The sequence below is a fragment of the Melozone crissalis genome, unplaced genomic scaffold (genome assembly GCF_028551555.1).
Source record: "Melozone crissalis strain CALT ecotype California unplaced genomic scaffold, PUWL_Pcris_2 ptg000019l_1, whole genome shotgun sequence".
NCBI lineage: Eukaryota > Metazoa > Chordata > Aves > Passeriformes > Passerellidae > Melozone > Melozone crissalis.
In genome coordinates this window covers 26,513,162-26,760,796 of record NW_026535797.1, presented here as the reverse complement: position 1 = coordinate 26,760,796, position 247,635 = coordinate 26,513,162, and the positions used below count along the sequence as shown (strand labels likewise).

The 247,635-nt window shown below is 41.2% G+C and overlaps 8 protein-coding genes and 1 non-coding gene across 15 annotated transcripts; 4 read left to right on the top strand and 5 right to left on the bottom strand.

Moving 5' to 3' along the window:
* Positions 1-21,156: 21,156 nt before the first annotated feature.
* On the top strand, positions 21,157-23,779 carry GPRIN2 (G protein regulated inducer of neurite outgrowth 2). Its single transcript, XM_054277179.1, has one exon. It carries the CDS (start codon positions 21,159-21,161, stop codon positions 22,947-22,949), a length of 1,791 nt encoding a protein of 596 aa, XP_054133154.1. The 5' UTR covers positions 21,157-21,158; the 3' UTR covers positions 22,950-23,779.
* A 9,059-nt stretch (positions 23,780-32,838) lies between these two features.
* On the top strand, positions 32,839-44,905 carry NCOA4 (nuclear receptor coactivator 4). 5 transcript variants are annotated; one of them, XM_054277174.1, is made up of 10 exons: positions 32,839-32,885; positions 38,265-38,418; positions 38,877-39,017; positions 39,130-39,218; positions 39,644-39,752; positions 40,336-40,407; positions 40,789-40,932; positions 41,156-42,166; positions 42,482-42,571; positions 43,126-44,905. In XM_054277174.1, exons 2-10 carry the CDS (start codon positions 38,278-38,280, stop codon positions 43,129-43,131), a joined length of 1,803 nt encoding a protein of 600 aa, XP_054133149.1. In that variant the 5' UTR covers positions 32,839-32,885; positions 38,265-38,277; the 3' UTR covers positions 43,132-44,905. The 5 variants fall into 5 exon arrangements, with proteins under 5 accessions (XP_054133149.1, XP_054133152.1, XP_054133148.1 ...); XM_054277177.1 differs by lacking the exon at positions 32,839-32,885 and adding an exon at positions 32,909-32,996 and having other exon boundaries at positions 40,792-40,932; XM_054277173.1 differs by lacking the exon at positions 32,839-32,885 and adding an exon at positions 32,909-32,996.
* A 3,906-nt stretch (positions 44,906-48,811) lies between these two features.
* TIMM23B (translocase of inner mitochondrial membrane 23 homolog B) lies at positions 48,812-65,849 on the bottom strand. The gene is made up of 7 exons (XM_054277202.1): positions 65,710-65,849; positions 65,178-65,236; positions 62,275-62,368; positions 61,973-62,057; positions 59,726-59,784; positions 57,063-57,173; positions 48,812-48,981 (listed from the first exon to the last, which is right to left on the bottom strand). The coding sequence occupies exons 1-7, from the start codon at positions 65,804-65,806 to the stop codon at positions 48,866-48,868; spliced, it is 621 nt and encodes a 206-aa protein (XP_054133177.1). The 5' UTR covers positions 65,807-65,849; the 3' UTR covers positions 48,812-48,865.
* On the bottom strand, positions 60,284-60,486 carry LOC128937647 (small nucleolar RNA SNORA74). Its single transcript, XR_008483057.1, has one exon. It is a non-coding gene; the product is annotated as a small nucleolar RNA SNORA74 (small nucleolar RNA).
* A 274-nt stretch (positions 65,850-66,123) lies between the features above and the next one.
* Positions 66,124-124,949, top strand: PARG (poly(ADP-ribose) glycohydrolase). 2 transcript variants are annotated; one of them, XM_054277199.1, is made up of 18 exons: positions 66,124-66,268; positions 69,141-69,207; positions 71,608-72,582; positions 73,580-73,763; positions 75,412-75,534; positions 76,258-76,341; positions 77,432-77,506; positions 92,591-92,683; positions 94,791-94,948; positions 105,749-105,828; positions 108,234-108,294; positions 108,919-108,994; positions 111,485-111,632; positions 116,669-116,747; positions 117,520-117,628; positions 120,189-120,294; positions 123,475-123,603; positions 124,328-124,949. In XM_054277199.1, exons 1-18 carry the CDS (start codon positions 66,133-66,135, stop codon positions 124,498-124,500), a joined length of 2,856 nt encoding a protein of 951 aa, XP_054133174.1. In that variant the 5' UTR covers positions 66,124-66,132; the 3' UTR covers positions 124,501-124,949. The 2 variants fall into 2 exon arrangements, with proteins under 2 accessions (XP_054133174.1, XP_054133173.1); XM_054277198.1 differs by having other exon boundaries at positions 73,577-73,763.
* Positions 124,950-141,071: 16,122 nt separating this feature from the next.
* Positions 141,072-190,501, top strand: OGDHL (oxoglutarate dehydrogenase L). 2 transcript variants are annotated; one of them, XM_054277196.1, is made up of 23 exons: positions 141,072-141,153; positions 145,598-145,832; positions 152,841-153,014; positions 156,900-157,002; positions 160,271-160,386; positions 162,066-162,220; positions 164,771-164,917; positions 165,501-165,591; positions 166,078-166,257; positions 166,635-166,763; positions 167,135-167,314; positions 167,583-167,735; positions 169,130-169,232; positions 169,838-169,966; positions 171,962-172,112; positions 174,181-174,308; positions 180,474-180,652; positions 184,248-184,319; positions 185,137-185,262; positions 185,877-185,949; positions 188,001-188,164; positions 188,702-188,856; positions 189,568-190,501. In XM_054277196.1, exons 2-23 carry the CDS (start codon positions 145,626-145,628, stop codon positions 189,689-189,691), a joined length of 3,039 nt encoding a protein of 1,012 aa, XP_054133171.1. In that variant the 5' UTR covers positions 141,072-141,153; positions 145,598-145,625; the 3' UTR covers positions 189,692-190,501. The 2 variants fall into 2 exon arrangements, with proteins under 2 accessions (XP_054133171.1, XP_054133172.1); XM_054277197.1 differs by lacking the exon at positions 141,072-141,153 and adding an exon at positions 145,080-145,100.
* Positions 190,502-201,119: 10,618 nt separating this feature from the next.
* On the bottom strand, positions 201,120-204,545 carry CUNH10orf53 (chromosome unknown C10orf53 homolog). The gene is made up of 3 exons (XM_054276566.1): positions 204,522-204,545; positions 201,670-201,778; positions 201,120-201,181 (listed from the first exon to the last, which is right to left on the bottom strand). Exons 1-3 carry the CDS (start codon positions 204,543-204,545, stop codon positions 201,120-201,122), a joined length of 195 nt encoding a protein of 64 aa, XP_054132541.1.
* Positions 204,546-208,316: 3,771 nt separating this feature from the next.
* Positions 208,317-239,651, bottom strand: CHAT (choline O-acetyltransferase). The gene is made up of 14 exons (XM_054276565.1): positions 239,589-239,651; positions 233,059-233,250; positions 231,072-231,190; positions 229,589-229,642; positions 227,899-228,079; positions 226,698-226,875; positions 222,144-222,313; positions 219,755-219,855; positions 219,430-219,558; positions 218,098-218,220; positions 216,510-216,651; positions 213,323-213,385; positions 210,243-210,380; positions 208,317-208,586 (listed from the first exon to the last, which is right to left on the bottom strand). Exons 1-14 carry the CDS (start codon positions 239,649-239,651, stop codon positions 208,317-208,319), a joined length of 1,923 nt encoding a protein of 640 aa, XP_054132540.1.
* A 4,541-nt stretch (positions 239,652-244,192) lies between these two features.
* Positions 244,193-246,391, bottom strand: SLC18A3 (solute carrier family 18 member A3). Its single transcript, XM_054277200.1, has one exon. It carries the CDS (start codon positions 246,389-246,391, stop codon positions 244,805-244,807), a length of 1,587 nt encoding a protein of 528 aa, XP_054133175.1. The 3' UTR covers positions 244,193-244,804.
* Between the last annotated feature and the right edge of the window lie 1,244 nt (positions 246,392-247,635).

Here is a 247,635-nt window from a genome sequence, read left to right as displayed (position 1 = left end):
TGAACTATTCCAGTGGCAACAAAAAATCCCAAAAACCCTAGGCAAAAAAAAAGAACTAAAAATACCCCTAGGAAAACAACAACAACAAAAAACAAACCAAAAACCAAAACAATCCCCCCCCCCCCAAAAAAGCAACCAACCAAACATAAAAACCTCACAACTCAAAAAACTCAAAAAGGGTTGATCTGACTCCAATCCTATCAAAAATCTATATTAGAGCCTAGGCAGAAAGGGATAAAATAAGCTGATGTGGGCATGTTTTGTGTGGTAATCACTAGAGTTGTGACTGCTGCAGAAGGAATTCTGCACACTGTTCCTGCGGTCAGCTCTTCACTTAAAATAGATGTGAGAATGTGCTAGGAAATACAAGAAATATGAGAAGGATGAAAATAAATCTTTCAAGCTAGGAAGAATAAGTGTCACTGACACAGATATTGTTGCCTTGTTTGCCTTGTTTTACTTAGGGAAAAAAAAGTCTAAATGATAGAAAGTAGTAATTTTTCTCTGTAGGAGCTAAGCAACCAATTGCTGTGCCTTTCCCAGCTCAAATGGTACATGCTGTGGCTGGAAATGCTTACCTGAGGACACCTGCACATCACAGGTGAGCTTATTACATGACTTCATTGGTATGCATGGAGAAGTACACTGGTTTTGAGAAATTTAACTGATACCTTTTTTCCTATTGCCTACATAATTTTTCCTCAAAGAGAATGAACAAGATCTCTGACAACCTGTTTATTGGGCAACAGGGGTTGAAGGATGGGAAAGAGTTAAAGGAGATTTTCTTTAGATTCCTGAGACCTATGAGTCAGTATGTCCATGAGCAAAGGTTACATAAACTAATAGATTAGAACAAGAATTAGTTGCATAAACACTATTACTGCATTTCAATCTGTCACAGAGTCAAGCCTGCAGATTATTGCAGGCAGAGCTAGCCTGGGGCTTACACTCCAAATTGCTGGAGTGCCTCTGACACTGGATACATTTGAAATATCATTGTTCTCTTGCTGCAGGGCTGCTCTGAAATCTAGGGCTTAGTGCAGCAAGCCTTATTTAATATACAGTGGGGTTGCTCTCAGCTCCTGTCTAATTTGGGATGTCACTCTGGTGTATTGGTTGTACAATAATTCTGTTTCATTTAACCAAGGATCGTTGTGCCTCTTAGGTGACTGGTTCTCTATAGGAAGCCCCAGGGACTTCATCCAGACCCTCTTCAAATTTCCCCCCAACTTTCCTAAGTCCCTCTTCCTTCCATGATATTCTGTCCTGAGAATATCCTGGATGAAGTCAGGGAGACCAGGATTAGCAACTCCTGCTGCTTGGGGAAGAAATGAGGATGGATATGTTACCCAGGCCTGTTGTCCAGGGAAAGGGAGTCTGGATCAGGAATTTTGAGTGAGCTGGAGCTGATTCACAAGCCATGAGACATTAGGATGCTCTGTTCAGAGTTGTTTGGGAATATCACAGGTCACATGGGAAAACAAAGCCTTTCTTGGAGCTGCAGTGCTGTGTTTTTTCAAAGTGCATGAGGGCAAATTATGCTCCCAGGCTGCAGAACTTTCCTCTTGTGTAGAGTTTTCCTTTGCACTTTCTCCAGCTTCTTGCTGATCCCATTTCACCATTTTACATGTGGGAATTGAGGCATCAGAGTTGAAGTCTTTGTTTGATGCTTAACTCCCATTGAGTAAAGCAAACTCTCTGTACAGCAGGCTTTGTTCATAGCCCTCAGCCCTGGGCACCAGCTAACATCTAGAACAGACTCTCATACTTTGTTGTTCAAAGACCAAGTAATTTTTTTTTAATGACACTATTTGCAGAAGTAAACCAAGGACACTTTAGTATTTACATGAATGTAGTTTTGGAAAAAAAAGTCAGATTCAAAATTGCAAGAGTGTTCTGGTGGGCAAGTCACATAAGGAGAGAATTAGTGGTGACTTCTCAAAGTGTGGTGCTCTGTAGTGGGATTTTTTTCTGGAAGCAAGCCCTGGAAGCCCTGCCTGCTTATGTGGTCCTGGCTTCCCTCCTTTCAGTACAGAACAGATGGAAGAGTAGCAATCAAATGCAGGGTGAAGAGATGTGATTAAATTATCAAAAGGCCAAAGCCCTTATTGCATGAAAGGCAGCTTAAAGCTACCCCAAAACTGGCTTGAAGGGTTGGTTTTTTGGTGCAATTATTTATTGCTTTCTGCTAATGGATATTAAAGAAGTGTAGGGAAGATATTCCAGTGGCTGTGCATGGGAGGAAATGACAGCTGGGAGAAGCAGAGCAGCAGAGTGTCCATGTGATAGTCCCTTGATTTAAGAGGAGATGTAAGGTTTTGTGCAATATCATCTTTGGCTTATTGCAAAACATGCTTTGAAAAGGGAGCTTGTTTTCATCCTCCATAAGCTACTGTTCTATTTGTTTGATAACCAAACTAAAAATAGTGCTTTGTAGAGATTTGCTAAGTCTTTGAAGTACATTGTTTATTATCAATGGGCTGCCTCACTAACTGCCAAGGTAAAATAAAGGCAAAAGAACTGGCCTGCTCTGTTGAGAAAGCTGCTCTTATATCCAAGATGAAAAAGAAAGGAGATGACAGAGCTCAAAACCACCAGCTAACACAGGTCTAAAAATTCTGACAGCTTTCAAAAAGATTAATTCTGCAAAGAAGAGAAGTGCATCTATGTTGCTTCTTGAAAAAAGTCATGTCAGTAGTGTTACAGCATTATTCCCAATGAAGATAAATGTAGGTGACCTGGCAGTTTTCATGGAGGCTTTATGAGATAAACCCACACAAATCATCTTCCTTTTCAGAGAAAAATAAAATTGCAGAATAGAGGCTTATTCAGAGACCGTGCCTGCTATAATTGGGATGTCTAATCAGCAGTTGTCTTCTCCCAGGGGCAAGAAGCAAAACTTGTCATGATGCTTACTGGACAGAAACACTCTATATAGTGTTTATATTTACACCCAAAACTCTATATAGAGTGTTTATAGACAAATTAGGTTGGCAGATGTGTTAGAAATGTGGCACATAGCCTCGTGGAATGATGTTTGTGGTGATTAACTGGGGTGTGCTGGAAAGTTTGAAGTTAATGTGATATCACTTACCTGACAGAATTGCTTTCTTTATAGAACTCTGTTAAATAACCCTGCTGCTTATGTCAAATGGAAGGTGATGCTCAGTTTCATGTTTTTAAACAATCTCAGTGCATTTCAGTTGCTTTGAGAGTGTGTGTGAACACTTGCTGTGCTAGCTCCTACACCTGACTGACTGGAATTATTTGGGTGTCTCAGTATAAGCAAAAACTGAAAACTGGCACTGCATACAGAATGCCAGTTTCAATAAGGGAAAAGTAGTATGTGGAATGGAGAGCTTCTGACTGATTATAAACATAGAAAAAGTTAAATTTGCCCATGGTGCATTAGTTATTATCTTGAAGGCTCTCCCAGACTGTGCTAAGGGGCTATTATTCTTCAGAAACACTCAAAAATACTTTACAATGGAGAAATCCAAAACCTGATCCAAATTGGCTGTGGCAGATGACATTCAGGCAAATGAGCAGTGTTACCCACAAGACAGCATATTGTTCCTGGAGGGCTGCCTTATTGTGGAAGACCAGAATATATCCCAGAAATGCATTAAGATAAAATCTGCCTGGTGGAAGGAGCAGTTTCACTGGCTTAAGTGGCTTTGAATCAACAGACAACAAATATCAGCCTTGCAGGGTTTCCATGCAGAGCCTCCAGACAGAGATGTAAACAAATTTCAGTGTTTGTGGGCACTCCAGCCTGCCCCACAAAGAGCAGCAGAGCTGGGCAGGGTCAGGGCTGATGGAGGAGTTCAGAAGGCACAGTGTGGGTGGGTTCAGGTCACACACCAGGCAGGACAAAGTTGCTCTAAATGACAGCAGACCAGGCAGTGCAGGAAAATACTGTGGGTTATAAATGGGAAGGGGTGAGAGAAGGGCTTCAGTACCTGGTTTTAGGAGACACCAAGCAATCAGCATGGTTTTCCTACCCCATTTCCTCTTCTGAAGAGGAGTAGATGGCCAAAGTGCCAGTGGATTTTAGATTAGATTTTGGGTTAGGACTGGACTTCTCTCTTGAATGTAGAAGCCCTGGTTGCCTGGATGGAGAGTGACAAAAGCTGGCCTGCAGGTCCAAAGCTCTGCCTGGGTGGTGCCCTTCAGCAGGCAAGCAGAGCTCACTGCCTCTCCTCACACCAGCTGACTCAAAGTCAGGGGTGGCTTGCTTTCATATGACCCTCAAGCACCTAAATCAGTAAACAGTAATTTTGAAAGCTTTCTTCCATGGCTGGGCATAGGACTTTAATTTCATTAAATTATACACATTCTCACATGTCTAAGCCCTGGGTGGAGTTCTCAGGAAAACATGAGTGCTAGTCAGGCTGAGCCACAGTGGCAGAACTGTTCTGAAATCATTCTCTTGAAAAATAATGCTGTCCTTCTCCTCAAAAGAAATTCATCAGCATTATCTGGATTTTGCCTAATGGATCTGTAGGCTACTGATTTCTCAGCTTCCTTTAGCTATCAACTTTCTTAAAGAAAGATATAAGAATGAATTCTCCAGATCTGAATTTGAGGCAGTTTTACACCTTTTCTCATCAAATGTAGAATGAGAAAGCTGTATGCCAATTGCATTGTGGATGCTCAGATCTGTGACCTGTTAAAGTAAAAGTTGGTCACCAATATCTTCCAGTAAGCACATTTTGATGCTTTCAATGAAAGTAGTCAACCTTGCTGGGCAGAGAAAATCTGGGACAAGAAAGCCCTGCAACTTCATTCTGTAAAGGGTTTAGGGGAAAAGCTAAGTGCTGTACTGTCCTCTCATTTTATCTTTTCTATGTTCTTGGGATGTCATTTGGGCAACCTGGCACTCATTTGGAAGATGCCTTGGAGTGGAAGGGTCGTACTGAGTTGTTCCATGGCTGGCCACTGGCACTGGAACAATGCTGGAATAGCTACAGGTGCCAGAGGTGTGTCTCACCATGTCAGCCAAAGGTCTTTTGCTGGAATAAAAAGGGAGGATGCAGAGTTGCCCTCTCCCTGCAGTACCACTGCAGTCCCACACTATGGGATGGGAAGAGTCACTGGCCATGATCCTGGGCCAGCAGGAATGCTGTGAGGAGGTGCTAGAGGGAGCAGGTTCAAGGAACTTCTGTTTCCAGCCTGGCAGGAAGGATGTCAAGGTCAGCACAAGAGCTGACTGCAAGTGCTCTGCTCCACTGCTGTGACACATGGCAGGCACAATAATGCAGCCAGAAAGCTGCTGCTGACCCGTGCATGGCTCTCAACCCCCCCAAATGCTTCCTGACCTGCAGCCCGAGGGTGGGATTGCTCAGTGACTCTGTGGGGTGTGCATCTTGGGAACAAAGCCTGGGAGCACACAGGAAATTACTGGGTTTGAGCCCATTCTGAAGTCTCAGGGAGCAACTGTACATTCCTATAAGCACTGGGGAGGGGCGTGGATCCCCCTCTCCCAGCTGAGCTAGGCCTGATAGGAGGGTATTGATAAAGGCTTAGGAGAAAACTAAGAACTGCTGGAAGTGGTTTACAAAAATTTTAACTGCTTCCTGAACAGAAAGAAAGAGGACTTGAAAGGGTTCTCTTCTGATGTTTTGGCATCCTTCTCCTTCTCCCATTAGAGATCCAACCACCCTCCCTTGTGTCAAGTTCTAAATGGAGGGAATATGCCAGAAAGGAATAAAAGCAGCTCACAATGTGGAAACTTGCAGTGATCTTTGGGAAAGGACTGAGTGTAGCCCCTCATAAAGGTGAGCAAAAGAGGAAATTCTATACAAGAATGGGCCACTGTGGATGGGGACGAGACTCCTCTGGTCACATCTGTCCTTGATGTTCCCACAGGTCACAGCTGGCGTCTTGGGGGCTGTGTGCCTGTCTCCTCAAGGCAGGACATTCCTGTTGGGTGAGGATGGGGTGGGGGATACTCAATGGCAGCACCCCCAGGACCCTGCCTGTGCCCGGCTGAGCCCCTGTGTCAGCTGCGGGTGAGGACACAGCGCTGCAGGGAGGGCAGGCTGGGATCCCCTGAGGGCTGCAGCACTGCAGGGGTGGGGATGGCCACGCTCTGTGGGCACCTGAGAGCCCAGAAATGGCTGTGCCAGCTGTGGGAGAGGGGATGGCACTAGTGAGAGCCTTGTGGGAGGGCAGCCTCAGCTGCGAGCTCCTCGATGTGTGTGTTGGCACAAGCTCCTTGTGGAAGTCACTTTGGTTCAACTAAGATGTGTATAAGTAAATGGAAACAGGTTCTGGAAAATGGCTTGCAGTAGAAAATGATTTCTAAATTGTGTCCTGTTTGGCACAATCTAGATAAATATCTGTAGGATACTGCTCTTTCCATTTCTCCCTGCTCAGCACAATCAATCTCACTCTTTGCAGTCCATGGGTACATCCTTGTTCCCAGTCTGTGCCCACAGGATGCATGCATTCTGGGCTTGGGGTTTGATTTGTTTTCTTCCTAATTGTTTTGCATTATCAGAAGCAATGAGTGCTTCCTACTGGTGATTTCACCTTTATATGAGGGTTGATATTGAACACATACCAGGATGCCTTGGCCCAGGAGTTAGCTCCTTTGTATACCTTTTATAATTTTCCTTTAACCCTTACAATTTTATTCCTCCCCCTCTGCTCCTCCTCTTCCTGCCCCTGTGTGCCTCCCCTCCCTGTGCTTCCCCGGCGGCATTGCCAGCTCTGCACAGGCCCAGTTTCTCTAATCAGATGAAGCTGCAGGATTATCTCTCTCCCTCCCTCCTAGGCTCCATTTTATTTCCTCTCCAGCCAAGGGGGGAGCCACGTCGAGGCAGAGGGAACCCCATCTCCCAGTCTCCTGCCTTGGATGCTCTCTGACAATCCCACCTCCTTCCCTTCTCATATGCTCACCTTAGTGTCAACAGCATCAGGCGGATCAAGGAGAGGAAATCTGAACTCCTTGGGCTTTTGTTCTCCTCAGATTTCTGAGCATCTGTTTTTAAATGCCCTCCAAGTAACTTGTGCAGGGGAGCTGGATGTGCAGTCTCTGAGTGGGGGGAAGGTAAGGACCACAGCAGTTTTCTGTCTCCTGTGAGGACACCGAACCCTCTCTGCTTTGCCAGGAGAGCAGCAAAGCAGATGAGGGGAAGGGAAGGGAGAGGAGCTGCACAGAGCCAGAGCCAGGCTTCTGTAAGTGCTGTCTTGGCAGCAGGGGGTTGATAGCTGCACTGAAAATCCCAGGAAATGGTAGCTTTCTCTTTTTCTGAAATGATGGGGACTATGACTCTCAGCTTTAATTGAATTTAATGTGGTTCTGTGAAAGGTGGGTTTTTTGTGCTGATGTCTTTCACTTTCATGTGTATGTGTTTGTCTTGTAGTAATTATTTCCAGAGTATACGTCACTGTTTCTTTGGGGGAGAAAAACCCCATAAGCTTGTTCATCTTATTCCTCTGCACATCTGTGACTTTATGAAGATGCTTTTTGATTATCTCTTGTGTGCATGTTAGTGTTTGAATACTAAAAATAAGAGAAAAGTGTAAATTTTATTGCTTTAAATTTCTGCCTTTTAGTACTAATGTGCCAGAGAATCATCTACCTTACTGCTTTCCACCATGTGTACCATGTGTTTTTTAAATTCCTAGGAGTATCCAACACTAGAAATATCTGAGAAATATTTCAGTGCTTTCTGCAGATCAGCTTTGTTTTGCACTTTACCTTCCTAGATAAATGGTCAATTGCTATTTAAAATGGCAAATAAAATTGTTCTCTTAAACCACAACATGTTTTTCCCAAAGTCACAAATTTGATTTGGTTTGGCTTTTTATTGTCACTAGATTAATATTTTATATCAGAATCCTTAGAAGTAGAACACTATTTTCTGTATATGTTGTGGTTAAAAGCAAGAGTCTGTGCTGATGCACTCCTGGATTTTAGGGGAAGAGGGAAAAGGGAGGGGGAGCAAGCAGTTATTTCCATTTAAAGAACTCTAAGCATGAAAGGTGATGGGAATGAAAAGATAAAATAAATGCATTTTGCAAGATGTTGATTTCAGACATGAGTGAGATGGACCTTATATAGATCAAAATCTACCTCTCTTCCATTGACATGTTTCTAAGTAATAATCTCATACAAAATACAAAAGTATCAGTGGTTTTCCTGCCCCAAGAGATTGATGAAAGCTTGCAGATGGTTGTTTGCATGTTTTAGTGCATATTTGAATGTTTGCAGGACATCAGCTGTAGTAAGATCTGAGTTTAGAGATCTCTGCATGGAGTCTCTGTGTAAAACAATTAGGTTTGGAGAAGTTGCCATTCAGGAGGGTGGATTAGATGAGGGTTTTGTGTTTTCATGTCATGTCTTGGTTATTCCATAAACACTTCTCCAATTATTAGGTTTTGTTGATTTTTATTGTCCAGACATTTTATCTTAGCTGTACTCCAGGGAAAGCTGGAATTGCAATTTAGTTTATCTGACAGTTATTTTGGGCTGCTTAAACAAGAGCAGTAAATTGTATATGGCCTTGTAATGTCAGAGTTAGTTTATAATACAAAATGTGATACATTTCCATCAGATAACCATGTCAAGTCCACATTTTTCCTTCCACAGTAAAGTATGCATATTCAAACTGCACTTGAAAAATAAAAATATACGAGGGAGGGTAAAACAGAGGAAAATTGTTATTGAGCATCACTGGACTTCAGAAGTTTGATTTTCTTTCTTTCTTTCTCTTAGGGCGATGACAAAGGGTAAATTGGAGGTAGCTTTTGACCACTGCAGATGAGCAGAGGTATTTGCTTGTACCAGTGAGGTACTGTTACACCTGACTGCAGGCAGGTTATTCCTGAGCAGAACAGCAACCAAATCCTGTTTCTTCTCCAGTGGACTCTTTTGGAGGTTAGAGAGACTAAATTGCTCATTCCTTAGCCCTGGAGTTCATGTTTTTAGATGAGGATGGAGTGTGCTTCACTCTGGTCCCTTGTACTTGAATATTGCAAGCTGTTACACATTTTGCAGGAGAATGCAGCCCAGGAATGAAGCTTTCCAAGGCTAGGGGCTTGAAAGATACCTGTTAATGGTATTTGTTCTGCAAGTATTTTTTTCCAATTAATCAGGGAAAAAAACATCTTATTTTTGTTATCATACCAATATTTTTTGTTAAGCAGGTATCTTTGACAGGTGTGTGTGATATTTCATTGCTTCCAGTCTCAAACCATTTTGGCCCAAGGGCAACAGTCCAGCAGGAATCATAGGCCGCAGGTGATGTTGCACTTTACTTTCCTAGACAGCCTTGTACTCTTTTTTTTTTTCTTAAATCATTTTCCATGGCCATGAACCACACCATAGGGACTGCAGGATTAATTTAGTTAATTCTTGCAGCTTCCTTGTACAGAAATAAGAGGTTTTTAACTGGTGTAAACAGTAAAGCTGTATGCATACACAGTATCTCTCTGGGATATTAAGATTCTGGAAGATGTAAATTAAACAAACTTTGAATAGCCTTTTTTATTTTTTTTTTCTGGTGGGGCTGGGGGCAGTATTTCAGTTTGTGAGAGATCTTTTCTGTAAAAGCAAAATGAAAATAAATGTTGGAGTACAGTGGTCAGGATTATCTGCATGAGGGATACAATGAGAAGGCAGTGAACTGAAAGATACTGCTGAGCTTTTCTCTGGTTAAGGTAATTTGATGCAATATTTCCTATGGATGCCTTGTAACAATTGAATTAATCTATAGCTGTGCAGCTTGTAGTCCATCTGTATGTTAAGAACTCTCCTTTAGGAGTATTCTCTGATTGCTTAGGAGATTGTTGGGAAGAAGATGGCCTCTTCCATTTAGAAAAGCTGTCAAAATTCTGAGAAATTATCTTTAGTAACAGGAACCACAAAAAGATCACTTTGGGGCTGCTTAGGTAGATGCACTCAGAGCATGGGAATTGGGTCAGGCCAACTAAAGGAAGTTGACATCAGCCAGGTCTTTCCTAGTTTGGTGTGTGGGCATTAAGCATGTGAGTTATAGCCAAGCATCATTTTGCACCAAAAAAAGCTTCATAAGAAAGTTCACCTTTAAACTGACTTGTCCCTGTGTGGGGAAGTTCTTGCAAAATGATGGCTTGACCTGTGCACAGTATGGATTTCATACAAAGCACAGAAAGGAGCAGGAGTCTTTCTCCATCTGCAGAATATTTGCTAATTAAGCTTTAGCAAGGGCACGCCTGAGTGTGCAAATGAAGGTTAATGGGATTGAGCAGTTTTAAGACCTTCATTTGACTTGCAGAGCTTTACTCCAGTCACCAGTGCAGGAGACTGACAGACACCAGTTCATCTGAGCTGAAGTGAAAGATCCAGCTCCTTTCTAGCCCAAGTTAAGCAAACCTGCCGTGGAAATTGGAGAGATGATGAATGCACAAAGCCACCCTAACTCTCATAAAGTGATTTTGTTTTTTTTAAGAATCTGCTGGGAAAGTTCAGTGTTTATGACTGAGCAGGGTAGATCAGTGCTTCTTGAAACATCTAGGACAAACGTACATCTTGTTATAGCAGTTTTAATTGGTTCTCAATGGCCTCTAAACGGTGAAAGGGAGGAGTGATTTTGTTGATTTAGTAACAACAGAGGTGCTAATGGATTGGAAAGAAACTTTTGGATTCACTGCCTCTTTCCTATAGATCACCTTTGTGCTTCCTCTCCAAAGTCATTCCTGTCTCAGTAAAAGGTACTCAGGTTTCAGTAAAATGTTCAGATTCCTCTAATCAATTAAAAGTGGTTCAGTATTGCAAAATGACTGCACATTTCAGCTTCTCAGGTTGAGAAGGTACATGACATTCATTGGCACTAAGGGATGAAAGAACCTATTTATGAAATGAATTTTAAAAAGTCACTTTTGAAGGGACCTTGTGAATTCATCTATTCCAGTCTCCTGTTCAAAGCAGAGACAGCTATAAGGTCAGACCAGATTTATTAGGGTTCTGTCTGTGTGAGTCTTGAATATGGTGAAACCAATGTTTGAAAAGCAAAGTATTCCTGTAGCAGAGCCTTTATTCTTTATAATCAGTATCTTGCAGAGCCTTTATTCTTTATAATCAGTATCTAGTAGTTATTCTCTAGTTGTCTGTGTCACACAGGTGGGATTTTCATCAACCTGAATGATGACAGGAACTGAATTGTCTTGTGGTTCTTGAGTAGTTTCAAATTTATACCTCAAAACTTTGTGATTCTGACATTATTACATGTTAATAAGGAAGTGGAGACTTCTGCAGCTTGGTTTGTGATTGAGATTAACCAAGAGGAGGGGGAATTTGTTTGTTTACATAGGGTGTAAATGTTAGTTCTAGAGGAACTCCTTCATATACTTGGATTTGACAAAGTATTTGCAAACTTTATTCTGCTCCTTTGGGCTGTTACTTTGCTCTGTCTTGGGTTTTTTCTCCTTGCAGTCTCTGGTATCAAGCCTTGGGAGGCAGGGGCTCTCTTCTAACCAAGCTCTAATGTTTTTCTTCTCTCAGTCCTGAGAGAGTAGGGAAATGTTCCCTTTCATCCCTTTCAGATGTTCTCTGAAAACTATAGATAATAGTTCCCCACATGGGTCTGATTTGACCACAGATGAATTGGGACAGTTTCTTTTCAGAGAGACAGAAATTGCACTTTGACATAATGTGTTTTTATGACAAAACACCAAGTTTGAATGAAAACTTCCTCTTGCCATATTCCTTGTTTAAATAGTTTCAAAGCTACCTCATACTATAATGGCACCTTTAATTGCTATGAAACATGATTAGCTAGTCCCCTTTTTACTTCTTTTCAATACTCAGCCCCTTGCATAGAGGTTGCCAGCTCTTTTCCAGCCTAAGGATATATAAAAGATAGCTTGCAGTGTGAACTGAAGGCATAAATTAGTTACAGAATCTCTTGTTCATGAGAAATTGACCCTAGTAAATAAAAGCCTGCAAGTGCCTGTAGCACTGCAAGACAGCATGGTCTGCAGTTGTGACAACTCTGCTTAGAAAGTTTAATGAAGCTGCTTATAATAATTAATCATTGCTACTTAACATAACATGCAAATACAATATACATGTTGTCAGCATGCACATTGTATAGAGAGTTTATACATAAAACACCTAATCTGAGAAACTCTGCTGGGTTTGAGTATTTGAAATCCTTGAGATTGCTTGTGCTCATGATGCTGGAAAGTTTCAGGAGATGCTTTAAACTTATGCTTCTGAAGCACAGATAGTGTCTGACCTTTACTAGTAAGTTGAGTTTTCTCTAAGTGCAACAAGAATTTCCTGTAGAGATGCACTATTTATTTCTTCCAATCCAAATATTACAAAAGAAGGGCCAGAATACATTATCTTCAGCATCTTATATTTAATATCTTTTATTCTAGGATTTGAGAGTGCTCTGCAATCATGAATTAAGCCTTTAAATACCTACATCAGGGGCTTCTGCATCTAATCTGTGAGTCACAGATGAGTAAACTGAGTCACAAAGGGAATGACTTGCTGAAGGTCATACACTATGTCAGTGAGCACAGACAGAATTAGAAAGCAATCGTTTCCTCTTTCTAATTACTAAGCAATTTGTTTTTAAGTTCTGGAAGTCAGTTTTCCATCAGTCCACAATGTCAAAGTCAGTCTTTTCTCTGCCACCACTGAGAGCAGCTTCTAGAGGTAGATGGATTGTGGTTTTGCATTCTTTTTTTCTCCAAGGTTTTCCATACAGTTCATAAATGCTCTTATTTAAATAAAGAATTGAAGGGGATTTTGTGGCCCTTGAATGGTGTTCGGTCACAGGGGAAAACAGGGGAACAAGCAATAAAGGTAAATTTCTAGGTTTTGCTAGGTAAGTTGCCAGGTTTTTCTAGGTAGGAAAGAGATTCAGCTATCACATGTTGAAGAATAATGAGCCTTCTTTAATTATTGTGGTGAAGCATCCTTCAATCTAATTGTGTAAATCTATTGTCTTTATCCTAATGGAGATGTTTGGAGACCTTTGTTTATATCACCATTATTGCTGTTTGATGCTGCTGTAGGAATTGCCATCCTTCAATTAAGGATGATAGTGAACATGAAAAGCTGCTGTGCTTGTGGCTGTGTTTGTATATTCAGAATTCTTAAGGTAGATTCGAGCTTCCTTTGTCTGCCACTGCAGCTGCTTGTAAAGCTTTTATCTCTGTTGGCACAACACTGAGGCAAGGCAGTGAGCTTTATGGGGAGGGTGGGCATGTTAGGCAGGCTCAGCTCTGTGCTTTTCTGCCTCCTTGCAGGCAGCACAGAGCACACACACAGACTGTGCACCCTCTGACACAGGCTGGGACACAGCTTTAGCTGTCACAGGTGTGTTCACCTGGCAGGACGGGTGTCCCACTGCCCTCACACAGAAGTGCAGTGCCATCAAAGCTGGCATGTCCATAGGGCAGGGGGGATAAGCTGAGTTTGTGCCTTCCCTCTAACTGTCACTGTTAAGCTTTCAAAAAACAGCAAAAATTGTTACTTGAATATTTGCCACTAAAACACATGAATTTGCAAGTAGATAAATCACTTAGCCAGTTTGGGTGGAGTTTGATGGATGTGCATCTTGTGCAGGTTGTACTGGTATCCAGCTGTACTCTGAGATTGGTAGGAGCTGTAAGCATGCTTCTGGCTTTCTGTATGTTTTTTAAGTTCCTGCTGCTGCCCAGGCAGCTGTGATTCACACATTGGCAGGCTTGGGCCTCTGACAGGCAGAGGCTTACTGAGCAAAGCTGTGGCCATGTGTTTGTGCAGTTCCAGGTCAATGGGGTTGCTTTGAAGCTGGTCTGGTCAGGGCTGAAGAGAGGGTACAAAAGTGGAGCTCTGAGGAGCATGAGTTGTTCAACCCCAGACCAATTCTGTCTCCTCCAAGCTGGAACACATGAAGGAATAGGATTTGATCCCCTGCTGTGAAGGGGAAAAGGCTCACTAGTGTCTGTCTCTGAAATACATCTGAATGTGGACAGGCCACTGCCTATTTTCTACATTAAAGATGAATTCCTAAAGAAACTATCAAATATTTTTGTCACAGGACTTCTGCAATACCAGTGGATATCAGTAGCCATGAATTCTTATCAGCATAATCCTGGCATCTGAATTAACAGTTTCATTTTGCTTAGTTCTGTTCTGCTTAAGCCAGAAAGACAATTATATTAATATACCACTTCTTTAGACATGAACTATTCACTGGAAGCATGATTCTAGGTCAGTGTTGCCTGCTGTCATTATATTTGATTTTTTTTAAGCCCCAGCTGGTGAAAACAGCTGATTAAATGACCACGTCATCATATTTAATTTGTAATTAAAGTTTTAAGTCTTCTAACTGAAGAGATGAGCTTTAAAGCAGTGAGCTGTCAGACAGTAAAAGTGAGCATCAAAACATGACTAATCAATATCTCTCTTGGGTATATTGTAGGGTAGTTTGTATGCTGAGGCAGATCTCCACGTGGAGATATAGTGGGAGTAATGTTTTGCTCATAAACTTATGCTAAAAAAAGATGAAGTCCAAGAGATTTTTGAAGTTGTTTCTGGGATAGATGATTAAATTAAAAAGCTGGCAAAGAAGATGCCACATGTTGCAGTAGTAAATCATGTGGTGGTGTCAGGACAGTGTCCCAACACATGCCTCCCTTGTGACAGAGTGCTTCTCTCTTTGATTTTCCAGTAATACATTTACAGCCCTGTGAATTGTACCTCCTGGGAATTCAGCTGAAGGTGTCGCTGAAATTGTCTCCTTTGGTTCATCCCTATCAGGCTCCTCTCTCGTGGCACTTTCATTTTAGCCTTTTTCATCTTTAGAATTCAGAGTTGTCAGCTCTGCTCGGGCTGTGCTGGGGCTGTCCCTGCTCCTTAGAAGAGAATGCAGACCTTCCAGCATGGCTCTTCCAAGCTGCTGGGGTAACTGTGGGCACTGTGGCCTTGTTGTTCCACACTGAGGTGAATGCACGGGCAAATGTTAGAATCTGTTCATTTTCTGATGTGGTAACTCACTTGTTATCTCCTGCTGAGGCCACTGGCAAGAACCAGGGCACCCGTGGCACCCTCATTGTTTGGGGAGGAGATCTCTGCTGTGCCTCAGGAAGGAGAGAGCTGAGGTTCATTAACACTCTGGGTAAAGGGGGCTCTTCTCTCCGAGTCTTGTCACAGTCACTGCAGAGATACCTGCCCAGTGTGCTCAGCACAGGGTGGCCAAAAGACACAAGTGTTTCAGGAAAGCCTGGCAGCCAAAGCAGTAATTAGCAGAACCTAACGAGGCTGTGACCAGTGGCCTTGTGAGGGCATCGGGCACGAGGGCTCTGCTTTGGCAGTGCTGGGCACTGAGGGGCACAGCTCTCCTGCTCTCCTGTTCTCCTGCCTGCCAAGTGCACTCCCCCTCCTCCCTGTGAGTTATGGTCCCAGTGCCATGGCCCCAGTGTCCCCAGTGCCTCTTGCAGTGCAGAACTGGAAACATCCCCATTCCTTTGCATGCAGTGTGCACTTGTCTGTTGTGTTTGTCTCTGGGTATCTCTGGATGCCCAAGCCAGCCTGTCCTGTAGATCTGGATGATACTTGGAAATACTTAGGATGATAGAAAATATTTACAAAAGGGCATTAGCAGATTAAACTGAACAAGGCATGGTTTGTTTATAATGCTATTCCAAAATGGAAAGCCTACAGAAAGATGATGGATTAAAGGTTAAGTGATTGGGGTCTCAACCTGAGTCTTTATTAATCTAGCTGACAGAATTTAGAGATTTTTTTTTTGTATTGACAGAATTTAGAGAAATTTTTTTTATGTTCCCTGACAAGTGATATTTTTTCCCCTACTGTAACTCCTCTGTTTATTCCTTTCACTTACACTTCACCAAAATAAAATAACAATTAAAAACAGCAACAACAAAACTCCTAATCCCAGACACTCGAATCTCTAAGCTTTTTACCGTGGTTAATCCTGTTTTGCCAATGCCTCTCGAGTGGTTTGAGTCCCCCCCAATGTAAATGTTAGTGATTACTGTTAATGAACTATTTCCTTCAGTAGTAGTAGTTAGGGAGAGGCCATCAGATCTCATAATGCCATCATGCCAATCTTTGTCTAAAGCAAACCAGATCTTTCTCATCTTGTGCAAGTAGTTTTCCATGTGAGCAAGCAGGGACAATTTCTAGACATAAGCACACTCTAATTTTTTTTATTTTGATGGTATAAGTTTCTTTAAAATTAGTACAGCTCTAAAAGAAGTGAATATCATATTAGATGATGTTCCTTTTTATGTTATTTTACCACATGAAGCATGTATCTTAGAAGTTTAGTCATGGATTGCAGTAAGAAGGCCACATTGCTTGTAAAATAGCAGGCCTGAAGGGAACCCAGAGTGAATATACTGAATTGCTTCTGGCACCTGAGGGAGCTTGGCTGTTTGTTTGGGCAGAAATGCAGCTTTTCCTCAATGTGCTCTCTTGTGCCCCAGGCAGGGGTCAGCAATGTTTATGGCTGAGTGACTGCTGCCCCTTAGGGTGTAATTAAAGTTACATCCTTTTAGCCATAAACTGCTCTTCATTTCAAATTTATAAATTTTTCATTTCTAATGTACTTATGGTGTTTGTAATAAGATTAAATAAAGGTAAGAACCTGTATCTAGCAGCTTTCTATTGAAGTATATTCCTTAAGTTAATTTAAATGACACTATTCTTCTTGTATAAAATATAATTGTGTTTGTCTTGGAGTTTGGTGTTACAGAAATTCTGTGCTTGCTTTGTGCAGCTGACTATTGCACAGCAGGGCCAGAATGATACAAATGAAGGGGCAAGTTCAGGACAAAGACCTTGCAACCCCCCAACACTTCTCAGAGGTTGTCTTTTCTGAAAGGGCTAGTGCTGCCATGGAGGGTCCTGCTCAGCATCCAAAAATAAATCATCATCCAAAAATGTGGTATGGGTCAGATTGTTTAGCTTTTCCAAATTCCACATTTGCATATTAGTGCTCTCATCCCTGAAACTGGCTTGGATTTTATGACTTATTTTGCAGTCAGATGTTGATTTTAAAAGCATAAAATTAAGGAATTTTTTTTTTTCTTGTATGATCAGCCAAGTGAAGCTGGGTGAAACAGCTGCAGTCATTATTACAAATCTTCTTGACTTGTGGGTTGACCATCAGAGTTATATAAAGAAAAAATAACTGTGGAAGATTTGGAGAAGTGCCTGGCATTGCATGCTTATTTCTAGTAAATGGCATTACATTTCTCTGACTCTTCCCAAATTCTGCAGCTAACTTGTGTTGTTCAGCATGTCAGGTGATTCTCACTGCCTCACTGTTAACTTCCTATAGTAACAAAGTACTAAATGAGGGTTCCTAAAAAAGAGGGAAAAGGACTTTTTCATGGGCAGATAGGACAAGGAGAAACAGTTTCAAACTAAAAGATGAGAGTGCTGTCAAAATTTCAATTAAAGTACGTGTGTGGAGTACAAAAATACCGAAGGATTTTAGAACCATAATAATTTACAGTGAATTTCTTTCAATTGATAACATACATTGTATTTAATATTTTGAGACTAAATTTACTGGTGCATTAAATAGGTCAAAACTTTAATCATAAGTCATAGCAAAATACACATTTGTTGCTTTAAAGTAGTTCAGTGGAATTAGTGAAAGCAGCCTAGATCCCCTCATAAGCTATCTGAAGCTAAGCCAAAAATAGTGGATGTTAATTCCATTTCTATCCTAATCCTTTCTCTGCTTGTCTAACAATTTTCTATATATTCATAGCAGAGTATCTATCTCAAAAATTCATACTTTGTTATTTGTGTATTCAGGTGTGAATTTCCTTTGCAATTTTAAAACAAAATCTTTCAGACAGACTCAGAACTTAAAATAGATACTTTTGAGTAAAATTCCTTTTCTATAAGTTATATTTTTACATTTTAAAAATGAAAGTTAAACCAAGCACTCTGCTCTGCCTAGGACACACAGAATAAGTTGTTTTGGGTGCCTGTGTACCCACAAAATCATTGTTCTTCTATCCATGTTTCATGTGAGTAATCCATTCCTGATTAGCTGCTTCACAAAATACAAAGGAATTGCATGGCTGTGTCATTGAAGATGTTCCATGTTTTGGGTTGGATTTTTAAAAGGTTTGGCACCTCTTTCTCTGTACATGACCCACCCCTCTGGCAGAGGTGTGGGAAGGCCCATCCAGAAGGATCCTTCTGCTTCCCAGCCTTTCCCAGAGGCCAGGGGCTGGACCCTGGGCTCAGTGGGAGCTCTGGCACCCTGGGAGGTGTGTGTGCAGTGTTGGGCCTCTTCTCAGGGGGTTTTGTGCACCCTGTGCAATTGGTGCCAGCAGTGCATGTGTGAAATGCAGAGTTTGGGAAGGCCCAAGGCCATAGGAGAATTATTACAATTATGCTAGCATGGAACACTGGTCTATCTGAGCAGCAATGTTGGGAGTAGCTGGTTAGAATATTCTACACGTACACATGTAATATGTGTCACATTGGCCCATGTTCAGTCATGATTTCACCTTCAGTGGGGCAAAAATAAATTTATTCCGAGTTTTCTTTGGAGGTTTCCTTGCCAGCATCACCCTGGCTGTTGCTTTCAGTGATGTTTGGTCTGCTTCATCCATCTGAATGTGTTGGGTGTGAGGTGACAAATGAGTTTCAAATGCATCTCTTCTTTCACTTACAGAGGCTTCTGCAGCAATGCCCATTGCCACATAAAGAAAGCAAAGGGAGTCTTGGTTTCTGTGTACCTGTAGGTATTTGAATGCTGTAAAATTTGTAAGAGAGCCCTTCAAGCTTCCCACAGCCTCATTTGTAACAGGATATGTTTGAGGCTTCCTTTCATCTGAGTCTCAATATTTGTGTCTGAGGATTGCCATTAGTAAGTGCTGTTTCATCCAGGTGTGTGTGAGAGCCTTTGCAGGTGTTATCTTTTAAAGAGATTAAATGAAAGGTTTTCACCTTGTAGGCAGCTATTGCTCTGGTGTTTAATCCTCTTGACTCCTTTGAACCCTGTGCAGACTATACTCATGTGCAGAAGTGACTGCAGGAGAGGTAACATGGATGAAGGATGGGAATTCACCTTTTTTCTGCCTACAGTCCAAATTGGAGCAAGCCCATGCTAGGGGATATTGCTGCTGGTCACAAGTGCCTGATACACCACCCACAATGAGAATTTTTGTAAGAATGTGATTGCAAATATTAATATTTTTTAATGTCGTCATGCTCAATTTAATTCATGATGGAAAACAGCCAACACCAGTGGATTTCAGGTGATGGGAAAATTGCAGCCTGTTAGCTTGCCAACATTTACAGTGGAAATGGAATTAATTACAAGCAGTGATATCTGCCTGGATCAGCTGTAGAGCTCTTGGCTGGCAGAGGGAGCAAAAGGCATGTTCTTATCTGTTACACTGGTACGTGACTCTTGGAGCCTGTCAATATCACTTTAAAAGGATCACATATGAGGGTGCTGAATGTGAGCCCTTGCAGCCACTGTGTCCTTGATGGTAGGAGTGAAGTTCCCTGTGACATTTGCACAGTGCTTTTGTTCACCATGGGTATGTACCTTTCCTGTTCCACAGATTCATTTTTATTGTAGTGATATAATGCACAGGAAATTGTGCAGGTTTCTGTCAGAGACCTGCTAAGGAGGTAGAGTGCATAGAGTATATCTGAGGAAAAGTTGTCTAAAATGAGAAATTCTGGCTTTCACTCTACATCTGCACAACAAAATATCTGGTAGTACTTGGCCTGGAAGCAATGCACAAGTACTCTGGATATTTCTGTTCAACACAGTGAGTTCTTGTGGAAAAGACATATATGTATTTGTGAGGGTAGATATAGATATATATGAGCATATTAAAATACCTTTAGTTGTACAAATGTTGAAACATCTCTGTGACCCCAAGGCAGTGTGTGTAGTCAATCAGTGGAAGATCTGATTCAATCAGAAAAAATGGATCTCTAAATCTGGTGAGATTCCAAATCTTCAATCACAACTCCCCTCAGATGTAAAACTGCTAACATAAATGTTAATAATGTCTAGGGTACTGCTCCTGTGGTAGAAACAAGGGTTTGCTAAAAATAGAAATGACTGAGTGCACTATAAAAAAGGACAGAATATCTGCAAGGCTTTGGCTAAAGATTTTCTTGTTTTGTTTTTACCCTGCCTCTGGTGTCATGAGTGCACACCTTCCACAGCCAGCATGGACTTGTGGATTTGCAAAGGTGAGCAGCCTGAGAGCCCAGAGCATGCACCCTTAACAGAGGCAGTGCTGGGGTGCAGATCCTCCTTACAGAGAGAGGGGAATTTCTCCTCCAGCCTTTCTCTGGGTCCCTCTTTGCAGCCAGCTCCTGTGGTGCCAGAGGTGAGCACAAGCTGGAGTGCTGCCCAGCACTATTTGTTCTGGGAACACTGGCAGTGACCCCACACTGGCTTGGTAGAGGTCATTTCCTTGGGTTTTATGTCATCTCTGTCACAGGGGGTCAGAACAACTTTGTCCATACCTGCTGTACACTTGTGTGGCCTCAGGGAAAACAGTGGACTAAAAGAGTGATCTTCTTGTAACATGAAATATCAAGAAGTTTATTAGGAAAGGTGTGGGCAAAAGGAGAACTTGTTCAGTTGTTGCAGCTTCAAGGTTTAAAAGCTCCATCAGTGACTGGATCACTTCTGAAATGATGATGTCAAATGAACTTTTTGTTGTTGTTGTTTTGATGATACAGTTAATATCATTGGCTTAATGGCCACTGTGGTGAAAAGCTATCTGGTTGGAAAATACTTCTGTCTTTGCTTAAGTTACATGACATCTCTGGATGTCCCAAAAATGGCTCCAGAGAATTAGGGGAGATGATACTTGGTAATGTTGAGATAGTTATTGTTGAAAGATAGAAACCAAGGAGGATTTTTTCCTTTTGTGTTTTATGAATTGGAAAAAAACTCACCAGAATTTAAAAAAAAAATTTAAGGAAAAACTCTTCGGAGAAAGCAAAAATAGAAACTGACTGGTCTGAGTACACTTAGACTAGAGTGCTGTGTATTTTAGAAAGTACTTGTGAATTGTGGAAGGCAAGAAGCCCAAGCAGAAGGTCAGTAGAGATTATAGTTTCCAGTACACTTATTTCCTACTTAAATTGTGTCCTTTTCTTTTCCACCACTTCTTGCAGGTCTCTGGTTTTTGCCATGTCATCTGACAGCCACCAGCTCCACACCCATTGCTACCAGGACTCACTAAGTTCTACTTGTCACAGTCTCTTGAATGTCAACAGTCACCCCCTGTCTAAGAGCTCCTCAAATCTGGCCTGTATTGGGCACTCAAGGAGTTTTGAGGAAAGGCAAAGCAAACAGGAGCTGAAGAAAAGCCATAGTAGCACCATCTGCCATGTCCTGGAAAACAGGAGTGATGCAAGGAGTGTGCAGAGTCCTGAGTGGTCCTCCTCACAGTCTGGGATGGTGGGACTTGGATCAGAGGTCCAAACCATAAATGACCAGTCAGGCAATGACCATTCAGAGGGAAGAAATAAGAACACAAACCATGTTCTTGTCACTGAACAATCCTCAGCATCCTGGGGAGTGGGGGACACTAGGATGTGTGTGAAGAGCAGCACTGCTGAGAATGTTTCTTCAGCCTGCTTTGTTCACCAGCAAGGCATGTGTAAAATGGAAGAATCAGGAACTGCCCTCCAGAGAAGCCACTCAGACCTAACCTGCAGCTGCAAACAGCAGACTCATGTGACTCACATAGAAACCAGTGCTACTCGCTCCAGCCTCAGCTCTTCTGGCTGCAGGCATGGTCCACCAGAGGCTAGGATGTCTTTCCAAACTCAGAGATATGGATCAGAAACAAATCAAAATGCATCTCACTATCAAAACCTTGTGACTCATCTTCCAGTCCTACCTAGGGACCAACAGGTACCCACAAATACCTTTGACAGTGGCAGTATTCCACGTAACACCACTGTTTACACAGATCCTGGCACGTTTCACGCTGCTGTCCTAGGACCCCACATGCCTGGAAACGGTTTCCCAAACAGGACAACGTTCAGTCAAGCCCCTGGGATTATTCATGGCGGTCTGACTTACGGTAGTATTCCAAACTCTGCCTACTCCCCCATGGTGATGACAGTTCACAACAACTCAGCAGGGCCCTGCAGTCTCAGGCAGGACGCCTTGAAGGCAGACGCCACCATCCCGGCCTATTGCCACTCCTTGCCCATCCCATCCATCCAGCTCATCCCACGTCTGGTGTGCTCTGTCAGTGAGACAGGAAAAGAGCAGGCAGCACCTGGCTACTTCCATTCCTTTTCTGCTTCTGACATTCTGACATACCCTAAGCTGGTGTCTTCAGTGAGTGAATCGGGCCTGGATGCCAAGAAAATCCTGAAGTGCTGTAATGTTCCTGAAGAACAACTGCAACCTGCTCCGCAGGAGAGAGCTCCTCCAGAAGCCAAGGCTGCCCAGGTTGCTCTGAGCAGCCAGCAGGGTGCAGACATGGCAGTGACAACTAAGGATATGTGGACTATGACCTCTATGAATGACATAACCAAGGGCCTGAAACCGGCTCTGGAGCGCAGAGATGCCGAGGTACAAACTCTTCCAACCATGGAATGCAAATCGGTGGCAACGAGCCCAGCAGCTGCAGCAGAAGGTCACTCACACGTGTTCCCAGAGGTGAACCTGGAGCAGGGCTTGGAGGCCCCCAAATCTCCAGTTCGTGAAGTGAGATGGGATGATGAAGGAATGACGTGGGAAGTGTATGGGGCATCTGTGGATCCAGAAGTCCTCGGGGTGGCCATTCAAAAACATCTCGAGTTCCAAATAGAACAGTTCCAGACAGTGCCTGCTGAGGCAGCTGAGAAATGTAATGAGGAGCCACCCCCTGAAAAAGCTGGGAAAAAAAGGCCTTTCAGGACAATGATGCATTCCCTGAGATATCCGAGCTGTTGTGCTCGCTCCAGTACTGCAGTGGAGTGAGCACAGCTGCAGGCTGTAGGAAAGCTGTGCTGCTTTCATTTGTACATAAATGCTGACTGTTAAGTGTGAACACAGGATATGTGAACAGCCCCCACCAGGATAAGTGGGGAAAGTTCAGTGATCATCAAATACATGTTAAAGCAAGGAGAAGTCCATGGCTGGACCATCTCACAGAAAACATAAGATTATACTTAAATAATGCCATCCAAATACTCTTGACTGTATTTAATGTAGCACTGTTTCCTTCTACATTAGTTTTAAACTGTATTGTAAGGAATGGAACTTCTTTTTTAATGATACATATTTTTTGAAATAATGATGACTTTTTTCTGTATTTTAATAATTTAGGGTTAGAAAAAATGCTTTAATCAAAGTTCTTAGCTTTAAATCACATTCCCTTAAATTGTTTTGGCAGCTGTTTTGCTGTTAATTTAATAATCCTGACTATAAACTTGCTTTAACTGTAGACAAAATAACAAACTTGTGTAATGATCTATGACAAAGAATTGTAACTTTTTTCTACATAACTGTGAAGTAATTTCAGTGTTGCTAGTCTGAACTCTTCCCTTAGCAAGCTCATGTACAGTTGGAGGACACTCCATCAACTTTCCAATTAGTTTGTAGTTATGATGAATTACACTCTAAATACCCAGAACTCACGTTTACCAAGTGGTTGACACAAATGTACAGTGTTACCAAAGATGGCTGGTGTAATGTGAATTACTGAGTGCTTGTTTTAGAGACCTGAAACAGAAGCTGTTCAGATTAGTCTGTGGCACCACCATACCCCACAACTCACGAGCAGTTTTGGTTTGCTTCCATTAAAAGTAATTTCCAGTGAGTTGTCTTTATGTGCATGTATCCTGAGCAGTGCTTGTTTGGCTCTTGCATAAGCCCAGGGGACACTTTCCATGTAACCTTTGCCTGGCTTGTGTTCCCTCTCTGGTCTGACGTCAGGCATCTGCTGAAAGTGAGACCTTGTGTCTTTCCCAAAGGACAGTCCTAAGGTTATTCTGAGTGCCTTGGTCACTTGGGCAGCTTAAAGATTTATTTTCTTCTAGAAACAACTTCACAAACAAGTTTTCAGTGAGAAAGCTGTTATGATAGTGTAATGCAGCTGTAGTGCAGGGCCTGTTTGAAGTAAAAGGTTTGTCAAGGAAGTTGAGAATGCTATTTCTAGTGTCACATGTGCCTTTGGTGAATGCCTAAGATTCTTGGGGAAATGAGATGTGCAATATTTGTTTTATGAGACAGAAGAGAAACACTCATTTCTGTCTCAAAGGAAAATTTGCAGTGTCTGAGAACTTACTGCTGTGGAATTACAGGATCTTACTTTAAATGTGTGGGGTTGTGGTTTGTTGGTTTGGTTTGGTTTGGTTTTTGTTCCAGTAAGTTAGCAGACTGACATCATAATGTTCACCTGACATTTGCATATCAAGAGGAACTCCTGGTGATTAGGACAGCTTTAAACTTTCATCTATAAAATCCTTAATGTAGGACCTCCTAGTTGGAATGTCCTGTGATGCATTAATTTAATGGTGTGGAGTTGTTCAAGATCAAATTTTCCCTCCTGGGCAAAGAGCTGGCTCCTGTGAAATGCACTTGGTGTTCAGGAGGTTTTGTTTACACCCCGGGACTTTGGCCTCAAATAAGTCTGAGCTCAAAATGAGTTTTAGAAAAACCAAGTGTGAAGCCACTGGAATATAATGCCTTACTCAGGATGCCTCTATAGCTGTGAGCCTCTAAGTTCTGCTAATGATTCTGGATGTAAAAATTCTTTTTATTGAAGCTTTAATAGGAGGAAGGAAGTAATGAGTTACTAAATAGAACTACTTTGCTGTTATTTATAGTTTAGCTAAGCAGTTTCTATACAGGTTTATTTTATGGTCCAGAATATTGAATGTTGATCTTTTTCCTTTCCTCAAACACTACAGTTTGAGAATTTTAAGCTTTATAGTGGTATAAAACCTTGTGCTGTCTGTTAGCTTCTCCTTAGGTGTGCAGGAGAATTCAAGATTTGAAGAGTCAAACTAAAGCTTTAAAGCAAGAGTCAAACTAAAGCTTTTAAAGCAAGAGTACCTTCCTCCCATGGCCTTTGTAATCCATACTTTATTTGACATGTGGAAAAACTGTATTCTCCTTCCCACCCCTGCTGTTCCAAGCACCTCTCCAAAATCAAGCCCCCAGCTGTAGGAATATGATATAATAAGACCAGTATCAAACTGGTAAGAAAGAGAGAGTGTGCAGAAGGCATGGAATAATATGGCAAAGTCCCTTGAATTCTTTGTCTGTTGAGCTATAAAACCTGAAAGAATTATTTTATTTCTTTCAGTTCTGGTGTCAATTACTTATGGTTTATGCATTAGTGTGACTTGTTACTGCAGTCCTAAATACAATTATGATTCCTGAAAGAGAAAAATAAATTACAAGTAAAGGCAAAGGATACCAATGATTTGCAAGATCAGAAAAACAGATGTTCACTCATTACAGACACTCTGAATCTTCATGTTTTTAATCAGCGTTGCCATTATTTACAAAATATAGTGTTTATGCTTGAGGACTTCCTACACTTTTGGAAAGGTTTAAAGTACAAGAATATAATGGACATCTGAGAAAAAAAAACAACAACAAACATTCATCTGATTATTAGCTACAGGGATAAAATAAGTTGTTTTATTTGTACAATCGAAGTCTTAATTTGAATTAATTTTGCATTTTGGTGCAGTTTTTTAAAAAAATCAAATGCAGCCATTTTGTATATTAAGTATTCTCCATTGAAATGTTACTCTTGTAAATGTGAGAACTGTGTTTTTAATGTTTTTTAACTTAAGAAAATCCACATCCACTACCTTCTACTCTTAAATGTAAATATAGTAGCAGGAAAACTCACACGATTTATAATTGAGTGGGTCAATGCTGAGCACAGATGCTTGTCAAGCTGGGGTGAAATGGGGTGTATTATTTCTCAAGCCATTTGAAGAGCAGTGTGCTTTGCACCATGCTGCCTCTGCTCCCCAGCCTGAGTGCTCAGGTACAGCTCCAGCTGAGCAGACTGGGGCTGCCTTTCCCAGGAATCCTCAGGGAGGGATGATCTGGCACAGTGGCTGCTTGATGCTTTTGTCTCTGTGTGCCTTCTTTACCTTAACATGCAGGAACAGCCCCAGCTGATGCAGTATTTGGGATATGTTATGTTTTATATGTTATGTTGTCCCTAGACACTAACTGATGCCTCTAGAATGATTTAATTGTATATTGTACATTGATACTTGAGGGCTGAGATGCTTAGCTCAGTGGCTCAGCAGAGATTGAAGGCAATTGATAGTAATATCAGTATGTGCTAAATAGTTCTAAAAATGTGTTAGAATAATTCATTTCATTCTGAAGTAGTATTTACTGTTACCATTCCTAGAGGAGAGACCAAAACCTGTCAGACATTTGGCACTGACTATTATAATTGCAGTTTCAATTTGAGATAATCTTTGACTGGGGTTGAATACTGAAATAGAGGGTATTTTCTCAATGCTTTAAATAAAAATCATCCATAGTTAAATCAAGTCTTTAAAAAGCCAAAGCAGCACACTAAACAGTTGCTTAGTCATTGTCACATCAGTTACTATTAAAATAATTTTATTTGTTTGTTTGGTCCTCACCTGAACATGTTTTGCTTTAGGAAGGAAGCCCTGTTCCACAGAAAGCCTATCTTCCTTCCAGATGTAGCTTAAGAAAGCTTTTGTTGTACAGCTGAGCCAAAAGGCCCCACAGAACAGCACTTTTGCACAGTCCTCTGGGACAGGGGCGAGTGGGAAGAGGAAAAGGCAGTCAGCTGTTCTGTGCTGAAATGTAACCAAGATGTTTCAGGAAAAAAAGAGCATCTCCACTGTATGGACAGAGCAATGTGTTTCTTCCTGATCACTTCTCTGCTTGTAGGCAGTAAGAATAATGACAGGCTGCACTAATTGCATTATTGGATAGACATTTAGTCTTTTAAATCCAAAGCAGGAGCGACCTGTCTGGAGATGTGCTGAGGTGAGAGGCCTTCTAGAAGGATGTAAGTCACTATTAAAGAATGAGTAAGAAAAACAGTGTAGCTTTGCTCTAGGAGAAGTAATGTGTGCTGAGGGTGGGTTAATCAGAAGCTGAGAGTGGAGGTGAGATCGAGGGACCCCAGCTCCACAGAGGGAACAGGGCTGGGTATCCTCCAGACACTGCTACTGCCCCCTCTCTCAGGAGCTTTTCCAGCTGGGAAATTGCAATGTTAATACTTCATTGCCATCTGTTCCTTTCAGACATGTTGAGGTGATTAATTTGTCTTCTTAAGCCCCTTGAAAATGAAAGCAGTTTATTAGTGCTAAGTAATACTGTTAATTGGCAAGAGAGAAAGAGGCAGCATGTGGGTTTATGAGCTGGAAATAAATCATTCTAATCAACTCTCACGCTACCAGTTAAATAACTTAGTGGAACTTGCTGTGTCAGTCTCTTGTGTCTTTCCCCTTCAGGGGACTTTAGGGTCCAGGATTGATTTCTAAATTTTATTTCTTTTCCCTCCATACAGAACTATGGGTCTGAAATTGAGAGTATAATGTTCTATTCAGCTTCCTTCCAAAGCACTGTTTTTTACACAGGCCACAAGATCCAGCTGACCCTCATCAAAGCAGGGGAATCTAAAGCCTGTGAGCCTATGTGCAGAGCCCTGGGCTGCTGGTGTCTGCAGGTTCTGCCTGTCCACAGGTACTGTGTGTCCTGCAAGCCCCTCGTGCCTGCTCAGGAAGGGAGCTGTGGTGCTTTCTGTTGATGCTGTAGTCCAGGTCATCCCACTCCCCTGCCCCTCCACAGGAGCAATTCTACAGAGCTATGTGGTTTTAAAGGGACAGAGATGGGTAAGCTTTGTGGATGATGTGGATTAGTGCGAACTCTGTTCCTTTTCTTGTTCAGAAAGCAACATGCACACAGCAGTTCTGCCCCTAAAAATGTTTGTGCTCCCTTTCCACCTCTGCCAGCTGGAATGAGCATGTCCATGTCCATTTCTGTGGGGCAGCACCCTGCCACAGGCAAAATCAGTTCCAGAAAATTGTTTCTTTCCCCTGGAACTCTTTCACCAGCCTTGGCACACAATTGCTTGTGGCTTTTACTGTATCCATGAAGGGAATGGTGCATGTCCTTTGCCATGGTTGCTTGGATGTCCAGCTTCCATCTTTCTCGAGGTGTAGAAGTGCTGAGCCTGGAGCTGACAGCCATCACACGTACCAGGGCCAATGTGTTCAGATAGCAGAGTACTAAGCTGTAGCTTGTAAGTCTTTGGGAGCATTAATCCTTTCAGATATGTGACCTCAACAGATGTCATCTGTCTTATTATCAGGCTTTCAGTATACTACAGGCCATGCCACTCAGATGGCATGTGAAGGAAGCTTAGAAAGCAAAGGGGAGGGACACAGGCAAGGAAACGATGCTGCTGACTTCCATCCCCTTCCAGGCACCTTCTGCTCGCCTACAGGCACTAAAGACAGGTATCATTTGTGGTATCACAGGTGTGATGAAGGGGAGATGTTGTCCCCCGAGGTGTTAAAGGTAGTGGGACTTAAGGAATGTGGGTCAGGCGCTCCCTGCGCTCCTGCTGGCCAGGATTACAATCCGAGCTCCACCTGGTGCTCAGCGCCGGCGCACAACTCTGCAGGACAGACCCGCTCTTCCTCTCTGGCATCTTCTGGTCCCTGCTCACCTCCGGCAATTTTTCCTGTACAGCAGAGATGGGCTCACAGCTTGGGGTGCAGTGACTCCTGCCCAAACCCCCTTTTGTTGGTGCTCTCCAGCAGGCCTGCTGACAGGCAGCTTTCTGTGGTGCAGGCAGCACACAGAGCTGTCCGGGCCTGAGTGCCAGCACCTGACCTGTGCTGTACTGTTGGAGCTTGAGGTCCTGACACGGACACAGCACCCTCAGTGATGACACATGCATAGTCAGGTCTTTTCCCTCCTCTGATGGCTTTTTGCAGGCTTGTAGGTAATTTGCTTACACTCCTTCTGGTGTTGGTTTTAGTGCAAACTGATGCATTTCAGATTGGGACTGGGCAGAAATTCCTGTGTGCAGGTTATTTGAATGCTGTCTTGTGTTCACATTGTCTGGAAAATCCTACAAATGCCACTGCCTCAGAGAATCCAATTTTAGAAAAGCTTTTACATTGATTTAAATGCAGGCTGTGATGTTATAATTTGTTATGTTGTAATTTCTTCCTTATTCACATAGTGATCTGTTTTCTAAATTCCATGCTTTTTTTCAGCATCAGCCTCACTATAACAGTAGAATAAGGAGTTAATTTACTGTTGTGCTGCCATAACTGTTCTCTTAAAGAAGGATCTTGGGAAAAGATGAGACAACTGCTTCTGAGAAAGCAGAAGAGACCTGTTTTGATTGTGTGATGGATGTTGTTCAACAACCTGCTCCCCCACTCAAGTAAGAGCAAGCCTTGGAGCTGTAACACAGCCCTTGTGTTCCAAGTCTGCACTGGGAGTCCTCTCTTGCCCCAGTTTTGACTGGAATGTGTGTTTATATATATATACTGGGGGGGTTGCAAAATGTTTAGTGACCAAAATCACACTAATGTTTTGCTACAGGCTCAATCTATGTTTGTGATAGAGCAGGTTGAAGGTTTGTAAAAATGGTTTTAGTTTAGTTAAAATTGTTTATACGCTGTTTACATGCCTCCCTCCCTCTAGTGTGAGTCCTTTGGTGCTGTGCCTGTTATTTTTTGCATTGATAGTTTTGGGCTGCAACAAGTAAGAAATTTGTTCACGTCTGTGGTAGGACCCTAATTCACAAAAGCAGCCCATTGCTTCCAGAAGCTCTGCCTTTGGTTAGGCTGTCTGGAGAAGCTACAGATGACCTTCCTGGGAACCTCTTTAAAGGAAAAGTGAGTGTGGAGTTAGGTATAGGTGGTACTTTTGTTCAGTGTGAAGTGGGATAGAAGAATAGACAGTAAGTAAAAAGTTTGCAGAAATGAGAAATCCCTAAACTAGGGAAAGGAAAAAGGCTGTGTGTGGTGTGCAGGAAAAGGCCATTAAAACATCTGTTTACAGTCTATATATGAAACCCTTTGTGTGGGAGTTCTAAAACATTTCATTCCTCCCTGGCACTGAGGTAGCTCGACACAATCACAAAGATTCAAGGTGAGTAAATACAGCGCAGAGAGCTTTGACAGTGCGCCGGGGGCAGTGAAGCCTTTGGAGCTCAACACAGGCGGCGCCGCTCGCTCTGCTCCCGGGGCGGGCTGGGCCGAGCTCGCCCTGGGGCCGCGGGCCCTGCGGGAGGCGGGGGCTGGATCTGGAGCACAGCTGTGGGACCCAGTGCCAGGCCACGGCCTGCCTGGAAGGGGACCAAGGACACACGTCAGACAGATCCGTGCAGGGACGGTCATGCATCCGGGCTGGCAGGGACGAGGGAAAACCGTCCCTTTCCAGCGGCAGAGCTTGAGGAAACTGGCGATTCCCGCGGGAGCCTGCGTGAGGTTCCCTGACGGCCACAATGACGACTTTTCTGGAATTTCATACTCTGCCCTGGGACTTTTGCTGCTTCTGATGGGAGCAGCCGGCAGCTTGGTCTGCCTCCGTGTCCCGCTGCACCCGCAGTCTTGCCGGGCTGGGTGAGCTTCCTTATTCCCCGTTTCTGAGGCAGGGATGCACTGCTCAGCTGTGTGGCAGCACTGCAGAACAGGGAACTCACATTCCAGAGCATTTAACAGAGAAGTTAACACAGCTAATGCCCTTCAACTGCATCACTGCAGTTGTTGAAAGAGGAACAATCTGAACAGAAAGCAAACATTCCACAAAATTTGCTCTAAAGCCATTGCACCAGAGAATATTCTTCAAGTTCTTTGTGGTTTGAGTGCTGCCCAGTAGTAGTTTTGCAGGCCCATACCAAAGAAATGGAGAATAAGCTTCAAGTTTTCTATCAAACCTCATGTTTCCAGGGGATAGGAAGGGATGAATCTCTCCCTGGTATTCATTCCCACACTGCAGACAAGCAAGGAAAAATGTCTTTGAGTGACACTTTTGCCAAATCAAGGAAGGATGGGCTTTATGCCACAGAACCTATGCTTTATGCTGCTGTAAGTGGGATTCCCATTCAGCTAGAAATAGCACTGAATCTTTGGTATAGGCATGCATTATGTGGTGTCACAAACTTCTGAAGGGAAAAGCTGCAGGCTTTTATCCTCATTAACTATTACTGATGTGTATTTAGATCCCTTTTATGCATCCAAAATGCTTCTCTTCATACTGTGGTTGGAGGCTTATTGTGAACACTGATACAGTTTTATCCAATGCTGAGGAACTGCCCACTACATCTCCATCTTTGCTTCTGTTTTAACATGGGCGGATTATCCTGTTTATTTTCCCAGAAAGTTGCATCTCTACACAACCTTTTGCCTTTTGCCTCTATTTTAGTAGATCACCAGTTTGCCTTTTGCTTAAGCTGATGCAATTTTAAGTTTCTTTTTTTGATCCACTATGCAGGTTTGTATAAAAAGGCACATCTGATATGGCAAAGGGTATGGCTGAGGGAGGAGCAGTGTGTACTGCCATGAGGGGTGGGAGGAAAGAGACCATTAAACGATACATGTGGTTCCTTACCCTTGATATTCCTTTAGAGGTTAAATGGAAGATGTGTCCAAAGAGCAAATCCTCTTAGGAAGGCATGACCTTGACCACAATGAATCCACACAGAAGGTGTACTGTCTGAAGCAACTTTACCAACAAAAACCTCTCAGACCATCTGGATTGTGATATTGCCTTCGTCAAGCCAGTGGAGGACATGACAGAAACTTGTCATTGTCCACTGTGCCTGCTTGCCCAGGAGCAGCTTTCTTTCCTTGGGAGAGTCCTGCTGGGTGGCTGCATGGGGGGACACGTGGTGCATGAGCACTCCTGGTTTTCCAAGGTCAGGCAGGGTTGGTATTATTTTTCCTCTTGAATCCAAGTACACAGAGGAGGATTATATAACACACCCTGTGTCTCTTACATGTTTAGACAAGGAAGCCAAATACCTGAAATGCTTGTTCCTAGGGTAACAGCACATCTGGGATTAGGCGGCTGATTTATACTTTCTCTTATGTCAGCACTGAATAATTTGTAACCGCGAGTAAGGTCCTGATCAGAAGAATGGCTCCTTGGACTGTGCCCAGAGGAGGAAATGTGTGGGAAATTGTGACTCAGCTACCACATCATATACTTAGATTTCCATTTGAAGTCCTTTCTGATTGAAGCTCCCCTACATTCTTTGTTAAGCTTTAAATGCTGTGCATAAACTTACAAAAGGCAGCACTTCACAAATGTGCTGACCGTAAAGGCTGAAACGTCACGGAATCACAGAATAGTCTGTGTTGGAAAGGACCCAGCAGGACCATCGAGTCCAGCTCCTGGATGGTCCCCACAGGGATCGAGCCCTCGGCGTTATCGGCGCTGCGCTCTGGCCAGCTGAGCTGAGCTGATCTCGCTCCTGACCGGCTAAAGCGTGCGGGCAGGGAGCAGTGACTGGGTCCTGTTCCCAGCTGGAAAGCGGGGGGCAGTACTGGGAGGTGTTCTGGGAGCAGAACTGGGTCCTGTTCCCATCCGGAAAGCGGGGCGGCAGTACTGGGAGGCGTTCTGCCGTGCTTCACACTTGCGGAAAGCCACACCACGGCACGTACTCTGCGAAATTTCCGGTGGACACGATAAAGACCCGCACCGGTGGGTCGCCCCATGATACACGTTCCGTGCTCCGAGGATTTGCCGCGATTCCCGGATTTTGGCTGCCGTGAGGAGCAGCAGCAGCAGCAGCGCCGCCCCCAGCGCTCCCTCAGCCGCTCCGCCGCTCCGGCAGGGGGCGCGCGGCCGGCAGTCTCGCGAGAGCGCGCGGGGCCGGCGGGCGGGCGGACGGCGCGGGGCTGAGGGAGCGGCGCGCGGGCAGCGGTGAGGGGGCGGCGGGGCCGGCAGGGCGGGGCAGACATCCGGGGGGGAGCCGGGAGCCATCCCGTGAGGAATCCCGTAGGAAATCCCGTAAGGAATCCCGTGAGACACCCGGTAAGGCATCCCGTGCGGCGCCCCGTGCCGCGCTGCGGGAAGTGCCCAGGCAGCCGGCCTGGCTCGGGCAGGTCGCTGGGGAAATGGACGCTCCGCGGCGCAGGGCTCGCACGGAACACGGAGACGGGGTTTTGTACTGATCTCGCTCTCCGTGTGCCGGAGAGGTTGTGCCGCGAGCGCTCCTAAAGCCACGTTTCTAATTGCAAAGGCCAAGTCTTTTGTTAGCAGCTGCGCTTCTCGGAGGTTATATAAGCAGTAAATGGCTGGGTTAGCAATGGTCGGGGTTGTGCCGCATCGCGTTTGTTAAAGTTTGTCAGACGTGTGTTGTTCGTTGCTGGTAAGGGATGTGAACCGGAGCTTCCGGGGGTTTGCCGAGCATTCTGACAGCTTTAAGCTCGGTGCTTATGGCTGGGATTAAAGAGAAAAGATGATAGAGGAACAAGGTGCCTTCCCCCGAGCCTTTCGATAAGGTGTGCAGTCGGGGGAGCGGAAAAAAGCCGGCAGCCATGTAAAAACCACAGCGTGGGTTGCTGGATGTGCAGAGAGCATGGCAGTGCTGCCTTTGGGGCCAGGTGCTGCAGGCACAACCAGGGGCTTGTCACTTGTTTTCCGAAGGGTTTATAAGTGCAGTAGTCTGGAAGATGTGTTGTAATGTGCAATCTGAGTTAAGGTAAATGTGTGTCTTCCCCACTCTGGGGTATCTTCTTTGGTATTTTCAGTAATTATAGCATAGAGATATCAGGCCTTCATATTCAGATACTTTGTGATTTCAGTTATATGCTTGTTGTGCATAAAATATTTATGGCAGATGGAATAAAGTGGTGATCAGACTTCTTCACAGCTGCATTAGTGACTTGTGACTGTTCAGAGCCCAGCTCTTGTGAGATTGTCTCAGTACAAGTGCTCTGTGCACTGGCCGGGCTGTTTCAGAGCTAAAACAGGCAGAAAAAGTAATCACAGGTGTTCAGGTCTATGGCACAGACCATATACTGTGCAGACAGGTGAAAACTACCTGAATTTTAGAAAATGTAATTCCTGAAACTTCTGTTACTATTTCTTAAAGTGTTTATTTCACTTTTTCTCTTGCTTGAAACTGTCAAAGGTTATTTCTTTGCTTCATATGGCTTGTGACTTAAAAAATAGGGTATGATGTACTTGTTTTGGAGTAAAATGATCCCCCTAGCAGGAGCTCCATGCAGATACTGGTACATAATGCTGATGCTGCACTGTACAAAGTGCTTGTTATGCTTGGATGTAAATGGGAAGTTCCCAGATTCAGCTGTTGTACTTAGAGTACTTCACTCCCTGACCACAACTCCTGCCTATCTAATTTGGGAGAGCTTCTTAAGAGGAACTTCTGTTTTTTGGTGGGGTTAGATGGAAGTCAGTGGGGATTTCAGTTCAAACAAGGCAGCTGGTTTAAAGCCACATAAAGACAGGTCAGAGAGACCTCTGGAACAGTCTTGTCCTGCCAAATGGAAGAAATCATTCCACATTTATAAATAGAGCCTGTTCAATGGGAGGCTTCATTCCCTTCAGCAGCTTTTCCCCAACAAAGGCTCTGCACAGCCCTGGTTTTGAGGTGATTTTTCCACACCCATTTGAAATGAAAAACAATGCTGTTCCCAAGGGCAGCGGGGATGGTTGTGCTGAGAGTGAAAAGCTGGTAGAACCAGTTTCCTGCCAGCCTGTTTGCAGAAGAGGAAGGGTTGTCTCCTCCTCCTCTGCTCACCAGCAGCCACATACTTAATTAAAAGCTTCAAATTATTTTTGTCCAGCGGTTTCTGACCTGTGGGAAGTTACATCCCAGGGGTGGAGTGCAGGTAGCCAGGAGGTTGCACAGAGCACCTGTGACCAGGAGTTGTAGTTGCAGAGTCTTGTGGTGGCACTTCTCCAGCGAGCCAAAAGTCTTCTGTAAAAACTGGCAGTTATTTTACTATTTAGGAACAATAATATAATAATGCTTATCATTCAGGCAGTTCTTTTGGTTTCGTGCTATGACATTTTTACTGCTTGTATGCAGATGAGGACACGTGCAGGGCCCATCCCTGGGAGTATTCAAGGCCAGGCTGGATGGGGTGCTGGGCACCCTGGTCTAGTGAGAGGTGTCCCTGCCTATGGCAGAGGCATTGGAACAACGTGATCTTCAAGGTCCTTTCCAACCGAGGCCATTCTGTGTGCTTTCCTCAGCTGAGTGTGTGAAATTGTGGAAGCAAGACTAGATGTGACAAGAGTTGTGTATGTGTGGGTGTCATTTTGGTCCTTCCAGGAGCTAACTCGCATCCGAGCTGCTCAGTGTCAGGATTCTGGCACGCTGCAGGCTCGGTGCTGGATGGGGAGCCTCAGTGCCGGGCTGTGCATGGCCAGGGCCGGAGGGCTGAGCTCGGCGGCTGGATCGGCTCGCAGCTCTTTAGCCCTTGCTGCTCCATCCTCAGCGCTCGGTTCTGCTTTGTTGCTGCATGAAGAAGATACATTGCCACACTTAGCAAGTTGCAAGAAATAGCGGTTTTGTTGCAAAACGTTGAGGTTCCGCGGTTTCAACTGCTGGTAGGGTGTTCGGAGGCGCTCGGTGCCGTGGCTGACGGAGCCAGGCCGGGGCAGAGCGGCTCGGCCCGGTCCGGTCCCCGCCCGGCCCGGTGCCGGTGGTCGCGGCCCGGCCCGGGCCCGCCCCGCGCTGCGGACGTGCGGCTGGGCCGGGCGCGGTGGCCGGGGCGGGGCGAGGGCTGGGCCGCCCCGATAAGGCGGGAGGCCGCTCCAGGCAGCCGGGGCTCGGAGCGGATATTTGCAGCGCTGGGAGCATTCCGGAGGCTGCGCCGGGGAATGGAGGCCGCGTTATAAACAGGACATTGCGGGGTCGCTTCCTGAGCGCGGAAAGTAAGTGCGAGCTCGTCGGTGGGGTGTGCGCGCCGTGGCGCACGGAGCGGGGGCTGCCGGGGACCCCCGTGTGCCTGGAAACCGCCTGGTGGCACGGAAGTGGCCGGGGCAGGTCACCGAGTGTGGCAGCCCGGTGCCTTCCTGTGTTTTGTTACTGTTGAGCCGAATTGTGTGATCGCGGGTGTATCAGAGCGTGTGACCTGAAAACCTCTTAAATTCTCAGTGCTATTTAGGAGTAACTGGGAAGCAATGAAATGGGTGCTTGCCCCCACTTGGTTTTATTAGAGGCTTGTGGAAATGAAAAAGAGGAGTGGATTGGCTCTCGTGCTCAACGTGTTAGTTTTACTGGCTTATTTGCAACAAAGCCTCAGAACAGCCATTTTAGCAGGAGCTGGCTGGAGGAAGGCAACATTCATTCTCTCCATACATTCTGGAGTGAGTCCCTTGCAATCATTGAAAAGAAGGAAAAGCAGCAAACAGTCGTTTCAGAGATCATTAGAGAAGAGTGTGTAAGCTTCTTAAATTTAATTGTGCTACTACAAAGTTGCTAATACAGAGTGTGATAAAGTAGGTTAGCATAATTTTCACAAGAGTTAAATACATTATCTATTGTGTGAGCAAGTATGGTAGTTTTATTTAGCCTTTCAGACTTTGACGTTGTTATGTAAGAATATAAAAATGAAATAATAACCAATATGATGTTTTAAATTTACTTTTGGGTACATGATAGTTTTAAGGGTACCTAATATCCTTGTTTTCTTGGCTGGGTGTATTGCTGTCATCAACTTGTTAGATTACATCTGAGAACTTAGGGCTCCCACTTACACTCTTGGCTCCTACTTGCTGTAGGTTGTACATGAGAGTTGCAAAGCAAGATAAAGTCTAGGGAGTGTTGTGAGAAAAAGCTTAGCTTACCTTTTATTGCATTTTGCTAGCATGGTGAAGGTCATGAAACCTTATAGAAGTGAACCTGTGAACAAGCTAGGGATGCAAATACTGGTGCTTACAGCACAGCATGGAGAATGATGTATTTGGACTTCTGCACCGTCTGATTTGGTGCAAAATAACATCAATATTACATTTGAGTTCTCTTGTGTTTGTGCTCTGCAGTTCCTAGAGGATGAGGTGTTATGGTGAGGATGGGATTGAGCTGTGTGCAGGGCCTTGGGGTGGCTTCTGTGCCGAGTCTGTGTCTTGTGTCCGGAGGGACGGGGAGCCCATGGTGCTGAGGGAGCTGCAGCCTCTGCTCCTGCCCCACCATGAACATTGCTTTTCCTGTCACCTTCCACTTGCAAGCCACTCTTAGCCCTCTCCTGTGTGACACACACACTTTTATATCTTCCTGTAGAAGGACTTTTGAGTTGCAGTTTATATGGTCATGGGGCTTGGAAATTGCAGACTAAATAGCTGCTCAGGAAGCAAGTTCTTGGTTGTCTTGTTAAATTCAAAACTACTTTCAGTTCCCTCCAGAGCTGTGGTAAAATTTGTGACATTTTAAATTGGCACATGTGTATGCTTTAAATCTGCTGGGAATTTCCATAGTTGTCATTGCTGAACACTTGTTTAAATAGAATAAATACTATGAATGTTTAGTGCTTCAGGAATCTCATGAAACTGACAGGAGAATTCAAACTCTTTGGTAACAAAATAACCCACTGGTTAGGAAAAGTGCTTGCAGTGATCCTTCCTGTTTTTACTGAAAATCCATACTGTCTTTTCCCTTACTTGCAGAATCCTTGCCAGTATTACTTCTGCAGAAATTTTGTATTTGAGCCCCTTCTACTTGAGGCTGTGCTGAAGCTAAGTGACCAGAGCTGTGCCCAGGACATAATGGGTAGCTGTGGAAATTCTGGCCTTTGCAGCTTAGTAAAGAATGATCTTTGTAGCAACATGTGGGTTTTCAGTTCTTTACAGAAACTGTATTGGAATTTTCTCACTTATGGGAGCAAGCTCATTGCCTGCAGCGGAAAGAAGGGTGACTGAAATGTTTCCTGCCCCTGGTCAGGCCGTTCTCCCCCAGCTCCAACATTGCTGCTGAACCTTCCCTGAATCCACCCTCAGCTCTGGAGTTTGCTGGCTAGGCATAAAAGCTGGAGGAAGGTGCCTGGCAGGGGAGGATTGCCTCAACTCCTGTGGCTGAAGCTGTTGTCAAATATCTGTTGGTTTTCCTGTGATTGTGCAAATTCCGTGGGCCAAGGTGTTTCAGAGACCGTTGTTGCTCCTGGAGGAGAGCTTTATGTGTATTTAGAAAACTTGCATCTGTGTAGGGTCTTAGGGGCTTTTTTGTTCACCTTTAAAGTGAAGTAGAGCAGATGGTTCTTCATATGATGCCCTTCCCCTTCTCTTAAAGAGGAATAGAAACTGTTAAGACATCGTTTTTCCATTGTGTTTTAGGAACACTTCAAGAATGAGTCCACCACAAGATAGAAATAGAAATTCCTGCAGCAGTGAGACTCTGGCAAAGTGCCTTCAAGCAAAGAAGGACTTGGAAACAGCTATATCTGGAATTGTCAAAGCTGAACAGCAGATTAAAGAAAACTGGCAGGAGGTAATTTTAAATTACTTCTTAAGAATTTTTTAATAACTAACATGATTCCAATTAAAATTTTTATTATTCCAGAATATTTACTATTATCATAGTGGTCTGAAGTTTTCCTGGCAATTTGCAAACACATTGCTGTGTCATTTTGCCAACGCTCAGGATAAAGGTATTCCTGTATACCTTTATCTGCTTTATCAATTCTGCAAACTTAGGCATGCAGCATTGCCAAAAGCTGATGACTGAAACATCAGAATAGAGAGAGATTACAAATAACATTATTCTTTGCTACCTCTTTAAAGGTAGCCTTGGAACTGTTACTGACCTGAGTCATGTGGGTGACTGTGCTGAGTTTCTGAGAAATAAATCACTCCAGAAATGCCTTTTGCCACCGACAGACAGGAGTTTGCAGTCAGTGCAGCACACTGTTTTTGACAGATGTAGGAATGGTGTGTGTCTCCTGGCAGGTGAAGGCCAAGATCCACAGCCACATCAGCCGGCAGCTGGAGTGCCTGCGCAGCCGTGAGGTGTGGCTCTTCGAGCAGGTGGATCTCATCCAGCAGCTCAAAGAGGAGGCCTTGCAGCAGCAGGCACAGCAGCTCTACTGGGTAAGCTTGGTTGCTGCACTGGCATTTTCAAGCAAACTTTTTTCTTGCAAGTATTGGCTCAATTTTAATCCTGGGAGCTGAAACAATAACGTGTGTTTTGTCTTCCATGCAGTACTTGGGACAGTTCAATTGCCTTATTCATCAGCTGGAACACTCCTACAGTAACGAGCTGGCAAACCAGATTTCAATTTGCCTGGAGAGGTAAATCTATTTTATGATGAAAGTTAACACAGTTGGGTTTATTTTAACTTAGGAATTTAATCTGATTTTTTATTCTAATAGAACTAACAGATCTCACTGTTCCTACATTTTCAATAGTTCCTAGAAATAAGAACAGCAGTCCGAGGTGATAAACCAGGGCTATAATGAGCAGGAGAGGTACTCATTTATGCAGATTATATCAAATATTGATGGCAGTTGAAGTAAGAAGGTGAAACTTGTGTTTTGCTGACATTTTATTCTGTTCTTGGTTTGTATGCTGTATCAAAAGTCTTCTTTGTTACCCAGTTAGTGCCAAGTAACTTGAAAGCCTTTTTATGAAATAATGGACTGACTTCTGAAACAGGACAGATGAAGAAGATTGTAATTTTTTTTTCTTTTCTGTAACAATCACCTTTCTCTTTCAGACTGGAAAGTCTTACACTGAAACCTGAAGAGTCTTCCATCCTGAATTTTGAGGCTGACACATCTTACCTTCGCCAAGCTATTACCTCATTTGGTTCCATTAAAACAATGGTAAGCACCAGGACTTCCCTGCGTTGGAATACTTGCCTCAAAGATTTTTTTTTTCAGTGGAGCAATATATTCCAAGTGATATTTTTGCTTTTAGTGACAGCTTGAATGGCTTCTGTGTGTGAGTCATATAATTTTAGCTGTATAATAAATACACAGTAGTTTATTAATTATTGCATGTAGTTTTCACTGAGTTTAGTTATGTACATGTTATTTTAATGTATTTTGGCAGAGGCTGAGGGAATGACTACTGCATTTTTACTCTATTCCAGCAGATGAAAGTTCATTACTGTTTTCTTTAGATAGCAATAGTTAAAACATAGTAGATGTTTTCTGTGATAAAAGTATTTTGGGATTCTGATGTAAGCAGCGTGTTTCCTGTATTGTTGGAGACAATTCTGTTAAAGGAAGCAGACTCAAGGTAGTATTTTTATAGTAAATTTTTCTCTGTTTGTATATGTTGAGAACATTGTTAGCCATAAAGCACTGAGAATTTGTAACTGTGCTTTACTTCTGGTTTATTGTAGAATTTGTCCTAGAAACTGGACAAAATGGAGATTTAAATTCATTTTTACTTTTCTTTCAGCAAACCTCAGAGAGAGAGAATACTTCTCCCTGGTTCCCAGGGCAGAGCATTGCCCTAATGAACTGTGAGCAGGTAAGTCTGACCTGTGTGTGTGTGTTTAATTGCATTAGAGGAAAGAGGAGAACTCAAGCACGTTATGTGAGCTTGAGTAATGGCTTGTGTGTGTTTGTTAAGATGCTTGGGTAGGCAGTGACAGTGGCTGTGGTGAGCAGAGTGATCTGATACTGTAGCTGCTCCAGGAGCAGAGTATGAAAGTGCGTGTGGGGTGTGGCCAACAGGATTTTTCAATGGAATGTTCCTCATGTTGGAACTATCCAATTCCTATGGGATTTTTTGTAATTAGAGGGGACTGTTTTTCCTTCTGGTGCAGAAGTCCTGCTGCCTGCCTGTGTTGGTGTTCAGCACAGCTGCTCAGCTGCCAGTCCTTCCCTAAGCAGGCCTTGTCTCTCGCAGCAGGCGCAGTGTGGGGCAGCGAGCGCCTCGCTGGCTGGCTGGTTACTCGGAAGCAGGCCCGTGCCCGTGCGCCAGGCTCCCTACGTTCCCAGCACCAACCTTGAGGAATGGGTCACCCAAAAGTGTGTGCCAGAGCCCAGCCAGGTAAACCTCTTGTGTGCTAACCTAGTTTTGAACAGAGGGGAAAACACAGTACCTGATTGCAAGCAGAATGTGGTGGGAATGGAACCTTCTGTAGTACTCTTCCTTCTGCCTCGTGTTCCCCTGATGCTTTGGCACTCACTAGCTGAATGCTCTGAGCTCTAACTATACAAACAGAACACTGCCTTTTAGTTTTAATAGATGTATTTCAATGTGTCTTTTCTAGAATTTGAATTCTTCCAAAGTCTGCTATTTTGAGCAAGCCTGGGGAAATCTGAAGGCTTTGGAGAACTGGCTTCTGCACAATCAGCAGCGTGATCTTGCTGGGAAGACAGATTCCCCTGGTTGCAGGGACTCCACTGCTACTCTTAACTCATCCTTTTCCACTGTTGAAAAGGTGGAGGATTTAGAGTCCCTTGGACAAGAAGACATGGACCTTTCTGACTGGCTGCTTACTCCTGACACAGAAAATGGAAGTATTGCTTCAGATGAGAAATGGAAGAATGAATTTAAACCTTTTAGGGAAGAATGCAATTTGAATGATTGGCTCCTCAAAGCTGAAACATGTACCAGTTGTCCTGGCAGCCAGAGCAAAAGTGTGGAAATTGAGAACCTGGGAAATCTGAAGTGCCTGAATGAGCATCTTGATGGAAAGAAATCACCCACTACATCTGCTGTAAATGCTTGGCTTCTTCAGCATCCTCAGGCCCCCTTTAAAGTGGAAGATGTGTGCAAAGCTAATGATCTCTGTGCCAGCTTTTCAGAATGTGTGTGTGATGAAAACTGTGGAAAAGAGGCTCTTTGCAAATGGCTTCTGAAGAAAGATGGGAAGGACAAAAATGGAGTTCCAGTCAGCCAGAGCGATGTACCAGACCCTCAGCACGAGAAGACCAAGTTTGCTGCCAGTTCCTGGCTTAGCCCCGCCCAGCAGCTCCCAGGGGAACCCGTGAGTGCAGAGAAAGCAGATTATTCAGCAGAGATTGCAGAGCCCTGGAAAGCTTTGCTCGAGAGGCCTCTGACAAGCTGGCTGGCCAAGGCTGAGCACAAAGCAGAAAGCACAGAAGAAAAGGAGAGTCGGGAGAAAGCAGACAAGAGTTTCAAGAGTCCTTTCCTAGACCTCTTGGCTCCATTCCACCTCCCCTTAAATGTAAACAGTTGGGTGTTGGCTTCAAATGACCTAGAAAATGCAAACCTGCCTCCAGTGGAAGATAAATGGCTTCTGCGCAAGAAAGCACAAGTGAGCATAAGTTTTTGATACTTTTGTGTCTTATGGCCAGGTTTATTGCTTTACTGAATTTAATGGCTTCATTCTCTTCCAAAGTCATAGCTCCTCTAGATAATACTGACTGAAAGTTTTTAGGTTTCTTGACTCTTTTAATGTTCTCACAATTATTAGTTACTTAGCACTAAACAAGTTAATATGTTATACTAAATGAAGAAAGTATTAATCTCAAAGACTCAAAAGTCAGTTTTGGTTTTGAACACTTTACAGAATTTGAAGATAGATTGTATTTATGTTTGGGCTTGGTAATGAAGGTGACTTCTCTTTCAGGACTTTGGCCTTCCTACAGTTTGTGACCTTTTTGCCTGCATGAAGCTCAGTGGAGATAACGAAAAATGGCTATATCGGTCTCCTTTACAGGTAGGATACAGAATGTATTAGAGCAGCTGAGCCCAATCAGAACTTGGGGGTACAGAACACACACACTGGCAGCTAATGGTCACCCTAAATTCTTTAAATGTTAAGTTTAACAGCGTAGTAATTTCCTCCCCATACACCTTTTTAACAGTTTGGACCGTTCCTCTTTGTTATTAATCCTCCTCTTCTGATCACAGGCCAGGGAGGGAATCACTTCTGTTCTTGTGTAAATCTCTCAACTGAGGGACACTTGGTAACTCTGACTGTAGCTAAGATCTGGAATTAGTGTATCAGTCTCCAGGCAGCTTCTTTCTTACCTTTGTAATGTATTTACAGCTGACATCATGTCTTTCCTTTCTGATGATAACTCTTTGTCATTGTTTTTGCAATTAATGAAAATAGTCCTTAGCAGGAGTACTTCAAACCCTTAAAGGCAGGATCCTCAATTCTAGGAGGAATGTTAATATCACTTTTTTTATTATCTTATAGTTGTTTTTTTTTTTCTCAAGTGTTGCTTTTTATCAAGAGAATAATAACCCTGTTTTAAATTTGTTTAGATGTGAAGAACTGGATGTGTTGAAACCATCCCCTTCCTGCTATCAGTCGCACATCACACTGAGTGACTGCAGCCAGCTGAGTGCTTGTGTTTTGTGTTTGGCCATCTGCTTTCTCTTCTAAAATTATAACAAAAAGAAAGATTCCTTATCTAACAGAGTTCTGGTGCAGAAGATCCCTTTTTGTTGTCATTAATTCTGAAATGTAAACCCACTGACCATTAGCAATCTGATGCTTTAGAGGTGTTAGGCAATTTCTATCTGTTATGGGAATCCAAGGATCTTTAATGGGTTGACACTCCAAGTATGTTGAGGCCAGTGCAGGTATAAAGCAGAATCTTCCTGGTGCTGTGGAACATCCACCTTTGACAGTGACTTTACAAGTGCTGCTGTTCTTTCAGCTGCTACAACTGTCATGCGTTGGGTTCCAGCTTACTTAGGCTGTACTTGCAAGCAATTTGTTTATGGAGCAGTTGCTCACTTTGGAGGTTTCATTTGCATCTTGTGTTGGTGCATTTCCCAGCTAAATGTGTGAAATACAGACTTGGAAAAATACATGGATTTATGGGACCTAACATGTGACAGGAGAATTGGTAACTTAGTTTTAAATCAAAACTCTTCTTGTGAATTTTGAGCCTTTCAGAGAACAGAGTAGGGTGTTAATTTTCATGCACCAGTAGATCAGACCCTACCGTGTCCCCAGCATTTACAAACAATTTGAATGTCACTGAAAAAGCTGGAAAATGAAATGTGGGTTTCTGTTAGTTCTAGATAATTCATAATTAATTCTTATTGACTAAACCACTGGGAAGCAGGCATCTTAGCCACATAATATTTAAAGGTAATATTTGGGGAATTAGATGCCTTCAGCAGATTGATGACCTGCTGTTTAATTGGGAAACACTGACTTGGCAAACTGTGGCTCCCACTGATGCAGTTTAAAGGTATTTAATCTGTGGTTTCCGTGTGATTATGTATGTGGAAGTGGATCTTCCTGAAGCTGTGGACATAATATGAGCAATACCTCTTCAGATATTTAGCCTTTTGAGCCTGTAGGAACGAGTGCAAAGACGTTCTGTGGAAATGTGGATCATGCCTGTCAGGCTCCATGGAAAACTGTGAAGCTCCATAGCTTCTGGTGCAGCTTCTACTCACTTAACAAATTGCTCTTGATGACTATGAAAATAGGTCCCCCTTCTCCCCATCCCTGTAGCCTGCCTGGGAATAAAAGTGATTTGAGTTCCTCACAACCCTGAGAAAAGAAATTATTATTAAGATCCAACCTTGGTGTCACTTTGCAGTGTGAACATTCCTGTCTGATCAATCCTGTGCATTCATTTCAAAGTAAGTTTTTAGTCTGAGAAGGGGAGACTGCACATCTGAAACCAGACCCTGAAAGGGCTTAACATCAGCAAAACACACTTGAGGCTTTTGTACTTTCATAGCCAGGGCTTTCTGCTGGAGGCAGAGAGGTGTTTGAGGAGTTCACTTTCCCCTTCACGTGTCCTTGTTGCTCCATGGGAAGACTGCACTGTGACTGACTCCAGCAACAGATGTGATCAGCAGCTGAACCTAATGAATGGGATTGACGTGCAGCCCACCTCTCCCAATGAATTCCATGTAGTCGTCATTGTGTGCTTTGTCTCAGTTCATTATGAGCCTTTAAAACTTGGGGGTATGTATTCCTTTACTCAACTGACTTGTCACTAATTGATATTTATGTGAAACATTGATTAGTCTTTTCCATTAAAAAATAACTGCAACCAAAGTGTGTATTATGTCTCATTTACAAGATGGTCAACAAGAACTGCTGTGGCAATGTCCAGCTTGCCTCTGTCTGGAAGCTGCTACAGGTGTGCTTCCATGCAGATGGGATTCACATGCTTTAGTTCATTCTCCACTGCCTGGAGCTGCACTGAGCTCCAGAGCAGGGAAACTCTGGGAGCTGGCACACTGAGAACACAGAGTGGGAAGCTCCTTCAGCTCCTTGCAATGTGACCCCCTGCACACGCAGCTGGTGTGTCTTGAGTCACCTGGGCTTTGCTCAGCTGTTGGAAGAAACAGACTTGGACAAAATGACCCATTTGCTTCTTAGCACTCTTGAATACTTAGTGAGGATTCTTGGATTTTAGCAGCATTTGATCCTCTTCTTCCATGGCTGAAGAACATCTGTGCAATTGGAAGTGAGTTCTTCTGTCTCCATGGTGTTTGAGCATCAGCCTCCCTGCACGACTGGTTCCTCCACTGAGTATTGTCCAGTATTTAACTGCAGCCTGCACTGCTCATTGTTCATTAGGAGAGTGTTTACAGCTGGGCCTGGCAGTCTTTGAGCCACCATACCTTAAATTTCATGTGGGGATGTGCACACACACCTTTTTTTTAAAGTGGACTGGAAGTTCTTTGTTAGAATGAGTCACCTGCAGAACTCCTGAATGTGTATCCTGAATGTTGAGCTTTCAAAGGAAGGGAAAAGTACTTCAAAATGATCCCAAGACAAGAAGGACAGAGTAGCAGGCAGTGAATGCTATTCGTGGATTCTCAACTGGCTGGAGACCTTCCTTTGAACAAGGTGAGCTATGAGATTGATGCCCTGTACTGAGGAATGTTTCCTTCCCTCCCACACCTCCCTGGAGCAGGCTCCTGTCCTTGTCCTCAGAGCACCCATGGAGTCAGTGGGGCAGCTGTTCCCACAGGGCAGGGAGAGAGGGGGGCAGACAGAGGGGGAAATACCTGTGAGGAACACAGAGCAGGTATTAACCATGCTGGGGAAGTCCCAAAAAGGGCTGGGGTACCCTCTGGTGTCCCTGCACTGGCTGGCATTGAACAGCACAGACCAATACCCACGGAGTGCACAAAGCTCCACTTAAAACATTCCAGTTTCCTATCTAGAATTTATTAAGTGCAGGGGTAACCTTCTGTTAAAGCACACAAAAGGATTTCCCCCCTCCTTTTGAAGTCCCAATTAGATCACAGGAAACAGACCATGAACACAAGATAGTTTTTCTGCCCTAACACATATTTGCCTCCTGTTTTCAGAAGCTGCTTCTGCATTAGGGTGCCCAGAGATTCCCATCCTAAGTAGTGATTGTTCAACAAATTCCTCCAACCCTAAGAGAAGTCACCTGCTGACAGGGAATGGTGTAAGTGGATTTGCCTTTCTGTTCCAAAGACTAACCGGAACCAGCTTCACAAGCCTCAAACCCCTTCCATTACACCTGCTGTCTCCACTCCCTCACTTGGTGCCACAGCAAAGCTGCCTCGGATCTATCAGCAAAGATACCACAACTGGCACCAAAACCCCCTCTTCCAAGACAGTCAAGGTCTCCAATGCTCACATTTATGTAACACTGCATGGGAGGGCTCTAACTTGAGCCAAATTCTGCTTTCAACTTGATTTTACATCCTTTTATTCCTACTGAACCTGGATATATTTTTGGTCACAATTTAAAGTAGCAACTTTATACTGATTTGCAGTAAATTGTGAATGCAGTATGTCATGACACAGAATATTGTAAACACATTCTCTGTATTGTATTGTACAATTCACCTCCCTCACTGCTGCCTCTGTGCTGGTTGTGTTTCATAGCTCAAGCTACAGATTACTCCATATACAAACAGATGATGAACCAAAACTTTTAACAGCTGTAACACAGCTATTTCAGAAAAATGCTCTCAGCTCTGCCCTTGAAGTGAGCAGTTCCAGGAAATGTGAGCACACTGCAGGCCAGATAACATGCTAAGTTGTTCAAGAGTCAGCCTAGCCTTAAGGCTGTGCTAACTACGAACTTGAAAAGGCTTGTTTCTGTATTATCTCCAGTGCATTTGAAGAGGGAAATACATTTGTTAAGCTTCATAGTTTACCCACATCAATCAAGGCAGACAGTTCCTGGGTCACATTTTAGTCCTGAAAAATCATAAGAAAACCTAAGATAGATTGCAGAGTTCCTGACATTTAAAAAGCCACCCCTGCCCCCCATCAACCCCCAAAGCAGTTCTCAATCCTTCATCCAGCGTGGTGAAGAGTGCAGGAACACAAGTCCAACCAATGGTGACCAGGAAACCTGCAGGGGAGGAACTCACTGATGCCAGTGGGGAGAGAAAAAGCTCAGAAGAAAGTGCACCTGTTTTCCTGATGTCCCATGTGACAGTGCTGTGCAGATGAAGCCCACATCACCCCTCTGCAGCCTGGAAGTGGGGGAACAGTTTCTTTGGTGGTACAGCCCTCAAGAAATGCATGCTAAAAAGGAAGTCCAGCTCTCACACCACAATAACAACATGCAGAGCACTATGGAATTGTGGAACATAAGGCTTAACAAAAGCAGCATTGACACAGGGGGTGAGAAAAGGCTGCTTCCTTTATGCCATGTTAAGTGCTGGCATAAAGCAACGAATGTGACTTGGTAGCCAAGCAAAGCAAATTGAGTTCACCTGGGATGGCTCGTTAGCTGGAACACTTCCTCTATAAAAAGCTGGTCTCAGTGGTTATTTGTTACTAATGAGGTTTCTCAGCAAAGTGGCATTTCTTCTTGAGAGAAGGTAAGAGCTACCACCTTCCCTTTACTGCTTTTGTTGGTTTTATTTTGGTGCATGCAATGTATTAAGAGCTGTTTCAGTAGCAAAAACTCAAATGTAAACTTGGTTTGCATTATACTGTGTGCTGACCAGTAAGTTTCCTGTTTTTTCCTTGCTCTGCCTTCTCTGTCTTCAGACCTTTTCAATAAGTTGCCTGTTTAATTATTTAAATGTGTAAGGAATGAGTTGTTACACAGTAACTCTAATTACTGAACTAATTCCCAACTTACTGTTTAATTTATCTGCAAATGATACTTGGTACATGGTTTAAATTTAACACTGTAGGAGAACATGTAGGTTCATCACAGTCTTTGTTCTGCCAATAACCTTTATATGGTACTTCAGACAAAAAGTTTCTTGCTAATTAAAAGTCCTATAATAGGTAACGAGTGCAGTCTTTATACTGTTTGGTTTCTAATTGTTGGCTAAATGAGTTTTGGGATATTGGAGCACCCAAATGTTTTGATAATCCACTGGCAGCTGCTCTGCAACAGCAACTGTATTTCATCCATAAACAACCAATTTGTTAGAACAAAAAATGAAGTCAAGCCCTGCTATGCCTTACTGTAACATCATCAGGAGATCATCAGCCTGCTTGTGCACTTCCCCTCACCCACCAATTCCCCCAGGATTTCATCACACAGATCCTTTAGAATGACTCCATAGGTAGGTCACTGGATGCAGAATGCCTTTGTGGCAGGAAGAGCAAAGGATAGAAATGGGTTTGAGTAAGTACCACCCTTTTTATTCTGATGATGTCCCTTTTGCTAGCTTGTCTTGTGCTGTCAGAATAGCAAGCCCTGCCTGTGCCATGGCTACTGGGGCTGTGCTGCTGGGACTGCAGGGAGTGCTCCATGGACACAGACCCTGCAGGACCCAGCCAACCTGGCAGTGAGCAGGATCAGCTATGGGGGCCCAGCACGCCTGGCAGCTCTGGCCAGGAGACACCGTCTCGGTGGCCACTCTGGTCACTTGCAGGTCCAACAAATATTGCTGCCTCTCCAGCAACTGGCTGGCAGGAAGGGCCAGTCCAGCTACACGGTGTCAAGAGGTTCCTCCCAGCACAGCTTCCATCAGTTTCACACTAATTGTAAATAAAATAGCAAGGGGCACCAGATAGATCTCACAACTGATTTGATTGGTGACTAAGCAAGCGTGTCCTCTGCCCTGCTCACAGGGACTGCCGGGCTAGGGAGCCCTTCATGTGCTCCCAGTTGTTGTACAGGGCGTAGAGGCCGGTCAGCGTCAGGCCTGCGATCCCGCCTCGCGCAATCCCGCGCACTCCGCCTGCGGGAACAAACACAGGGCAGCTCGTTAGTGTTACTGTCAGGCAATGGGCAGTGAACAGCAGCTGCCAAGAAGCTGTTTAAATCCAGAGACCTCTCAATGAACAGTCCTTTCTAGAGTAACTCTCCAGTAAGGGTCCCTGTGCTTTTTGTACCTTCCTCTCAAACCTGCTACCAGGCTCATGGTCACTCGCTCCTGATCCTGACACTAATTCTGCTGGAACAGCTTCCTCTCAAACTGTGTTAGCACCACTGCTTCAGGGAACCACTACAGAGCACTGGAAGCCAAGATGGCTTTTCCCAAGTCCTACTTAATCTATTCTACCTGTCCTTATTACCTTTGTTTTTACAGATAGACATACTCTCCTCCAGTTACAAAATCTCTTCCAGGTTTTCAATTATGATAATTAGCTCTGGGCAGAATGAGAATGAGCAGGAGGGAAATAAGTGAACAAAAAACCAGCTGATATGGGTGTTACACTGGGCTCCAGAGATTCATTAGGGCCATCATGCAAAACCTATCACTGCTTCTGTGTCTTTGGAATTTTAAAAGTTTTCAATTAAAAAGTAGGAAGTATATGAAAGGGATTAGCTGGCAAGTATTTACTATGTTGTACATTGAACAGCTTTCTTTATTCTTTTATTAATAATCAGAATTATCACCTTGCAATGGTAAAAATTGAGTCACACAGGCGATTAAAGTCTTAAGGTGCTGGTGAGCACGTTAGTGTAAGGCAGAAATACAGGGCAAGTTTGGCTACTGCCTGCAGGTAGTGCACCTGGCTGGAGCTGGGAGTCAGGTGCCATCCTGTGTCCATGAGGACTGGGGTGTTCAGGGGCACAAGAAGAGACTTCTGCTGCTTTTACTAAGCAGCAAAACCCTTCTGTGCCTCAGCAGAGCTCCCAGAATGCTCTATAAATGCACAGAGCACCTGGGAGTATGACCCTCAGTGCTAGGAAAACTTCAGAGAGTTTGATTCTGCAATGTTTATCATTGCAGCTGAACCAAGCTAGATAATGTGTACAGTGTATAGAACAAGGCCAGTTTTGCTGACATCAAGATAAAAAACACTGCCTGCTTTATTGGAGGAACTGGCAGGGCAGTTTGGGTTCCTCAAACCTGAAAACAAACATACCTCAGTAATCAGAGAGATTGTGTTTGGGTTTTTTTCGCCTTTCATTATGGGTCATAAAGCTGTCTCACAGAATTGCCTTTAGGCTTTTAGTGAGGCAACAAGCTGTTGGCATCAGCTAGGCTGACACTGTGCTGCAAGGTTAAATGGGTTTCACTGGAGTTGTTAAACCTCCCTGCACTGCCCAGGCACGCAATGAAACCAAGAAGCTGCAGAAGTAGGACTTGGTATTAGAAGCCATGTCTAGCCATAGTTTCTAGAAACTTCATTGCTGTGACAATTTGAGAGGTTTTTCAGGGTATAAGGCTGAGAACTAATTGCTGTAACTGTTGGGAATTCAATAGCTGTAAGAAAAGCCCTACAGAGTATGATTTATGTGCCTAAATCAGCATTTAGGAAAGCAAATGTAGATGTTCTGTGTTTGCTAATTGATCCTGAATTTGTTGCACAAAAAGCTTTTCATAAGAAGGGCTTGCAGCTGGGTACACAAAACTAACCATGTGCAAGCAGTGTCTGGCAAAAAGCCACAGGTGAAATTTAAAGGACACTGTGCAAAACAAGTATTTGAGATAATCTCTAAAGATACTGACTCCTCATTCCTGCTGGGGTAAATGAATACAACATTAGAGCCCAATTTTCTGCTGTTCAAACTGGGGTTCAAGAGATTACAGCAGGAACCCCCAAAGGGGGCTCATGAGCATCAGGTGTACAAGGAAATGTGGAACATCCCCACAGAATGTGATGCACTACAGAACTGTGACTATTCCTGTAGGCTCTTTCCTTACCCCCCAGGTTCAATTCTTCTCCTTTCCCCTTAAAATCCTGTTATTCCTATGCAAGAAAGGTAATGGAAGGATGATGAAACCTGGCTGCAGATTCTGTGAAGTCAGGGCTGTACAAGAAAGGTGACACACTACATTTGGGTCACTGAGCTGCCTTCTAGCATCCATGTATGAGGACTTCAGATGTGCTGCTCCTACTGCAGCAAATATTGGTGTTGTCATGTGCTGAGCCAGCCAGGTAAGGATGGTGGCTCTGAACCCACTGGCAAAAGTCAACCACAGGGCCTAAAGCCATCTGCAGTCCTGCAGACAGCTTAGGGACATTCCTGGAGATGTTTCATGAACAGGGTACTAAACTTGTGCAGTTGGTATAGGTGCATGACTGAGAGAGAAAATATCCAGGAAAACATGCAAGAAGTGTTCCTTTACCAGTGTTCCTATACTATGCTTCTGCTACAAAATGCTGGGGGGGGGGGGGGGGGTTTGGATTTTTTTTGGTAGCAGTTGCTCCTGATTTCTGAACTACCTTTGAGTAAATGTGTGGCAGACTTCAAACAGTAATGCACTTTAGAACACAGCCCTGCTGCTGGGCAGAAAATCTTAGGGCCTCTGAGAATATGAACTTGTTAACAAAAATGAAAAAGAAACTCTCCACTCCCATCCCAGCTGTGTTTGCATGATAGAACACGTTCCCACCCCTCCTCTGCAATCACTCTGTGCAAGCCTTTGATACCGAGTCTGCCCTGACAAGCCCTGCTGAAACATGGCCCTGAGCCCCTAATCTTGCATGTCCCAGTAAGATAAGGGTTCCAGCTGACAGACACTTCTGGAAGCAGGTATTTAGAGATCAGGCACCTTGCACAAGAGTTGAGAACTGCTATGGGTTTCCAAAGGTACATCTGATGCTCCCTAAATGGGAAATTAGTTCTCTGCCTTCAGCTGCTGCACTCTTTCACCTCCAAGTATTGTCCCTCCTCTATGGATTTCAATAGGTTCCAGCTTACACTGTGCTATGGCACACAGCATTCCAACAGCACAGCTCTGCATTTCAGCACTGCAGGAGCCACTCCTAACACTGAGCTGCACCTGTCCAGTCAGTAAAACCATGAGGGAACCATGGTTAGAACCATTAGAACCTTACTGTCTCTATTTTCAGAATGTTACTCCAATGTCCTGTCCTGGGATAGTTCCTGGAATGTTTAAAGCAAGAACCATCCAATGGCAAGCATTACAAATACCTTCACCAAAACCTCAGACCCACTTATGCCAGACTAATCACAATCTTTAAATTGTGATTAGTTTTCCATCTTTTAATCTCTCTTGCATACTCTGAATGGAAACAGCTTCTCTTCCTGCCAGGCCTTCAGGAACAAAAATAATTTTAAGTGGTTTAAAGGGCTCAACTCAAGTGTCCAAGGCAATCTCAGTTTTGCTCCAAATTCAAGCTCAGTAATGAGACCATCTGAACTATCAAGCAGTCATTTGCTTGAACATCTGTGGGTGGCCTGATGTCATTAGAAAGTATCAAGAGTTTCCTCCTGATGCTCCATGGGGTTCATTTAATGAAATCTTGTAAGTAGTGGGGAGGTCTGTGGATACAGAAATTACTGAGGAAACTGATAAAGTTCTATTTGGAAGCAAGATATATTCCAGAAAAGCATCTTCCATTTTCATATTGCTGCAGCTAAGGCAGTATTGTGCTTAGAATACAGAAACAACAAAGCTTGAAAGAGGGAACATTTCCTGTAGTTACAGTGGTATGAAGGCTAAATTAGAAAAAACAGTAGGAATCTACAATTTAACTTACTGGTTTGGAAGTGCTAGAGCTGTTGCAATTCCTTTGCAAACATGATTAAAATTTGCTGTGTTCTCACTGACTGAAAGCAGCAGCAGCTGACTGACAGGAGGCTACTTCAGCTACTGTAAATGAAAGGCACCTCAAACTCTGCAGATCCCTGCAGCTCTGAGTCCACTGCTCCTGGCTACCAGGGCTGGGCAGCACTGCTCTCAGTGGCCACACACACTCTTAGACATCAGTCCTCAAGAACTAAGAATGCCTCTACAAGCTGTTGCTTGTAGTGCTGCTTGTACATTGTCCTAACCTCTTCCTTATTTCAGATTTTAAAAAAATCCTTTCTCTAAACATTGTTTGATTGATAATCCTATAGACATGTTATGTTAAAAGGGGTTCTTAAATTTCCAAAATGTCTCACAGCCCTTAAGGGATGACAAGCAAGTTCTTAACTTTTTCCCAAATACTGCAGAAAAGAAAGATATCCCAGACTGTACCTACAGCAGTCCCCAAAAAGCTCTTCCCCCTCTCCAGGCAAGAGAAATGAGAAAATAGCCCTGTCTAGCCCAAAGAAAAACATGGACTGGGCTCAGAGAACAGGCTTTTTATAGCTCAAGAAGCTGTCAGCTAACACAGCTGCCCTTATCTGCCCACAGGATGTCACAAAACTGATCTTTAGCTCCCACCAGATCCTACTGCTGGCAATAAACCATTCAGCCCTTCCTAATTCATAACATATTGGCTTTTCAGGGTTGTGTTCTGAGGCCTTAAAATGACAACTGCTACCTTCAGCTATTGCTGGCATGCAGTTCCTGTCTTTCCAGACACACCAAATTATGTAACATCTATTGTTCCAATGGCATGAGATGCTGTAGCTAGGATTGGGCCCTACTGCACAAAAGTAAATTTAGTTTCTCCAAAGAATTAGTTCACTTTTGTTGCTGTTACCCTTAAACTCAAGAGAGGAAAAAAAATTATCCAAGAAAAAGAACATCTACAACCTGTGTAACCCTCAGATAAGAGGCAAAGGTTGGTTAACTTTTTTGCTTACTGAAGTCTGTCAGGAATTCCAGTGAGAAATTAATTGCTGTCACAGTGGGTCAGGCCAAAGTCCCAGCTAGTTCATCTTTTCCTGAGTGATCAATCTGCATGCCTGGGGAGGAGTGCAGGAACCACAGCCAGCTGCACCTTTGTGACAACTGGAGCCATGCATTTTCATGGTGAGAGGGTGTAACAGTGACATAGTGCACAGTGACAATCATTTTTGTTTGGTGGTTTGCTGCTTTTATGACTAATACAATGATAAGAAAACCAAATAAAGATGGTCAGTTTAGAAAAGAGGTTGAAAGCACATGAAAGGAGGCTGAACATTTGCTTTAAGATATGTTTGTAACATATATCAGAAAAAACATGGCATAACAGATACTAATTTCTACACTTGCTTAAAATTAAAGAATAAATAGTATCTTATTAAATGGAAAAGCCATCCTTGTGGACTTAGAATATCAGACCCCCTTTTAACAAAACTTGAATTGACTGAGTTGCTGTAACATTTCTATTGCATATGCCACTGGCAGAGGAAACCAAAGGGTTTTCTTCTGTTACCCAAACTGAATGTTCTGGGTAGAAGTTTAGTGGTGAGCTCAAAAAATTGCTCCCATGAAGTTCTAAGACTGGTGTAACAAATTAATGTGTACTCTTATTGCTGCATTTGGGCTAAAATCTAGTCAGGAATTGTGGCATTAAATTTAAACAAATGTGAAAGCTGGAGATCACTTTGGTCAGATGAATGAAGCAGAAGTTGTTTCCAAACTCCTCACATCAGTTGTCCATTCCCACCCCAGAGGTGTCTTGTGACCTAAGCCATGCAGAGATGGAGCCCAGCCCTCACCTGCTGTCACTGGGGACTGAACTGCCTCAGTCACTGCAGGGGGAGTCTCAGTGAGGGATGGCACTGCCTCTGAATGCAGGGAGGGCTGGATTGCCACTGTCCTCACTTGCAGAGCTTTCAAACCTCTCATCTTCTCCCACACAAGCTGTGTCAAATAGCTTTGCTTGCACAAAAGTGCTCACAATCAATGGCTTCAGAACGTGCAGGTTCTGTTTGACTGCTGCCATTTTGGTAATGATTAACACTTCTACAAGGACAAATTGTGAAAACTGGGACCAGTTTGGGGCAAATCTCAGCCTTCACAAAGTCTTCCCAACTGTTTTTTTTTTTTCCTGTCCACTCATCAGACGCTTAATCATTGGTTTCAGAGATTCAGTCTAGGTTTTGCAGTGTTCACAGGAGTGTATTTCAGTGCAGAACAGATTCTGATGTGATTCCTCCATCAGTGCTGTGGTAGAGCATTAAGTTATAGTAAAAGGCCTGACATACATTTTCCCATTTCTTCCTAAGTCTGTTCCTGATCTCTTTACAAAGCAGGAATGATGGAAGTGGGATATCTGAGTCTTTGAAGAGCACTACCTGCAACTCTGTATCCAACCCTTGGGGACTACAGAGCAGCCTTAATTTGCAGTGGCATGTTTGTGTGAGCTTCTATCTGACAATGAAATATGGAGATTTATAACTCAGAGTCCTTGACAGCTTTTACATTTTCCTTTTCTTAATGCCAACACATCATGGCATTCCATGTAGTACAGGTAATTATTACAGTCTTGATGTGTCAGATGTGTGCTGATCTTTTGCATGGTTTAAATATGGTTTAAATATTCCAGGTTTTAAGGTAAGTATGTACACTGATGCAGTGTAAAGGCAGAACTTGTAAGTTTTACCATACAGAATAAGAAAAGGTGCTCTGGCATAGGAGAGGCAGCAGTTTCTCTGCACTATGGTTCATAGGCACAACACACACTTGAAATACAATATTGTAATGAATAGAGATTTACTGACTTCATTTGCCTTTATAAGGACTGCCATTAGCTCTGTAGATCTTGTGTTACAAAACAAATGTCCCACTGTGCTCTGGTAATAAAAACCTTAGTAGTGTCAGATGACTGTGCATGTGACTGGAGTAGATATCTCTGGTTGCACTGTGCCAAAACAATATTACCCATAATGCCAGCTCTATACTTCTGCAAGGTAAGGGGGATGCTTCTGCTCAAGTATTAGATGACAATTCTCCTCATTAATAAACTCCTACAGAAAATATTAGGCTTCTATATGCTACCCTTTCCAGCTGCTCTTGGTAATGTGTCATATCACTCATGAAATCCCAAGGAAGAAATGGATTACAGGAGAGCAATGTGCTCGTGCAAAGTTAAGAGTCTCATATTCATAAAGGCTGTTCCAGCCGATTATTTGTGGCTTCAGGTAGTCTAAGCCATCAGGAAAATAGAGTTACTCAAAGTGTTTTACCCTAAAAAAAGAAAAAAGCCTTCAGGAACACTGTTCAGACACTGAGGCCCAGTTAGATATGCAAAAGTACATAGGTCAGTTCTTGCATTATCTCCTCCATAAAATGCACGTGAGTCATGCAGCCAAACATTTGCTGAGTAACTTAAAACATAAAACTTTTTTCCATGTGCTAATGTCAACCTGTGGTACCCAGGAGTCCTCTAAAACAGATACTTCCAACTGTTAAGCTTGGAACATGTGTTGGCAGCCATTTTGCTCATGAAGGTCAGAGCCTTTCTCCTGCAAAAATCCAGTTTGCATCAGCAGTCCCACCTTAAATCCATGCTGCTGTCAAATAACCTTTTTTGTTGGTTTTGACCACTATGCAAAGACTAGAATCCTACCCCAAGACAACAGTTTATGAAAACCTGAGTAATAAGTTCATAAATACATCAATTTCTCTGTGTGTAGGGTTTCTGCAGCTCCAGGTACCACTATCATGTGAATTACTGTCACATGGATCACTTATAGTAAGTTTGATCTTCATGCAATCAATCTCTGTGTTCTGTGTTTTCCTTCCCTGTCCCCATTCATTTTGGAAGGTAGTTCCACTTGCCTGCATCCACTCATGGACTTGAGAAACAACTACATTTATTCCTGCTAGTGCTGAAAGCATGGCTAGGAATGATGTGGGTATGTATTTCATACAACCTCACCATATATCTGAGGAAGTAAGTGACTGTTTGTTCAGTATATATGTACAACAGTCACAATTTGACTCTCATGGTTACTGTCCGTCCTGTGCAGTTGCAAAGAATCAAATTTAATTCAGCTGGATTTTTTTTTTTTAGTGCAAGTTTTCTTTAGGTAGCCTTAGGTGGGGAAAAAGCATTGTGGGTTAGGGGACACTGAGCTAACAGCTGTTTTTACACTGTCAATTTTGAGAGCAGGACAGTATTTAGTAAAAGTAATGAGTATCCTAATAACTAGGATAAGCACAAGAGAAGGAAAAGGAGAAATATTTTGCTACTCTACCAGTGCTTTTGTACAGCATTCCTGTCAAGGTCCCAGCAGCTATGGTGTTCAGGTCATCCTCTGCACCTCGTGTCTTTTCAATGATGACTCCAAATGCACTGTAAAGTAGAGCTGAGGGAAAAAAAAAGATTAAAAAACCTTCCATGGTCTGAGGCCCAAAGCTTAGAATCCAGGCTTGGTGTAGCTATTTAGACTATGCTTCTGAAGAACAAATTTTCTGCTTACTTGAAGGGAATCCTCTGTAAAATCCCATCTTTGGTGTTTCTTTTCCAAATCTCTTCCTGATAGCTATTCCTTCTTTCTTGAGCTACAGTTTGGTTATAAAGTAGCATTCTTCATGACAATATGTGCTATAAAGCACTGACTGAAGTTTAAGCTTATTTTGCTAGTTCAAATTTGTTTGAAAATTCAGTGTTTAAATTTGTACTGGCTGTTTCATTCTGTCTTCTGTGGATGACATGAAACCCAGCACTTTCTAGGTAGAGAAAATTGCTGTCCATGTGTGACAGTGATGAAATGTGAGTTAAGTACAGCATTCAGATCATGCTACCAAGAGCTGCAGTATAATGAGCTTTGTTTCTTTTAAAAATGACTATTAGAATGGTTGGGATTTGACATTTACAGCTGTTTCACCTCTGCTTGTGCATGAAATCTTTATCCCTAGAGGGCCTTTTCTTTGGGATAACTTTAGGGACTGTCCTGGAAAGGACTGAAAAGAGAAATGCATGGGCTTTTTAGCATGGATGCATTTATCATTCATACATTTTGATGAAAGGAAAAGCCCACTCCTCATCCTCACCCCTCATGATACACTCATATTTCATTCTGGCAAAGAATAGTAGAGTATGTCACCATTTTGAAGTGACAAAGACAATACCATTTAATTTGTTCCTTGCCCTCCAAGAATTTGAAATCTTTCCTTCTGCTAAAAGGCAGTAAATCCTTCATAAGCAACCACAATAATGTCAATGAGTTAACAGCAGCATCATTCTCCACTCAGCACAGGCAAGGGGATTTCAGTTTGTCTTAGCAGCAAGCAGATTAGCAATGAGGGAAGGAAAAGCTGAAGTCAACATAATTTTTTTAAACAGTTCCACACAGATGTTGCCTCTATGATGACTGACAATTTTTGTCATTCTGTTCCTGAAGAAAAAGAATCTCTGAGGTACAGAAAGGCTGCACAAGGTGAACTAAGATGCAAAAATAATTCAGTTCCTTGAAAGGAATTTCTCTGGTAGCTAGGACAAGAAAGAGGTCTACCAGAATCCCAAATATAAAGTTCTGCTTAAGTCTGTAATTTTGGAGGCCATATTTTGTAAGAAAAATAACAATTTGTTACTGGAATGCACAAACATTTTCTTGAGTAATCTTTCTTCAAACACAGCTGGAAAAACCTGTTAATGTGTCACTCAAATGAAACCTTGAACTGCAGTGTGCCTGCACCTTAGTTCTCAGACATGTTTTTATTAGACTTGGAACAAAAAAAAGAAAAAAAATCCAAACAGAAAATGGCCCATAAAATTCAGCAGGCAGCATATGCATTGCTTATAGAAAAAATGACTTTCTTGCTGTAGCTCAGAATCTTCCCTCTAACTGTGCCCTCTATACAATGTCTCAAAAGTGAATGCCTCAATTAAATGGCAGCTAATTTGCTCTTCAGAAATAAGACTGAAATAAAATGTCATCCATGCAACTTAGCCTATACTTTGCTGCATTTCTCAAAAGTCAAACAGATGTAGACTGGGTTGTAACATAATGTAGCCTCTGATTTAAATATTGCTAACTCCAACTACAACTTTGTAGGACAAGTTCCATCATTATTTTTCTTCAAAATAGTTGAATCAATTTTAGATGTCTCCTTTTAAATATTCTGCATCAGTTTTCATTTTGAGAGGGGATTGTAATTTCTAGGCCATTAGTTATTTCACTGACATTTATGAAATAATCTTGTTTTTCTGAGGCAGCTGATGTGATTTTATTTCACAGCCCCCTCCCACCCAAATCTCAGTTCATACAAGTTTTTTCCTTATACATCAGGCTACTGGTCATTTTCTTTTCTCTTTCTTTCTAACCCAGATTAGTTATAAGCAGTATTTAGGTTTAGAGTCAGTGTCCCACATGTGATTTTCCTTGCTAATGTACCATCATTTAAACCTTTGTACTGACTATCACATTTCTTCCCCACATAAACATTTTTCTGACTTCAACAAGAAACAAACATTAGGCAATTGATCACATGACTAAAGAGTCTCAATGTAGGTTATTAAGTTATTTCAGAAATATTAAATTCTGTTTTTTGATTTAAGTTGTAATTTAATTGGAATTTATTAACACAAACATTATCGGCAATTCCTACTTATTTCTGATGTAGCTAGAATTTTAATACAGTAAAAAAAAAATAATGTGTATAATACAGTAAAAAATTTGGGTTTAAATTAAAGGCTTTTGGCTCCTTACGCTGCAAATCCTATTTCAGCCTTTAATTTCCATTTTCATGTCTACTGAAATACCCTCAAGCCCCCAAAGAAAAAAACCTGCACTTTTTCCTGATGGATTTAATAATGAAAATTTAGAAAACACTCTTATTCAGATAATACACAAATACACTTTCCCACAATTACAGCTTCAAGTTGCTTTCCCAATGAAGGAATGACTTTACTTACCCAGTGATCCCAGAGTGTTAGCCCATAATGCTCCTTGCCTTGTCACCATATTTAGAATTCTGTAAAGGAGTTAAAGAGGTATGAGAACCTTTAGCACTCTGTTCACATCAAGGCAGTGTTTATGACAGTAGGGCTTGTGTGTTTACACTATATATGTGGTTGACAATACTGCAATGAAGAACTAAAAGCTTTTGAAAGCAAATATTCAGTCTTGTCAAGTCTTAAGAAAATCTTTCTCTCTTGACCCTCCCCAAGACTCAAGTCTCTTCCCTTCAGATGTCCTTCTAACCCAAGTTGTCCTTCCTTCCACGGTGACCCCACACAGCTCCAGGAATAACTGACACACTTATGCAGACTTAGCTGGGTAAAAGGTCTCCAAGAAAGCCTCAGTGTTCCCTACATGGAGCACATGGCAGGGAGTGTGGGGATGCCTGAGCAAATGGTGTGGGCAAAAAAGCAAGTCTGGAGTGCAGTAAGTCAGGAAGGGAAGATTCAGTGCCTCCCAATCCCATCTGTGCACCCAGCAGAAGGCCAAGAGGTGTCTGTGTGTCTGCTCTGTGTGTAGGCTTCCAGACTAGCACCAAAGAGGAAAAGAGAACCCTTAGTGCGCTCTCAGAGAAGCACAGTACCACTCCTTGCTGGCACCAGCTGTCTCCAGAACGGTGACAACAGCAGCCAGAAGAAATGACTGATCTTTATCTCCCAGCAGTGTAACACTGTCACAGGCATGGTATTGCTCTGGACAGCTGACTACCACTGGAACTGAAGTTTAAATTCATGTCTGACACTTTAATTGCTTTATGTTCCTTCTGATTTAATTTTCTATTGTTTTTCCTTTTTTTATCATTTTAATTAGGACAGAGGTCATTACTGAATATACTTAGGCAATGAACTAAGCAATAATGGAACATTTCATTTTGAAACAAGAGGGAAAAAAAATCTAAGAAGCCAGGCAATTGATAATCTCGCCTTAATTACAACCCCCACCTTTCAATTTTATATTCATTCTGAATTGATAAGAGAATCAGTAATTCTAACAACCATGGTCTACTGTGAGGTATTTGATGACAAGTGAATAACAGCAAAATTAAATTTCATTAAGAAATAAATCTGTGTACATGAAGGATAAATTTGGAAGAAATCTAGCTAAGTAAGTCTGTTGTCTGCACCTGATGAGGGAAAACCAGACCCTAATGCACTGTTGGGAGGTGATGACCTTCAGCAGACCTTTGCCTTGCAGAGCCAGCTAAGAGCAGTGTGTGCACTGACTGCCACCTCCTGGGCTTGACCTGCCAAAGTTTGTGCTTAACATCATGGCTTTCTCCAACTCTGCTCATTCCAAACCCTAAAATACAATTCTGTTAATCCAGAGCATTATGAATGAGTCATAATTATAGTGGTGAATATTTTGATAAAGAAAGGGATGAATATAGAAACAATTTAAAAAGAAGCAGAGCCAATAGAAACTGTACCAGGAAATATGAAATTATTCTTCTAAAACTTCCTTGTTCCAAAGTATTCTGGGAGTGAGAATTTCCCATGCTTTCCCTCGGTTATTCTGTTCTGGTTTCCAATGTCTCTCACTGAGCTTTTCCTATAGCTATGTCTAAGCTGCCATTATTTTCAGAAGAGGCATCCTGTAGAAACAAATGTTCCTGTCTTTGCTATGTTCTTTTGAACAATCAGGTAATGTGAAAACACAGCAATGCCATGGGTGCTCCTGGATCCATAACCCAGAGCAGCTCCCCCTGCAATGCCTGCTCAGCAGCACACACCAATGTCAGCCCTAATGCAAATCCAGGCAGGCTCAGCTCTGCATTTGAATCTTTTCCTGCTTGTGAAATCTTGGAAAGAAGGGAGACTTGTGCTCAGATAAATTACACCAAAAAATAGCTGCAAGTAAACACTACTGCTTCTGGGAATGCTTCTACATATAAAAACTGCTTTGACTTTGAAGTAGATTTTTAGTAAACATCAAAGTAGTAATTATTTCTCAAATATTTAAGGTAAGTCACAGGACATGCTGATTGGGACTAAACGAAAAGCAAAAAGGTTGAACTGAACATCATTGTAACTAAAAACATGTAATAACTTGATCAAGACAAATACTGACTCCCATTTGTCCCCACTAAAGAAAAAAACCCAAAACATTTATTTTTGCAGGATATTCAGATCTAACCTTGTATAAATTGGAAGAAGCAATTCTGTCACTAAGAAGTACATTTTTTTTTTAGATGGAACACTTACTGTACATTTCTAGGTTTTGACCATGCCATATTCTGTGTCTCCTTCAAGCCAAGTCTCAAACCATTCAGTGCACCAAATGCTGCCCCTAGTTGGAATAATATCAGTTATTACTTTTTAAGAAGAATAACAATACTAGAAGCAAATACTGAGACTAGAATTCAGTGTATAAACTAAAATGGAGTATCTCTTTGCTTTAGAACAGACAATGTCTTGCAGAACAAGACATTTCCAATCTCATACATCACTGTAGTGCACAGGTGTTAATTGGAGAGCTGGGAAAAGTGGAAACCACAACCACCTACCTGTCATACAACATCCTCCAATGGTAAAAAAGGCCAGCTCAAATCTGCCTCGAGTTTTGTTGGCTCCTGTGGGCAAGATAAACTCATCTGTATCCTGGGGGAAAACAAAAACAAATACTTTTGTATTTTCCAAGTCCAGTTCAAAATGTAAGCCATATTAATTTTTTTCTTCAATCCATGCCATAAACTAAGGATGGATGAGTATTTCTGGAAAATTCTTGCCCACAGTAGCAGAGATGTAATACACCATGTGGATAGAGTACTAAGCATGAAAAAGGCCTGTAAAAAGTTCAATTGACTAAGTGCTTTTTTTCTCCCTAGCTGTGCTAACTTTTTATAAATTACATCAGTCATCCAAGGAACTCATACTGTGTGGGTTGTTGGTTGTTTTTGTTTTTAATGACTATTTGCTTAATTACATCTTGCAGCAGGCAACACGAGCCTTCTAAAAACATTCCTGTTGTCTGATTACATAGCACTGTTTCCTCACTGAGCAGCCCAGTCTTACAATAATGCATTAATTAAGTTTCCCACTACTTTGATACTAAACAAAAACTGCCTTTTTATGAAAAGAAGTATTCCTTGCACTAAGTGACATATTTAAGGATGTGAAAAATGCAAGGAATACACTCAAAACTAATGATGATCAGGCTTGAAATATGTGAGGTTGGGTAATTTTTCACTTGTCCATCTTTCTCCCACAGGGACATGCTTGTATTCTTGCAAACCAGTGGCCTAAAAAGCTACAGAAATGGCCTGGAGAGATTGGCACATGTGTAGAAATAAGGTGTGCCAAGGCACTTCCTCAGTAGCAGACACTGAAGATGCCTGTTGTAGGGAGGGTGCTAAAGCAGCAGATCTCTTTGAAGCTTCTGTGCTTTCTAGCCACAGTTTTATCCACCCCTGCTTAACTGATGCATGGTTCCAACAGCTGCAGGCTCAAGGAAATGCATTCTAAGGGGTTTTACTGGCCCACTCTTGACTGAATGTGAATGGCAATACAGAAAAAATAGCTCCTAAAATTGTCAATAGTGTTATCAATAAAATGAACCTACAATATGGTTTCTCTCTTCCTTGTAACTAGACAGCTGGAGAAATTCAGTGGTTACACAAGTTAGCAGTTTCTAGCAGTTTTCACTACTGTCCCAAAAGTCAAGATGAAGCAATCCTTGTCCATGTAACATCTAAGTTTCCAGAGGCAACCTCCAGAGCCCATCCTCTAGGCTTCTGCCAAAGGCTGAGACACACATTTATAACACCTGTTACCTGCTGCAGGCAAGACAGCATTGCAGAAACCTCTTGTTCTGTGCCTGCACTCATGGACCAACCAAAAATGTGGGGTTTAAGGTAACGAGTACCAGTGTACCATTGGTTATTATGGGAAGACCTCTTATACTCTGAAATATTGGCTATGTCTTTTTCCTTCAGTATTTAGAGCCTAAGGAACCTGTGGAGACTGTTTAGTGCAACCCCCATTGCTAAAAGAAAGGTCAGTCAGTGCTGGGCACTCAGAGTCATTCCCACACCTTGTGATTCTCTAAGGAAGAGACCTCACAGCTTGCATGGGCAACTTGTTCAGGTACAGAAAAATGGAATTCCCTTTTATTTCAATGCAGTTTGCTCTTACTTCAACACACTAGAGCTAAACATGAAGGGCAGGGAAGTGCTACAACACAGACTGCAGCCTCTAGTGTTACATCAATAAGTATTTTTAGAAGTGTTTCGTGGCACTAATGCCAACACCTTTGCATTTAAAGCAAACATCTCTGTTTCTAAAAATCTCTTAGTATGCACTTTGTTCCAAAATCCCTGCTATACCATTTTTAACACCAACATATTCTCAGAAAACCTACTAACTGAACAAAACCACTTTAGAGAGTGTTTTTGGAGAAAGAAGCTGAGATTATTTACACTTTCTGACCACTCAACAGCAGCAGCCACAGTACAGAATCCACTCCCACCAGAGACACAGCCGTGGTGTTCTATCCTTCTGAGAATGCTACATTGTAACCCACACTACAACAGCTTCTAGGCCCCAGAACCGCCTGCACAGCTTCCACTTCCAAAGAAACAGTGACCCAGGGTGCCGTGGCACCAGGCACAGAGCTTAGCAGGCACCTGCTGACCTTTAACTGCTCATTCTAGAAAGCATCATGTTCTCAGATAATATCAGCCATGTATGTAGAAAAACACTAACTAAATAAAATTATTGACATGCATCCTAGTTAGATTAACGTTTTTAACTACAGTTAATATTTATGAAAATGGAAATCATTACTTGATTTAAAATACTTTTTCCCTTATGATAGTCTCATTTTACATCAACTGATGTTAAGATGTACAAGCATGACAGCTACATTATTCTATAGAATAAACCAGGAAATTTTACTTCATGATGGTCTCCCTTCAGCTGGGTAAAGACACAAAGACAGTGATGCGAAATGTGCAACTGCTGTGATGGCAAAGCCTGCTATCAGATCTGGAGCTTGGCTGAACACCTCAGTAAACTGATGGAACTCGTCACAGTTCAGAAAACTCATCCATGAAAATAGGGGAGAGATTCTGGCTGCAATTACTGACTGAAGGGGCTCAGTGGAGGTGTGAGCAGTGCCAGAACTTGTGTGAGGTGCTGTTGGGCTCTCTGCCTCAAGGCAGGGAGGGAGATCTCTTTGCAAGAGCAGCAGGCTTGCATTGACACAAAAGCCCTACCTATCCTCTGCATCATCAGTGCTCATTTTGTTCTAGACGTCACATCACTTCAAGATTTATTAAGGACAATACTGAAAAAAATTGTTGCTTTCCGCTGCTCTTCAGTTCAAGGCTTCAGTGCACAGTGCCCAGCACCTGGGGAGTGCAGACACTGAGATCGAGTTCAACACGATAAATGCACGCCACTTTCTCACCTGCACTAGGTACTTGGGGTCCAAGTTTAAATACGGTGACAAAGGGCTCATCCCAGTTACTAAAAGGAGAAAACACAGAACATTTTAACACCAACAATTCACATCCTGTAAGGCAAAACCGGACAGCTCTCGTGCGTGGCAGGAGGGGACACTGTGCCGTTAAGCTGCCCGACTCCCTCAGAGGCGGCACCGGCCGCAGCTGCCCCGTTCCCCTTTCCCTTTCCGTGCAGCGAGCGGCCGGGGCGAGGCGATCGCGCTGTCCCTGTGACCGGCGCCCATCGCGGTGTCCCTGTGACCGGCGCCCGTCGCGACACGCGGCCCCCTCCCGAGGCCTGGCAGCTCCGCGCCCACCCCGGGAGGTGCGGGCGGTCGGGAGCGGCCCCCGCGGCCGGGCGGCGGCGGAGCCCTCAGGGCCGCGTGATCCCGGCACCGCCACCGCCGCCGCTCCCGGGGCCGGCCGCCCGGCCCTGCGGCGGCCGCTGCGCGAACACCGCCTCCCCGGGCCGGCCCCGCCGACCGCCCCGGTACTCACGCGGCACCCCGGCCAGGTCGGCGTGCGAGTAGCCGAGCCCGCCGGCGCCGAAGAGGCCGCCGAGCCCGGTGCCCTTGGAGTTCCCGCCGCCCTCCATGGCGGCCCCGCGCCCGCCGCCCTCGCCACAACCAACGGCTGCCGCAAAGCGCCGCCGTAAAGCGCCGCAAAGCGCCGCCCGGCCCCGCTGCTTTGCGGGTCGCCATGGCGACGGGGTGAGGCGCGCCGGGCGCCATCTTGCTCGAGCGCCGGGCCGCGCTCGCCGGACTCCGCTCGCTCCCGGCCCCGCCGCGCCCCCCGCGCCTTGGGAAGAGCCCGGCGTGCGGCACGGAGGATGCGGACGGGCGGAGCCGCTGCCGCAGCGTCGCGCCGTCCCCGGGGGGCGGGTGCTGGCCGGCCCCGGCGGGCAGGGCGGCCCCGCCGAGGATGAGCGCGGGCTGCGGGCGGGAACCCCCGCGGAAGAAAGCCCGGTCTGGCCCCGGCAGCCCCGGCGGCGGCTCCCAGGGAGAGCGGCAGGAGGGGCCCGGGGGCAGCAGCTCCGCCACCGCCGTGGGGAACAAAGGTTTGTAGCGGCCCCGGGGCGGCGGGAGCGGCCGGGCGCGGAGCGGGGCTCGCTGGCGGCCGTGCCGCCCCCGCCTCCTGCTGCCCGTGGGGTGCGGGACAGCGGCGGTGCCCGCGGAGCCCGGGCTGCGCTGAACCGGCCCCAGCTGGGAGCGCTGCCCGGCCCCCCCCCCCCCCCCCAGCCCGACCCGCCCGCTGGGGCTGGGCGAGAGCAGCAGGAGGTGACCGGGCCGGAGGCTCCGAGGCTCCGAGTCCCTCTCCGCCGCTCAGGGCGTCTCTGCCGGGCTGCTGCCGGCCCGGGCAGCGCTGGGGCCGCGTGTGCCTCTGCACGGAGCCTCCCCGCAGCTGCCCTTCCTCGTCCGGCTGGAATTGTCTCTGACTCCTCTTCCCGCTGCCAGCGTGTCCCCTGTGTCCCAGCCCCGTGGTGTGATCACTGCCCGTGCTTCCCCTTGCAGGATCTTTGCACCGCTTTTGTGCCTGATTCTTTGCAAGTTTCCACTCATAGTGCAAATCATCGACGAGAGGTGTGAGCCGCTAAAGGTAGCGTGTTCCGCAAGAGAGGGACAGATATTCCTGCGGGATAAAAGGCAGTCAGCGGGGTTGTGCCAGGCTGCCACACAGGCAGAGCCCAGAGCAGTGACAGGAGCTCACACCAGCCCGTGGCTGCCAGCTTGGAGCGCTGCTGGCCCCATGGGTGCGGTGGCTGCTCCTCCTGCCGCCCAACAGGGCTGTGTCGGCGAAGTTCCCACGTGACTCTCTTAGTTTTGTTTTCTCTTTGGAGCTAACGCTGTCAAAGTAAAATTTTAATGCACCTCTTTCAGAAATAGAAAGAAATGCATGGAAAGGGAAAAAGGGTCCAAACAGATTTGCTGTCATCTGCAGCTGATGAGTTAAACCTCACTAAGCCCTAACTAGCTTTAAGTAGAGGATAGTTTGGAGTTAGAGGTGTACACTGCTACAGAGTAAATGAGAATCTTCTGAAAATGAGGGTGTTTTCCTCAAAGGTAGATTTTAGGTGTGATTATTTGTTTTATTGGAATAGTTTCAGTTACCTTGAGTAGAAATAAATATGCCATAACCAAAAAAAGCAGCAAAGTCTGGTTCTGTTTACTGTGAGAATAAGCACGGGTTGTCTTTTTGTTGCCTCTTGTTCCCACCACCTTATCTGTAGCAAAAAGCCATGCTGGAAGGATGAAAGTGATGTGTGTTATGTTGGTTGGAGGGCCTATGTGGCTGCTCAGATGTTGAAGTTCAAACTAAAGCCATTTTGTTCTTTTCTGGCGCTGCTGCCATCGTTTCTATTTCTTGTGCTAATGAATAAGTATTTCTTCCTGAGCACAAGTTTACACCTCAAGAGGTAGTCAGCTGCCTTTGAAGAGGTATATTTGTCCCATGTTTTAACATGTCTCTTCAGGTTTTTGTGTTTGCTGGGTTTTTTTTGGCTGCTTACCTGTAGGCAATTTGGATTAACACTTCAAATGTTAGGAGAGGGTGAAATTTGCTAATCAGAATAACTACTAGATTTAAGTTTAGTGAGTCTTTGGAAATAAGAATATTTGCGCTGTTGTTTGTGCCATTACAGAATAACTGAAAATGATTTTAGTGTTTTTTGGAGATTACTTGTAAAACTTGTGGCATCCTCTGCTGAGGGTGTTTGAGAAGCAGCTGTGTAAGAGTGTTCAAGGCCTTGAATGTTAGGGAAAGTGTTTATGAAACAATGTCTCATAAGTAACCTCTGGCCTCAGCCATCTTTGTTACAAGTTACACAACCTCCGTTTGCTGGAGGCTGCAGAGACTTCCCATCCTCGGAATCAGAAGAGCCAGGCGTGATTTTGTGGCTTTGAAGTTCTGCAGAACTGTTGTTACAGTGAGGCACTCGAGCTGTTCCTTGCCCAGCTGAAAGCAGGCAGCAAACACCTGGCACGGTCAGCAGTGCCAGGGAGGTGCTGTCTCTTGGCAAGTGGAAAGAGAGGGAATTGTAGCTAGTTGCCAAATTTGCAGAATATCTTTAAATAACAACAAAACTAAATGCCCCTTATACTAATAAAGACTGTTTTCCAGTTTTGAAAGAATTGCTTTGAATTTTTTCTCCCCATTCCATCCCCAAGTCTCTGCATAATTAATTCACATGTTGCTGTTCTATTGACACCTTGTGTCACCTGCAGCAACACACAGATAAAAACTGAGGTGTTGGTAGAAAATCTGAAGAAATTGTGTCCTTCATTTTGTTGCTGTTTAGGAAAGTAAGTATTGAAAAGCTTTTCAAACTGTTTATGGATGGAGGAGAAAGGAAAAGTCCTTTCCTTTGTCACTTATAGGGTGTGCCATGCATTGAGCCTCATGTTTCACAGTATGCTACACACAAATAAAGTTCTTGGATGGGTCCTCAAAGGTGCCTTGTTGTTTCTTCTTTTTTGATTTTAAGTTATGTTATATTGCCTCTTTATTCCAAAATTCAGCAGAAGCTTTTGGGGCTCACTGTGGTGGTGACTAAAGGTAATGATGGGAGCTAGGAAGTTCAAGTTCCTTTGGTTTTTTCTTTGAATTCTACACATCCACTGTATGTTTTTAACCTTTTAACTGTATTAAAAAAAAAAAAAAAAGATTGGAAGAGAGAAATCCCACCACATACCATACCTGAAATTCATGAAGATTATTACAAAAGCTACAGCTGCTGACTGATGCAAATTAAATACTGCATCACATGTAGTTTTAATACTGCTAATGTATGGATGCTCCCTATAGTAGAGATGCTAATGAGGGTTTAATTGGAGGTGTTTTTATCTTCACCCAATACAAGTTATCTTTTTCATATGCAATGATGTTGCAGTTTTATCATGTTTCATGTAGTAACTGTGAACTGTGGTTTTCAGTTTGTAAACAGCAGACAATTACCAGTTGGTTGGAGAATAAAGGACCCAAGGCAACGGAGTCCAAAAGGTAAAAAGCACCACATAAACTTGTTCAGAAGGTGTGTTCTCTGAGGGGCCTGGTGGGAGCTGGGAGTGCAGGTTGCCAGTGCAGCTGGCTAAATGGAGGCAGCCCCAATTTCTGCTGCTTTCCTTGCCTTGGTGCATCCTCTTGAGTAATAAGCAGACACTTTCACTACAAACAGCTAACTAGTCCCCCTCCCATCCTCTCTAAACACCCAAGCCCAAACTTATTGCTGACATAGATTCCTGAAGCATGTCACTGTTTAGGTGAATAAATACATCTGCTCCTGCAAAGCAAAAGATGGGAACCTGGAGCAGGGAAAGGCAAATTGGGAGCGTTGCTTCCAGTGGCAGCCTAACAGTTGATCAATTCAGTTGTAATACCAGACTATGTCTTTGGTCAAATGCTGCTTTCATTTTTGTTTGACATAGGGCACTAGGACACAATTGCAGATTTGCACTGATGGTCCTGCAACCAACTCACTGTTGTTATTTTACAGACAAAAATCTGTTTTGGTTTGTCTCATTGGACTGCAAGTGTAGTTTAAAACATGTGCAGTTGGTTTGATTACAGCTAGAATTTACAGGTGTTCAAATGTACATTGAAGCTTTTTTTATGGAAGATGTTACAAGTTTTTGCTGCTGAATGATACCAGGTAAAGTTTGATATTTTCAACTATGTGGTCTGTCAGGAGCAGGGATTGCACGGCTGCCCTAAAGTTGTACTCCAAAGAGCTTCGCTGTCTGGTGCAGAGGAATATCAGATATTATTTTTCTGTAGTTGCAGTTGTAAATGTCCTGGTTCATTTTTCTTTGGTGTTTGTTAATAAATAGAGATCCAGGTCCATAGAAGTGCTAAAAATAGTTGGGAGGACTTGTGATAGTGATTAATAGAGAAGTATGCAGGACTAATTGCAGGCATACAGGTTCCACTAAATCAAGGATGTTAAGAGGATTCTTAAGGAAGAAATTAATTATTTCAGGTTTTTAAAATTCCCTTCAGAGTATTGCTCTTCTATGCCCTTCTCCATCCCTGCTGACAGATTAGAGCCTTGGCAACTTTAAATAGCAGATTTGATGTGTAAACATTTCATGTGCCTTTCTATTGCAGTAAACACTGCAATTTTAATTTAAGTTTGTGTTAGATGTAATTTCTCAAGTTGTCAGTAGATTTTGTGAGTACCTTTAAAGAGAAATTGAGATGGCAGCAGTATGAACTCTCATTTTTTCATCAAAATTTGCAGCAATAAATGCATACATGGGAAGCTAAATTATCATGAAATAAAGCCCTCTAAAATCCTTTTGTTTTTAAATAATCATCCTGTGGATGCAGTTCCAAGCTATCATCTCTCCTTATCCTGAGTGATCATTTAGAAGAGGATATGTTACCATTCATGGAGAAAGTTAATGCCTTCAGGAATCTATAGTCTATTAAAATGTCCAGTGGCTGAATTTGGGATGGTGTGGTAATTGTATCTTTTCTTAGTTAGTGTAAATGGGAAGCTGGGCAGTGACCAGAGTTCAGTGTGCTCAGTTTGCATTGGGAGTATACAGTAACAATACATTCAGGAGGAAATACTGTTCAGAGTGGTGTGTTCACCAAGAGTAGTCAGGGTTTTTTTAATATCCATGTGTCCTCTAAGTAATTTTCTTTATCAATACACTGACACATAAATTATGTGACACATAAAGTATGTAAATGCGAAATTAATTTCTGACATCTGGTCATGCAAAACTCAATTCATTTCCTTGTATTATCATTAGGAAATGTTTCTATCCTGCCCTGCCTTACATGAAGACAAATCAGGTTATTTTTTTCTTAAAAAACCTCCTGATTTAATGTAGCTTTTAATTTTTATTGGCAGTTTGAAATATATTTTACGCTTGAGCTTTTGTATGGAGTTTTTTTAAAGTCATGGGCTGTTTATAAAAGTGAGGAAGTAATAGGAGACTTTGGACTGCTGCAGCCTATTCTTTGATGAATTTGTAGCTCTGAGAGAATGGCCATAAAATCATTGATTTCCTTGCTCATTGTATTTAATGGATAAAAATAAAAGTTATGGAGGACTTTTTCACAACTTCTAGAGGTTTTTTTTCATCTGGAGAAAATAGCTAAATAATAGCTTCACAATGTTTAGATTGGAAGATAAGGAAATGAATGACTGGAATAGATGCCTGAAATAAGCAGCTGATTGATCATCCTTTGGAGACTTTAAATGGAAATGGATTGCTAGTGAGCTACAGTCCTCAGTGCAGTAAAACCTGTTGCTCCTGGTAGTGTTCACTTACAGAGTAGAATGAATAAAAATCTGTGCTTTCTGTTTGTTTATTATTGTCCCTTTAAAAAATATGCTCAGAAATTTCATTTGGAAATAAGGCATTGAATTCTCTTACTTCTTTTCCACAGCTTGCACAGCAAAATTAATAACAATACTGAAGCAAATCCTAAGATGACTTCCGTTAAAAAAGAGAACTTTTGTGAGAATGATGTGAAAAAGTTAGAGAATACTTGTCAGCAAAATAATGCAAAAATATCTGTGGAAGTTGGTGCAAAGCAAGTAAATTTGCCTCAGACAGGCAGCATGTGTAGCTGGGAGGCCGAGGAAAAAGATGCAGTCTTAGATACAGATCCTGTGAAGGGGCTGCAGTCTGCAGAGCTCTTTAAAAATGCCAACATTGATCAGATGCACAAAACTGGCAAGCAGAGGGGCTGTGAAGAAAGCAGTGCCACTTGGACTCAGAGGAAGGTGTCAGCAGGCCGGGCTTCAAAAGCAGGAAATTCCAAACCTTCAAAAGACATGGAGACAGATGGACAGGTGGCTTCATGCAATCCACAGAAGCTGAAGAGTTGCAATTCTGTCTGTTTAACGGGTGAGCAAGAGGAGGGGGATGTAGTTCCAGAAAGTCCACTTTCAGATGCTGGTTGTGATGCCTGTATATCTGATCTTGGAGGTCCTGAGAAACTGAGCAAATGTCAGAGCAGTTCAGGGGACTCACCTGCTTTTGAGAAAGAAAGTGAACCAGAGTCACCAATGGATGTGGACAATTCTAAAAATAGCTGCCATGGGTCAGAGGCTGATGAAGAAACAAGTCCCTTTCTGGATGAACGAGAGGAGATTAATATGTCAAAACCCATAAACAAATCTTTTAGAATTCAATATGGGGATGCTGAATTGGAGTCAAGGAAATCACGTTTTTCTGTCAAGGGCTGTGAAAGCTTTGAGGAAGTAGATAATTCTGTTAAAGAGGACACTCTGCATACAAAGGCACCTGGGATCTCCTCTGCTCCATCATCAGAATGCAAAGGTGCAAAACAGGGTGTGAAGAGAGACTCCAAAATCACTTCTCACTTCATGAGGATACCTAAAGTTGAGGAGAAAAGGTAGTGTTCTCTCTGCCTCTTTATCTGGTTTTTTCATGCTTGGAAATTTCCTCCTTGGTGATTGAGTTTCAGAGGCTGTATTGTATAAAGAGTTTTGCAAAATATATTTTAAGATACAAAGACAACAGATGTAAGATTGAAATAACTTATTTTTAATGGGGCTGTTTGTGGGAATTTTGAAGGATATATTTGTCCAGTGCAATTCTTAGAATTCTTATTAGTTTGATATGACAAAAATAGTGAATCTGTTTTGTTGAACTGTCAATGCTGTGATGCTTTAATTGAAATAGACATGGGAAAATTCACGTGTAGAGATGTTTGGGGTTTTGTGTTGATGTTTTTGGATTTGGGTGGGTTTTCTTGGTTTGTTTTGTTTGGCTCTATTCATAATTTGGGAGAGAGGACTGGTGATTACACTGCAGCAATAGGAACAGGAGCCCTGAGCATGACACAGGACTCTGCAGGCCAGGTGTTGTGGAAAGGAAAAAGGATAATCTCTGCTCCAAAGGTCTTAGATTTGAGTGGGAGCTGAGAAAGTGAATAAGTGTCTAAGGAGTGAGCAGAAACAAAAGGACTCTGTATTTTGGCATAACATGCAATTCTTTGACTTGACTCAAGTCCATCAAGTAGGGCTAGAAAGTCATTTTGCACATCTTTACTGGGGCATGGTCCATGGATAAACAGATCCTGTTGGGAAGGGGCATGGCTCTGCAGAGGAATACCCTGCTTTGCTAACCCACTGCAGTTCTGGGAAGGGTTTTGTCAGCCTGTAGAGAAGAGTGTTTTGGTGGAAATGAACTTGTGTGTCTTGGGGAGGGGAGGGTTGGTCGTGGTGGAAGTTCTCCCCAAATATAGCTTTGGCCCGAGGCTGCAGCAGAGGCTGGCAAATAAACTGACTGCCATAATTGTAACCCTGGGCTGGAAGTTTGTGTATTTTTCTATCATTTTTTTTTTCAGTGGAGATAAAATGTTTCAATGCATTGTATTTTAACAGCAGGAAAGAAAAGTGTGAATTCAAATCCCAGAGGCCAGGAAGGAAGGTTGCTAAATACACACCACCTCCTCTGCCGAGCAACAAGAAATGGTTTGGAACCCCGATTGAGGAGATGAGGAGGATGCCGGCGTGTGGGGCCCGGCTGCCCCACCTGCGACCCTCGGCCGCCCACACCGTCACCGTGAGGGTACTGTCAGGCATGCCTTGCATTGATACAGCCAAGTCCTGCCCCTAGTGTTCAGTCATGCATTGCTCCAGACACACTCCTGCCCCTAGAGTTCAGTAATGCATGCCTTGCATTGCTCCAGCCAAGTCCTGCCCCTAGAGTTCAGTCATGCATTGCTCCAGCCACACTCCTGCCTCTAGTGTTCAGTCATGTGAAATGCCACCTGTCTTGCCACTCCTTGCAAGTGATTTCCTGAAAATTGGCTTTTCTGGTGCACAAAATTAGGATAATGAGATTCAAATGAAAAGCAGGGTTTTGCTGCCTCTGTCTTGTTAGGGGCAAGTAGTTTTGTTTTGTGGGGGGTTGTGAGTTCTTCCTTGACTGAGTTGTAAAGTTTGAGAATTATAGATATGTCTACAAGTAAATTTGGTACTTCCAAAATTTTCGTGCTGTGTTTTCATTTTAATGTTATTTGGTTTGGGTTTAAGACATACGAAAAGCTCAAGATAGTCAAGATATGGAAAAGAAAAGGAATGAAACAGAATTTCTTGCTATTTTACCACTGCATTTTAAATAAAATCTGATAAGTTTTCCTTTAATCCTTTGGAGTAATATGCAATCCAAGTATTGTTGAAACAAAACGTGACTAGAAGGCTATGAGGTGATGGATAAATCCTGACCAAAAGAAAGGCACATTGAGTTTAAATACTTATTCTGAGAGACTTAATTCTGTTAGAGGGCTAAATAGCAAATTAAGTCTTTAAGAATGTGGTGTTCTTTTTTTTTTTTACTTTTCTGATGTTCTCTGGAGTAAACTTGAGACATTGCTCTAGCTATAGTGATTCCTCATCCCTTTCAGTTTTAGGTTAAAAGTACTGTTTCTGCATATAACTGTCATATTCACATTTTCTGAAAAATCCCTTCACCCAGGATTTTTTTCCTGGGAAGCAGAGAAGCCTCAGAGAAAAATGTAAACAAATATTATCTCATTTGCTTCTCCTGTGTTTTGCTCCTGTGGAATGTGTTTGGAGATTGTTTACCCACAGGTGATTGTTTCATTGGGTTCTGCTGTGAGTTGTTTTCACTCTTTGGCCAATCAGGGCCAAGCTGTGTCAGGACTCTGGAGAGAGTCATGAGTTTTCATTATTATTTTTTTAGCCTTCTGTGAGTATCCTTTCTGTATTCTTTAGTATAGTTTAGTATAGTATTCTTTAATATAGTATCATAAAATAATAAATTGGCCTTCTGAGAACATGGAGTCAGATTCATCATTCCTCTCTGCCATGGGGCACCCTGCTAACACGATATATAACTATGGCTACATTTGTGACTACATTTTGAAAATACTTGGATGAAAATGTGTAGATACTTAAATTGATGAATGAGGAAATCTTTAGCTGGTGATTGGAGATACAGTAAGTAATTGATTATATTGCTTTATTTGAGTGTGTTAGGGTGGTGTCCTTTTCAACAAGTGTAATGTAAGATTAACAGGTGGATTTTTTTCTGAGTAGCTGTCATGTGATCAGTTTGTAGCTTTCCCCTTTCCAAAAAGGATGGCTGTAGATGAGAGCTTTTTAAACTGTGTTTTTGCTTAGTTTTTATTTCTTCCACTTAAAAACTTGAAAGTAGAGTCTGATTTTTTTCCCCCTGTCCTTTTGTGTTACAGGTAGATCTTCTGAGGGAAGGAGAGGTACCTAAACCTTTTCCAACTCACTACAAAGATCTGTGGGACAACAAGCATGTTAAAATGCCCTGCTCAGAACAAAATTTATACCCTGTAGAGGATGAGGTAAGATTAAGTATTTACAGTTGTGTGATCAAATAAGTTTGTTTCCACATAGATGAGTTTTCAGTTTACTGAATTTGCTCAATTGTCAGACTGACTATGGAATTAGAAAATCAAGTCTGAAAAACTGGATTTTGGGTCATGATGCTTCAGACAGAGCAGAAGACTTTTTTTTTTTTTGCTGGTAATTATTTTACATAGCCAATGATTTGATGATATATATATATATATTTCTATACTTATATGGAGTTTAAACTTGAACTCCTTATAAATACTATATTTATTTACTTACATATTTGTATGTTATCTATTATGTGTGTGTGAAGCAATTTGCAATTTCAACACATGTGAATGAATTTGTAAGCACAGTTTGATTATAATACTCTGTCAGGTATTGCTGATAGTGAGGTGTATCTGTTGTTGTTGTGCTAAAACAATTGCAGAGATTAGCCCTGCATACTTGTTGGTCTGGTAATTCTTTTCACTGCTTGAGACTTAAACATACCCACTGAAGTACTTCAGACTAGGGTGAATGTAATCAGCAAATGTGTCCTGTAGTAAAAACTCTATAATGATTATTGATACTTGACTCAGAAACAAAGAATTCTTATAGCCTCTATTAAATACACTTAGTCTTTTCTCTTATCAATTTTACAAATGACAGTAAATCTGTCTTTATGTTTTGAATAATTTAATTTGACTTTATTTTGGGCTTTTACTTTAAAGAATGGAGATAGAACGGCTGGAAGTCGATGGGAACTAATCCAAACTGCCTTACTTAACAAATTTACCTGCTCACATGATTTGAAGGTAAGCCTGTCAGTTTGAAATCAAGTCTATCTGCATATAAATACATTCAGGTTGTCTGTGTACTACCAGTGATTCTGGCTTGGTTCTATTTGTTTAATGACTTAGAAAAATATGAAAAATTCTCTGCTGTTCAAGGGATTTCTTAAGAATGAAGATTCTTAATGAGGACTAAGTGTTACCAGTGAATTTATTCAGATTATTTGAATGAATTGCCATTTTTAGGTCTACACAAAACTGTGTTTGTCCAGCAGTATATCCTAGTCTGTGGTGAACATAGCATGAGGGTTTTGAGTAGCCAGATGGTTGGGGATGCACAAGTGAGAGCTGGAAATAGTAACTCCTCGCATCAGTTCACTCCACTGAAATCACAGTTCAAGCTGCTGACAAAAATCTGTAGATTTTGGAGACTAATGGCTCTTGATAACTTTTACATTTATGTTGGCACGAAGTCTTACAGTAACATGAATACTGATTTGGAGCAGCTTAGAGTTGCTATTATGGTTTTTTGGTGAAGAATAATGTAATTTAGGTTATGCCTGAAAGGCAGGGAAGGAGGAGGATGCTATAGATAAACTTTAAATGAACAAATAGACCTTCCCCAGCAACTGAAGAAACTTCCTTTGATGATATTTTATTAGTTTTTTTTTTCTTGTGACTTTTTTAAGGGTGTTGTTGTTTTAAAGAGTCTATTTAATTTGCTGTGGTTCTGATTTTTTAAGTTCCTAAACTGGTACAACTTCTGCTATATTGCTTTTATACCTTAAATAACTTTTATTGGTACTGTTAAAAGAGCAAGCATGGGATGGGAAACATTTATGTTGTTTGTTGGGAGATATGCCTTATCTTATTTTGTGTTAGGAGAAAAAAACCCCATAGACTGAAGCTTATTAATTGCTAAAGCCAAACCAGAGAGTTCAGTATCAAGGATTTTCTCTATATTAATAGAGCAAATTAAGTGTTCTGGATTTTGGTAGGCTCTGAGGAAGGTTTTAGCCACCAGATGGTGCTGCTCCTTCAAAAAGGAAATTTCCTAAAATGTTTTTTTTCTTCCATTAATAATTAGCTCTGTTTTGTGGTGCTTCTTCCTTAGGAGGCCATATTGAGGTACAATGTTGCTTATTCCAAGAAATGGGACTTCACAGCTCTTACTGACTTCTGTGAGAAGGTAAAACAAGTTGATTTAAAATAGGAAGAAAAGTAATATGAAAGTGACTATTTTGCCTATATGTCTCAATGCTTTTAGCATTATTTCCATTTTCAAGAGTAAAAGTTTCCAGTTGTCAGATATCTAAGTGAGCAGCTATTTAGCTGGTAATTTCAGCTGAAACAATAATTATATGTTATAAACTGACTTAATTTTAAATTTTTACATGTAATTTGGTTTCTTCAGTAATGTCTAACCTTCCTGAGGGTAAGGTGAGAAATGCCCTTTTCCTGGTTTATGACAACCAGATTTATTAAGAAATCATATTAATATTTCCAGTGTAATTTTTTTTGTTTTAAAAAGTGTTGGTTTTTTTGGTTTTTTTTTTGTAAAACTTTAATGTTTTATTGCAGTGGTGTTTGTATAGACTGTGCTTTGCTGGTATAGCAGGAAAATTTTGCTGTTTGGTGAGGTGGTGAATTTAAACTGTAGAGCCTTTGAAAGACTGGGATGGATTTTATACTTTCAAGTATTAGGTATTTGTACTTTCATGGGGAGGATGGAAAAGGGAGATGAATAGTAGGTCTCAAATGCAAGTTGGGCTAATATTAATGTACATCCTGAATGACACTTAGAAACTATGGTAAATAGGGTAAATTAAAGCATAATGAAAGGTTAAATGAGATGCAGTATTGTTCTCTTGTTGTTTTTTTCTTCAGTACTTCAGAAGTACTTCTAAAACACACATACTTGTTTTTGTGGGAGGGGCTGCTAAGATCTATTAAGACTCAGTGGAAACTAGATTTGATTTGAAGTGAATTTTGTTTGTTATGTATGTGAATAGATGTTTGCTGAGGCTGTGTGATCAGAGGAGCTGTTCTGTTCTCTCTGTTGCCTGTCTCCATTGCTCTTTCAAAGAATGAATTTTCATTTGCATGCAGCACAGTATTACTACTGCTGACAAAAGGCACCTATAAAAATCCCAGTGGTATCATACTTGCAAGCCATGAGAGCTGCTCTGCTCACCCATCTTGCAGATTTAGTGCTCCCCCCTCTCATCTCTGGGGTCCCTGACATGGCTCCATGGTAGAGGCTGTGGGCAGTCAGTGTCTGCTCCTATTGACTCTCCTGCTGAGCAAAATTAACTTGGCCTGTTGGGTAACTCCTGTGTTACTGAAGTATGCATACTTAAATTAGAATATTTTAAAGTATGAGTGCTGCTCAGTTAAAAATCTGACTCAGGAACAGAACAGATTTACATCATATTGCTACAAGCACAACTGAGCTTGTCCTGATGTGTTCACAGTGTGCATTTGGGATTTTGGGAACTCTGGGTGATTAGATTCAGAGCTCATCAGCCAGAGAGCGTAAGTAATGCCAGCTGTCTCCAGAGGAGGGGGAACAATAGGGAAATAAACTGAGGATCAGGCATCCATCTTTCATGAGGATGAAAAGGAAATGTCTGTATCCTGGGAATGATGATTTGTGTGGTTCTCAGATGAAGGGTGGAGATCTGTTTCATACACAGATTTTCAGCCAAGTTAAAAGAGTGTGCAGCAGTATTTTAAATAAGAAACAGTGAAGAGCTTGTGACAGAGTTGCCTCTTGTAGACCACAGGAGCAAAAGCAAGCCCTGGGTTGCTTTGTTGAATATATTGAGTTTACAGGACATGTGGAGGGGATAGATTTTGCAGAGAAATGCTTGAATTTTTCCATTATTAAGGGATGTGTGAACTTTCCAAATTTTGTAAACAAACAAGGCATCTGCTTTCAAAGAATGCTTGCAGTCTAAGTGAGCAGCTCTTGTGTGAAAGTTGACATCCTCTGTGGAAATGACCTAAATATACTGGCTATAGTGAGCTGTAGTGCTTTTGAATTTATTGTATTTATGAGTTAATGATTAAGGGCTTACCACTAGCCTGTGTATTTTCTGGTTTATCCTTTGATTTTGAGGGTACAGAGGAGCTGTTTCAGGTTTACCCAGCCAAGGTTGAGGGGGTTGGTTAAAAGGAAAGCTGGTCTGAGTAATCAGCCCAAAGGGAGTGGCAGCAGCTCAACAGATGTGGTCACAAATATATCTTAAAAGAAAAAGATCAAAAGAGAGTCTGTGATTGTCAGATATGTATTTATATTGTTGGGCACTATTGACTTTCAGTGCCTGCTTAACCAAGGATTTTGTAGTGTGATTTAGAAGGGAGCTGTGTCTGTAAATCTAGTGGTGTCTGTTTGGAGGATTATTCAGATATTACTTCAGTAGGTCTGTGTTTGGTAATAAAGTGCCTTTTGTTATTTTATCTTCTGCTTATGGGCACAGCTCATCTTATCTATTAATCTCTTAAATACTCTCATATCAGTCTTGCACTGGGCTTCCTATTTTAGGTAGCTCCTTGCAAGTTACACTGTCAAAATATGCTTTATTTTTAAACACTACTTTGTAAGATTCAAGTCAATTTCCTTATAATAACAATAATTACCAGTTTATTTGGCTTAGGTTTATTTTCCCTTAAGATGAAAGCACTCTCAGCTTTCTTAACTAATAGGAAATAAATATCATGTACGTGAGCCAAGATTTTTTTCGGAACAGCACAGCCTGCAAGTTCTGCAGTTTGGTCAAGGTGTTGCCAGAAGAGGGAGCCCTCACACTTTCCAAAGGATTCTCTTGAATCTCAGTTAATGTGTGGAAGTATAATTCCTGTTTGTACAGTGAGGTAAATTGGGATACTTGGATTCCTTTCTGTTTCTTTTGACAATTTCATAGAACTTGTATATAGAACATAGAACTTGCTCATAGAACAGTGTATGTAAAGATCTTGGTGGCTGTTTACTTCAGACATCTGACTCTTTTGCTGTTCTCTTCAGAATTTCCACAGTGTTGTATTCATTTGTTTTGCCATCTGTCTGTTGATATTGGCATACATGCTTAGAATTTCTTCAAATTATTACTTTGTGGATGAAAATTATTACCTCCAATATTTTTCTTTGTACGTGCAAAATTCTTGTCACTTGGAAATCATCCTTACATCTGATTTCCCAGAACTTACCTAGAAGCCAGGAAAGAGTAAGCAACAAGCAGAAAAGGAAATGTGAGGAAACCACTATGGATGGAGCTGTACTGGAGCCCACAATGTGTTACAGATGAGCTTTATTTCTGGGAGTGATGATGGCTGGGTATTAATTACATGCTTTTGCTCAATGGTGCTATGCACTGTGGTAATTTTTATTTCTCTTTCTTCTGGATTTGCCATTCCACTTCCAGGCAAAAACAAGTTATTTTTCTTTTTCCCAAGTGCATGAAATAACAAGTCTAGTTAGGTCACTCAGGACTTACACCTTAAACTAATCTGTGACTACAGCAACTTGATCTAAAGGGAATAGTAGGGCTCTGTCATTTAAGAGAATTGCACGGTTTGCTGCTTTAGATTGGGTCTCCTTGTGCTGGACATGCTTTGGTTCTATTATATACTTTAAAGTCTCTTAGAGCTTAAGCATAATTCTTGTCAATGAACTCTTCCTCTTATTGCTTGCCTCCGTCCTGCCCTTTCAGGAACAGAGGAGTGTTAAAATCTGAAAATGGCACAGGGCAAAGATTGAGTTTAGGTAAATTTGTGTGGCATAGGCAGTGATTGTCTCTGAGCTGCTGCAGCTGGGCTGACAAATGGATCACAATACCTCTTGCAGGTTCAATACAGTGGATCCATAACTATATTTTGTTTGTCTGGAGTCTTTGGTCATTTTGGTGGAAAGTTTAGGAAGTGGAGAAGATACAGGGAGAGGAGTCAGGGGTGATACAAAGGTATGTAATAGTTTCCATATGAGAAATGTCTAAATAAGTGAGGATCTAAGACCTTTTTGTCTTAGTTGAGGGGCATGAGTAATGGGTGTAACAGTGCTGTGCAAAAGAAATGTAAGAGAGGATGAAGAGGAAATGGCTGTCCATTCTTCTAGCACAGCAGTTAAGGGACACCAGATGAGTGTTCTTAGTAGGTAAAGGTTCCAACACCAGACAAAAGTACTTACTGAGATACTGAATGCTGTGGAACCCCTTGTCAGGGGAGCTAGAGGATGCTGTGGCCTTACTTCAGGTTTTGAAGGCATTTGGAGAAATTGCTTTTAGAAAGATCTCATTGACACCCACAGAGGGCTCTGGGAATTGCTGGTACTGATTACTGCAAATGAGGAAGTGCTGCTGATTACCTGTGCTTCTTGCTGTTAGACTTTCCCAGGAATCCTTTGCTGCTGTGCTTTCATTCTGCTGTTGTTCTGTTGTACATGGAACTATTGTCCATTTTATATTCTTATGGCTTGGCTGGATTGAAGCTGAGAGTTGAGACAAGTGGCCTTGTCATGCAGGGTCTGTTGTTGCATAGTGTGCAATATGAGATGTTGCTGACAGAAAGGTATGGCATCTATACAATAGACTAAGAGGCAAGAACACTAAAGGTCATTGACATTTTAAATGCTTGAATCACTTAAGCCACTTATGCCTTTCAAAATTTGCTTTTCCAGGCTCTCTTTAAACCCTTGGTGCCTACTTGACTCAAGTAGGAATTCTTAGAGGGGATATGCTATCAGTATTTTTACAAAGACACTCTTCACTGTGTAATACTCAATTTCCAACTGTTAGATTTGATTCTAGTATAAAGAAAACTGTGTCTGTGTCTGCAGTGCCTGTGCAAGGATGCCTTGTGGTCTTTTTGTCTTTTGGGAAAGCTGTTGAAGCCAATCAGTCAATTTAATGGCCAGTAATTGCATATTTGCTGTTGATTCCCATGCAAATTCAGCATCCAGGAAATTCTTTTATATTACAAAAGAAGCTGTATAATTTTTACTTTTAGATTTTTAATGAGATTAAAAGAAAAATGATAGTGATGTCTAAAAAGACCAGTCTCTTCCCTTCTTTATGTTTAATTACAGAGAAGAACCTTCAGCATGAGGGAAGAATTTACCAGACTGCTTTCTCTGTCCTCTTCTTTCTCCTTTTCCAGTCAAGCGTGAGGTCACTGGCTTTAGCCTCCAAACTGACTGTTAGCAGTTGGGGATTTTTGTGGCACAAACCTCAGATTATTCTAAAATCTGATAAAAAGCCATGTAGCAAGAAAAGAAACTCTCACGTCAAACTGAAGGAATGTATTGCTATTTTTCTACCCCCTTTAAAAATAGTTGTCTTAGAATTAGAGCTGTAGTTAGTTTTGATACAAGATTAGAAAAGGAGTTCTATTTCTCACTTTCCACTAAAACTTACATGATGGATGCCACTGCATGCTGAATCCTTTTAGAAGTCCAGAACAGCTGGCATGGGAGACTTTGTTACCATCTGCTTTTACATGCAAGTCTGTATTTGTGAGTTTTGAGAACTTCACTTAATGCCTTTTTAAAATTTTCCATAAATGTAATTTAAAAACACATAAACTAAGTAATAAGATAAATATGTAAAGAAATTGATCTATAAATACATCTCTTTCTATTTTCCACAAATACCACACATCCATATTATATATGTTTTGATCTTCCAAAAGTCTGGTTTCCTTTCCTTGCAAAATTGAAGTTAACTCTTGTACTAGAAATTGGTTTTTGTTTTCACAAATTCTTGCCATTTTAATTTCAGCCTAGCAGTATTTATATGGGTGTGCTCACACACACTTTCTAAAATGCCACTTTTTCTACTGCAGGTATTGTATGCAGATTCCAGAATATAAGAGAATATTCTGAAAGTGAGGAGTGATGGAGCTTGTTACAATGAGTCTTGTTAGTCAAGCCTTTGCACTTAAGAATAATTAAAGTAAATAGAAGAACATTAATGTATTTCATTGGAACACCTAGCACATGTGTGTTGCTGATTGTGGTACAAACCTGTAAAACCTGGGACATCTACAGAAAGTGCTTAGTGCAGTTTTTGGCCAAAGTGTAGTTTCTCATTTAAATGTATGCTACTACCTAGCATACTAACATGTTTGGGCTGGATTTGCTGCTTTCAGAAAATGTCAGATACAAGTAACTGAGTTACAATAGAGCATACTAAATGATAGAGAACTGAGCAAAAAAATCAGACATGTAAATATTGGCAGTGTGTCTGCTTCCTCTCGAAGAATTGGTTGCATTTTGAGTTATTAAGAACTCTCTTTGAATGAAATACTCTACTTCAATTGCAGAATTGCAGACAGCCACAGAAACACACAGTCTTTTGTGGATGTATAGTCTTATCTTTAATAACCTTAAAATTACCTTGAGAAAGTTTTCAGATTACCTGGGTAATTTTGGAAATTATGGTTCCATTTTTTCATGTTTTTTCAAACTTTGATCTAAAAAAATGACTATAAATCCAACATGTGAAGATGATGCAAATGCAATATAGTATAATTGGATTGAGCTCTAGATTTTCATTCATTTGAAAAAGACCAAACACAGAACACTGCTACAGTTAAGTATGTGCATATCTTGGGAAATCTTTATGTTCTAATAGGGTTTCACCCCACTCCTGTCTCCTTGTGGGTCCTATGAACCATGACAGTCTTTGCTGTTTGTTTTGTTGTTTGAATGACCTGCTTGAAAAAGTGATTGCTGTAATCAGTGAAACTGGAATAGAAGGAATTCTGAAGTACCAAATTGTTCTGGTGACTGGGTTTTTGATAAATCATTTTTATAATTGTCTGGACAGTACTAACAGAAGTGAGCATTGTATAGAGATGTCAGCACTACAAATGTAGGCTTTTAAGCAAGAAACAGAATGTCCCAAGGCTGAAAATAGCCTATCCATTGCTCCTTGTTGGATTTTACTTTAGTCTAGATGTTTTCAAGCAATTTTCATTACATCAGATTACCTTCTAAAAATCTAAACTGGAAAGGTCTTTTGAGTGTGCCATGAAGGGTTTTCTTTTCACAGCAGCAGAAAGGAATTTATTCCCATATTGAACAAAAGGTGAGCTTTTCTGTGGTGGAGGGGAATATGCATCTTGTACACATTCAAGACATTAGAAACTAAGCATTGTAGAGGAGAAAGAGCAGGGAATTACAGGCTTATTCTTAGTTTTCTGTACTGTGTTGGCAGAACAGTTGAGTATTTTTAAGTGGTGTTTTGTAAGCACTGTTGCAATGACTGTTGAGTTGGAGTTATCAGGGAAGGAATAGCTGCACATAGCAGGTGCAGAGATATAATTGTGCTGTGTCCCAAGTGCTTGTGGATACTCAGTGCTTTAATAAAGATCTATGTAAAGGCACATTCTGAGTGTCTCTTTCATAGTTTTTCACTATATTCAGAACATTCCTCTTTGAAAAAAAAAAAAAGAAAAAGCCCCTAAAAAATCCTAAAATTCTGGGTTTAAAGGCTGCCTTCTGATATTTGCATTGTTTTTTCTTTTGGGGTCAGAGGACTGTTGGATAGATTTCTTCCACTGGATTATGTGTAAGTCATCATTTATCTGTGCTCACCTATGTATCCCAAATGACTAAGAGAAGTTTCTTTTTATTGTGGGAGGGCTTTCCTTAGCTGCTTAGTGCTTTTGGATTTTTTAGAAAAATATTTATAATGTGTTGAGCAGTTAGAATACAAAAGCCCCACAAAACAAACCCTGATGGTCAAAGCTTTCAAGAGAAATGCTCACTGAAAAGGTGTACATCTAGGTAAGAAAGTGGTGAAGAGGCATTGCCATTTTTTAGGATGACTATGAAGTATAAAGGAAGTGGATTGTAGCTATATTCTTGGATTTTTTTCCTCCTTCCTTTTCATCAGAAAAACTGAATTTGTTTATATGGATTCCTTGGAGATTTTGTTACTGCTACCATGCATTCTTTAAAGAGCAGGTTTACAAAGTGTGTACCCTCAAGATGGTCTGAGGGTTTTATTTGGCCAATAAAATTGTAATTACTAGATATTTTTCTTTAAATACTGGTTATTTTGAGACTGTGTAATACTGACAGTCAAGCAAAAAATGGTCTATAGATTGGTTAAAATCTGCAGTGGTATAGTTTTGTTTTTACTTGATCCTTTTTTTTCCCTTCTTCCTGTGCTTGACTTTTTGTTTTGGTTTGTTTTTTTGGCATGTTAAAGAAAATGCAGTTTCCATAAGGGTAACAGCTGTGTTGTCTCATGAAGCTTTTTGTGCCAAAGTTTCAAAAGTGGTTGCAGAATGTATTTTGTATCTGAAGGCTTTCAAATGCTTCTACAGTGTTTTTAAAAAATGTTTTATAAATCATAGCAGTAGTAAATAGTTTTCCCCTATTACTGTATTCAGAGAGATAAAAGTTTTGAATAATCCTGGAAACAGATCACTTTCACTGGGAACTTGTATCAGGCAGGTGAAAGGAACTTTTTCTTCCCCTCATGTTACAGCTCTTCTGTAGAGACAAGGTCATTGTCCTCTCCACTGCTCTACTTCCCTAGAGTAACTTGAAAGTACTTAGAAAGTGGGATTTGACTTTTCATCCCAGGACTCTGGCACTGCCCTGGAAATGGCTGTGATGCTTCTGGCCAGGACAGAATCACTGTGCAGCAGAGAGGTAGAAGCTATTGGTGGCCTGAAGGGTAGGGAAAATGACTGAGGGTAGATTTCCAGTTCCTTGGAAGTATAAACTGGGCTTCTAAAACCATTAAAAGAGATTGGAAAATAAATACACGTTCTTCTCTCAGATTTTATTTAGAATGTTTAAAAGCTTTGAGAACAAAGCAGCAGTTGTTAAGGATGATACACCTGAGAGATTATTCCAGAGTTGGATTGGCAGAAGACATGAATGAGCCTTTGGGGGGAAGAAAATTAAACATAACCAAATTAACCTCTGCCTTGTAAGCTGTCTTCTTTTTTCCTTTTGAAGTGTCAGTTTGTGGTTTTGATAAATGTCAGGAGCATTCTTGTTCTCAAATAAGATTCTTCTCTGCATAATCCAGTGTTACGGTTTCTTTCTTCTTTCCTCCAAAGATTACTTTGTCCTTCCTTTTGTTTCTAACCAGACAAGCACTCAATAAATGGGATGGATTTGACAGCTGAGTGTGTTTCCTACTGAATTAGTTCTGTAAGGGAACTGAAAGAGGCAGATGAGAGTATTCTTTCCTGCACTTTTGGAAATTCATTGATGTGATAAAATGGGAACTAGAATGCACGCACACCACACCCTCCACCCCACATTTCTTCCATGTTTCAGTCTTGTTAATATGTACAGTGTTTGACATTATGATGAGTCTGTTTTGCAGAGGCATGTGAGTTACTGGGCTGCAGCCTAGTGTCTCTGTCTGGGTGTGAGTACACTGATAGTTGTTGCACAATGTCTTTAAGTAGAATTGATCTCCTCCTTGTGCAGAAAGAAAGGCTTTGTAGAGAGTACTACATAGTGATGCTTGTTTTGGGGGTTTAATTTAATTAGATTAGTTTTTAAAGTCACTCAATAAGAACTTGCATGGGCCTTTTTGTTGTTTGTGTGTTTGTTTGTTCAGTTGTTTTCCCCCAGCTGTTCCAAATATCAGATTGAGAAAGTCTGCCCTTAGGATTCTGTAATGTTTAAAGGCATCTATGACAAGGATTAGAGGAAGAAAGGGAGAGGGAGTGCAGATTGCCAGTCTGAGGTTGGTTACTTTCAGGTAAAGGACTTCATAGTAATAACCAGCTTCTTCATTGTTTTATTGGCACTGCAGAGTTCTAGTCATGGATTTAGACTTCCCCATGTTTAAGTGTTAAACAGTATGCAAAAAGCAGGGGATTCCTGGATGAGACAGGAGAACAGGGAAATAATTACAGGCTGCTCTGGAAGGAAGAAAAAATTAAAACAGTGCAATAAAGGAGTAGCCACATGTTGTGATTGTTTGAGCACACTCAGGTGTTTAAATGTCTCAAAATCATGGAACCATTTATGTTGACAAGGACTCTGAAAGTCATAGAATCAAACATTAACATAGCACTGCCAAATCCACCACAGAACCATGTCCCTAAGCACCACATCTACACATTTTTAAAATGCCTCCAAGGACAGTGTTTTCAGCTTTGAAGTATTTCATGTGCCTCAAAATACCCTATAAAAATATAAATAGACAAACTGAAGATAGTGAAGAAGGGAAAAGAAAAAAGCTATACCTGAAGTTAAGAGAATGAACCTACTGTAAACAGAGTACATACAAGTTATTTGGCTTGTCCAATTATTTAGTTCAGCACTATCACCTCCATATGATATCATATTATATCTTACATTAAAGTAATTTGGAAACTTGTTACTGGAAAGTTCAGTGTAGTAGCTGTAGATGATTCAAATCACTGACAGCATGAGACATTATGGCAGCTGTGAAGGAAAAAGTCAGAAGGTCAAAATCCTTTAGAATTAGGAAATAAGAGATACACAGTCTGAAGGAAGCACTCTGGTTTTCTTCCTCATCCTTAAGAACATGATTCAGTTGGTCCTTGTCCTGCCACAGAAGTTAATATGGGCATATAAAACCCACCAAATTGAAAGCATTAAGGCATTGCTGCCTTAGCATGCTGCCTGCCTGTTGGCATGATGGCTGTGCCTTCCTTTGTGATAGATGGAGCTGTCCAGATTTGTGTACCCTACGTGCAGTTTGTTTTCTTTGATGAGCTGTCAGATTTAGATTTAAACTCTCTACCATCACTATCACCCCATGGTACCTCAGATCCTTCTTATTAGCCTGTCAGGCATATTCCTCCCTGCATTTTGGAGGACTGGTTTATAGTGACAAGAGGCCATTACTTACAGCCATGTTTAGTCAGGCCTCTTTGCTGCAGGATAAATGTTCATTTTGCTAAATTGCAATGCAGGTTTGGCCAAGAGCTCATACCTCTGCTACGGCTCACTGAGCCATTTGCATCTTAGGAATTGGAGCCCTAAGTCCTGTTCATTTAATCAGTCACTCCAGTGAAAATAGTGATGGAGTTGCCGAATTATTTCTTTGGTAAAAAGCAAGTTATGCTTTGCAACTCTGACTCCATGTACTTTTCCCTCAGGGTATAACCCCTGCATGTGTTTAATTCCTTTGTATTTTGCATAGCTGGAGCACTGATAAAGTCAACAATGTATTTATGTTTTTGTTTCAAATACTGAAGGAAGCTGTGAAGGACAGTAGTGCATAATAAGGAAAGGAGAAACTGATCAATTGTTTAAAACCAAAATTGCTACCATACTTAAATGTATTTTTCTTTATGAAAATTTGTTGACAACCATTTCACATTTTAGAATTCCTTAACTTAGAAAACAAATGGTAGTTCCTTTAAAGATGGAAACTCAGTCTTTTCTCTTAATATTTGCAGAGTTGTAGCCTTGAAACCTTATACACAATTAAAAGCACATTAGTGAATTCATAGAGACATTCCTGTACGAGCAGATTTACTTCCAAGTGAGGTGCTTGTTTTAACAACTTCATTCTGACCAGAACATTCCTGTTCTTTCAGTGAGAAGAGTTGCAACCAAGCTCTGCCTTTCTAGCCCTTTGACAAGGGTCATGATGGATTCTTTTTCAATTAACACCCACCCTGCACACATCAAATAATGCATGACTTTTTGGTAGGCTGCTTCAACTTATTACTGCATGGACAGACTATCTCCACCTCCAGATTATTTTTCTGTAGAATCAGCAAGATGAAGGATGTCAGGAAATTGTCAGATGAACATGGGAACTGATGAAATGTGGTGTGTGAGGGTGTGTGCATGTGTTTGAATGGATAGAACGAACACATTCCTCTTTCAGCAGCATCAAATATGTAGAATGTGCAATGTCACTCTAAATGTGCTGGATTTTACATCAGTACAAGTCACTGCTTTCTGAAGCGAGTTGCCTTGTGAATAAATCTCCCCTCAGTTCTGTGGCCAGGTGTTCTCTCTGCTGATGCTAGGTTCTTCAGGTTGGCATTTGCATCGTGGGATGTCTGCCAGATGTAGCTGTGTTGTCAGCACTCCATGTCCTGGAATTCTTTTACTTTCCATGATTGAGTGTTCCTTTTTTGCTGCTTTCAAAGCCTGAAAAGACTGTCACAGGTAACACCAGGCTCTGTTGCACTCAGCATAGCTGAGAATATGCAGTGACGGTGGTGGGTCTACAAAGCTGCACGAGTGATGGTGTGCTGGGTGAGTGGTCAAAAGAGGCTGTGAGGGCCAAGCAGCCAGGGGTTTGCAGGTGTTCTTTTTTCATAGAAACCTCAAAGGAATGTTACCTGTACAGGAAGAGTGTCTGGGCAGACAGGGTAAACTTTAGTTACATGGATGTAGCCATTTGGTAGAGAACAATGCTGAATTTTGACAAGGTCTGTGGTCTCACAATGATCATGTATTTGAAGTTGTGGAGTCCTCATGGCACCCAAAACTCTTTTAAAAATTTACTTCATTCACATGTAAGAATAACCAGAAGTCAAGGAGAACACTTTTGGGCAGTAACACCTCTAAATGTTGACATTTTCATTAGTGGAGATCTAGTAAAACTCATGCATAGAAATACTATAGAAAAGAAATCATACTCTGGTACATCATTAGGAAGGCAAGAAGAAAGAAAAGTAGGATTTCAGAATAGAAGTGACCTTTATAGTTAAGTATTCTGCATCAGAGCTGAGCTGTGCAATTGCTGGCCTGCCTCTGTTTTGGGAAAAAATTGTCTCACACTATTATGATGTTATTTTCAAAGAAGCATAAAGAAAAGGTTGAAGTCTTGACAGCTCTGACAAAGTCTGGTGCCATAATGTGTCGCCAGATAAGTGATACTGTATAGTCTGTGGCAGTCAGCAAAGCACAGCAGCCACTATTTATATGTCAGCTTTAAAAGAGAGGAAGTGTTACCCGAAGGGAAGAGAAGATCAGAATTTGACAGCCTGGTAGACATCTGAGGTTAAATGTCAGTTTTTGAATAGCTGTGACTTACGTATTCATTTTATGGGTTGAGATCTGAAATTCTGGATTTTAAATGCTCATTTGATTACTTTATGGCACTTAAAAACACTGTGCCTAAGAACAGAGCAGAGTTTCCTGTAGAGCAGATAATGTTAAAGGTTAGGTCATAGGTTTCAGAGTTTGACTTATACTGTGTAAATATGTAGGTGCATATGCAGCCAGCAACAGGAGAGAGAGATGCATCTTGCTCATTTCCCATCTTACTTTCAGAAGTACTTTGTTTCTTGGATTCTTCCTCATATCAAGTTATTTTCATGTTTCCTGGACTTGTTGGTCTTTGTAAGTTGCTCTTTCATTTTAAAACTTTATATTAAACCCTCATTTTTATACCTCCACAAGCAACATACATAATGCATAGAAAGTGACTGTGTAGGTCTTGGTGTTGTTATATTTTCCTCCTTTTCCCGAGCAGAAGTTGTTTGTGCTTTGAGCATTTGTTTGTGTTTTGGTTTTTAACTTCCTAAGTACTCTTATCCCTTTATATTATTACTTGGAGCAGGAGACAACAGAGCCAAGATATTTCTATGGTTATTTTAGTGATCTTGGAAGAGCAAAAGTTGCTACAGTTACCTTCAAACAATATTTTCAGTGTTTATGAGGATCAGTGTGTCTAGAGTCAGAGGCACCATATTTTCCTTCTCAAGAGAATTACCAATTTCTTTTTTATATTCTGAAGCCTATGTGAAACTTTCCATAGAAATGTGAATTGCAAAGCCCTGATAATATGACTAAAATGATCTGTTCCTGTGATTTCACAATTAGTCTTAATTGTTGTAGAAATTAAAGTTGATAATACCTTCATGCTGTTTCATCCATTCTATCTGCAGCTGGTTTTGTGCAAAACTGGTAGCAAATCAATTTTCTAAGTGTTACTTGAAAAATAATATTGTGTCATTTTAAAGCCAGCATTTCAGAATTTTGAGGATTTTAGTCTAGAAACTGGTAGAAAGTATTGGCCTCAAATACAGATTCTCTGCAGGGGAAGGATGGAGACAGACAACTGAGCTGTGACCTTTCTGTTCCCCAGCTGTAGTGCAAGGTGTGTGTTCTTTTCTCACTGCTTTTGGCCTTGAATGCAGCATGCAAATCTTAACAGCCACTGACATCTGATGCCTGTATCCACAGACAAGGGGAAAAACTTCCACATAATAGGAATGTGCTTTTCATTCAGCAGACTGAGAGTTTTGAGGCTTTTGTGCTGCTTCACATATTGCAACTGTGCCACTTCATGTTGCATTTCTTTTTACAACTTCTTATCCTAGCTTTTCTTAGAAGACCATTGCCTACCTTAAGGAAATGTTTGCCTCTTTGAAAAATAGGTGTGTGATACATCAGTAGGCATGTGGGTGGGTCCCTGGACTTGCTCTGAATATATTGGCCTCATAGGCTTTGGCAGCCAAACACAGTGGGCCAGACAGTGTCAGGGGAGAACTGAGAGCAGGGCTAGAAAGCTTTGGTGTGACTTGTTCTTGGGTGTAAGAGCTTTGAGAGGCCTTGTGAAACATGGGTGTACCCATTTGCTTTCAGTGTTGTCAATTCTGGCCTCCCCTTCTCAGAAAGTATGTTAGAAGAGTGGGTGAGGCAGCTGAAATAGTTGTAGTGTCAGGTGTCCTGCAGGAAGAGACTGAAAAGATTGTAACTTCAGCCTGTGGGGCCTGGCAGGCTGCACCTTTGTGTAGCAGTGGCTGGAATTCTAGAGGGAACATGGTGGGGATGGATGGCAGAAAATGCCCAGGATTGCATCCTCTTGCACAGGATTTCCTGTTGCTGCTGCAGAGGCCCAGCAACTCTCCTGATCTGAGCAGGAGTGCATTTTGTCTGTCCTTTATAGGAGGATGTCACAGGTACTTGTCTTGGAATATGACCTGAATATGGAATTTGAGTAAATCATTCCAGTACTTCTGTGGTTAAGTAGTGATTTTTTCAGATGAAAATTTGGTTCATTGCCTTGGAAAGAATAAAATGATAACTTACTCAAGCTTTCTTGAAAGGGCATTTGGTGACATGTTTTCTCAAGTGCAACTTTTGAGACTTGTTTCTGTATCTCAGTGCATTATTGCAAGGCGAATTCAGTGAGGTACTGCTGCGAAAGTGTTACAGATTTGGCATGAAGCAAGAGGACCTGTTTTTTTCTTTTTTTTTTCTTGTTTCTTTTGTATAGGTCCTGTTTTCATAAACTTCTAATTCAATCCTTATTTCTGAGGTAAAAAGCTTTTTTTCCTTTTTATTTTTTAACAGGTGCTTGAAGATGCAGAGGCTCAACATCTGTTCCAGTCCATTCTTCCTGATATGGTCAAGCTGGCACTGTGTCTCCCCAGTATCTGCACCCAGGTAAGCAAACCCAGCTAGCAAGTGCTCAGTGGCAAGGCCCTTCTCTGCAAACTGCTGCTGGTGGCTAAGGTCAAAACATCAGGGTCATGTTATGTTCTTAATAAAAGCTGTAATTTTTGTGTTGAAGGCAGATGAGACCTAAGGAGCAGAATGGACAATACACATCTGCAATTATGTCATAGAATGCAAAAAAAAGTACATCTCACTGTCATAGTTTTAGACTGGACTTCAGTAACCCTTTCCTTTCTATGTGCTGAAGTTGCTTCTTGCATTTATTAAATGAAATGACCACACTACAAATCAGGTTGTAAAATCAACCTTAGAAACTGGAACAATTGAATAATCTGATTCAATTTTTTATTTCAATCTGATCTAATTTTTTATTTTAGAATTTTTTTAATCTAACAAGTGGTATTTTTATAAAGCTTTTATTTACTTTATTCTGTTTAGAGCTTGCACACGTGCAAACCTTAACCAATTCTGTATTAATGCTATGAGAATTAGTTCTGTAAAGAGTGAATCTGATAAAAGTGAGTAGGGCTGGTCGAGTGAGGATGTATGGTAGGTAACATATTGGTAGGATGACAACAATTTGTAAACTTCTTTGTTACCATTTTCTGAATTTATCCTATTGGGAATAAGCAGGAAAAATATTTCCCTGCTTTTTTATGCTGCAAGGGTCCCAAAGTATATACATAACTTCAAGCTATGAATATTACTTTGCTGGTAACTCGATGAGGGAAGTTGTTTGAAAGTGCTATGAAGTTTCTGAGCACAAGTTAAGCACAAGACTTGCAAGCCTTTTAGAGATCATGTACTGCTAGGCAATGTAAATTGTAAAGATCTCTGTCAGACTCATTTTTTTGGTTAGACATAAAGATAAATTTGTTCCAATATAACACTATCCAAAATATTCTCTTTTTATAGGTTTGTAGAACTTATTAGAGTGAGCTTCTCAGGCTTTTTTCCCCCTCTAGCTGTGTGACTTCAGACATCATAATAAAGGTTGTAATTAAATAGCCAGAAGACAGAATGAGATTCAGTGAATGTGAATGTAGTAGTTATAAGAATGAAGGGATACTTGTTTGTTTTCTAGAGTAAACAGGGCTGGGTATTCAACAGTCTAAATCAACATCAGTTTCTGTATTCACAACTAGAAGGATGAAAATGTAGCTGTACTGGTGCTAGGCTAATGATGATGGCTGAGAATTTTGGAAGCAGCTGAAGACTGTGTTCTTTCTCCTGTCAAGTGGATTTACTGTAATGGTTACTGGACTCAGCAGTCAGAATGATGTGCCTCTGCCATGCTCCATGTTAACACATAATTAAAACAATGAAATACCATGAATGTTGTGAGCCAAAGCTCAAAATTAGAAGGCTAATGCCTGATAAAATGAAAGATGTCTAATGCTTCAAGTTCGGGAGTTCTTTCTTCCCTCTGGCCGTTTATTTCTTTTTGTATTAAGGAAACACTGACCAGAGTAAAATAGAACTTCAAACTGCTGAAGACCAAAGTGAAGCTGAGCTTTTTGTTCATTCTGATTATAAAAGAATGAATAATTGCACACTTTCTACAAATACCAACAGTGTTATTTCTTCAAGTAGGATGGAAAAAAATTCAAAGCAAGTCATAGAGTTATGATCCGTGGCATGACTTCCTTGTTTCTTGGTAAAGTTCAAAGCAAGCTTATTGCAGCTGAAAGCATTCCCTGAAGGGGTCTTAACTATACAGCTATTGAAAGTGGATTTTTGTTTCAGTTTTTAACATTGCCCAGGATTTGCTACATCCCATCTATTTTTCTCCCCTCTACATTCCTGATGGTTTTGTTTGATAAGTTGTGCTTTCCTGATCCATTTATTATTGATTAGAAATATGCAGTTTGCCAGGCAAGCCCTTTCTGAATTGTCTTGAATAAACTGTTCTTGACTTTAAGGGTGCTGCTGATTAAAGGCTTTACCAATGGCCTAAATTATTCTTGCTCTAATATAACAAATGTAATTTTGTACTTCTGTTTTTTCTTTCAAAAAGGGTAAGCTAATTATTCTTCTCTCTCCTTCCCTCCTTTCTCCCCTACCCCTTCCTCCCCCTCATTTCTTTTGCTGGTAGCCAATACCTCTGCTGAAACAAAAGATGAATCACTCCATCACCATGTCCCAGGAGCAGATCTCCAGCTTTCTGGCCAATGCTTTCTTCTGTACTTTTCCACGTCGCAATGCAAAGATGAAGTCTGAGTATTCCAGTTATCCAGACATTAACTTCAACAGGTATGGCATCAGCAGTAAATGAGCCTGATAACCCTGCCATGGAAACATTGCTGTCCTTTAGGGGAGAAACTCATTTGTTTTGTGTTTCTGTCACTAAATTCACTAGTTTGCTTTTTGTCTTTTTTTTTTTCCTATTGCCTCTAAGGGAAAGAAAACTGTGCATCTATATAAGAAAGGATCTTGTGCACAGGAAGATATGATCAATATTCCATATTTTCTTTTGTGCATGAGCATGCACAGACACACTCTTGCTCTGGCATAATTAGATTGATACAATTCCCTGCCTCCTCATAAACCAGTCATCTGCAAATGGTATATCTTAGTTGTGCTTCAAGTGTTCTGTGTGTATTTAAATTAAAAGTTGGTGTTTCCCCAGCCACATTTCTGTTGTCTCCTGTGTCATCAGTGGTGAGCTGCACAGTAAGTCATAACAATAGGACTTCATTCTTCAGCATCCATACCATTATTTTAAAGCAGTTGTAGAGCTGCATATTAAAATTAACTTTTTCTTTTTGCTGTGAGTTAGTCTAAGAAGGCCACAATAAGAATTTACTTAAAGATACTCTGATGTCTAAGCAAGCATTTATTTTTTTTTCCCTAGTGCTAACTTACAAGCACATTTGATTATCATTTTTTTCTTTACATTTTTTTTGTAATTTAAATATGTTTATTTCAATTTTAAATGAGAGAAGTAGAGGGAGGCATTTTCTACTGCAGAATATTATGATTCACATGGACTTGTAGATTAGAAATACAAGTTCATAATTTTTTGGCACTTGCATACAAGTGTAGATCAACCTTAAGTTTGCTAGGCTGAAGCTTGGATAGATTACTGATCTAGAGTTTTTCTTATTCCTCACTGTTACCAGATGTAGTGTATGTGCTGTGACAGCTGAGATGAAATACAAAAATAGTGCTGCCTGTGATCCAGCACACTTGGGTGTGTGTATTATCAGAGCTGTATTGGACTGGGACTGCTCAGAATGAATTATCAGGCACGCCAATGCACTAATGATGGTTTTGGCAGCTGCTGCCTTTAGGGGCTGTCCCAGGTTTGTCCATACTGTGTATTTCAGAGAGACCAGGGTCACTGTCTGGGTGGTTGTCCCAAGAGTGCAGTGGGTTACAGAAGTGTGGGTGGACATTATCATGCCATACAATTCAATGTTTTTTCTACCAGTAGTTCCTAAGAACAAATCAATGAAAAGTACCATTGGTGCGTTAAAAATGCTGATGTTCAGAGCATTGAAAGAGGAGAGTGAAAGGTCTGGAAGGAGTTCTCTTTGACTGCACACTTCTAGCTGTATTTTGTGGTATTTTTAAAGGACTTTAAGCTACTGGTTTTTGTTGCAATTTAAACATTTTATAAATCAAGCAGTTAAATTTTGCAAGTTGGATAATTTCTTACCAACTATAGAATAAAATGCTGTTAAATAACCAAAGTAAATTCATATGCTCCTCTATGAAAATTGCAGAGCCATGTAAGGTGATAGTATTAGAGTGCACTACTTGTGGTTTACTCAGGGCATAATATTGCAAACTACTTCTAAATAAAAAACCCTGATAAATTATTAGGTAAATATTTTCTTGCTGTGGACTCAAAGAATGACCAGTACAAAGTATCAAGCATTCAGAATTTTCTGCTCTGTTCCAGTCAGTCCAGCATTGTTTTCTGACTTGGCTGCCTGGTGCTATCATGGTAAGGTCCCACAATGTTATTTAGGAGGGGAATAGAGCAGACAACCTTCCTTTTGCATTATGCATGAGGCAATGCCCAGCTTCAAGTCACACAGGGGAGAAAGCCATTTTTATTTGTGCAAGAACAACAATATTGTTGCCAGACTGGAGAAAGAAGGGAAGCCAATGTCCTCTAGTTATTGAGGATTAAAAGTGGCTCTTCCTCAGTGTCTGCCAATATATGCATTTGTTAGATAAGTACAGTTTTCTTTTCCATTCCTTTTTTTACTTAACCATTTGTTGCACCAAATCCACACTCCTACACCCCCAGTATTTTGAATTTGATAATAAGCAGATTAGTGAAGTAGAATACAAAGTGTGGCAAGCAGTGGATAAAATTTGAGAAAATGTGTTGGTGAGAGTGGGAGACTGGTAGGATAAAAGCAAAAGGAAGAGTTCTGGAGAGAGTACTACAAGATGTACAGTTTTCTGCTACTGTGTATAACCTGACTTAGTTAAAATCTAAAATGAGAGAGGAGAAGGAGGATAGATAGTATCTTATGGGTTTTTTCCTTCCTGTCAACCCTGTATTTTCCTGCCCTGCAAAGTTATTCTTTAGTAGCAAGGACAGAGTGAGCAGTCATGTTTTCAGTTATTGTTTCAGACTTGTAAAGATGACAGGATTTGGTTCACTGCAGTGTGTGTTTTCAGCTTCTTAAAAAAGCATTTTGGGAAGCTGGATATACTCAAAAGGCAGTAGGCAATGACTGAAGTTAAATATTTGTAACTTCTTTTCCTGCTTATAAAAATGTTTTGATGTAAAGGCTTTGGAGGCTGCTGCTCTGCTCTGTCTGCTTAGGGATGGGCATAACAGATTGTTCACACATCAACCTTTTGTCCCCACAGTATTATGGTCTGTTGCTTTTTTCAGACTTAGTTCTTTCCTCAGCATAATTCATTTGCTACGTGACTGTGAGTGAATGACTTTGTTCTTAAGGTATCAAAAATAATCTGCTGTTGTTCCCTGACAAAGCCAACTACTGAGTGCATGGATGCTAGCATTTGAGGGGCTTTTCTTTAGAAAAGGTGGTGTTCCTCCTTTCCTTTATCCATGACCTGTCTACATTCATAGAAAAGGCTCCCACTCCTCCCCTCAAATCTCTGAGACTGAAAAACTGAAATTTGCCACTTCTAAGCTAGAAACACAATTGTGTACATTTTCTTGTGGTTTTTGTTTTACACCACAGTCTTTTGTCAGGTCGCTTTATGCAGACTTAAATATTAGTATCTTTTTATACACTATAAAATAGTTATGATTTTTACATTTAAATGCTGATATGTTCCTTTTTGCCTCCCAGTCTTCTCCCTGCTTTAGGTTTTTATGTGCTGTTAACTATGATAATGTAAGTTCTACCCCTACTCCTCCCAAGGTACAAATCTGTTTGACAAAACAAGACAGTCACTGCAAGATAGTTTAAAATGTAAGGCTCATAGAGACATGAGTGCAGCTGATTGGGAGGAAGGCTGTTGTATGTGTTAGCATTAACACACATCATCCATGCTTTACTGCTCTCCTGCTGTTAGTCTTGCCAAATGAGAGGAGAATCAATGTGGCCATTCCTCTTTGGACACAGAAGCACTTGGTTTAATGGTGTGTGTTGACACTGACTGTCCATTGTGATTCCTTATCTTGCTACAGACTGAAAGTCACCTGTGTATAATTAAATACTCAATAATTTAATTGAATTCTTCCCTTTTTTGGTTGGCAGGGATGAGCCTGTTATGAATCTTAAGTCATTAATAAGATAATTAATTTCAAATGTAGTTGATAAAAAGGAAATAATAGTTTAAGAGCTTTAATATTTATGAATTTGAGTAGGTGGAATGACATCCATTCAGTGGCCAAACATTAGATGTTACTAAATAGCATAAAATATTGCTTCTGTTCAAAATATCAAGCTAAATTCAGACTGTTCAATTTTTCTTTTTAAAAACACTACTATAATACATGTGATGACATTAGATTGGGCAGCTTTATTCCAAAATAACCCATCACAAAAGAAAGAAAGAATTGAATTGGCCATTTTATTTACCTTATTGATGTATTTTTCTTGGAAGTTGCATTCTGGTTGAATGTAGAGCCTGAATTGCATTGACTCTCTGCATTATGATGTTGGTTGCAGAGTTTAAAATAGTTGATTGTGGTGTTGGTTATTGCACTATAGACACTATAGAATTTGGTAATTTAGGAAACTGTCTAGTTTGGTTATATGGGAAAGCAAAATGTGAGGAAAAATGTCTGCAATATTGAATCAGTTTTCTGGAAATGGCACAGGTTTGCCAAGGACCTGCTTTGCTCCTGCTGTGTCTTTGACCTGCTACAGATCTGTTTTAGCTGTTGAGTCAAGTAAGAAGAACTCTTCATTTTCTTTGTTCAAAACCTCTATGGTTAAAGTGAAGATGCAATATTGGGCTTGAATTCATAACTGAGGGCAGTAAAGTCTAACAGCATGAGCCTGGTAGATCTTCTGGCACATCTATTAGTGCATGCTCTGGTCTGAAACCACCAGTATTCCACTGGGACTGAATTTCTTCATCTTTATCAAACAAACCTTTAAAGTAATTTCAAGTGATTGGAAATGAGGAGAAAAACACACTAGTTAAGATATATTTCTTTTATGGAATATATAATATATGAAAGGAAATGGGAAACTGTATGGTACATTTATGCAAGAGAATTGAAATCTAATTTACCAGTAATGCAATTAGCTCTCCATAAACAACATCAATTTCATAACACTAATGAATATTCTCTTGGGCATAGATTATCTAATGACTTTGAGAGAGCTTGTTTTGGACTGAGATGTATTGCTCCTCTGATAAGTGGTTCTAGGTTTTCTGAGTTAAAGGACACTGATCCTACAAAACTCATTCTGTTATCCCTACTTTGGGCATGTGAAGTGATTAGCCTTGGATGAATTACTTTAGGTCAAGTATAATTTTCTGTCAAAAAATTTAAATTAACATTTGTGTTTGGTAAATGTGGAAACACTTGTTAAATAGACAGCTTCAAAAGGACACTATTTTTATGAATCTGGCCTAATTGCTTTTCTATAGTGATTAAAACAGTACTGAATCTGAAGGTTTTTTAGCTTAGTAAATATAGTCATGTAGTCCAGAATTTAGTTGTACCATGCTGTTGGTTGTCCCTTGTTTTAGATTCCCCAGGGTAAAACATTTTACCCCACTATTCTCTGGTGTTGAGTACTTGCAGTTAGCATCTTATCATTTAATCAGGGTCAGATATCAACTTGATGCATTTTAAGACTCATAAATCACCAAAACCTTTTGTTAAAACAGATTTACAATGCACCAAGTTCCTTGCCACAATAAACAGAACAACAAAATGAAAAGCACAGAGAAGAGACGTGTGAGTAAATGGGAGTGTCTGAGATGAAAGATAGTTTTTTGTATTTAGATTTCCCAACAAAATTACATTGCTCCATTTTTTTTTTTTTTGTTTACACACATCTTAAAAGTCATTATTTATCTACAGATCAAATTTAATTCAACATAAGGTTATTGAATAGTGCAGTGTTCTTAAATAACTTCTTAGAAGACGACAGTTTGTACCTATAACACATCACAGTAAATAAGAAATTGCCCATGAGGTTGAAATATTGAATGTTTTGTTTTTCTCCTGCTTGCTATGAAGAAAATTAGAGAACTCTAGAATGATGTCCTTTATAAGCCCAGAGCAGGAAGGCAGTTTTAATGCAGACAGATAGAATTCATGTTGAGTGGAAGAGGCACACACTGGGCACCAGAAAAGAAGAACTGAGGTTGCTGTACCTGACTTGTGGGAGGTTGTGCTCTGTTTTTCTATCCGGAAATGCAAGATGTGGACAGTGGCATTTCCTTTTGTTTTGTCAGAGGGATGGGCAGTTTGCCTGCCTTTCATCTCTCTGGAAGGAATTTCTTATTTGGATTATTCTGCTTTTGATTCCCATTAAGCCCAAATTGCATAAAGTAAAGCTGTAATATACTGAATTGTTTTCCTTTTAATTATCACTTCAAATATTTTTAGTGACTGCAGGACTTTCTAGTAAGGGTTTATATTTTATATTGGATATAAGAATGTCCCATTTTAAATTTGCTAAGGTTTCTTCATCTTGCATTATCTAACTGATGTTTAGGTTTTAATATTTAAAACTATTTAGGGTTATGGTCTGCAAACATTTTTGATCTCACATACTTATCAGTAAAACATTTTTGAGCAATGTATTGTGTTTATACTATATATGTAAAAAAAAAAAATATATATTTATACACCCCAATGTATTTGTATTTATTTACTTAGGAGTTACATACATGTGCTATTTTACTAATATATTGCATTATAAAACATGAAAAAAATTAGAAAGGATGAGATAAAGATGAAATAATCACTACTTCAAATTTTTTTTTTATTTAATGAATGGGACAAAAATATTTTTTTTCTGCAGCCTAGTGGATTGTCTTGCACATCCCCGGGGTACTTTGGAGACCAGAGTGGGTCTCTGGGGTATTGCTGTTCCCAAAATATAGTGTAGCTTGTTTCCCTTGGGAAGAGAAGCATGAATTATAGCAATGAAACACTTGTTGCAGCTCCACTCCTCATGAAAAGTCCTTGACTGGCCCTATCTCTTATCTTATTCACTGAAGTGAGGCTTTAGAGATTTAAAACTCCATTTTAAAAGGCAGATATATATTTCTGTATGGGGAAAACTCCACCCAATAAATAATCAACAAAACAGCATTCTCAGGAAACACTTGAGGCAAAGGACATGGGTAATTAATGTAATTTCAGTCATTCCTATATGGTAATCAGGTTTGCTTTCATATGTTTAGAGGTTGAAATTGTTGTCTGTCCCATGCAATAGTGTGATAAGCACACATAATTTTATACACATTCCAAATCTTACATGGTGCACATTAATGCACACAGCTTTGCTTGACCTTTGATACACTAATATCTCTAGGCAGTCCTTAATGTGGATGTGACTAAGGTTGCCTTGAGCACAATTGGATAAAAAATGTCAAATCATACTGAGAGAGAATCCTTTTGAAACTGTTTTGATAAGCTGCGTTAGTATTAGAAGTCAAAGCTCAAAAAATACTTCACTCGAAATATGATACTGGTTTTGCAAAAGAGAATTTTGTATTTCTTGTGTGTTCCTCGAACTCCACTTTTTTTTATTCCAAGAGGTTGGGAATTGAAGGAGAAAGATGGAAGAGATGCTTCTTATGTGCTCCCCAGTGCAACTAATGCAGTCCTAAATGATGAGGCTATTGGACCATTCAACACTATATTAGTTTTTCCTTTAGGATGCTGTGTATGAACCTGAAATTTCAGTGGTTCCTATTGAGGATGCTCAGCCACTTAATCAGAATAGCCCTCAATCATATGGAGGGCACTAAAGTTTGACAGGAACATACTTCAAGTATGTTATTTCCACCCCTACATGTATATATACATCAGGTAAGCATAGGCTTGAAATGGAACAACATAGAAAAAATAAGATATTTGGTTTATTCACTTTTCCAAACATTTTGTCATCCAGTGCCTTAGACTAAAACCATTTAGTGATTAGCTGTGTTCTTGAGGTGGAAGGAAACATCTTTCCAGTATTTTAATTTCTGCCTTAACTGTCCATCCTTCCCCCTGCTCAGTCCCTTTACTGGGTGAAATTCATCTATCCATATGACTTCTGTGTAAGTCCTTCTTTGACTTCTATTTGTAGGAGAAGATCAGGTTTTAGTTAAATGTTTTGTACTTGTTCAGATGGTAAGTTATCTTTAGTGAGATCACACTAAAATATAAGGAAAAACAAAATTAACAAACAACTTAAAGTTCCTTTGAGTCCAGTAGTAAAGATGCTTTTTAGTGGCTGTGGGTAGTGGAGGAAACAGTACACATGGTTAATTGCAGGGATCACAAGTACAAAATTGTGTATCCACCCTTCTGCAAAGAGTACCCATGGAATGCCATGGATTTATGAATGGGAATTATTATTTGAGGTATGATCGATACTGCAAATTTTTGCATACTGTGTACACCTTTCTGGGTCTTACAGAAGGTTCCAACTTCAATGTAAGGACATGATTATTCTCTTTGAAAAGAAACATTCAAAGGAAGCCCAGCCTGGGTATGGAAATATCATTAGGAAATTATGGAAGTGGGAGATTAAATCACGTGATTGTAATGGCTCCTGCTGGAGCCAGTTCTTAGAGTAACATCAGGGCAGCAATTTAATTCCCAGAAATTAAATTTTACAGGTAAATACTGCATTTTAATTTTACCTTATTCAGAAACAGTGTATTTGGGAACTGTTTACTTAAGCAGGTTTAAATTCTCCCCAGTAAACTCTATGCAAACCAAGGTCACTTTTGTGAAGCTCTTAATGTTCTTAAATAATTTTTCTCTTGTGTTATTTTCAATGCACCCTTTGAAGTTCTTTGCAAATTTACAGTCTACCTTGAACTTGCAAGGAAGGAGTTGGGAGTAGGTTCTTTGGAGCTTTTGACTCCAGCTTTAGAAGGTGGAAATGTTGGTTGCAAATATGACAATTTTGAATTGACAGTCAAGACTGCAAAAACCAGAATATTGATTGCACTTTTACAATGCTTCTTTTTCCACCCTAGAATTTTTTGGATAATGCTCATACATGTTTTTGTAATAATTGTTGAAATGTTATGAACTGTTGCCTTGTAGCTTTACTGTATGGTTGCTGGCGGTTCCTAAGTGAAGTAAGCATATTTTTTACTGTATGCTTGCTTCACTTAGCATTCATTCAATATCAGTTCTTACTATTTTTAGTATTTTATTTTTCAGGTATTGTATTTCTCTTCAGAACAATTAAATGTCTGAATATTTGCTAGGAAAGATTTTTCATTTAGCCACAATGACTTTAGCAATCTACAAATTCATAAACACAACGTTCACACATCTACTTTCTTATGTTTTAAAATCTCTGGCCTGAATGTATCTCTGGGGAGGTTTTGTGTTTGATTAGCATTGCTACTCCCCTGGAGTGGCTGGAGAGCCAGAGATGAATTTGGTGATCAGTCCTGGAGGCTCTCTCAGCTCCTGTAGCTGATAAATTGAAGTTACTGCATGGCAGTGGGAACATCCTGTACAAAGCTTACATATACAGTTGCCACTACGATTTTAATTACTTCACCTGAAAGTGGACTTGCAGTGTTTTGTGTTTGATTTACAGTGCACTTCATCTGGATGAGTGCTCTAATTGAAATTAATGGCTTTTGGCCCTAGGTGGTTCTGTCAGGAAATGATGTGGTTTCCACTTAGATTTTTGGGTGGATTTTTAGTAGGAACTGTGTTGCAGCACTTGAAGAATAATGTTATTTAATATCTTAGTGATGCCTTCATATAGCTCTATTCTTTAAAGCATTTGCTTCAAAAAGAAAATTTTCATTATGTTGCCCAATTGATTATTTCAGAAATAAGGTTCGAAGTCAAAATGTTTGTAAATTTGCAATGTGATGTCCTCATTTAAGTTAATGTGGTAGGACAAGGCCATTTTTGGATCATGTAAATATCACCTGCTTTTCCTGTTGCATGCACAAATATGACTGGTTTTAGTGGTCTGACTTACTTCAGCCATAGTTCTGCACCTTTCCTGCCCAGCCTGCTGTTTGTGCTGGATCGCATATTGCCTTTGTGACATGAAGAACTCTCTCCTGAGGGTTTGCAATGTAAGCAAGATGTCACTTTGATGTGAAGAGGCATAAAAATTAGTAAAAGCATGATCAGGCTGACAGACAAATTAACCAATTTAAAGACTTGATATGAATGAGACTTCCAGACAGAGGTTGGGGATAATTTAGGCAACACCTGCACACACATGCACACATTGACTCCTTTTATAAACCCCTTTTTATCTGTGCAAACTCAAGGCCTTGATAGAACTTGCATATAGGCCCATGTTAGAATAGACTGTAAAAGTCTGGAGTTTTCCTTCCTAAAGTCCTGATTCAGAGAATAAAGTGCTAATAAAATTAACCTCTGTGACTTAATAGATATTTCAGAATTGATCTCTTCAGCCTGTATACATCATAAGGATTTTTAAATGCTGAAAAAAATCCAGTTTACTTCCTTGCTGAATCTAGTTTAATTCACCTCTCAGCATTCTGGTTTTAAAGGCAGATTGTCATTCCACTACACAGAAACAAATGAATCATGTTGTGTCATTGCTTTACTTAGACTGTTTATTGTGGGGGAATCTTATATCCTCAGGCTTTCAGTGGATCAGACATCTTTTAGTAAACTTCCTATTCAAAGGGTTTTATTTCTGAAGTCACTGCTGTTCTTCCTTCCAGATAAATTCCATTATGTGTTGCCAATAACAATGCCTTGTCACTCTGCTGGAAGTGAAATTAAGTAATGCATGTTCAAGTTGCTGGAAGACAGATGATGCAGTAAAAGTATTTCAGCTAACCTTAAAAGAATAGATTCACTTAATGGCAAAAAAAAAAGATCCTTCATTTTAATGCTTAGGTTTTTTACAAATGTCTGTTAGAATGGCTATAACAGCCCAGTGGATGGAGCCATTTCTGTTGAGGGAAGGTTCTTTTCTTTAGAAATGCTGCTGGTGCAGTGCAGCTCTTGAAAGCAGCAAGATTGCATTAATTCTTCTGAGCAGCTTACTGAGCTGAAAGGAGGGGGACATTTGGAGTACCCAACATATGTGTTTTTACCCCTTGGTCACTTAATGACCTGTTAAACATTTCAATTTGCTGCAAATAAAACTATTAGCTTTTCAAAATGTTCATATTGAAATTGCATTTCTTGGTATTAGAAGATTGGTGCAAGTGAGAGAAGCATTCACTTGGCATCTTCATCAGAAATGCAGCAAGTCAATAAACTCATTATTTCTAAGATCGTGAATTACAGAGAGGCTGTCTAGAGGGTTCTTTCTACAGTACAGTATTTAAATGCAAAGCTAATGAAATGTGTGCATAATAATTACAAAAAATCAAATTGCAATTAGTAAGTAGCACTAATTGCTCTGCACTGTGTCCCTGAAATCTAATTGTTTGTTTTTATTTCCTGTTTTTCAGGTTGTTTGAAGGGAGGTCACCAAGAAAGCCTGAGAAACTTAAGACCCTTTTCTGCTATTTTAGAAGAGTCACAGAAAAAAGTATATCCTTTATTCTTTTTTTGAGCTGCAAAGCAGATAGATAAAAAATTTAAGCCCATTCAATTTAGAAATGGCTACACAGCCATGATGGAAGTATTTAACAAAAGTCAGCTTGCAAGTACACTGATTTTCATACTGATGGCACTTCTTACCATGTGTATGATGCATGCAAGTAAATTGTTTGCCTAGAGCTCATTCTGTTTTATTTTTTCTGATAAGTAGATATAAATATATATAGGATGTGTGTGAAATACAGAAATATATTTATGTGTGTGTGTGTAAAAATGTGTGTGTATATCATTGTGTAGATATAAACATATATATATAATGCTAATAATATATGCAACCACTTCCACCACCACATCAAAGTGAGGATGTAGAGGGAACTTGGCACCATTACAGCCATTAAAATCACAGGCTTAAAGATTTTGAGTCAAGCTTCACTTTTCCTGCAGAATGCATATTTAGTATTCTGACTATAATGTTTGGAGTTCTGAGGGATTTTCCCCTACTTGTGTTGATGTTTCAGGTTTTTCCCTTCTATGGTTCCAAAGCAAAGCTGTTTTTAGGTTTGCCCAGTTCAAATAAAACTAATGATAGCAAGACATGAGATATCTTCTACTCTTGGGAAATTTAATGCATAGTCAGATCTTCTGTTATTACCACAGATTTGAAAATTTGCATAAGCTTTCACAAACAGATCTATTTTTGTGATAACTACCATAGCTTATATATTGCATTTTTGGGGAGAAAGAGATTTTACTGTAGTAGCATACACCAGATCTGCAGCAATACCCTTACAATGGCCTTTTTTAAAAGAATTTTTTCTTTACATGTCAGCATTTTACTATTAAATTCATACTTTCTCAGAAGGTATGTTTTAAAGGAAAGACAGATTTAAACTATTAAATATAAAGCCTCTTACTTGGTTCAGACCATCTTCATCATTTTAATTCACCACAAAATGAATGCAGCTATATCCTATTTCAGCTGTCAGACTTTAAGCAATATCAATAGAACTAAATCTCTGAGGTAAAAGTAACTTGTGATCTATGTGTGGGACTGAGAAGAGATACAGTGTACCAGCTTTTTTTAATACCTGAGTTATAATGGTTTTGTGCAAACCAAATCCTAAATTGATGCAGCTGTCCCTGAGCCCCTGAGAATATGAAATCTGATGGGAACATGCTTTATGAAACTACCATATTAGATTTCCTAACATTATAACTTTAAGTAATATTTAATGAGATTCTTGAACGCTCTTTTCTTGAATTAAAAATTCCTATCATACCTTTAAAATACCCCATTTCTTTTTTTTTTTTTGTCCCAGGAATTAGTAAGGCTGGAGTAATTTAGCTCTATAAGTTACTGTAATCATTTTGTAGCTCTTTTTATTGTAAATAATAATAGAGTTCTCTGTAAAAGAATGCTGGAAACTAAAGACTTTGTGCTCAAAAGGTGAATGCTTGATTTGCCGAATACCACAAATGATATCAGAATTCCCTTGTGAAAGAGCACTTGGTTATCGTGCTTGAAAGTTATGCACTTTTTTCAGAGAAAATAACCTTTTTTTAACCTAAATTTTAAAGTAAAGCATAGGACTACTTAAGGCTTTTTTAGAAGGATGCATTTGTGCTTTATGTAGTTTTCTCAATGTTTACATAAATCACAGTAGATTTACTGTAGCAGAGAAACAAGTCTTAATTGAAGATTTTATTAAGATGATATCACCTAATAAAAGGTTGATATTTTCTTTCTGTTGCAAAACTGAACTTGTTTTGAGTGAAATAAGGAGAAAAGATGATGCTGCATCCTTCCTGCAATGAGCAACAGCTCCTCTTTTTCCCCTCAAGGGCAGGAGTCTTTTCTCAGTTGGAATACAGTGAATTTCACTTGCATCCTGCAGGGTTAAAAACTGCCTGATTTGGGCTCTGCTAACACTGCATGCTTTTTGACATAGTTGGGTTTTCTTGGAAATATGAGCTGCTGCTTCCACCCTCCATAGGTTGAATACTCTCTAGCACTGAACAGTGTTGATTTTAAAGGTTCACAATCTCCTTTTCTCTAAAGCAACGCATTTTACTTCAACTACTAGATCTTTTTAGTAGTGTTGAGTGTTGTTAAAGTGAAAATCACTTATTAAATAGTTTTTCCTAGATCTGGAAAAACTAAAATACTCAAACTGCAAAGTGGGAAGAGAAGTAATATTTTGGTCTTCATGTTACTTGTCTTCAGTTCGAGCATGGGCTGTCAGGGGAAAAATCAGAGTCACTCCTGAGGAAAGTTAAGCTCTTGGTATTGACCAAGGATGATGTTTGTAGTTTTCTAAGATTACCAGTTAAGATAATCTAAGGGCTAAGCTCCCACACTTAATACATTTTCCTTTGGGGTTGGTTTGCCTGTAGAACCTACGGGATTGGTGACGTTCACAAGGCAGTGTCTCCAGGAGTTTCCAGACTGGGAGAGGTAAGTCAAACATCCTGTAAGAAGTTTCTTAAGTCCACAATAACCGAGTGTCATTCATTTGGAGTTGATTCAGGTCTAGAAGTACTACAGAAAACAATCTTTGCTATAGACTCTTGCAGAAAGAAATAGAGGGCAGTGGCTGAATTGCTGCAAGTAGTTTGTGTCCTGAGTTGTCCCATATGTTTTTCTGTAATGAAAACAAGTATAGTTGAAGTTTTAAGACACCAATATGTCTTTGATGCTGTTGTTTGAGTGGGGGGAAGAAAGAGAGGGATTATATTACCAATCATTTCTTGATTTAAGAAATGACAGGTAACGTAATGAACTAAGGGTGATGATCAGCATGAGCACAAGTATTATAGCTTCATTGCTGGGGAGCAAGAAAAACTTAAAGCTTCAGATGTGGGGTTTTATGGTAGAAGGTGGAGAAACTGACAAATGACATTATTTCTGTGATGCAAACTTTTTTTTAATCCGTTGGGATTTTTGATTTTTTTTAAAAACCACCTTATGTTCAAGGTGTGTAAGCAGCTGGGGTTTGGGTGATTTTTGTTTTAAAATGAATGGGTTTTTGTGGGGGTTCTGAAATGATCCTTTTTGTACAATATTTTTCCTCAATGGTAGATCTCAGAAAAAATTATCTAGATTGCATGTCACCTATGAAGGCACCATTGAAAGCAATGGACAGGGTATGCTGCAGGTAAGTGCATATAACAGTTCTTGTGGATTTCGTGTTTTTGTCATACTTTTATGGTCTATCAGCTTAATAAAGTTACTTGTTTATCCTCAATTGACTTAAATGACAAGATGTTATGCAGCATAAAAAAAACTATCAAAATTAATTCTATGAGCAGTACTGTCAATGTTCCCCAGCTCATCTAGGTAGCACATGTACCTGTTACAGAAAGGGCTGACAGAAAATCACAAGTCCTGGACAGCTTCAGGTCTTCTGGTTCAAGCCAGGATCAAAGATTGACAAGACAAAAGATTCAGGCTGTGATCTTGATGACTTGTCAAGGGTTTCAGTTTATTTTAAAAAAGTTATTCTTGTGCCCCAGACAGTGACCAGGTCAGTAACCCAGGAGACTTTCTTGCTGCTGCCAGCACCACTGTTTCAGTCTGGGAGACAGTCAGCAAAAGAAATTCCTAAGGAGGATGTCCTGTCCATATTTATAGGAAGGAACACATTTGAGTTTTCAAATTAGTTGTTTGCTTTCTGCTTTTCTTTAAGAAAAAAAAAGAAAAAGGTCTACCTTCTAGAATTCTTTTACCAAAAAAAAGTAAAAATTAGAACTTTTTTAGCCAGGGACAAGTACTGCATTGGAAGAGGAGGAAGGAGACAAGAAGAATTCTTTTCTGCAATGCTTGTTGCACAGACTTTAAAATGTCTCATAACTTTATGAAACTGGGGCACTTAAATGTGTGCTGAAATTATGAAGAACTCAGCAATTGCTCAATAATAACCATTTTTCTGGTGTTGTACCCTGTATAAGGGGGTATTACCTAGGAGGTGATATTTTCCTCTTGGCTATTTCAAGTTTTATCAAACAAAATGCCTCTGCTTAGATGAGAAGCAGTGTGGAGGGATAGAATGTAAGAGAATAGTGCAGAAGGCAGTCTCACCCCTGAGGAGCTGCAGCTGTACCAATCACCAAAGATTAGGAGCAGGCCTGCCCTTAATAGGCCACAGCTGTGTGAAATAAGACGAGTGCTACAAAAGAGTGGGTGAGCTGGTTGTGCTGTCAAGAGAGTTGGAGTTTGTTGGTTATGCTCTGAAGGGAGCTGGAGTTTGTTGTCTGTACTGTGAAAAAGGAGGAGTGCTGTGAGGACATGCTCCTGAGAAATCATTGAGAAGGTATGGGAGTTCTACAATAATTTGACAGCAGAGCAGTCACTCCAGCAGGGAGCAGGATGAGCAGGGCAGGACAGTGCAGGAGTCCACAGTGACCCACCTCAGTGGGCAGGGATGGTACCAACCACAGCCCCTGCTGACTGGCTGTGCCGTCAGACAAAGGCAGGGTGATGAGCCTGAGTCAGGGCACCAGGGACAGTGAGAGATGTCTGGTGAGCACATGGACATCAGCAGGGCTGGGCCCAGAGGCGAGGTGTCACAGGTGAGGTGCAGGACAGGGTGAGTGTTTGTGTGGGACAAGGCTGGGCCCAGCACAGTTACAGTGCTTTGGGACCCTGGCACTCTGTACATCTGAGTGATTTTCATATAACTTTTTTATCATAGTCAAGTTTAGCAAATCTCAAACAACTGAAATATGTTGGTATTTCCAGGATAGACTAGAGGAACACATGCTGCTGTAGTGGCTGGCTCTTGGTGTGCTTTGGACTCTGCCTCCTGGGTTAGTCTGTCATTGATACAGGTGTTCATGCACCCCAGCAACTTCTATCCCCCTCCTGTACCTGTGCTCTCATCAGCTACCTAAGTAAAAACCAGTAAGAAGCTAATAGGATTTGGAGGATGAAGTAACTTTTTAAAATTATAAATTTATGTGGGCAGTTAATTGAGTGAATAGTAATTACTTTATTGAATAAACAAACTCTTTTTAAAACTGTTGTCTCTATGAAAATGTAAATTGCAAAATATGTAGTATTGCAGCAACAAATAGTCCAGAGCTTCTCTATTTCAAACAGAAACCTTTAGAGTCAAAAGTATTTGCCTTGTTCAAGTGCATTTCAAGGACAATTCATAACAGATTGTTAGTACATTGCAGGAAGAATTTGTTCGAGGGTTTTTTAGATATAGAACTGTTATGGGGCAGTGCTAATCTAAAGATACTTCCATGTGCACAGCTGGGGCAGAGTGCTTTCCAAAGGACAAACTAATGATGTTTCAATGGCCCTAAAAAGAATGCTATTTTCATCTGTCACATCTACTGAAATGTGTTTTATTCTGAAATATGTGCTTCTTCAAGGGAAACCCACACAACTTGGATTTGGAACGTTTGAGATGCAAAATTTCTTTTGCTGTGTAATGTCTCATTTGTTGTAAGTTTTCTGAGAAGTTGAATGGAAAAAAGAGGCATGATCATGTTAATCAGTTTCTCTGCTTGTGGTTTTGAGTGATAGCAGCAGATTTCAACACAATAATTGAAATATTTACAGGATTTAATTAAATTTGGTAATTAAAGGATTTTTTTTCCTTATCCTATCATAATCCTCCTGAATGTGTTTTTGGTAGGTTGACTTTGCAAACCGTTTTGTGGGAGGTGGTGTGACCGGGGCAGGACTGGTACAAGAAGAAATTCGGTTTTTAATCAATCCAGAACTGATTGTATCAAGGCTCATCACTGAAGTCTTGGATCACAATGAATGTCTTATCATCACAGGTTAGTCTTTGCAGAAAATGTTTCACATCAAGTTCTGGTTTTATATATGTACAAAATACATTTCAAGATGAAGTTTAGTATGTTTAAATGCTGTAAGAATTTAAAAAAAGGGAGAAAAGTTAATACTCATTTGACAAAGAGCCTCCTACTTCATCCCAGCTAACACCACAATGGATGCTGTTCCATACATGTTTTGTGAAAGGAGAAAAACAAAGTGACAGCAAGCAGAAGAATTTATTTTATCCTTTGTAAATGTGTTTGAGGACTTGGTGTCTTGAGCTAAAGAATGCTGATGGGCAATATAGGTAACAGCCACAATTTCTGATATTGCTTCTCTTATGTTAAAGGATGTGGGGTTTTTGTTCCTCTCCTAAATTTGTAGCATTTGATGTGATCTGTGGGATTGCACACTCTTGAAAAGAGGAGCTACCTTCTGATTACCTAAAAGGGGAGGAAGAGGAAGAGTAGAAAATCTGCATCCATTAGGAAAGGGTGGAAGGCTGGGAACTGTCTCTGTAGGATTTGATCTTTTAAGTTTCAAATATGTGTTTATGTTACTTGTAGGTTAGTTATGGGTTCCTAATCATATCAGAAATAACCTGCTTCTCCAGTGTGTTGCTGAGAGGTTGTTTGTGAAGATGTCCTGTCTGCCCAGAGCTGAGCTGAAAGGGTTTTTTCTTTTGCTTCCCACTCTCTTAGACATCTTGGATTGTTTAATTATCCATTGCATTAAAACAGCATCAAAAACCAAATGTCACTGTTAAGAACTGGAGCAGCCCAGGTCATGCTGCATGTCTCAGTTCTAAACATAAATGAGCATTTTTCATGACTGAAGAAATAAAATGATGCTATAATACTACTTTATTTACACTAAAGAGCAACTATAAAGAAAAGTATATTTACTGAGAGAGATCCCCTGGTTAGAAATTATAATAAACTATGTTTATTTTTCAGTCTGCTGTAGCAAAAATGTTAGGTTTAGTTACCTGAGCTGTCTCAAAAGTCAAGAGTTTCTGTAGGTATTGGAACACATTGCTTGGAAAAATCCATCAATAGCACTTTTCTCTCACATGCATACACAGTAGAAATTTGAGCTTAAATCTTGCAGGTCTTACTCTGTTCTGAGTTATTGATTGTACTGGGCAGAGTATCTTTTGTTTTCAGACTTATGCTTGGCAATCTTTTTAAGACAGTGTTTTATTTTGTTTTTCCACTCTGCCAGAATTAATGCCATTTCTGTGAAAAGTTTTTGATAAATTGGCTTTTGTGATTACATTTAAAAAAATGAGTCAGAAGACAAGAGTCAGAGACTTTTGTTCTGTATTTTGGATGTGATACTATAGTAACATATTTTAAGCACTGTCCTCTGGGAGAGACTTTTTTGGGAAGGGGAAAAACAGAGCACAGTTATCAGTCTGGGTAATAACTGATTAGGAGGAAACACTAAATTAGTGTTTTGAAAGACCTTCCATTCCCCTGCAAACAAAAATGGTGATTTGGCATGGACAAATAAAGGTGAGAATGTTTTTTTTTTACTGCAGCAACGTTTTATCTTTCTTGATATTTTATCTTCCAGTGTTTTTCAATTAGTATTTAGGATATGGAGTTCTTCTCTAATGGAAATATCCATTCCATCATTTTTATTTAATCCCTGGAGCTTTTCCATCTTGGTTCCTAGCCAAGTCTCTTCTGTGTCACGATCCTCTTGATAAATTACATTCTTTGTGATGCATCTTGACTTGGCGGCCTAATGGGTATAACTGTGTAGCTTAAATTTGCAGTGGAGCCCAAGAAATTGGGAGATAAATTAAATTTGTTGTGATTTTCCAGTATCTGGTTAAGATCACTGCTGTAATGACTATGAAAATGGTCATGCAAACAGTGGAGTTCTTCAACACAGACATCTACCTACAGAAATGTCAGCAGCAACACCAGAGATTCCTACAGCTGCATTTCTGGTAGAGCTGTGAATAAGTGTGAGTGGTTTTCATTCAGATTTCTTTCTTTCTTTCTTTCTTTTTTCCCCTCCTGTTTGAGCTCACACATCCTCAGGCAGTGTTAAGAGCAGATGAAGCTGTGTTCCTTGTTTGCTTTAAATTTACAGATCTATCAATGGCCAGTCAGGACTTCATCTTAGCAGGGCAGTTTTGGAGCCTTCTGACCACATTAGCCAGGCAGCAAATGAGATGAGATAATTGGTTTGGCTGAAAATTTACTCAGAGAGGAAAATTGGTTTTTATCTGGATTTAGCAAGCTGATTGTGCCAGTGTTGGGAGAGCCAAAGAGAAATGGTGGTACAAGATAAGGATTGGCAGAACTGATTGAAAGGGAAAGAAGGACCTTCCTCTCACTTATGGCACTAAATGTGCCTTTATATTGGTGACTATAAAACTAAACTCTTGCAATTTTCACATATACTTTTTGTTTAGTGCTCATGGTCCTACCTCTTTGGGGGTATAATTCTAGCTCATTGGAAATACTAGAGGAGCACTATGGTGGGATTTTTCCCAATCCCTGGAAACATTATAATGCTGTACACATCATATGCAAATGTAAAGCTGGACTATGGAATCTGAGAAAGGTAAATTTATTTTTAGTAGTAATTGCAAATCTGTCTAAATTGGTGAGGTCCCATAAACAGCGACACTTGGCTGGCAATTTCACTTTTTGTCTGATGCTGTAACTTTTACAAGTCTCACAAAGGATAGATTTTTGAATGGCACTTATATATACATTCTTTTGACTTTAGGTAGGCTATTCTAGGTTTTGTAGCTTGTTTTTAAAGTTCTGGTGGAACCTTATTCATGGTTTCCCTTCTTTTACCTCTCTTTTTTTTTTTTTTTTGATGGGAAGACAAGAGAGTCACCAGAAACATTAACAATATCTAGCTTATCCTGTTATCCTAACAGAAGCATACTGCTTCTGTTCTCCCAGCAACAGAAGTTTGTATCCCAGTAATTCACAGGCAGAAGTATTGCCAGTGAAAATTGTCTGACAAATTTCCAGAGCTTCACTTATGAAAACTCATTGATTTTCATTAACTTTGGGTTTCTGGGACATGACTATGGAGTCTGTGTGATTTCCTTGAGTTTCTCCAGTATTGATTTTTTTTCTTTTAGTGGATATGTGTGTGTATATGGGTGTATTTGCTTGTTTGTTTGTTTCCTGGTGCTTTTGTCATCAGACACTACACTTCCATAAAAATTAATGAAAACAATGAACCTTGAAAAAAACAGCCTAATACTTTATAATTTAATCTATCCTAGTGCAATATCTCAATGACCTAGAGTTTTCTTTCCTCATCTTAAAACACCAAAGAAAATGCTTCCTTTTTCAAGCTGGAAGTTTTGCTAGGTTGTCCTCTAAAGAGAGCTCTCAAGAGAGTCACATATTTCCCTTATCTGTCTTGTCTTGCTCTGTGCTTAGACACTTTCATCAAGTCTGTCAAGATAACTGAATTTTACTCACGTCAGGAAAAGTCTTAGTGAGGGCTGATAGCCTGCAATTCAATTAGAAGGCTGAATTCAGAGTATGGAAGCTGCTTGTGGTTGTCCTTTGTCTGAGGGCATGAATGTGTGTGAATACATAGGTATATCTTGTTATCCACATTTTTCAGATGTTTTTTTAATCATCTGGAAGTGAACTCAGTGAGAAATCTCTTACCATCCCACTCATTTTGCATAGCAACTTTTCAAAATAGCCTTAAGTGAGATTTGTGTGCCTTCAGAATGATTAATGTTCTAGACTAAATAAATAATGAGTGAGTAGCAGGGCAGATGAATTAAATGAGCATTGATAAGTCTTGTCAGTTAAAATTAATAAGGGTAAACGGGGAAAATATTTTGACGTATATGCATAATTGTAAACAGTTTTTAACAGCTTGTTTCCCATGTTTGAGACTACTGGAGGTAAACATTGAAGTTTTCTTGTCAGTGAGGTTTACAGTTAATAGTTTTATGTTTTTGATTGTTCAACTTCAATTGCATTTCTATTTAGAGATTGGAAAACTCAGATTAAGTTTAAACCTTTGTATTCTCAGGGTATTGCTGATCTGTGCAATAGTTAGGCAGTACTCTTGTCTTAGTAATCAGATGTTTTGTGCTGTCAGCTTGCAATTCTTTAAAACCTATTTCTTCCTGTTCTATTTATAGATATAGCTGGTATCACAGCTTGGTTTGTGATACAGTTCTCTTCTTACTCTAAACAGTTCTCTTCTTACTGTTTGTAATTGTGCCAAACTGTACCTGCATGAAGCTCCAAACCAGTCAGCTCAGCTGCTCAGAGCATGGTGCCGACAACGCCAAGGCCGTGAGTTCACTGAAGAGTTGAACTCATGATCCTTGGGGGTCCCTTCCAACCCATCTTAGGATTCTGTGATTGCTTCTGAAACTCAGCTGTTGTGACCTCAGAATGGGGAGAAGGTGTGATTTTGCTGGGGCATTACTTGAGGAGTATTTCTCTGAAGCATTTGTGCAATGCCCAGGTTTTGAAGCAAGGTCCTGAAGCTCTATAAAATGAGGTGAAAGGCAACCTTTTAGAAAGGTTATGATCGTTGTTCTCAGTTAAGATACACTCTGTCTTGGGATAAACCTTTGAAAAGGATTTGGTATAGCAGAGCACAGTAGCTAAAATTACTGGTGACCTTAAGGAGTTGCTTTCTGACAGCCTTTAATACTTGCCAAGATCCCCTTCTGGACCTTTTCAAGAGCAGCCAAGTACATTCCAGACTGTGGTTTTTTGGTTCTTTGTGCTTGTACAGAAGTAGTTTGTAGGTGCTGACCAGTTCTCATTATATACTGGGCAGCATATGTAGGTCTGCACTTGTAATGTTCTGTGGTGGTGCTGCTCATCACCTGTGGGAAGGGAGCTTTACAAGGAAGTCTTGTATTTGTGGTGCAAATACAAATTCTCTGTTTCCCATTGCTTCTGAGAGCTGTGTGTTCATTTGGAGAAGCAGTGATTCCTACCAAAGATTTGCCAAGTGAAAAAAAAAATGTACATATTTTGTATGTAATCTGGAAAATAATTTGTTTCAGGTACTGAGCAGTACAGTGAGTACACAGGCTATGCAGAGACTTACCGCTGGGCAAGGAGCCATGAAGATAAGACCCCTAGGTAAAGTTTCACTTAAGTATTTCAAGTGAAGGAAGAAAGAAATGTTAGAAATTTGAAAAGTTTTTCCTAGCATTTGCCTTAATAGGATGTTTGGTTGATGTGGTTCTCTTCAGCAGAGCCAACAAGCTAAGAAAGTTGTGTCACATTAGTAATGCCATACTAATAAATGGTATCTGCCCTTATGTTGGTTCTTAGATCAACATCTTTTACAGTTTAGAGATATGTGTATTTAATGCACATTTTTGCTAAGATATTGACTGAACTATGGTTTGCAATGTCACAAGAAGTGTGGTAATGATACCTCAGATGCCACAGTGCAGCTGATGTGTGGTAAAATAAGAATCAATACCATGAATCTGAGTAGAAGGCTGTGAGCTCTTGAATTTATTTCTCCAGCAATGTCATTAGAGTATATACAGAAAATTACTCATTTGGTATAGAAACATACACAGTGTACTCTCATTTAAATGTTGGAGGAAGACAGAGAAATACTGACCTTGCAATGTTCTTACATACTTGATAAATAGTGCTGTGTAATTAGATTTGTTTCACGTTCATGCTCAAAGTCTAGCCGGGGTATTTCTAAATTTATGGGGAAGCCTGTCTCATTTCTGATGCTGCTTTCATTCCTAACCCACAAAGAAAAAGTTCCATTGTCTGTTGAGTTTCAGCTGCTTCTAACAGAGAAGGGAATTGCTCATTTTGAATTGGGGTTATATGGCTGATATTAAACAACTAATGTCATCTACTTTTCTCCCCTCTCCAATTTTAGGGATGAATGGCAACGACGCTACACTGAAATTGTTGCTATAGATGCATTTCACTTCAGACGTTTCCTTGATCAATTTGGTCCAGATAAAATTAGAAGAGAGCTCAACAAGGCCAGTAACTTCTTACAACAGCCTGCAGTCTAATGTTTATAGACCTTTTTCAAATATTTTTATGTTACTGTCTCCATCTAAGGAAGTTCTTGCTTAGTTGTGTCTCATATGACAGGGATTTGCTGTCCAATGTTAAAGCAAAAGATTGTCAAATGTATTTCTTGTCCTTTGATGTTCAAAGGTATATTTTATACAGTTTTCAAAACTATAAATGAAACTTGGATATATATTTTGTTAATTCTTCCCTGTCCTGCTTCCAAAGGGTGAGAGTTGGGGTTGTTCATCATGGACAAGAGAAGGCTTCAAGGAGGGACTTCTAATATGGGCAGATAGTGACAGTACAAGGGCCAGTGGTTTTAAACTGACAGAGGACAGGTTTAAATTAGGTATTAGGAAGAAATTCCTTACTGTGAGAGTGGTGAGGCACGGGAACAGGTTGCCAAGGGAGCCTGTGGATGCCCCATCCCTGGCAGTGTTCAGTCCCAGGCTGGATGGGGCCCTGAACAACCTGAGCTAGTGAATGGCATTCCAGCCCATGGCAGGCAGGTTGGAAAGAGGCAATCTTTGAGGTCCCTTCCAGCTCAAGCTATTCTATGATTCTAAATTATGAGTCCAAGTTCTTTCCCTATGATTTGTGCTGTTGAATCCTACTCAGCTGTGCAGTCAAGGTGGGGCAGTTCCTAAATATGGTCCCACTTGCTTTTCTTCCACCTTTCTCCTTTGCTCTTTTGATACTGACATACTGCCTGGGAGTTTACCTTTTCCTATATTGATGTTTTCTTGAGATTGGATCCAGCAGTTCATAAATCCCCTTTATTTTTACAATAGCTGTAAGGGCTGTTGTAACCACATATGTGTGCATTCATGCCAGTCAGAGCTTACAGTCTCCAAGAAGACTGACAAAGCAGGCCAGTTTTAATCCTTTAAACAAAGCTTCTGGGCTGACATTCAAAACTTGCGTGCTTCCTACTAATAACTCATGCACATTATTAATCATTATCATTATTTATTCAAAGTTTTCAGTCCTTGACCCTGCCCTGAGTCAGCTATGTGTGTAAAAACTGCATTTTGCAGTGACTGTGATCCTTGATAATCTCACACATCAAAGTTCCCAGGCTGAAGAGCTCTTTGACAGGGGAAGCTGGAACTGTGGTGGACATAATTTTTTTCTGTCCTCTGCCATCCCTAATTTGGAATCTCCTTAAGTAAGATATTTGAGATGTTTCCCAGTCCTTGGTGTCTGCCACGGATTCCCAAATGTGATGTTTGGGAACACTGGGTTACTTCCCCAAGCTGTGGCAGGTGCTTTATCATCTGCTTAGCCAAGATTTTCCTGTCACTTGCTTTCCTTCTTGTTTTGCTGCTACTCTTTTGTTGAAGCCAAAGCAGTCTTTTCCCAGCTTTTAAGGTTGTACTTTGACAGGGACTAGTGATTGCCACCAGTGAGCTGTCTGTGATTGTGGGACCTTAACTTTTCAAGGCCTTTGCTGTTATCCCATGCACAAGTTTTATCTGCTGACGTGCTGTGTCTGGAATCAGTCTCCAGTTCACAAAGCAGATTCTCCTAAGTTAATAACAAGGTCAATGGGCCAGAATTAGGGCCTTGCATGGCCAGTGTAAGGCTTGGGTAGTGAGAGGTGTGTGGGCTGTTCTAGCAGAGGCAGTGCTGTTTTTACTGGGCAGTGGAGTACAGGAATGCTAATTCAGTTATACTCTGCTAGTGGGCCAATTTTTGGGATCAAAACATGCTGATGAGCTTCCTTAGTGTGATTCTACATTTACAAATGCAGTGAGCTTGGGTGTAGAATATAAGAGCTCAATGTTGTTATTGTTAAACCCTCCTTCTTTCTGCAATATGGAGGGTATAGAATATTATAGGATGTATTTTAAATAAATTCAAACATAGGAACAAACCACCCTAATTCTCAGCTGGAAAGGGTATATACCCTCTTAAAATTATGTACAGTGCTGAAGGACTAAATTAGTTGTGAAACCTTAGCATCTTGACTAAAGTAACATTCATCAGCTTGTTTCTTCATGGTTGGTAATGAAATTAGCCCTAAAAAAGACATTTAAGTAGAGTTTGTAAACCTCACTGATATCTTAGTACAAAATTCTAATTACCTATATCAGTGAATTTATGATCTGCCTACAATTTTCAGTGTATTGATTTGGTTTGGATTTTTAAATTAAATAATGGTCAATCACTGCAACATTTATAAGGTGTATTGGTTCGGCTGATGTTTTTTTTTTTTTGAGGACTGATTGGTATTTAAGAAAAATTTTAAGTCTTTATCCTGAAAAGGTTCCTGTAGCTGTGATGAAATGCCTGGGACTCAGGACCTGTATCTTAATTTTTAACTTGGGTCCAAATAAGGCAAAAGTCTTCCTGTCTTAATTTTTTTTGTTATTGATGTTGAATTTAAAGGAAGACTGTATTGAAGTAGTTTGAATTTGGTGTTGCTAGAAGACAATGCTGGGTTTTGTTATCATTTTATTGTTTGGAAGCATTGCAGTAGGCTGCCTCTCAGATCCATCTGTGACCCCTGTGTGCATGCAGGCCTACTGTGGCTTCTCTCGACCCAACGTTCCACCTCAGCATCTCTCTGCAATAGCCACAGGAAACTGGGGATGTGGTGCCTTTGGAGGGGACTCCCGATTAAAAGGTAAACCATAGCATTTCTTAATGTTCAGATTAATTAAATCACTGACATTTTGGTCCTGGGCCATGTGTTTTTGTTCAAGTACATTTTTTGCTTTTGTTCTAATTAGTACATGTTTGCCAAGAAATGGCATTCTATAGAATTGGTACATTAGTGCTGATCTTTAGGCTGTGAGTAATGTGGCCTTCAACAATAAAAGAGCATTCCACTTTATTCTTTGTGCTGTAGACTGTTATACTATTTTCAGTTTAAAGTTTGGTTCAAGCACATGATGGTGAAATGCTGAGTTTGCAAGGACTTGTAGCACTGAAACCTTTCAAAACCCAAAATGCAGCTTTAGGTCACAGAACATGTTCATTGCAGTTGTCAGTCATATAAATCAGTTGACCTTTCTGGAGCAGTCTTTGCAGATTCTGCCTGAAATTCATATCTCTGCAAAGCTGTTTAAAGTACCTGGTAATTTGCAAGGCTTCACAAATTTGCTGGCAATGGTTAATGTTTAGTTTTACCCCTTAATATATTGCTGTATGCCAAAGAGGTTTCCAGTCACTCAGTCATGCTGCTTTCTTTCCTGACTTGCCTGCTATATCACTCACTTTCTCATGTTCTTTTATATTTAATTAGCGTATTTATAATGCAGCAGATATCACATGCCTACATTCATTTTAGACCTTTTCCATCAATTCAAGAACTGATGGATCCTGACATATTAATTCATATCCTGGTTCATATAATTCTAAATAGAAATTTACATTTCTTTGTTGTTTCCAAGCATTTGAAGAGTATTTCAAATTTGCTTTTCAGAACAGCTTTAGGTAGCTACAGTGAGACAATCATCAGGCTACCAGTTTCATTTCTTTTTTAATGTGCTTAATTCATAAGGTATCTATTTTTTTCTCAATGCTCATTGAGTTCCTGGCAGTTGTTTTTTGATTTCCATTAGATAAAATAGGCTGCCAAATGCATATCTTATCAATATCAGGACTAGTATTTACTGTAGGATCTGAGCACACTTGATTTATGTTAGGAAGGTTTAACAAGTACTTCAATTTGCATAAGATCTTGGATCTGAACTGTAATATCCCATGTATGTTTTCTTAAAGTAGAAGAAGGATGTCAGTACAGCCATTGCTCCAGGTGCAAGTCCAGAATTAAGTGGGATCACATCAGCTGGGTGCAAGGGCCAAGACAGCTCAGATCCCTCCAGACCCCAGTACCACAGGCTCTGTTGCTCTTCCTGTGATGCTTCTTTCTGTACCAGTAGCATGGAAATTTCCCATGGTATTGTGTATCATTAATGTCCAGAAGATTTGTGTAGTCTGATTCTTGACAGAAATTTTGATCCTTGTTTCATAAGATCTATAGCAATTCAAAATAAGCAGCAGGATATTTTTAACATCTTGTAAAGTGAAACTGCAGTTTGGAATGAATAATAAGATTCATTAGGTTCTGTTCCCCTATGCAAGCTAGTTAATTAGACTCTTTAAAAGCTAAACTACTGAAGCTTTACTAAATCCACAGCTGGTTCAGTGGTTTAATTAAAATATCATTCCCAGATTGAGATTAATTTCACATGTGAATCATGTAATTTATAATTTTGGCTATGGGTTTACAAGAGGAAGTTTTTTTTATTGAGGAATGCAGTGTTTTAATAGGTCTCTGTTTAAAAATGTGAAAGATTGTTAAGCTGAGCTCTGAACAGCTTTCTATTTAGCTTCCACTAGCAGGTGGTAATGCACTATGTACACAGTTTTATTTAAAATTAATCTTTACAAAGACAATATTAATCACATTTTAATTAACTCTACTTACTGGGTAGAAAAAGGAGGCATTAATATCAGAGCTGCACCAACAGGCTCTGAAGGAGACAAGTTGCAGCAGATGAAATAGTTGCTGGGTTCCATTGGTTAGGACTATTGTAGTTCCCTGAAATGAGCCTGTGATTGATTGCATGCCTCTGTGGCACTCAGGCCTGGCAGTGCTGGCTGATGGAAAAGCTGCACTCTTCTAAGTTTGGTGCTGCCTAAAAGGGTCCTGGTTTTCTTCTCCCTCTTTGTTGTTCCTGGCTCTGTGGTCTGGTGCCCTCCCTTGCCTCAGCTCTGGCTCTTGGCAAACCTTTCACTCTGCCAATTCAACTGCTGTTCTAGCAGAAAACAATTAGCTTTTATTCTTCATCTACAATTTTCTGCCACTTTGGTGAATGGAATTGGCACAGTGATGTCTGATGAGCACCAGAGAGCTGCAGAAAACTCAGGAGCTGGGTGAGAAATGGACCAGAGCTACTTGCTCCAATTGCAGTGAGTCATTAGCTTGGCTCAGCAGCACTACTGATACAGGTGATTTCTCAAGGTGAATCTTCAAAAAACTGTTCCCAAGAGAGGAAACATTTTTTTTCTTTTGCATGTAGAGGAACAAAGTCTGTCTACATTGTAATGTTAGCTGTTGGCAGAACTTGGGATGCAGCTTGGGCCAATGGGTTTGACAGAAAGCTGGAAGTTAAGTAACATGTCAGCATTGCTGACATCACCCCACACAGGTCAGAGGAAGCCATTCTATTCCTTGCTGCTTACTTCTATTGTAGGTGTGCTGGACACCTGAAGTTATGCAGGAACAGGCTGCAGAACCATAGTTATTTTCTTGGAGCTAAAAGTTGGGTCAGCTTTCACTTTGCATAGCTTACCTAGTGGAAGGATTGGCTCCATTCCTTCTTACAGGTGGCACAGAATGGAAATTGCCAAGTGCTCATGGATGCTTTTTACCCCACTGTCTGTGGCTGTATGGGCAGCTCATACCAGCATGGGAGGGGCTGCTCTGTTGCCTTATGCTGCCACAGGCATTTATTGGATAATTAACGGCTGCATGCTGCTTGGGGGCAGACATGGACCAAAATAAACCCCTCTCTGTTTTAAGCACATTGTTTAGCTGGAAGTGAGGGTGGATGTCGCTAACAGCTCTAGCAGAAAACTCCAACACTCTTGACTTGCAGTGCCCAGCATTCCTTACCACTTCATTTCTTCATTTAAAAAATGGAAATAATATTTACCTACCCATTGTTTGTAGTGCTTTGCAACATCCACATGGATGTGGGTGCTATGGTTGCTTGCTGTAAACTTAAGCTGTGTTTTTTCCTTCAGCAAATTGTTTTATCCTGTGTTCATGTGTAATCTTTTTTCCTTGTTTCAGCCTTAATTCAGATACTGGCAGCTGCAGAGGCTGGACGTGATGTTGTGTATTTTACCTTTGGAGATGTGGAGCTGATGCGGGACATTTACAGCATGCATACTTTTCTCTGTGAGAAGGGCCAAACTATTGGTGAGCAAAAAGAAATCTCTGTGTGCACAAAAGAGACGTGACCATCTCTCTAAGTAGAAATTTTCCAATATGAATTCTTGTCACTAAGTGCTGAGCACAAGCAAATGAGTCTCAGTTTATTTGTACCAGTTCCCAGAATGGGGAACTCTTCTGTTTTGGGATCTACTGCACAGTGCTAATCAGTTTAGAAGACTTCTAGATGCTATTCTGATTCACTTAGGTGTAATGCTGAAAAACAGAGTTACATGTAGAAGAAGATTTGCAAAAGCTTTTGAAAAGGGAAAAGCTGCTTAGGCATTCTTGATACAGATTTGTCTTCTAGTGGTTCTGTCTTGATCCTGCAGGATGTGATCTGATGTGTTATTCAGTTGCAATACAAGAAAAGCAGTATATCCATTGCCCTGTTGTAATTGTTATGTGTTTTTTAATTTCTGGGCCAGAAGCACAAAGCTGGGTGATTGGCAATACATTTGTAAGTAATGTGTATGCAAGCCTAATGTTAGGGTAGCTTGTGCAGGAAGTTGAGGGAGGCCATCCTATGTTCTGAACAACCTGCAGACGTTCCCATTTACACAGTCTTCTGCCTCTGTCACTGCTCATTTAGAGATGCTCCTAGCCACTGTCTCAGTGTGCATGTGCATTTCTAGCCTTCCTTTGCAATCATGCATTGCTCATTTGGCATGTTCTCACATGGTGTTTAATGACTTCTTTTTGGTTTTTGAAGGGGACATTTATAGGCTGTTGCTGAGATACTACAATGAACAATGCAGAAACTGTTCTACTTCAGGACCAGATGTCAAGCTGTACTCTTTCATATACAACACCCTTGAGTCCTATGCACATTCTACTGATGATGAGGAGGAGGATGAAGAAAAAGGGTTGTGTTTTGAAGATTAAAGTAAATGTATTTGATCAGAATAATGTTTATCTCCTCCCACTGGTATATTGTGTGAATTGCTGGACATAATGAATGAGCTGGCTTAATTTATATTGACTGCATTGGTAGTTATGTATAACACCCAAACAAAAAACCCCACAAACACCTTTGAGAGATGAGATTTATTTGTTTGATGGTTTGATACATGAAAACCTTGTTCATGTGTGTACAGAGAAAAATTCTTTGGTAAGTCTGGTTTGTGTTATATCTTGTTAAGTAGAATATTTTGGTACATTTCACTTGAGATTGCTAAAAGCCTTCAGATTTCCCTGTACTCCTTTGCCTTTATTTTTCAGAGCTCTTATGTAGATTTCTCATGGAGGCTTACAGCTGGAGTACAGACAGCCATGGAACTCCCTGGATGATGTTAGAGAGAAGCATTTTAATGATTGTTCTTACTGAAAATTGTCATAATGTTCTTACTGAAAATTGTCAAAATTGCCGAGGTACCATTGGTGTTGTTACCAAAGTTTTCATTCTTTTGACTTAAAATGTCCTGGGTCTAATTAATTTTTTAAAAAAATTGTTAAAAATTGAAAAGTTCTGGGGCAGTCAAGAATGCATTTCACAACTGCATGGTCTTTACCAAATTAGACATAAAAGTTAGCATAAAGAAGTAGAGAAAGAACAATAAGCGTGGAAAAATGAGAAATGTGACCAAAGCTGGAAGCAGAAGGAAAGATTTTCACATGAAACTCTTCAATACCATTTTGTTGGTGCTATCTGTTATCACATTGAACAAGGTTTTAGTCTATTGGAAGTTTCTCAAGGTTCACTGCTTCTGACAATATTTGAGTTAAGGTCTGCTAGTTATGTTCATATTGTCATATCAGTTCTCCTCTCAGATGCATATGTGTGAATGTAAGATCCCCATGGGATATGTGAGTGAGGAAACAAATCACATATCAGTGGGAGGAAAGTCTGTTGGTTACAGATAAGGACATGAGGTCTTGTTAGGGATTTCTGCCTGTGTCATTTTAGACATGGGAATAACAGTGAAGTGTTGGCAAAACATTTTAAAACCTCTGCTTTTACTATCTGTGAATACCAAACTAGTGTTGCTGTAGTACATTAATAGTTTACACAAAACTGCAGACACATCTGTGATAAAACTTTTTCAGGTCTATGTACAGGGCAAATCCAGTGAGACTTTTTTCTGTATTTAAGCCCAGATTCCTAAGTTTAACCTCTTCTGTGTTAGATTTTTATTGTCTGTCATAGTTGCTATTATGAGTTAGCAATACAAGTAAAACCTGCAGCAGGAAATGTAGTGACCTACGTTTCTTAATCAATGAATCCTTTTGAGTTATGTCAGATAAAACTCTCCAAGCCTCCAACACACCATGGTAATTAAATGCTGGAAGCTGTTGGCAGTCTGGCTTAGAATAAATCACTCACTGCTTGATCTGCTCTGGGGGAAGCAATGGGAAGGAGTCTGGGTCATTTATAAATACCTTCAGGGAGCTGTACCTTGGCATGAATTCTAAGTGGGCAGCTTGCAGGTCTGTTACTTACTTGGGAAGTAATGGACACAGAGGTTTCTTCCTGTTCTTCCCACCAGGTGTAGTTTTCTCCACCCCCATCCATTTTGAGAAAAAGATTTTGGCTAGAATTTCAGGCTTTTTTCTTGTGTTTGCAACCTGTGTCCTCAGATTTAGCAGAAATCTTTTCTCCTGCTCCTGGTGTTTCAGTGTTGGCTCAGATTCTGGCAATAGGAATAACTGTTTTATTGACTCTTATTTGAGCATTTAGGTTCAAGTATGGTAGTGCTTCTAGATGCATTGCTGATGATAGATGTACCCTGGGAATTATGACAAGTGATGGAAAACTGGTGCTATCAGCCAAACCTTTTTCACCTTACTACTCAGGATCTCATATAGAAGAGATGAACAGAATTTGTTCCTAAACAACTGGAAAAAAATACAACAAAAAGCTTTAGATGGCTAGAAATGACCTCCCCTTTATTATATATAAATACTTCTTTCGTGCAATGTAGTCATTGTGAGAAGTGATTGGTCAGGTATGAAAAATGTACCAAAATATGATGGAATGAAATTTTACTTCAACTCTAGAAACAGAAAAAATTGACTTTGGAGAGATTCTCTGATGATCATATTATAGGTATGCAGTTAAAAGAGTTCTTGCAGTGTCCAGCGCTTCCAGGAAGATCCTAGTCTTTTTATGCACTCTGTAGTTCCAGTGATACTGAGCATTTTCTAATATGGGAAGAATGCCTTTTGTTTGAGATCATTCATTAGGATATGTTTACCATACCTTTTTCTCTAGTGAATTATGCTTGTATGGACGGGAACAAAGGAAAATAACTTCTTTTTCATTTCATGTGTTGTCTGAAAAAGAGTGATATATCCTGGATTCTATCGTGTGTTCCTGATCTCGTAAAGGGCAACATTGTAAGAATGCTTTGAATATGATTTTGATCACAGGCAGGCTGAAAATTATTTTGTTGTTGTTTGTTTTGAGGTTTTTTTTAAAGCAAAATAGCCCAGAATTAGTTAGCAGTGGTGTTACATTCCCATGATGTTCTAATTCAGTAAAGAGCTGAACTGCCCAGATTGCTGCATGTCAGCCCAATAAGTGCTCTACATCTTTCTTTTTCTCCCCACCCAGCACTCCCCATTTCCAAACTCCCTGAAATGTTTCCTTTAGCTGGCAATACCTTCGGTGCTCTGGGGGAAGTGGTGTGGAATGGAGATGCCAGTGATCTCCTTGTGCAGCCTAGGAAGCTTCAGCTTCACCCTTCCAGAAACCTGGTGATGGAGTATTCTAGGTTTGGGATTTTTTATTATTTTAGGGATGTTTGCTATATGATTTCCAATAAAAATTAACTTCCTATCAAAACTTTTGTTTTATACTTTTTAGCAGCCGAATTGAATGCTTAATATGAAACAACAACAGGCAGTCATGTCGATTGCAATGTTGCCTCATGGTCAAGTTTGGTGTCTGAGCACTTCTGTTGTTCTACAGCTCTTGCAGCTAAATTGCTCAGTTTTGATGTTTCCTTATCCAATGAGGAGTATCCAATACTGTATATATTAATTTATAAACTGTTAAAGTGTTCCTGACATTCTTCTGAACTTACAGTTTATGCACCATTATATTGTATTGATTTTTCTGGATCTGTATGCTAATGTTTACAGAATTTTGTAGGAATACAATTAAAAAAATTCTGACTGAAGCCATGTTGTGTAATTTGTCACTTAATATACTTTCCAGGACAGAAGAATTCCAGCACATTTGAATGCACAGGGCATAATATTGCAGATAGTTCTAGCAGTAAACTGACACATAACACAGAGCTGAGAAATTATTCTTCCTGTACAGTATTGTGGTGCTTGTTTCTGTTTGTACAGCACTGTAAAACACAATTAGCTACTGTAATTGGAAGAGTGTCAGTATGAGTGTGATGTGAGGTTTCATCCATGTCTATGGCCATATGCAGATATTCTGATGTTTCCAAACTTTTGGTAAGCAAGTAAATATTGGATTAGTCATTGAACTTCATGAAGGAAATGTCACTAAATAAAAGTAAACAACCCCCTAAAAATACATAAATAATTAACATGTTTTATAGGGGTTTTTATGGTTTGTAAGAGTGGGGCTGAAATACTTCTAAATAAAACCATTTCAAACTTTTCCCAAAATCTTGTTTTAAGGATTAATTTTTTAGCATCACAGGAAATTAGGATACAAATATAATTTGATTGCTCCTAAGGTTTTATATGCAGCTCTGCTTCTGAAGTTTGCAGTGTTGATACTGAAGGATTCTGTCCATCAGACAGCAGCAATGGAAGCAGAGATGGTGACTGACAGACATATCTGGGGGAGCAGGAATGAGCAGGTGGGTGAGCAGGGAGCTTCCTGCACTGTGTCCAGGTAACTCTGCTCATGGAAGTGGCCGAAGGGACCCCATTTTCACTCAGAGTTTGGCTGGGTGAGCTGGGGATGCTGGGCTTTGGTTGCGTGACAAGTGGGAAGGGAGGGAAGGGCTGATGCCTTCATGTTGTACCTTGGAAATCCCAGGTGCAGGGGAGGCAGAAGGTGCTCCCATTGTGCTGCTGCAGTGCAGGAGCAGCTGCCAGTCTGTCCCAAGCTGTCACTGATCTCACTGTAATCAGCAAATACCCTCATGAATACACTTGAAAAGCAACCATAGCCTGTGGAGATAACCTTGGGGATAAAGCACAATGAAGGGCTGCTTCACCATGAACTTATCCTGGTTTTCTCCAGTGCCTTCCTACCTATGTCAGTGTTTGGACAAAGGAATCCCAGATACCTGAATTTCACAACTTTTCATGTTTACCTTCACAGTCTGCATCCTCTCATCCTGAGCAGCTTTCTGTAACAGAAGGATGGACAGATGGATGTCAGACTTTGGGATTCCAAAAGCTGTTACAAACTCTGTCAGGTTCACTGAGGTAATTGTATATTAGCCAATGTAGGGTGATGCAATGTTTGCTCTGGATGGATGACTTGGGTTTTTTCTTTCTTTTTAATTTTTTTTCTTTTTAATATGTGCTTAAAGTCATCTTTTGCTGTTTTGTAGCACCTCTGTGACAAGAGTGAGAACATCCATAAAATCATGGAGACTGCAAGATGCAACAGCTGTCTGAAATGGTTAGGTTTTTTAAGCTTAGAATTGAGTATTTATGATCTTGTTTTGTGCTAACAGTGTTTCATGCTCATTTATCATTGCTTAAGTGAGTGTGACCTGGAAGTTGCATAGGAGGTATTTGTCACTGATAACTCCATTACAGCAATGCCATCAATTTGTGCTGAGCTGAGCTGTCAGACAGGCTTTCATTGCCTGCTCCTGCTAAGTGGCCCTTGGTCTGCAGCTAAAGGAGGCACTGGTGTGTTCCAAGTCCTCTTGGTGACACTGTGGGATGTGTCTGGGTGTGTGCACACTGTGCTGTGCATGCACACACATTGAAGAAGCTTTAAAGGAGCTGCCATGAACTGCTGGGGTGAGGATCATTGCTAATGTAGCTCATCAGCTGTAAATCTGGGAAGCAGGGGGCAGGAACCTAGAGAGAGATTGCACTGTCTTTATGAGCTGGCTGTGCTTGCTGGCTCTCTGTGTCCACACTTCACACACCTCAGCCTTTTGCAGTCAGCTGTCCTCTCTCTCTGATGGACTGCATAGCTGAGTATTGAAAACTGCATAGCTGATGTGCCTAAAAATGACATGTTCTTGTGCTGATTTTTTCCCTGGGGTTTTTATTCATTAATTAATAGCAAATTGAACAGGTGATATTAAGGATGAGGGGATTTTCCCTTTAATTGTTGAATAGCTAAGAGAACACTTTGATGATGAAATTTTTAAAGAAATGGAATACAATGAAGGCATTGCTCCATTGGGTGTAAAACAGTAAGAGTATGCCTGGTTGGCTAAAGGCTGCTGAAAAGCCTCATCTCCTTCTGCCCAAGTGATAAACATTGTTTTGTAAATCTCCTCTTGAAAAATCCATGTGACATGCAGAAAAGGACTTTGTCTGTACAGAGCTTACCACAGAGGCTTTGTCTATTCTGCTCTCTGTGGTTTTCACTTGGAAGGCCCAGTTCAGTAACATCTTTTTTATTTGCTTTTTAGACATGCCTTCTTTAAATGGTAGGAATCTTTATACCTACTACAGCTGCTTCCTTTTGTAATTAATATTATCATAGTGAGATTCTGCACAGATAAAAGCTGTATTTGCTAAATAGGAAGGGCAAAAGGACCTCAGGACCACTGAGGCAGGATTGTTTTTAAAGTCCATATTTATAGTTAACAAGAAACAATAATGCAGTGCCACACATGATGTTACCAGTTTGGATCCAAGACATCTGTGTGTGTGTTAGCATCTAATCACTGTCCCTATGCAAATCCTGAACTTTGATTCCAAGGCTACTTTTGTAGGAAGGCAGTAATGACAAATTAAAAACTGTTTTAATATATCTGTATGCCATCACTTCTTTATTATTTCTGACCTTATCTAAATGTTACAGGCATTGTGGGTGTTTTTGTCTGGAAGGACAATGTTTGCTAGCTTTTATAAACTATAATTTACACTCAGAACAACATCTGGAGTGCATAAGGAATTAAACTCCTGTAAATCCTGTCTGGATGGGCTCTGTAATGGCTTTTGAGCATCTGAAATCTTTTCAGGGTGGTTGAATATGCTAGGAGGCTGCAGGGGAAAACTGCAATCTTCTTGCTCAAAGACAGTGCTTTCACCTTTCTTTTACACTTGCTTGATGGAGATAGAGAATTACTTTGATTGTGAGGAACTGTTACATTTATTCTCAGAAATTGCTAATAGTATTTGTTAAAAAAATAAACCAGGAAAGCAAGGACAGAATCAGGGGCAAACTCCAATGTTTTCACATTTCTTACAGAAATATTCTATAGTCATGTTCTCTGAATGTGATGCTTAGATTCTCTCAGAAATCATCATCAAGACCAGCTATAAGGGGGGTGAGGATGTATGTTCCCAATTAGCCTTTCGTGTCAAGTTTTCAGGTCTTTGCAAAAAAGGCAGAAAACACTTTCAGGAGGCAAATGATTTTTGTTTCTGTGTTCCCATTTGCTGGGTTGCCATCTCCCATGTGTTGGTGTCCGAGCAGAAACACCTGTATGGGTTTCCTTTGGTGCCTGTTTGACTGATGTTTTTCATTTGTGAAAGGCTGTTCTGACTAAATCCTGACAGTAGTCTTGCTTTGCTTGCAGGGGAGAAAAACCACAAGGGTGATATTTCTCTGAAAACACCAGTGTGAGCTCTGACCATAAGTGGCCCCAGTAAGTCATGACTGTTTTGGAGCTGTGTGGGAAAATTACAACGTTAAGCACCATACCATGTCTAGAATCTTGCAACTTTAGAATTGGAATAAGAAAAATATGGAAAAATTTCTCCAGGCTGCCTGGTTGGTTGATGTTGTTTTGCTTTGTGTACCTGGAACACCAGAGAGTAGGTTTTCCTGTTTCTGTGGGCTTGTGCATCTTCACCAGTAACAATGCTCCATATTAATGGGGTCCTCTCTTGTGACAGTGAATAACCAGGCCAGTGAGGGGCTGGATCCATGTGTAGGGAAAGCAGGGTGTCCCCTCTGGCTTGGCATTGCAGAAGGGACCTGGGGGAAAAGCATTCTATTGAAGATCTCTTCCCAGGTGTTTAACCCGCTCTGCTCTTGTGGGTTCATCTCTTGTGCTATTTCTACATCAGGTGTTGCTATAAAGGGACATTTAGGAAAGTTCATGATCCTGAACTGTGTGAATTATAACTAATCAGAGAGAAGTTTTGTTTACTGCCATTTGAAAGGGGAGGGAGCTAAATCAAATCAATTATTTGTGTCCACTTAAGATTTAGATGTAGTTTATGACATCTGCTTTAGGGATACTTCAGAAGAATCCTCTCCATGGCCTGGCATCAGTGAGGACTTGGCTCCTCTGCACATGTACAACTGCCTTTCAGCTGGAAGTTGATGGGAAGTGCTGAATTTGCTCTTTTTTTTTCATTCATCAAAGCATCTTGGCATACCAGATGCAATAAAGGCACTGTATAGATCAAAGTGCTTCATCATGGCACAAAGTTAATTTTGCCAAGATTTGAAGACTTATCTTTTCAAAATTAAAGGTTGAGAAAATTGCTGTGAATAGTTAAAATCCTGGTATTGAATAATGACAAAATTTTCTTTAATGTAGTAGGAATTGATTGGATCTAGACCAAATTGTCATGGAAATAAATTAAAGTAATTGTGAGTGTTTCACACCCTTTTATGTAAAGGATAAGGTCCTAAAAATTGTATTTTCAAATCCAGAATTACGTCTATCTTCAAAATGCCTCCATTGTTAGGTAATTATATCATTGCAGTTTAAAGTCATTATTTTGCCTGTTGCCTGAGGAATTTTACAGCAGAGCAGTATTAATAAGATGCCAGGAGAACAAATTCAGTAACTTAATCTCTGTCATAAATTGAACTCTTATAAACAAAGTGGCATTTTCATTCATAATTAAATGACCTGCAGCAAATGTAGGTCAGGAGTGAAGGGATGTTTGATTTTCCATTCTGTGGAAAATCAAAGCTTTTGCATTTTAAGGAGAAAGGTGAGAAAAAATTCAATCAGTGTCTTCTGGACATGGATTGAACATACCACAGCTTTGAGAAAAGGAGGTTCCTAAATTCATGCACATTGTAAATCTCAGCTAAGTGGCATTCAGACTTTACAGTTGGTGATGACAATTCCCTAAGCATTCAGATGAAAAAAGAAGACCTACTGATTGATTGAGTCCACTCTTTCCTCATTCTGCCAATTCCATGTACACAAAAAACAGCAGCCAAACCTGGCAGATTGAATTTAAAATGCAACAGATTTGGAGCTTTTTTTTTCCTTATCTGAAATTGGACTACTTGATTGTGAGCAATCATGTGGATGAGATGTTTCTAATGACAACTAAATACCTCCTAAAGTCATATGGCTTCAGCCTCTCTGGTTCTAAATCTTTTCACTGAATTTTTTTGAGGTGGTTTTGTTCTAAAGTTTTTGAAGTCTTAAAATTGTTTCCAGTCATTGGCATGAGACCTGGAAACACTCAGATGAACCTGCACCTTCTGCATGTGATTTTTGGAAGGGGTTTGTTACCCTCACTTACATCAGAAACGTCCTTTGCCTACTAGGAAAAGCTTTGGCCTCAGTAATTTGAAGGGTTTCAAGGCTAATCAAATTTCTGTTTGCTTTAGATAAGCATCCCCTTCTTTTTCCCTCAAATTTTGATTACATATGACCTTCAGAGAGCCTCAAAATGTTAGTAAATTCCTCTGAAATTGGTTTTTGTTACAGTCCAAGGTAAAATTGTACTCATGGGAAATGCTTAATCTATGACCAAAATAAGGCATTTGTATACTTAAATGAGCAGGGGAAGGCTTTGCTGTTCTGAAAATTCATGGCAATGACCTAATAGAACTATGTCTTAAGGGAATTAAATCCAACTTCGAATTCTGATCTCTAGGACAAATAACTCCAGGTATAATCTGCTGTCTTAATATTTCTCCAGGGCTGAGAGATTTAACACAGGCAGCAACTAGTGGCCCAAGTATCATAATGTTCTATTTGGTAGTTTTTGTCTTAAAGCCTTTCCAAAACCAAGTATTGGTAATACACCCAGGTGAGGGGAATTCTCTGAAGTGGGCTGAAGGACAGAATGAGCCAGAATGACTCCATGTTTCAGAAGGCTTCATTTATTATTTTATGATATATATTATTTTAAAACTATACTAAAAGAATAGAAGAAAGGATTTAATCAGAAGGCTAGCTAAGAATAGAAAAGGAAAGGAATGATAACAAAAGCTTGTGTCTTGGACAGAGAGTCTGAGCCAGCTGACTGTGATTGGCCATTAATTAGAAACAACCACATGAGACCAATGCAACCTGTTGCATTCCACAGCAGCAGATAATCATTGTTTACATTTTGTTCCTGAGGCCTCTCAGCTTCTCAGGAGAAAAAATCCCAAGGAAAGGATTTTTCATAAAATGTGTCTGTGACGCTTTTCCTCGCAGAGGTCAGACACTGCTATCAGTGCAGTCCTGTGGCTGAGACCCGTGTGTGTTTTGTCCCGCTCTTGAGAAGTTGTAATTTCTTGCAAAAGCCTCTTTGTTTACTGAAGTGCTTGCCTTGTATTTGTGTTCTGGGCAGATGCTCCTCAGCAGTGTCTGGTGATGAGCTCAGCCTCGCCCAAAGTTTCACCCTGGCTGTGGGAGGAGCCGTAATTCAGCCTGGGGGGTCGCTCCCAATGAGCCGCTGGGGACAGTGTGTGCCGGCCATGCACAGTGCCCTTACAGTACTGACTGAAGTGACAGAGCCACACTCATTTACCTAAGGCTTGGGCTAATCACAGTCCCCAGAGTGACATGCAATCCTCGCTCTTTGGAGCTAGATCCTTCCAGTCCTACAAGCTCCGAGGTGGTGGTGACTGAGGATTATGATTTGCTAGCAGGATTGAGGAAGAAGTGACAGGTGAGATTTATTTCTCACTTGCCAGACACTTTTACAGACTTTTCAATATTTTTCTGTAATTGGCTTCAATGACAGCCTCCTACAAGCACTATACTCGTCCAGGGAATGGGTCTATGTCGGAGAGATCTGTTTGTTAAGGCAACATCTGTAATTGCCTTAGGCTGCCACGGCAATAGCACTAAAACTCCAAACCTGGCATCATTACAGCCAAAAGTCATCTCACTGTGGGTCCTGCCTTTCACTTAATGATGTCATTCTTCATGTAGTGTTCTGTGCATTGAAGGTGATATTATGCTTCATCACACCAGGATTTCATGCAGCTCAAAATGCCTTCAAATGGAGCTGTAGAGGTACTCTTTCTACATACATGACACAAGAACAGACATCCACAGGGACTGGCCTGCAGACACTGGAGAGCTGGACAGTGCCACGGTGCTGTGGCTGAGCCCCACACCTGCCTCGTGTTAATCAGCATTGGAATGATTCCATGAGCTCAGTGTTATAGGTGAGGACTTTGTAAAATGGGGATCTGCAATGTGACAGCACAGACTGCACAGCAAACTGTTCTGAAAGGGATTTAGAGCAAAGCTAGAACAGTTTATTCCATGATAATAAAACAAGCCCCAAACTACATACTGGGGGCAAGTTTGGGGTGAGTTGTTGCATTTTTCTATGGCACCAACATTTTTCTGAAAATGTACTTGGTGATATGGTGGCTGCTAGTGGATCAAGAGTTCCCCATGAAGTATGGACAGTAAGCTCACCTTGGTAACTGAGATGCTCACAGGTCTGCTCAGTTCAGGTGTTTCCTCTTTACAGGAAAACAATTGAACAGTTTGCTGGCAGCTAAACATAAAGGAAGCACAGAGCTTGTACAGCTGTGGAGCAGAAGCATTCTTGAATACTGTCCAGCTGAGTTCAGCACTGTGAATGTAATGTTTCTAAATGACCACCATCAGGAAAATAAGAAATTATTGTGGCTCTCCATCTAACAGGTTTGATATTCCCAGGCCACCTCTAATCCTTGGGTATTTTACATTAATACTTTTGCAGATGGTCCCTATGGCTCTGGCACCAGAATAGAAAGAGTTGGGAATGCCAGAGGAAAGTGTTAGAAATTATGAAGCTTCAGCAATACAACAGGTCTGGAGTGCAACTCCAAAGGATCCCATTGAAAAACATAGATAAATTTTTTGTTCTGAAAAACAGAAGTAAACAGAAAAGCCTGTTTAGTTATTGCAGAATAACTCAGTAGGGACAGTGCTTCTAAGGGGCCTCTAGCTTTGAGGCACAACGTGGTGTTGATTAGTGCAAATAAAGCTCTTGAAGAGTCACCTTTCAGCAATTACAATCAGACACTGCCACTGTGGCTTCAAAAGCTTCATTAGCAAACCCTGCTCCTAGTGAGAGCTGTAAATCTCAGATACCCCAGAAGTTTTAGCTGTTGGAGAACTGTCTTTCCTTATTTATTTTCTTCCAAATGAAAGATAATTACATATTCCTTCATCTGGATAAATAGCATTAAAAACCAAAATAGATCCTCCTGAAGAAAACACAGCCAGTGGTATGGTTCTAAAGAGATGAGGATAATTTTCCAGTTGAATATGATGAAGTCAGGGCATGTTAAAATTTTATTGTTACCTAAAGCAACAATCTTAACAAAATGCAGTGTGGTTTAGATGTAGCCAAAAGAAAAGTATCAAAAAGAATTCTTTGTTCTATTTTTGTTAGGATTCTCTAATGAAACACCTGCAAATACTGAAAACAATTTTCTAGCAGTTTTCTCCTAATCCACAAATAGAAGAAGATGATATTTTCAATTCTTTCTTAGTTAAGGCAAGGGCAGTTGGCAGTGCTTTGTTCATTGTCATTGTGCCAATTACTGGCAGGCTCTTTTGCAGTGTCAATGGTGATCTGTTTCCACAGTTTATGGGAAGACTTCTTGCTGATTTGCCTGCCAATGTACTAACCTCCCATTAAAATAGTGGGACAAATTAAGTTTAGTGCTCTTGCTAATTTCCACATGAATTCATTATTTGGCAGCTGTAATAAATGTATGCCAGAGTTCCTCCTTAATCTACATATCTTTCTGACTCACTCACTGCTTTGAATATACTGTAGTTAATTGTTTACTCTAAGAATTTAATGAAAATACAATGAGGTATCAAAGAAATAATTACAGCAACTGTTGCTTTTTTTTTCTTGTAGCTGTAATGGGCTAGTTTATTAGCAAAGACTTGGGAAGCCAAGAAGAAGTTGTGTTTTCCTCATTTTCAGTCAGCTCTGTTGTCTAGCTTCTCTCTCTCTAACAGATCTGTAGCCAGCCAAATGGATTCCCGCAGTTTGATTCTATCCAGAAATATGTTTGGAGAATAAAATCACTTTAAAATAATCTATTGGCCAAAATCAATCAAGGAGCAGTCTTGGGTGTTACTGGTCTTCCAATAAAACACCCTGTACTTGTACCTGTTTTCTCCAGAGCATCACAGCCTGACATTTTAGAGAGTAAGTAAACCCAAGAGAGCTGTTATTCAGATAAAACAATCAATATGAGTTTGTCTGTTGACCAAATAATGATGGCTTGCTTAGCCTTAGGTTTAACATGACTTCTGTTGTGAAACTGGTACAAATCATAGGTGCTAGCTTGGAAGGAAGCTTGGAGGTCATCCAGGGCTCAAATCAGGATCAACACTGGGGTCACACTAGGCTGTCCAGGGCTTTTTTTCAGCTGGGTCCAGATGCCTCCAAAGATGGCATCATGTTTCTGGGTCCCCTTTGTGATGTTTTTTATCCTCTGAGTGAACACAGTTTTCCTTGTGCCTGGATGGAACCATTTCTATTTCCCCTCTCATCCTCCTGCCATGCAGCACTGTGAAGAGCCTGGCTTTGCTGGCTCTGTGTCCTGCTGAACTCCCTCCCCCCAGGTGATCCCTGTGTCTGAGGAAAGGGCAGTCATTGCTTCCCTCCAGCTCCTGGCTGTGCTTCAGCTGGCACAGCCCAGCATGCTGTTGACTTTCCCTGCTGCCTCACCTTTAGCCTGCCCAAAGCAAGGAGCTGTGTGGAACTGGGACTGACTTTTCTGTCCCTCAGACATCCAGCAGCTCATCTCCTTTACCAGGGGAAGTTTATTCATGGAAGTCAGGGATATTACTGAAGCTTATGGCACACAGAGCCAAGGTTACAGAAAGCAGAGGGAACAGAAATAACCCATGAAAAATTCCTCATGTGACATTTTCTGCAGGAGGTGTCAGATGTAATTAAAATACTTCTCTTATGTAGGACTGGGGTGAGGGAGAAAAGCTTGATAAATTATTTGTTGACAAAGAAAGGGATTAAAAAGGGTTTTTGCACATATTTGAAATGTCTACCTCTCAAACCCCCCCCCCCCCCCCCCAAAAAAAAAAAACCTTCTCATTTGAAAACTGACTGAATCATTTGTTGCAGCTGTTTGGTGTGGGCTCAAAGGCTTTTAGGTCTCAGATTTAAATGTTAGACAAACATAATGACCAGAGTCCTGTGTGACATCCATGTTAGGCTCAAAGTGAAGGCAAGTTTTACAGTTTCCAAATTACCTTGCTTTGAGAAGGAGTGGTGCTTTAGATTTTAACCTCTGTTAGTTTGTAGTCTGTGTGTAATAAACACATGGGGGAATAAAGGCAAATGGAGTTTCTGGCTTGGCTTAAAGAGAACTTCTGGTCAACATTGTCTCTAGTGGAATTACATTACCAACAACAATGTTGTTGCCAAAAAAAAAAAAGTTGCCAAAAATACATAAATGTATCAATCTCGGGAGGGGAAGCTATTAATGAGATTGTCCTTCTGTGAGTAATCCTGTACCCCGACCACCTCCTATGAGATTACCCTTTGAAAAAACAAGCCCACTGAGAAGTCGTGCTGTGTTGGAGAGAGTTGTGTGGAGCAATTAACCTCAGGAAGAGCTCAATGCTGATTGCAAGTGGCTGCTGATCCACCAAGGAAAACGCTCATACCAAACCCAGGAGAAGACAGGAGCAAGGCATTAGAGGGGTGTGCAGCACCATACCCTGGAACAAGGACATTGGGCCCTCAGTGGGCAGCACGGTGAGTTTCCAAAACCAGCTGGGCTCTAGTTTTGTTAAAACATGCTTTGGGTTATTTAAACAGGCTGGATCTAGTTTTGTTAACTCATGCCTGAGTTACGACAGAAATGAGGCAGAAATAAGTAAGCAAACTTGTTAGATTCACGCTGGTGCTACAGGACATAAGGATAAATATAAAAATAAATCATGGTGAGGCAGTGTCTTTCAGCACAGCAGGCAGTTTCACCTCTGACAGCACAGGGGTGCTGTTGTGACTGTCCTGTGCTGTACATTTTATCCGGTACAAAACTTTTCTAACACATAAGGTTTCCTCACTGCAGAGCTGGCATGAGAACCACGCAAAGCAAGCTGCCACACCTGACTCTGTGTGCTAGGAATTGCAGTTTTGTTCAAAGTTTTCATTCTGCTGATGGATTTCCATTCCAGCCAATTTTGAAGTGTGATGGTTTAGCAGGAAGCAAAGCCAGTGTATGGATCTCCCTTTGGCTGGCTGGAGGGAGAGGTAAGTATACAAGTGGACACATAAATGGGCAGGTAAATGTGAGTTGCAAATGGAAATTTTAAGGATTGAAATAGGAATTGTGGGCAAATAGCTTATTGTCCATCATGGTCTCACTGCAGAGCAAATGGGTGAGTGGCAGGCAGGTCCTGCTCAGGGGTGCAGACTGGTGACAAAGTGACACCAGAAGCCAGCAGCAGCAAAGCAATAGCTCAGTACACCAAAAGCTGCTGGGCCAGGCTGGTGGGACAACCAAGTCACAATAAATATTGAAGAATTTGGGAGCTGCTCCAAATCCCAATAAACCAGAATCTTGCTGTTTCAAGCATACAAATTCCCATTGTGTGGAGCATTAAATAAAAAGCAAAGAACATAAATGTGAAACTGGGCAAAGGCTTTTGGGAACAACATAAGCACTTGAAACATACTGTAATATCTTAGTGTCTATCCAAGCATATTTAATTTCTCCTGTTCACTGCAATGGTATTCACAGTCAGATTTGGCATGTGGGTTTCCCTCTAAAGTGGAGGTCTGCTTGTCCTCACTATAATTTTTAATTGAATTTATGTTCAGTCAGCCTTACATGATTGCTCTAAAGATGGTTTCTGTCTGCCCATAATAAGGTTAAGACTCAATTAGTAGCTGCAGCATCTAACAATGTTTCACCACCTGCCAGAAGGCTCAAGCAGCATCTGGCCAGCTGCAGGCACCAGTTCAGCCCCCGTTTCCCTTTGCAGGGGTGCTGGGCCACCCTCCCCGGGAGCGCTGAGCGAGGGATGGGCTGTCCTGGGGCTCCCTGTGCCCCATCCCTGCTCCATCTGTTCCCTGCACAAAACCACAAACACATCATTCACACCCTCGCTCTGCAGTCCCCTGAAGGTGCACAGCTGCTGGGAAAACTGCTGAGACGATAATAAGGTTTTTGATGTCTTTATGTGAGGATTAAGGGTTTTTTCATCTTGAAGAAATTAATTTTACTCTAATCAACAACTGTATCAACTGGTAAGCCTCAAGAAAATCTGAGTGACTGTTAGGTGACAAAATCCCAGATGAAGCCTATTGTGTTTCTTCCTAAGGTTTTTCCTTTCCATTTCTGCCCACCTGACCCCGATAAACTCATTTTTGCACTATATTCTTAGCACAAAACAAATTATAACTCTTTCTCTCTTCGTTCCTTTTAATGTGTGTCCAGTTTTCCCATCAGTCTTATTACTTATCCAGAAAGTTAACAAAATTGGAATGTATGTGATAGTGTCAATAGTTATCTGAAATACTAATTTTGCATATATATATATATAAGCATTTGATCTTGGTTGTAACTTGATTAGGAGCAGATAAATAAAAAAATATGTCATTTTTGATTTATGAGAAAAAACGGACAGGCATGTAATTTGAAGGCAACCAGGAGAAAACATGAAAGTTGGAAATGAGAATTCTACCAGCAAAGGAACACTTGAAATTGTATTGTCTGGCATTTTGTATTTGGTCATATAAGTCAGATACTATCATTCGGTCAAGGTCTACTTTATGTACAAATTTTGGAGAGCAAACAGGTGTGTCCTTGGGACACTTTGTATGTCCCTTGGCAAACTTCCCATCTTCTTCCCGCCAATCTTCTCCTGCACAGGAGCTGTGCGCGCAGCTTGTCCATGGGACGGGATTCCTCAGGGGCTCACCGGGAACGCGCTGCTCTCGCCGGTATTTACCCGTTCGGTGAAGGCTGAGGGGCGGGAGCATCAAACGCGTTCTGTGCCCACCGACCCCGCCATGGCGCCGGGGCCGGAGGGACTGTGAGGGGCGGGGGCGTGTCTGGGGTGTGTCCCGAGGTGTATCCTGGGTGTGTCCCGGGCTGTGTCCCGTGTCCCGGGGCGGTGGTGCCGGTGCAGCGCCCGCGGCCCCGCCCCGCCGTGACCTCAGCGCGCCTCACGTGGTGCAGGTGCGGCCCCCGCCCCGCCGCTCCCGGCGCTCCCTCCCTCCGTTCCCTCCGCGCCCCGCGGATGCGCTGGAGCCTCCGCGCCCCCGCAGGTCTGTCCGCGCCGGTGAGGGGCGGGGGGCGGCGGAGCCAGGCCGGGCCCGGCCGCGGTGCAGGGCCCGTCCCCCGCGCAGGCCCCCGGCGCGGCGGGGCCTCTCGCAGTGCGGCTGAGGGGGTCGCGCCGCAGGCCGGGCCGGGCCCCGGAGCGTGGGGCGAGCGGGGCCGCCCGTTCTCGCCCGGGCTCCGGTGATGCCTCGGCCCCGCCGCCGCCGGGAGCGCCTTGACAGCCCGGCAGGCTCCGGCCCCGGTGGCCAGGGTGACCGGGACACCGCGTCCTGGCATCACGGGGAGGGGCCGCAGAACAAACCCGACCCTCCCAGATCCTCCCCTCTGCCTGTTGGCAGGCTGGAGTCTGTGGTGGTGTCATCCCTCCGGTGCTGTGGGGTGTCATCCCTGCGGTACCCGCTGCAGGCGTTTTCAGGCAGGGTAATAAATCCGTTAATTTTATCGCACCGAGGCGCCTCCATTGCCCGGGACTCGCGCCTTGGGCGCCTCGGGGCGAGTGCGCCGCTGGAAAACCTCCTGCAGGTCAACTTTGTGTGTGCAGAGTTAGCTTTCTCCATACAGCACAGCATATCTGTGCTGGGGGAAAAGAAACATTTAGTGCATGGAGGTATCCCTGAAGTAGCCTTATTTAAGGATATTCCCTGTAACTGTAATTTAAATTATCTGTGATAATCTTTTGGAGAAACTTTATCATGTTCATCCATTTATTTTTAAATGTCAGCCTTATTTTATTTGAATTACTCAATCTTAAGGAGAACATTAAGAGTGAGCTGTGTGGGGAATATTATGGGAAATTACCATGATAGTGGATGAAGAAGTATTTTTATGAAATATGGAGCAGATTTTTTAACCACCACTTCTGCAGACCATAAAGAACATTAGCAGAAGGGCTTCACGTGGATTACGAAACTCAGTAATGGCACTGACAATACCAGGGGGATATTAATTCATATGTGTATTGTATTTATACTGAAAGTGATTTTGAAAAGAGCTGGATAAAAACTATTATCAGAAGTGTCTGCTGTCTGTTTTCCACATGCTTCTATGTGAAACCTGCGTAGAATAATTCCCAAGGCTGTCTGTGACATTAGGGCACTGCTAGAGGTGGAAGTGCCAAGGTGAAAGCCAGGTCGTTGAGACAGAACAGCTGCAGGAATTTTCAGCTACTCAGGGCTTTTGTTCCACCATTTTGAGGGTGCTGTGGTGCATTAAATATCAGGTTGTTCTTGTGGTTCACTGCTTCTTTCTTATTTTTGACCTCTGGTAGAGATTTAATGAATGCCATTCTTTAGGTTGCTCTTAGCTCAGCCTGATCCCTTTGCAATGACTGTTTTCATTTCAGGGTTGGCTTGGGAAGCATAGCGGAGTGGAACGCGTGTGACTGCAGCCGGCTCGGTGCGCTGTCCTGGGTGCTGATTTCTGAGTGACAGCCGCAAGGCCGAGCGGGCTGGGACGCTCTGTGATCGCGCTGGGGGTCTCTGCTTTGTTCAGCTGCTGACAGCTGACATCTGTGCTGAGGAGTGATGTGTGCAGAAGGAAAAACTAGGAAGAAGGCAGGGCTTTGGAGTCATATTAATCTGGAACTGAAATCTGGCTGGAATGACTTAGCTCCTGCATACTTTTATAGATTGCATATTCAGTAGTTACTGCTTGAGGTATGGCTCTGACCTCGTTTTGAAATTTAAATGGAGCCAGAGGGAAGTGACTGGTACCACCTACAAGCTCTTTTTTCCTGTTATATATTATGTCACTTACACCCATTTTCCAATCTCCTTGATAGATTTTTCTTATTTTGTTATGTGTTCTTTACTAACTTCTAGAAGAAAGAACTACACATTCTTCAGGCAGAAATATGATGAAGAAAAAATGTAAAATTACCTGTGCTTAAGAAGCTTGCTGCTGCAGTGTGATAAACTGGGAAAAACGTTTCTCTCTTTCCCTTCTCTCTCAAATCTTTACAAAGTACTTTAAGTGAGAGTAGGTAATCCCTTAGGAGTGAATGTGTGCAAAGGTTTTGTGGCAGAGAGTGAGATTTGCATGCAGTAAGGTAGGTGTAATAATAATAATTTCTATGAGAATGGGCTCAGACACAAAGTTGTAAGTGCCATGGTGACCTCTCTGTTCTTACTGTTATAACATGTTGAAGTCTCACCCACTTTTGCAAAATGACATCATGAATGCTTGCTGGTAAACCTTACAGAGAATTAGCATGCAGACAGTATATGAGTTCTGTCAGAGCTCTTGCAGGACTTAATCTGCTTCCACAATGGTGCTCATGGTGTTCCTGTTCCTCCAGTTGGCCAGGAGCTCTGGTCAGAGATGGGTGTTGACATAGGTGTTGTAATAAACTAAATAAAAAGTGGGAAATAACACTGATGAGAGGGAATCAGCATGCCAATAACCCAGCTGTTGCCAATTTGCTGCAAATGCCAGGTGGAAAGAGAAGAGTGTGTGGTTTTGAGGAGCTCATAGGTTGAAATGAGGACTGGGTGCTGGTTTCAGTGCTGCTGCCTTGGAGGAACGCTTGCCACATGTCTGGGCACATGGAAATGTGGACAAGTGCCTGTTCAGAGCATCCAGTGAGAGGATGATGGCTGCTGCTGTTAGGAGCTACAGCTCAGCTCTGCTGGTGGGTGAGAGTGAAAAGGCTGCAGAAGCCTTGACAGAACAGACATGGGAATCTGATGTGATCAAGGACAGTTCACTGCTGGGATGATAGGTAAAGGTAGTGGCCAAGAAAAGGATCTAGTCATCAGCTTTTAAAATAGATGTTGAGCTAAAAATGTGATGCCAAAGAAGAACAAGCAGTAATACTGTTTTATTTAGTAGAAGCCCTTTTTTATTTTTTTTTTCAAGATCAATATTAACTTTTAAATTGGATGATGAAAAATATAGTTGTTCCTATCCCTTAGAAAATTAGGTGTTCTATAACCATGTGTTTTGGTTTTTGAAAGGAGGCTGTAAGAGGAGAAGCAGTGAGAAAATAATGTGATTTATATACAGAAGTGTTTATGAAGATTTTTTATAGTATCTATTTTTGAATTAGAGATAAAGAAATCTTAACATGTAATAGGTAACATTAAAATTTTTTCTGTTACTCAAAATAGTGAGTAACAACAACAGTGTTTTTTTAAAAAATCTTTGAAGTTCATTTGGCAGCTCCTTACTTTTGTTTTTAGCAATTGTTCAGTCACACCAAACAACAAAAGGCCTTGGTTTTTACCTTGGACCAAATACATAATTTCTCCAGATGGACAGCTAAACCAATGGGAGACACTTTGGAGTTAGTTCTGAATTCTACTTCTTCTAAATTAATACCTTATCCTTCATGATAATGTAGCCTTTTAAATACTTAAAAAATGAAAACAAAATTAATAATTTCTTTTCACGCTATTGCTGTTTCTTTGCAGTTTTAGCAATTTCAGCATTAGGATTATATTTTTTTGGGACTAATTTTAAGATCCATTTATTCTTTTTTTATTTTGAAGGTGAGCCCTGATTCCCTTTGCTAGCACTGGAGCTGATGGTGTTCAGCATTCAGAAGATTCAACCCTTATTGTGGGAAATTGACTTGGAAAATTGAATTTCTCAATTCAAAATTGCATGGAATCTGCTATCCTTGTTACAAAGCTCGTAAGAGATCTTTGGAAGCACAAGATAAATGTTTCCAGTTAGGCAAACAAATTAAAGTGAGCCTTTTCTCAGTGTTTCACTGTTTGGTTGAAGGCTAATGTCAATATGAACACTTAACTAACACTTCTAATGATTTGGTCAGCTCCATTACTCGTGGCAGGAATTTAGGTAGCAGCTTTTTGTTTTCCACAGCACCTGTGGCTGAGGCTGTGTGCTGACCCCAGCCCAGCCTGACTGGGTGAAAAGCCACAGCTTTCCAAACAGGGGGAAGGCAGTTGGGGTTGCCAGGAGCTCTGGAGAGGTCAGTGATTTGTTAGCAGTGCCATTTGTTCCAGGGAGCTGGGCCTGGGGCAGGCAGAACAGGTGGTGACTGCTTCAGGGAGCAGGGGGTGTTCAATGGTGGTTGCTTCAGGGAGCAGGGAGTGTTCAATGCTGACTGCTTCAGGGAGCAGGGGGGTGTTCAATGGTGGTTGCTTCAGGGAGCAGGGGGTGTTCAATGGTGGTTGCTTCAGGGAGCAGGGGGTGTTCAATGCTGACTGCTTCAGGGAGCAGGGGGTGTTCAATGGTGGTTGCTTCAGGGAGCAGGGTGGCCTTACCAGCTGCAGGAGCTGTGTGGGGATGGCCAGCAGCAGCCACTCCTCTGCTGTGGCTCCAGCTCTGAAGGGAGCTTCATGCCTAGGCCTGAGCTTTGTACTAGGGCACTGTAGCCAGAAGCCTCAGTTTTTGCTGTGAGGCTGAAATGTGTCCACAATTCATTGGCTCTTTTTCTGATTAAGTTTGGTTTGATTTTATTAATAGACTTGGATCGTCTGGCTAATAAACAAACATGAGTCATCTGAAGTTGTTTGCAGCTACGCTGAAGAGGCATGGCTTTAAACTTCTGGAAAATCAGGATGTAGCCAGAAGGGCATTTTTACATGGCCAACGGTATGCTTCATCAGGAACCTCAGAGCCAGTCCTGAGTGGGAGTAATTCCAATTACGTGGAGGAAATGTACTGTGCATGGCTTGAAAACCCTGAAAGTGTACATAAGGTAAGTCTAAAGCTTGACCGTAATGCTGAGTTGAGTGGAATAGGTTTCTTTTACTTTTTCACTTGCTTTTTAATAAAAAGCTCAGGAGAAGGTGTTGTGTGAAATGAAAAACATGAAATTAATTTCCCACCTATTGATTGGTGTAAGATGTGATATTGCAACTATGAAAGTACAGGGGAGGAACAAGCATGGTGAGCAGAGCAGAAAGAAGGATAAGTACAGACCAGAAATAGACAGCTGCTCTGAAACTTTATTCCTCCATGGAAATGCTGGTCAAGCACTCAGTTAAGTAATTCATTACATCCAGAAGAAGACCCAAGAATAAAATATATTTAGTATTTAGGTTTATAGTAGGGCTGTATCAGAAAATATATTTAAATAATGCGTTGATGTTGGTACTTCTAATCTGTCTGAAGAAGATGAATGTTCGGTTGTCTTGGGATTAAACTATGGAAGTTGTAACCTTGAAACTGAATCTGAAATGGTCAGAACATTATTCTGAAGTATCTTGAAAAGTATTTTGTTTTGAATCTTTCCCTCTCTCTCCAGGCAGCAGACATTTGTTTGCTTTTCTAAAAGCTCTATTACCCAAATCCTTTCTTGTGGACAAAATACATAGGCTTATTTTTTAACAAGCTTTCTGCTGACAAAGAGGGCTCTGTTATGGTGATACATGTATAGTAACTTAAGAAGTTGATGAGAAGTCTGATCAATTCTAAGACAGACAAGTCATTTTCCAGGAAGTAATGTGAATTGTTCCCAAAATGTTTACCAAATTGGTTGTCTGTTCCTTTATTCTCAAGGCACGTATATCAAAATGTCACTTAGAAGTTGTTGTTCTAAGTCTGATAATCTGTCTAGAGTGTGAGGAAGTGACGCATGCCGAGGGCAGAAACTAAAAAGGAAACCAAAAAGGGTGGTTTTGTAGCTGCTTTTTTCTTCGGATGTTGTGTGTGAACTTAGTCTTGTTGAAAGGTGACATATACAGTGCCAACCTTGAAGACTGACTGTTATTCACACAGCAGATTGACCCTTGGTCTTCTGTGTTACACCTGAACTTGGGATGGAGAAACCTTCTCCAGGAATGGCTCCTTCTCATCTGACTTGGAGCCTTTGTGCTGTAGCTGCCAGCTGAGCTGCCCCAGCGTGGGTGGGATAGCATGTTGTGTGGCGTTGAGAGTTTTTTGCAGATTGAGGAGTTTTTGTTAGACAGTGGCCGTATTCAGCCGATGCACAATCCAGCCTGCTTGTACTAATGGACAGTGGTCACGTACACAGGCAATGAATAATGGACATGTTCAGAAATGGGGTCGGTATATCCTTGAAAGAGATACAAGAAGAAGAATCATCAGGACTCAGCAAGTTTGTCAGCAAGTTTGGGAAAGTCAGAAAAAAGTAAATCCTGGGTGGGCCTGACGAGCACAGCAAGACGCGTGAAAAATTAGGTGATCCAATCAGCATTCTAATTTAGACGCGTGAACAGCCAGAATTAACCAATCATGTATTAGCTAGAGACGTGTGGACAGTAGAGATTTATTATAAATATAGTCTTTTGAGGGAGAATAAATTTGGCTTCACTGGATCATGTTGGTAATGGTGTGTTGTCCCTGAACCTCCTCGTCCTGCAGTGTGGGTGCACTGAATTTCTGCAAAAAGCCCTCATGGTGTGTCAAGGCTGTAGATCGATCCCAACCCTTTTATCCTGGGGATACTGAAGAGATGAACTCATGCATAAGGAGTGCGTGGTGACATCAAGGTGACATCTTGGTTTTTATTGTATTTACATTATATTGGCTTCTGGCTAACTTCTTTCCTTCTAGATGAGTGCAATTCCTGGTTCAGCCCCTTTGCAGTGGGGTGCCCTTTGCTGCAGGGAAGCGCTGCAGGTGTCTCTGCGGGCGGGAAGTTCCCTCCGCGCGGGCAGGGGGGGCAGCGCCCGCCGCGGCCGGAGCGCTCCGCCCGGAGCTGCCCAGGGTGCTGAACCGGGGCTGCCGGAATGCTCACCTGCTCGGGTAGGCAGGGATGCTACAAACCCTGCCGAAGGGCCATCCAACTCATCTGGCAGTGCAGGCGCACTCTGATATGGATCCCGTTGAGGTGATGCAGGTTGTGGAACAGCAAACAATAAATGAGTTGACTGAGGAATGCAGGGTGTGGCCCAGGGAGTGGAACTCAGGTGATTCAAGATGTATTTTTGTTGTGGTTTAACCCCATCTGGCAACCACGCAGCCACTTGTGCTTTCTCTGCCACACACATGCATGAATGGGGGAAAGAATTAGCGGGGTGGAAGTGGGAAAACATGTGGATGGAGATAAAGACAGTTTAATAGGGAAAGCAAAAGCTGCATGCACAAGCAAAGCAGAACAAACCAAGGAATTAATTCACCAGTTCTATGGACAGGCAGGTGTTCAGCCATCCCCAGGACAGCAGGGCTCCAGCACATGTAATGGTGACTTGGGAAGACAAGCACCATCACTCCGAATGTCCCTCTTTCCTTCTTCTTTCCCCATGCTGAGCATGATGTGGTTTGGAATATCCCTTTGAGGGAATATTCCTTTGAGGGATATCAATTGAGGCCAGCTGTCCTGGCTGTGTTCCTCCCAACTTGTTGTGCACCCCCAGCCCCTGCACTGGTGGGATGAGGAGCAGAAAGGCCCCAACACCGTGTAAGCTCTGCTCAGCAATAACAAAAATGTCTCTATATTGTCAACCCCCTTTTAAAACCCAAACCGGTTACTGTGAATTAACTACCCCAGCCCAAACCAGCACAATTATAAAACTGTGTGAATTCTTTCCTAGGTTAACTGTGTTTAATAAACTTGTGACAGCAACAAACTGAAGTAAATTCACTGTGTCCCTGATTTATGAGGCTTGAAAGAGTATGATGGATGGAAATAATGGATTACAGCTATTCTTGCCTAAATTATTAGTTTTCTCACAGCCTATAAGAAAAGGGGAGGGGGAGAAGAATGCCAATTAAATTTTACTTTGTTTCATCAACAAAATTAATTTTTAATATCTTGAAAACCATCTCATTTAATTGCTTGAAAGCTGCAAATACCTTCCCAAGATTTTTGTTGACAGAATTTGTACAATTTGAGCTTTCATAAAACAAGTTAAAAATGTTAAGGGTTGAAATCACCCTGTTTTCTTAAAAATACAGAAAAAAATCATGCTGTGATTTTGATTGTAAAGTTATACATTTGTCATTCAGGTATAGAAAGGAGAGGAAGTGTTGGAAAATAATGTCAGGAGACACCACGTGATGTTGATTATGATTTTGTTAATGGTTTGGCTCTCTGCAGGCCACTCAACTTTGTTGTTTTATGTGGTATGTCCAGCATGATTTAGAGATCCAGTTTGTACATTTAGACATTGCATTCTCTTTTCTTATTTTCCTTTTTATACTTTATTTCTCCTCATGTTTCTTCTTTGATAACCCTTTTTCAGAGGGGATGTGCCTCCTCATTGGTTAGCTGGAAAAGCTTGATTTTTCCTGGGCTTTAAAAGTCCTACTCTATTCACTTGTACTTAGGAACTTCAATTAATCAGGGCTCCCTGAATTCCTCTCAGAAGATTTGACTGGGTGTGTCTTCCCATGTAGGCTTATTTAGAGCTGTTTGAAGTATGGCAGCCACATTCCAAAGTGTTTCTAAGATTTACTCCTTTCTATGTTTATCATGGTTGTGTACCAAGGAATATCCATAAATATTTTATATATAAATATAAATAAATAAATATATATATATATATATAATTCTTATTCTTTGTACAAATCTACTTCAGATGATTTCCTGCTTTTTCTTGCCTTTTGAATTTCCTGCCATCAGAGTAGCCGAAACAACAATCAGAATAAAATGACGTGTGCTCTGAAAAAGGCATCATTATTTCTCCTTGAAGCTTGATGTCAGGGCCATAGATCATAAGAGAGAAGCTTGACAAGGCTCAGTTATTACTATCACAAGATTAATTACAAAACTGCATGGTTTGCTATGAGTACATAATGCCTGCCATGTTATCCTGTGTGCAGCTGCTCTGCTGTGAGTGTGCAATCACCTCCTTGGTTTATGGACCAGGAAAAGGTGTGGGGGATTGTTTTGCTTTCACTGCATTTTATTAATTTTCTTTTTTAAATGATATAGTGGTGCTCAGTGTGTGTCTTCTAAGGCTTTACTGTTCTCACTGTAGTTGATGAATATTGTGATGGCACCAGGAAAAAAACCCCAAACCATCAAGAGAAAGCATATGTTACTTGTTATTCTAATTGCATCACTGTTTATTATATGACAGTAAAATATTGCCACTGAATCATTTGAATTGTGTTATATTACTTGAGAAAATAATGGTTAACTACAATATAGATTTGCTGGCAGAAGGAAAGAAAATGTATCATCTATCACTATAGTATTTTTCTTTTCTGAATATATTTCTGTATTATAAATCTTCTCTACCATTTTCTTGATGAACTTTACTAATTTAGTTGAGCATTTGCAGGTTTGCAGTGAGAGCAAGCTGCTCTTCTATCTGTTCAGTCACATGGCAAATGCTGTTGCCAAAGACTGACATTGATACACAGAACTTGAAGACTATAATCTGGTATCAATCTTGAAAGACACTATAGAAATTTGTAGAGGCTTTGATGGATGTGTATCTAGTAAAAACTAATTTTCTGTAGCCAAATGATGTATTTTCCCTCCCCTCTGATTAAATGTCAAGCCTGTCCAACAAATCAATAAGTTCAAAAATGTGATAGGAAAAAGTAGTCTGGGTCCATTCTGTCTCAGTTGGCTGCATCTTCAGATGGAAACATTTTCTTTATATTTGTGAGTTTGCATGAAGAAAGAGCCCCATACTGATTCTCCTTAAACAGATCACTTGTTGGGCAAGTCTTTTTGGAGTTTGTTAACAACTCTCTCAGCAGAGCACTTGTCTAAAAACACATTCAGTTGTTTGTGGGACTGTGCTGTGATAACTTTTACATTTAAATGAAAGGTTTTACTCAAAAAAGGAACAGTTATGTTATTATCATCATTGTGTACGTCTCATGGTGTTAGAAAAAGTAAGCGAGAAACCTTGAAATAAGCAAAGCAAATTCTTTATTAAAACTTTGAATGTGAGAGATGTCATGGATCCTAGTATATTTTAGGAATTTCCTAATTTAATGTTTAATAATAATTTTTTACTCTGTATTGCCCAAATAATTTCTCCAGTCTAAATAGCTTTAGTAGTTAAAGAAGGGATTGTGATTGTTTTTCACTGTCAGGAGTCTCCAGACTCTCAGACTGGGTGCTGTGTAGGCATGGAATAACAAAACTGTTCTTAACACAGACCAGGAAGGTGAATAGAGAGAATCCCAGCTGAAATGCAGTCACTCTAATAGGCTCTTGTAGACCACTTATAGGGTGTAAATTCAGACTTCTAATCTCAGTGTGGCTGCCAACATGTCAAGGCAAGGAGAATATAGGAAACAGGCATAAATAAGAGAAGGGAGGAGGAATGAATGCTTCATCCGTGTCTGGAACTGGCTACCACACATGATGTGTCTGCCCTAATTTGTCAGGGCATATAAAAGTCAGGCTATGTTTAGATAAGCCTGTATAAGAGCAGGGTGATAAATTAGGTTTACTGTATTTGTATTGATGCAGCTTTGTATGAATAAAGAAGTAAGAGGGACGCATTAAAACAACGTTTCTTGGGCAGGGGCCTTATGCTAATGATGAGGTTCCCACCCACAGGTTCAGTGAATCCCAACTTGAGCTTGGAAGGTTGGGTGATATTTAGCTCCTTTATGCTGCCTCTCTCATGGTGTTTCTGAACACCTTAGAACTTTTAGAAATTTCAGTATGAAGACTTTTTGTTAATGAAAGCAAAAAGGATTTTCTGAATATTTTTCTGTCATGCTATGCTTGTGAGTTCTGTAATGCAAGTATTAGGTAATCTTTTAAAAAGAATTGGTTTGGACTACTTTTTCTTTTTTCTGGCACTTGGTTCTTTGAAATGTAATGGAAATCTGCAAGGCTCACAGCCTTGCAGAAATTTATCTCTTGCAGTTCTTCTGTTCCAGTCACAAAGATACGTAAGGTTTTAAATAGCTTCCTTTTTGTTTTCTGAAGTTAGCCAGCTGAGGGAAGTGTTTTACACAGGCTTCCTTCTTTGCTGAGTACAAGTGTCTCACATGTTTAGTCCCATTCTATATCAGACATATGAATGCTGCTCTCTAGCATTCATATGTCTGATACCATTCTAACCTGGCACAGTGACCACCTCATCAGAATGAAAACAGTTCAGGAAAACAAGATTGGAGCTTATGTGAACGAAGCAGCTTGTGTAAAAGCACAGAAGGTAATAAAAGGATCTCTTGTTTGTTGTGATTCAGTTTCTGAGAGAAGGACTTTTCTAAACTTATGACTTGTACCTGAAACCAGGCCCATAATTTCTTTCATAGTAGGGTAACCTAAGCTGGTGAGGAAAGGATCTTAGAACAAGTCTTGCTCAAAAAAGCTTTAATTGCTTTTAAAGTTTCTTCAAGGAAAGCTCTTAAGGACTGATTCTGATTTAGCATAATCAGCGAGTGCCTTGAAGCACCCTAAGTTCTATAAGAATCATTAATGAAATGGGTTTACTTTATTAAGGTTCTTTGTTCTATAGGCTTGATAGCTCTTTACCAGCAGCACTATATTGTACCCATTCTTGGCTGCCTGAATAAACAGCACAATTAAAGAGAGCTGTGTGATTGGATAATATATGGAGATGCTTTACAGTCCCGTGTGCTGCAGAGTTTTCTGCTGAGCAAGCTTGGTGTAAGAAATGAGAGGAAAAGTGTTCTGTGTAAATAAAGCACACGGTTCTACTGAGACTGGGACGTATCAGTGCTCTTTTTTTTGCTGTCTGTGAGTAGAGTTTAACACTGTAATGCAGTGAGGTTCCCTTTGCAGTTTGAATGTTGCATTGCGGTTTTGATGAGACTTTTGTTTGATGTTATAAATATTTCTCTTCTCTGTGTGCAGTCCTGGGATGTGTTTTTCCGGAGCGCTGCCGCTGGCCAGGCAGCCCATCTGCCGGCTCGGCAGGAAGGGAAGGGCTCGTTCCTGCAGAGCCACGGGCTGGCCCCCACACCCACCACGGCTGAGAAGGTTGTGGAGGACCACCTCGCTGTGCAGTCCTTGATAAGGGCATACCAAGTAAGTGCATCTGGGGTAGGGGGGAAGACCTCTTCTATGCAAACACCTTTCTTCCTTTTTGTGTTCTCATCGTCCAGCAGAGGGCAACGAGGCTGGGAACACAAGCCCTGTGAGGAACATTTGAAGGAACTGGGGTTGTTTAGCTGTGGGGGCCTGAATATATGTATTGTTAGGGAGAGAGTCCCTGTTAAGATCTATGTATTGTAAGATCTGTGTGGGTCCGAGTTGCTCCAAATGAGCTACAGCTGCAAAGTCCTTAGTTGGGCAGCAGCTGTAGCTCGTGAAGGTAACTGGAATAGATAGGGGTGGGTCGAGAGCCCAGGAGGAGCTCCTGAGAAGACATGAAGAACTGTGCTGCAGAGAAGAACAGCTTGGTACAGTATGGGACTTGAGAAATATGAATACAACAAGAATACAACATTTAGCCTGGAGAAGAGGAGGCTTAGAGGTGACCTTATTGCTCTCTACACCTTCCTGAAGGGAGGCTGCAGACAGGTGGGGTCAGTCTCTTCTACTGGGCAGCACTGGCAGAACCAGAGGACACAATCTCAAGCTATGTCAGGGAAGGTACAGGTTGGTACTGGGAAAAAATTTTTCACCAAAAAAATAATAAAATACTGGGATGCTCTTCCCAGGGAGGTGGTAGAATCACCATCTCTGGATGTGTTTAAAAAAACTCTGGACGTGGCACTTGGTGCTATAGTCTAGCTGAGGTGTGAGGGCATAGGTTGGACTCAATGATCTTAGAGGTCTCTTCCAACCTCATTAATCATTCTGTGATTCTGTGATTTGTATTGTGGTCTTAACTACTGTCTTGCTTCTGATCCAAAAGCCCTTGAACTAGACAGCTTTCTTTCCAGGACAGTGTCTGAACATGGAAGTGTTGGATTCACACTGGGGTAATCCTTTGGGTTGCAAACTCATAATCCAGATTACCCACAGACCTGATGTTGGTCATCTGACCTAGCCCTGAAGGACTTTATGGAGACAGTGGTTTGTGAAAGTCTGTCTTCACCTCTGGGAACGTTTTTGCTACAGTTCTAAATGTTACTGCCAAAGGATGGAATGTACTTGCCTTATCATACATCTAAGGTGAATCTTGAGATTCCTGATTTGAGCAGGATTATAGGTAAAAAGACAGAGGAGAAATGATGAATTAACCAGAAAGTGAATTTTGGGAGGCTGACAGTACTGAGTTTGGGTTAACTTTGATGGATTCTTTTAGAGAGCTGTTCATCAAAATTGATTTTGTTTCACACTCTGATTTTTAACCCTTTTATTAAATTAACAAATTAAGTCTAATTTCATTATTTTTCCTCTAAAAGAGGAAGGAATTTGGAAATAGGACAGTGGATTTTGTTAGATAGTTTCCAAATGAAAAAAAAAGTTTAAATATTTTTGTTTAGACTTGTATTTAGAATCTTAGTTTCGATGAAAGGCTTACAAATGGTGTCAAAAACCCCCCAAGAATAACCAACCCATAACACTAGATCTGTGTTTAACAAAATATTCCACAAGTATTTTTAAACTAGTAACTTACTAAGAAGTTTGCTACAGCTTGATTTGAGCAGATCTGTTCCTCCCTGCCCTAAGTATTTTAAATCTTGTTTGGTGTCATGAGAGGAGTAGAAGAGGAACTTCTTAAAAAACCTTTTTTTGTGCACGTCACATTGTCACCATTGAGTTGTAGGGTTGTTGTGAAAGAGTAGAAATGTTTGTGAATATAAAGACTCTGTGAAATTTGCTTAGAAATAGATACGCAGAAAATAACCAATTTTGCAGTAAAAATTCAGTGAAGTATTAGACAAAATTGGAGAACGTTAGGCTGCTTTGACACAGTCTACTTGAAAATAGCTCAGGGATTGCCATTTTGCTCCCTGTATTTGTCAAGTGATGGAACAGAAATGTCTGTAGAAATGGCAGGCACCCATGTGTCTGCAACAAACAGTCACAGAGGATTGCCTAAGGCAACTGTCTGCTTTTTAAAAGGTATTTAGTACCCTCTAAATTCAGTGCTGAAGGGGTATGATAATTTGTGACCTTCCTTTGCCTGATAATGAAATGAAATGGAGAAGGATACAGAATTTTCATTTCTCAAACCTGTCAGTGTTTTATGGCTTTGTGGTAAACTGCTTTGTGATATGTTGAGCTGGACTTTGAGAAGGCAGTTAATATATTGCCTGTTCTACCAGAGAGCACTGGGCACACTGAGAAAAGGATTTTCAGTGGGATGTGTGTGCTTAACAAAAGTGAGGCCAGAGAAATCAAAGTCTAGTTTCTGGTACTTTGTACTTGCATTTAACCATATGGCAATCAATGGAAATTTTCTATGTATGTATTTTCACAAGGTTGATCTCTGATTTTTGCTACTACTGATGCTACTGTTTTCTGTGTTCAGTGAAAGTAGTAGGACTTACTAAAAATGCCTTGATATTGAGGGAAATACTGTCTTTTAGTGAAAGACCAGACTGCTCCTGGAATAATATGGCACAGCATTTACTGCTCTGCCTTTCTGGGTTTTGGCATTCCTGCTGATCTTCTTCCTTTTCCTATTAATACTGAAGAGCAGATGTAACTTAGGCAGGTGAATTCTTTCCTGTTGATGATGTTTGAGATAGAACTGTTTGCTTTGTTCCAGTCAGATAAACTTAGTGCTGCTGTAAACAGTCAGATGACACAGATGTTGCTGTGGGCATCATTTGGCCTGTCAGAGTTTCGTTACTGGTGATTCATGAGATGCAAAGAATCACAGAAGTCAGGCTGAGATTACAGGGGCTGGTGGTTCTAAAAAAGATGCCATATTTCTGGTTTTTATTACTGGAAACCATTTTGTTATAAACTCTCCTGCAAATATCCAATAATTGAACAGTGTTTTTACACCCTTCTTGATGAACCACACTCTAATCATATTCTATTACAGTGTGATGCACTTCACTGTTAATGTTGCAATTTATAATTTTTCGGTTTTTTCAGGGACAATTAGGATACTAGTGGTGTTAATGAAATTCTACCTAAGGGATGCAATTTTGTTGTTAAAAAGAGAAATTATAAGGAGAAATTATTAATATATTCCTCTATACAAAGCTTTTAATGAGTTCATTTGGTATATGAGAGTCACACATAAGAGGCATATTAAAAATGGTTTTATATTTGTGACTCTCTGGGATCAATTAGTTATTTCTTCTGTAGCAATATTATATGATAATTCACTGGCTTAGAGCAACTTGTAGCATTTAGCCCCAGTCACACTGATCATTGAAAGCTGGCTAAATTCCTCACTCATTTGTGTTCTTCAGTGTCTTGAATATCAATTCTATCAGATCAAATTTCTGAAATTTCATGAATGGAAATAGATGCTGCCAGATGCTCTCTGATTTGGAGCAGAGCTAAGGAAGAGTGATCCCTTCACTGCCAATAGAAATTACTTCAGCACCAATCTGTTTTAAGTCAGCAATTCTGTATTTTAATATAATGCAGGTGCAGAAAGGAGGATTCAGGCAAAAATACAAAATAACTGAATTGGCAAATGGTAAGATCTATTAGGCTCATCATAGTTACTTAATTTTGCCCAGAGACTGAGAGTGTACTCTAGCAGCCTTCTTCACTAAAACTCCAGTGTAATCCCAGTTAAATTGTGTGTCAGACAACATAATGAACATTATGTTGTAATGTGTAATTTTTGGTAGAGGTATATGTGTAATCAGTGATATAATGCTTATTTTTTGTTCTTATGGGAAAATTTGAGAGTATCTAACCCTGTCATCATATTAGTGGTGTTTGCTTGTTCAGCTTAATGGCTGATATTATGGAGAGATATCACTAACTTTTTCACTTTGTCTGACTTTTAGTGTGATTTCATCTTGCTCTGCTTTGCTCCTTTTTCAGATCCGTGGCCATCATGTGGCTCAGCTAGATCCCCTTGGAATTCTGGATGCAGATTTGGATTCCTTTATTCCATCTGACCTTATCACCACAATTGATAAACTCGGTGTGTAAGCTGTGTGCCTTCTGTGTGCCTTCTCATTGAAATGCTCATTTGTGTATCCCTGCACTGAGGGGATTTCATAGACATTGCACAGATTCATAGAAAGGCTTGGGTTGGAAGAGACCTTAAAGAGCACCTACTTCCAACTCCCCTCTATGGGCAGGGATGCCACATTTCCGGGATGCTTCTGCCTTTTCTGCTTGCTAGTATTATGACATAGAGCCTTTGAGCATCTGTAAGGAGGCTAAAATTTCAGGATAAAGGAGTTTCTACTCTGAGATCACAGGTGAGGTTCCTGTAAATTCATCTTCTGATGAATGATTGTTATAAATGCTCTATTAACCCCCTAAATATTTATTTTTGAACCACACCAGAAATGAATACTAATCAATACATTCCGATAATCTTAATTATTCTTATAGCATTACAGTTCATACTTGTTTGAACTGGTGACATCTGAAGGGTAGTCAATAGGGAAACCAAGCAATAAAGAAAGCACTGGACAGAGGAACTTAGGGTAAATTTCATACCAAATTTGGAATCTAATGTCTAATACTTATTCCTTGTGTAAATCTTGAAGAAGTCTCTTTGAAGTTAACAGAAGAAAATGTGGAAAGCATAGAATTCTTTACCTGTGGATATAATCCAAGGTCGATTATATCTTCTATTATAAACTTCAGTTTACTGCTAAAAGAGGGTGCACTAAGGTCTGCTTTTGCAAAGATTGTTCTCATTGTTAGGAGGGCTTGTGTCTGAGAAATTGGCACTGATCAATTTCTTTGCCTCTCTCTACTTGAATAAAAAAAACACCTGATTGATTTTTCTCTGCTCTTTAATCTACCTGGTTAGTTTAAAATGTGGTTTTCTACTTGATGAAGACACTGAATCAATTTTTCTTTGGTGTGTAGGGAAGCTTTTTCAATCAGACATAGTGCAGGAAGTAAATAAAACACTCCCTGCCTAATTTTGCTATAAGCATATCTACTCTTTGCTACTCTGTTTTCTATTTCTGGTGTAGGGAAAGAAGGAGTTCTGATTGTATAAAGGAAGTGGATACCTAAGACTAGAGGGGTGCTTACACAAATTGGGTCTTCTCTCTGAAGTTTGTCAGCTTTAATTAAAGAAAAGTACCTACTAGAAAATACATGAGACATTTATTGAGCAAATATAATTAATTTGGAGCATGGGTGACTACTAGCATGTCAGTACACATTTCTTTACACTCTACAGATAATTTAGTACAGGGTGTTGTGACTGATCAGAAGGCATCCACTGAAGCCCTCATGCCCATAGGAAAAATATTCCAGACCTCTGAATGAGATGGGGGGATGTGTTTGAGAGTGTAACTGAGGAGATTTCAGTTTGGGAGGGGAAACAAAATTTCTAAGCCAGTCTTGGCAAGCCAAAATAGGGGAAGGTCTCAAATCCTATCCTTAGTGTTCCAGGCAGGAAACTTATGAAAGGTCTTTGTCAGGACAGGAAATATTTTAATATTTTAGTTTTCTGTGCATTTTCTTTGTCCCATCTTCTGATTTCTTATTGAGAAACCTTGTGGTAGGAAATTTCTTCTGAGAGTTCCTTCTGAAAATGCAGGTAGTTACAGATGTACTTTGTGCATGAGTCACAGTATGGAACTGATTTTAGGATTTCAGTGAGAGTATCTCTTTAAACACGAGGTGATGCTTCAGTAAATATGTGGTGCTGTGGTACAAAGCACAGATGTTCTGTGTGTGCCCAAATCACTCCTGTACATGTTCTGCTTTATGCATGAGAGGGCATCAAGAGCCTTTGAAGTCTGAGGGAAAGTCAGCAAAAGTGAAGAAATAAATGCACTGCTTTGTTTCAAATGACACTAAAGGCCCTGTCATCCCCTGTGTCACTCTAACCTCCTGCTGGGAACAAACTTGTTACAATACCAAAAAGGAGAAGTAATGGTACCTATGCCTTTTTTGGCCATTCCAGGTCTGAAATTTTAATATATTATTGAAATTTTTATTAAAACCAAAATTAACATTTTGAAGTGTATTATTTTTAAAGCAAAAATGTGTTATTTACTAACAGTGCTTTATAGTAAAAGTGGTAGCAATGCAATCCTATGGCCTGTCTTCAACTCTAACATGCTGCTATTATTTCATCCTTAATTTGCTGCTTTGCTTTTATCTTCAGAAAAGTCACTTAACTCTTAAATCAATAAAGTGCTTAAATGTTATGTGCATGCTGTTTTATCACTGCTAAAGTGGATGTCTACAGCTTATCTGGAACCAAGATAAAGTGTTCAAAATTAAAAATGGAGAAGGTGTTTTAATCCTTCAAATATTTTCACATGTGTAGGAACATATGTAGTTGTAATGTATATATAAGGTTCTATAACTGTGGGTGATGTGTATTGTAAGTGTTGTACTTTTTGCTGCTTACAATTATAAGGAACTATTTTTCCTTCCCTCATTTAACAGGACTAAGTTAAACTTGTATTATACAAGGCCTTTAACTTGCATTGATACCAGTCTTTCAGTCTTGTCTGTTGAGTGTTTTGGCTTTTGAAACTGCATAATAGTTAGGTTAAATATTTTCTTAATATTCTCAGCCAGAACAAGTTTAGATGTGTCCAAAACAAGATGGATCAATGTGGTTAAACAAGGTTTAGATGGTGGGGGTCTAGAAATCTGTGTATTTTATATGGGGTCACTGCCTGGGAACTAGAGCTGTACAGGTTATTACATGGCTATTTCAAACTAATTTCCCTAAAAAGAGAGAGTGAATAGAAATACCTTGAAAGTTCTCCAGAGTGCTTGTACAGCATTTTATTGAACCTGTTGTGCATTCTCTTGGTCTGTCTATTAATGTAAAATGCTTCCAACCAGATGGTTCTCTTGGTGAGAAGGGATTCTTTTTGTGTTTATTGCTCATGATAGAGACAGTTATTTTATTAAACAGTGAGCTGTAAGTAGTAGTGTGGAAAACTGATGATGTGTGTCTTAATATGGTAAAATATAAAAAAGGCTAGAATGATTCTAATTCCAGCTGTTTCATTTGAGCATTTAAGAAAGAATCAAGTAATGACTATTTAATTCAAACACTCTTTTTAAATTCCAGACTTAAGTCCTTTTTAATAATGGATACCTTCAGAATATTCACACTTTCAATTTTTAATCTGGTACCTTCTTTCTTAATACCGCTTTCTTAAATATAATTGCCACAGCTTGAAAAACAATGCTGGTTTCCTTTTTTGTCTCCTGTTCTACTTTGCAAATCAATAACATACCTGTTGTAGGGTTTTATGGTTTGCACGAATCGGATTTGGACAAAGTCTTTCAGCTGCCAACAACCACCTTCATAGGAGGAAATGAGAACAGTCTGTCCTTGCGGGAGATCATCAAGCGCCTGGAGGTCAGTGGGACGTGATTTCATGTTTTCATTTGGAATGCTTCCGTTCAGGCCAAAGAGAACTTTTTCCAGGTGTCAGTCACAAAACCCCTTATCTATTGCCAGTTACTAACAGAGCATGTAAAGGATTCCAACAACATTAAAAATAACCTTTGTACTGTTTGTAGAGGTTGCAGCACCACTGGTACAATTAGCTGGATATTGGAAATACTTAGATTAAGGATGAGTATAAAGAGGTGAATATGGTAGAATATTAATGCCAGCCCTCGTTCTGGAAAGTACTGATATTGTTTAAAAGGAAAAGAGCCTTTAGAAATTGTCTTTGAAGTGTTTTAACACAGATAAAACACCTGTGCACACAGTGTTCAGGACATGCAGGGGTTGTTTTCAGATCCTTTACTTGAGGAAAAATATGGAGGCTGGGTACCAAATCCATGAAAGCCCAGCTGTAGCTTGTAGACTGTGATGGTCCTTGTTTTCCATCCCCAGTCTTTTTTCTAGAGTTTCATTATCTGACAGGTGACATGGTTTATGCCATAGGAAGTCATCAAAGCTAGAATAATTCAAAGAAAAACGAATTTGAAGGAATAAATATAATTAGAGGCAGACTCCAAATAGCAAAGCAGCAAATAGGAATGGTAATGAATTTGTAGGCTGCTGAGTGAGTCATTGTTGGATATTCCCAGTTGCTTGACTTTTATGTTGGCTTAGCTGAGGCATGGTAAATTGTTAAACCACATTATCTTTGTTGTGCATTTGAGCTCTATATTTGGTTGGGGGTTTTTTTGTTTGTTTTTGCACTTCTAGCTTATCTGTGTAGCAATAATTCTTAAAATTGTAATGTGCAAATAAAAGGACAAAATCAATTGCAAAATATAGAAGCCTTAAGGAACTGATTTGTGTTAAGGACACATTACCCTCTTCTTTCCTCTTGTCTCTAGAGCTTTGGATTTTTTTGTTTTTAATAGAGGTTAACATTCAACTCCTTAAAGGCAGTAGAGAGCACATACTATGTTGAGAGTAGCTTTGTCTCAAACTCACAGTAGGTCTTACTTCTGTTGAGTTATATTTTGGAAATATTTTTTCTAATGGAATACTCTTTTTAAAGTAAGAAAATTAAAATATAATAAATGAACAAGGAGATAAGATTACTGCTGAGTCTTTGCATTTCTCCCTGTCCTTTCTCTGCTCTCAGCTGCTTGGATCTTTTTTCACATTTGCAGGTTTCTGAAACTTGACAGTTATCAGATAATTTGCATTAGATTTCATAGCTGTCTTCTCACTGTCTTTATTTCTTGGTTTAAGGTTACATTAACAAAAGATGTGATCAAGTACACAAATTTTGATAAATTACTTGAAATCTGTGCTAGTGCATCTAAAGAAGAATCTACTATGCCTGTAAGAAAAGCACTGAGTTAGGTGAAATGTGCCAGTCAGTGTAATGCAGGCTTGTTGGCCTACAAAATTTTGAAATGTTACTTTGTAGAGAAAACTTTGTGATACAAAACTAGATTCAGTAAAACAATTTATTCATTTATAGAATTACTTTGGGGGAGATGTTGTGAAATGGGTAGACAAGGTAGCTTTCAGGAGAGTAACAGAGGATATAATTTAAAAATATATTAGTTTCTTTGTGGCCCACTGGTTCCTAAAGCTTCTCCGTTGGTGTTTTCCCTTGCTAGCATACCTACTGCCAGCACATTGGCCTGGAGTTTATGTTCATCAACGATGTGGAGCAGTGCCAGTGGATCCGTCAGAAGTTTGAGACGCCGGGAGTTATGAAGTTCAGCAACGATGATAAGAGGACTTTGCTGGCAAGGCTGGTGCGCTCCATGAGGTACCCTGGGCTGGGCTGGGCTCTGTGCCTGCTGCCTGGGAGCTGCTCATGTGGGGGGAACAGAGTCTGTGTTGTGACTTAGTATCCTGTTATCTTAAAATGCATTTAGTGCTGTGCCTGGCAATGTTTTCATTGGCTTCAGGAGGTGAACTAGGAAAAAGTTGTTTCAACACACTAGTAATATACATTTGTGTTAAAGAAAATAAGTATCAGGACAATGTTGGTATGTGATTTCAAGTCATTTCTGCCCTTTTAATTTTGAGATGTGCCAAGATGTGTTGTGCTGTTGTGGCGTGACCTGGCAGCAGCAGTTTTAGTATCTACAATAAAAGAAAGCACATTTGGAAATAGCTTATTGACTGCTCCTGTTGTGGCTATCTGTGTGGAAATACTGTGATCCCAGAGAATGAATTATCCTCTTACCCCTGGAACAAGGTTTCTCAGACACAAGATTTATTTCAGTCCCTACAATCTGAAACGGTGTGTATGTCCTTTGTTAAACACAAGAGTCAGAGATCTGTAAAGGCACACTTTTTGGTTAAGATTCTATGTTCAAAGATCTAAAAATGAAGTGCTCATTGGAGGTGTTAAAAAATACTTTTGCCAGGTGTTTTGTTTGCCAGTATTATAATGTCTCATTAAAAGTTGCATTTAAACAGAAATAAAAATGACACTTCCTGTTCAAGTGAGTATTATACTTGAGTAAGTTTGTTTAACAGGTGCTCAGTATGAACCATCTCCATTTATCCTAAGACAAGAATTTGTGCTTTTATTCCTATTTTATTCCTAAGCTGTGGAAAGATCTGGGGTTTCTAGTGGCATGAAGGAGCCTAATGTTCATCTTGGCATCTTTGGCAGTTCTGCCAAATTAACTGTCTGCTAAACAGGAAAGAAAAAGGTTTTACAAAAATTCCTATCGAGCTATCTTTAGAGTGCTTTTCATTTTCTGGTTTGAAAATTACCTAGGAAAAAAAGTCTGTTTTTGTGGAAAACTGGTTGTCCTCTTGAGATTTGTGGCTTTGTAAAGCAGGTTTTCATTGTTTTGCTCAAGACTGTTTTTAAAAATGATCCTTCCAAGAACTACAGAGTTCAGGTACTTGAAACTGAATTTTAAAGTCGGATTTTAACCTTGTGGTTTTCACTGATAGGTTGTTGAAGAAATGGTCATTTTAAACCCCTCCTTATGTAAAATACTCATTGTATATTTCTGAGCTACTTTGTAATGCCTTAGGAAACATGTTAGACCCTGGTGTGGAGCCTGATCTGGGCAGGGCCAAGCATTTCCAGATTAATCCCTTATAAGAGCAGCCAGTTTTCACCAGATGTTTTCCTCACTGGGTACTGAATGCATGCAGTGGCAGAGGCTGGGGCTCTGTGACCCCCAGTGGCATGTGGGGGACAGGCAAAGTGTAACTGTGAAATTCTGTAGCTCTGCACACTTAGTGGCACTTTGCCTCAAGTAATGAACTTGCTGCTTGTCCAGTACTGGCTGAGCTTGCTGCTGCAAAGAGGAAGAAGTCTGTGTACACTGCTTTCCTTTGCCCTGTGGGACCTGCTGTTCACATGGCACCCTGCTTTCCCTTTGTATGCAAACTGGCATAGCCCCCCAGACTTGCCTCAGGCATCCTGGCAGAATGGTCAGCTGAGGGTCTGGCTTGTTGCTTAGATGGCTGGATCGATTGCAAGGTATTGATGGGTGAGCTAGGAGAGATTTTGGCAACAATTCATATCGCTGCCTTTAGGACTTCAGTCTAAAGAGGGAAATGTCAGGTTTCTAAGTGAGGAATAAGCTGAGTATTAATGGATTGTGGCAATGATGTGAGGCGAGGCATTGCACAGATGATGTAACCAATACAGTTGCTTTCATGAAGATGTATTTTCTTTGCCTTTCCTATCTCCAAGCTTTACAATGTATAATCCTTTCAGTGTTTGTTAAAAGGTACTTTTTAACCACTCACATTGCCTCTGGCCCAAATGCATTAAGGAATGAAAGAGCTTAGAGCTGTCAGGGATTGACATCATTCTGCTGCTGAAGCTGAGGCAGGGATACCAGTGTCTTGCTTCTTGACCCATTCCTAAGTGTTGCATCAGACAGTCTGAGGAGCCTTGCTGTTGAGTGAGACCTATGAAATAGGTGTGTTTTCTACTCTGGTTTTGTTACAAGTATTAGAAAATATAGGTTCTTTGTTATATTTTCTTAAATTCATAGAAGAGACTTCTTTGCTGTTACTCTGCCTTCCCAGCAGTCAGATTTGTGTACATGAGAACAGAGTTTAACTTGGGAAGTGAATTTTTTCTGAGGTAGGGACCCTTAATTGTTTCAAAGTCCTAGTAAATAGTTTTCAGATGGGGGAGAAAGAAGTCTGAATTCTCTCCTGTGTTTCCCTCCCCATATGTGACTGAATTCCAGAGGTGTATAACTTGTATTCACAGATATTTTAAAACAATTTTATGTAGCTTTATTTGCTATAAGATGGTGAACAATTTCTATTTGCTACATTACCTTAGTGAAAATAATTTGTCTTGTTTTTTTGTTTCTTTTTGGCAAAGATTTGAAGATTTCCTTGCTCGCAAGTGGTCGTCTGAAAAGAGATTTGGTTTGGAAGGATGTGAAGTAATGATTCCTGCACTTAAGACCATCATTGATAAATCCAGTGAAATGGGAATTGAATATGTTATAATGGGAATGCCTCATAGGTAATGCCAATGGAAACGCCCCTAAAAATGGGCTTACTGTGTTGGGACAAGTTTTGGGTTCTAGAAATTTGTTTAAAAAGTTGATATTAGAGAAGCTGAGGTAGGAAGAGTCAGTCATAACAAGTAATGGGAACACAGAGCTGTAGCAAATGCCTGTGAGTAAGAGGCTTCAAAAGTAAATGACAGAGAAACTCTCCTCAGTGTACTTTGAAGCTGCAAACAAATGTGGCAGCAGCCATGGTATCTCTGCCATTGCATAGAGCCTCTAGAACTGGGAAAGCTTGTGAGGTAGTTTGGAACTTACTTTTGCAGTCTGCCTTAACTAATTTATAATGAGATTATTTGAAGACTGCTAGATAGCCACAAAATTCACTTGGATAACAAGGTGTTCTGAAATGTCTGAAGGAATGCATTGGAGGAACTTTGTAATGGGAAGAAGGGTTGAATCAAGGGTTTCAGGCTCAAAAGTTTGAAGAGAACATTTGCATATTTCTGACAGGGTGGTTTGCAACTTGTGTAATTTTATGCTGTTGACTCTGTTAGCACCATGTTTGAGACATAACTGTGTTTGGAATTTTCTTAGAGGTAGGCTGAATGTGTTGGCTAATGTAATCAGAAAAGAGCTGGAGCAGATCTTCTGTCAGTTTGATCCCAAACTTGAAGCAGCTGATGAGGTAAGATGCTTTTTCATTAAATCTGTATGGAGAGGTCAACATTCATGATGGTTTTCAGTTGTTTTGGTCATGGTTACTATGAAAACAGCATTATCAGCTGCAGTGCCCTCTTTGCTACTTTGAGGAACATGATGAAATTCCTTAACAAATTTAAAAATTATATTATACTTCTAACATGCAGAAGGTCTCTCAGGAGTGACTGTAGATAAATAAGTTCCATTTGACAGAGTTAATAACCTTTAAGCATCTCTTTGTTTTATATGAATGAACAGAGTATTAATATGCTGTATTTATCTAATGTTTGATGACAATAGTAAGAGAATAGAATAGGAACAGTGTTTCAGTTTAAAATTATGGTGTCAAACCCATGGTGCACACTGATAACCAGATGCAGTTTTCAGGCTGAAGCACAAATTTTAGGCCTAGTGAATCAGATGGAGAAATGTGAATGATCTTCCTGAATTGTGATTATGTCTTTTTTTTTAGGGATCTGGGGATGTAAAATACCACCTGGGAATGTACCATGAGAGGATCAACCGAAAAACAAACAAGAAAATCACTCTGTCCCTCATGGCTAACCCTTCTCACTTGGAAGCAGTTGATCCTGTTGTGCAAGGCAAAACAAAAGCTGAACAGTTTTATCGAGGAGATACAGCAGGGAAAAAGGTAAAGATTGTTAATATAGTAACTTGTAATGGTAGTTTCTCATGGTATTTCCAATAAAAATAGTTTGCCAGTAGTTTCATATCACAGAATCTTCAATTTTTCCTCCTTCAAAAGGGATATATCACCTGTTGAACTAGGTAAGGTTCCTGACATGAGACCTCAAGGGTAACTTTGGGAAGTAGGCTTAAAGCTTTATTTCCTTTGCAAACTGAGAAAAGGCAGCAGAGTGCTGAGAAATTTGTGGTTTATTATAAAATTGCTGTTTTACTTTATAAACACTACAAAAATATGGAGCCAAGAAATCCTGCTGAAAAGCTCAAATTGCAGTTTTCCTTTCTAATATATGTGTGGTATGTGTGTACAATTCTCCCTCTTAGGTTATGTCCATATTATTACACGGGGATGCTGCCTTTGCAGGACAAGGAGTGGTTTATGAGACATTTCATCTCAGTGACCTCCCATCCTACACCACAAATGGCACTATCCACGTTGTGGTCAACAACCAGGTAACAAGTGCAGCCTTTTGCAATCAACTTCTCTGCTGAATATTTGCCCATCTATCTCTTTTTATTGTTTGTTATTAACTGGGTTCCTTTCCCCCTCTGGATATTAGAATGGTTGAGATGTTTCTGAAAATGATCCTAGTATCTAGCAGCTCTTGAGTGGATAATATTTTATCACCTGTGTGCATTCCATTCAATTTGTAGTACTTAATTGGATTAGGTTTGCTTTGGTTTTTAAGGGAGCAAAAAGGAGCTAGCTAGCCAAAATGAAAAGCTGATGCTGTTGCTGTGTGAATGGCTATTAAATGCAAATTTCAAAACAGAGTAGAGGGAGGTGGCCAAATGATTTTAATGGAAGTGTCTGGAATTTTTAGATTGGCTTCACCACAGACCCCCGCATGGCCCGTTCCTCTCCGTACCCCACGGACGTTGCTCGCGTGGTCAATGCTCCCATTTTCCATGTGAATGCTGATGACCCTGAGGCAGTGGTGTACGTGTGCAGCGTAGCTGCAGAGTGGAGAAACACCTTCAACAAGGATGTGGTTGTTGACTTGGTAAGTCTTGATTTTCTTTACTTTTCTTTCTGTGAATTATGTACTACTCTTTATTTTTTTGTGGCTTAGAAGGTCCAGTCAAGAAACATACTTGATTTTAAAGGCCTTTAGTTTCCTCATTTAAAAAAACCAAGGAACAAACTGGCCAACAAAAAGCCATGAATGTTTTTTGTACAATAAACCTCTCAAAATCTCTGTAAAATGATGAAATGGAAATATTCCATTTTACATTTTTCCTTATCAACAGACGCAATCTTTCCCTTTGTAGGTTTGTTACCGTAGAAGAGGGCACAATGAAATGGATGAGCCCATGTTCACCCAGCCTCTGATGTACAAGCAGATCCATAAGCAGGTGCCAGTGCTGAAGAAATATGCTGACAAACTGATTGCAGATGGGACTGTGACACTGCAGGAGTTTGAGGTACATGCCAGCAGAGTTAGAGGGAATCTAAGGAGTTGTAAGGAGAAAGTTCCAACAGTCACTGTATGCTGCCTGCTTGAAAACTTTCTTGCTGTGATATGTCTTTACCCTTTGCCAATTTGTGATTCAATTTGGCTTGGATCTTTGTGTAAAATACTATTGTTGGAACTAAAGGACTGGAAGTATTCTGAAGTAATTAAAATGTATTGCTCACAAAAAATTGCTTCAGTTCTGAGGGGAGAAGGTGATTAAATGAGAACATTGGAAAATAGAAGCATTTGTCAGCTGTTCTTTATCTCTAGAACCTTGATTCAGCAACAAGACAGTATTTGAACACTCCTGTTGATAGCTTCATATTGAGACCCTTGGCAGACTTGTGTCCAGCAATGATGAAATAGAATCAATTTAACCTTTTAGTTTTCTTGCAAGAATTCAACCAAGTTCAGAGATCATTTGAAATATTCCAGAATGGTGAAGTGTAGAGTCTGGTATCTATTAAACTGGTTAGGTCTTTACCTTAATTTTTTTGAGAATGTATGTTTAGAGTGCAGATGAAACCTTTTGAAGAGCCTTGAAACATTCAAGGACCTTCTGAGAAGGTGTAGTGATGTGATATTGCAGATCAAGAAAATAAGCAGTTTGTGTAGTTGCATTCTGTAAGAAGCATCCCAGCTCATGCAGAAGTAGCTTTCCTGAATCATTTATTGAAAGAGCATGCCAGTAGAGGCACCATGGAGTTTGGTGACTGGATCTAGGATCTTGGATGGATGTTTGCCTGCACAGACTGAGCTCAACATTGCTGCTAATTCCTTTAAGATTAGCTAATAACTTCAGTGTGATTCTGGGTTGAAACACAGGTATAGCAGAGGTGTTCTGCCTCTGTGGAATATGGCATTCTCTGTTGCCTTTGAGAGATGTGGCCAGCAGGTTCTTTGCTAGACTCTCCCAGACGGACTAATTTTTTGGAAACTTCTTTTCCAAACTTTAGTGACTTTCATAGCCAGAAGGATGACAGCTGGATGATTTTGATCTTAGAAGTATGACTGTAAATTATATTTAGTATTTCATTTGTTGTCTCATTCAAGAGCAATGCTTGCAGCTTCAGCTCTTGGTACACTCCTCTGTAACACCTGTCCCATGAAATGATGTATTTAGAGTGATGTGTGTAAGCATGTTTCTAGAAGGCTAGATGTTCGATTAAAAAAAATAATCTTCCCTTTCTTCTAGAATCCCAAACTTCTAGAAGTTTGATGCTAGATAAAATTAATTTTATTTCTTTGTATTATTGTAACTAAATTTTCTCATGGAGTTAAATAGCTGATATTGTCATGCTGAATGAGAGGTGTCATCTGTAAGATATGAGGGTGTTATATTTATCCATTTTAAAACTACAGGAAGAAATTGCAAAGTATGACAAAATATGTGAAGAAGCATATACTAGATCTAAGGATAATAAGATCCTTCATATCAAGCACTGGCTGGATTCACCTTGGCCTGGTAAGCAGTTGTCCTTTCACTTATTGTAGTGTTACCCGAATGTGCTTTTATTTTGAGTCCAAAATCTAGAATTTAAATAGATTCTATCAGACAAAATTCCTTTAAAATGGAATATGCGACCTTTGATTTGCCCCTGTTAATAGTAAATATAGCATTCTGTCAGATCAACTTAAAATAAATGCTTTTGTTAAAAAAGTGCAAAGTAAGCTGTGACTTTGAAAAAGCCATTTTCCAGTTTAGCAGAGAAGTGGTTTGCCTGTACTGTTAACTGTCTGGGCTGTCAGGAAGAAGGAGTATGTCTCATGTTAGTTATTCATTTATTTATTTTTATTTGAGGGATTGAGGTACCATATGCCTTTTATTGGCAGCCTCTGCCCACATAGCTGGACTTCACAGGGAGTGAAAGCAGAAACAAAATAGATCATTGTGGGCCTGTAAGATCAGCTGCTGTTGTCATGCAATCAAAATTACCGTTTCCCAGCAAAAGGGGAAGAACTAGGCTTAGTCTGCTGCTTAGCATGTCACTTGAGTTGTTGAGTAAGTTATAGGTAATGTCCACATCTCCCAAGCAGTCCCTCATCATGTGACCAACGTTGTCCTTGCAGGTTTCTTTAACCCGGATGGGGAGCCCAAGAGCATGTCCTGTCCCCCGACGGGCATCTCGGAGGAGCTGCTCACTCACATCGGCAACGTCGCCAGCTCAGTGCCAGTGGAGGACTTCAAAATACACTCAGGTCAGCTGAAGGCTCTGTGTCTCCTCCTAGCTTGGTGTCCTGCTCCAGTTTTGTATTTCTGCACAGAAGTTGTTCTTGGGCCGTTTCTCAAAGAGGAAAATGCCTGTGACGTTTTTTACTTTGACTCTTCCACTCCATGGGTGAGGAGAATGTGACATTTACGTTCCTGCTGCTTGTTCTCAGCATAATATTCTTTCAATATCACACCACTTCTGTTTCATACCTCATTAAAATAGATCTTCCTCTGAGGGAGGTAGAAGTCTCTTTGCAACCTTAAGTTAATAACTTCTTTCATTCTTCAAGTCCTTGCTTTTTTCCCCAAAATGTCTTAGCTTTTGTTCTGAAAAGATTCAGTCCTCTCTTTGGCATCTATTACAGTAAGTGCCTGTGTCACTGGGGAGCCCCAACACTGTGTCAGAGTTCTGAGATCGTTTTATTTTATGGGCATGTTGAAATCTAGCAACTATGGGGAACAATAACCTGCTCATTGCATGGAGAAGCATGGAGACCCTTTGTTTAGGAATCTTTTTGCTTTTGTTGACTTGTAGTATACATAATAAGGATAAGGAATAAAGAGATTTTTTTCTCTTTAAAATCTTTAAACAGAGAAAGCTAATCCTCTCTGGAGTCATCCATCAAAGCATAAAGTTTGTCTTCTGTAAATATTCTATGTGTTTCTGTTCCTTTGGGAGATGAAACACAAGTAATGATGGTTGGGCATTCCTAGTTATTAATTACAGGCTTATTGAGCAGATACAATTAATGGATAAATTTAACTCTTCTACACATTTGTGCACTTCGTTGTGACACTGATAAATTAAAAACTGTAGTTGCCCAATAGAATTTAGTATTAGACATTCTATTTAAAAGGTAAATTGGTCTCTTGTTACTAAGTTGATTAACCATTGACACTAGGGAACAGTTGCCAGTATATAAGGTAGATTTATGGTTCAAAACAATTATGGTATGCTAGGTTCTTTATGCAGTTTAAAAGGCTGTGAGAGAGAATTTGTGGAGAAACAGAAGGGAAGAGAAACAGAGATTCGATGTACTTTGTCCTTTCACTAGAATGAAAATGCTTATTATCATACAGTCTTGCAAAAAAAAAGGGAAGATTATTTTTTTTAATCAAATGTTTAGTATATTCTAAAGGGAAAACTTTCAAGATTTTTTTTTTACTCAAAATGAAGCAATTTCAATGAGAGTTTTATGTGGAAGAAAGAGGGGTGGTTTTCTGTAAAATTGTGGAAAGTAAGGAAAAGGAAATATGGGAAAATGACATGTGAGACAGCTTACCAAAATCATCAGTGCAGATGTGAAAATAAGATGCTATCAATTGCCAGTGAATACAGGTGGCTTGTGACCTCAAAGCTGGAAGCACCTGTGTGCAGCTGTCAAGTTTTGTTCCCTTTGAAAGTGACAGTGTTGTAACTTGTGTTTTGGCTCACGAGGTTATAAAATCTTCACTGAAAAGTCAGCCATTGGTTGCCAACCAAAAATCCATTGGCAGCTGCTACAGTTTTTCTATTTATATGATATTCATAGTATTGATCAGTCCAGCCTGTTTCTCTGTATAACTTATCCAGAAGTGCAGTAAGACAAATGCCAAGAAAAAATGAGGAAAGGAAGGAAGACAAAAATTCAGAAACCAAATTGCTATTTTCAATCTCTTATAAAACAGTACTTGGTGTTGGAGATGTGAAAATAAATCTTGAGGAAGAAGAAATTCACCATGGGTCTTTTTAGTTGTCCTCAGTACTTTCTGACACAGTCAACATTACTTCTTCAAACAGAGGGTATGAACATTACACAGCTGTTTACTCGGGAGGCAAGTTGTTTTATTTTGCCAGCAGTTCAGTTCTAGAAAAAGTTTGTAGCCCTGATTTGGTATCTGTGCTTAGTCTAGGCAATGAGGAAGGAGAATGGTGAGTGCAATGTGAACAGAGAATCTCTCTGACATAGATCCATTCATTCCTGATCTTTGTTCCCATGCAGGACTCTCTCGGATTCTGAAAGCGCGCGCGGAGATGACGGAGAACAGGCTTGTTGACTGGGCCCTAGCAGAGTACATGGCTTTTGGCTCTGTCCTCAAAGAGGGGATCCACGTCCGACTGAGTGGGCAGGATGTGGAGAGAGGTACTTTCAGGTCAGTGCTGAGATAACTGTTAAATGGTGTTAAAACTCTTGAAGTCCCACACTTAGAGAAACAGCTTGGCATTTGTTTAAAAAATATGGTCTTCTGCAGGGATGGAGAGATAGGGGTTCTTTATTCAGCATTAATCTGAATGCTATAGGTTCTTGCAGTCAATAGTAATCAAATTTCCTGTATATCTGTAAGCAGCATTTTAAAGTATAATATTTAAGCCAGAACAAGCATTTTTAGACACTTTCTACCTTCTCTTGCTGAAAAGCAGAAATGGTATCTTTCCCTCTGCTTTCTAACAAGAAATGCAGTTGCATTCCATCTAATTGCTGGGAAGTAAGAGAGGATACTTGCTGTAGCAGATCCTGAGTTTCTTAAATTCCAGTGGTGGCTGCTTGGGGTTTGTGTACCCTGGGAACAAACATGTTGCCAGTTGGTGAGGCTTTTAAAGTGAAATTTGTACTGAGACTTTTAATGCCTGTGGGACTGTATGAAGGCAGGTCTCATCACTTGGTAAAATATGTACAGTTAGCTGCCTTACCTGATTCTCTGTAGAGTAAAATGTTAATGATGTATTTAATTGAAACCATTGAAGTAATGCCAATTCCTGGGGTAAATGCTGCACTGTGCTGCATTGTGAATGCTTGTAGAAGAGAGAAATAAATTTTGGTGCCTGTCTTCTCTGGTATATCATTGGCTAGAGTTTGGGAAGAACTGAATGTACTGTGCTGTGATAATAAAACAACACGATGGGGTGCTTTCACTATTTTGGAGCTTCTAAAGTGATGTCTAGAAAATAGTTCTTTCTTTCAATATTCCATGTGATGGGTTCTTTTCTTCCTGTTTCAGTCCTCAACACTATCAATAGGTAGAAGCTAGATAAAGCTGCTGACAGAAGCACCAGACCCCTTCTTCTCTTGTTGATAGCTGTTGAGGAAGGAGGGAAGGGGGTTGTCAGTAAATCTGACAATTGTAGTGTGCAAATTGTGTCTGTATATTTCTGGCTGGCCATCTATGCTCATCTTAATCACCTTTTGCTAGGGAAGCACAAAGCTTTGTACTCAAGAAGCTTAACAGCTAGGTCTTCTGTCATTGGCTTAAGGATAAAATCAAAATTACAAAATGGCAAAAATGATTTCTGCCAAACAGCTGCCTGCTGTGCGAATATCCCTTTTATTCTCTACTTCCATCCCTGTGCTGCCCTTGAAGGGTTCAGTCTTTTTCTGGCTCTTCATTGTTGAGTTCTAGATACATTTGAGAGCTCTTTTGCTAGTATTCATTATAGCAAAGGGAAGTGCAAAAAGATTCAGACTTCAGTGTTGGCAGCTCTACAACACACAGTATTGTTAGCAGTACAATAACTGGCCTGATGTTAGTGGTTGTAAAGCTGGACATATTGCTGTGATTCACTCAGTCTGCTCAGAGAGTTAATGGATTGCAGTAATTACTTCAGTCATATCTGCTTTGGTAGTATTCCTTGGTGCCCTATTCTAATGCTGATTAATGGTGTTCTAGAGAACAGTAAATGGTGCATGTGAGTGGAAATAGCAGGAAAGAGGATACAACTCCTTCAAGTTCCAATGCTGAAGATCACATTTTTTTTTTCCAAAGACAAACAACAATTATTTCAAGGAAAATATTAGAATTTGTGAGGAAGGCAGAAGGAAATGTTTTTAATAACAATTTTGTTCCTTTGAATTTCTTTAATAATTCTATTTTATAGCAACAACTTCCCCATCCTTTTGTCTTCCTCCCAGTTCTACTGGCGATGAGGTATTTTCAGTTTCTCTGAGTACTTGAGAAGCCTCAGTAGTCAGTAAGTCAGTAAAAGTCAGTAGTCAGTAAAAAGTCAGATAGTCAGTAAAAATCTTTACAGTGCAGCAATTGTGTTTAGACATGTGATTGCATTTCCCATGGCTTCAACCAGACCAGGTTGTTGTGTGTAGCAGAGATGACCACGGTGCTTGCTTGCTTTCCAGACCACAATTTTGCTGCCTTAGCTTTGAAAATAGCTCTGTTAAAGCCCAGAATGATTCTTGGCTAATAAATCCCTTCCAACATCTCTTTGCAGCCACCGTCACCATGTGCTTCATGATCAAGACGTTGACAAGAGAATTTGTGTTCCCATGAACCACCTGTGGGAGCAGCAGGCCCCCTACACCGTGTGCAACAGCTCCCTCTCCGAGTATGGGGTCCTGGGTACGTCTCCATCTGCCTGGGGTTTGCTAGGGCTGCTGGGCAGCAAGCAGAGCTCAGCAAGGACAAGAATGGGGCGGAAAAAGCTGTGAAATGGTCATGTGTGAAACAGGTATCAAAGCTCTTCCTCTCAGGGTCTGGCATCCTTAAACAAGCATCCCCACATTTTACAGTTTTGGGATTCAGTTAAAAGCATCCATCTGCTATTGTTGATCTTGGCAGTGCTGGAATGTTCACCTGATGCTTTCTTAAGAGGAACTGACAAGAAAACCAGAGACACTTTGTCATAGACATATAAAAAAAATCCATCCTGGCCTTATCTGAACTGCTATTCTGAATGTGCTATTTCAAGAAAACAAATTCTTTTTAGTGATAACATTAATCATAGTGAATTATTTTACCTTCAGCCACAGAGAATGGATAACCTTACTCTGACATGATGAGGGTGGCAAGAGGAATGTGGAGCACAAAACAAATACATCTAATAATTTATCAAAAGCGTTACTGATTCTATGGATAGTAAAATATTGTGTGAAGGAAAAACTTGAAACATTGTAGTAGATAAAGGTGGTAGTTGATAGCTGCTTGTTTCAAAGTTCAGAAATATTTGGTTACTTAGTCATTTTTGCAATGCTACATATTGCCCATTGCTAATAATATTAAAATTCAAGTGGTATAAAGCTGTACAGTTGGAACAGGGGCTGAAGATCAGATTTTTTAGGTATTTTTGCTAGCTCTGTGGCAGAATTGGTGTGAACAGAATCACATTTTTTGTATTGTGTACATGTAATGGTGAACTCTAAATAGGAGAGTGCAAGCAAGGATGTGTATAAACGGGAGAAAAATAATTGGTATAGATAAATTCAAGAACTTAATTTCAGAGAATGATTGTTTCCAATTTCCTGTTGTTTCTCCATGTGTTCTGGGGTTTCTTAATTTGAGCCTATTTACAGTTTTGCTGCAAAGCTTGTGGGTAAGTGGGTCATAGGTTTCTTGGATTTGGTTTTTTTACATTCCAGAAGAAGTGACAAATGTCTGGATATGGTTGAAATCTGATTTTGTTTCAAAAATAACACCTCAATAGGAAGCCTTAGTGTTGATATGGTGTGAAGGCAATTCTGTCCCAATTGCATTCTTTACAGAACTAACCAAGTGGGCTCTCTTTCTTTCTCTTTCTCCATCTCATCCTGCTTACTATTGCCCTTCCACCTTACCCAGCAAAAGATAGGTGAAAGCTGATTTAATAAAATTCATTGAATACAAGCAGTAGGGTAAAATAGGGTTTTGTTTGTATGCTAAAAACAAGAATACCATTTCTGTGCACTTCTGCTTCAGCAGATGAGGTGACAGGTTCTCCAAAACTAATAATATTGATACTTTTAATTTTCAAGAACTTTAAATCCCTTATGTCTGAGATGATTTCTAACAGTAAAGGAGATATTTGTACAAATAGTTGATAAGTGATGTGGCTTTTTGTGTGTTTGTTGGGTTGGGGTTTTTCAAACTAAAAATGCCATGTTCTGTGTTTAAGTGATTTTATAATGAAGTTTTCTCTCTCTTCCTGGCTTTTATTTATTGACCTTTCCCCACATGTTTACTCTTGTGTTTTGCCTCCATAGAGAGACAGTTTTGTGTGTGAATGTGTCTCTTCTAGTTAAGGCTCTGAGTCAAAGAAGAGCTATCAGAATTTATATTTATTTGGCTGGTAACATCACTGGGTCTCCTTTTTAATACATAGAAGAATAAGTGAAGGCTTGCAGTTCATGGAATTGGTTCTTCAGGAGAACTAAAACCCCTGAACACTTTATTTTCTTTAACTGCTGTTTCCATTGTCTAATTCTGTTAAAAGAAGCAGTTTAGAATTAGTGCAATGAAGTGTTTGGTGGCTGTAGGGAGAGTTGAGAGATAATAGAAAGGGGGAAAAATGGTGAAGAGGTGTTAGAAATTTGTTTATGACTGTGTTAACATGCAGCATCTCAGAAGCACTTTAGGTATTTCCTTAGTTTCTGGGAGGGAGAGCTAAATAGACATGGATTAAACAGCCCAGCATGATATAACTACAGATTATTTCCTTGGCAGGTACATAAGCCAAGAGCTGGTATCTGCTCAGAGCTGTGAGTTTTGCACCAAGCTATAGTTGAGGTATTTAGGAACACCTGGGGAGCCACTGCTCCATTAAAATGATACTGTGGCAAGACTGATTTCACTTAGAAAGAAAACAAAGTCAATTGTAGTTCAGTTGTAGTTCAGAAAACTGCTTATGTTTTGCCCACAGGAAACTGTGGAGTGGGTGTAAGCTGGGCATTAAATCAGAGTACTTAACAATCTCTGATAATTTAGAGTATTTAACAACCTCTGATAATTTTGTTTGACATCCTATGTCTACTATTCTTAGTTATACCCAGATTATAATAATTTATTTGTGCATCCACTTGCCTTGCTTATTTTTCCCTTGTACTGAAACTGAATATCTGGAAGTCTAAGTGATGGCTGTGAGAAGTCATGTAAGCAAAAGATGTTTGTCTGAACTTACTTGCTGATTAGGATAGAGGAGAAAAACAAAAGTAAATTACAGATGCTCCATTCTAGCTCTTCAACATATTTTTAAGACTTGAAAGGATTTCCTGTCTTTCTTTACAGCCCTCAGAATGACTTGTGTAGTGTTGAGTCTCTAACCAAGAGGTGGGGTTCTTTGTCAGATTCAGTACTGCCTTTGAGAGATCTTGGGCTGGGGCATTCTATACTGGGACCTTTCAGGGCAAGGTAGACTTGGAATTGTGTGTAGTTCAGGAAATTCCTGAACCATGAGACTTGGAGTACAGTTTTTTCAAGGGAAAAAGTCAAGTTTTAAGCAAAAGATGAAAGGAAGAAGACAGGTATTAATTTTTTTTTTTTTTTTTTGCAGTACACACCTAGGATGGAATATGTAGTATTATTGCTCAGTCAGAACAATGTATTTTTAAAGTTAGGGGTAGCAAATACAAATACCTGACAGAAATTGTGTTAGGAACTAGGACAGGCTTCAGTAATCAATGGCATCTGCATGGAGTTCTGAGAAAGCATCAGTCTCCCTGCTCAACACAGTCAGCCACCAGAATGGGTACTAACTTCACTTTGTCCTGAGCTGTGTTTGGGTCTGTGAAAGGATGCATATCCCTGTGCTTAGAATTTCTGTTAAAGATAGCAAAAATCTTTGAACCTTTCTTCATTCTGACATAAAATCCTTGTACTGATAATCCCTTTTAACCATTAGTTAACATTCAAGCCCTAAGTCACTTTAAAATCATATTGAATTAAGTTATGGCTGTAGCCTTACTTACATTAATTGAAAACCAGCTATTCTTATGACAATCATCAAAGTGCTGTAGAGAAAAACACAGCACAGTATGCTGTGTGAGCTGCCACTTGGCTTGGCAGCACTTCTTTCTGTGCCAGAGTGGCAGAAGAACAGTGAGGGAGCACAGCAGGCACTGGACTAATAGAAGCAAGCATTTCTGCTAGGTCTGTCATCTAGGGACCATAATGAACTCCAGCAATTGAAACATTAGCTTTGCAGCCTTAATCAAGTGCTGTGTATTTTTCTTCCCTCTGTCTCCTCAGTGTAGAAGTTTTCCAAACTGCTGTGCTGGTTCCTGGTTCCCTGTGCCCTGGTGTGCTCTGAGCCCTGAGCAGCTGCCTACTGTTTAGAGCTGAATGGTTGCACTCCAACACCCTTTGGGTGTGCAGATTCCTTACCTGACATTCTTTGAAAGTTATTTTGCTGCCTGGATTTGGATTTCCTCACAGCTCCAACCTGTTCTCTGTTTTTAGCTGGGTAGGAGTTAATCCTTTAAACCCACAATATTTGCAAGGATTTCAAAGAAATGCTCAGTTCTCATGAGGGACTTGAGTAGGAACTTGCTCCCCTGCAGTTCATGTCCCATCTCTAGAACAGTGGAGAGTTTCTCCTTTGGGTCACATTCCCTGATCTTGACTCTGGTGCCCATACAAATCCCTTTCAAGGGAACATGTCACCCTCTCTTGGGCTGTTTACCTTGCTCTGTCTAGATCTCTCTCCACCAGCACTTTTTTTTTAATTTAGCAGTTCAGATCTTGTTCTTTAAGCAATTTTCTCCCCATGAAGGTAGTAGTAGTAATTCTTCACAGACTTCTAAGTCTGTCAAGAGTTAAAGCTGTTCCACTGCTACAATCATGATTGGAATAGTTTTAATTTAGTAACTCTCATTGTCATTTCCCTGGTGGAAAATTGAGTTCTGGTTTACCAAAAATGTGTATACCACAGACACATGTGCCATGAAATAGTAGTCTCAGCAACATTTTTCTCAAAATACTAATCAGAATGTATAGATTACAATTGGATATGTTTTCCTAGACAATTTTATAGCTGTCAGAAAGCTTGCAAATGGTATCTGTGTTAAGATCACATTTTTCGATGTAGCTTCAGCTAGAACATTTTTACCCTGCAGAGATTAGTGTGAAGTTGTCAACAAGATAGGAAATGAGAAATTATACTCCTTTTTCCATGTGAATATTAGAGGTGATCTTTCATACATGAAGTAGAATTATATGTGTGCTGGGACCAAATTTGAAGTATGCACTGAGCTCCATACCCTTTGAAAATCACTGTTTGATTATTGATAATTCTTGAGTGGTCAAGACCTCAGTTTGTGCTTCTCTAAAAGTAAGATTACCCCACCTTTACAGAGAGCAGCATATGCACAAATAAGTCTTGAACATATTGCATATTTTCTCAACCATGTCACCCAATCAGTAGAAATGGTCTCTTAATGCTTGTGTAAAATTAGAATGGGATTCAAGCCTATCTAGGGAAATCTATTTTTCAGATACCTTTGGGAATATGATTGATGGAGTTGTGTAAATTTTCCCCTTGTTTTCATTGTGTTAAGAACCATGGAATTACACAAACAAGGAGGCCAGAGATGGAGGAAAGGCTGAAGGAAAGGCTGTTCAGGCAGTCAGGCCAAAGGCAAGGCCAGAAAAAGTCATTCTCTTTGGTAATAACCCATCATAGGCACTCACAGACAAAGGGCAGTCTGTCTGACTTTGCAGCGTTTTTTTGGCCTCTACGGTATCAGTTGCCTTTTGGTGGGACCATGAGCATCTGCTGGAGTTATGGATGGACTGTTCAGAGATCAGTAGTCTAAAGGCCAAGTGACTCAAAGATTTCTTGCCATAGGGGTGGTAAATGAAAAACTGGGTTGGAATTACCAAGGAGTAGACTATGAAGACCCAAAAGTTAGTTGATCTAGTGGGGTAAGCTTCAATGAGAGTACTCCCATATTGGAACTCTGTATTTCAAACCAGATCATTATATTCTGTGTAGAGCTTCAACATGAAATGTATCTATTAATTACATATTTATTCTCTGTGTGTAGCGAGTCAGTTTTGCCTCACTCAGAACCTCTACACCCAGAGCACTGATATATAGCTCTGCTTTTTACTGAGAGCTTTAAACTTTTTGGTTATAATCACTCCAAACTATAGGTGAAGAATCTGAGTACAGGTATTCATTCAGCACTCCAGGCTCTGCTATATCAAAGGGTCAAAGGAAAATATGAACAGAGATCAAATACTTTAACACTGAAGCAGAAACCTAAAGGTCCTTAGCCCTGTCTCAGAAAGGACTTTTTATCCAAGTCCCAGATGTGTTGCCATGCAGCTGTTACATTCAAATTTTTTGGAAGATCTGAAGACTAGGATCATGTCTGTAGAATGAAAATGGATGTCATCAGTAATTTTCTTTGTCTTTCTTTCCCCCTCTCATAGGCAGATGATAACATTGTGTAGGGCTGTGGAAATATAAAAATTAATAAATAACTCTTTAACTTAGCTGTAAGTGCATTTTTACAGGAGAAGATAGTAGTGAGCTTTTAGGGAAGCATTAAAGTTGGAGAGGAAGGTGGGGGTTTAATTATTTAAACCTCTTATGATATTGAAGTGTTTGAGGAAAAGTTTGAAGGATTGAAGTCAGGCTTGGAAATGGTACTGTTGAAAACTGCATGATTTATAATGGGGCTCCAAAAATCCAGCTCATGCTGTAATTTTGGGTTGGTTTTATTTTTAATTTTTAGCGAGGAATGAACAGAATTTTCAGGAAATCTGTTGATTTTCTATTTTTTCTATTTCTCGTGCCTGCTTGCTTGTCAGGTTTTGAGCTTGGCTTCGCTATGGCGAGTCCCAACGCGCTGGTGTGCTGGGAGGCCCAGTTTGGGGACTTCCACAACACGGCTCAGTGCATCATCGACCAGTTCATCAGCTCCGGCCAGGCCAAGTGGGTTCGGCACAACGGGATCGTCCTGCTCCTGCCGCACGGCATGGAAGGAATGGTGAGCACGTGCCGAGGGGAGGGCTGGCTGCACTGCCCTCTGCAGCTGGGAAAGACAAACGGGGATGGGGATCCCCACATGCACTGTTGAGCATGTAGGGCTGCCTCAGTGTTATAAGAATTCAGATAGATTGACTGGTGAAAACCAGAAAACCCTGAGAAACATTTCTGAGCTCTTAGCTTTGTGTCCTTGTTAGTGGCATGTACACTTCTCCCATTTTTTTTTCCTTTTTTTTCTCTCTTCTTTGGTAACTTTCCATTAGACACTGCCTTCTTTCCTCAGAAAGCTGTATTTCAGTGTACAATATGAAAAAAATCATGTCTGAGAGTGCTTGCTTGATTTTATTTTGCATGAAGTATAAATTCTGCACTAATTTCTTTTGCTATGAAATGATATAAAACAACTTTAAAATGTCTTCAAAAATCATTGACCTTGGTCAATTTTGATATAATAAGAAATCTTCATCTTTCTGGAAAAGAAGATATTTCTACTAGTTGTTGACTCTCTTCTTTGGTGGCTAGTAGGAGGAACTAGGCAATGTCTTAGAGGGAAAGGGTGTGGGCACACCCTGTGTATAAAGTTACATGAAGTTCGTATCAGCAGCAGAATTGTTCTTCAAACATTTTAAATTCTTTTTAAGTTTACATAAGCATCATGTCAGGCAAGGTTAATTTTCTCCTTTTCAAATACATTAGCCTTCATGAATTGTTGCATGTATGTTTCTAGTTTTCTATTTAAAAAAGCATAGTATGTGCCACAGTGGCAATCTCCAGCTGTATAAATGCTTTAGACCTTTTCACCACAAACTGTGTCATTTCTATTCTCACAAACAAGTTCGTTTATTTCCATTCAATTATGATCCTGTGCTGATACACTGGGGTGCATTCATGTCTTATGAATGGCTTTCCACATCCATTGTGCTTAAAGAATAATGGGTCTGATGCTGTTCACAAGGGTTTTGATAAATTAATTTTTTTAACTGTATCCTGAGGGGACAACCTGAATGAGCCCTCAGCAGGAGGTGTGGTCCTCTGCAGGGAAGCACTCAGCTTAAGGGGCTGGTTCTCTGCTACTTAGAATACATTTAATCTTTTTTTTTCCCATAGCCACTTGGCAGAGAAGATTTGCACAGGTCTTCTGAAACATGCTTATTTTGCTACTAGTGTCAGCTGCTTTTGGAATATTTCAGAATCCCACCAGGCTGCTAAAATCTTTTTCTCTTCCCAGAGGACCTTTTCATTACAGGAGGACTAGTCTTTGTATAACTACAGTGTTGGGGACAAGATGATTTGGGGAAGGATTCTTAATGGGATATGGATCCCTTCACCTCTAGGTCATGCATTCACAGGCAAGTTGGCTGTGATTGAAAGACTATGCAGCCTAAGGGCTCCTTGGGGACTCCTCTGAAAGTAGCTAATGGATTCAGTATAGGTCTCACTGGATAGGTGGTCACAGCAGAGATAAACCCTACCCCATCCCACGCAGTAGCTGCTGGCAGTCTGATTGGTGGTGTCAGCACAGAAGCCCAAGATGGATGTGAACACTGAGGCTCTGGACTGAGGTTGTTGCTGGGGCAGTGTGTGAGTGATGGGAAAGCCTCACCTGCCTCTCCTGTAATTGTTTGCTGGTAACATCTCTGTTCCCAGTGTACTGACTGCAGTGTGCCTGTGAAGCACTGGGTTTTGTGCTGTGTGTGCCATGCTTAGTGCAGGATTTGATTTACAGCAAACAGATGTGAACAGCAGAGGTGCTGCAATAAACTGGGCTGCTACTCTACTGTGCACCACAGTTTTCTGCAGCTTTGCTCCTTGCTCTCAAGTCCTTTCCTGTCTGTGACCACATTATTTGGTACCTCAAAAGTGGAGGCAGAATTCTAAGGAGCAGTGATACAAGGCACAGTTCTAGGCTATTTGTGTTATACCTTTGTTGCCAACAGAATGTTTTTTTCCTTTGAATTCCCTTAGTCCATGAAGCAGACTGAATCATGGAGTCCTAGAATGGTTTTTGTTGGAGAAGACTGTAAAGACCATCTAGTTCAAACCTGTTCACTATGGCAGGGAGCCTTTCACTAGACCAGAGACTGCTCAAAGCCTCATCCAGGCTGGCCTTGAACGCTTCCAGGGACGGGGTATCCACAGGTTGCTCTGAGCAGCCTGTGCCAGTGCCTGCCACCCTCACAGCAAAGATTTTCTTCCTTGTATCAAACCTATGCTTGCTCTCTTGCAGCCTAAAGCCATTCACCCTTGTCCTATTGCTACCTGACCTTATAAAAAGTAGCTCTCCAGCTTTATTGTAGGTCCCCTTTAGGTACTGTAAGGTGCTGTAAAATATTTCCCTGGAACCATTTCTTCCCCAGGCTGAACCATCCTGACTCTCTCAGCCTGCCTTCATAGGAGAGGTGCTCCAGCCCTTGGATCACCTTTGAGTCCCTCCTATGGAGCTGGAATCCTGCACTTGGAATTAGGAAGGAGGATGCGTTCAGTCAAGGGGGACCACCAGTTGTCAGAATAATAACTGATGTTGGAGTTAATGAGTTAAGATTTCAATAGAGGAAGTTACTATGAGAGATAGCTATAAAAAAGAAGAAATCTCTTTATGAACATTATTAACTTAGGAGACGTGGAGAGAGTTGAGAGGTGTAATAGTTTGTCTTTGGGTTAAAATACTTAACAGCTGTGTGAAATGAAAACCCTTCCTAAGGGCACCTGTCACTTGAACAAGCCAAGGCTGTCAGAAATAGCAATACATAAAACAGCACATTGCATTCTCACACTCCTCACAGCTTTCTCTTATCCTTTATAAACAGGGACATGAAAAGGAAAAACAACAGGTTCTGCGACATTCCTTATTCCTGATTATTTCTGTGGCCAGTATCCATGTTTTGCTAATGTAAAATGGAGCTAACAGCATTTGTGCAATTCAAGTAATTGCCATGGGTACTGCTACTGAGACGGTGGATGGGAGTTCAGTAATGACAGAACATAAAATATCTCCTGAGGAGGCAGAAATTAATCGTAGGTTAGTCTGGCAGATAATGCGTGTGTGTATTTTGATCCATTTTAGCTAAAGCATTCATCTCAGTATTTGGTCCTGTACAGAACAGTGAACAATAGTAGGAGAGATCCTGTGCCTGCTTTTGTTGCTAATACAGCAGAAGTGGTCAGCAGTTAACTTTGTGTTTGCTTCTGTTCAGCATACACGAAGAGTGAGTCCCTGCAGTTCTCTGAGGCACCCAGTGCTTCTCTTCCTGACATTCCTGGTGCTCCTGTTTGCTCTGCATTAGCAAGGTGATTGTTGTGCCCACATGGACCCACTGCCTTTCCAGTGGTCTTCATTCTGCAGCTAGTCTGAGGGTAGAAATCACTTGCAGCTGTCAGAAACAGCTGGAAATACAAGTGAAACCCAAACTCCTATGAAAGCAGAAGATGAGGAATTCTGTCCTGTCTCCCACTGCTGTTGTTGATGCCTTTGGCTGGGGGGCAGGTGTGCAGCTGGTGCAGAGGGGACAGGAGGTACTCATGCAGTGAGTGATCTAGACTGATGTCTAACTGCTCAATTGGCTCTTTAACATGGTTTTAAATGATACTTTTACCAGGGTCCAGAGCATTCATCAGCCAGGCCTGAGAGGTTTCTGCAGATGAGCAATGATGATTCTGATGCCTATCCAGTAAGTAGTTTTGTCCTTTTCTTGCTTTTCACATCCCAGAGATTTTCTGTTAGTAGTATCCTTTTTGCTAGGTATGGCAGGTTAGGATTTAGCTTCAAGTCTTGGTGTAACTTTAGCTTGATCCCAGTAAAGGTAATGGAAGTCTGCAGCATTGCTGCTCATTACAAAGCTGAGGTCACATACAGTTAATCTCTGGCAGCATGATCTTTTTATGGCTGTTCCTCAGGGCCCGTGATCCCGCTTGTTTATACTGCTGTGTGTACTGCAAATAGGTGTCTCCAGCCAATTTCTAAAGGAGGTCAAGTGAGACTAGCCTGGCTCTTTGTAGTGGAGCTAAATTGTACTGCTAGGAACACAAAAATAAGCAGCTTCTAATTTTGATTGGGCTAAGACTTTCACAGATTGGCTATTCACTTCTACAGATAAAGTACACAGCTGTACAGGATGGGAAAGAGAGTGAAAGCCAACTGTACACTAAAAAATGAATTACAGTTTAACGTTCTTTCAAAGCGGTTCTATTTTGTTTCTTCCACCTGCTGATATCCTAGTCCTCTTCAGTCTTCCTTCCTGGACTTCCCATCTTTTCTGAATTAATGGAAACTTTTCATATTGATTTGCGTAAATTTTTGGGAAGAAATAGAAACAGAAACGATGCTTTGTAGAGATGGTTCCCTAGCCAATAAAACAATCTCAGCTGAGAGCTGCTAAATAAAATTTTTGAGGAAAGAAGTTTGAGAGTCAGAAATAGAAGGATGGTTTTCAAGCCTTTTATCTGATCTTTCAGACATTTTTCTAATGCCTTTAATGTTTCTCTCAGGAGTTCACTGAGCATTTTGAAGTTTCCCAGCTGTATGACTGCAACTGGATTGTGGTGAATTGTTCTACTCCAGCCAATTACTTCCATGTCCTCCGAAGGCAGATCTTGCTGCCATTCAGAAAGCCGGTAAGGTTACCTGAATGGACTTGATTATTCCAGCTAAATTAGCCATCAGACAAGGAGTGGCCTTTGCATATGGCACACTGCTGAAAAGGATGAGGATTTCTGGTGAAAAACCTTAACTGAACACACGTTGAAGTTGCCAGTTTGATGGAAAGAAGCTCAGCTCTGATTTACTATGGCTCTAAAACTTGATTTTCAGCTTTGCTTCCATCTGGCTATGCAGATCTTCAGATGAGCTTGTCGAGATATTAGTGATGTAGCTTACAGGTTGCAGAACTATCATCTGCATGTCTAATTGCTGGAACTTCAAAGACCCAAGATGCAACTCTTGAATGTTTTTCTGGTTCATAGCCTGTGATTTGATTTTGTTGTCAAAAAAAGCATAAGCAGTGAGTTTTGAGAACCTGTAAAAAGAGTAGGCTACCCAAATCTTCTGAATAATTTTGAAACTTTCATGGCTTTCAAAACAGGGGAAAAATTTACTGTGTTTGCTGTTCATACTAATTTATTTTCTGTCATACTCAGTTTGTGGGTTTTGTGTGCACAGAGTTACAAATGTTGCATATGTAATGAAGAAAAAGCAGCTCCTGAGTCTTGGAAAAATTTCTGTCTTACAGCTGATTGTTTTGACACCCAAGTCACTGCTGAGGCATCCAGAAGCTAAATCCAGTTTTGATGAAATGGTATCTGGTAGGTCACCTCAAAGTATTGTGGGGAAATAATTAGCTATACCAAGTTGCATGTCAGACTCTGACTCTGCTCTGCAGAGTTTGTCTTCTCTTTTGGCATAATTCCTGTGGAGCTGCCATAGTGAGAGCTAGCAGGGACTTCTGCTGAAAACTTTGCTTTCACAAATAGGTTCTTAATTTTGACAGGTTTATCTTGTAACCTTAACCCTTAAACTTAATGGTAAGTGCATTCCCATCTCTGCAGTTTCCCCTCAAGAGGCTTCTATGCCACTCTGCCCTTTTTCTCTTCATTTAAATATGTAATTGTTCTTTGTACTGCCCATGCCTCCTGCCCCCATGACTGAGGGATAGGTTGTAATTACACTGGGCCCATTTGGAAGAATAATGTGCCCAGTTCTTGTTACAGTGCTTGGTTTGGGGCTGCTGTGTCACACCAGTGATCTAAAGTGAGACCAGTGAGTTCAGAGCTGTTGTTGGCACGCCATCAGCACCAAGAGACACACAGTGACTGCAAGGGGAATATCAAACACTGCAATGGTTTTGTCCTGCCTTGCACTGTGTTGCAGTGGCATCAGGAAATGCAGTGACATGTAATGAGTGAGGGATTAAAGTCACTCTTCAGAGTGAGAATGTGGGCATAGGTGTGCTGGTCTATCTCCAGTTCCAGTGAGGTCTTGACTACTGTCAGAAGAGAGCAACTGCTCAGTTTTTTAAAAGCAACTTACACTGTATAAGTGTGCTTAAATATTGTATTATTTTATTTTTGTAAGTGTGTAAAATCTGCTTCTCAAGCAAAGGTATTTGCTGTTTTTATTACTGTTTAAAAGCTCAGTAGAATGGGTCAGATTAGAAATTCTTTAGGCTTTGGGATTTGTCACTTTGTCTTGGGAGTCCCTTCTACTTCAGGCTAACCTCAGTAGTGGCCAAACTCCAAATTAACATTGAATTTTGGCATACTTTCATGTTTCTGCTGAAGAGGACAGCAGGTAATAAAGTGTTTCTGACTCTCAGCTAACCCTTTTTGCTCTGCTTTTAATTGAAGGCTGAGAGAGAGGAAGATTGACTCCAGCTGACCCAATGAAGCACAGATTCAGTCTTTTTTAATGATGAATTCTGCTGTTCAGTGGGACAGGATAATTCTGATATAAATCAGTTCTTCTTTGATATGTTTGTGCTGTTGCTTTTCTTCCCCAAGATAAATGATTCAAACAGGAGCTTATTCTCCTGCTAAGGGGGTGTGCTGATTCAGAATAGGAGGTTGAGCTGCTGTCTGCTACCCTGCAGTTGTTTAATGTGGAAATAGTTCTACTCAATCATATAGGAGAGCAAAGAAAAAGATCTTTTAGACTATCAAGTCCCTCTTCCAGTATCCCAAGCAAAATTGTACTCCTGGGAGGTGGTAGCATTGAAGATATGCATCTGAAATGGTACTTGTACATTAGCATTTATACATATGGCTCAGCTCTGTGCTAATTCTTGCTTTGGCTATTGCTGTTTTAGCTCTGAAACAGAAGTTTAAATCAAACATACAGCAGTAATGTGTGTGCTTGGGTAGATATTTCTGCAGTTGCCAGATTTAGTTGCATTACGGATATGTGTTTTGTTTTTATAGACTATTCTGAGATTTGTAAAGCTGTATTAATGTTACATGGTTGAGATAATCTTGGAAAGAAGGAAGAGAATAGTTCAGGTGATTCTCTGGATAAAAACCCCAAACTGGAAGCAAAGTTGAGCTGCCCAATCAATTTAAAATTAAAGATGTAATGCACAGCACAAAGCTGAAAAACAGTCTGCTGTTGATATGATTCTGTCTGTTGAGTGTAGTGAAAGACTGGATTATTGGAAATCCTCTAACTTCTTGAAACAGAACTGCTGAAAGTCACTTTAGGCAAGTTACCAGTGGGAAAAATAGGACCAGAGAGGCAGGAGAACCCTTTTTATCCCTGCAACCTACTGCTTGCTCAGTAAAGGACTAAAGGGCTGTTTCCTGGGCTGCTTTATTGAAATGTCAGGTCCACTGAGGGCACTTTTTCTAATTTGTGCTCCAACTAGGTACCAGTTTCCAACGTGTGATTCCTGAGAATGGGCCAGCAGCTGAGGAACCACATGAGGTCAAGCGCGTGATTCTCTGCACAGGAAAAGTCTACTATGACCTTGTGAAAGAGAGAAAGAACCAAGACCTGGAGAAACAAGTAGCTATAACCAGACTTGAACAGGTGAGCTCCCTGATCCTCAGAAGACAGGGTGGTGGGGGTTCCTGTGCTCTCTCCTAGAATGGATGGTGATAGCATTTTTCTAGCACTTAGCATCTTACAAGACATATTCTAATCCTTTGTGGCCTTGTGGAGAAGGAACACATCAACAGCATACTGGACAATGAGATCCAGAAAACTTGATCACTTTGTTATGTTGTTCTGGAAGAGTTAAGATTACAATATCATAGCACCTGAAATTTGAATATGCAGTCTGCTAGCATTAAATGTTGTGAATAGTGCCCTTTGAAGTTATGTTATCATTCATTGATTAAGGGCATGCTACAGCTACTTCACTAAAGAAGGCATAGGAGTGCAGGTGGTCTGGACTACAACCTACTTCTGTTCATACCAACACAACTATAAAATACTTGTGTACTCATTTCTGAGCATTAAATCAATTAGAGAAACATGAGTCACTCTCCATGGAAAAGTAATGACTCACTGTGGGCTATTACCACATAAGAGAAAGCCTTGACAATTATTACCCTCCTTTTCCAGATCTCACCATTCCCCTTTGACTTGCTGAAAGAAGAGCTTGAGAAGTATCCAACTGCTGATCTGGTGTGGTGTCAGGAGGAGCACAAAAACAGTGGCTATTACGATTACGTCAGACCTCGTTTCCGCACTATTGTGAACCGCACTCGACCCATCTGGTATGAGACTTTAAACAACTGCTCTGGCTCCTGGGCTCATGCGTTTGCTTTTAAATTTGATTGGGATTGTTTTCAGGTATTTATGGGTAAGTCAGCTTCTTCACAAATCAAAACCTCTGAGTCTGGGTTCTTGGGTGAAGAAGGGAAAAATGTAGACAATTATTTCTCAAATATAAGATGCACATATAGCTCCTCCTTGTAGATCTAAAAGAAGATCAGTAGCAACTAGGTCTGTATTTATTGCTACTTAGCCCAGCACTTAGCTCTCTTTTCTCTAAGATTCTGTCATTTTAAGAATTTCATTCCAGATATTAGGTTTCTGCAGGAAACAGCTGTTGTGAGCTCAGTTCAGGCACTTTTGCATTTATTTTAAATGATTAACTCTCAGATCTGCCCATGCCGCTGTCAAAGGAATGTGAGTCTTCATTGCTAAAAGCAAGTTACCTAGTTATGAGACAGTGTACCTGGCTGCCCTGGGAGGGATGGGAAGAAGACACAGCTTAACAGTGGTGGTAGGAAAGAGAGGGAAGCTGACCAGAAGGTGTAACTTGGTACAACTTAGATTGATTTTTATTTAAGAAAGATTGATGACTAAATATCCAAACCTGCCAAGCTGATTTGAATGCATGAAATAGCATGTTCTCATGCTTGTTATTGTCAAAATAGTGTCTCTTCTCACCTCACTGTCTGCCCAATTTTTTTGTTGTGAAGGTATGTTGGCCGAGAGCCTGCTGCTGCAGCTGCCACAGGCAACAAGAACACACATCTGGTGTCACTCAGAAGGTTTTTGGATACAGCTTTCAACCTGGAGGCCTTTGAGGGAAAGACATTCTAACTGCAGGGCCCTGACCTGTCTCTGACTGCAGGGGACATCCAGTCTGGATGTCTGGTAGTCTCTCAAAACATTGCATCCAAAAGGAAAGTGGGGAGAATACTGGAAAGTATGTATTTTTTGCTTTACCAAATAAAAGGATCCTGCAGCTGTCTTCATTACTCTGTACCTTGCTTTTTAGTTTATAAGGAAAAAAAATTCCAGCTTATCTTCCACCATTTTTGTCACTTGTCTATTTAAATTGGGACCTCTTTGACACAAGAAGCTTCTCCTATCCCAGAATGCAATGTGTGCTTGGTGAGGTTCATCTCTGTCTGTGGGCACTGTCTAATTACTGTAAGTAAGTAGAGCAGGCATGGACAGCACCATAGTTATGCACACAAGAGTCATTACCACAAGGAAAAGAAATTACTTATTTCTGTCTATATATCAGAGAAAGTAATGAAACTGAAAAGCAGAGTTAGTAGATGACTTTGGTAGAGAAATGTACCAGCTGTGTTTGTTGGAAGGAGATGGTGAGGTAACCTGGAGGTGTGAGGAGGAGGCTGGAAACAGGGAGTCACATTACAGAGTTGTTCAAGTGGTGATAACAGAAAGTAGCATAAACCACTTAGATATGAGGTCAAGAAGGGCAGAAGTAAAAGGGACCAAGAAAAGGTTGTTTGGGGATACTTGAAGAGGGAAGAAGTGTACATGAGATCACAGCTGACAGAGCAGTGGGTGATCACCAGGAGAATTCAGCATCAAATGACTTCAAAAGTAAGAGGTGCTCCTGCTCCCTGGGCTGCCTGCTTTGATGCTGGTATTAGGGAATTGTGGTATTAGGGAACAGTGGGGTCCTGTAAACATCTTTGTTTTGGATGAGAAGTCTTTCCCTCTCCATAATACTAAGATATGCTTTTCCTTGACCATTACAAGATGGTGTTTGGATGAGAAATCTGTTTTTGCAACAAGCAGTTGGTTTTCTGCTTTGTCCAGTGCTATTCCCTACCTCACACCTCCTTGCTGATAATAATTCAGCTCTGAAATGGCTATTCCTGATTTGCTCACCCTTTTTTTTAGAGGAAGGTGGGCAAGCAACAGCTGCAGATTTACCAAAAGCACATGCTATGGTTTTGCACAAGTAGTGTTTGATTTTTTTGGTCCCTTACGTTTATCTGTCAATTAGTATCTCAACTGCCATGTACTTTGAGTATGGGCTTAAAAGTGAACCTCCTCAAGAGCTGCTCTGTGTCAGGGGGCTGATGTACAGCAAGTGCTGGAGGGGAGAGAGCAGCAGGGGCTGTTTCTCTTGCTGGGAACTAGTGCTTGGCTTCTGGGGAGGCACTGCATGGCAGGGTGGTCAGAGAAGCATTGTTGTGCTTCCTCCATAGTGCTAGAAGGCAGGTGAGCCCAGCTTTCCTCTCTCCTCTTGACATAAGAACTAGTATTGTCAGAAGTCCTGTTCCCTCTGCCCCAGGAGAACTGGCTCTGAGTGGGCCTTGTGAGTGCAGGTTTCTGCAGCACTAACCTGTGTAGTGCAGGAGGCTTTCTGCCCTCTGTGTTCTGGCTGGCAGAGGGAATGGTGAGGTGAGCAGTATCCATGGGGTGCAGAGGATGGCCATGCCTGGGCTGGGGCAGGGAGCTGGAAGCAGCTGCACAAAGGCCCTGAGGGTCAGACTGGACATCCCCTGCAGCTGCCTGGAGACAGCATAACAAGTGACTGGAAAACACAGAGATGAGGCTTCACCCCATCTCCACCTCCTGTCCTGAGCATGCTCCTTGGAATCGCTGTTGCTCTGTGAGTACCTTGCCCTGCTGCTGCTGTATGGACTGTGACATAACAAAGCATGGCACTTCATGTCTGATTCAAAGAGTTGGGTGATGCTGGAAAGCTTCTTGTCTCATCAAAATAAAAAGCTGTAATTAAAAGCTTTAGCTATGATCAAGTACTACATACCCAAGCATGTTTCCAAAAAGGCCTGTGTGCCTTGAATTGTCCTTTCATTTGGCTTGGATATACCGTGATGGTGAAGAAACAATCCTCTGTCAGAGCAAAGAATTGATGTGGTAAGGTACTTACCATGGAACCCAGAACTGAGCTTAGTCTAATGTTTGTGAAACTCTGTAGCATCCTTTTAAATCAGGCTCGTTGCCCCGGGCTTTTTCTCTCACTGAAGCATTTAAGCTAATTTAGTCTTTGAAAACCTAATGAACTTGGAAAGTACTGCAGTTGACAGCCACAAATGTTGTTTCCTATCCTTTTCTATAGCTCAAAACATTAAGCTGATAGACAGTAACCATCACCCAAAGTATTTTAATGCTTTTATGAATGCTTGTTTCTGTAGCAAGAATCGAGTGCAGCTAAATATTGCTGGCTCTGTTTATTGTATTCTCAGTTTGCATAAGGCAGTCAGCGCTGCATGAAATATGATAAATGCACTTTTGCCACACTATATGCAGAGGTAGAAAACAAAATTAACATAGAAATATAAATGGTAAATTACAGATTTCCACTCTCATTGTGTATCATAGATTGTGGCATCATACTTGCATAAAAAGTCCATCAAAGATGCAAAAAAAACTCAATAAAATAAAAGTACATAAGAAGAAAATTCTCTGTTATGACTGTTCTTTTTGACAATTTCTCCTTTGACTGGGGACATTAACATCCTATTTGTAAAAGTGTTAAGACAGCTCATTTGTCTGTTTTCTATTTGTTTCCTCAGTGTTGGCTTATTTAAACATAGAAGCGGTGAGGTAGGCAGCATTTGGACTAGCAAAAGATAATTATTCAAAACCATTGAGTCAAAATTGACAATAACATGGAGATTATATTAGAACATTTGGGTTTTTATTTGCTATTTTTTGAAATAATACATTAATGCATTTTTATTTCAAGGAGAGTTTTTAAAATACTGGAACTAGACTGGAATTAATATCTCTAATTTCTAAACATGTTCTGTCTTCAGCTTTGAGATGGTATATGATTAAAAGATTCATCTTTGTGTAATGTTTGACAAGGACTGAAGTATTATATAGACCTCTTGTGAAAAAAGTTGGCACTGAAATTCAAATGATAGCTTTGCAATTTGGAAGAAATAGCAAATGTGAGAGTGAGTTGACTTCACCTACTTGGAGACACACCACGCTGTGCATGCCCACAGCAGCAAGACTTGTCACTGTTCTTCATTCTTGACAGACAGCAGGAGAGTGCTTGATGGAAACCTTTGCTCTGTCCATGGTACAATCAGAGTCTGTGCTAGAGCAGAGGAGGAGCCTGTTCTTCAGAAGAGAAACCATTCTGTTTGTTCCAAGAGGTAAAAATTAATATATGAGACTAGACAAGAGCCAGGAATGTGTGTGCATTGTTTGAACTGAGTACATGAAAGTGTGTGCCTTGGGGGGTGCTATCTGTTTCTTTTCTGTGATTTGTTTTAAGTACCCCTTGCTAGACTCTCTGGCTGCTGTTCCAAGAGCTCTGGGTAGCTCTTACCTGGGTGTACAACCAGCAGATGTGCTGCCTCTGATATAGAGCTGGGAATATCCACTGCTGCAAAGAATAACAACAGAATGAAAGCTTGGGAATCTCTACTGTATGCTTTCACACATGCATATATATATATATGTGTGTGTGTGTATGTATATATGTGTGTGTGTATGTGTATATATATCTCTTTTAATTGCTGTTGGCATAGATGATGACGAACATTGTTTAGAACATGAACCAGAAGCACACTCAATACTCACATAAAGCCAAAATGGCTGTAAAAGCAGATAGAATAGGTTTGTAAGGTTAACAAGTCTGGTCAAAGATGGAAGAAAAGAGTCCACTGTGGTCTCTTATATTGGTTCAGTGAATTCAGAATGTTTTGATTTTCCGGGCAGCTCCTGGGGTTAGTGCTGGGCCTGGGATGTGCTGAGGGGCGCCAGGGCCCCGCCAGGCTAACGAGCAGCCCAGGGCAGGTGGGGATAATTAATTATGGCTGAGGGGACTGGCCTGTGTGCTGTGGGGCTTAAAGCCCAGGTTGTGGTCACAGCTGGCCCCTCTCTCTGTAATTTGCTGTCCTGCCCTAAATACCTCAAGCGTTTTGCCTTGTTTGCTCAGACTGGAGGGCTGTGCTGTGTGAGGGCCCTGTGTGGTGCTGCCGCCATTTCCGCAGTAAGAAGGAGTTATGGAGTCAAGGTGAGGGGAACAAGGCTGAGGATGGCTGCTGGGAAAGGCTCAGGAGGGAGAAGTGGCCTCAGACTTTGTAAGGGCAGGTAAGATACTGGGAACTGGGTGGGGATGTGCTGTCCTGGCCCTGGGGGAAGGGAACACTGAATTATTGTCAGAGCTGCTGACACTGTCAGGCCTGGAGTAAAGCCCATGGCGAGGCTGTGGGGCTCTGAGGGGAGCCAGCGGTGAAAGCTGCTTGGGCTGGAAAATGCTGCCACTTGCAGTGGGAGTGCAGTGAGGCTGGCTTGGGAAAAGCAAGGGGACCTGTCCGTGGTAAAGAAATGGATTTTGTTCTTCTTGCAAAAAAACCCAAACACTAAAGAAAATAAACTCTCCTTTCCTGGGGAGAGCTATAGAATAACCTGGATTTTTCCAGGCCGCAGCCATCATCCCCAGGTGAGACCTGCTGGGACGGGCACACACTGAAGCTCTGCTTCTCCCCCCTTCCATGTCCTGTGGACAAACTTGCAGGTCTTGGAGATTTTGTCAGTACCTGTCACAAAACCTTTCTGTGCTGATGATTGTTTTAGACACCAAAAAACCCTTCCAAATGTGGGTAATTTTGCTTATATCTTTCTGCCCTTGTTCCTGAATAGTAAAGGTTACTGAGTAGAGTAAGTACAATATGACATTCAAGATTCCTATGAGGCCTGATAAAAAAAAAAAGGTGGGTTTTTTCTTTCTTTGCTCCTTTTGACTGTTGAGTAGTCCTCCAAAGTCCAGTTGTGTAGCAATAGAAATCTTGATTTCATGGCCTCTACTGATCAAAAAGACAATTGAAAGTTTTTCTTCATGTTTATACAGAATGAGGACAGAGATTAAGGGAGTACATTTTCCTAATCATTGGTGTAAGACATCAAGGAACAGCATGGAGTCTAAAATAGAAATTCAGCATACTTGCTGGAAGGAAACAGATTAATATTTTTTCTTTTCTAATTTGTGCTTTTTAACATTGAAACCTCTTCTGGCTTTAGATACCTCTTAACAGTTACTTCAGTTTTTTTAAATGCCTTTATTTAAAATGTTGCCTATTATCCAAAAGGAATAAAAGAACAAAAGGAGTAATTATTCAGGGAAAATAATATTTTAGAGAATTATTAGCTTTGATTGAAAATGTTTCACGGATTTCCTCAAAGTTTTCAATTATTAATAAGCGCACCAGGCAGTTCCTTTGTGACACTTAAGTGATTCAGTCATTAATGGCAAATGGAAATCTAATTTGTTTAGAGGGGAAAACAGTTGTAGTTATCACTAGAGAAACCCTGAATTATAATTTCAGAAGTCTTTACTTCCTGTTGAATAGCCCATAAATTCATGATACTCTTACAAAAAGAGCACATAGACCCTTTCTGCCCATGTCACACCCAGCCAGTGTGAGATTCTCCTCCACTTCAGGACAGGGTGCATTCAGCCTGCCACCAGAGGAGGGGTCTGTGTGAGAGCTCAGCTTGGCTCTCGAGTATGTTCCTTGGGTGGACAGTAGATTATCCCTAGAATGGGTTTGTTTTAGTATTGGTTTAAGTGGCTGCATTTCACTGGAATTCCACCTGCAGTGGAATAAAGCTGTCTGCACACAGACTTGGTTGAAGGGCAGTGATGTTTGGTGCTCTCACAGAATTCCCTGTGCACCTGTGATGCTGCCTGGGCTGAAGGAAAAAGTGTAGATCAGTGCTAGAAGCTGCCTGAAAACCCACCCCTGCCAGCCTGTGCCTGGGGCTTGGTTTGCCATAGAGCAGACCTGGTTCCTCTCTCTGGTGCCCACAGTGACCTTGCCCAGGCTGAGAGGTCACTTCTGCAGTGATGCCCTGGGTGGGTTTGCTGGGGTTCCCACTAAAGCTCCCCTATCTGGAGTGAGTCAGTTCCACAGGAGAGGCTGGGAAGGGGATGTGAGCAGCCACTGTGTGCTGGCCAAGACTTTGCAAGGGTAAAGTTAATTAGCAAAAGCCAAAAGACATATGAAGGAAGAGTATGTTTCATATACACTAGAGGACCGATTATATTTCCCTAAATTAGCATACCCACTTCTGGGGGTAAAATAAAGAGAATAAAATAAAATTGTCTGATACAGAACGTGACAAAATGACCCTACATAATTTCCCATGACTAGAAATAAATGTTTAACAAACTGCTCCCAGTAGGCTTGTTAAAGATGAAATATTTATTACTATATGTTAATTACAGGGTTTAAGCAGTACTTAAGTAATTTAAGGGGATTGGCTTCATCTTGCTTTCAATAATTGTATGTGATTAAATCCCCCTTCATCAGTTGTTCTTTGTGCTACAGCAGTTTGCCCAAACATATCCTTAATTAGTCCATGTTTGCAATGTTGGTTATTTTGTATAGGATGAACAGTGAACAGCTTTCTTTGTGAGTTCCACAACCCAAGCAAAATCAAATTCCATCAACACTGATGTTTTTTTCATATGGACTGAAACACAATAACTTGTGAAGTCTAGAAAAACCTTATTACTATGGTAAAGTTGTATGTTACTCTCAGGATGCTAGTCTCTGACACTAAAAATCTGTTTTGAAAAAGTCTTTATATACTTTTTTAGGCTGCAGTATGCGAGACAAATACTTAGCATCAAAGTTTTCCTCTTACCCCTGAACATACCATAAGGTATTTGTAAGTATTTTGCACTTTTACATCTTAAAATATTGGTTTGTGCCAACCCATTTTGCACAAAATCATATTGAAAAAAATTTTTGGCTTATCCTGACTCCAAACTGGTGCTGACAACACTGTCATCTTAGAGCTGATGAAGAGCTGAAGCTCTGTGTTGCTCAGGGACTCTTCATTGCAATGACCTACTGCCTATTCAGAAGGAAAGATAAACAGAAATAAAGCAACTTAATCTCCAGTGATTGTAAACGGCTCCTAGTTACACTCTCAGATAATTAACTTCTCCTGTGATGTGCTCATTTCATAGATACCTGGTCATATGTGACCATGTTTATTTAATGTGCTCTGCAATATTTATACCACAATACACCCTTCTCATTATAAACCAGACAGGCTTTAATTTATTTACACACACATATTCTGAAGCTTTTGCTAAGACAAAACTCTACAGGCTTCAGGAAAATATATCTGAGTGTGCATGTCAGTTTATGACTGCTCATAAATAGCTTCTGAAGGGACTGCCAGGAAAAAATAAAAGAATATTTTTCCTTCTTTTCAGCATAACTGTTCTGATATTTATGTACATTAAAAAATTAGGGACATGCTACATGAATTGTGATTATTTTTGTTACTTCCATTTTTATTTCATTTTCATTTACCACAACCCTGAGGACCCTCATTAGACTCATCAGTAAAATAATATTTCTCATAATGAGCATAATATTGCACAGCTTAGGAGCCCCACAGATTTATGCAGATTTCAACTCTGTGGTACCTGTCTCTGTAACAAAGCCCAAAGGGAAGGAGATGTCCACAGCCAGGTTCTGTTCCCCAGAATTAATTCCAAAGCCTACAACAAAGCCCACTTGTTTGTGATGTTTCTGTACTTCATACAGCCTCGGTGGGTCATTGCTGGGCACATTTGCATATTCACCTATATGTGAGCAAATATTGATGTGCCTGAAAAGTGCCTGTGTGTTGGTGCAGAACAACCCTGTCTTTTCTTAAAGCTGCCTTGCAAATCTGATCAAAACTGAGAGCTGTAGCAAGCAATGGCTGCATTCCAAATAAATTTTAAATTAGTGATGCATCTTGTCTCTCACCTGAAGGAGCCTGTACTGAGGATTACCTTTGTAATTCCTTCCCATGTTCCACTTCCATCTCCACAGAGGAGCTTCCTGACCTTTGCAGGTCTTTTCTTCTGCTTGATCAAATTGGCAACCATGAAAGTCTGGATATCTTGCAGCAATAACTGTGCCACTTTTGCATTAGGCTTCTGAAAATCAGCTGCTTGGAAATTTAGGGTCTGCTGTCTTTAATATGATAATGTATGGGATAAACACCTAAAGGCCTCCCCTGGTAAGGGGAACTGTCCTGTTGCAGTGAATGGCTCGTGCTGCCACTGGGAGTGATGGCCAAGAGCAAAGCCCTCCTGTTTGCTGGGAATGAAGAGAGCCCATCAGTGGTGTCTTGGATAATGCCAGTTTGTTCTTTTTTAAATGGGCTTCTTATACTCAATCTTTCCCAATATTGTTTCAAACCAAACACCAGTGAAGTACCTGGATTAGGAGCCCAGAGCTGCTACAGTCTGCACACAGAGATCTGAGCTGCAGTGTGGGGGTGTCTGTCTCCATCAGTTACAGAGCTGGCCCAGGGCAAGCCAGCCCCTAAATGAGGTTCACTGAAGTGCCTGCAAATAACTGAGCCAAGGCCAGACTGTGGAGGTGTGTTCTGCAAGGGGGAGTGGACTGGGTGCCACAGCCTGTGCTTGCTGCAGTTGTTTTCATATTATTCTAAAATGTATTGAGTTTTTAAAATTTGTTTCATGATAGCTAATGAATTTTATATATTTTTCCCCTCTTCTTTTGGAGAAGTTACTGGAAAAACTGTCAGATTTTTTGGAGCCATTTGCAAAACACAAGGAAATGCACATGATGGAGCTTAATCACGTTATAAGAGATTGTTACTGTGAAAGGCATAACTATTTTAGTTCTATTGGGTTATTGTGCCATTAGTACTGTTTGACTGCCAACTGTGCAGCAGTGGGGCTCCAATCAACAGGAGTCTGTGAGCCTTTTCCATTGCAAAGAGTGCCAGGGATAGGAGGCAGAGAGGCTCTTAGTGGTACTGTTTTTTCAGTGATTAATAATACTTGAGATCCATTTCAGTGATCAGAAATGTGCCTTAATGAGACAATTAGTCAAACCACAAAAGCTGCACAGCAATTTAGTTGGTGTTACTACTGGAATAATTTGCTGCGGCTGCTTTCTTCTTCCTGATTTGACTTTGTCACAATAGTCTGGCTGGAAGTTGCTGTAGAGAAGACTTGGAGGCTAAATTCAGTTTTGAATGGCCATGATTATCCACAGGGCAGATAATCCCCTTACAAATGAGGAAAAAAGTGAGGGGAGGAAAGTGGATATTTCATTATAAAAAAATGACATGCCTTTGTCCATGTGGCTGCTGTAGTGCCTTTCAATATCCAGCTGCCTGCTAGTGCTGTGGCAACTGACTGCAGGTATTGTCTAGGGGCAGGTACCAGACTGAAAGGGCTGCTGCAAATTTGTGTTTATTTCTTCCTTCTGTGACAAAAACACTGTAAGGGGGCCTGAGACCTCTATGTGGAGCTATGAGATCTCTTTTAGGTGCAGCTGATTTTTTACATCACTCTCTCATTTTGGTCATAATATTACTCTAAAGCAAAGTCAGAGCCTCTGTTCTCAACCCATGCTTGTCTTGTAAGCTTGCTGTTTCAAACCTGCAGCTTTGTGTTTCTCTAAGCTTGTTTGAATTTACTCCAGCTAAACATGTTGATTTATTAAGGCCTAATATCTCCCTACAAAACTGCTGTTATTCTGACTTGGAGGTATGTCAGAAATGTCCTCAGAGTGATGTTAAAGAGAGCACCAAATACAGCAAAATTAACCCACCCAACAAACAAAATAACAAACCAACAAATCTAGCCCAAGACTAGTCACAGTAGTGAGCTCATCTGCTTGCTGTGTTTCCAGTCATGTTCACAGCTTTCCATGCTCAAGAGATCTGGGGAGTTTATTCTGCTATTTTTGGGAGTAAATCCTGCCCAGAACTAGCATTATTTAAACTATTTTAGTCTAATTAATTTGCATTTACCTAAGAGGCCAATAAACAACTTACTGCCAGAGCAGAAAGTCATTTGTTGGTGTCCCAGTGATGAATGTGGTAGGTGTGTTTGAGAAAGCCCTGCCTCTGCTGAGAGCTGCACTGGAGCTGCTTTGTGGGCAGGACAATCTGCTCAGTAGTGGCAGGGAGGCTCGGGGTGACAGCAAGGTGTGACAATCTGCTCAGTAGGGGCAGGGAGGCTCGGAGTGACAGCAAAGTGTGAACAAACTCCCTCTGCCCAGGGCAGGTGAGCAAACCCAGTTTGCTCTGTGTGTGAATGCTTCCTGCAAAAAGTGCCCCTGGCCAGCTGTGCCAAGCTTTACTGTATTGATTTTTTCAATCCAGCTCAGAGTGGATGTTCCCACTTTCTAATCTTGTTATGTCAGAGTGGTAGAAAGCAAAAATGTTTCAGTCTTCTAAAGGAACAATACAATTCCTGCTTTGCTCAGCTTTAACTATGAGTATTGTTTTTCTTATTAAAGGATATTGGTTTAGTGCCTCTGTCACCTGGAGGGAAGGGGACTGCACCTGGACATAGTGATAGTGTTATTTTGACACACTTTAGTGCTGGATCAGTGTTACTGTAAATGTAATGTTTGCTATCTCCTTGCAGATTCCAGCTGGTAGAAGATACTCAGTGACAGGTTTGCTTTGGGTTTTGGTTTTTTGCTGGGCAGCCTGCTCTCCTGCAGCCCTGCTGGAAACTGCAGCTTTGGGCTCAGCAAATCCTTATGTTTCTTGGCTCAACCCCCTTTGTTGGGATGCAAAGATTAACCAATTCCTTCTTTCATAACTAATCATGGGCCAAAGTGAGTATTCCTCAGGGCACCAGCATTCTGGCATATGATTATTTTCACACTGCTGAACTCACCTAAATGTAAATTGTTTTTAAAATAAAATTGAAGTTGAATGTTTGTTGACAAATAAGGAGCAAAAAAGAAGCTTCATACTCTAGTTACTTCTGAGGTACATGGAATATCAGCTGTGATAATACCCAGTCAGTTTTAATCCTGTCCTTATGGGTATGCCAATTTCTTTCTCTCTCCTTTTGGGCTCCCTAGTGATGCACAAATGTTCTCTGAGATATTTGTGGCCAAGAGAAGAACTGAACTCAACCAGTATAACTGTAAAAAGAAGTATTAGCAGCTATTAATGACTTTGAAAGTATCTTTGACATAAGAAACTGTATAAAGTTGAAAGAATTAATGATATCCAGAGTTTCAGTCTTCTTTTGATTTAATTCAAAGTGTTAAAATGCCATACAAGTCAATTGAATTTGCAATATTCAGGGTTGTAACATACAACTGTTTCTGGAAAAGGTGTTCTATTCTTATTTGTTTGACATGGGGGTGTAACAAGATTATCCCCTTCATTAAGAGACCTAGAACTGCAAAGAACAAATCTTTGTGATGCAAGTAAACTGCCTGACAGAAACCCAAGATTAAAGGGGAAGTGTCTCTGTAAATTGTTAAGCATTTAACACTGCTTTTCTGGCTTCTTCACAAAGTGGATCTAACTTGCCATCACCTCCTAAAGGAGAAAAGTACAACTTAAATACATTTACTTGCATATATTTTTTACCTTTTACATTTCTACTTCTTACCCCAACACATATAGCCCTTTGTGCTTTCCCTCACAGCACTTGGACCCAGTTTGGCTCTGCTGTGGTAAATTCTGTAATCTGAGATGGACTCAGCTCAAGCAAAAAATAAAAATTCCTGTTTTGAAAGCAGAGGGAAGCCCTGATACCTCTGTGGACCAAAACCTAGCAGTTTTCTTGTGGCTGTGGGCTGGTGCATGTGGGATGGCCCCAGACAGGGCTCTCCCAAGCATGGCCTTAACTCCCAAGCCATTCTCTCTTCCTGACTGTGCCTTTCAAACTGCCTTGAATATAAAGCAGTACAGAGCTTAAAAGTGTAAACCTTGATAGAACCTGGACGGTTTATGCCTTAAGAAGTGCTAATTTCAAAATGCAGGTGCTTTTGGAGAAACTGCAAATAATAAAATTCAGGAGTTACCAAAATCCAAGCCATAGATGTTGCAATGAAATACAATATCCCCGTCAATCACCAGACCTACAGCATTCCAGTTTGTTAGCACTTCCAGAATAAGGTGATGTCCTTCTGCCTTCAGGTCAACCAGAAAAGGGCAAAGAAGCAGTGGCCAGTACTGTATTTGCTTGGTTCCCAGTGAATTTTGAGTATATCTAAGTTCTAGCACTTATGAGGATGAGAAAAACCCAGTGTTAATGTAGTTAAGTGCTGTACAGAACTCCCCACAAAGCCTATCAGCTTTAATCTCCATCTTCACTATTATTACATTAATGGATCTCCTTTGAATGAAGCCTCCAGCCTCTGTCATTTCTAGGTCTAGGGGAAAAGGCAAGAAATTAATTTTGTATTTGTATTTGCTATTAACTGGCAGAGCAGCTGTAAGAAACAAAATGCATTTATTTGTAAGTACCACAGAATGAGACTAAATTGAAAGAATTCTCCAGTTAGCATTAAGATGGTGTTATAGAACAGCTGGAACATTAAGTGAACAACCTTGATAACCCAATTGTTCATTGATGCATAATTCACCTTTCTTCTACTGAAAGAGTAATTTCTCAGGATATTAAACACTTGAGATTTTTGTGAAGCTGAGAATCAAATCAGCATGGACAAAATAAAATCTTGATCCACGTATTTTTTTTAGTTGAATTAGGTGCTTTTCAGATCTATTATGGTACATTGTATAATGTTAAATTAATCAGAACTGGGGAAATAAGAACACAGAAATGCCAAGTACTTACCTGGGCACTCCCCAGATTTGAATTTGTTTTAATTCATCACTTTCTATTGAGTTGTTTTACAAGGCAGAAGCAAATTCCTGTATAGTCAAACATTCAGGGTCTCGCCTTTCCAGGTTTCTATCAGCTGTGTTAAGGCTGTACTGACACCTCAGTTATTCTGGCAGGTGGAGGTGTTTTCTCTGTCCTAGTCCACTGTAGCTGTGTGACTTGCAAGGGTCAGCATTTCTCAAACATTTAACCTAACTGCATCCACCTGTGAGGGCTGTTTGCAGTATGTAAATTCAGCTTACTGAAAAAGTAACAGAAGTGGCTGTGGAAAGAGTGCTCATAAAGTATCATGCTTTCAGCTTCTGCTGCTGTTTTGCCATTCTCATCAGACAGCTCTCACTGCTTTCTAGGAAGCTTTGATGGTAATCTCAGACAATTAATTCACACTTATAAAATGGGTGAGGGAGATGACATCTCTATACTGTGGGCTCTCAATTAAAAGCCCACCTGTTTAGTTTTCCCAGGTTAGGGCCATGACAGGTACATTGCAATGATCTACCAACCCCAGTGAGAAAAACTGGAATGAGTTGCTAGTATCCCACTTATTGCATTGACTAATGCTTTTTGTAAATTTTCAGTGTCAAGCGAATAGGGATTTGTCTGATACTTAGTTTATTATTTTCTCTTTTTTGGGGTACTTCTATATTATCTAAAGCTTTTAAATTAACAAAACTGTACTTATTGGAATATTTGAGATCACATGCATGCAATTTGATTTGTCTTGAAGCCTTAGATGGATTTTGCTAGGCAGAAATGGTTATTATTACAGCTGGAGAGCATTGGAGCAGAGGAAAAGCGTTGCTCATTCCCTCATAAACAGGAAATAGGCTACACCAGTCCTCAATGAGATGAATGAAAAAAAAATATCTACAATGCTTCTCTGTGTGCTATCCATCACTGCAACTTTAGGTATGGGTAGTGAAATTCTGCAGCACCTGCAAACTCTGTAAAGCCCCAGGCACTGCTCTTGTGTCAGAGCTGCCGTGGAGCCATTTCCAGCCCTGCAGCGGTGCCCCGAGCCGCACAGCTGGCTCGGTCCCTCTCCTGTGCATGTGGGAGATCGATCGGAGCAGCTCTGCTCCAAACCGTGGCACCCCAGCCTGGGGGTACCTGCTGTGCCTGCCTTGTGCTGGCTTCTGAAATAACAGCTGAGCTGTGAGCAGCAATGTAACTACTCACAAGTACTTCACTTTACAACTACATTTGGGTTTAAATGTTTCCATCATTGGTTTATGTGTTTATTTCAGTCTGTGTTTTAATGAGGTTTGTGTAACTGGAAAATATATGCACGCTGTAATGCAAGCTTATTCTAGCAAACACAAAAGATGGAGGTGTTTGTGCTTTCTGAGGCGTGTTTGAGCAGCAGCCCTTTCCCCTGTCTCACACGTGGCACAGCTGCTGGAGCCCCTTCCAGCCTGCCAGCTTTGGAACACCGAGAGCCTCCGGTACGGAGCGGCCACGGGGAATCTGAGCAGGCACCCGGGGGAACGGCCTGAAGCTGCCCTGAGGAGACTGAAACTGGGTATCAGGAAAAGGCTCTTCAACCAGAGGGTGGCTGGGCACTGCAACAGTCTCCCCAGAGCAGTGGTCATAGCAGCAGCCTGGCAGAGCTGAGGAAGCGTTTGGACAACGCTCTCGGGCACATGTAAATTGTAAATTATTGGGAGGTAATTTGTAAAATGCTGGGAGGGCTGGGGGTGTTCTGTGCAGGGCCAGGAGCCGCTGCTCCTTGTGAGTCCCTCCCGACACGCGATGCTGCCCGACCGCACGTCAGGAGCCCGCGCCGCCTCCCCGGCAGGGCAGGGCAGGCCGGGGCCGGGCGGAGATCCCGGATCCCCCGCAGCCCCGCCGGGCGGGACGGGGCACGGGCGCCGCGGGCGGTGCAGTCCCGGCTCCGGCTCCGGCTCCCTCCCCCTGAGGCTTCGTGGGGCCGGGGCTGAAGGCACAAAAAGGCGACAAGGTCTTTCCTCTGATAGCTTTTATTTGCGGTGCGGGGCTCCGTCCGCGAACGAGCTGAATGCGCGTTACCAGCGTACACTTCAGGGCGTACATATAGACACATAAATATATTTCAGTAGGGACAAAACATAACAGGAACAGCATGTGCTATAAATACACATTTACATTTGTCATAAATATATACTTTTTTTATAAAAATAAAAGTATCACTAAAATATTTCTCTGTCTTCTGCAACTCACGCTGTGTTGTCACAGCCGTGTTCTGCCAAATTACCCGTGGCACAGGGGCTCTGGCAGCACTCCTGTCAAAGGAGTGAGGTAGGGCTCTTACACCCTTGAAACACCCCTGTTTTGAAATCGAACGTCTTTTACTTTTGATCACTGTGAACACGGAATTTCATTAAAAATTTTCCTTTTTAATTTCTGCACCCCAGCACTACGTATACATTGGTGTACACCCACGGGGAGAGTGGAACAATTACCTTCTGAAAGTTCTCTTGCCGGGGGTTGTGTACCTCGGGTCCTTCCAAGAGGCTTATTAAATCATAGTCACTTGTTACATTAATGTAATTACACCTAGTTTGTCAATCAAAATTTTCTCTCTTTTTATACTGAACAACCTATTCCACAGTATTGTGGTTGGAAACATGTTAGAAATATGTTTGGTTTCCATAAGTGCATAAAGGTGTGTATTTTTAAACTTCATAAAATAACTTCATCTGCATAACATAAATAATTTTAAATCAGAACTTAAGAAAACCTATTTCCTGAAATCCTTGATAGATACAGCATGAGATCACACCACACAGATGTAGGGAATTGTCTTAACTGAGAAGCACTACAGTCCCTTGTGAAGCTCCTGCTGTCAGAGAAGTTTGTAATGCCTGTGAATTTTTATCCATCTGTAATTTAACCAGAAGCTTCCAACTTAAACAGACCTGAACTGAGCCTGAAGCTTCCTGCACAAAGTCAGGTACCTTGCAGATAGTGCTTTTAGCACAGGTAGTGGCAAAGGTAGACCATGTACACAAAAGGCTTCTCTGCAGGGACTGAGGCCATCAAAGCTGCTCCTTTCAGATACTTAGGCTGAACACTAAAACCAGATTAGTAAGACACAAGTACAGAATGGTTAGCCAAATAAATAGGAAGTATGATCACTGGTCCTCAAGTAAAAATATATTGTCAGTATTTTCCATCACCAGCAGTTTCCAGAGCTGGAGAATGCAAAACATCTGTTACAGCAGCTGTAGACAACTAAGGGGCTCTTACTGATAAATTGATATAAAGTATCAGGTGTGGGTGTAGAAGCTTCCTGAGTTCTCAGTGGCTGTGTTGAGCACAGTGTCTGAGCTACTGTTAAGATTCCAGACAAAATTAAAACAAGAAACAGGTAATATTTGCAAATAACTATCTGTACATATGTAGCTAGGATTACAAAATAAAGTATATCTTTAATTATAAGAAAATTAATAAATTATCAAATAACTATTCACAGTGTTTTTATACACTCAAAATATGACTACAATTTTAAATAAATAATTCAACAAAGAATATGTAGTGCTACATTTATGTTAGAAATGCAGAATGCTTTTGTAGTGAAATGATACAATGAAAAATTACTGGAAATATTCTCAAGAAATTTTCATAATTATCGTATAGGAACAATTTAAAGCTTTATTTTGAACCATATATTCTTTAAGCAAAATTTTGGTCTCAGCAATAGTTTTCTTGGGTTTTGTTTATGCACTTTTAGATCTTACATTTTTAAGGTGCACTTTAAATCTATGTACTTTTAACTTAGATTAGATGTTTGGAAGAAGCTCTTTACTGTGAGAGCAGTGAGGCACTGGAGCAGATTGCCCAGAGAAATTGTGGATGGCCCATCCCTGGAAGTTTTCAAGGCCAGGTTGGATGGGGCTTGGAGCAACCTGATCTGGTGGAAAGTGTCCCTGCCCATGGCAGGGAAGTGGGAACGAGATGATCTTTAAGATCCCTTCCAACCTAAACCATTCTATGATAACTTTGGGGCAGCTTTTATGCTATATATTATTTATGTAATCTAAAACCAGATTTCATCTTTGATTTCAGCAACAACTCACAGAGTAATAAAACATACATGTTTTTCAGTGAAATATAATAACTTTAAAAAAATTAGCCTAGCTCTTAGTGTCTGCAAATCATCACAGTTGATTTACTTCAACATAGCTACTTCTAATTGATTATCAGGCCCACTGTGCTTTCATATATGGGGTTGGGGATATCCTTTATCCAGCCGACTGCTTAAGTGCATGTATGCACCTCCAAAGAGGCAGTAAAATAATCATGGACATATAGAATCTCCTGAATTTGTGTCTAGAGCTCTTAAACAGAAACATATCTGCATCTCTAGGTTATTGCAATAAATCCATTCTGCTTTTAGGCTTCAGAGTGCTTAAACATGTGATTGTTTGCTCTACAAAGGAAGAGAGAGCATCACTCCCCACAGGCAAGGAAGCAATCCCTGGGCAGGCCTCAGAGTGTGTTCCAGCTTGTGCAGCACGGGATCTGTGCTGGAGTTTGGAATTCAGTGTCTTCAGTGAGTGGGTAAGTTGTGTTCTAGCAATGATACTGAACACCTCTAAGAAAGGCAGCATATTTGACCTCACAAGAAAGTAACTGGAAATATCAGTCCCTGGAAGGATTTATAGGGAATGAAAAAGATAATTAGAAAAACCTCAGGATAACATTCACATAAAATGGGAGTTACCAGACACTATATATTACCACTTTCCTGCTTGAATTTACTGACTATTGCAGAATATGATACCCTACATCTGCTATTTAAAAATATTAAATATAAATCCCTCCAAGTGGGATGACCAAAGCTGATATGAGTACCAGTACTGGTATTTATAACTCTAAGCTGAAGACTTCCTGATATTGCAAATTTATCTCTTCATTCTAATTATTGCTCTTTGATTTTGTGTGGTTGTATTCACCCTCCTGCCAGTCACAGTGACTAAATTAATTCCAATGCAAACAGAAAAGCTCTTAAGTAGGATTGAATAGTACTTATGTTTTGTGCTTTGCCACTCTGTCAGGCTGGATTTTGCTCACTGAAAGAAAGAAATAATTAAGTCAATTCATTAGGGACAAAATTCTTCCAGTTCTCTGTGATGGATCATGTCTCCAATATGCTGCTTTCAGAACAGGACTGTGCTTGAGACCAGTGCAAACCAGAATAAAAGCTAAATTATTTCTGCAGCATTTTTGAATTGGGGGGAAGTATGCAAACACTTGTGTTATGTTCCTAAACTCTGTGAAGATGCACAGGGGCCACTCTTTAAAAAATAATCAGTTTTTGTTATATAGTAAATAGACTGGTGGTATTAAATACTCTTCATGCAAATTTCAGGATATAATGGCATCAGCCTATTATTTACAGTTTTACTCTCGAAAATTCCCAATAGAGGAAACTTCTTTTTTTCTTTACATGCAAACTTTGTAGTAGATGTGAATATTTTAGAACTACTTGCAGGGGATATTAATTGGTGTTCCTTAGTATGTAATTTATGTCATATGCATATAACTGACTCAATTTTTTAGGTGATAAAATGGCACAAGTTAATTATGGTTAGAAATGGTAGTACAACACATACTTTTATGACTTCCTCCTTCATTTCAGTCAGTGAGACCAAATCTTTTTTGCTGACTCATAAGCAGGAAATGGTAGATTTAGTACACAGAGCTGTAAATGTTGGCAACAATGAGAAACAAATGACACTTTGGTTCTACACTATTATATTACTAGTATTATCTTGCCTTTGAACAGCTATGTTGTGTTTCTTCCTGGAGTGGATTCAGGAGAGCAATTCCCACAGCCTGTTAGTGCTGGTGGTCACTCTGCAGCTGGGTGGCTGCATCTTGTTTAGCAGGTGGCTTTGCTGGAGTAGAAGTGCATTTGGTGCACAGATCTCTCATTGCTAGGAGACTTTCTTCCACAGCTTTTGCAAACATGCCTGAGGAGGTTTCCTTACATTCCTTAAAGCTTGAGATGCAGAATAATAAATGCTCTGGCTGAGGGTTATAACATGCCCCATACCCATTGGGCACCACAGGCCCATAGCAGCAGAACATTTCCATTGTAGTAGGAACCTGGTTGCAGGGAGAAGGGAAAGAGTCATCTCTGATTAATCAGGGCACCTAAAATCAGCTGCTTAGAAATTAGGAAAAAGAGAAAAAAATGCTACAAATGCTGGTCATGTGGTGAATCCAGCCTTGTGGAGTATCACTGTCTTCAGAAATCCAGACCTGGAGATGATTTACCTTGAAAGGCAAAAGCTGATCTCAGTATAAATCTTGTTCCTCTGTTTCTTTGCTGTGGTTTAAAAACTGCTGTAATTTGAGGTGGCTATAATGCATTTCTTTGCTGAATTTATATAGGTATTTGAAAGTTAGAAGATTTGTTACTGATAGGAATTTTATGTAATCCTTGTACATAAAATGGATACGTAAAACTTCTTTAAGGTTTTTAATTTCTTAAGGTTATGTTAAATTTGTAATGTGAAGACTGCATTAAATTAGAGAAATTAGCATTGTCCATTTCCAATGATAGTTTATAATTTTGATGCTGTATAAAATACTTTAATACAACTAGGCATTCTATTACACCCCAGTTTAATCATGGCATAATATGGCAGTGAAACACTTCCTTCTGCAGAAAATAAAAGGTGTTAGAAATCTATATGTTTCAGACTTTATGTTCATGGGCCTTCTCAAACAACATTTGCCTTTTTAATGGTGCAGAACAGGCCATTAGTCCTGCTAATAGAGCCATAGAATTGTCAGATGGATTTGCTGTGCAACAGCCGAAGGCCATAAAGCCATTCAGAAGCACTCTTTGCTCATGGATAGTTTCTTAGAGAATTTATGTAGTAGCATGTTGGTTACATTCACTCATGTCTGAAAGCCTACAAACATTATGACAAGATCAAATTACTTATTAAGGTTTTATGCTGTAGCATGATATTGTAAGTCTCTTTTGTTGCATAGTCCCAATCTGTTGCAGTTGGGTTAATGTTTCAGTTAATGAATTCCTACATAGATTTCTTTTTTCATTAGGACTATGTAGATTTCTTTTCTCATTAATACTACATGCAATGAAACATTTAATTTTTAGGCTATATGATGTAAAGTTGCTTCCTTATTCAGAACATTAAGTGTAGGAAGTATTGACTCTTAGAGTACCTTTGTATGTGCAAATAACTGTAAATCTGTAAATGTCTGTATGTCTTTGGTTGCATGTCTGTGTGGGTTGCTGTCCTACAGCAAACAGCAGAAGGCTCTCAAAGATCTTAAACGTAGCAACTTTTAAGAGCAAAATTTCCTTGTGGCTCTTGGCTTTCTGTTTCTCAGAGTGGCAGCCCTTGTGGTTTGTGGCTATACTGTCACTGGAGTAAAGACTGCTCACTGGAGCTGTTATCTTAGGGCAAGGCAGAAAAGAAGGGGAATGGGAGGATATGTAGTTTGGAAACTGAGCCCTCATGTGAATTTTACTAGCTTGTGTGCCTTTCCAGAATTTCTGCAAAGGACTTTGGAATGTTGCCTTTGAAGTGATAACTGTGGTCAGTGTTTACTGTGCTGATGAACCAAGACAGGATTGAACATGTGGAGGAATTTGTGGGCTTCTTGATGATACTGCTTTTGTTTGCTTGCCTTCTTTACATTATTTTCATTGTGAGCAACAAGGTCTGGCAGAACACAAATGAATTATGCTTTGCTTGGCAAGACCAGTGAACAGGAGGCACTCACCTGGCTGGTTGAGAGGATGAATCGATTGCTGGTCAGATAAGTCTCATCTGTAAATATCTCTGGCAGCTCCTTGAGGTGCTCCCGTGCCATCTCTCTGAGCCCTAGCAGGTGATTGTCTATTGCCATTCCAGTGACAGCCTGTGATAAGACAACAGCATTTAACTGATTTTGGAGGCATTTCAACTATTATTGCCTAGTGCTCTGGTCAGAGCTGATGAACTTGGTTTGAGTGATGTAAAGCCTGTAATGTTCAGATATTACTCTGAGTATGTACTCTGCTGAAGACCAGTAACTAGAAATTCATATGGTGCTCTGAAGATTTACAAATTAGGAAGGAGACAGTCTTGATGTGTTTTATGTGCTGATGTTATCTGTGTGTCCATTGCCTCTCAGAGCTGAATATCACAGGCTGGGCTTCTAAAGATGCTGAGGGGAGCATATGGGACAGCAGAAATTTCTCAGCATGTTTTGGAATTTTCTGTGTCATTTGGGTTATGTTTCAATGTGGAGGGCTCCAAAACACCTCCAAACTGGAACAAGTCTTCCATCACCTCGCTGTCTGCATCTCCCTCTGGCAGTTAAAGCATGTGTTATTCCATAGAATGTAGATCCAAGGATCTGATAGGTGTCTGCAACAGGCTGAACAGAATAACAGATAGATTTGCCAGTGACCTGTCACAGATCTGTGAGCAAACCCCACTGCTTGAGAAAACTGGAGTTAGGGATGGTTAGAAGCTCACAGGAGCTGCTGCTGAGCCTGCAGTGAGTCCCTGCCATCAGCTGCCTATGCTCAGGTCTCTGCTCTGTCCAGCTACCAAATGCTCTAGACTTAAGGCATTTATTAGCTTTAAGAGCTTTGCCCTACAGTAAATGTGATTGAAGATGGCTAATGGGATAAAAATTCAGCACTGGGGGCTTGGCAGACAGGATAGTTACAGAGCTTTGTTTCTTTAGGAAAACAAATCAAAATTTGGTCCAACCAGGCAGGAATTGCCTCAGATAAATAAGTGTGTTCAAAATCCTTTAGTTCAGTTTTGTTCTTGCTGGTGAAAGCACTGATTTTGTGGACTGAGCTGTAGCTCTTCTGTGGCCCAGGCTGAAGTCATGTAGGAAGGGAATGCTGAACTAGGGACATTGTACTGCCCTGAGAGCCGAGCTGACATCCCTGTGGCACAACCCTTGTAACAAGGGGAACAAACAGCCTGAGAGAAAGCAGGATTTAAAAAAGAGCATGAGCTTGGTTTTCCTCTTAAGGATTAAAAAATATAAAAGAAAAGAGCAAGTTTATTCTTCTCTTATGAGAAGAATAGTTTTAACCACTGCTAAGTGCCTGAAACAAGGGACTGGGGGTGCATAGCCTGGTTTAGCTTATTAAGACCTAAGCACCCGTTGGTAAAGGAGCTATTTGTTCATCAGCCCAGACAGAGGAAGGATGCTTGCAAAAAGGTAGCATATATCAGTGCTGTGCTTATGGTTTTTTTCCCATACAGGGAAACTGACTTGATAATCAAAGGAAATATTTTGCTATCACACAAGATTTATAAGGCTGTTAGCAATGACATTTTTGCAACATAGATCAATGTCATGTCTGAAGAGAGGCTGAGACAGGCTAACAAAATAAACTGTGAGTCAACGCATAGGAAAAAACTGGGCTAAATTGAATTTTAGAGCTCCACTTTTAAGATAGCAATGCTACTAGTAAGCCTTAACAAGGGGAAATAAAATCATTAAATTGCTTTTTGTTTTATGAAGTAGATTATTTTTTTTGTTTTTTTAGTAGCTATTACATTTCAGTCTGTTATGCACAATTCAGTCAGAACATCTAAGTCTTATTCAGAGGTTAAAGCCCCAAAGATTACATTCTGCTATTCTGAGAAAGGAGGGGGGCTTGGTAAGTACAAATACCTGGAGAGCTTTTTAAATTTAGAGATAAATTATTTTTCCAATGGAAGTTTTAATATTTTCCCATGAGCTACCCTGGAGGCTGAATTTTATAACAATTTCTGGATTTGAAATAACTTGGGAGAAATAATGCATGTTTTTCTTTTTTTCCTCTCTCTTTTTTGTTTTTGTGGGTGGTTGTTTTTTTTGTTTGAGAGCTGTTGCACTGAAATTCCAGTGGTTGTGACCCAGTAGACCTTCAGTGTGTTGTGCTCATTATGAGGTTACCCTAACCTCAGGGGAGGCAGCTGCCCTGAAGTGAGACTTGGCTTTGCTTTACAGAACATGTAAAGTCTCAGCTTCTGAGATGTAGGTTCTCAGCACAAGGCTTGAAACACAGAACTCTTTTTCTTCCCTGCTTCTTCTGTTTCACAGTCCAGCCTGAAAACAACACTTTGCCTCTTTAGTGCTCAGAATATACCTTTAAAACCACATCTGAAGGTGAATGATTTCTTGAATATTATGAACATTCAAAGAGTCATCAAAAATATGGGTTTGTAGGCAATGGTCTGAGTCAAAACCATGGGCAGCAAATTCACGTATCATAGCTGGTTATTAATATTTATTAATTTCATTAGTGGTATGACTAAGTTGTTTATAGAACAAGTCTGTGCTTTGTCTTGGCACAGTGGGACGTAAAGCATTACCCAGATTGAATTGTCTCATTTTTAATCAACAGAAAATGAGTTGTATTTGATGTTAAACTGATTTCTTCACTGGAGGGCATCTCTGCCTTTTATTAGACACTGCATTCAGGTCTTTAAATGAAAACTTAATATAATCACCCCCTCATTGTTGATGACCTTTATTAGAAATGGCAGTTTGGAATACCAGAATACATGTTCCAGAATACCAGTCCATCTGAGGATCAGGTTCCAGATAGAGACCTCTATCATCTAGTGAAGAGAAATGTAAGAAAATGCATAGATGGTTTGTATTAGGCTTAGGTTTTTTTAAGTTGAGGTTAGTTGAATATGGCTATTTGGGCCATTAGAAGTGTTCCTATGTGAGACATAGCAGATACTTTCCTGTTTGGAGATGCCTCAATTTTTCTAGTGTTTAAATAGCTAATGACTGTCTTCATACTTTTCTTGAAAAAGCTGACTAGTTCTTATTCAGACAGGCAGTGTTTTACTCACCAGAACAGAGTAATTAGTCTGAGCTGCAATTGCATCCTTAAATTTCTGCATCTTCTCAGAGTCCTGTTGGGGTAATCAGAATATATGTATTATTGAATCAACTCTAAAAGAAACAGCATCTTCCATCAACTAACCGAGAGCCAAATAGCAAGCACCCCCAATGTCCTTTGCTCTTGGCTCAGGTGTAAGTACTGTGATAAATGAAAAGCCACAGGGGTCAATGTCCTGATCAGCAGCAGTGCCTGATTATGCAAGGGGAGAACAGGTTTCATGGTGGTGCATTGTTTGAAGTCCAGAAAAGGTTTGCAATTCCTTTTGTGTATTCCTTCCATGGATTTTGGGCTTGTAGGTTATTACCAATAGAATCACTGTGTTTGAAGTAGGGAAAATAATTGCCTAGTGTAATTCAGTATTTTCAAAATACACCGACAGTCTTCTCCAGAATGGTTTATCTAGACATTGACAGCGATATTAATGAAAGCCATTACTGATATTTTACTAGCCAGTCAAAAAATGACTCTCCTGTGTGAAAGGGCATCTAGAACTTTCCAAGGCTGCATCTGCAGATGCCTCACATTTCAGATAACAAGCTAGTAAATTTTAACCCCTGTCAAATGGCAGCCTTTTATATTAAGGGAATGATCTTAAGAAGTGTTGCCTTTCTGTACATCAAGTCCAACACTGCAACTTTGGGAGACCCTGAAACAGCCAGAAATGAGTGGGTCTCCAGATAAACAGGGGACCTTCAGCTCCTGTGGACGATGAATGATCTTTTGAACAAAGAATTCATTTTAGTAGCAAGTCAAGGTCACCATCAGGGACCTTCAAAATACAAAGTCTGGTATTTTTTTACAAGGCTAGAGCTAGGCCTTAGTTCCCTTGTACAGATTAAATTACCAAATGCAGTCTTTAAATCTGATTAATTTACAGCTATTCAAGCAATCCCTAGTGTCAGTAGCTGCTGCTTTTACAGCAAGTGTCAAATGCATGAAATATTTCTCCTGCTGAAGAATCAATCTGGCTCAATCTATCTTTGGTGACTGTTCAAGCTATCGTTTGAGGATAATTTTTTGTTTCAGAAGAAACAAATTTTTTGTATCAGAAGAAAAAAATGGTTTTTAATTGGATTTGAATTAATGGCTATTAACAAACAATGTTTTGGGGAATTCAAGGCTACTTTCACCAGGTTGTGCATCTCTGTGCAGAAAAAAGAATTAACACCTCACATTCAGAGCAGTGCGTAGGTCTAAAGAAATCACCTTGGAATAGGGTTTTATTAAATTAATTTTCTAATGTTTCTGTGATACTAATATATATGTAGTTTTGCATGGAAAGATGAAGATGTTCACATCAAAAAAAGATTTATTAATGTCTGTTGGAAAGAACCATCCCCAGACCAATAAAAGTGTCCTTCGTATCTCTTGGTGGAGAAGAGGCCAGGAAAACTATCACTGGCTTGCTTTGCTTAATGATTACAGGTTTTCCAGGGAAAATTAAACCATTTCCCCCCCTATTCTGTATGGCCAAGGCATGCAGTAGAAAGATATGGGGGCTGAGACTGAGCTTCATCTAGACACAAATGCCTTTCTTCAGCTTGTAAAACAGGACAGTTTAGGGGGCTGGGAAAGGGGAGCATGACCTCAGATTTGGGTGGGGAAAAGGTGAGAAATGCTGAAGCTCTGGGACAGCAGCAGGAGTCAGTAATTGTTGGAAGAAGGCAGGAAGAGATAGTTCCAAGGAGCTAGAAAGATCTGTTGAAACGACATGGTAGGAGCATGCTGGCTCCTGCCAGCAGCACAGTCAGCGTGCCACAGCGTGGGCTGGGACTATGCTGAGTGCCCAGGTGGGGAGAGGAAAGTGCACAGGAAACAGGAACTTCTGATGAAATGTGATTGAGAACCATCTTGTCTGACAGGACACTGATAGGAAATAAAACCAGCCTCTTCTTGCCTACTGTGTGGTAGTCACTATTATGTGCAACAGTATGGTCATAGTCTGCCATGAACTACCCACCCAACAGAGGGAGTTACTGCAGGTTTTTGAAGTTATTTTACCATGGAACTTACTTGATCTTTGTCCCTCAGGAGCTAAGTTCTGGGCATAATAACCTTAAGGAAATTGAAGAAGCTATGGATGAAAAGAGGACTTATCTGGGGAAATTTTCATAATCCTCTAGGATATTAGATCTTGCATTATAATTTTTCATTAATTTACACCTTATCTATAGCCCAGCAATGCTTCTAGCAATGTTATGCTAAATTCTAAAGAACAGCCATGTGGGCTGTTGCCAGTGGAATGGGCTTACTGTGAAAAATAAACTGTATTGTGGCAGCATTTTGCATCTAAACAGCCACCTGGAAATTCCCTGTGCAGCAGCGCAGTGCAGTGGGTGGAAGTGGCGCAGAGACATTGAGGGAGGCTCTCCAGGGATGGTGGGCAGGACAGTGCACAGGGCTGTTTGTGCAGCTCTGCTCCCAGCTGCACCTCTTTGCCTCCCCATCTACTCTGTACAGCGCTTATGCTTCTGGCAAACAGATGGTGGTGGCCCAAAGAAAGGTAATTGAAGTTTTTCTTTTTGCAGTATGGTATCAGGACAGTTTGGAGAGTTGTTTGATTAGCTGGATGAAGCTTTTCATCATTAAGGTTCAGCTCCCTTGATGATTCTGTAAGACTTAGTCTATTTGGTAGAAACATCACTTTAAAACTAAAAAGATCAGCCAGAACATATCCACATATCCAGAAATGAAAGCATGGGAATTACATCACGTATTATAGGCTGTAGTAGAACTAACCACTGCAGGGAACCTGCCAGGAATTCCCCTGGTGTGGCAGTTTAATGATCCTGAGCTTTGCATGCTCAGCCTAGATGTCTCCAGGGAACTGAATTTGGATCTTATGATAGAACATTCATAAGACAGTACTAAATCTAAAATCAGATATTATGTTTCTTATAATGTCACATTTAGGTACCTCTGAATCTTTTGGATGCTTAAATAAAAGAAAGGGAATTTTTATATTTAGCTTAATGGTTGGTCTGTACAAAAAGCAAAATCCTGTAATCTTTGCTACCCTGCCCTACGCCTTTATGTTCTCAGTTAAGAGTTAAAAAGTGAGAGACTGGGGACCATGAATACATTATTTCCTTGGTGTTTTAGCAAAGAGGACAGAGGGAGCCAGCCCAACTTACCGACACAGCTGCCTTGTCACCTGCCATTGCTTTGACAAAAGCCAATGCTTCCGAGGTAGCAGACCTGATATTCTCAACCCGGCCCTCGTCAAAGCGGCGCAGGGAAGCGCTTTCATAGGTTGGGACAAGCCTCCTGTGGCACCTGAGACAGTGAAGGAAGAAAAACAAACAATGGTTATTTCCAAAGAGTCATAAAGACTAAGAGAAATATAGGCTTGGTACATTTTGTAGTTACAGCCACACTTTTATTTCTTGCATGGTATTCATCTTAATGTTGTGATAGAATGCTGTAAGAAACTTTAAAAAGATGGATGCTCACTTGTCTCTAATATGAAGAGCTGCATACAGCTGTATATGTTTTAGTTATGCATTGCCAGTAAAAAATGACTTGTTGTGTAAAAACAAGGCTAGTAAACCAAAAATTTACTGAAAGATCTCAAGGAATGTTTTATTTGTACTGCATCATAAAATAATTGTGTAATTAATCATTTACTTATGGGCTTGAAATATGTTTTATTTAAAACAAGAGAAAATGCACCAAGTGTGTGGATCAAAAGGAGAAAACCAAAAGGGGAATAGGGTGGTTTTTGTGAGCTGGAATGAAAACTCTCAGAGCAATTAGAACAGATTATGAAGATTGTTATTTAATTTAGGTCCAGGTATACAGATACTACTCCTTGTTTCGGGAGACAGACTGTCTTTCAGTTGAAGCAGGTGGTCTCAGAACACAACTGTTCCCTAAGGTTTTTATGGCAAACAGGGGATTTATATCATGGCTGGCATCCAGATGAAAATCTTGGGCTAGGTCATTGTTGAAGTTTTATTAATGGAATATGCAAAATGGATGTTCAGTAGATGTTAAAGGAGTACTTGAAATGTGTTAACCATTTCTGGTCTTGACCAGGTAAAGACAACTCTGGGATTTAACTTGATGTGATGAATTATTTGTGCAACAGGCTGTTCTGCAGGAAACCAAACAACCTATCTCTACCCTGGAGTTCTGGCAATGTAGAAAGGAGCTTTTAACTTTGATAAGATCATGGAATTTAGGGGATCTTATCAAATCTTGGGATGCTTGTGAAGAGGGGAACAGCAGTAGTTACAGTTCTGTGTAGGAACTCCAGTCTGATGTGCTGTGCTGTAGGGGATGCTTTTCAGCCTGTGCCAGAGATGCATGTGTGGTTACTGCCATGGTTCCTTCCAAGCTACCCACAAGTTAAGGCAGTGGTGCTTCTGCCCCAGGGAGCTGGGCTCCCCAGCTGCTGCTGCTCCAGACATCCCTGCTATATTCCCTCACCACCTCAGTGCCAAGCACAGGGACAGCTGACAGGAAGTCTGGAAGGGAATGGCATGTGTGGGACACAGGTATGGGAAGGCAGAGGAAGAAGAGGGAAAGGGAGTGAAGAAAAGGAGTACTCTTTCCCAGAACCAGGTATCAGTTTCTATCCTTTCTGCCCTACAGTCATTAGGCAACATCACTCATTTTCATGCAGGAGGTGTTTGCTTGAATGTTGAGGGAAAAATGGACCCTCTGTATAAAACCCCTCTACCTTGTGTATCTTGTTCCTCTGAATTGAACTAAACTTACCTGTAGAATGCCAGCTGAAGTGCTACTTGAATGTAGGCATCTGGGCTAAACTTCTCTTTCTTAATGAATTCCTTTCCATAGTGCTCAAACTTGTAGGCTATAAAGTCCAGATTTTCCACTGCCCTGGAAAAAAAGCAAAAGGCAGTTACTGCTGGGATAGATGTAAAAATTGTTAAAGTTGGAAAAGAAATCTTAGCTCATCAACCATTAACCTACCCTACCTTGTTCGCCACTAAACCATATTCTGTCTCATTTCTGTATGCAAATAAAACCCAGAGACCTTTTCCTGCCAGTACCCTCTTAGAGGTGAGTGGTCTCCTGCTCTGCAGACAGTCCTGGCCTTTTGTAACTTGTTCCTAGTCAGTAACTTTTATTCATACAGATTCTACACCAGGCTTGTTATCTGCAGCCATAACTGTAGCACTCAAGTGTGTTCATTTGAGTAGGGTATCTTTTTTTTAAAACAAACAATCAAAAAAACCAAAATCCAGCAACATTACTGTTTCCATCCCTGAAGCCTAAGCAAGGGTCTCCTTTGTTCTTCACAAATTTCTGAGAGATTTACTGGTGTGAGAATTGGGTGCATTTAGGACCTCATGAAGGCCCTAAGTGCTTGCAAGATTCAATTTAGAGAGCTACTACCTTTATTTAAAAACACCAAGGAGTTATTCTGCATCCTGAATGTTCTCACTCATATGTATCTTTCTAGACACTTTGAGATCTAATGTGACCACACTGGACATGCTTACAGCTGATCATGCAGGCAATGTGTTAATTCTCTACAAAGAGATCACAGGCCTGAATGTTGAGAAAAAGTTCTTATTGCTGACCCCACCCCCAAAGATCATGCAAATCTTTGATGGCCTGGAAACAGAGTTAGAAAAACTAGAGTTTGTAGGAGCAATATGAATGGAAACAAATTATGTTCGTAAATTCAAATTGGTTATTCAAACCAGTTGTATTCTACTGTCCTCTATATGTACCCCTATTGCCCTGGCTTCAGATTGAGTCAGCTCAAACCCATAAGACACAAAAACAGAGGACCTGCATTGTTTGCATCCTGTGCAAACATGGGCAAGCTGCTTTCCCAGTGGTTTTTAGAGTCCCTAATATTTACATGGAGGGAAAACAATGGTAATGCAATTCCTGAATACAGACAAGTAGCTCCAGCCCATAATGGTCCTATGCTGCCCAGAGATGCTAGATGTGTGCAGCTTGGTAAGAAGAGGAGGAGCAGGAAGGCAGGAGGCCCCCAGGGAGGGAGCCCATGCAATGTGCTGGGTAGTTCCCAGCTTGCAGCCATGGCTGAGAAAGATGAGGCATCTGTTCTACCTTTGGAGTTTTTCTGCTGCTGATGCCAAATGTGTCTGAATATCAGGGGAACACTTCCATCTCAGTCTCCGTGGAGCAGGAAGCTCGCTCACTGAATCAGCTCGGACTAATTTCTTGGAACTTTCTTTCCTGTTGGTATGTGAGACAGAAATCATTGAGGTCACAGGAATAATCCATTTATTAAACACTGCTCTTTTAGCAGGTGAATTACTGCTCTTCAACTCTTTTATGTATCTTAGTGCCCCTGTGCACTAGGTGAAATTCACCACTGGCAGAGGCTTCCCAGGGGCTGGAATGGGTGTGGAATGTACAGAAAGGAACTCACATGTGCCTGAGCAGGTGTTCAGCACACTGCACCATGACGATGCCATCGAAAGGGGAATGCTCGCACACGGTCCCGCAGAGCCCGTCTCTTCCTACCACAAACTAAACAAGGAGAAGGACAGGTGCAACAAACACAGGGAATAAATCGTGTTCTGGGTAAGTTATCCATGATGGAAACCTGACAAAGGTGTTATTGTTCCCCTGGTTTTCCTATTGTTAATATCAGGAACTTCCTTGCCCTACAGATCAGTGGGTGACTTACAGATTTACTGCAGGAGACTTGCTTGTCCTGTGAAAGGTGTTGCACTGAATTCCTTTCATGCTGCTGTTTGGAACTGAATCCTGTGAGAATGTAAATGTTAGTAATTCCCAATGGAATCTGAAAATTTGATTTAGCATCTGCTTTATGGTACATAAAACCCATCAATGCAAAGATAGGCCAGGGTTCTCCTTCCACTTTTGAGGACAATAAAACATCTGTGTCTGGGAAATCCTTAGGATCCCATTTTATTACAAAGCTCATCCTTATTTGATAGATTTCTCATAGCTTATTTTGAATATTTTATTTTTAGATGCTTTCTTCATTTAATTTCCCTCTTGTTTATCTTCATTCTTAATTTCATTATGTACTCATGGCACTGCTGGTGACAACCTGCTGCACTCCAGTTCTGTGATACACCCATGCAATTTGTAACTTCTCCATCTCATACAAAAGCAATTGTCTAGGCCAATACTGCAGCTTTCCTGTTCTTTTCCTGGGCTTTTCCCCACACTTGTTTTGAAGTGCATTTGTTTGGACTTCCCTCACTTAGCACATTTGAATCACATCCTGCCTCCCTGCTTTCCATGAGGTTTTCAGAGAGTGGGCATGATGCAAAAAGCTTACCTGGACATATTCTGAACTCTTACTGCAGAGATGAGAAAGAATATGGAGAGAAAAGCCATTCTCACAGTAGAATTTGTTCTCCTACATAATCTGTGTTTGTGTAAAGGAAATGGGATCTTATTTCCCTAATTTCTCTTCACTTTTGAACTACTTTGGCCTGACTACATCTGGACAGATTAAACTCTCATACACTCTACACAATTTTATTTGCTTTTTGCTGCCTTATGATAGTAGACAAAAAGAAAAAGTTGTTTATTCTCATCTGCTTGAAATATCTCAACGCTTGACCCTGCAAATAACAGGTCTCTAACTGTTCTAAAGACAAGTGGTTTGTTCTTCAAAAGAGTCTGTTAATAATGTCATTTGCAGTGGCATTAATCAGAAATGAGTACTCTTGGGTAAGTTGGTGTAAGTGAAATTCTTTATGGGAGAACAGATGGGAGATGGAAGAGAGAGCACAGTAGAGCTTATGAATTGAGATATTCTGGCCTTGGTCAGGTACAAATTGTGGGATAAGCAACCATAAATATGAAAAGAAGAACTAGAAAAGTACAGCATATAGAGCTATCAAGTTTTTGAAACTATGTGGTTTTGTAAGGCTGCCAAGCAACACATACAGTAGGCTGATTGTGTAACAAGTGGGAAATTGTTGCTTAAGGAGGTAACTGCCTGGGGCCACACAAATATATAAATTGATCTGTGAGAACAATAAAGCACCTTCGACTTCTTTCTCTCGTGACTTCTCACATCCCTCCTTCAAATCCCATCTCTCAGCTGTGGCAATTATTTCAGGGGTTTCTCTTTTCATGTTGCTGTTCTTAGATATGGCAAGAGCAAAAAGCATTATGCAAGCAATGTATCAGTCAGGGTTTTTTCAATTTTTCATAAGGTGTCAACATTGTTGACAGTTGGGAGATTAATACACCACTTCCCTCTGGGTCTACTGCAAAGTGTGGAAATGACAGTGCAGCGCTTTTAAATATGACAATCAAAATCTGGTGGGGAAAATGGTTGGAGAAGTCAATACTTAAAGAAAGTTTCAACAAGGATGCCATTAAGTGAGTAAACAATCTGTTAAGAGAGGATTTAAACACATGCCAAATTATAAGCAGTAGCATTTCTAGGATGTCAGGAAAATGCGTAAGAAGGGGAAACAAAGAAAAATATTGTGCTTTTTTTTTTCATTCTGGAATACTAGGCCAGCATTTTCATTCCATTTGACTGAGTGTAGAAAAATGCATTGTTTTTTTTATATCCAATGTCTGCCTACTCATACATCTGAGTATCTCTGTTCCATCTGAGTATCTGTGTTATCTCAAGAGCAAAGGGCAGCTTTGGAAAAGGTGGAAGTGCTTCCCCTGCTTTGCAAGGGACAGCCTTGCTCACACCAAACTGGCCCAGGCAGATGCTGGCACCACCTTCCCCTCTTTCTCCCAGCTGACTCCGAGTGGTCCCCACCATCATGCAGTGTGCAAGCAATGTCTCCATGCTGTAAGGTTTTTACCTGCATGGGTTTGTCGTACCAGCGATTGGCCCCGTTTTTATGGTAGCCCCCTCCATGCAGCATGTGAAGGGCCATGTTTGTGTTGCTGAGCTCCACCCCAGCGGGGCTGTCCAGGCACACCAGGCATATGCACCGTTCAATCATGTCTAGAGAGTCGCGGTTGGTGGAGTCTGGGGATAGAAGAGTGAAATGTTCACATCCTCTTACCTCTGAGTACAGCACTGACTGGGGAACCCTCTGCCTTGGAGAGCACTGAAGATCTGACCCTGATGCTGCAATGAGCTGGTGTCTGCAGAGCTTCTCTCAGCAGCGGATCATCTCAGTGCCAGGGAACATTGTACCAAGGCATTAATTCCTGTGTTAACTTTTGTGACTCTGTGTATCTCTCACATGATTTAATAATAACCACTTTCTTTTTCTGCCTTTCATTTCCTTGAAGTAATTCTATTACAAAATAGATCTGTTTTACTCTTAAAGCCAGCATTGCTTACTTATTTTATAAATAACAGTTACAGAGGACCGGTGGAAAATAGAAAATTTCAGAGCTCACGCTATTGCTGAAGTATTCTGCTCTGGAACAGCAAAGCTTAGAGTATTTTTGTGTTGTTCTCCATGAAAACCCTTTTCAGAACAAGGAACAGCAGGGTCTATGTTGGTTTTGTCTTATTGTATTAAAATCCTTTTTTCTGTCCTGTGTCTGATCATTAGCTGATATTGCCTACATCATGTGAGGAAACATCTGTGGATGAGGTTTTGAGGTTTAGTTTTTGAATGTGGTTTTGCCAAAACCATGGGTTGCCATGTTACAGTGCTCTCCTGTCACTACTGTACTGCTGAATAAAATGGGCTTGTCTGGAACTCTTTCTGTTTCTTTTCCCTATCCTGACCCTCTTATATGGTTGGACTACTGGGGGCATTTTTACCTTGTCCTCAGTGCTCTCCTCCTTATTTATGGTATATTTATGTATTTCTCAGTTTCTTTGTCTAACTCAGAAATATTAGAGGGACTCAGGGTTTGTTTGCATTGAGGACCAGTTTGAAGCATAGGAAATATTTAATTATACCACTTCTTACAGTTCCTTATTGAAAAGATAGAAGTGTGCAACCTATAACAAGAACTTGTTTCATTTGAAAACATATAAAATAATTAATAGCTGTTATATAGTTGTTAACAAGATCAAAGGGAAAAGGGCTTTCAAGCATCAACATAAAATTCCTTTTGCTCTTAACAGATCAGCTTTCATCCTCTGGTTTTGCTAGGTTTCAGTGTAAGTGTAAACTTGTTTCAGGATGTTCTCAACAAAATATATCAATTCAGATTCATCAAAACTTTTTTCAAGTCTAGGCTAAGTTCAACAAATATATGCTCAATTCAGAAAACTATTTTAGCTGAAAGAATGGAAAAATATTTAAAATGAAACAATTCTGATTTGCAATTGGAATATGGGGCCATTTCAATATGTGCATGTTTTCAAGGTTTGCAAGTATGTAAAGTGGCTTGATTGTCTGAAAGAGCAGCATTTTCCATAGTAAGAAATAATGCACCTTTCCAGAAGGAGTAACATAGATTAGTCAAGAGCTAGAAAAAACCCAGACACTTGTTACCATCCAGGTTCATTCTTCAGATGCTGAAAAAGAAACCAAATGAGCAAGAAATTAAAAATGTGTCAAGAGAAGGAGAGGCAAGTGATAGCAGTGGCTGAGAAGGAAGAGGGGGAGCTGTGGCCTTGTGCAGGCTGTGCTAGGGCACTGCCTATTGCTGTTTGGTGGCTCCTGCAAGGCAGCATCAGCAGCTGGGGCCCAAGGGACAGAGATGGTCAGCCTGACTTCTTACAGGCTCCCTGGGGACCTGGTGGAGTGCAGAGTGTGCTGTGTCCCCTTGCCAACAGAAGAGTCCTAGGGAAAGCAGCTGGAGCACCTGCCAGCTCCTACAAAGGCTTGAGCCAAGAGATTGTGTTTGATGGGGTGTGCAGAGAGGTTGCTGCCCTGCAAAACATGAACACCAGTTCCCTTGGGAGTGTCTTCAAAAGCATTCAGAAGCTTTAGAAGAGAGAAGACACATCCCTGTCCACATGGCTGTAAAGCTTTTCTAGTATCTCACACTTGCAGGGCTGACTGTAATTGTGGTATTTTTTCATTGATGGTCTGGGGGCATCAGTACAAAGGCTGAGAAGATCCTTGTGAATGGAACTTGCCTGGTATACATCAGCTTCTGGTGCTTGCAGACAGGCATCTTTGGGGAAAAACAGCCTGGATAGTGATTTACAAACTGCTCCCAGCTTGCTCAGCATTCTGCTTTCCGCTCTTTGATAGGTATATATATATTTCATTGTGGTTGCTACCACACATCTTTGACAGATATGAAGCCCTTAGTCTGACATATGGCTTCAGGGTATCTGGAGTCTAGGTATTAGAGTGAATAAAATTAAGCTGTGCCAGAAACAGAGAAGCAGGGGAAAGATGCCTTTACAGAAGGAAACAGACATATCCAGAGGGCTGATCAAACACTGAAAAATTATCATGTGAAGCAGGCAATAAATTGCATGAGAACTCATGAACCATGACTTGGGATTGCAAATAGCTGCAGGAAGAGCTAAAACAAAAGAGAGTATGACCAAGCCTAAAGCCTGCAAGACATTTCTTCCTTTCTAATGCACAGTTGCATTGAATTGGCCAGCCAACTGCTGGCTAGTTGGATTTTTTAAAATTTAGTCTTAGAAAGGAAAATATGAGAAGACAGTTTTGAATCAAATTCAGATGTAGTATGCATAAGACTGTAGCCAGTCACTTTATACAGAATTCACTTCTTGTACTTAGGAAGAGTAAGCTAGTTCTGCAGCCTGAAGGCAGTCCCAATGCTGAGTGTGTTTATAAATCAGTGATGGCTGGGTTTATTACATTTGGACATTTTCTCACCCAGAAGACCTGTGCTCTACGTGCAGGTCTGTGCAGGCCCATGGATAGAACTCCTTCATGGCCTCTGCAAAGCACTGCACAGGTTTTCTGTCCCAGAGCATTCTCTCTTGCCCTGCCCAGCACAGACCAGCTGTGGAGTGACCCTTTCACCCACATGGCTTCCCAGGTTCTCTTATTTATTGTTGCAGGAACATTTCATCATCACAGATAAGAAAGGAAAGGGCTGTTAATGATCATATATCCATGTGTAACAGAAATGCATTCACCTATATAGAAGGGCTGTGCTAACTTGAATGGTCTGGGAAGGGATTCCTGCTTGGATCAGAGAAGGCTCACATCATGATGCTATGAGGGTTACTAGTGTAGAATCTGGTTTTTTTCAGCTGCATAACTGAGGATTTTTTACCTTCTGATTAAAACGAATATTTTGGGAAATGCCAGGCAATCTAAAATCACTATGGTGAGGGTTTTGCTATTTTTTTTTTAATTTTTCTTTTTGTTTTTCTTTTGGATGATGTAGGTTGCCAAAGATAATTTTGTTGGAAGTTAGAAGGTATTGACTGTTATACTTAGTATGGCATAAAAATAAATTATTAGGTGTTCACCTCAATTTTCATTAAAATAAGTTATTTTTTGTCTCCTCCTTTAAAAAGAAATGATGGGAAGAGGAGGGGAAAGCTTAAAGATGGGACTAATGCTATATAATATTGCTGAAATAATGGCCAGGACCCTGTGTGTGTATCTGTAGTAAGTTTTATAAGAACAGATAAACTTGAATAAGAAAAGGGGAATCTTTCTTAGGAGGATAAACTTATTTTGAGACTATTGGCAACTCTTGTATATTGCAGGGCATTAGTAAAACAGCAATATTTTCTATGGCATTGCTGAACTGGAGATAAAGAGATGAGTTAATTTTTGCTTCTGGATGAAAAGGTAAATACTTATTACATGTAAAATGGCAAAAAGAGGGCATTTTTATCACTTAGCCTCAGGGTAATATACATAAGGTGTGATGTGATGTGATAGAGGTTACTAACCCCACCCTTTATTTTTGTCTGTTTCCAAGTGTGACATTCAAGCCCAGAATCTGAGACAGCTAAATGCTGCCTGTTGGAAAAGAGAGAGAGAGCAGTCCCCAGATAATAACTGGTGCCATCCTTCCTAGATAGTTAAGAATTGGTTGAATCAGCCCTGGTACCTTCTCCATTGATTAGAGAGAGCACACAACTGGATTCAATAGGTGTTTAACTTGCAGCTGCTTTTGTTGGATAAGATCAATAATATCAAATAGTTGCCAAAAGCTAAGAGGATACATCATTCCTATTGTTACAAAATGGTTATAAAGAAAGAGACAAATCACAAAATCTGACGTAATGTAATTTATGCAATGAAAAACAAAGAATGGAGTGAGAGTTATTACATGGCATAACACTTAAACATACACAGCCAAAGGGTCAAGCTATTTCTGCTGCTCCCCTGGCAACACACATCTTACAGAGTTTCCTACTGCTGGAAAAATTCAGCAGTGGGGTTGCACATTCAGTCCTGTGTTTGCTGTGATGTTTGCTCTCAGCAAAGAAAGGCAGTGATGGTGAGGAGGAAGATGATGAAGAGAAAGCTGGGGTTGCTGCAGCTAACCTTTCATAAGGGTCATCCTGGCCTCTGCCCACTCTGTTCTTCCGTCTGTTGTCAGCAGGCCAATTGGAGGCAGCATTTCCTCTTCATTCTCTGCCATTTTTGCTATCTTTTGTAACTGAGTGAAAAGATCTCCCTCACTGAGACGACGGAAATTAATGACAACGTCCAAAACAAAAAACTGCAAAAAAATTACAGAAGTCAGAAGATCAGTCAGAGGTGGGTTGGACCCTTTATGGTCCAACATTTTGCTGTCACCTGGGTAGGTGTTGAGGTGCTGAAGTCCTGCCTGGAGAGCCAGGCTTGCATGCAATGCACCACAAAACCACTGGGGAATGATGGCCCAGAACTCACCTCTCCTGTGTTTTAACACCAATGTAAGGCCAGGTGCCATAGGGGACTTAAATTGTGTATTGGACTCAAATAAAATACACACTATTTGAATAAGCTTTAAAAACCTTGGAGAGATAAAATCAGACAGTATGTAAGTAATTTTCATTGCTATTTGTTGTTATTATTTGTTTAAACATAACCTAGAAAATCTAGAAAATTTCCTGTGCTTCCTGGAAAAGCAGAAAGCACTTCACTGGAAGTTACTTCCTCATTCCAAGAGCACCTGCAGGCATGGCTCCAGTACTGCAAACAGTCAAGCTGTGTTAGAAGTTCTGTGCCCAGGGAACAGACTCTGCTGCTCCCTGGTAATTACTGGTTGGGGCAGATTCACTCTACCACTTCAGTATTTCTGCCTGCACCTGTGCTAACTTCTTCAGGCATGGCTTAGGCCCCCTGCATGGCGTCTACACCATGCATAGGTGTGATGGTGGTATCGTTGCCCTGAACTTGACTGTGCCAATACTTGACTGTCATGAGAAGAGCATTTCCAGCAAATGCACTCTAATAGAATTATTTTTTCTCTGTGGTTTTATCACTGTTTATTAAACGTTTTTGTTTGAAAGAGAAAGCAAATAAATTCTGCCACATTCCTCCTTTCTGCATCACTGTACTTGGAACATTATGTGGTCCAAGGACAAAAATGCTGCAGAAGCATCTTTTAGAAATATCAACTGCAAATGCTTGGTAAGAAGTGAGCTCATACATAGCACACTAATTGCATTTCTGAACAGAGATTAGATTAGGCTCTTCTGGAGTGAATTTAAGCAAATTAAGAAATATAGAAAGGTATGAAAAAAGAAAATGAATTTACCTGATTGTTACAAGCAACAATGATGTGCTCTGGTTCTGGCATTACATTGCTTTTCTGGGCCACGAGGGTATCTTTGGTAGGTCCTGGAAGACGATAGGAAGAAAAGAGTCCATAGTATTGCTTCATGCAGAGAGGATGGCCAGACAGCTGTCCACGAGAAAAGTCAGTAGGTAAAGCATGGCTGCAGAGAAAGAGAAAAACAAAGCCAGAGGAAAAGAGGAGAGAGAGACAGAAAGGAAAAAAAATCTTATCTGTCCTTTGTTCTGTTACAATTAGATCAGGTATAACACAAATTGAATAATAAAATGAGATTACAGTATAAGGGAAATAGATGAATTCCTATACTAAAGTTAAATACATCATTCCTGGTAGCTTCATGCATATTCATTAAGCAATTGCATTATCATCTAGTGGAAATGGAAATAGCAGGTCACAAGCAGCTTTGCAACGAGCATGGGAAGCCTGACTAGCTGGGACCCCAGAAACCTGGCAGGATGGGAAAGAGCAGCACCTCAAAGAAAGGTACTGACGAAATTCCCTGCAAATCACAGCAGTCATGTACAGTGCTGACTGGTTAGTGTGTGTGTGAGAGGGCTTTCCTTGACAAACAGGAATGACTTGGGCATTGTTTTCCATGGTCTTGGAAAACATGACTTGTTTTCCACAGGTCCTCACTTTTGTGCTAATTTTCACTTAGACCCATGGAGTAATATGTGCTGAAAAACCTATTATTTTTTTTATTGGAAGGAAGGTGAAACCAGCATCTCTTTAAAAGCTTCTTTAGTGGCCAAGGGAAAAAAAGAATAATTATCACAGTCACAATTATGATTATGGATTGTAAAATACCCCACTGATACTGCAGCAGGAAATAATGGTGCTGCTGGTCAGGAGAGGCTGCAGAGACCACAGGAGGAAGAAAATCTTACAGTGCAGCGATTTTCCTTCTGCAAAAGAGGACTAAGCTTCCAACTTGTCAGACAGGGGGAGGGGTAAAGAAGCAGGCAAGGAGGTTTAGTCTCATACAGCTTATGAGGGGTAATACTTTATGATAGTTTATCTTGGTCAACCATGACTTTAGAACTGTTGCAGTTCCCAACTCTCAAATTCTCTGTATCACTTATTTCCTTGTACAGGTGCATTATACATATATGGTTTGAAGAATCATGTATTTCCCCAGTGTATTTATTCAGAAAGTAACAGAAGCATAAGTAGCTTATTTTTACTAGCTACTGAGCCAGCCTTTCTGTGGTGAGACTTCCCTCCCTTGCTGGGATGTGTTTTTTCTCTGTGGGGAGGGAGGTGGGACAATGTTGTTGTAAATGGTGAGTGCCAGGAGAGGTGTGCAGCCTGTGTAACCACAATGCTGCTGCCCTTTGGGTGTGGGGAGCACAAGCTTCCCCTTGTGTTCTCAGTAACTCTGTTAGGCAAATTGTCTGTGCCCTTTTGGGCTGCACTGTGCCTGCCAGAGTGATGACTGCCAGCCATCAGAGAGGATACTTCTTCACCCTGTTACACTGCAGGAATACAGCAGAAAGGGTATAAAATATGGCTGAAGCACTTGCCCTGAAGCATGCTGGAGCCCCAGCCCTTCCCCATGGGGGAGAGGTGCAATAGAGCCCAGCTTTGTACTGAGAGCAGCCTCGAATCAGAAGCCCTGTGGATACTCAAGCTCTCCTTCCAAGCCACTTACGTGTCTAGTAAAGCTTTGTAGTCTTGCACTCCTGAAATGAGATTGGCAGCAAACCTGCAAAGAGCAGAGAGAAGTGACATCAGTCTTTTGTCATTTGGCAACACTGGGCTGTTTCTGGGAGACAGAGGATAGCCTGAATGATTGATGACACAGCATAAGGAGAGAAAGTCTTCTGGCTTGGCAAGAAAAGCTCCCTGCCCCCACCCAAAACCTAAATTAATTAATGTCAAGAGAAACATGAAATCCTAGAGACAGTCCCTTCAAATGGTTAAACAGACTACCACAGGAGGAAGCCTGAAAGTGCCTATTTACAGAATGGGAGCAAAGACTGAATATTTAATAGAATCCTCACATGGGTTTCAATATCAATACTCATAACCTGTCCAGCATTAGAGTACTTCCTGTCCTAAGCAGATATTTTTTTGCAGAGCTGTGGACAGGTGTATTTTTTTCCTGACATTGTCCATTTGCACTGTGTCAGAATGGGAGGCTCTGAGAAAAAGATTTCCTTGTTAAAGCATGTGCATTAGAAAATGCAAAGTGGAGGTTTTTTGAAAGCTGTGTGCACAATAAATTTAGTAAGTAATGAATGAAAGCATTTATAGTTATGTTTAAAGTAAAGTAAAAAGATGCATTAGCTGTCTATGCAAAATGTTAAAATAATGCATATTTGTTTTAAGGTTCTGGCTGTTTTATAATAGCATAAATTCACATGCAGTTAATTATTTCAGTAATGAGCAGCTAGAGAGTGCTAAAAGCAAAGAGGAAAATTGCACTGTATGAAGGTAGATTTTTTACTGTTTTAAAAAGGAAGAATATTTTGGCAGAGACTGAAGAATGGAATCCTGTTTTAAGGGGTGTCTGGAGAGGAATATTCTGTGCTTGGCTACGTGCTTACCTTCTCACTTTTTAAATTATAATAATTGCCTACAACAGCTCAAAGTAGAAAGATCAGTTCAGAGCTGGGACTGATGGGCCTGAAGGAAGCAGTGTTCTTGGGGAAGAATGATTTCTGAATTCTTATTCTTAGATCCCCTGTGTTTCTGGTGCCCTTTTGTGCATCCGAGAGGGACAATTTAATGCCAGCGTGGCCTTTTCAATTTGCAGGGTGGCTACAAGTCATAGTGAAGCCATGTTAAAGATTATTTCCCTTGAAACTGTGTTAGAAATTAGTATTTTTTTTTTCATCACAAAGTGGTTTACTTGAATCATGTACAGTAAAAAGATTTGTAAATATTCCTTAAAAATATAAATCCCTTGGCATTTTTTTCATGCAATGAATGTAAGAGGAATGACATCTTTTTTTCTGAATATCAGTATGAGTTACCCCAGAAGCACTGTCCTCAGTCAGCAGGCCTCGTAGAAAATCACTTTAATGGCTGCAGCCCATATTTTTTAATGAAAGTTGATTGTCTTTTTGCAAAAGCCGTACATTTAAAATATCCTTTCATTTAGCAAAAGCTGCAAAGTCGTAATACATTACCTCAGCTGGTCATTTATGTCCTTGAAATGCTGGCGAGCAAAGATAATTGCGGGGCTGGAATTGACTGGAAGAGCCAGGCGGTTGTTGAGGTACATGTCATCCAGCCAGTAGTGAAACACCTGAGGGAGGGGGACACAACGTCTTAAAGCTGCCATAGCACACAGCAAAGCAGGGTGAGGGGACACTGCCTGGTGCTCCTGGTGTCAGCCATGGGCTCTGATTAATGGAGCTGCTGAGCATTTTCAGCCTGGGCTCTGTGACCTCAGCTCGGCAGAAGTCAGCCGCAATTCCATAATCCTATTTCTCAATCAATGGCAATTTACAGTGCGTTCCATTAAAAACTACACAAGCCTCAGATTGTGGTGCTTTGGGTATTTTGTTGTTTCCGTCTCTCTAGAACCAGAAAATGTTTGAATACAACATGTTAACTCTTGCATAGCAATTAGAATATGTTTAAGAGAGGGCCAGAGTTTTACCAGTGACGCCTTTTCTCAGGGGGCCTCAAATATTTGAGAATGATGCCAAGATGCTTCATTGCTAGCCATCAGATATTGTCCTGTAGCAAGACAGAGCAGGAGAAGAATTTCCCAAGCCTAATGGTTCAGTTCTGCAGAGAGTGGCACATGGATAGGGCCCCTGGAGAATTCCCTTTGTGTCCACTGACACAAATGCAGATTGCCGATTCTTGACCCAGACAGACACACATTAAATTTCTAACCATTTTTATTGAAAACATGTATGAACAGTAACTGCATTCCTTTATGTCTGAGCAGAGATTGAAGAATCACTATTTGGAAAATGGAGGCTTTCATAAAAATATCAAATGGCCTTTCTAAGAGGGCAGGCTTTGCATATGGTAACTATAAACAACAACAAAATTATGCAAAAATAATTACAAATGCATGCATCAGTTGAAAAAGTTTTCCTCCGAGATATTTCATTGCTGTTAGAACAGATGCTTCCCCCACAGTCTCTGGAGTCTTCAGAGGAACATGCTAGAGATATACTCCTGGCAAGTTAAATTCAAATAAATCCATTTCTAATTTACCTTAAGAATCAGGTATTCATTTTAACAGCCAGTATTTAAAACTGTCACAATTTCAGAAAATGCTTCTGCATCCTTCCTCTGTATTTTTCATTCTATAAGTGCTCAAATGAGCAGATGTCTTCAGGAATATTATTTCTTATCAGGAACACTTTTTAAATGCTGGTTAGTTTAGCCACCATGAAGTTCTGTGATCACAATATGAAAATAAGATTGGGCAGCATTTAGTTCAGAAATTAAGCACTGCTTTTAAAATGAAAGCACTGACAGCACTGTAGCCTTTTCTTCCTGACTGTAGCAGCAATTCGATGGAGTTTTTTGTGTGTCACACAAAAGGGAGAACCACAATTCACTGACATCAGTAACAAGCCTGCAGGGTTTCACTGAATCCACAGACTCATTTTCCTTGTTGGAAAGGAAGGACTTTGATAAAACTCTAATTTTCAACTGCCATATTCTAACATGGTTAATAAGGGCAGGGTGTGACTTTGTGGAATGGGAAAATCTACTTTAGCTGTGGCTTACCTAATTTGCCTGCCTTGGGAAGCAGAAAGCTGAACTTTTGTAAAGGCAAAGGTCTCAGCATGGTCTGTGCTGGATGTACACAAATATACATGCGTGTGCATATTTGGCAAAGTAGCTACGTTGGTATAGTGTGACAATGAATGGCAAATAATAGTTCAATTTTAAAAGACTAATACCTATAATGAAGTGTTCCATTTCAGAATAATTGGAGTGGATCAGAACTTTGACTGGATGGCTTTAACATGGATTTTGACATAATTTAAAAAATCTATTACATCTGAAATATTCCTTTGTCAGAATGACCCGTTTGCATTGACCTGCTGAAAGAAAACAGTGATTGCATAGAGAACATCAGAAAGAACTTGTAAATAAGCATCATCAAACACAGTGATTATTTTTTCTACTGCATTTACTTACCCAGTTTATTGTCTTTTCACTTCTTTCCTCAAGCATTTTCTGCAAGGATTCCCCCAGGCCTCCTGCAATTCCAAATTTCTCCACAATGGCCTTGGTTTTTTTAAATTGCTCCTCTGGCACCAAGTGCTTCATGCACTGTAGGTACATGTGTAAGGTCTGTTGCAGTGGTGGAACTGGAAGTTTTGGCACTTCCTAGTCATTAAAAAGAAATATATATTGGTGAGTAATTCTACTTGTTTCCAATCTTTTGTTTTCTTGTTTTCTTTGTCCTCTTTTGTTTTCTTATTTTTTTCTTTTGTTGCTGATTAATATGTTACATCCCTTTTAAAATGAATTTATTCTGTTTTAGCAGTTGAGAAGCCTGATTACTACAAATGTACTGTTTGTAGGCTTTCAAATGGATAGAGCAGTGGACTAGTGGAAAATTATCAAGGACATTATTCCTCAGTAAAAAATTCTAGAAATCCTAGGATGAAGAGGCATGATGCAAGCAAATACGCTGAGCTAATCTCTAGGAAATCTGCAAATACATTACAAAAAAATAAAATAGCATCTTAATGTATTTCATTACTAAAGAAGTTGTGATTGACGTTTGGTTAGTAAAACCATGGGTTAATGCTTGTCTGGTTGGTAATATGAATGGTTATACAATGATAGAAGTAGAAAACATGCAGGTCTACCTGTTTATTAGTACTGGTTATGTACAGTCCTCAATAAGCTTGTACTTTACCCTGCCAAACCTCTGCTGTCAGTCTGGAACCCCCCTGGAAGGCTTGATAAAATGTTTCCATTTATACTGCCTTCATCCTTACCCTGTTTGGAGCAATAGTATCTGGGAAGAAAAGAGTTTCATGCTGTCCATGCAAATAAGTTTCCTTTGTTTTTAAATTTAGAATTAACCAGGTGAAGTGTAATTAGTAATTTAAAAGCCAGAGCAATTATTGGGACACACAAGACTTTGGACCTGGTTAGCATAAGAAATTTGATCATCAGGATGCCTTGGCAAGAACAAACAGAACTTTGAGGATTAAATCAAGACTAACTGAAGACTAACTGAATCAAGACTGACTAATGAAGACCAACTGAATCAAGACCTATCAAAAAAGAAAATTACATCAAGACTTCTGCAAGTAAGAGATGTTGTAAAATGTATAAGTTTGTTTATGTGATGATTAAGCCAATCATTGTAGTAAAAAATTATTAGCCATCCTAGAGTAGTATATAAGCATATGTAGTCCACAATCAGTTTGGATTCTGACCAGCTCTCACTCTCCCCATCTCTCTCCATTGCTGACAGCTGGTGCTGTGAGTGAGAAGGAACAGCCTATCTGGCTGCAATCAGTGAGCCCCTGGCACTGATCGTGATGGTGAGAGAACCATGTTTGGGCCAAGCTGCCTTACCAAGAGAAGCCCAGAGGGTATCACAGATGCAGCTTGTTTGGCATTTCTTAAGGTTCCTGATGCAAAAACCCCTAAACAGTCCTGCAAATATCAAAAAAGGTCCACAAGAGCCCTATGTGCAGTTTGTGGACAGATTAAAACAAACACTGGAGCAAGAGAAGCAAGAGAAGTTATCAAGCAGGAGAAGTTATACCCAAATTGGCCACAGAAAATGCCAATGAGGATTGTAGTCACCTTTTGAAATCTTTGCCTTCTGAACCTGAGCCCACTTTACTCCAAATGATACAAGCATGCAACCACCTGGGAATACAACAACACTCCATGGCAATCGCCTATCAAGTCATGGTGCAAGGCATAGCGGATGATTTTGCTATCCTGAAAATAACCTCTGGAAAACAGCTGGTTTGTTTTGGCTGTGGGGAGTCTGCCACATTAAAAGAGACTGCCAAAAAGCACAGAAACCCAAAGGCCCAGGTATATGTCCTCGCTGTTGGAAAGGCCCTCACTTTGCTAGTCTGTGCCGCTCTAAGTTTCACCAGAATTGCCAGCCTTTACAGGGAAACTCATCTTGGAGTGCAGAGCAGCACTGCCCAACAACACAAATCCCACAGCTGACACAGCAACCAGGAGCAGCTGCCAACTTCCAACAGCCCTGCCCGCTGGACAAGTGTCAGTGACCTGTGTGCAGCCACCCCAGGCAGCACAGGACTGGACATATCAAACAATATCACAGTAACATTACTCAGTTCATCTGTTCATTTGCCACAGGAGTCTTCTGACCACTGGAACAGCATATGCATGCTTTGATCACAGGCAGATCATCCACCTGGATAACAGGGTTGTTTGTTCTCCCTGGAGCTATTGACTCTGACTCCCTTGGGGAAATTAAGATCATGGCTTGGACCCCCAGCTGCCCTGTGTGGTCCTGGCCAGGAGCCATATAGCCCAACTCTTATTTTTCCTGGCAGCACCCCTATCTGCACCCCCGATAGCTGAACAGTGGGGAGGGGGGGTTTGGTTCCACAGGGGTCCCGCAGATTTTTTGGACACAACATATCACATCTCAGTGTCCCACATGCCAATGCAAAGTGACTCTGAAAGGCAGGGATATAATTTTAACAGGACTCCTTGCTACTGGAGCAGATGTGACTTATGTCAAAGAGGGAATGGCCCAGTGATTGGCCATTACTGTCTGTACCTCGAATGCTCTTGGGTGTGGGTGGGAATAGTCAAAGCTTGCAAAGACAATGCTTGGTGCACATTGCAGGGCCTGATGGGCAGATTGCCACAGTGAAACCTTTTGGGCTCTCTGTCCCCCTGGTTTTGTGGGGGAGGGATGTGTTGACACAGTGGAGAATTTTTATGCATTCGGATTTTGTATAGGAGTCATTGGGAGCCTCAACACCCTCCACCATGGTCCCTGGCTGAAGTGCCCCAGACACTTTGAACCATTGGAAGGAGCAGGCCAGCTATCAAAGGTGACACTTGATACTGACCCAAAGCCCTGAAGGACACCTTGCCTTAGTCAAACCAGTTATATTTCCAGTTACTTGCCTTTTTAACAATGTATTTTCTTGTGAATTTTTCAGTACAGCTATTTAGAATTGTATAACTATTTTTTATTGTTTTAGCCTTCAATATTTATATCCCATTACCTTTATTAAGCCAAACTTAAATCTATCATACAAGCAATCTTTAAATGCTGCTTCAGGGGGTGTGCCCCCCCACTGCCTGGCACCAGCCAGCATGGGCTAACCTGCATGGCATGCTGAAGTTATGGCACATCAAAATACCAACTGATGCTGCATACTATCCCAACTCTATTAAAATTTACCTTCTAATTTTAGTGATTTGGGATTTTTAACAGGATTGTTACTAGAAAAATTCAAAGGTGTTTGTGTAACAGTGGTGTCTTCCTACATATTAATAACACAGCATAGTTCACTGCATTAAACTGCATAGTTCACTGAGAGTAATTAGATAAGTCATAAATTCAAGATTCTTTAGATCACATTCAGGACAAACTTTGAACTTTATTTGTAGTAGTTATTTGAGACTTAACTAGAACCAGTGCATAAAACTCCACTGTCAGCTTTATTAAGTGCTTACTTTTTACTCCATAGTTTCAGTGAGGTCATTTTATTATAATTTTTTCGGAACAGATGTCATATAACAGTTAAACATCAAGGTAAATGAAAAATTTTAAGTAACTTTTTTATAATAATAGAGTTTAAATAAGTTAATTCTTGTTAAGATTAATTTTTGTTCAATCTCAGCGATGTTAACTTTAACTTCTTTTAAATATGTTTTTGTTATGTTTTACTGAAGTTAATTTTTTGTGAAGTTGATTTTAAATTTTGTTGAATTATACCTGTTTCAATTATAAGATATAATTCCTTTACTATACAAGTGAATAACATAAAGCCTAAATGAATTTTGTCAACACTTGCTAATTTAAATTATGAGACACAACTCTTTTATTATAGAAATAAGAACAACTTTTGCTATGTTATTTTTATAAGTAGTACTGAAGAATGAGTAAAAAATTCATATTATGACTACTGTCAGTTCTGATCTGTTTAATGCTGTTTTACTACTATTTAGCTAAAGAAAAAATGACAAAGCCAACTGATTTACAAACCTTCACATATTGTTATATAGCTATTCGTAAGATATATATTATTTTTCTAACTACTATTACTAAGAGGTTTTTAAAATATTTTAAAGAGACTTCCAGTTAAAGCCTGGACCCTGGCCAAGTCCTAGCCTTAACTAGTAGAGAAATAAACCAATAGAACCAAGCGTTTTCTACATCAAAACGATACTCAAATCATTCTGACTTGCCAAATTTGGACCTAAAATGGCTAAACCTCTTTTTAAAGTGAACTTGGAGGGCTTACCCTCCAAGCCTTCACTTTAAAAATGAAGCTTGCCAATTACTACAGAGTTTAAGTAATATTACAATATTTAAGAAGTTGATAGTGCATTATTTTAAATCACCATTCTATTTTTCATGTGCTGCTAATTGTATAAATTATTTTATTTCTTTTTACTTAGTATAAGTTTATTGTTTTTACTTTTGTGTTTATTGTTTTACTTTATGTTGCCTTCATAATGAGAAACTCACATGCTCTTCAAAAACAAAAAAATAGGGGGGAATATAGCTCCTCCAGAACTTTACACTAATATTTACACAAAAAAAAAAAAAAGCAAATCAAATCAAATTTGACACCTTGCCCTCCTGAAGCACCCTTGGAACCCCAAGAATTAGAGCCCCTGGGTTCTGTGAAAATGGATTTTTGTGTTAATTTTAAATACACAGAAAACATGAGTCCAAATGTTTCTCCCTATAACCTCGTGTATAAGAATCAAACCTTTTGCTGCAGTTACACTTCTTGCAATGTTTCTAAATCCAGTAATGTCCCCCCTGCAGCTGCCATCAGGAAAGTTTTTAGTTTATAAAGATCAAGCCTGAGCCTTCAGTGGCTAAGGATTTTAGCTAAAAGATTCTTTTTAAGATGGGTATGTATGTGATGATTTTCATAATAACTCTATTAACTGTGATACCTTGCTTGTTTCCATGTCTGCAGAGATAAATTAATAAGGCCATTAAAGGAGTGGTTTTGGTTGAAAAGAGAAGAGAGAGATACTGGGACAAACAAGACAGATGGACTTTGGACCCGGTTAGCGTAAGAGCTGTGATCATCAGGATGCCTTGGCAAGAACAGGCAGAACTTTGAGGATTAAATCCAGACTAACTAAAGATTAAATCAAGACCTACTGGAAAAGAAAAGTACATCAAGACTTCTGCAAGTAAGAGAAGTTGTAAAATGTATGTTTGTTTATGTGATGATTAACCCAGTCACTGTGGTAAAAAATTATTAGCCTTCCAAGAATAGTTTATAAGCATATGTAGTCCACAATCAATTTGGATTCTGACCAGCTCCCTGTCTCTGTCTCCATCACCAATAAGCAATTTTGGGGGCAGTGGGAAAACAAAGCAAGGAAGTAATTCATGGAAGACTGGCAAGTTGCAAGAGGCTGTGATGCTCTAAGTGTGGTTCCTCAGGGAGAGAGCTGTGTCACCTAGTTGAGAAATGGTCAATCTAATGCAGCTATGCTTGTCCATTAGTGATTAGAGTAGGCCATAAACTTTTGGAGGCTTTGTTTTTCTAATTTGATTTTTGTCCTTCTCCTGAACTAGGCAATGTTCAGATTTTTTTGCTAGTTCTTGCTGTAATGGACATTCCTTTTAGTGGGATTGCAGTGTGATTTTGGATGGAAGAAAGGATTAGCAGTTAGCTGTCCCACCTGCTGCTCAGAGTTAGTCCAGTGGAGGGAGGGAGGGTGTGGAGGAAGTGCTCTGAACAGCTGGCAGGGACTGGGTGTCCTCTGACTCAAGTACCAGCTCTGCTCTTTGACATCCACAGAAAATTCAGTGATGCATTATGTTCCCTATCTAGAAACCAAGGATTTTAGATACTCATGAAAAGTGTCATAGGATTATCTGCTTTTAATGGAAATACAAATCGAATTTAGCCTATAATACGCCCAGGAATAAAAGAATGGCAGTTCTGCAGTTTCAAAGTATGTTTAGTCAAGACATATTTCTTTTGTTATTGATTTCTTGGTCATTGGAAATGGATGTGCTAACTAGTATTTCTTTTTGATACCTGGCTTTGGCCCTATCTTTCTGGGTAAGGTTCCTGTGCAGTTCATGACTGCTTAACAAAAAACCCTGGAGGCTGACTATTGACAGGCATGCACACCCAGCACCTTCTAAAGCAGTCTGAAAATAAATCATATATGATAGCTTGATAGTGCTGTACTAGCATGAATAATTTCATGCCATCTCTGACTTTGCAGTATAAAAATATTTGTTGTATAATAATATTCAATTTACTGTAATTCTTCAGAGGATGTTGGGAGAAAGAGTTGATTTGGATATGAGAAGCACTAGTGTTAGATCAAGGTTTCTGGCTATAAACTGTTGCAGGATAACTGGTGTTCCCTGAAATGAAGAAATTTGGTCTAGAACAGAGCTTGGGTTACAATTATGATATTAATTTACAGAATTAAAAGTTGTTAAGTCATTTTTCCTTTTTGTTTTTCCAGAAAGAGTTACTTACTCTTTCATCTTTACTGCATGTATCTTTCTCGTTCTTCTGCATGTTTTTTTCTAAGTCAGGCATTCCTGCATTTCTTTTGGTATCTTTCGTTGAGGACAGAAATTGAAGTCACTTGGGGGCACTTAGGGAGCCTGATGCCTCAGTTCTGGAAATAGAAAAGATTTAAAGTCCTGTCAGTACCCATTATTTATAACCAAAATGTACGAGGGGAGTATTCCCTGTGCAAACACACACAGAAGCTTCAGAATGCAAACCTGAAGAGAAATAGAAGTACAACATTCAAAGTAGCTAAACTGAGCCCTGTGGAGATTGCTCTGACATTCTGTTTGTCTCATTTTGCTATAAATTTATTTATTCAGAACTATCTGATGCTCATAAAAGGTCCCTTCTCAGCATGGTTTATTTTGTCACTGTAATTTACTTTGCAATTTATTGTGGCATAATCTGCATGCTTTATATTACTGTTATATGTTAGCTGGAGGAAAGAGGGGACTTTTCTTTGAATGTACTTATGTAGACACAGGTAATAGTCATGTTGCAGTTTTCTACATTAGAATCTTATATTTCCTCCCCTTACCATTTTATATGAAAGCACCACAGCCTTTAAATGCATTTTTCATGGCATTGCTCCATGGGTACAGTGAGGTGCTGTGCTAGAAGATGGAAAAAGGAGCTTGATGGAGATGTGCCTTTTCCCTCTGCAGCCTAGAATCTCACAGGGTACCAGTGCTTTGGGGCATGGGTCTGGGGGACCCTGTGAGCCTGCCTGTGAAGGCTGTGGGAGGACTGACAGGGGTGCTGTACCCTGGGTTGGAGCTGTTTTGTTGAGCAGTCTTTCAAATAGCATATACTTATCCAGGGAGATGGCTTAACCTGCTAAAAGTCACAGAAGTAATCTGTGACAGAGCAAGTACTTCCACTTGTGTCTCTCTGGTACTGTGCTTATCCTGGTTTCACTTCTAAAGATGCTTCTTCACTCCTTTTCTGTGCAGGAATAGGCTATCTGACACGCATATATACACTACTGATATACTAGTGACCACACCAAGTATTGTCCTTCAATTCTGCCAGTACATAAGTACAGCTAAAGCAGAGGGAATTTTTTGTGTTCAGTCAGGTCTTGATGGATTAGAGGTTTTTTGGTTTTCTTTTAATTACTTTGCACTGTGTGTATGCAAAATATAAAAGACAGTGTGTGTTGACTATGTAGAAAATAATATTTTTCTTTAATCTTTGGAATTATTACATTCAGGGCACTGAAATTATTTCTACAACAGCTTTTAAGAACAATTGGGATTATACTCTACAGTGCATGAAAGTGAGTTGAAGAGTTTTGTTTAGCAATAGGCAGAGATGGCTGTGGATTATTCCTCTGCTGAGGAATTAGCTTGGCTTTTGCAGCCTTGCAGCTTCAGTGTGGCTCTGCCAATGTGTATGTGGTCACTGACACCTTGTGTTGATCCCGTCCTGCACTGGCTGTCAGTGGGGCCATGTGCTGTGGAATTGGTTGTATAAGGTTGAGAGATGTCCCTGGGGCCCTGCAATGAGCCACACAGCAAACTCGTGTTGATCTGTCATCTGCTTACAATTTCAACCCAGGTGAGAGATAATGTCCCTCAAGGAAAGGCCACACTAACTCGCTGCACTGCTCCACTCTCCCTCGTGTGCTGCACAGGGCTCATCACTTAGCTGTGCACTCTATTCCTAAAACACAGGTTCAAAGCACCTCAAATAATGCACATCCTGTAACTCTTGGCAGACTGTTGGCTAGCCCAGTTATGGGCTGACCTCAGCCCCCCACCTGCATTCAGAATACAGAGCAGCCATTTTGTCTTTAGAGCCCCTCAAACTGTACTCCCTTAAAGGAAAAATCCTGCTGGTATTCTTTTTGCTGGGAATTTTGTTCTTTCTTTCCTTATGCTTTTTTGTCAAACTGCAATATGGTGTCATGCTGAATAAAAGTCTATATTGGCTCAGTGTCTCTGGGAAGTGCTACTACTAACAGCCCTGCATATCTGTAAAAACAGTGTGATAAAGAGTTTGGAGGTGGTAGCCTAAACTGTGCTTTTTTCTGTTGCGGGGATGAACAGAGGCTTTGTCTCTGGTTCAAGTGCTGACAGCTTAGCATCACACCCAATCCTGTATTTGCTCAATAAAGGACAAGAAAACTGACACAGGAGAAAATCCTGCAGAAATTCAAGATGACTTCAAAGTTGCTCTCTAGAAAGCTGTGAGGTACGTTGTCAAAGTTATTAGGCAAAAAAAGAAAAAAAAATAATCCTAGCTGTTTTTATTTACAGCTGGCTTAGCTGGAGGGCCAGGGTGAGCGGCTTAGCACAGCGCCTGCGAGTCACAGCAGGCTGGGGAGTCGGGTGGCCTTCCCCACAGCTCAAAGCAGCAACTCAAATCCTTAACAAAAGGCACTGATCTCTCCGTTAGCAGATAGCAGAGGAGGACTAAAATAAGCCCATGTGCTTATACTTGAGTTCTCCTGACATGATGGACTCGGGAGGCAGCTTGCAGTGTATGGTGTTGTTGGGGCAATACATTGTCCCCATCCATTCATCCTCACTCTCAGTGTTATCAGCAGGATAAGCTTTAAAGTTCTCAGGAACCTATGCCTGAAGTTAAGGAATGAATGCGTTGTCAGGAGTCCACGTGTGAAGCGCGCACTGCCGCGGCAGTGGACATTGCGAGCGGAGCCCGGAGCCGCCCTGTCGCCGGCCGTGAGCTCCCCGCGGGCCGTGGCAGCGCCGGAGCGGTCGGGGAGCGCTCCCGCTCCGCCGGAGGCTGCCGGCACGTCCCGAGCCCTTCCCAAGCGTCAGCCCCGAAGGAGCCCTTTCCCTCCCGAACCACCCGTCTCAGCGGGACGCTCGGGCAGCGGCAAAACGCGCGGCCCCGTGGGTGTCGCCTAACCCGCCGAGTTTGGCGAAAGGAGCTCGCTGGGCTCCGCTCCGCGGGACCGGCCCGCTCCCGCTCCCGCTCTCCCGGCCCCAGGCTCTCCCGCAGCCGCGCCGTCGGGGCAGCGGCAGGCACGGGACGCGCAGCCCGCCCGCCCCTACCTGCTCGTCGGGGAGCTCCGGAGCGGCCGCCGGGCGAGCTCTGCGAGTGCGGCGGCTCTGTCCAAGGTACCGCCGCCTCCTCCGCGGCCAGGTCCTCTCTGGGTGGGGGCGTGCGGAGGGAGGCTCAACTCCGCCGCCGCTGGCTCCTCCCCGCCCCGCCCGGCCCGGCCCGGCACGGCCCGGCCCCACCGCCCCTCCCGCTGCGCGCAACAGGCGCTGCTCCCCGCCCGCTGTGCCCGGCGGCTGCTGTGCCCAGGGCCGGCCGTGTCCCCCGAGGGCGGGCGGGCACAGCCGGGCTCGCCGGAGCTCTTACGGCCGTCGGGGTCAGCCTCGGCAGCGGCGAGGGCCGCCCCGAGGGGATGCTGTGCTCGCAGACCCGCGTTGCCGCAGGGGTTGTCGCCAGTGTCTAGAATTGTCGCCGTGGGGCATCTGCGGCTCCTGAAAGCTCGGTGGCCGAACGGGCGGGCGGCGCTGCCAGTGGCTGCCGGCACCACGGCCGGGAGGGGAGGAAGCCGCGACGGGGCGGCAGCGGTCGCGGGAGGAGTCCGGGTTCTGCAGGAGCTGCCGTGGGTCCGGCGGCAGCCGCGGCCCGGGGCGGCAGCCTAGCTCCGCTTTTGCCGCTTACCACAAGGAAGCGGCTGCGGTTTAGGGAAGCGGGTCTCACCTCCCGCCACGGCGGCCGCTGCTCTTTGGCCGAACCCCCGTGCCAAAGCGCCATCCCGCTGTCTTCATGAGTTTTGCGCCGCCTGAGCAGCGACTCGACCGCTCCGGCGGGAGTTGCGGAGCCGCGCGTCCCGCGCAGCTCAGCGGAACCGAGCGGCCGCTGCTCCGCGGCGCCCAGATCCCCAGGGGCGGGCGGGAGCCCTTTAATAGGTGCTATGGCCGCTTGTAAATGTCTTTGCACCCCTCTTGCGATTATCAATAATTATTTTTGTTTCCTATTGGGTTAAGAATTAAAAACAACGATTTTATTCTATATTAAGAGAAATTTATAGAGCAAATTATGCAGTCTTGTTCTCTTGTGAATGGATCGAAGGTTTCCACTCTTTGCAAATGTTTGAATCAAGCATTTCACCCATCTTTTGTTTTTGTTTAATCCCTGTCGAGTCACTGAGGTGGGTGTTTTTTAATTCGGGCAGCATTTAGCACTGAGAAAGGCACTTTCCAGTATTGTACCTCTAATTGCTGGAGATGTATTTTTTTAAATATTAGAAGATTGAAATTCATTATTGTGGGGAATTAAAACTGAATTCACATGGGAATTCAAGGAGCTGATTTTAAACAAGCAGTAGCAGGGCTGCAGCGCAATGTTGTTTGCTCAGACCCGTTATGTTGTGAAAAATGAATGAGAACATTTTGTACTGGGGTTTTCTCCTATGCCATTTTGGTAGCTAGTGAGAATTATGCTCTAGGAAATTGTTACTTTAGGGGTTACACTGAGCACAACCAGCTCCCTCCCTCAAGGAGCCCTCAAAAACAAAACAAAAGACAATCAATCCCCTTCAATTCTGTTTATTCAGACCATATTATTCTTGTAACTTGGACTTCAACATAATACAGCATATTGCACTTACCGGAGAGCAGCACAAGAGAGAAAAAAAAAAGGTACAATACTTCAGTTTATTCCCAGGGAAGAATGAAATGAGACAGCTGTTGCTCTTCTTAAATAAAGGAAACCAACTGAAAGTCTGAGTATATGTACACAAGATTTACTAAGTCCCTGAATACACAATTTGAAATTTTACACATACTTTTTTGCTTTTCTTGTAATTTTTACAGAGATATACAGTATGTCACACACAGTTTCATTTTGAGAACACTCTGCACAATTATACCCCAGCTATAAAGCTGCTGGGTTTTTTGTTTTCTTTTTGGCATTTTTTTTCAAAGATCCCCTCAGATTCTGCTAATGATTACTCCAATAATTTTTTCAGTATTATCTCCCATTTCCTACCCCCTCCACTTTGCTGGAATGCTGAGGGAAATACCGATTCAATGTAAGTCTAGAAGAAAGCCGTTACATCATGACAAAGGTTAAACTGTAGATATTGCACGTCAGTACAGAAACATAATGCAGTAACATTTTCCTCCCCTCGCTTTGCCTCTCTCCCACAGGTCTCTCCTTGCTCCTGGGTCTGGGCCGCATGGGGGAACCTAACTGTACTCATAGTCGGATGAGTCCTCCTCAGACACCCCTTTCAGGTCTCTGTGGTAAGAGCCCATGCCGTTCTCATCCATCTCGCCCGCTGGCTGGAGGCTTTTGCCCATGCCTTTGCGCTCCTCCATTTTGATGGTGTCGTAGAGTCCCTTAGGTCCTTCTTCAAGGAGGATGTTCCTCTCCGAGTGAGAGGGTTTCATTTGGCAGACATTTTTGAGGAGGAGAAGGACAGGGGCATAAAGCACGTTGGCAAGCCCCATGCCCAGGTTGAGCTGCGCAAAGCCCATGGTGTGCACAATCTGGCCGGCCACGATGGGCCCCAGGGCATATGCCACGCAGTAGGAGATGTCTGCAATGGCATAGACGCTGCCATAGACAGAGACGTGGCGCACGTCCACCAGGAAAGCCAGGGTGGGCAGCAGGGCTGTGTCCACCAGGGCGATGCCGAAGCAGATGCCACAGAGGGGAATGATGACCTGCCCGAAATTCCTGCAGGCGGGCACCAGGCAGGAGCTGGCACCGATGATGGCCATGCCCAGGGCCCCGTAAAACCACTGCAGGTGTGGGTAGGCAGCAGCCAGCTGGACGGTGACGTAGACACCCAGCACGTGGGGGAAGAAGGCGGGCAGCCAGGTGAGGCCCACCTCCCACTCACTGGCCCCCATGGAATCCTTCATCCAGTTGGCGATGGTGGGCTCCAGGAAGGCCAGGGGGATGTTGCAGGTGGCCAGGGCCCCTGCCACCACCGCAATGTAGGGGTCAATCATGAGGCGGTGTATCGGGGTGCCCACCGGCATGTTGGCCCGTGCCCCGGTGCCACCGGGCGGCGCCAGGACCAGCAGCATCAGCCCGTCGAGGAGGCAGACGCAGGCCAGCACCAGGAAGGGCACCCGCTTGCCCGCGAACTCGTAGAGGACGCCGCCGAAGGGGGGAGCGGCCAGGCTGCCGAAGGAGATGCAGGCCAGCGCCGTGCCCAGGGCGCGGCTCCGCGCCGGCTCCTCGGCGTAGCGGTCAGCGATGAGGGCGATGCCGGCCGTGTCCGCAAAGGCAGAGCCCAGCCCCTGCAGGCTGCGCGCCGCGAACAGCGTCGCGTAGTTCTCGGCGAAGGCGAAGGTGGCGGTGGAGAGGAACAGGACGGCCAGCCCGGCCAGCAGCGGTGCCTCGTAGCCCACGCGGTCGATGAGGGTGCCGCTGAGGGGGTTCACCAGCAGCTGCAGCATGGCTTTGGAGGCGAACAGCACCCCGATCTGCACGTCCTCGTTGGTCCCCGTGGCCGGCGGGTACCGCGCAGGCAGAAGGCTCCGGTTGCCGCCGCCGCTCCCGTTGCCCCCCGCGGGCGCGGACGGGCCGGCGGTGCCCCCGCCGCCGCGCATAGCCGCGATGTAGTCGGGGATGATGGGCACGATGACCATGTAGAGCATGTTGTCCAGCAGCAGCGCCACGCACACCACCATCAGCAGCAGCCGCCGCTGCCGCCGTGCCTCCCCCATGGCGGTGCCCAGCCGCCGCCGCCGCTCGCCCACCGCCTCCGAGAGCCGCTCCACGGCGGCCCGCGCCCGGCCCGCGCCCCCCGCCTCCGACATCGCCCTCAGGGATGCCCTCAGCGCCGCCGCCGCCCCGCCGCCCGCATGGGGCACGGCGGGGGCGGCCCCGCAGCCTCGGCCGCCCGAGCCGCCGCCGCTCACCTCCGGGCGGCTGCCGTCAGCCCGCGCCGCCGCTGCCAGGCGGCTCCGAGGGGCCGGTCCTCCATCACCACACTAATAAGCGCCGCGCACGGAAACCCCACCCGCCCCCGCCACCGCGCTGGCCCCGCCGCTCGCACGCCCGCCCGCCCGCACTCCGCGCCCCGCCCCGCCCCGCCCGCTGCACCGCGCCGGGGACGGAGCCCTGCCCGCCGCGGTAAGGGGGCTGCGGGGCGGGCGTGCCGCCGGGGCTCTCCGCCCAGGGGGTGTGCCTTGGGGGGCGGTGGGGATGCGGCACCGCCCCCGAGGCGGGGGGTCGACGGTGCGGCCGGCCCCGGACGCCCGGCATCCCTGGTAGCGAGCCCGGCCCCCCGGCAGCCTCCCGGAGCTCTCCGTTGCTTCCCCCTGGGCCGGGCGGTGTCCTCTCAGCCCTGCGTCCCCGCTGCCTCGGCGGCGCCTGGCTCTCCTGCGGAGGCCAGCGATTGCGGGCTCTGCCGCTGCGCTGCCGCCGTCTAACCCGAGAGCTGCTCGGGGCTGCTCTCCAACACGCGGCGCGGGTCCGCCCTCGACGGCGGGTGTAGGGTGTAGGGGCTCTCGGGGAGACTTGGGCTAATGGGAACGGGGCTGGCAGGGCTGGGCTGAGCCCCCCACCTCAGGGCGGGCGTGAGACCACGGAAGCGTCACTGGAAATCAGAGAGCAATACAATAACTGTCTTCCTGCGTGCGAGCGTGTTTGTGACCCTCAGACAAACGCCAGGGAAATAATCCTCAAGTGCTGTTGTGTTACACTGCCCGCATTTTGTCAGGCCAGTGCGGCACTGGAAGAGCTGCGGAGCAAGGGGCCTGACCCGGTGCAGAGGCTTTGGTATTGAGAGGTACTGCTCAGCACAAAGCAGCACATCTGTACTCGTGTAGCAGAAATGACGTGTGGGCTGATCCAAGGAGGATCTCTGCAGAGGGCTGTATGAACTAATCCCGTCTCTCAGCCGAGCCGTTCCTGAGTGGATGTGGAGTTTGGGCAACTTCATTTGCTTGCGTAGCCGGGCTTCCACAGCTGAAAGGGAGATGATTTATCTGTCAGTTGCTGTATCTTGCTCTGTTGCGGGAAAACATTCTAGATGGCCAGAAACACTTAAAGATAGATC

What these genes read in the sequence shown, in the direction of transcription:
- GPRIN2 (XM_054277179.1), top strand. Translation starts at nt 21,159, where the DNA reads ATGTCATCTGACAGCCACCAGCTCCACACCCATTGCTACCAGGACTCA.
- NCOA4 (XM_054277174.1), top strand. Translation starts at nt 38,278, where the DNA reads ATGAGTCCACCACAAGATAGAAATAGAAATTCCTGCAGCAGTGAGACT. An exon ending in TTAAAGAAAACTGGCAGGAG is followed by an intron (nt 38,419 to 38,876) that starts GTAATTTTAAAT and finishes GTCTCCTGGCAG; the next exon opens with GTGAAGGCCAAGATCCACAG. An exon ending in ATTTCAATTTGCCTGGAGAG is followed by an intron (nt 39,219 to 39,643) that starts GTAAATCTATTT and finishes TTTCTCTTTCAG; the next exon opens with ACTGGAAAGTCTTACACTGA.
- TIMM23B (XM_054277202.1), bottom strand. Translation starts at nt 65,806, where the DNA reads ATGGAGGGCGGCGGGAACTCCAAGGGCACCGGGCTCGGCGGCCTCTTC. An exon ending in TCAAAACCTAGAAATGTACA is followed by an intron (nt 59,785 to 61,972) that starts GTAAGTGTTCCA and finishes ACTCCTTTACAG; the next exon opens with AATTCTAAATATGGTGACAA. An exon ending in AATGCTGTACAAAAGCACTG is followed by an intron (nt 48,982 to 57,062) that starts GTAGAGTAGCAA and finishes TTGTTCCCGCAG; the next exon opens with GCGGAGTGCGCGGGATTGCG.
- PARG (XM_054277198.1), top strand. Translation starts at nt 66,133, where the DNA reads ATGAGCGCGGGCTGCGGGCGGGAACCCCCGCGGAAGAAAGCCCGGTCT. An exon ending in CCCACACCGTCACCGTGAGG is followed by an intron (nt 73,764 to 75,411) that starts GTACTGTCAGGC and finishes TTTGTGTTACAG; the next exon opens with GTAGATCTTCTGAGGGAAGG. An exon ending in CATGAAGATAAGACCCCTAG is followed by an intron (nt 116,748 to 117,519) that starts GTAAAGTTTCAC and finishes CTCCAATTTTAG; the next exon opens with GGATGAATGGCAACGACGCT.
- OGDHL (XM_054277196.1), top strand. Translation starts at nt 145,626, where the DNA reads ATGAGTCATCTGAAGTTGTTTGCAGCTACGCTGAAGAGGCATGGCTTT. An exon ending in GCTGGATTCACCTTGGCCTG is followed by an intron (nt 169,233 to 169,837) that starts GTAAGCAGTTGT and finishes TTGTCCTTGCAG; the next exon opens with GTTTCTTTAACCCGGATGGG. An exon ending in AACCGCACTCGACCCATCTG is followed by an intron (nt 188,857 to 189,567) that starts GTATGAGACTTT and finishes TTTGTTGTGAAG; the next exon opens with GTATGTTGGCCGAGAGCCTG.
- CUNH10orf53 (XM_054276566.1), bottom strand. Translation starts at nt 204,545, where the DNA reads ATGTACGCCCTGAAGTGTACGCTG. An exon ending in ACGCCCTGAAGTGTACGCTG is followed by an intron (nt 201,779 to 204,521) that starts GTAACGCGCATT and finishes GTTGACCTGAAG; the next exon opens with GCAGAAGGACATCACCTTAT. An exon ending in CATCTATGGCTTGGATTTTG is followed by an intron (nt 201,182 to 201,669) that starts GTAACTCCTGAA and finishes TTTCTCCTTTAG; the next exon opens with GAGGTGATGGCAAGTTAGAT.
- CHAT (XM_054276565.1), bottom strand. Translation starts at nt 239,651, where the DNA reads ATGCCTGACTTAGAAAAAAACATGCAGAAGAACGAGAAAGATACATGC. An exon ending in CAGGATGACCCTTATGAAAG is followed by an intron (nt 222,314 to 226,697) that starts GTTAGCTGCAGC and finishes TTCTATCCCCAG; the next exon opens with ACTCCACCAACCGCGACTCT. An exon ending in GTGACAAGGCAGCTGTGTCG is followed by an intron (nt 213,386 to 216,509) that starts GTAAGTTGGGCT and finishes TTACCCCAACAG; the next exon opens with GACTCTGAGAAGATGCAGAA.
- SLC18A3 (XM_054277200.1), bottom strand. Translation starts at nt 246,391, where the DNA reads ATGTCGGAGGCGGGGGGCGCGGGCCGGGCGCGGGCCGCCGTGGAGCGG.